This window comes from Esox lucius, chromosome 17, assembly GCF_011004845.1.
Source record: "Esox lucius isolate fEsoLuc1 chromosome 17, fEsoLuc1.pri, whole genome shotgun sequence".
Taxonomy (NCBI): domain Eukaryota; kingdom Metazoa; phylum Chordata; class Actinopteri; order Esociformes; family Esocidae; genus Esox; species Esox lucius.
This window is the reverse complement of record NC_047585.1, coordinates 29,406,411-29,657,054: the sequence shown is the minus strand read 5'-3', so window position 1 is coordinate 29,657,054 and position 250,644 is coordinate 29,406,411. Positions and strand designations below refer to the sequence as shown.

The window sequence follows — 250,644 nt, the reverse complement described above, 5'->3', positions numbered from 1 at the left end:
CGACATGCAAAGGTCTGAACATTACCTTCTACATAGTATCTCTTTCACAATTCTTACCAGAGGAGCAAATCTGATGCTGGGTGCATACAAAATGTATCAAGCCGCATGCGTTGCGTGGAAGTCTGCCTCATTTGAACCAAATTTGTCAAATGTATCGCATTACCCTGGAAGTCATTCATTATATGCTAACGGTAAACATCTCCATTGACAGAATCACAGTCTTTATAATGCGAGGTTATTTCTGTTGTGGTCCAGCAAATAGATTGTGATAATAACCCTGGGGCACTAATACCGTGTTAGGGCATAACATGACCTTGGAATAGTTAGGGTTAAATTGGGTACAGGCAGGGTGCACTGAGAGCACCTCGAGGTCACTCAAACACTACAGGGTGGCCAAGGCAGGCAACCAAGCCAGACAAAATTCTTTAGTCAACCGTCAAGTCCCTGCGGGACGCAGACAAACAACGCCTTCCATCAACAGGGGGTCAAAGGGCACTTGCCGTGGTGGAGCTTTCAGGCAACACCTTCGAATTTCTGGAGAAGCTTCACTGTTATCTGGCTTTGTCGCTCACCTTGGCTATAGCACCTATCGAAGTTTCACCAAAGCCAACATGGCAAGGTAGATTATTGAGAAGGATCTGCCCGTGTCAAGTTTCTGCGCAGCAAGGGAAGACTGAGAAGAAATGATCGTGCGCCTCTCACACCAATCCTCATATAGTCACCACTCGAGGTGGCACGGACCTTGTTTGGAACCCTCCCTGGCACTCTGGGTCATGGAAACCACTTCTGGAAGCCAGGACCAGAGGTTCATCAGGTCAGCATAAGGGTGATAGATCTGGTCGTGTGGACTGCAATCTAGCCCAAGTGTGGGGGAGGATGCCTCCTTGCTACTACGCCACCATCAGGACAGAACCACCATCAGGACAGAACCACCATCAGGACAGAACCACAGTGTGTCTAGACTGACTCGTAGTCTCAGTCCCAGTTCTTACGCTGGGAGACAATGGTCAGTCTTAATGCTATGTTAAGTTTTGATTTTTGATACAAGGACTCTTCCATCTAATTGCTCTGCTGAATTTTGATTCCTTGGACCATGCCTTAGGAATACCTTGCCTGACAACTCCTGGCTGACTCAGTCCAATGTCACTGTCACTGTCCACAGCCCACTTGGTTGTCTCTGTCCTTGCCTACATGGTTGCGCAGTTTACCTGAATTCTGCCTAAAGACTCTGGGCGCAGCCTACTTGTATTTATTCACCCACTGGTCATCTGAACATGCATGTGGTAAAAGAGGTCATGTACTTTTATAATCCCTGCGGATCCCCAAGAGGATGGGCCAACCCTCAAATTCAGGCTCCTCTCTAGGCTTTTTCCTATGTTTTGATACTTTTTGTCATGTTCTGGCACGGCGGCCTGCTGTGCCAGTGAATCCAATGTCCCTCATGTCATCATGGACCCTGTTTTCTTTGATTATTGCCCACACTTGTTTCCCTCATCACAAAGCCTATTTAAGTTCCAGCTTTCCCAATGTTCCTGATTGGTCTATGTTTTGGTTTACCCTTTTGTAACGGTGTTCCGTTTTGTCTAGTGATTTGTTTTGTTGCTGTTCATTCTAGTTCATTTATTAAATGGCCTCTGTTCTCCCAGCGAAAGTGTCCTGCCTTGATTTCAACCTTAAACTACTAGGAATTTTTCCAAGCCACTGTGCATCAACGGTTTGGGGGTTTTGGGCTGAGTATAAGCACTTTTTGATAACAGCTGATTTAAAAATGTTTTACAAAGTGTTTATAGATTCCATGAGGTCAAGAAGATGCTTGGAGCGTGTCACTCCTTGACGACTGATACACAGCACAGGGGTCACAGGTTTGGCTAGGACATGATGGTGTTTGAGGCATGGCTTTTAGATTGACTTAGAATGTTTTGACATCTCATCAGCATAAATGTAATTTCTGTTTGCTATATTTAGTTTGTAATCCAAATTAAATATGTAACCCAATTTATTAAGATATGATGGTCTGGGGGTGATTTGGTGGTGATAAATCGGGAGATTTATGCAGGGTAAAAGGGTTCTTGAAGAAGGAAGGCAATCACACCATTTTGCAACGCCATGCCCTACCCTGTGGAAGGTGCTTGATTGGAGATAATTTCTTCATACAACAGGACAATGACCCAAAGTACAGCTCCAAACTATGCAAGAACTATTTAGGTAAGAAGAAGTCAGCTGGTATTCTGTCTATAATGGAATGTCCAGCACAGTCACTAGATCTCAAGCCTATTGAGCTGTTGTGGGAGCAGCTTGACCGTATGGTATGTAAGAAGTGCCCATCAAGCCAATCCAATTTGTGGGAGGTGCTTCTGGAAGTATGTAGTGAAATCTCTTCAGATGATCTCAACAAATTGACAACTAGAATGTCTGCAAAGCTGTAATGACGATTTGTTGATGAAAGCAAAGGACACAACTAGTATTTCAATTAAAAATCATTATTTCCAACCTTGTCTGGGGCACCCTGTGTAACTGCAGTTGAGTCTGAGGTGTGGCCATTGAAGACAATATAAATATCATGGACAAAATTATTAGCAACCAAGATCTAATATTTTGTTACACATCCTTTGGCAAAGATTCCAGCAGTTAAACAGTTATTGTAACCATAAGTATGCTTCCTGAAATCTTTACTGGCCTCTTGGCCCACTCTTCAGCTGCAAACCACTCCAGTTCTGCAAATGTTTCAAAGGTGTCTTTGCTGAACTGCTAAATTCAGCTCCCTCAATATGTTTTCTATGGGATTAAGGTCTGGACTCATTACAGTATAGCGTTTTTCCTTAGCGATTCCTGAGGCCTTTCTCTAAGTGTCTTTGGCTTCATCATTGTCCTGGTGGAAGACCTATGACCTTGGACAGAGACCCAGTGTCTGGACACTTGGTTGAATGTTGTTAATCATCTTGCCTCGTTAAATAAGCGTGAAAAGAAAAGCTTAGAGATCTTTGGCTCTTGTGCATGGTGCTTATTCAATCATTCAAATGAACTTTCAGTGATTTCTGAGGTCGACCTAGGGGGTTGATTATAAGCTGCAAACTTCTTGATGATACTGAGAATTATGCCAACAGAATTCTAATGTCCCAGGAGATGGACATGTAACCTTGAGAATGTCCATGTTTGAGAACAACATTTATCTTGAAAAGATGGCTCAGCGAATTGAAAAATACACTGTATTTAGAAATAATTTATTATAATAATTTGTAATAAATTTATATTTCTCTGATATAATAATTTATTATATCTGAGAAACAAATGACTTATATTTGGAAACATGTTGCCACCTTTCCTCTGATAATTGGATACTTCGGCACCAATGTTCCCTCAAATGGTGAGAAACCCATGAGGAAATCTGGGGTTGTGAAGAACATCTGCGTGTCTTTAGAGGGAACACACCTAAACCCATACTTTCATTGGCCTTCATTCATTTCAGTTCACAGTTGTCAATGAGTGGCATGAAACTTTTAAGTTTTACAATCTTTATTCCTTACTCCAAAAAAGAATTGTCTGCTATCTGTTCAAGCACCTTATCCATCTGTATTTACAGGTGTTCACCAGTTCTTATGGTGTAATTTGTTATACATATAATTTTGATTGTATTTAATGGTATCTGAGGGTTGTTTGGCAATATTCTGCTTTGGCCAGGTCATCATTGTTTATTAAATTTTGTTTTCAATCAACTTACCTGGTCAAATATAAGGAAGGAAATATGGTTTGCCATCCCAAGGAAATATGATTCCATTTATGTTTTAACAGATATATGATTATTGTAGCAACAGTTTGTTGATCTGCTTATTGAAACTCAGTGTTTTGGTATGTTTTATAGTACAACCCCATTTCTAAAATAGCTGGGACACTGTGAAAAATTTTAATAAAAACAGAACGCAATGATGTACAAATCATTTAAACCAGGGGATGGCAAACCTTTTGGCTCCAGGATTTAGAAATTAATTGGAGGGCCACATTTGTTTTGTAATTTGTTAATCATAAATTACTTCCAGGCCAGAAAAGGGCAATAATTAAAACATTTATACAGTAGGTCCATTACAATGCCTAAATAATGTAAATTTAGATTCAGATGTATAAGAATGGGCTGGTGAGCTATGTTTTACTCCTCCTCCAAACTGTTTTATTACCTATAACTGGCCAGATGGGCCTTGGGTTTGCCCACCCCTAATTTAAATCCTATATTCAACAGAAAACTTTACAAAGAAATTGTACTGTTTCTTGAAAAATATATACCCATTTGGAATTTGATGCCAGCAACATGTTTCAAAAAAGCTGGGACAGGGGCAGCAAAAGAATAGTTGATATACAAAATGCTAAAAAACTAAACCTGGTGCAATATCAAGAGTTGTTTTAGCTGGGTTACAAGCAAATGTGTCCAGCAAATACATGGGATATATTTGTTGGCTTAAGGGGGAAGGTGTTATAGGTATTATTTGTTGTATCTACACCGAACAGAAATAGAAACATGTTGGTCCCATGCTCAAGGAGCTATAATCGAACATCAAAAAAGCATATTTATTTTAAATTATGTGAGAATGCTTTTCACATTCCTGTTAGCATTTTTCCTTTGCCAAGATAATCCATCCACCTGAAAAGGGTAGCAATATAAATAAGCTGATAAAACAGCATGATTATCACATTTCACCTTGTGGAAAGTGAAGAGCCATTTTAAAATGTGCAATTTTGTCACAATAGCCACAGATGTCTCAGGTTTGAGGGAGACTGCAATTGGCATCCTGACTGTAAGAATGTTCACCAGAGCTGTTGCCAGAGAATTTAATGTTTATTTTTCTACCATAATCCATCAACCGGCATCAATACCACAGACCAGGTGTAACTTCACCAGCTAAGGACCTCCACATAGAGATTCCAGCCTCATGTCACATCACATTTACAGCAATTCCCCAACAACCCCAAATTTAACCTGTGACATATAGAGCCAGTTTCGTAGATGTACGGATTAAGCCTAGCCTAGGACTAGAGTCAAGTTCAATAGAAAATCCCATTGAGCTTGTATTTTTAGTCCTAGACTAAGCTTAATCTGTGTCTGCAAAACCCACCCATAGTATTACTGTACTCTATTGGCATGTCAAAATATATTTTTATAGAAAATACACATTTTCTTTACAATAATTAGTATTCTTAACAAAATACAAATATATCAATTAGAATATTGTTTATTCTATAATATCGAAAATATAAGTACATGGGCAATACAATAAGAAAATACACAAAAGACAGAAAACAAATAATCAAACTATTCTATATTAAGTATTATGTCATGCAGCTCTTTTGGTAGCTTATTATTTTTGTTGTTTGATAGAGCATTAAAGCGGGTTTAAGAATAAGCTAGAATTTAGTAGTAGAATTTTGGGAGAAAAAGGCTGATTTGTTATTCTGCACCATGTTCAACCAATTGACCAATGCATGTACACAAGACTATTCTACAACCCGTTTCCAAAAAAGTTGGGTTGCTGGGTAAAGAGGGCCTAGGGTCCATGGTAAATCAAACTGAAATAAAACTGTAATATAAATAAAACGTAAAAAACTGTGATAATACATAGTTTTTATAATAACTTTTTGTCTTAAGATCTAATCATGTTACTCAAAATGTGACTGAAATGAAATCATGCCTCCCAACACATTATTTATGTTTCAGACTGAACCCCCCTATTTGACTCAAATGGTCTGTCCCATATTTTTTCTCACGGCAGCAGCCCAAAAGACATCAGGTAGCTTACTGAGCAGGGTGAATGCATGCAAGGCTGCTGGTCCTGATGGCGTCTCCAGGCGTGTGCTCAGAGCAGCTGTGCAGCTGGCAGAGTTCTTTACTGACATTTTCAACCTGTCACAGTCCCAGGCGGTTGTTCCAGCATGCTTCAAGACCGCAACCATTGTGCCAGTGCTGAAGCAACCGGCTACACCCCCCCCAGCTGGTCAACAAACTCCATGTTTGGGGATCAGCCCTTCTCTCAAATTCCTGGATGTCCACATCTCTGAGGACCTTTCCTCGACTCTCAAAACTTCATCCCTGATCAAAGGGATGACACTGACACAATTTTTATAATGTATCTCTGTGCGCCACCACAATAGATTTGAAATGAAACAAACCAAGATGCCATTGAAGTGCAGACTTTCAGGTTTAATTCAAGGGTTTGAACAATAATATATACAGTATATATTTAGGAATTGCCACCATTTTAATACACAGTCCCCTTATTTCAGGGCCTTAAATGTAATTGGACAAATTAACACAATCATAAATAAAATTTTCATTTTTGAATATTTTGTCGAGAATCCTTTGCAGGCAATAACTGCTTGAAGTCTGAAACGCATGGACATCACCAAACGCTGGGTTTCCTCCTTTGTGATGCTTTGCCAGGCCTTTACTGCAGCTGTCTTCTGTTGTTGTGAGTTCGTGGGTCTTTCTGCCTTAAGTTTTGTCTTCAGCAAGTGAAATGCATGCTTGATCAGGTTGAGAACCATTGATTGACTTGGCCATAAAAAGAGATTCTACCTATTTGCCTTAAAAACTCCTGGGTTGCTTTTGCAGTATGTTTTGGGTCATTGTCCACCTGTAAAGTGACGCAGCGTCTAATCAACTTTGCTGAATTTGGCTGAATCTGAGCAGACAATATATCCCTATACACTACAGAAGTCAACCAGCTGTTTCTGTCTTCTGTCACATCATCAATAAACACTAGTGACCCAGTGTCATTGGAAGCCATGCGTGGCCATGCCATCACACCGCCTCCACCGTGTTTTACAGATGATGTAGTATGGATCATGAGTTCTTCCAAGCCTTCTCCATACTTTTTTCTTCCCATCCTTCTTTTACAGGTTGATCTTAGTTTCATCTGTCCAAAGAATGCTGTTCCAGAACTGTAACTTTTTAGATGTTTTTTGGCAAAGTCTGGCATTTCTATTCTAGAGGCTTTTGAATGCTTTGCACTGTCAGATTTGCTTTTGTGAAGTCGCCTCTTAATGGTAGACTTGGATTATGATATGCCTACCTCCTGGAGAGTGTTCTTCACTTGGCTGGATGTTGTTAGGGTTTTTCTTTACCATGGAAAGGATCCTACGATCATCCACCACTGTTGTCTTCCGTGGACGTCCAGGCCTTTTTGTGGTGCAGAGCTCACCAGTGCATTCTTTTTTCTCAGAATGTACCAAACTGTTGATTTGACCACTCCTAGAGTTCCTGCTGTCTCTCTGATGGATTTCATTTTTTTTGCAGCCTAAGGATGGCCTGTTTCACTTGCACTGAAAGCTCTTTTGACCATATGTTGTGGGTTCACAGCAAGCTTCCAAATGTGAATGCCACACATGGAATTAACTCCTTTTACCTGCCAAATATATAAAGAAATTATGGAGGAAAATCATGAAGGAATAGCCCACAACTGTCCAATTACTTTTGGTCCCTTGAAAAAGAGGGGGCTACATATTAAAGAACTGTAATTCCTAAACCCTTCCTCCAATTTGGATGTGAATACCCTCAAATTAACGCTGAGAGACTGCACTTTAAGCCCACATTCATTATTTAACCGTCACTTGAATATATTTAGGAAAACAGCCAAAATACCAAAATATGTGTCAGCGTCCAATTATTTCCAGACCTAACTCGATTTTTATAAAAACAATAACATTTAATATGTTTTCTCAATAAAATATAGGGATAAATGATTTGCACACCATTGCATTCTGGTTCTGCATTTTATGCAGCGTCCTAACTTTTTTGAAAACAGGGTTGCATTAGAATAAGAAGTTATACTGCAATTCAGATTTAACTGTGTGGTGAATAGATGTAGACTAAACTGATTAATCAAAATTCGACATATTTCAAAAAGTAGATTTATTTATTTAGAGTACACATTTTTTTCAAACAGTTATGGGTGAGCAGTTATCAGAAATTGCTTTCTGGTTCTCAGTGGGAATCAAAGCCACAATCTGGGGGCGTTGCTAACACCATACTCTACCAAATGAACCAAACTTGTTCGGAACAGTGGATGTCCTTGGTGAGAGGGAACAGCAATAATAACCACTGGAAAAAATAATTGTGAATAGTTGGAAGTTATTTTCACAGTGAAGAAAATATTAACCGATTTCCAGATATTTACGAAATGAATTTATTTGATTCAGAGTATAAAATATGCAGATAAATTCACTTGATGGCGTATCCAAGAATGTGCGGTTTGATCATAAAAGTGACCCGTGGTGCTTCTATGTGTATGAGCTGGATCTCAGAGAACCCAGCAGCCTCCAGATCTCTCCACGTTGCATTGGTAACCATGCAGCCATCCCCGAGGTAGTACCACATTGGCTGAAGCACATGCTGGAAAAAGTATGTCCAAGACGAAGGGTCAGCCACTACATGCTCCAAGAAGTAGAAAGCACCACCCTGTTGGACAAAAAGAACGGGTTGATTCTATTCTCATTTCATACAAGTCAAATAAATCAAAAATAGGTGTCTGGTAATTAAAAATGAGAAACTTACTTAAAAACGTAATTGTCCACTTACACTTAATAACTGGTTTAGAATTGTGGCCCACTAATTCATGCAAAACTGCTTTAACAGCAACATTTGTAGGTTTTTGAGCCGGAACTGTTCATTTCAGATCCTTCCACAAATCTTAGTTAAAGGGGAACTTTATCCTCTGGGGGACCTTCAGGTGGTGTTTCTCATGTCTGGGAACTTTTGGCCAGTGAGATGTTTCACAAAAAATTGTCAGGAGAAGCAAGGTTAATTTACTGTGCTCCAAAAAGTACATATCATTATGTCACTTTGTGTATTGATCAAGCAAGATCTGAAAATGAATGTAGTTATGATTTGTTTCAATTGGTAAGACTTGCTACAGTTTTTGCGTTGGCTTATGGTTATTACTACAGTTGTTTTTACCACACTAATGTATTATTGGTAACATAAGCAATTGGTACAAGTCGTTGTGCTATAGTGAAATACCCCTTTAAGTTTAGGTATTGCTGTTGACTTGGCCATCCCAAAACTGTTTCAGCCAATCTGATGTAGACTTGTGTTTTGAATTATTGTCTTGCACATGTGACCCGAGTGTGCTTCAGATTTCTAACCTTATAACAGCAAACAAATGTTAATTAGCTTGGGCACAAACTGTGCAGGAATGCTCAATTGTTTATTCATCCAAGCTGGGCCCCTTAGAAAATGTATGTGATTATTTTAAATGTTCAAAATAAAGCCATGCAATCAATGACCACATACCACCTTGCTGGTTGATACCTCATTGAGTAATGTCCAGTTCAGATACAAACTACATAACACAGAGTCAGAGCTTTAATGGGTGCAACTGTTTTTTATTATCATATCGTTAAATAAAAATCAGAAGCAAAATTTATTATTATTTTTTCTTGTTTATTAGCTATTTACCTGTTTTAGAAAATAGGTATTTTGGCATTGATAATTGCAAAAAAATAACTGAAAGATTAGGGGGACAAATTGTTATGGCTGTATGTTGAGCTAATGTCATCCTGCATGACATTAGCCTGACTTTACCCACATATGTGCTGCCCACACTGGGATACTGTGGAAGTGCCTTGGGATCAATGTGGACACAACGAACAAATTACAAATTGGCCCAACGTAGACATCTATATTGGGCTAATATTTTCAACTTCACTACAAGCTTAACTTTTACCAAAAGGATAACATGGGATTTGGCATCACCAGCTGTAGGTGTCTAAAAATACCCAGGACTTAACTTCCAACTAAGCTTAACTTTTACCACAAGGACAACGTTGTGCTAGCTGGAGCACAGTGTCAATTCCATTACAGAGAAGAATCTTGTAATAGCAATTGTAACATTGATGGAATTTTGTTTTTTTATACAGATCAAGTAAGTAAGAATTGATCTTGAAATTATAACACATTACCTTCGGTTTCGACAGAAAAAATACTATTTACCAAATTTTGCAGCAATGTGTTTTACTGTGTTTACAGGCTACCTTTTCCTGGCCTGTGACACACAAACTAACATTGTACATGATTAACTTACTTTTTTGAGTATCCGTTGTGCCTCTTTTAGTACACGTGGCACGTTGTTGACGGAACACAGCACCAGCGTGCAGACGACAACATCCACCGACTTGTCTTCGACTACGGTCAAGTCTTCTCCTGATGCAACGACAAAGCGTTCATAGGTAAGGTGGTTGTTCGCTGACATGCTCATCTGTAAGTACTTCTCAAAGTAAGGGTTGGGGTCTGTGCAAATAACCGTGCAACCATACGGGTAGTATTTGAAGTTGGCTCCGCTACCACAGCCAATCTCCAGAAGTCGAAGGGTACTGTCCGTGCTGCAGAATTTGCACAAGTTTCGGAAAAGGTTCCTCTTGTTTTCATGCATTTTTTCATTGTATGAAAAAGTGATATTGTAAGCAAGAAGTGGAAACAAACGCTTGTACATCCTATATAAACCCAAAACCTCCATTAGTTGGAAGGGCAGAGTTATTGTCAAAATAATTAGCTTGCAGAAGTTCATCAAAATATTCATTATAAGAAGTGTCATCTTTCCAGTGAAACGTCTCGTTTGAACTGCAGGCTGCCGGCAGGCTGGGTAGGATTTATCTAGTTGCAAGGCGTAACAGAGTGCAGGGATGGTCAAATGGAAGGTGCTAATCTGGTAATTTATCATCATGCCTTTAAATAGAGCAGGTGCATCACAACTTCTCTCGGTGTGTTCTTAAGAACACCAGTGTTTTTGTAGAAGTCACTCAGGCCTTTATTCCTGCCCATTTCTCCTGCATCCAACAAGTTGAATATGAGAACTGATGGTTTGATTCCCATCTAATCACCCATATCTTGACATGTGCCCTTGTTAGGAGATGATCAGTGTTAGTCGCTTCACCTGTGAGTGGTCATAATGTTTTGGCTGATCAGTGTATATCACACACCTTCAGTCTTAAATAAAAATCTGAATTGGTTAGTTCCACAAGGCATCCCTCACCCACACCCAAGTATACTCTTGTAAAAATATGCATCCTGCGCCGTAGTCTTCAGCTTTGTCACTAAAACAGTTTTCAATAAATGTGATGCAATTTACCACACTTCAACACACATCAGTGTGACTTTTATACTCTGGTTAACTGACCCCAGACTTATTAGTCCCTATTAGATAAATGTCCCCTCTACTTTAGCTAATTTCTCACCATCTGCTAATCCAGTAGAAAGCTGCACTCTGGTTGATATCTCATATTTGTCAGTCCTAAAACCAACACTTCCTTCGGTCATCAATCTGTTCGCCAGTACTGATGACTGGAATGAATTGCAAAAGACACTTAAACTTAACACTTTTATGAAACACCATTATATAAAAAATAAACAAGTTATTTGATTATGCAATGGATACATCCCCCAAACCTATTTTTACTTGTTTCGCTGTGTTCTGTGTACATCTGTTTACAGTGCCATACAGCCCCCGAAGGCGACTTTGCCCTATGTCACTAAAGATCCTACTGATTGTAAGAGCAGGGTTGTTAACTCCTGTGTCATGGGCATTTCCAATCAGGCTCTCATATCAACATTGCTTCCTCATCATCTACAGGTTCAATCCCCTTATTCCTGTAATTATTCCCCAGGTTGTTGCTATAAATGATAATGTGTTGTCAGTCAACTTAATGGAAAGGTCTGATCAAAGCACAGGTTCCATCAATGCTGTTTTGCAAACTCCATGCTTTTACATTCATTGGATGACATGAATATACAACTCTTTGGCCATGCACACCAGGTCTTGTTCTGGTGTCAGGGTTATCCTTTTTCTGCTCATCTTTTTAAGGGTGCTAATGATTCTGGAGGTGCTTGTATATTGTCTTGTAAATGCATCCCTTGTTTTAAACATCAGCATAGGGAATAAATCAAAGGTTAGCATTTCCCCACTGAAGTCACAATACCAAAGTGCAGTCATGTCAAGACCCTGATGAGGATATCAAGCATGCAGACAAGGTTCCCTAAGACGGTTTCTGACAGTTTGTGCAGAAATTCTTCAAGGGAGACCTTCCTGCTGTAAACATGCCAATTGAATGTCCCCTAAAACTGGAGACATAATTTTTGAGTGGCCTTTTATTGTCCTTAGCACAATAAGCACATTTTTAATGATCATATTTTTTTATCAGCTTCTTGATATGCCTCACCTGTCAGTTGGATTATCTTACCGAAGGAGAAATTGTTATATCCACACATTTATAGGATATAACAAATTATTATACAAAATGAAAGAAACACTTTTTCGGCAAATGTAAAATTTCTGTAATCTTTTAATTCAAGATTATGAAACATGGGACCAACACTATACATTTTGCATTTAAATTTTTGCTCAGTGTATATGTAAAAAAAAATATCCAGCTCTTTCAAATCTACCACAAAACACCATTAATGTAATATGGTAAGTCCTTGTTTTAACTGTTCAATTTTTAGGCTCAGAATAGGTTGGAGACAGTGCGTTAGGCTAAAAATTCAAGGCAACTAAATCTGTAAGCCTTTCACTTGGCACTGTACGTGAGAGTCTGATGTCTGTGACGTTCTATAGTGAATGTTTAGTGCTGGCTGTTTCATACATAGAGCAAAGAAGAAACACAACATCTCAGAGAGTGTGCAAAGCTGTCATCAAGGCAAAGGTTGGCTATTTTGAAGAACCTAAAATATCAATATATTTTGATTTGTCTAACACTTTTGGTTACTACATGACTGCATATGTTATTTGATAGTTCTGTTGTCTTCAATATTATTCTACAGTGTGGAAAATAGGAAAAATGAAGAAACACCCCAGAATGAGAAGGTGTGTCCAAACATTTGACTGGTACTGTGATGTATGACATCCACATATTCAAATAGGTTTGATTTTCTCTGAATACTTAGGCATCAATAAACAGCTGTTGGAATAGGCCTAGACCAGGAAGGTTGTCATATATTACTTGACAGCATAGCCCATAACATGTGGTTTGACCAAGTAACTGAGCGGTGTGCTGATGTGCCTCAGTTTGAGTTCAGAGAATCCAGCAGCCTCCAGATCTTTCCATGTTGCCCTGATAAGCTCACATCCATCCCCAAAGTAGTACCACAATGGCTGAAGCACATGCTGGAAGAAGTATGTCCAGGAAGAGGGGTCAGCCACTACATGCTCCAAGAAGTAGAAAGCACCACCCTGTTGGTTATTGAAAACAATAAAAATTACCAATAGTGCATCTCTTTTCCAATCCTCCAGACCCCACTGTTTTCTAGAAAAACATCTATAACTAGCTCCTGAGAAAATAGGATGGCCAGGACAGTAGTATACTAGTTTCCCAGTATCTTGTGACGTTTTGGATAATTAAATCAGCAAATTGGCCCAATCAGATTTAAATTAGTTAGTTGAGAACTCATTTAGCAGTTTCATATGAAATGTCATGCAATTTACAGAAGAGGAAATGGCAGTTGTTAGTTAATTTACTACAATCCTACACAATTTTTGTCATGACTTATCCCATTTCCTTATGATATGAGGGAGAATGACAAACAATATTTTAAATCTAACCAACCCTGGGCACATGCCTGACTGCCTGTCCAGTATTCAGCCATGATTACTATTGTTACTACTAAGTTTAGTAGCAGAAACAAAAATGAAACTCAATCATTATGTTGCTTATGTCTGGAGATGGCCGTGAACACATCAAATGAATTGTTGTGGAAGAACAGTGAAAAGAAATGTTAGTAGAAATATTTCACATAGCAGGCCTATTGCAGCTATTATTTCCCACAAGTTTATCACCAGCTAACCGCTAGGTAAATAGAATATAAGAGAACTTTACCTGGCCAGCAGACCAATTGTAACCAATAATCCCCACTTGCTGTCTAATGCAGATGTCTGGTTTATGTTAAAGGTCACTAATGCTTTGATTTGTACATTAAATTAAATAAGAAATAAAGCAATGTAGGAAAAAAGGAAATAGAGCATACTATCAATACATGCTTTATAAGAGAGAAGGATTAAACCAAGTAGCCTGCATAAGGCCCTACCTGCTGAGTATAAAGTAATTTAAAAAAAAACATATACATACAGCAAAATAGCCAGTCAGTGAAGAAAAGTACAGTGCATTTGCTCTAAATATGGGTATACAACGACATCTAGTGATCACCTGTTTTCTCCATCCTCAGTCACCTGACGTGACTTCAGAATTGCTATGATGACACAAAGCAATATGTATGGAGTTTGGGCAATAAAATACAATGAAAAAGAGATGTGTGTTACTAATTATCATATTAGTTTGTCTGATTTTGAGGGTTGATGCATGTAAATTAAGAAATACAACAAGTAAATGTTTAAAGGGACAGTAACCCCAAATGACCAATAGTGTCCTTAATCTGTAAGTAGTCAACAGGCATGGCATGAAGTGCAAAGCTTTGGTGTTATTTCCTGGGCACAGTTACCAAAAGCTTTAATATTTGTGGCACATATCCTATTCAAAACCTGGTGTCAATATGAGTATTTTAGTAAATTTTTCATGTGAGGCTAGTAAGCAAAACCACATCAATGAAAAATGTAATGTACCTTCTACCCCTTGAAATAATACTCAACATGTTTTGTACAAAACATTGCCACCTAGAACTGTCTGCTGCATCTGAAGTTCTGTAAAATAATTTTTTTAGTGGATACATTTCTCAAGTCCCATGTTTGTTTTTGTGTAGAATCAGGTACGGGATTCATTACTGATTTTAACGGTCCATTCCTAATTACAATTTTACATTTTCACTGATGTTTAAAAAAAAATGTATTATCTGTCTATCTGACTTTTTTCAATGAAATTTAAACTAATCTAATTTATATTAGCCTCATATTGTAATACTAAACCACATTGGCTCAAAATGTTGACGTACAGGCCTTAATATGCGATGCGCCTCACGTAATGTTCGCGGTGTGTCGTCAACAGAACATAGCACCAGCGTGGAAACGATCACGTCCATTGAGTTATCTTTCATTGCCCCCATGTCCTCTGCTGCAGCTACAACAAAGCTTTCGAAAGTTATGTGATCATTGACAGACATGCTCTTTTGCAGATACTTCTTGAAGTGCGGATTAGGGTCAACACAAATCACACTGGAACCAGGTGGGAAGAACTCAAAGTTCGCCCCGGTTCCACAGCCAATCTCCAAAATGCGAAGCGGTCTGTTTCCTTTAAAATCGGAAAGATTACTGAAAAGGTCCATCTTTTTTTCTTTCATTTTGACGTTGTAAGAGGCAGATAGCTTGTAAATAACAAACGGAAAGAAACGCTTGTAGATGCCATACATGCCAACCGCTTCCATCAGTTTAAGAGGCAAGGTTAACACCTTGACAATAAGCGTGAAGAAATGCATACAAATAGTCATCGTTCTTCTGTGCAGTTGTCGACTTACAAATCTTGTATCTGCGTCTTGTGAGCAACATTAAAGAAACACTTCCGGGTCACGAAAATCTGGAATTTTTCAAAATAAAAGAGACCAACGAATTACTTAAAAACTGACAAATTGACTTTATTAATTGTTTAAGAACATGTACCTCTCAAAATGACAACAATTCAAATATGATCATAGTTAAGAGTAATTTCAATAAAAAGTGGGTATTTAAATGACTGAATATGGAATACCTATTGCTTCATAGCTCATAAACTATTGAATATTCCACAGAGAAAGCAACGTAGGGAATGTTCAGGAGAGTGTGTAGAATAACACAAACCTGTCTAATCATGGGGAATGGTGTGCAACATCTAGCAACACAATATTTCCACACCCTCTTTTTCCACATTGTAACTTAATGGATATGAAATACATATTGACTCATACAGAAAAAAACTATTTTATATGCCGCAGTGAATGTATTGTAGGAAATGTTCAGGAGACTCTATACAATGATTATATTCAAAGAAATCAAGGGGCACTGTGTATTTGCAATTGTTGCTGGTATTTTACTCCACCCACACCATTGGCCACAATGCAAATTACTGTATATGAAATATATACTGCCCTATAAAAAAATAACTATTCTATATGCCGCAGTGAATGTATTGTAGGAAATGTCAAAGACACTCTATACAGAGATTATATGCAAAGAAATCAAGGGGCACTGTGTATTTGCAATTGTTGCTGGTATTTTACTCCGCCCATCCCATTGGCCACAATGTAACTCAATGGATATTAAATACATATTGACTCATACAGAAAAATCTATTCTCCGTTGCAATGTGTATAATTCCTTATAAAGATCGTTAACGGTAAACAAAGGGACATTTTATGTTGAAAAAAAATATTAATTCATGAAAAAAAAAAAACAATACTGAAAGAACTGGTTTGTTAACTATATTGACCTATAGTTGGAAAACAAGACTATGTTAAGTGAGACATTGCATTTGAGAAGTTTTGTACAATCCGTATATAGTCTTTAAATAACTCAATTACAGTTTAACCTGCCTTCCCCAATGGCCCCAATGCAATTTTCTATATATCTAAGTGAGTTGTGCAAATTTGTATACAAAAAATAAGACTATGTGAAATAAAATCACACTATGTGAAGTGAGAAATGGCATTTGAGAAGTGAGAAATGGTATTCTACACACCCTAATGATGAGTACAGATGAAGCAGCACAATTTATTCCATTCCCAACTGAGTGCACATTGAATGTTTGAATATTGTTCTTAAAAAAAATAAATAGACTTTGGCAAAAATTTGCCATCTTTATAATGAATTATAGGCCTTTTAATTTGAAAGTAAAACTTGTATTGCTTCCAGCATAATATCCTGTCCCTAACTGAATGATTAATTGAGGGTACATAGGTACATCCACCTTGCGGGTCCAGGGGTCGGTCTTATGATTAGGAACTGTGCCCTTCCACTATCTGGAAAGAGCCCTGGTTTTCATGCAATTCTGTCATTCATTCTGTGAACATCAAACAAGCCCCCTGGGTTACTTGAATGATACAATTCATTGTCCACTTTTCATTAATAAATCCAGCAAGAAATAAATCCAGCAAGAAATTCAAACAAACTTAAAACTTGATGTCTAATGGGATTCACTATTTGTGGAGGCAGCAGATCTTAAGGAAAGTTGTATTAAGTAAAACTCAGCGGTACCTTTCTGGACCCTTTGCATTAAACCTGTTTGACCCCATCATCATGTATGTGACAATATGTATATAAACAAAACCACTAGCTTTCAAACTTTAGATTGAATGACTAACTCAGGTATTTTAGTGATTTTATTATATTATACAAATTTAAACAGCATATTTCACATCCAGCCCAAAATGTGAGTTTCAAATGTGGTTTAAAAAAAGTACATTTTTCACAAAGTTTTTAATAATTAGTCTAATTCTGTACTGGTTCTTAACAGAAAGTAATGTCAAACACTACTTTCCAAGATGTATTAGTTGATAATATTTGTCAAGTGTATGTATTCTTTTTCATCAGGGTTGGGGTCACTTCCATTTCAATTCCATGCTAAATCCCAAATGGCCTCCTTCTCCCTCCCCTCCAACACTCATTTGTGCATTTTATGCCTGTTTGCCCAAGTGTCACAAAGCAGAGGCAGAGTTATCAAGGGTGTAGGGACTAATAATAATTACAGTTCATGTCAACGCATTGCCTGAGGGTTGCATGGAGATACCTTTCCTGTTAAATTAAACATTTATAAATACCAACCTTGTCAGGAATAGTGGTGCACACTTGGTTTAGTGCCAATTCAGTATCAGAGGGAAACAGGTTGAGACAGAGGTGAAGGGAATTGAACTCATCGCTGGCAGGGAACCCCATATGTGCATGCAGCCAGGAGTGATACCACTGGTCCACAGCTCTGCATTGGAGCTTTATTCTTACTGGCTCTGTCTCCTCCTGCTGGCCAACCAACCACCTGTATACCTGCTATCAGAAGCCCTGCTGCAGCTACTCCATGACCTTCTCCTGCATGCGCTCAAACCTTGTGTTTTTCCCTTTCTCATTCTGAACTGTATCAGTGCATCCGACGACACCAAGTAGCCCCACAGACTGTCCAGGTGCTCATTGATGCCCTGATCCAGGTCTGACCATCCACCGTCTCATCAGGAGCATGCCCAGATATTGTTGGGAGTGCATACAGGCACAAGGGGGCCATACACACTACTGAATCACATTATGAGTTGCTGTAATAAAGTTGGAACAGCCTGTGGTTTTAATTGTCAGCTTTGATTTTCAGTGTGAGTTTAAAATCAGCCCTCAATCGGTTGGTAATTTTGGTTACCATTGACTGTTGTTACGTCATTTTTTCTTAACAAATGACAATGTACAGTAAATATTTTTATATTTCATATATTTCGTTCATCAAGACTCGATGTGTGATATAAGTGTTCCCTTAATTTTTTTGAACAGTGTACAAATAAATATAAAAAAACGAAATAATAATAAATTGAATAGTCTCCACCCTAGAGTTAATGCTTGGTGGAATCACCATTGTGATTAATTAAAGCTGAGGCTGATGGGATTGGTCTTTTCAAACTTTGCACACCTAGAATTCACAATATATTTTCCTTCAAAGTTTTTCAAAGTGTCTTTGGTATAATGGATAGTGGACAGTAATCTTCAAGTCATGCCACAAATAATTCAGCTTGGGGCTCTGGTTGAGCAACTCAAGCACATTCATCTTTCTTTTTCTTAGCCACTCAAATGTTGCGTTTGCTGTGTACATCAGGGTGTTGTTATGGAGAAATGTGAACTTTGATCACAGTTGTGGAACAGGAGTGGAATTGGCTTTGAGATCCAGGTTTGAATACCACTGTTTTTGGGGTTTGCATTACCAACCTAGGCCGATTTAGTTTGACTTATGTGTTGAATGAAGAGGGATGATATGCAGGAAGAGATGCTCTAGAAGAGGGATATGCAGGAAATTCAATAGGGTTCACTACATTTGTTTCACGACTGTATGTACCCAGTCAGCAGCGTAACTTGTCTTAAGAGCTCAAACATGAATGATCATTTCAATGCTACAGTTAACTCTAAAACAGTGGTTTTCAAATCCAAGCCAATTCCAAATCTTTTCATTGCAACCCTCTAATCAGGGGTTTATTTCAACCTGGGATACCAGGTGGGTGCAATAATGATGAGATAAAACAGTGTAAGCTTTGAATACTCCAAACTAACATGCTCTGGGGCAGGTTAAGTCACAGCTAACCAATTGACAAGCAAGCCAACTAGTGGACTAGCAACATCCACCCTCCTAAAATGAATGAAGTCGGAGCTGGAATGACTAGCTAACTGCAGCTAACTAACAAAGAAATAAAAATAATTGTTACGTCTAACCTTTTATGTGTTGCACCCTTTATGGAAAGGGTATAGTAAAATATCCTTTCATGCCTGGTCTTATAATAAACACTTGAACATGCCATTTAGTCCAGGACTAGGCTATGCTTTTGAAACAAGTATGATAGTGTAAAGCCCCAAAAACAATTCAGTTATGTTTTTATTAAAAATATATAACCTGAGGTCTACTGTATGCAAAGACTGAAAGAATTGAAACATTTATTTCCATTACTTATAGAATTAGTCACATTGCGTTCCCCCATTTTGTTTGCTTTGCTCATTCCCCCCCCACCCCTCCAGAAATAGAAAATAAATATTATCCTGACATGTTCTCCCTGATATAGATTGTCTTAGTAACAGCCAAGTAATCTTTACACAATGTTATCTAATAGCTCTTACATCCCTGTGGACAATGGAAGGGAATGGGACATGTAACATTTCCTCATGGGGGAAAAGGGAGAGATGGGATCTGGTTCACATAAGAAATACATGAATCATTAACGCATCATACAATCAAAATTCAGCTACAAATTTTTAGTTGTTAAAAACTGCAGATGAATCTCTCTGCTACATGATTCATAGAATTTTTTTAAAATAGGGTGCTGCTTCTGGAAAAAGGGGGACAATTGAAAATTGAATGTCAATGATAAAGCTTACAATTAACGCATCATGTGTGCTCACAAAATATACACAAATATGAAAATTTAAGCATTAGTAATTCAATTGTTAGCTCAATAAAAAACAAAAAAATCTGTTGAAAATCAGCCAACCTCTCACTCTTTCATTGTCTTTTATATGGAACCTTCCCATAGCCACTGTTTATGACACGTTTGTTAAAACAGAGAGTATAAAACAAAAACTGAGTAGTATTTCAGGACTGAAATGAAGTGTTCCCAGTTAACCCCGCATGGTCCATGTGAGAGAGCTGAGCCGTTTGCTGCTGTTAAAGTCCTGCTCATTGGCTGGCTTCTTAGTTTTCCTGGTTATCCTGTTTTGACACAGTACAGGTCTTTTAACGTCTTCAGTTCCTCAATGAGAGTCTTGTTCTGGTTCTCCAGAACGGCTACGCGGTTCTCCAAACACTTGACATATTCCTTCTTCTTTCTGCGACACTCACGGGCCGCTTCCCTGCCAGAGAGATACACAGAAACCGCTTTATGGGATTACATTTAAGGTTCCCAAACAGACCAAGGAACTGCTGGGGCATTGCCACAACATCCACAAACACAATAACACCGCAACCTTATCACCGCACACGCGCACAACCAGACACACACACAGACACACAGACACACAGACACACAGACACACACACACCTGTTCTTGGCAAGGCGGATCTCCCGCTTCATGGTAGGGTCGCCGCTCTTCTGCTCAGACATTCCAACAGGGGAAGTCATGACCACAGTCTGCTGGGCCGTGGGCGCCGTGCGGATCTGGTACGTCTGCATCTCTCCTCCTGCACCTAAGGGTGATGAGCCCAATCAAAACAGTATCCCCTTTATAATCTCAACAAAAACCAATGTGGCCCGCGAGCAGAGATCAGTGCATATTTACACACCTTCAGGGAGGCTGCACGGACAACACAAGAAAATGATAGTACATTATTCCTGTGATGTCATCTCAAAGCTTACCAAGTCATGAAGCTATACTTACCCTGTACGACCACCTGGTTGCTGGGCATGAGTATCTGCTGTCCATCGGGTGTCTGGGCATACTGTAGGATGGTGGTACCCTGCTGTTGGCCTGAGTTGGTCATGGTGAGAGTCTGTAAACCCTGGAGACCCTCTGAGCCTGAGCTGGCCAGCTGGATAGTTCCATTAGGGGCGATTGTAACTAGTACAGAAAAACAGGAACTTAGAGGAAATGCTAAATACAATCGATGTTGGTATAATGATAATCATTTTCGCTCTATAAGCACTTTGCTTTCCAGAACATAGTATTTTGATTAATGTTGGGAAATTACATAGAGTTACACATTACACATTTAACAGCCTTTTTTGTCAGTGAGATTGTAGAATTGCTTTTTTAGCAAGGTTAATTAATTTCTACATATGGTTTGTTAACTGGTTAATGAGGTTGGGTTTGATGGAAGCCAGTGACTAAAATAAACATCCCTGCTAAAAGCAGTAAACAATCATGCTTTTTTTGTGAGAAAATACTTCATGAGTATATGGAAGTTGTGATTTATTGCACACCAAAAATCTAACATTTTGTCATCTAAAATTAAAAGAATTTAGGACATAATTTCCTAGATGGATTACAAATCCCATTTTAAACACGATCAGCAGTGGCCGAAACACAACATGTGCATAACGGAGTAGAGCGTTCAAAGATTTATGAACAAAATCATGTTTGACCAGAAATCTACAACCCGTTTCCAGAAAGGCCGGGACACTGTGCTAAATGTAAAGAAACACATAATGCAAGGATGAGCAAATCATTTAAACCCTGTATTCATTAGAAAACAGTACCAAGACAACATCAATGTTGAAACTGAGAAATGTTATTGTTTCTTTGGAAAATACATGGTCACTTTGAATTTGATTCCAGCAACACATTTAAAAAAAGCTGGGACAGACTGGAAACAGTGTAATGCTAAAAAACTAAACCTGGTGGAATATCACAACTAACAGGTCGATGGTAGCGCTAGGACACTTGTGTTGTTAGGTAGCCAGGCAGCCCTTACTGTATTGGCCGCTGCTGGTCTGGTAAATGGTCTGTGTATTGGGCGTGGCCACAGTGGTCATGCCAGAGGCGGCGGGGTTGTCTTCCTCTCCCTCATGTCGTGATGCCACCTCCTCAGAAGACAGCTCATTAAGGATCTTCCTGAAGACCACCACCAACAACAGGACATTTTTACAGGGTTGTTATTCTACCAACATTGTTCATTGATAGATATATAAAACCATATTAAATAATGAGATTCAATTTCTATCAAAATTAAAAGACTAAATTAAATAACAGAATATAGTTCCTTAAATAATGAATCTGTATAGAATATCATAGGAGCAGTTTAGTCAGTGTAGATTCAACTTGGATTTTCCTTTTCATAAATCTGTCTTTTAGTCAGGTCCTTGGTCTGTTATACGCTATTGGACTGGAAAACTAAATCAATAAAAAAAACTTAAAAAGCTGAAACTGTCATTAATAGTCATCCTAGTCAATACAAACTTTGGACCTTTAGCTAAAACAAATGGCATTGCAATGTAATAGTATATAAATGTCACATTCCCCAAATCAAGTCGTTTCAGTATACCATGCAATACCACTACATCTTGTACTTAGCCCTCAATTCACCTGAATACATATTTAGAAAATATGAAGGGGTATGGAAAGACAGAATTTTCAGTAGTTACCCTTCAATTTAACCTCAACACTAAAATACTACCTGTAGGAGGGCCGTCTAGCTAGTATCTCTCTGGTTTTCTGGGCAGATACTCCACTGTCTGATGAGTCCTGGGAATCATCACTGTCGGAGCCCTGGCCCTGGGGAGGGGAGACATTGTGGGTTATTCATCCCCTGTGGTTGCGCTTATATAAGAATGTCCTAGAGTCCTAGAATGTAAATGACAGAGAAGACCTGACACCATTTAGTGGACTTATTCAAATCAGTGTCAGTGGATGTTTCCATTGCGGAGGCCTCTGGTGTGTTACAGGCAGTCTGTGGTGTGTTACAGGCAGTCTGTGGTGTGTTACAGGCAGTCTGTGGTGTGTTACAGGCACTCTGTGGTGTGTTACAGGCAGTCTGTGGTGTGTTACAGGCAGTCTGTGGTGTGTTACAGGCAGTCTGTGGTGTGTTACAGGCAGTCTGTGGTGTGTTACAGGCAGTCTGTGGTGTGTTACAGGCAGTCTGTGGTGTGTTACAGGCAGTCTGTGGTGTGCCGATAATATGGTGTCGTATTTTTTTGCCATGTCGCTAACCAACTAGCTGAAAATATTAATATTTCAATGGTACATGCTAGAACAAGGGTTCACTCTTGACCTTCATATCAAACCCCTTCAGACTAGCGCAGTGCAGACATATTTAGATTTAACAAACTGGCCGTTATCTCTTTTTCCTTAAAAAGGTGGAGTGTCATGATAAATTAAAGTATATGTAATTACACCCAATAGTTCATGTTATTGTACAAAACAGTTAGCCTATCCAGAAAGCCAACTTTTAGGAGGCCTAGACATTTAGAAATAATACCAGGAGAAGCAAAAATGTAAAGATAGTCAAAGTGTTTTTTGAGGCTTTTCTTTTTTTTATGTTCTGCAGGGAGGGTGACCATCTTCGATTAAGAAGATCTTCAATCTTGGATTGATGCTGGACAGCATTTACCATGACTTTTTCAAACCACGGTAATCAAACATGGTTTTAATGATAATTAAAATTTGCAACAGAAATACTAACTGTTGGACATTTTACTGTGGTTTATAATGAAACCGGTAACCATTTCATCCCTAGCCCACACTTTGAAATATCTTTACATTTGGAGTGTGGACAAGGATTAAAATGTTGTTGTTAAACACAATGTTGTACTGTCATTTATGGTAGCCTAATCACAGGCTACACTTTAGATAAATGGCAACTTCAGGGGATTAATGGTACAGGGATAATTTTTTTGAATACAGTTAATTGTATTAAAACATTAGGCCAGAGGCCATGTCCAAAACCTATATCACAGCACTGATATAGGATAAAGTCCCAAAATCCCATTAATCAAATTCATTATGATCTCAAAGGCCAAAGGGATTCTAGATCAGCACTGTTATTCTGATATTGATTGTGGCCTTAGGCCTAGTACATAGTCGTGGAGGAGCTCCCCTTACCTGAACAGTCTGGACCTGAGGGGACTGAATGACTGACGGAGCCGACTGGATCACCCCCTGAACCTGGTACTGACCCCCTGGGAGCTGGACCACCGTCAAAGGAGAGCCTCCCAAAGACATCTGCAAACACACAGTCCAATTAGAGGGTGATGCAGGAGTGACTATTCAACCCTGTGCTGTCCTGTTCATAGTGTATATAACAAATCAACCCGCTCTGAAACTAAAACATACAGTTCTGTGCAAATGTCTTAGGCCAGTGTTTCAATCCTGGTCCTTGGGAACTGAAAGGGGTGCACATTTTTGGTTTTTACGCCGGTTTCAAATGTTGTCCTAACACTTACACGCGTGACTGACGTAATCAACATTTCATCAAGCCTTTCATTTGAATTCCTCTAGTTTAGGTTTCTTTGTGTATACGTCAATGTTAGTGTTTAGAAGCAGAACTGGGCTCGGGGGTCTTTTTCATTACCCTTCACCGACTGAATGAAGCTGATTTATCACCCTTTGACATTCAGAAATCATAGTGTAGTCCATTGTCCATGGTATGCAATCACATTAAGTTAACCTACGATTGTTAGTATTTCTACTGCAAACAATTGGAGACAAATCATTTGAATACTGCTACCATACTGCTTAACTGCACTGTTTAGTCTAACAGCTTTTATAGCTTCCTATGTTTTTATCAACAACAAGATTCTCTGTCTTGCTGTTTAGATGTTTTCATTTGAGTATTTGTTTTTATGCTATTGTATTTTTCTATTTTTTCTTTTTCTTTGTAAAGTACATTGAATCGCTTCCATGTTTGAATTGTGCTATATAAATAAACTTGCTTGCTTGTTACCATGTCTTTCCTGTGATTATCTCTGTTTGTATTAGATGAAGGTGGATCTTCACTGATGAAAGAATGGTCGTGAGAGTTTCTTCTGGTACAAAAATGTTATTTGTGTCTGAATACCAATTTGAAGGCAGCACATGGGTAAGTGGCTGTAGCACACAGCTAGATGGCAGTAGTGTTAAACTGTCTGAAACACTGGGTTGCTCACACATCTGCATCAAATGCTTTCAAAAATGTAAATATTTAGCTTTTTTCTTTTAACATTTAATTGACCCTAAATTCTTTATAAAGAAAACAATGCCCTTGCTCTCACACATTCTTCCTGCAATCTAGTACAATACACTGTCAGCAATAAAAAAAATCTGGGTATGGGTAAGAAAAAGAAAAACTATGGGGTTAATCTAATCTCTTCGACTGGCCTACTGTGAGCCCCAATGTCTGGTGCGCTATAGCACAAATACACACCACCAGGAAGTAAAAAGAAAAGCAAGAAGTCTAACTGAGCAGAAATTCTGTCTTTGGCCATCAGGTGGCATATCAGTGAAATGTAGGTTTTGCATGAATGTCAATGGGTATGCTGAATTTGGTCAATGTAAAATCAAATGACTGAGTCATTCCATTTTAAGGAGTAACCAGCAGTCAGTTGGTTTCTCTCTGCACTGTAGAGACAACAATGGAGGGGAGTCACATTGGAAGCTTGAGGCATTTGTTATTTGGGGAAACACTGAGTGAATACAAAAGTTTAATAATAATAATAAAATGTACCCCCTAGATAATACTGATCATAAATGCCTAGGCAGGCCAATATGACATCTAGAACAACTACACAATGAATTTCCAGCATTTTAAATGGTAAATTTCATTTGTTACATAATCCTACAATGAATTTTTCTAGTTTGGGAGGTAAAATATTCAATAGTTTTGCTTTGTATTTCCAGAGGAAATCCAGGAATTAGTATGCAGAAATCTGAACCTTGGCCAGACTGTTTTTTATCTGATTGGTTAGTGTTAATGTAGTTATGTTCCGCTTCCCATTAAAGCAGAACATAAAATAATAACAATAATTTATTCTAATAGTAATATTATATCTAATATTAATATTAGATATCTAAATATCTAATATTTCAGTTATATTACTGTTTATTTATTATTTTATCATTTAATTAAATGCATCATCTCACCCCTGTTCTGTTGCATTTGTCTAGACACTGACCAAAAATTTTATATTTTTGTTTATCCTATTTATATCATTTACAATTTATTTTACATACATTTTTCCAATAACTTTACTTCAACTAAAGGTAAGATTTATATGAATATATGAAATGAAAGACCAAGAGCAAAAGAACAGCAAAGAAATGTTTTTGCATTTTTACCATTTTGCTCATATTTACCAAGGGTGCCAATATTACTGGAGGGCACAGTATATCATCTAAAGGGGCAATACCAGCTACTGAAGCTAGGTGTGTACTTACATTTTACATACTATGAAACTGCATTTCGGTGGATATTTGCTTTGTCCATTTTTGCTAAGAATTCCATTTGTTTTACTTGTTAATCACAACACAACCTTCTCCTTCAACCAACCCCTAACACACTGAGCACCTGGGAGCAATCTGGGTGAACAGTCTGGCTTCTTTCACCTGGCCTGCTCGGGATTCGATCTTGCCCAAAGAAGAACCTTTGTGATCTTTCAGTAACTGGTAAAATGCACTAACTGCTAGATTATCTGCCACTAGGTCATCATTCTTTTACTGCTCATTTGGTATGTGTGTTTGTGTGGGGTACAATGGATTATAGTAATTGTAGTTAATTACCAAACTCTACACTGGACTACTGTTGAGAAGTGGAAAGAACCAACCATCTACTACCAGGTGAGATCAGAACAGCCTGAATTCTTCAGGGCACGGATTCTACATGGTGTCGGAAACATTGAAAATACACTTTAAATTAACACTGATATGACAACATTTGCAAAGCTCTCATAGAAAGTAAATGAAACAATGAACTGGCTGCCATTCCCTTTAAATTCCAATTTAATTGTTTTGTATCAATAAAATTAGCTAGCACATAATATTCCTAAAAAAAAAATTGCTAAAATGTTTACCAGTTAAGCCAAACTACATGTAAATATGACAACTGTACGATCCACTCACCTACCAGATTTGTCTCAGGGAGCCTACAAAAGCCATCACTGATAGAATGCAAGAAGTGACTGTATATTCATTACTCTTAATAGTCTGTGACCACTCAACGATGAGGTCCATGCAATACTAAGATGAACTCTTGTAGGCCTAAAGATCTGAAACTACTTGGGGACATTTTACCTAAACAGAATAAGAGTCACATTTAAATATTTACATATACTCAGAATAGCACTTAGTTGAATACATATTTAGTCGAATACAAATATTTATTGTAAAATAAACCTGGGTCAATTTAAACCTGCCTAATTAATTATCATCAGATCACCTGTTGGGCTATCTGGGAGATCTGGGAGGCTGTGATGGTGGTGGGGATGGTGACAGTCTGTGTCTCAGTGCCATTGCTGTTCTGCACATCTTCCATGGTCACTACAGAGATACATGCACAGAGACACATTAAAGACCGCAACAATTTTAAAGAAATAGGAGTGTTACACAACATGTAAGATCTTACAGAATAACACATTGTTAATAAGAGCATAACTTTGTGTGCAGATTTGTTAGATCCTAACTAGGCTAGTCCATCACTCACACAAAGCTTGAAGAACTAGCTAACTGGTCAAATTTACATTTTCTTTTAATGATGGGACACTGATGTGTATTGGCACTAGGGAATTAATGTGTGGACACCGAAAAGACAAGCTGAGCATTTCCATGGAAATAATACCTAGTCCTCCTCCCTCATACCTAAAAATGTTTGACCATCTACATCCAACCAAGCAATTTTTTATTTCAATTAACAAAACATACAGCTCATGTCTCACCATGGATACGGTCAATATGGTCCGTCTCATTAATAAGGACTTGATTACACGTTTATATTACCAACTAATAAACATTGTAGCAGTAACGTGTGATGGATATCATGCTAGCTTTAACCTTTAGCTTGGTAACGTTACAGTAGTTGGCTACCCAAGCTAGCAAAGTGTGTATTTCTAACTTAGCTTGACTCGCTGGATAGCTACTGTAAGGCGTTTTGATCACCATTGTAAGCTAACGGTATTTATTCACTTGGTTAACAACTGTAGTCAAAAGAAGTAAGAAAGTACAGTTAAACATTTACATAACATTACAATCATTCGTGATTTAACTGGAAAGCTAGCTAACTGTGTTAGCTAGCGTAATTGGTCAAATGTGCACGCTAAAGCTAGCCAAGTATATTGCCAGCAGGTTTGCTAAATTGTCAGAGACGAACTTATCTAGCTACCGTAGCTGGCTAACTGAACATTGCTGGTCAAAACCCCAGATATTCTTAATTTTTATCCCATTGTCATCATATGCTCCCTAGCTAGAAAGCTAGCTGGTAACATAGTGTGGGCTTTTGTCTCAATGAGCGAATTTGTGTAATACCGAGTAATACACAGTCACTGGCACGCAAGTACCCGCGTCAACAGACGTCAGCGATACGGGGAGCCATTAGTACACCTTCCCCTACGACAACGACGAAGAGACAGAGAACCGGGGGTGCCGCCATTACATTACTTAGTCAGCTAGCAAGAAAACACACAACTGTGTAGTTTAGAGCGGAATATGCGATGCTAAATTACCTTTCAAATCCGTATTAAAAGATCCTATTCAGAACTTCGTTCGATTCCAATTGTGATGATTATCTTAGAAACGTGTTTAAATCACGGGAATACAAGTTCTTGCAAGCTAATTGCTAATATGGTAATTAAAAGGGCGGTGCGGAAACATAAAAAAACCCTGTATTTTGTTTAAAGGAAAGAGGCGGGACCCTGCGCCGCTCCAGGAAGGACATATGACGTAATTGTTTCCTTGATTTCCAGTGATTGGTCAAACGTTGTTCATTACATACCTATGATCATGTCTATGCCTATGATGACCTAACACAGTACATGACGTTGCCAGGACCACCTTTGCCAATAAAATCTGAGTACCAAAATGTATTACTGGGACCCAAGGTTTAATCTTTGACATACTAATTATTATTAAGCAAGCAGAGTTTGGCAAAAACAATATAAATACCATAAACACAAATGTATCAAAATAAAATACAAGGCAATTTATCAGATTGTCTTATAAAAAACACAATAGAAAATAATTTTGTTAGTCACCCTTTAACCTCAACAACATTCTCTGTAATGATAATAAAAAATATTTGCTATGAATGTGACTTGTTTTTATATACTTTTATTCTATTAAATGTTTATCAGCTAAAAATTCCATTAATTGTAAGTCATTTTGTATATGCACTTTGTGCCAACTGCTGATGTGAAGAAGCTTTATAAACACTGGAGAGCTGACAAATCGGATGCAATAGTTTCAAGGACATTTCAAAACCAAATAGAGGAAATGTCAAATTTTCAAGGTATTCCAGTACTTGATTTTCTTAGCTCCATATTCAGGAACTTCAAGGCAATTAATTCAAGTACTTAGTGGAAAAAATGCAAAAAGCATTTCAACCTGACTCAGTTTCACTGGAAAAATACAAACAAAAAATGTAACTAAGGACATTAATATGTTACTCCCTAAACAATGGAATTGTATCACCTGACATTAAAATACACTAGTGTCCTCTAACAACATTTCATAAACCTTAGGTTATGAAAAGGTTAGCGTAATACTTAGCAATTTCAGATATTTCATTATTTTTCCTTCTTTACACCTATATATTTCCTTAAATACTAACAACATCACTTGAAAATAAAGAAAATCAATTATTTGCTGCAAAATCAGTCTTTAATTCATATTTGCAATTTAAGTATAAAACAGCAATTATGACCAATTTACAAAATGAAATAAGTAAAAATAATAGGAAAAAGGGAATATAATATCATCAAGTCTTTCTTTCTAAAATATATCATATGGGCTAAATTACTGCAGACCACAGCAGAATCACAACTAGATCCCCATCATAAACCTGTTTTTAATTATTATTATTATTACTATTATCATTATCTAAATAATATACTGTATATACACAACATACCAATAGTGCATACACAAAATATTGATTGAACAACTCAAAGAGATGCGTGCAGTGCTATACTGTGGATATATCAAGTCTACACACCCCTGTTAAAACCAGGTTATTGTAAGGTTTTATTTTTCATTTTTCCACCTCAAAGATTTCAGTTTGTTTTTCAATTGAACTGTTCACATTATAGGTCGCATTAAAAGTGGAAAAAGTTCTTACATGATTTGTCTCGTTCTTTTACATCACAAAAACTTTCACAGGGGTGTGTAGACTTTTTATATCCACTGTATGTACGTTTATTATTTCTAGTCAATTTATAGTACTCTTTCTGTGTATATATTTATTACAAAATGTATGGGCAGCATGAATTTTCCCTGGCCTGTGTAAGAAGTGGAATCAACCTGCACAGCAATTGATTGCATAGTGTCAAAAATTCATTTGGAGTGTATAAACAGAGAGAAGAGGAAGCCCTTTTTAACCTCCCTGTCATAGATGGAAAGCCCTCTTTTACTCTAAATGTGTGTCATCATAGCAGTAATGACACACAAATCCTGGGACAAACACCCACAACATGGGGAATATTATTCATAGACTGCATCGTGACCCACCTTGTCCTTCCCTGTTGTCAGAGAAGCCAATGTACAGTATATATTATCTCCAGAAAAAACAAACATCTCTCCCATTGGTGCTTGGTATCTGAGTCATGCATACTCAATCCATGGTGAATTTGGAACATAAATTCTAAGGTAGGATATGACGCTATAGATTGTCACTATTTTAGTTTTTCTGAATGGATAGGTTCAAATAAAATGGCAACCATCTCATTTTTATACACATTGTAATTGAACAGCATAAGGGGGGAAATTAACTTACAAACATCTCTAGCCCAGAGTAGTGCTGCCGAAGCTTCTTACTTAGTTCAACCTTCACATATACAGTATTTGATACACTGCCGATTTTGCAGGTTTTCCTACTTACAAAGCATGTAGAGGTCTGTAATTTTTATAATTGGTACACTTCAACTGTGAGAAATGGGATCTGAAACAAAAATCCAGAAAATCACATTTAATAAAAAATTTTATAATTCATTTACATTTTATTGCATGACATAAGTATTTGATCACCTACCAACCAGTAAGAATTCCGGCTCTCACAGACCTGTTAGTTTTCTTTAAGAAGCCCTCCTGTTCTCCACTCATTACCTGAATTAACTGCACCTGTTTGAACTCGTTACCTGTATAAAAGGCTGGAATGGGCTACAGGACAATAGGCAAGCAGCTTGGTGAGAAGGCAACAACTGTTGGCGCAATTATTAGAAAATGGAAGAAGTTCAAGAATACGGTCAATCTCCTTTGGTCTGGGGCTCCATGCAAGATCTCACCTTGTGGGGCATCAATGATCATGAGGAAGGTGAGGGATCAGCCCAGAACTACACGGCAGGACCTGGTCAATGACCTGAAGAGAGCTGGGACCACAGTCTCAAAGAAAACCATTAGTAACACACTACGCCGTCATGGATTAAAATCTTGCAGCGCAGGCAAGGTCCCCTTGATCATGCCAGCGCATGTCCAGGCCCGTCTGAAGTTTGCCAATGACCATCTGGATGATCCAGAGGAGGAATGGGAGAAGGTCATGTGGTCTGATGAGACAAAAATAGAGCTTTTTGGTCTAAACTCCACTCGCCGTGTTTGGAGGAAGAAGAAGGATGAGCACAACCCCAAGAACACCATCCCAACTGTGAAGCATGGAGAAGGAAACATCATTCTTTGGGGATTCTTTTCTGCAAAGGGGACAGGACGACTGCACCGTATTGAGGGGAGGATGGATGGGGCCATGTATTGTGAGATCTTGGCCAACAACCTCCTTCCCTCAGTAAGAGCATTGAAGATGGGTCGTGGCTGGGTCTTCCAGCATGACAACGACCCGAAACACACAGCCAGGGCAACTAAGGAGTGGCTCCGTAAGAAGCATCTCAAGGTCCTGGAGTGGCCTAGCCAGTCTCCAGACCTCAACCCAATAGAAAATCTTTGGAGGGAGCTGAAAGTCTGTATTGCCCAGCGACAGCCCCGAAACCTGAAGGATCTGGAGAAGGTCTGTATGGAGGAGTGGGCCAAAATCCCTGCTGCATTGTGTGCAAACCTGGCCAAGAACTACAGGAAACGTACAATCTCTGTAATTGCAAACAAAGGTTTCTGTCCCAAATATTAAGTTCTGCTTTTCTGATGTATCAAATACTTATGTCATGCAATAAAATGCAAATTAATTACTTAAAAATCATACAATGTGATTTTCTGGATTTTTGTTTTAGATTCCGTCACTCACAGTTGAAGAGTACCTAAGATAATTTGACTCCTACATGTTTTGTAAGTGGGAAAACCTGCTGATTTTGCAAGTTATTAAATACTTGTTCTTCCCACTGTAGTTACTGTTTATATCTTATTACAAAATAAAATTCATCCTTTCAAACTTTTTATCTGTAGTGTTGAATATGACTGTTACAACATTCATACCTACTGTAAGATGGAGACCGAAAACAACAAAACCAACTATTTACATGTTCAAAAATAATAATACATACTATATCATGGACTTCCAGAGGAGTCAAAACATTTTTTTAAGTGGCAATATAATTTCACAGACAGGAAGGAGCATACAATATAGTAACAATGGGTGAAAAACATTTTCAGTGTGCTAAAACATTGTGTGGGGAGGACAGGAACACCATAACTGTAGATGTAGACATGAACTGGTGGATGTTGTCCTCCTGTTTCATCCACAGGACTGTGCCTAACTGTTCTTTTGGATAAAATACACCCCCGTTGATTGAAACAAAATGATTGGCTCAGGTGTGCAACTGAAGTTTACATGGAAAAAGCAGGTTCCAGTGATTTAAAGTAGTGTTATTCCATTTTCAAACATAACCACTTTGATAACGTGGTGAATTTTATGTTACATTAAATAGTACATATGGCTATTTTGCTTTTTGGGGCCCTGAAAGTCCTTTTTGTATGCGCAATGTTGCATTGCCCTTTTTTCTTGCTGACATCACTTAGCTTTGGAGTTAGTGAAAAGTTTCCTGCATCTAATCACATTGATCAGTGATTCATAGGAAATAAGAGCTATATATGTCATAAAACAACAGTCATAATATTGGTTTCATAATTCTCCCTAAGATCTGAGTATCAAAACTAAGAACATCCAACCAATCTCTGTTTGGGGTCAGGACTAATCCCTGACTAGGGGTTAAATCCAGTGAATTTCAGAAGTACATTTTCCTTTCAATTCCTATTCCCTTCAATGCTTTTCATTTGGGAAATTTTTTACTTGTAATTTAATGGTTTTGCTGTTTAATCAGAATTTACTGGAATTGAAATGGGATAGACCCCTACCCTTTCCCGGACTGTAAAATCCCTGACAACATTTTTTATGGTGGCATTGTTCTTCATAGTTCTTTAAGCCGGATGTGACCTGACAGAGAAAACCCCTGGTATTATTAGCTGTTTCCTTACTGTTAATCCCCAGCAAATTCTCATTAGTCAAAAATTATTCCTCGTAATTAATATGCTCCTTGAACATGAGGAATGTGCATAATTGAATTATGAAAAAAATAGATACTTTTTGGAGAAAGTGCTAGATCAAAGTCTTTCTAGTCTTTAGAAAGACTTTTCCTACAGAATCTTTAAATTCTTATATACAATATTATTTTTCAATCATCTGCTCTCTACCAGGTTAGTAATCCAGAAAACCATTAGTAGATTTTTTTTTTTTTTACATTTATACATATTATTTTAAAATAATATCTATACATTACAGTATATCTAAAATACAGATGCCTTGATACGTACTGTACAGTAGGGCCTCTAGCTTCTACACCAAACAGGATTCCCACTCTAAAAACACACTTAGAAAATGAACAAACAGTCAAGGAGAAAAACTAAATGTAGGAATATATAATGGGCAATTTGTAATAAGGCAAGAAGTAAAACTATTTCAAGAAAGATGAGAATGTGTTTCATTTCATATTTTGCCTCATACAACTTCAAGCAATAAATATGTGATGTAAGGCCAGTACATGACAACCGACTGGTGTAATGTCTTCTATGACTACTGATTGCTCTGTGATCTAACATGCTTTCCCATATCCTTAATAACCCCTTGCCTCAAAGTGCACAAATAGGATGTCGCTACAGGGCGAAGCAAGCATAGGGGGAGTTTGTGCGAATGTGTACAAGTTTTGAGTACATACAGCGAAAATGTGGCGTTTCAGAATTGGTCAAAGGAGACAAAAACAACACTGGTACTGGGTAAGACCTGGAGAGTTTTGGGAGAAAAGCCAGTAATAATGGATGTATTTTGTATATTAACCCCATGAAAAATGCCAGCAGAGAAAGGAAGTCTTGGCCCTTGACAACGTCCCCAGGTGATTGGATCCTGGAGTAGTGGGGAGAGTTAACATTGACTTCAGCACCTTAATATTCTCTGGCACTCTGTGCAAATAGAGGGCCAGTCAGGCTTTTGAGGTGTTGTGTAATTGGGCACTAGGATTGTAGGGAGTGTGATGAGAGTAGAGTTCCCTAGCTGTTCCAGTTGAAAAGCTGCGTTAGGTATGTAGACTCTGTGACTCTGTCCAGGAGATGAATACATATTTTACAACACAGTGTACGTCTCAAAACATGACAGAGCCACTCAAGTAACTGAACAGAACTGAAAAACAATAAACCTAAGATCTGAACAACACCCCACCCCCAAAATGGGCAGTGGTTGCCCCAGACGATCAGTTACATAACAGTACAGTGCAGCCAGCCAATCCTCCCCTGTTGTCCATTGTGGTACCATGCATTGTTGTTTGTGTAGATGGTTTTTCCAAACTCCAACAGCCCAAATCTCTTCCACTATAAGATGACTAGCCCATTCCACAGGAACTTTACATATTGTAGGCCACATAGATTGGGTCTAGCTGGTCAGCCAGGAAGGAGTCCCGGAGGTGCATGCGTTGTTTCTCCCCCCTAGAGTTGATGGGTATGACCCCCGGGTCAACAATGACCACCACACCCACAATGAGGTGGTGCTCCTCCAGTACCACGTTGGTCACCAGGGGCACCAGGTCCAGGGCATCCTGCTCTGAGCCACAGAGCTCAGCCACCACCACCAGTAGGTTGGTCCACGTGAACACAGCGCTGTGGGACACAGGGAGGGCTATAAGGACTTTGTGGTTTCAATCTAACGTCAACACAAATACATGCTGCGGATGTGAACGTGTGCACAAACATACCAATACTTAGAAACTCCTAACACAGACCAGATCTCCAATAGACACACAGAGTCCACAATAAAGAACACTAAGGGACTTAGCAGATTTCCCAAGACCCCAGGGCATTCTGACCTCTCTGCAATGCTGCGATGTGCCCGGGACACAGAGGTCTCGATGTCGATGGGGTGGTACCGCAGACCCCTCAGCTCCAGGGTCTCATCCAGGGAACCCACCACAAACAGGGCGTCATGACGATCTAACCCAAGAGGAGAAGAGAGTCGGACCAATGAGATGCAAATGCTGTTTACATGGATAGTCCATCTCCCATCAGATCCCTTCTTTAGCTTTCTTTTCATGTTAGCTCCTGACCAGGCCTGCCACCTCACCTCCAGCGGCATCCAATAGCTCTGTCCTCTTGACAAAGCCCAGATAGCCAGTCCTGGCCCACAGGGTGGTGGGGTCTCCGAAGCTGAGCTTGGTGTTGAAGTGGTCAGCCTGCAGGCTCTCCTCTCCATAGATGGTATAGTAGCCACTGGCACTGTGAGGGCTGTTGATCCAGATCTGGGAGACAGACAGCAGGGGCACACTTATAAGGGGCAACAAGAGTTGATCTACTCAGTCACCAAGCATTTAGCCATGTAATTACTTAATAGACTGGGACATCCAGGCCAACTGTCACAACATGTTTAAGGGAGTGTGAGTCATTGACAATGGAGGGAGAAGGAGATATGTCCATTCTGCCACTCTTTGTGACTCGTGCATCCCTTGCACCCATCATTTCTCTACGCCAGGGATTCTCAACTGGCTTGGTTTCTGGAGATGGGTTGTTTTAGTCGTAACCTGGTATTCTTAACGTGGAGGGGAAAATTCCTCTTCACTCTATTTTCAAGGCTGACAAAAATGTGGCAAACAATTATACAGGATGGGAACAAAATTCCAACATGAAGTTTAAGCTATTGATACAAACACTGTTACCTTTGGTTCTGTAAAGACCGTAAGGTTTAGCAGCCCCATATTGACCAGACACAATTTACATTGTCAATAATTCCATATAGCTTATATTCCTGATTATAAATGTTAGCCAGTTTAACAAAATCCTTTCTACATACTTTGTTTTGTTTTTGTTCAAGTTTAAACTTGTCGGTTTCATGTGAACCATGTTTGGGTTATATTCAAGCACTCTGTCCTGTCCACTCACCTCTCCTAGATGGGAATCTCCTAGAGGTCCTCTGGTCTCTGGGTTTACAATGATTACTCTGACTCCTGGTAAGATCTACACAGAACGAATAGAGAGATGTGGTAACAGCACCCCACAACAACACATCTTGTATTTGAATACAATTTAAGGTGTATGGATCCACCAGGGGAAACGTACTTTGCCAGACTCCATCAGAGGGAGGCTCTGAGGTGCTCCTCTCTCCACCAACCTCACTCTTAAAGAGAACATACAAGCACAGTGTGATGGCGAACTCAATACTGTTAAATGCATAGTTAGCATCACCTGGCACTCACAAATATTTACACAACTTAGGGATTGTTGACATTTACAGTATATTGCATCTTCAAATGTTTATTAAAAAAACGTAAATATATTTGCAAAATGAGCACTCTAAAATCCTTTTTACCGCTTATGGTCAGCTAGCAAGCAAGCGCATTCTAGCCATGTTAGTGTAAATCAAACAACGTTAAAACAAAAACCAGTATTAAAAACAAGTTGTCATGGTCCACCTCCAACTCCCCATACAGAGTTTACACTGTCACATTGGCTGTCTGACTGTTCAGAACCAAAACACCAACCGTCTAACCCATCAACTTGTGCACATCCTTCTTGCGAGGTTATCAAGCAACGCGTGTATAAAACCACACCACTGAGTTGTCACCTGTCATGGCGGAGGGACTTCATGTCCACATACACAGTGGAGGGATCTGGTCCAGTGGTTCCCTAAAAAACAAACAGATAATCCATTAGGAGACATACAGGGAGGTCCGGCTGTACTAATGGACGTGGACTAAAGGTAGACAACCCTCAAAGGCCTGGATAACACGGCGCTAAAAACCCCAGTAGGGTTCAGCCACAAATCGAAGAGACATTTGCCATGGCCATTAATACATGAATGTTTTCCTTGTTACATTTAATAACCTTCAAATCATTTGGCGGAAGCTCTTATCCAAAGCAAATTACAGTAATTAGTCCATACATTGTCACGGAATGAACATGAACATGATTCTGACTAATATTCCTACACCCTTCGATGTTAATAACAATGTCTAATGCTTCCATCGCACGAAACTCCATATTTTGCGATAACCACCTCATGGAACTGGTTGAGAACCTGCCCGGGCTTGATGAGTTCCCATTCTAACGGGTTGAATACCTGCAAGCAGATGGCCAGGTTGACCCTGGATCCGAAGGCCGTGCTGACAGCGCGGGGGGACAGACCCAGGTCCTTAAACAGCTTGGAGAAGGACATGGTGAGGGCCAGACGAGGACGCTCCTCCGCTATCACCACGCAGCTCCGCACACACGACAGGTTCAGTCCCCGTGACTGGAGGGAGACGGGAGACGGGGGGGGGGGGGGGGCTGAGGTGTTAGCGTGCGCTGGTGGGCGTGTACTGGTGCGTGAGCATGGCTTTGCGCGTTGTACTCACTTTGAGTATTTCTGTCTGCGTGCCTATTCCCTTGGTGCAGAGCTCCATGACAGAGTAGGAGCAGAAGGTGTCTCGGATGCGGTACTGGCTCAGGGTGCTCAGCCACAGAGGCAGACAGCTCTCCAGCTCCAGAGGAGGTATCAGGATGGACTGGTGGCCTGAGTACACACTACACACGCAAGGAGCACGACAACTTTAGTATGTGTGTACGTCAGAGATCGACAGATGGTGAGACACTGTGTGTGTGTGTGTCACCTTGCGAGGCACCACAGTACGAAGCCCAGGCCACAGTACGGGTCCAGGCAGATGGCGATTTGGCGTGAGGAGTAGAGCTCACACTGCAGCTTGATGGAGCGACACAGAGCACTGACCGCCGCGTGGGAGATCTGACGAACAAAGACACACAGCAGAGTCACACACACATCAAGACAGCAGCGGGATGGATGGTCGCTTTTCACTTATGTGAAGATGTACGTAAGCACATCCCTTTGTAGGATTTTACTCTTTTTTTTTTGAAACATTTCAAACAATGACATAACCAATAGAAGGTGCCGGAGGGCTCACCTTGACCCCAGTCAGCATGCCCGTCGTGGACACACTAAAGTCCAGGTAGGCGATCATCTCCGCCGTGGGGGGCTTGTAGATGGTGGGGGGCCTGCGGCGAGGGAGGTCATCTGGAGGAGGAGAACAGGCACAAACAGGGCTGAGTTTTGTCATGCGGGGAGTTCTGTTGTCGGGTAACGGCTGGGTCGGTGTGAGGGAGGACCTGTGTCTACGATTGTCGGCCATGTTTTAATGTTCACAGTGGCGGCGGCTTCTTTGGAGCGCAGGATCCTCATGAGGTTCTGGGTGGTGAGGATACACGCAGCTTTACTGACCTGGGGACACGGGCAACGCAAACAACCGGTTACATCCTAGAACCCCCACCCCCCCCCCCCCCCCCCCCCCCCCCCCCCCCCCAAAAAAAAAAAAAGAACCTGCCAGAAAACAGCATCCAACCCCACGCGCACACTCACGTCAATGATCATGCGGACAGTGGGCAGCGTGGCTGCCAGGTTCTGCGGGTGAGGAGGCCTGACAGTGACGGGAACGCAGCCAGCGTACAGACAGCCGTAGAAGGACGCTATCAGATCGATGCCTGCGGAACGGGAGACAAACACAACTCCAGGTCATCCAGGACGGTGGCGGGACCGCTCCACCTTCCACCCACAGGCAGACCGGACTCACCGGGCGGGTAGAGCAGCACCACGTTGTCTCCGGTGTTGATGCTGCCTTTCTCGGTGAGCGCCGCCGCTATCTTCTCCGCCCGCTTATGCAGCTGCACGCACGTGGCCGTGCACACGGCCACCCCCTGAATCACAGCAGAAGACCACGGCCTGGGTGAGGGCTTCACTTCTGACTGGACCCGACGCCACGTGGGTTTCTGTGTTCACCGTAGGTGTGTGAGCTAATGTAAGTGAAGTGAGCTACCTTTGCGTTAAGCAGCACATAGAGGCAGTGGTCTGGGTCCGTCTGGGCCCTCCACTGCAGAGCCTCGGACAGGAACTGGTGCTGAGGGGAGGGACAGAGGGGCAGGTGTCATTTTATAGCCATAGACATTTCTAATATCGACGTGGGTTTAAACAAAATATGTACAAGGAAATGCAATAACCACAAACACAACAACTATTTTGCTGATTGGAGGAACTTGCCAGAACCAAAGAGGTTGAATATAGTTGCGCTGCAGGAAATAACCCTGGAGCTACAATGACCTTAGTATGCAGCTCTTCTACCAGGAGGAAGGCAACTGTCACTCCAATTGGCAAATCAGCAAGCAAGTACACAATTTACACAAGGCAGCATTAACCAAACTACTCAAAATAATGAAAAACGGAATTAAGCTAACAGCAATTACGGGGAGAGATTGATTGGGAAAGGCCAGCAAAGCTCTATTAAAAGAGATGTGAATGTTTGGGATTTTGGAAAGATGAAATAGCTCGCCAGGGAGTCTACACAACGCTGAAGACCAACACGGCCTGAGACAGGTGTAGCATTTTCAACATTCCGATGGAAAGCATAGGATTAGCAGGTGTCATTATGAGACACCACTTCAGATTGTCCCCGTAAGTGTCCTGCTAAGCAGAGAACAACAACAAGCACTGAACACGATGTCACGTTTAGACTCCGAGCCTCGGCTCCGCCACCATGCATCTCACATCTCGCCACAACTTAGCAATGCAGCCATAGGATGATCTGCATGACGACTCCATTCGGTTGTACATGTGGGACTCTTACCATCATAGTGGGCCACATACAGAGCTGAGTCCATCCGGGGAGACGGGCGCATTGGGACAGAAGACAGAATCCGTCATGTTGCTAACATGGTTTACTGGCTAATTTGTCCAGCCCAGCTAGCAAACACTTCCTGGATTACAGGTGACAGAGGTATTAAGCTACTGCAGGCTAACCCATGCCAGGCAGGTGTGGTCAACCAATATTCTGGTGTGGAGACAGCAACTTAACATCCAGGGGATCACAGTCATCAGCTTTCTAGCCAGCCAATCACGGAAATGTTAATTGATGGGCCACTGTGCATGTGCTAGCTGGGTCCTTTCTATGTGGTGTGATGAGAGCAGAATCCTGGGGTAGACCTACCTTCCTGACCAGGTCCTGGTCCTCAATCATGCCTAGATCCCTGCCTGCTGCCTGGGCTATCCTCTTCCCCGCTACCAGGTTCCCCACCATGATGGAGGCCGGTCCCACGCCCACTAAAGACAAAGATGTAGATGAACAGTCTGCAGCTCATGTTGAGTCATTACGTTGCAAAGATGTGTGTAAAACGAAGTTGCAAAGACGTGTGTTAAGTCAATAAGTTGACAGCCTACGGTACCTGGCTGTTTCTGCCGTGGTTTGGGGAGGTTGGTCACACAGGTGTGGGGACACATGAGGATGTTGCAGGGATGCAGGTTGCCATCCAGGAAGTGCTGCTTGGTCTCTGAGATGTGGATGCCTCCCAGGGGGGTCTTGGGTAAGGTGTTGGCAGGCACCAGGGCCAGGCAGTACAGACCCACCTGGTGAATACTGTCAATGGCCTGGACAAAGGACACAAACATCCCCCAGTTGCACAACCTCTCTGGTCAAGTCTTTAAAGTCCAGTGAAACCCAACAGCACTGTGGATCCAAATCCCAGCCCTATCCCCTACACACCACTACGTCTTCCATGGTCACTTGGTGTGGATGAAACTCAGTGGATGACTTCTACATAGGGGCAATGGGTTTTAATAAACTTCAGGACACACTTGCGACTTGAATGATACAAAGGTCTATCTTTTATGAATAAAATGGGCACAAATTGTTTATCAATTTAAATTCATTTAGGAGCTATTTTGTTTTAATGTGTCAAGTCTTCAAATCAGACATAAACAAATCCACGGGACTTGTAATTAGACATGCATATCCATTATTTAGTGTGAAATTGCACCAGCTCAAAAATAACATTGTGCCTGATGGGATTCCACTTTGCTTGATGAGGCTGCAACACTGCACATTCACTTGAAGGGGCCACTGGCGCATCTAATTAGTCACCCTAGATCATGTTCAATCCTTCAGCTTTGGGACACTTGTGCAAATGGCAGAGACAACAGGGACAGGCAAATTGAGGGCCGAGGGTTGAGTGGAGGAAGGTGAGGTTGATTTGGGATTTAGCATATTTTTTAAAAATTGTTATTATTGTTGGTTTTGGATTGTCCCATGAAAGAAAAGGTATATGTAGCTACCTGCAATACTCTGCTCATCCACTGGAAGCTGTCCTCCTCACTGGCATCTGGCCTCTGCTCTGCCACAATCACTATCCTCTCATCATAGAACACTGTGACAGAGAACACTGTAATCCTAACACACACACACACACACAATTAGAATGTCCTCTCTGCAAGGATCATTAGTCAAACACATGCTGTAGATATGTACCTCTCTCTATGTCCCCACATACAGCAGAAAAAGCAGCAACTAATAACTATAGTCATACACAGACACACAAACACATCCTAGAGTGATTCCTCACAAGACCCCATCTGCTGTTGTCTGGGTTTCATGGGGAATTCCACTCTAAGAGTAAATATTTTACAGATTGAGAAACCAATCTTCTGATTATGAAGTAAACGTTTAGGATTTTCATTAGTTAAAAACATAGCAAGTCCTGAAAACTGCTGTCTACCCATAATCCCCAACACCTCGACAGAGCCCCCGACAGCATGGAAATAGTGTCCAGTCCATGTCCGCCAAACTTTTAGGGACTTGCCCAACTTCTTAGCAAACACCAAAGATGTTTCTCACATGAATTCATTCTTGGAAAATATACTTATCTAATCAAATAATGTGCATGTGAATTTCGTTCCTCCACCAACATTTTGTGGAGACGGTTGACAAAAATAGCAATTCAATCAATATCTGTCAGCCCGTAACGCAACACAAATGTGTGTCTCTGTGACTGCCGCCCTGACTACCGTCCCAGGTGTCACCTACAGTTGGTATGAATGCACAGACATAACCACAGTCCGTACTGACCTCCCACGGTACACAGTCTTCACAGGCTCCACGGCCAGGGCAGTGGCCACCAGGTCATCAGCATTGTGTCTCCTCCCACTCACCATCAGCAGCCCTTCATTCTTCCCCACCACAAATATCAGGCTGCCCTGGAAAGGGCACGACACAGCAGTCAGAACCCTACACCGACATGCACACACATAAAAGCACACACATGCTCACCCACGTTCACACACACACTCCCATGCACACACACACGCCCACACCCCCATGCTCGCCCACATTCACACAAACACGCCCACCCACACACACACACACCCACACCAGGCAATTGTCTACTTACGGGTCCCACAAACCCTAGGAGTCCAGATCTTACAAAGGGGATCTCTCCAATTGGCGCACCTAGAGCATTGACAGGTATCACCTATAGACAGGCAGGCAGAGAGAGAACATTTAATGTAGCTGTACTGTTTAGTGTGGAGCCACGGTTCAGTGATATCACTCCTGGCTCCATGCACCTACATGTCGGTCAGGAGTAGACCTGGTTTCTCGGTCTCTACCATTCACCACTAGTTCTCCTCCTGACTTGTCTCCCAGTTATTCCAACAGAAGGCTTTGAAAAACAATAGAAATATGTATGGCAAAATATGTAAAGGGAGCGTCCGCTCTACTTGAAAAATGCTGTACGGTTTAATAGAACACAAGTTGTAAAGCTCCAATACTGAGTGTACAATTGGGTTTGCATTGCCCAAGCTAAGGGAGGGTGGACAGGGGGAGGGATTTCCTGTGGCGGGGAGAATACATGCAAGCCGACAGAGGTGGACAGCTGATGGAGCACAGCCCTCCTGCTGAGTGACTAGTATGCGGCACGAAAGGAGCGTGATTTGAAAGGCATGTTCTGGCGGATGCATGACCCAATCTTCAGAACCACCAGGCCCATTTTAAATGGCTGTGTTAACACACTGCTGTAACTACCTATTTCATAGCACAACACTGTGATTGAAATAGGGTAATGAAGGAAAACACGCTGCGTGCTCAGAGTTTCGCGGCGTCTGACCAAATCCTGACCAGATCCTGACCAGGTCCTGACCAGGTCCCTCCCACTGTAACACATAACTGGGGTGTGGGTCAGTACCTCGAAGGTGTTCTTGGTGACTCCCGGAAGGCCGTAGTACATGTTGCCCCCAGCGCGTGAGTTCACCACAATCTCCCCAATCTCATCTGTCTTACACAACTGTGGGGGACCGTCCGGCTTCACTATACACATCAGAGCTGCAGACAGAGACACAGTCAGCTGGACACATACTGAAAATACCATTTACACACATACAAACATCAACTCTTTCCACATTTAAAAGTGGACATGCAGAGAGATTTGGAACTGGAATCCCACCCTTCTGATGAGGCTCTGTAGCCCTGACTGTAACTGGACACACATGCGCATGGTTTTCAATGCTGATCTCAATCTCAGGTGAGACCCCAAGTTCTCCGCCCAGCGCTCCTCACCTCCAGGCATAACGTGTCCCACATCCTGCACAGTGAGGGCAGAGTTCTTGTCCTCTGTGTTGACCCTGATGACCCCGTGACTCAGACCACCCATGGAGAGGATGGCCCGGGCTGGGAGAGGCGTTCCCGGCACCCCTGGCCTGTACGCGGTGAGTCATAGCACAGGACACAGATTTCTCACCAAAATATATACACACTGCCGAAAGAACATCCTTGTATTTACAGATCCTTTTAACCGCTAAAGATAAAGCACGTAACTTTCATTTGATCACATTTACACACTAGAACACATGAGTCCAAATACACAAAAAACAGACCATTTCCCACTCTGAGTAGAAACATGCAGCCCATCTTACCTGCGGATCGCCACCGTCATGGCCTCAGGGGAGGTGGCACAGGGGCAGATGGCCTCTGGCTTCAGGCCATGGCTCTGGAACATGTTGAGGAAGGCATCACAGGACGACACCGACCCTGAGGCGGGCAGACAAATCTCATAACGCCAAACGGTTTTTTGGACAGAATCCTTTCGAACCGGTCAACGCTTAATTTATCACTTTCCCTGTTGTGTGTGAAATGTTTTGCTTTCTGTCAGCCTCAAAGTAGACCAGCTGCCAGCCTGCCTGAGATGTGTCATCCACACGTAGCTATTATTCAACACCGGGACTACATTTTCCACTCACAGGGGTTGGCGCCGTCTGCTACGACGAGCATGCGCAGCGATGCCAGGCTGGTGTCTCTCTGGTCCCTGTGTGCCATCATGGCCCAATGCAGGTCACGGCACTTCACCAAAGCAACGCGCGCTGCGGGGTGACGAGGGACTGGTTAGTACATGAACATCACCGCCGTTTTGTCGTGGCGACAGGGAAAGAGGGAATAGACACGGGGGAGGTGGGTGAGGTACCTTTGTGTATGTGGACCCTCTGAACCCAGGAGAGAGGGCAGGCCTTCATCACAGCATAGGGAACACTGATGGTGTGGATCCTGTTCATCACACTCTGAAAGAACAACAAAATACAAGTCACTGACCAGAAATACATATAGTATGGAATGTGTTTTCTTTTCCTCGTTCACAGACACATACCGTGAGAACTCCATGCCACAGGCCCATGTCCTTTTTAAAGTCCAAAACGTTCACTAGTGTCTCACCTTAGAACAGAAACAAATAAGAGTGTACATCATTCGTATTGACGGTTTCCTGGTGAAAGTAAAAAACTTGAACATATGAAAAGAAAATCACAATAAAGCATTGCGTGCATACCATCACATTTGCGTAGCTGCATGGAATATAGAGAATCTTGTATAAGCTGAACAAATCGGTATTTTCCTTTTTGTCTATATGGTCTATAGGGAACATTTGAAATGACTGGCTGCTTTGACACTGAAAAACAAAGAATCTGGGACCAATAAAAAACAACTGGGTCTTGTTTTCATCAATCAACAGGCTAGGTGTAGTTGCGTAGGGATATACATGAAGGCCACAATATAAGCAGGAAAATACGGTATTATCCTTAAAAAATCTTTCCAGGTGGAATGACTCACCCAAAGATCATGATCATCAAGGCAATATAAAATGTATCCTGTAAGGCCAAATGTGAGGCCTCCTTCTGATGTGGAATTCTGAATTATGAAGTTTCTAATAAGGCAGCAGTAAGCCTACTTCTATAACTTTGGCAAATGTATTAGAATTTATCAGAAGGGTCTTCAAGCACCCTTCGCATATTTATGACTCTACAAGGAAATACATTAGGAGCAATAGAGGAAAAGGTTTAATAGAGCAAAGTCAGAAAGAGATCAAAGTCATTGTATTTCAAACAATAAGCACTGGATGGACCAACCTGAATGCTACTAACTATCCTGGCAAATAGTGGCCAAGGGCAGGATGAAACAAGATAAAGAAGTAACTCATTGTAAAACTCTATGAAAGACTGGAATGACAAATACAAAATACATTTTAAATAAAATGTTGAAACCTTCCCCCTGACAGAAATGAAAAGGTCTCCCCTATTTTTTTCAGGATACTAATTATAAACATTTCAGATCGTACCATACACCAATCAGCCATAACATTATGACCACCTGCCTAATATTGTGTAGGTCTCCCTTTTGCAGCCAAAACAGCCCTGATCTGTTGAGCCACGGACTCCACTAAACCTCTGAAGGTTTGCTGTGGTATCTGGTACGAAGACGTTAGCAGCTGATCCTTTAAGTCCTGTAAGTTGCGAAGTGGGGCCTCCATTGATCGAACCTGTTTGCCCAGCACATCCCACAGATGCTCGATTGGATTGAGATCAGGGGAATTTGGAGGCCAAGTCAACACCTTGAACTTGTTGTTATGTTCCTCAAACCATTCCTGAACCATTTTTGCTTTGCGGAAGGGCACATTATCCTGCTGAACGAGGCCACTGCCATCAGGGAATACTGTTGCCATGAAAGGGTGCACATGGTCTGCAACAATGCTCAGGTAGGTGAGACGTGTCAAAGTAACATCCACATGAATGGCAGGACCCAAGGTAAACATGTCAATGTGTGTTTGGAATAGCTCCGCCTTTCCTTCCTTAGACCACTTTTGATAGGTACTGACAAGTGCAGACTGGGAACACCCCACAAGGGTCGCAGTTCTGGAGATGCTCTGACCCAGCCGTCCAGCCATCACAATTTGACCCATGTCAAAGCACATCCCATTTTTCCTACTTTGAGGACAGAATGTTCACTTGCTGCGTAATTTATCTGACCAGTGTATCAGTGTTATTCACTTCACCTGTCAGTGGTCATAATGTAATGGCTGATCGGTGTATCAGTGTCATTCACTTCACCTGTCAGTGGTCATAATGTTATGGCTGATCGGTGTATCAGTGTCATTCACTTCACCTGTCAGTGGTCATAATGTTATGGCTGATCGGTGTATCAGTGTTATTCACTTCACCTGTCAGTGGTCATAATGTAATGGCTGATCGGTGTATCAGTGTCATTCACTTCACCTGTCAGTGGTCATAATGTTATGGCTGATCGTTGTATCAGTGTTATTCACTTCACCTGTCAGTGGTCATAATGTAATGGCTGATCGGTGTATCAGTGTCATTCACTTCACCTGTCAGTGGTCATAATGTTATGGCTGATCGGTGTATCAGTGTCATTCACTTCACCTGTCAGTGGTCATAATGTTATGGCTGATCGGTGTATCAGTGTCATTCACTTCACCTGTCAGTGGTCATAATGTAATGGCTGATCGGTGTATCAGTGTCATTCACTTCACCTGTCAGTGGTCATAATGTTATGGCTGATCGGTGTATCAGTGTTATTCACTTCACCTGTCAGTGGTCATAATGTAATGGCTGATCGGTGTATCAGTGTCATTCACTTCACCTGTCAGTGGTCATAATGTTATGGCTGATCGGTGTATCAGTGTTATTCACTTCACCTGTCAGTGGTCATAATGTAATGGCTGATCGGTGTGTCAGTGTCATTCACTTCACCTGTCAGTGGTCATAATGTAATGGCTGATCGGTGTATCAGTGTTATTCACTTCACCTGTCAGTGGTCATAATGTAATGGCTGATCGGTGTATCAGTGTCATTCACTTCACCTGTCAGTGGTCATAATGTTACGGCTGATCGGTGTATCAGTGTCATTCACTTCACCTGTCAGTGGTCATAATGTTATGGCTGATCGGTGTATCAGTGTCATTCACTTCACCTGTCAGTGGTCATAATGTAATGGCTGATCGGTGTATCAGTGTCATTCACTTCACCTGTCAGTGGTCATAATGTTATGGCTGATCGGTGTATCAGTGTCATTCACTTCACCTGTCAGTGGTCATAATGTTATGGCTGATCGGTGTATCAGTGTCATTCACTTCACCTGTCAGTGGTCATAATGTAATGGCTGATCGGTGTATCAGTGTCATTCACTTCACCTGTCAGTGGTCATAATGTTATGGCTGATCGGTGTATCAGTGTCATTCACTTCACCTGTCAGTGGTCATAATGTTATGGCTGATCGGTGTATCAGTGTCATTCACTTCACCTGTCAGTGGTCATAATGTTATGGCTGATCGGTGTATCAGTGTCATTCAGTAAACCTGTCAGTGGTCATAATGTTATGGCTGATCGTTGTATCAGTGTCATTCAGTAAACCTGTCAGTGGTCATAATGTTATGGCTGATCGGTGTATCAGTGTCATTCAGTAAACCTGTCAGTGGTCATAATGTTATGGCTGATCGGTGTATCAGTGTCATTCAGTAAACCTGTCAGTGGTCATAATGTTATGGCTGATCGTTGTATCAGTGTCATTCAGTAAACCTGTCAGTGGTCATAATGTTATGGCTGATCGGTGTATCAGTGTTATTCACTTCACCTGTCAGTGGTCATAATGTAATGGCTGATCGGTGTATCAGTGTCATTCACTTCACCTGTCAGTGGTCATAATGTTATGGCTGATCGGTGTATCAGTGTCATTCACTTCACCTGTCAGTGGTCATAATGTTATGGCTGATCGGTGTATCAGTGTCATTCACTTCACCTGTCAGTGGTCATAATGTTATGGCTGATCGGTGTATCAGTGTTATTCACTTCACCTGTCAGTGGTCATAATGTTATGGCTGATCGGTGTATATGGTCTGGTGACACGTTTGAGTGTCCGTCAAACATGTGTTACCTGTGTATCATCCTCATGATGTTGCCATAGACGTCTTATGTGGGAGTTACTCACCCTCACAGTAGTTGCAGGCCTGGGTCAGTGCTTGGCAATGGGTCAACATGGCCACCTTAGCCACAGCCACGCCCATCACTGTGCCCTCCTTACTAGCCTTGTACTAGGAGAGGAAACACAACCGCTTAGGATCGGATGAAAATCATGCACATGCCTGCACCTGCACACACACACACATCCACACACACCTCTATGTATGCCGGCTCAGTGTTTGCTGTTGGGATGTGGGGCTGCCAGTCCTTGCCAGGTTTCGTGAGGTACTTGGAGTCTGTCACTACCCACTTTAGCCGAGGCCAGCCTATAAGAGACAATCATTATTCTATATCAACCAATAGACTTCATCAAAAGTGACTCATTGCGACTATTTCTAGAGATGAGGTTGACCAGACCGCATTTGTCAACACAATAACTACAAATCAGATTGTGTTGGCTTCCTAAATAACAACTCATCATTATTTGTAGATTAGTCATTGGGTCACCAATGACACTGGGAATTATGGCCAGCAAGATCCTGACCTTTGAACTGTAGTATCTCTCCAGTTGGTGTCTTGGGCAGTCCCTTCAGACAGATCTCACTGGTCAGAGCTAGACCCACACCACAGCTGCCCAGAAGGAAGCCCACCTGACTACTGCCAGCATCCTGGAGGTGGAACAGAAACATACATGAAGTCAATCCCAACAAATATATTGTTATGCGACAGCTTTAACCGAAACATATCTGATTTAAAATTCTGAGCTGTCAAGGTGAAAAATAAATCTACCCTACCTGCTTATCAGCTGCTCTAGATACAATCATCTGCTAAATGACCCAAATGCTATGTAGATATGAAAACATGTCAATGTGTGTTTGGAATAGTTCTGCTGAAATGTTCCTTACCTTGCGTGACAGTGGTACCTCGATAGGGACAGGGATGACCTCAGCCAACAGGCAGCCATAAAAAGCCACCCAGAACATCCCAGGGTCACTGTTAGGGTACACCAAAGCCACCTACAAGGCATAAAACCAAAAAACGACATTGACGTGTGGACTGGAATGTACCATTAAGACACAGAGAGAGGTAGTATGAATCTCACCCTGTCTCCAGGCTTCAGGATCTGTTCATTCTTGGGGCCCAGTTTGTTGAGGAGGGTGTAGGCCAGCTTCACACTACGGCTCCACAGCTTCCCTGTTGGAGGGAGGGAACAGAGAGGGAGGGAAGAAGGGAAGATGGAGGGAGGAGAGCGGGCATTGTTAATAACAGTGGCATTTTCTGTTAAAGCATTGGGGGACAGGCCTGTGGGGTTAGAAATAAGTCAGACAGTGACGTACTGTAGAACAGTAGATGAGTGTGTAGAGGGGTTTGATACTGATGTACCGTGGGTTAGTGTGTAGAGGGGTTTGATACTGATGTACCGTGGGTTAGTGTGTAGAGGGGTTTGATACTGATGTACCGTGGGTTAGTGTGTAGAGGGGTTTGATACTGATGTACCGTGGGTTAGTGTGTAGAGGGTTTAATACTGATGTACCGTTGGTTAGTGTATAGAGGGGTTTGATACTGATGTACTGTTGGTTAGTGTATAAAGGGGTTTGATACTGACGTACTGTTGGTTAGTGTATAGAGGGGTTTGATACTGACGTACCGTAGGTTAGTGCGTAGAGGGGTTTGATTCCAACATACCATTGGTTAGTGTGTAGAAGGGTTTGATACTGACGTATCGTAGGTTAGTGTGTAGAGGGGTTTGATACTGACATATCGTAGGTTAGTGTGTAGAAGGGTTTGATACTGACGTATCGTAGGTTAGTGTGTAGAGGGGTTTGATACTGACATACCGTAGGTTAGTGTGTAGAGGGGTTTGCCAGTGATGTCCAGGGCTGTGAGGGCTGGGCTCTTGCCCTGTGTGGCTCCCCAGCGAGCCAGGGCAGCCTGGAGGGCCGGGGGCCAGTTGCTGACCACCCCCAGGGGCTCCCCCTTCACAGGGATTATCTGACGGCCCTCTGGCCGTGGGGTGTTTGGGTCCACCTGTGGCACTAGAAGAGGAGGGAGAATCAACCTGGTCTCAGAAGGATTGTGCAGACTATTTTACATACATTTTAGCCAGGGGATTTCGTAAGATATATTATGTTCAGTAAAATACCGTTAGAGTCGGAATTGAGAAAAAAAACAGAAAACCATGTTTCGAACAGGCAACCTTCCGCATCCCAGACAGGTGTACTACCCACTGCTCCAGTGAGGAATCTGTAACCAGTGAAGGCGAGTGGTGGTGTCACAACATAAATATGTTTGAAGTGACTTTCTTTGTAATCCTAACCCAAACCATAACCCTAACCTTAACCACAGTGCTGTGATACCTAACCCTAACCCAAACCCTAACCTGAACCCCAGAGCTGTGGAACCTAACCAAACCTTAACCTAACCTTTTTTGTTTCCTAACCGTAGCCTAAACCTTAACCCTAACTTTAACCCCAGTGCTGTGATGCCTAACGTTAACCGAACTGTAACGATAAAATGCTTTTATAACATATTCTAGCGACACTGGTGTTGCTGTTACTCATCCAAAATCTACATATCCAGTGTTGTTTAATGGGTAGGGTGACTGCCCGTTCGAAACACAGGTCAAACATTTTGTTAAAAGTTCATCATTATTTATATGTTTTCATAGCGTTCGTAAATATCATACGTTTGTCTGGCGTTCGTATGTTATTTAACGTTTTAATAGCACTCGTAACATTTGATACGTTGTAATAGCATTCGTAAGAGGTTATGTTTTAATAATTTCCTAATGTATCATACGTTTTGGTGGCGCATTGTAATGTAACCTAACGTAACATCACATATCAAACGAAATCTGGTGCCATGGATTTTCGTAAAACAGTCTACGTAGTGTCCTGAGAACACGTTGAGAGAATGGAGGGGGTTGGAACAGAACAACTACAGAGGGAAATACATGAAATGAACAAAGATATAGCCAAGATATGACGCCGTGTTATTCGAGTGCATTTGATAAATAAACGTTTAACTTTTTGAAAAATGAATGGGCTGCTCACCTTCTACAATCTCTTCCTGGTCATCCATGAAGAACTCACTGAGGGGGGGCCTCTTGGGCCTCTTCAAGGTGTTGAGCAGCTGCTGGATCTTTGTGGACACCCTGCTGTTGACCGGGACACCTGAGGGGTGGGGGGTGGTCCGACAAACACTGTCACACACATGCACACAGACTCTACCTGCCCCGATACATGAAGGAAAGTCCTGACACACTAAACTGTCTGGATTTAACTAGTCTATTTCTTGACTCACAGTCTTTACACAGCATTCACATTTATTTGTGTATTTATTTGAAGTCATTTTAGACCAGTTGAAAACAAGCAGACAGGGCTACTCTAGACCAGTTGGGACGTGGAAGGGAATAGGAATCATTGGTTTCATAATAGGAAAACACATGAGGATTCATTCCGTTTCAGAGGATGGTTCTAGTTGACAGAGATACTACACTCCCTGATCATATAGTGCAAACACAGGGAAAGAACAGGTCACAGAGGCAGACAGACACACGGTATAAAACAACTAGCTCATGTATTTCTCATAAAACAGTTTACCTCTTCTGTTACCTATAGCCAGTCAAAATAACATGTGATAGGGTGGAAAAAGACCAGAAGAAAACAAAGCAACATGATTTGATTAATGATAAGGAAAGTCCACATGGTATACAAAAATACTATTACTTTAAAATAGTTCTTTTTAATGGAGATGCAAAAGTGTGTGAGGAATAGACAAGGACGCCCCCTCAAACGGTCGTATTCTCTATTCGCACACTCACACACAGCCACAGTGACCCGTGGAAGATGCTGTTCTTACCATCGGCTGTCTCCATCATGCTGGAGCGGCTCTGTCCACGGCTCATCCCCCGGACCACGGGAGGGTTGTTGGGCCGGTCCACCTGAGTGGAGCCCCTGGCTTGGGGGGCCAATGCCGTCACATCTGGAGGGGGTCCGCTGTTCTCTGAAGGGACTGGAAACAAGACAGAGTCATGTTATTGGTCCAGTTAACCTGCCAAGTCACGGCATTGAAAAATGTCAGGTTGTGAGGACAGATCTTACCGATGCGTGCGTTAGCCAACATGTCAGCTATGACTGTCTGCTGTGACTGTAGAGGCTGATACTGGGGCTGGTACTGGGGCTGGTACTGGGGCTGGTACTGCGGCTTGTACTGGGGTTGGGCTTGGGGCTGGGGCTGCGGGGGTTGAGACTGGGCTTGGGGCTTGCCCTCCCCGTGGGACAGGGTGGAAGAGGCAGAGGACGAGGTGGAGGATCCTTGGACTGAGCGGTTTATCCAGGAGTCGGGGCTCTGCAGACTGGGGGGCTGCAGCAGAGAGGTAGGGGCTGGAGCCCCCAGATCAGCCCCCACCGATGTCTGCCTCCGCAAAGCACCTTCATCCTCTGAACCTGAAGAGGAGTCTGAGATTGGGAAGGGAAAGTTAGAGAAATGGAAGAAATTAGAAAGAGAGAGTGCGTGGCATTAGGGTTAAACTCCACCAAAATGAAAGTCATTAGGCTGTTCCTGATAAAATCAGGCTGATGTGAAGGGGCTTTAGTCAGTACCTGTGGGGTACAGTTGCTGAAGGGGTTAGTCACTACCTGGTGAGGTACAGATCTTGGAAGGGTTAGTCACTACCTGGTGGGGCACAGTTGTTGAAGGGGTCAGTCACTACCTGGTGGGGAACAGATCTTGGAGGGTTTAGTCACTACCTGGTGGGGAACAGATCTTGGAGGGTTTAGTCACTACCTGGTGGGGAACAGATCTTGGAGGGTTTAGTCACTACCTGGTGGGGAACAGATCTTGGAGGGTTTAGTCACTACCTGGTGGGGCACAATTGTTGAAGGGTTTAGTCACTACCTGGTGGGGAACAGATCTTGGAGGGTTTAGTCACTACCTGGTGGGGAACAGATCTTGGAGGGTTTAATCACTACCTGGTGGGGCACAGTTGTTGAAGGGGTCAGTTACTACCTGGTGGGGAACAGATCTTGAAAGGGTTTAGTCACTACCTGGTGGGGAACAGATCTTGGAGGGTTTAGTCACTACCTGGTGGGGAACAGATCTTGGAGGGTTTAATCACTACCTGGTGGGGCACAGTTGTTGAAGGGGTCAGTTACTACCTGGTGGGGAACAGATCTTGGAGGGTTTAGTCACTACCTGGTGGGGAACAGATCTTGGAGAGTTTAGTCACTACCTGGTGGGGCACAGTTGTTGAAGGGGTCAGTTACTACCTGGTGGGACACAGAACTTGGAGGGTTAAGTCACTACCTGGTGGGGCACAGTTGTTGAAGGGGTTAGTCACTACCTGGTGGGACACAGAACTTGGAGGGTTAAGTCACTACCTGATGGGGCACAGTTGTTGAAGGGGTTAGTCACTACCTGGAGGGGTACAGTTGTTGATGGGTGACTGGACGTAAGTGGAGCGGCGTTTGGTGGGCATGGGCAGGGCCATCTTCTCTTCCTTGTGTTTGGCCAATGCAGCCTGCACAGCCTCTGTGTGGATATCTGGAGCAACGAGAGAGAGAGAGAGAGAGAGAGAGAGAGAGAATAGGAATATAGAGTAAGATTTCTCCAGCATGACAACACAAATGACTAAAATATTTTATCATGATAAAATCATTTTTCTGTGAAATAGCATTTTCAGAAAGGTAAGATATCTTATAACAATAACAACAAAAAATCCCATAGATATTGATGCAGAAATACAAGCAGTTTCAACTCAGTAAAAGCTGAAGCAGTGTTTCAATTTCTACCATCAATACGAGATGCTGTAACAGATAAGCTAGTATCACCCTCACCCATCTCTTACACCCGTTGTTAAATATTTTATTTGAATACACAAATCAGGTAAGTTACACAAGAGATTGAAACATTTTTGGACACCTTTTAAAACAGATAGTTCGACCTTCTCCAAAAAGTGGTATTGCCCCTGAACACTGACACAGAGTGACTCACTAGCTGCTTTTCCCTGGACTTGTGTAGTCCCACAATATGCCTGTGAATGCAGACCCCTGAACATTAGTATCCCAACCTTGTATTTCTAACCAAGGCTGATATTTGACCATCTTGTCAGCGAAGGCCTGCTCAATGTAGCGGCTAAAAGAACAGCCTATTGCCTGTATAAGCACCTCCCTTTGGCCTCCCCCACTGAACAAGCACGTGAAGAATATTTGGTTAACTGAAGAACACATCAGTGACATCAAACCAACGTCCACAAGAATGTTTATAGATGTGTTTACAGGTCAGTCTTCCTGACTCACTTCACTGACAATCAGAATGACTGTTTATGAATAGGTTATTGATTGAGCACCAAGATTTCACAACTGGGGCAACTGACTCACTTACATGTAATCAATCTAGCGCATAGGTCTTCAACCGTCTCCTGGGGACCCCCCAGCCATTTCAACTATCAGATGTATCCCAGAGCTGGCATACCTGAATCAACTGATTAACCAATTAACAAGCCCTTACCTGTTGAATCAGGTGAGTTATTTCAGGGCAAAAACTAAACTGTGAGATGGCTTTGGGGTCCCAAGGAGGGTTGAAGACCTCTGATCTAGGGTATAAGATGTGTCATGGGTTTGCAGTTCACCACTGCTAAATTGTATTTAGTTGGAAGAACCTGTAGCCTCACCTTAACATTGCGCTCTGCGATTGTTGCAGCCAATAAGGGTCCTTAAAAATTTTATAATATGTATTTTCTCCTTTGTGCCCCATGTTATCAAAACCATTCTTGTAGTACTCGTAATTTCATGGCTAACTGAGGTATGGTGCTGATTCTGATAGATTATGCATAAATACATCACACATACAGCCCAAAATGGGACGTTTAAAAAAAATATGTTTTTTTGCAAATGTCCCTGACAGCATCTTCAAGAGTTAAGGTGAGCATTTCCTTGTCAGCAGCATCTGATCCATGGAGAAGGAGACGGAATGGTCAGGACAGTTCAGAGCAGCACGTTTCCACATCCAAATGCTGAGGCCAGTTCAGTGCTGCCATCTGATAACACAGAGGTTTGTCCCCAGAAGTGGATGAAGTGCTCCATCATCCACATCCTCATCACACACACACGCAACACACACCGATGTGAGAACGCAAGAAACCTATCATGTGTTGCAGAGACAGGCACTTGCTACATGCATACATAGAATTCCTATAAAACAATGACGAAATTAATCGACCTGTGAATGATAATATAGCATCGCTACAAATCAACATATACATAACCAACAAGATAAAACGTTACAAGATAATATTTCCATGAATACTTCATCGATTGTGATATTGTTCAGATCCTCCCGATATGCTGCACATGTGATTATTCATTGCCATAGAAACATGAAAGACTGACCGTCACATACGCCTGTCTAAGAGGCTGAGAGGCGTCTCCACGGCTACAGGCAAGGTAGCAGGGTGTTAGGACGCTAACGTTGTCAGGCAAATCCTCCACCCCTCCGGCCCCACACAGTAACCAACAATGAACAGCACAGACTGCCAGGCGCCATAGGAGACCACACACACTACACACCGGCAGCACCTCAGCCTAGCAACCCATAAACACCACGACTGCAACCGTACACACACCCACGGAGGCTACTGAATGCAGAGACATTCCAGCCGTTATTGATCATAACATCCTTCATATAGCAGACGGCAGATTCTCCATCTCTCCGCCTTCTTGCTCACACCCGGGGCTGTCTTCTGTTCTCTCCTCCCTCTCCAACTCTCTAAGGGGCTGAGGTGTCGGCAGGCTCTTCATAAGGAGGACCGGCGGAGCTTGACGGACCCTCACCATGCCTGCCTCAGTCCCTCCCAGTCCGGCTCTTCCTGCCTGTGATATTTCTCTAATAAATAGCGAGAGAGTTTTCTCTTGATCCTCTTCAAAGTTCTTCTCCATTCTATTTGTTGCCACCTGGCTACCACTTTCCGCTTTGTCAACCCCGCCATTAAGTCCACCCAGTCAGAGTAAGATCATCCACATGTCACATGGGCCTCAAAGAGAACAGTCTTGTGTATTCAGTCGTGGTTTAGGATCAAACCCATCCCACACAAAGACTTTCAGGTCCTTCTGACTCCAAATGTCCAGCTCCACATGAGGCCACAACGCATGCGACTAGCATGCATCAGCGTGTGTGCTTGTGAGTGCGTGTTTGTGTTGCATGTGTGTATGGACGTGTATTTGATGTGTAAGTATGGGCTGTCCACACAGGAGGGAGAGAGTAGGAAAGCAGAAAAAGAGAAACTGCAGGGCAGAGAGCTTTTCAGATGCAAGATAAATTGACTTCTAGAAACAAAGAGCGAGTGATCGAGAGAAGAAAAGGGCTATGAAAAAGACTGAATAGACTTCCCTGCCTTCGTTAGCTCTTTCATGTCTTTTCAACCATCTAAAGATTCATTTGAACCCTCTTTCCATGTGCTCTATAAAACCAACAATAGAATGATATGGTTTTGAGTTCCTCCTTCCGGTCTTGTAATCTCCCTGCTCCCAGCACATTGCCAAGCCATGACATCGCTCTACACGCAATGAGGGGGATCTGGGCTCCTGGGACCGCCTGGAAAGAGGCTGCTCCTCAAACGGGGACTGAAGGGACTTTCCTTTTTCCACCGCAGCACCCACTTCACACTCTAATACACAATAATAATAATGACTTGGATTTATATATTTTCTGTCAACTAACTGAGATACTAAAAGGGCTTTACGCTGTTAGGGGTAAAATCACCTCATCCACAAACAATATGTAACAGCCACCTGGGTAATTTACAGTGACCAAGTTGCCAGAATAATCACCATAAAGCCCTCTGGCTTCTTATTGGTCTATATAAGACCATCCCAGAATTCTGCTTTAACATAGAATGGACTATGAAATCATTATACTACAGGTTACATTGACCGAAATTATTAAGAGAGTGGACATACTTAAAGATAGACATAATATTAACATTACTGGCTATGGCTCTGGTGTTGAGATAAAACATTCGTTGAAACATTCAGGCAGTGATGAATTCCAGTCTGAATTGATGTAGGAAGAGATGCGGTTGCTCACCTGACCGGTAGCGGTCATCCCTGGTCCCTCCACTGCGATGTGGTCGTCGGGAACGGTGCTCACGGTAGCGGGAAGAGGAGCTAGGGGGAGGAGCCTGAGTTTGGGCATTGGCATGAGTGGAACCGGAGGCGTTGCTAGGACCTGGAGCCTGTGCGTCATAGGCAGGAGGCGGAGTTTCCACTGGGGAGTACAAACCAGAGTGAAAGGAGACGACCCATGACCTCCATGTGTTAATGACACATCAAATCAAACCCAAACACATATTCTTCATCATCGTTTCATTTGATAATGTCTACCAACATCAACATTAGCGGCATCTTGAATGCAAAGCCAACAAAGCTGCATGTCATTGACTGTTGTCAACTACATTTTATGGGAGATGGGAAAAATGTAATGATACAGTTACATATATGGATATTTTATTTAACAAAATATTGTAAACATTATTATTGTTATATATAATTTTTGACAACATATAGCAAAATATTTCTACCAACATCTTGCAATATTATTTTTGACAATATCTCACAATAACATTTTTTATGATATATATCTGAAAATATATATATATATTTTTTTATTTGTTGTAATTTATGGTACAGCACCACAACAAGTATTTTTCCATCATACATTTTTCTTAAATGACAAAGCCTTCAGCACTTTCATTTCCATGATGATCAATTAAAACTAATTTTCTCATGTCTCTCTCTTGTCCCAATGCAGCAGACATATGGTGAGCAATACGTTTGGATCCGCAAATCACAATAGAATCTCAGTGTAATGACTCGCAATACACACAGGATCGTGTTAACCACAACACTACTGAATTCACACGTGAGTATCATTATAAAATTGCTGCCTGGCATTTCCTAGCACTAATTTTAACTGGACAAAACGAAGGCCTACAAAATGAAATAACTGATATTTCCAGACAATCAGCCCATTATGAAAGTGGGCATTGAAAATAGGGAAATTATGCCCGGCTGTCAGGACAGGAGAAGATGGCCTTTCACTGATGTGGCCTGGAGGAGAGTAGAAGACATTGTAGTAACTACAGCTACCACTGATTGGCAGCAGTGAACACCAAACCTTGACCATGTTTTGTTTCCATGATGAAGTAGGAACAATTAACATTATTATTATTTTGTAAACAAACAAAAATCTAACAAAAAATACAGGTTGTATATAAAGGTATTTTTCCATAAGCCAGACTGTCACGGGAACTAAATTCTGTGGAGAAAGGGAAGAGAGGGGAGTAGCTGTTTCCATTACAAGAGGGGAGGTTAATTTATTACCTGGTGTTTGAACATAAAAGGGAAGCAGAAGTTTAGTCCTTTTCTTCTCATATCCCTTCTGTGTGATATCACCTGAGAAATAAAAAAAAAACACTGTTTACTGATGTGATCAAACAGACAGACAACCCACAAAATGACCTATTCAGCAGAGATAGCATACAAAGGATACAGTATGAACCAAATCTACAGTGGAAAAGAGAATCAGCTGAAAGTAAATGACAGTTTATTTGTGGTTTGTTCACATACCCACCACTTGTTACTGTACTGTACACACACACACACACACACATATACACGTAGGCAGAATCAGGCAACTGTACACACACACACACACATATACACGTAGGCAGAATCAGGCAACTGTACACACACACACACATATACACACAGACAGAATCAGGCAACTGTACACACACACACATATACACACAGACAGAATCAGGCAACTGTACACACACACACACACACATATACACACAGACAGAAAAAGGCAACAGCACACACACACACACATATACAGACAGAGAGAAACAGGCAAGTGATGTCCATCTGTTATCAAGAAATACTAAAGCCTCTGAGGATTAAAGGGCTAGTGCTTATCATGTCTTAATTGCTAATATCTCAAAATCAGTTTGGGGGAAATATGTAAATATTCATACATTGATGGCACTGGATTTCTCCTCATATCATCTGTGGAATACATAAAAGTAAAACCAGAAAGTAACACAAGGACACATTTGTCTAAAACCCGATTGAACTGTATGTAGTTGAATTCATGTTTGCCACATTATACCTTAGCAACCAGAGTGATGGCCCTTCATGTCCAACAAGTTGTGCTATATTACCCATCTGTTCAAACACAGGCCTTTCATACCTCACCTATCATTTGAGAGAGAGAGCGAGGGAGAAAAAGAGAGGTATTAAACAAATAGAATGAAAAGGGGAGAGGGAAAGACAACTAGGATGAGTAGAAAACCAGGATAGATTTAAGTAGCTATGGATAGTGGTGTAAATCAGTGGCAGTATCAGGATGATTATTGTTAAGAGAATATGAATGAAGACGATATTTATGGTTAAGAGAATGAGAATGAAGAGGACGTGGGTGTTCCGATGGTTTATAATTACGAGAATGAAGAAGTCGTGACTGTTGTGACGGTTTATGGTTAAAAGGAAGAAAAAGGGGAAAAAAAGATGGTGGTGTGACTTCAATGACAGGATGAGCAGAGAAAATGGAGGAGAGAAAGTGATGCAGAGAAGAGCACTAAATATGAAAACACATGGATTCCAGTGCACGATGGTATGAATCATAGATACACGTACAAAGAGAGTGGGAGGGCAGAGGAGATAAGGGAGCGGAAGAACACGGAGATTAAACAGAAAGGGAGGACTGAATGGGGGACACAGGGATGGGCGAGTGCAGAAGTGGATGAGTGCAGAAGTGGATGAGTGCAGAGGTGTATGAGCACAGAGGTGGGGTGATGGCTTATCACTGGGGAACATGTCTGTTGTGTCTCTCTCTCCTCTCATTTGCCTGACTATTGCTATTGCTGCCTGAGAATCTGGCCTCGAACCAGAGCAGTCTCTGCCAACAGAATTCTCAAGCACTGGTGCCACACACACACACACACACACAGACCCACCAAGCTAGTTCAGTCTATAACAGCATTACAGCTAAATAAATAGTGGTGGACAACCACACCTGTAAAACATGAGTATAAGACAATGATGAAAAATGAAATGCCAGAAAACTTCTACACCACTAGTAGTCAGTTACAAGAAAATCTGAAAAACGATTTGAAAGTGTACTGTGACTGTATTCAGTGGTTGCATAATATAACCAGTTAAGTCAGTTAAAATGTACAAATAAACAATAGATTCAAGGGGACAAAACAAATTAAATGACACTAAAAAAACTGGAAAAACATGCAGATACATTAGGTTTGAAGGCATCAGCAGGTGCATTGATCAGACAGCAGCTTAATAGGTTGGCTTTCGAAGGAGTGAGTTGGGATGAAAGTGTCAAGCTTCAAGGACTTTTTAAAGTCATTAATGGCAAACTAAAATGAATGACAACCAATGGGGGTTTATGCTTTAGGAGTGACCAGAGTGAGATACCATCATTATTTGAGTTCTGTTAGAATTAGGATCGTCAGATCTGTACGTAGGGTATCAGTCGCCACATCTCCCCACATCAACATCCAACCGCTCAAGGTGCAGCGTAGACGGCCACAGTCCAGCCTCAAACAGAAAGCCACTACTGGAGCTGGGACTAAGACAGTGGTCAGAATGAAAGGAAATACACATTAGTCCTGACAAGTAAACCAAAGCAGTAACAACCATGAGGGGCCCTCTGGCAAACACAGAGGAACACTAAAGGAACGAACAGCTGCGGAACAAACCCCTGACCTCCCTGCCTCCAAGTCACCATGGTACATCTTTCGCCCGTTATTGAAATAGCACATCGATGGAGGAGAACGGCTTTCGATGTCTGTTCATCTAATCTCAGTGATCTCTTCCTGAGGCCAGAGATGAGGTCCCTCGTGGGTCATGTCATCAAATCAACATTACAGATTAGCCTCACTGAGACACTTCCACACACAGGTAGGAAAGTCCAAGGTGAGGTTCAGATGTTCCAGGGATCCTAGTTCTCTTTTTAAAGAGGTTCTCTAGGGTTGAAGAAATGAGACTTTCCCCTGAGCAGAAACAGTAACTACACACGGTTTATAATGACAGAGATTTCATCCACCATGTTGGCTGACATATGATGTAACGGTACTTGTTTGGACTCATCCACGTGTTTGGACTCAACAGTTCTGGACACGAACCAACTCCCACTCGCATTCACACATCTACAGCAGTTTAATTCCATTAAATGAAGCGAGTCATTACGGACCCCGGGGGGAGTCACGGGGGAGGACAGTTTGATGGATATGCCCCACCCACTACTGTGTGTTACAGCATTCGCAAGATTCGCCTTGGCTGATTGTTTCCTCCGAAACAGCCCGTCCACTCAGAGCCCGCGTCAGTCTTGCATTATAAAGGGGATGGAAAAAGGCAAACACTGCCATAAGTAATGCACGATCTGTACAGTTGGCTTGACTCACTCACACAACTTATTTTTAGCTCATGTGCGCGGACCGCTCCACTGGAGGAGGGGGGAGACGTGGGCGGGGGAGGGGGGACGTGCATGGGGGAGGGGCAACTATATGGGGCATTGGTCGTACAGAGCAAACACTATTCCATCTGGGTGACTTCCACATGTATTTCTTTTTTTTTAATTATAATTTCTCGATGGCGCCATCAAAAGCAAGACCCCTGCATCATCAGCTCCAGCAAACCTCCTTCCCTGGGTATTAGTGGTTTGTCCTGCGAGGAAACGGCAGGTGGATGTGGTTGGATATGGTCTTGGATGCAGAGTAACGTGAAAACTTGGGCACACGGGACCTCACGGAGTTGCACAGAAACACTGGAACATTCATGCAGCAGTCAATAAGATATCCTGGTTATGGTTACATAAAGCTGTCTGTGAAATCTAGATATTACGAGGTGTTTTGTAGGAACTAGGGTAGCAGCCTGGGTAGCAAACTATGTACTAAAGGCGCATTCGAGGTAGGGGTACGCCTAACTCCACAGTACGGTACATATTGCGGTTTGAGGGTTACAGTTCACTACGGTTTTGGTAGAGCACAAAAATGTTACAGAAGATCCGTTTTTAGTTTATTTGTCAAAAGATGGAATACTCAGGGAAAATATGAGTCATATAATGCATGACAGCGCAATCAAGAATACCCACACCGTTTCATGATTTTCTTAAATGAAAATGATTATTACTCAGCAAAATTAAAAAAGGAAACACTGTGTGTCCAGTTCATTGTAAACAAGTGCTTCTGCATGCTCATAATATAGTGTGGGTATACCTGTTAGCTGAAATGGATACAACAGTGACATTCTATTGTGACTCAAAGGGTACCCTAGGGCTTGATTTTCCCAGTCTCCTCCCGTTTTAAACTTTAGGAGGACATGAGGTCCTGTCCACACCTGCGGAGTACCTGGTTTGGGGGGCCCGTTGCTGTCCCTGTCCAAAGTCCTCCTGGTTGTGTTGCAGATCAAGACGATACCTGACGATTTCAGCTGCCACTGTGCTGACACCTCCCTCCCTCCCCTGTGTTGTCCCTGTCCTTGTCCATCTGGTCATGCTTCTGACCAGGACTACATTTAAATCTACTCTGGATTTAGCCCACATGCATTTATTAATTATTCCTTAATATTTCACCCGGCACAGCCAGAAGAGGACTGGTAACCCCTCTGAGCCTGGGTCCTCTCTAGGTTTCTTCCTAAATTCCGGCCTTCTTAGGGAGTTTTTCCTAGCCAATGAAATTCAACACTACTGTTGTTTGCTCCTTGGGGTTTAAGGCCGACTGTTTTTGTAAAAGCACTTTGTGACAATGGCTGTTGTAAAAAGGGCTTTATAAATAAATGTGATTTATTGATTGATTCTTGGTCCTTGGTTATTCACCCAGTTAATAAATGACATTGGAGATACTGTGATACAGTGCAGTATTCCAGTATACCTACTATGTACTAAGCCTCCTGAAAGCCTGACTTCCAAGTATTAAACAAGTCTCTGTTGGATCTAAAATGAGGGCATAATGAAAGAAAATTACAATATGCAAGATATTCTCTCAGTTGCATAACTGCCTTCACTTTCCTTGACATGGGTCTTAGCTGTGGTATATTGGCAATATACCACAAACCATATTGCTATTTTGAACCGGTTACCAATGCAATTAGAACAGTAAAAAGTGATGTGATGTCATACCTGTGGTATAAAATCTCATAAACCACGGCTATTAGCCAAGCAGCATTCAGGATTCAATGGCACCCAGTTTATAATGTATTGTATAAAGGGTATTATAGTAAAATAATGTATTATGTTGCCTGTTGATGGTCATAACGTACAATAACTTATAAAACGTTTCTCTCTCATCCTGAAGAACCTCACAAACCAACGTAGATTGTATGACACCACACAGTACAGTTTTCTATATCCCTGCCCGTAGAAAAACGAATAGCTGCATATAGCTGCATATATCATCCGACAAATCACACACGGGAAGAATCCTATCAGCCGAAGCCATCTACAGCCAGTTGGTGGACTAAATCCTGGGTGATAAGCAGCCTCTATGTGATATTACACCAATACATTCTGTGGAATATGGTAGTCCAGAGGTCTAAGTCACTGCCTCCCATGCACATATACTGCTGAGGCATGAGTTATAGTTTGACCTATTTACCTATAGAAATCCTGAAAATATATAGAGATTTTAAAGTGTATTTTCATCCATAGCAGACAACATATTTAGAAACTACAGCCCGTTTTTTACACAGCCCCCACTTTTAGGGTAACAAAAGTATTTGGACAGTTGGCTGCACAGCTTATTATTACCATAGGTGCATAGGAAAGGGAGATAAAACTAGAACTTCATAGAACATACCATAAGATGCAAATCACTAGTAAGATCCAGGTACAAAACGGCCAGGTTACAGTTTACTACAAAGTACCTAACAGAGCCTGTTGAGTTTGGGTACAAAGTTTTAGACAAAGAAAAACCTGTGCCAGAGTGATGGAATGAGAAGTGAATGAGATGAAAAAAGGGAACTGCCCATGGTCCAAAGTAAACCAGCTAATCTGTGATACATGCTAGAGATATTTACGCCTTGTGCATGTTCGTATGGCTGCCAATGGATCTGGCTCACTTTATTGATGATGTGACTGATGACCACAATCACACTGTCAAAGCGACCAAAGATTTTGGCCTACAGTACAGGCACAGCATCACCAAGGAAGATACCCAGCGTCCAGTGATGTCTATCATTTACAGACTTCAGACAATCATAGTATGCAATGTTGTTCTCTTGACAACAGGTCGGTTGAAGAGTAGTTACACTGGAATTGTAACTTTTTTGTTCCTACAAAGGATATGAGAACAAGTGCTAAAGACTATTTTATTGAATATAATATTACATAATTTGTCTGAATACTTTTGGTACCCTAAAATTAGATTACATTTGTATATAATTCTAATATATGCAACTTCAATCAAGATTTTTCCCTAAGTGGTAATAATTCTCACAAATAATATATTACTATGAATCAGAACATCATGCAGCAAAATGTTTCATTACTCAAGAGAAATTGTGAATAAATTACTTAAATTAATGTATTGACTTTCCCTTGACTCAGTATATCTTTTATCAGACCTGTTTTATCTTCTCTCAGTTTAGTAACCAAAGGGTATATGCATTAAAAACAATGAAATAATTAAATCTCCAAAGAGCTGTGGGAAGCCGGGCAGAAGGCTAGGTAAGAGGTAGCCCAGGCTGATAACCCTGACCTATGCCAAAGACCTACAACCACATCGCAGCATGTAAATGTCACTCAGAGGATTGGATGGGATGACTGTGATGTTACTGGCACCAAATAGCATTTCTAAATTGTCAGAAATAGTCGAATGTTAAGCTGTGGTTCAGGATGTTTGATAATCTATTCTCTTTAGAAAAGTAAACAATGGATTTTCTTGTCTGCTTCATATAATGGAAAAGCAATACAGGCCCAAATGGCTAGTAATGAAGTGGACACTCGTAATTTGCTAAATAGTTTTCATTGCTGAAGTATTAACATTGTGTGTATTAGCTTAGGTCCATATGTAATACATTTATATATTTATTTAGTTAGGAAAATGTACAGCTCTTCCAGATACCTTTAGAGTGAATGGAAAGGTATTTTTTCAGATATCTGAGTTATGTGTCTTCTTTATAATATTGTATTGGGTTTGAATAACTAAGTCACATACATTTGAGTAATGTACAGTTTCTTGCCTCATACCCTTGTCTTTCTATAAGATGTAACAATTTGCTAAATAATGGCATGACACAGCATTGCTCAACTGTCTGCTGAGTGTGTGCATGATACAGTATCTCACAAAAGTGAGATAAAAAAAGTACACCCCTTCACATTTCTGTAAATATTTGATTATATCTTTTTATGTGACAACACTGAAGAAATGGCACTTTGCAACAATGTAAAGTAGTGAGTGTACAGCTTGTATAAAAGTGTACATTTGCTGTCCCCTCAAAATAACTCAACACACAGCCGTTTATGTCTAAACTGCTGGCAACAAAAGTCAAAATGTCCAAATTGGGCCCAAAGTGTCAATATTTTGTGTGGCCACCATTATTTTCCAACACTGCCTTAACCCTCTTGGGCATGGAGTTCACCAGAGCTTCACAGGTTGCCACTGGATTCCACTTCCCCTCCTCCATGATAACATCACAGAGCTGGTGGATGTTAGAGACCTTGCGCTCCTCCACCTTCCGTTTGAGGATGCCCCACAGATGCTCAATAGGGTTTAGGTCTGGAGACATGCTTGGCCAGTCCATCATCTTTACCCTCAGCTTCTTTAGCAAGGCAGTGGTTGTCTTGGAGGTGTGTTTGGGGTCGTTATCATGTTGGAATACTGCCCTGCAGCCCAGTCTCCGAAGGGAGAGGATCATGCTCTGGTTCAGTATGTCACAGTACATGTTGGCATTCATGGTTCCCTCAATGAACTGTAGCTCCCCAGTACTTTTGTGAGATACTGTATATAGCTCAATTAACTGACAAACAGTAGGCAGGCAAACGATTGATGCATACCCCACCCTGTCACAGTCCCATTGAACTAGCAAATAACATCAGCCAATCAACCCAGTCCATCCTAAACCCTGCGCTATGAGACAGTACCTGATTCTTTTTCTACTTGTTTCTAGTTCCTAGAACCTTTGTTGAACATTCATATTGGCTCTAGTGCATCCCAGCAGCTAATTCCATGTTGTCCTCTAGACAAAAGGACTGTTGAAGAGTAGTTACACTGGAATTTAAATTATCTTTTTCCAGGCAACCCACTACAGTTCCAACACTTAACTTACAGAGGGCTGTTACCGTAGTGGTGTTGCCAGGAAAAATACACTTCTTCCCTAACACATACATAGATTTTAAAGGAGATATGCTTAATTTGATCCCACCTTGTGTAAATTATCTTAATTACAGAAACAACAGTTTGAATTGAAAATAACTCTCCCACCACTTGCCTCAGATTTACTCTGGACGACCAGCATACAAAACGCAGGATGATTTGACTGACTAAAGCAGGAATTGTATTGCTGCAGATATTCAGAAAATACATGCTACTGTGCACCACAGACAGCACAGTATTAAAAATCCTGCAATCACATTTTGCTGCACAGATTTGTTGGTTTGTATGATAACCAGTAGCTGGTACCATTCAGATTCAGGTCTCTCGTTAGACAACATGTGGTAGATGTCGATGTATGGTTCTTCTGCCTGGAAGGGGGGATTTGATGTTTTATTCCAGGGGAGAGAGATCAAAGAATAACCCCCTCCTCACCCTCTACGCCCCCCTCTTCACGCCTCCTCCCTCCCTTCTAACAACATAGATAGAAAATGCTGTTTCACACACACACAAGCTATTTGGATTGCACGGAGGCTTCTCTTTAGCCTTGGGGCACTGTGGCTGCATAGCAATTAGCTAGCTATCTTTTCTCTCTGTCTTTTGGATTCTCTCTTCCATTATATCTCACTGTTTCTTCCCAAGGAAACAAAAAGACATATCAAAATAAATACTCAGTGATTATATACACGCATCGCAAAGTGTGCAGGCACACACCCACCCACCCACCTACCCACACACACACACACACACGGAAAGAAACACCAAGAGAAGATGAGGACAGGGAATCCCAATCGGTTTCATCCCCATACTAAACTACAGTCTTTCAGTTGAAGATACCCTTGAGGTCATGTATAGAGACTGTGGACAGCCCTCTTTCCCTGTATCGTCTATCAACACTGTGTGGTGCTTGGATGGGTCAGGTCACGCCCATGACTTCATCCACAGCTTCCATAAAAAGCCCTTTAAATCAATGAACATCAACTGTATTAAAGAATAGTGAGGGAGAACGTGTGACATAACAAGTCTCCCAGAAATCTTGTCAGAGATTTCTGATTATTGAATTCATTGAAGTGATGACAAGATGGGACCATGCAGGACAAATGCATCAGCAACTTGAATTTATCATTGTTTGCATTCTGTCTCCGAGTGTTTGCTGGTGAGTCTGGGAGAGCTACAGGAACCATCCCAAGGAACCAGCATGTTTCTAAGTAACAAACATGCTACTAAAACCTTCCCCAGGGTTTCCCCTACCAGCAGCCAACCAGCCCAGCCTGCCAAAAGATAAACCCGTTCATCACAAACACACACACGCATACACACACACACACACACACACACAGTTTCACAAACCATCTGTCACACTAACTTACAACTTCTCAGTGTCACCCTGTAGTTTGGATAAATAACACTTTCAAGTAGCCTGTTTAGCAAGCATTTACTCCACTTTTCAAACTCAAATCCCGGTTTTCAAAGAGCCAGCCAAACACATATCTGCTGCTTTACTAAGGCAAACCCCCTCACTATTAACTGCTTTCTGTAGAGATTGAATTTCAGAAATCCTCTTAAAAAAAAAAAAACTGTAATTCTCTCTGTCACACACACATAATTATAATAATGTATGTTTTCTTTCCTCGTGTCTCTCTCCACAAACACACACACAGGTTTCCTGTCTAAAGATGATGTCATGTTCTCCAGTGCTCAGTCTTCTGTCCTTTGACATTGTTTTCCTGCAGCACTGTGAGAACAGCTCTAACCCCAGAGTCTCACACGCACGGACACACACATACACATGCAATACACGCATACACAATCACAGGCAGACGTATGACAAACGATCCTCTGCAACACAAAGCACTCGTGAGTAAACACACAAAGACACACAAACAGCAACGGTTGAGTGTCCGTTTGGATGAACCGTTTCCCATAGAGCTTTCAGTCCCCAGAGGAAGTGCTTCCCTCTTAGTAACGGCTGCAGGGTGTGTCCACACAGGTACAATCAGGTGACTCATGTTACACACCGTGCTCCTAGGTGGATAAAAGCTGTTACTAACACACACACACAGAAGTTCATGAAACAAACAATATCTTGCTCTAACTGACCAAACTGACAGTTAGTACCTAATTATTCTGCGTGTGTGCGTGTGTGTGTGTGCGCGTGTGTGCGTGTGTGTCTGTGGGTGTGGAAAGAGCAGACTGATACCGTAATGAGAAAGGTGAAACCTAGACTCAGCCAGTCACCGCTATTCGCCTCCTTCCTCCCCCTTTCCCTCCCCCATTCCTCCCCCTCTTCTCTCAGGGCTAGACAGTCATTTTAGGCGAGTCCCAACTGACTCACGGCACACCTGTCCAACAACAGAGGCTCCTGGTCCGCTCCTCCTACTCCATTACCTCATTACAATGACAGCCTGACAGGCCTTCAGTTGCACCCACTCCAAGCACAGCAAATGCCTTGGCAGAGGATATGACACCCCAACCCCGCGCTCCCAGACGCCTACAAGTACAAACACATGGACGCCATACATTTTACTGTCCTTTTGCACCCCAAACATTATTACCTTTCAAAATCGTATTTTCAGTAAACTCTAAGCCTCGCTCTTATCACAAACACCTAACCCTAATCCTAAAAGTAACCAGCCCACCTATTTCTAACCTTAATTTTATGCATAATCCTTAAAGAGAAAAAAATATATCTTTAATTGTGGAAAGAATTTTTTCAGTCCAAACAAGGGTATTAAAATACACACACAAACGCACACACAAACATGCACTGTCGTAACCCACAAATGACTCGCTCTGGACAGGATAGTCTCAGTGCCAAAATATATTCCCAGTTCCCTTCTTAGGGAACCTGGGAGTGTGGCTTTTTTTTACCCCTTCCTCCCTCCCCTCGTCCACTTCCATGGCTCAAAGGAAGTGGAATGTTTTCCACTTCCTGGTGCTCCTGTGCAGCAGCGGGGACCATGGAGCAGACTAGTAATGGGGGTGTGGAGTGGACAGTGTCCTGAGTTTAGGCCTAAGTGCTGGTCCAAATGCAGTTTTAGCTCTGTGCGTCATAATAGTTTAGTTGAGTTTGAGGTGGAGCAGAGATGATTGCAGATCAGCTGTTATTAAGAAAACCCTTTCTTGCCTGCTATGATCATATGCTGCTTCCATAATAATAGCTTTAAAAGCTTAGCAGCCCATTGGATTGTGTTACTGTGTTCTTGGCTGTCAATGTGGCATATGGGCGTTGTATTATTCTTGGGGTTTACGCTTTATAATATAACATACAACCTCAAGACAGAGCGGGAATCCATTGTGTCCATGGCAACCCCACCCACGTGGTGTCGAAACCTTCAACCAATCCGGTTTCAGTCCGGGGCGTAGATGTGTGTGTGAAAGTGTGTGTGTTTGTGTGCGTACTGTACAGTTGTTTGTGTGAGGGTGATCATCATTGCACACCCCTGAGGCAAGACTATCCAATCAAATCCACCACCGTCAGAGCCAAACGTTGATCTGTCTGGGGTGGAGGACAGGGAGACAGGAGCCTTCAGCCAGATATCTATTATTTATCATATGGACCATACCTGTAGCATTCTTCATGCACTGTCTGATACTGCTAATGCTGCATCTAATGAACTGATGGCATGTTAGTCCACAATGCATCATCAAATCCTGTATACTGTAATAACTATGGCATAATGCAATACAAACCTCCACTAACGCTACCAGGCCTGTCGGCATCATTTATACGTGAGTCTAAAGCATCTGCAGACTCAGTGTACTGCAGCCGAATTCATTCAGTTCTGCTCAATAATTCAGAGAGCGCCAGTGACCAGGGCTAATGCTAATGCTAACCGCTACTACTCTGGTATCTCCCTCCCTCACAGAGATATCAGACAGCCACAAGAGGGGCATGGGACAATACATAATACATTGAAATACTGTCATAATAATTTAGTAAAAAGTTAGTGGTCAGGAAGGTAACTACATAATATTAACGTCATTTTTTTTATACCCCTGAAGTATAGACAGCAGTTTAAGGAGTAATCAGTGATTAAAGTTTACCATAAACTGTTGTGTACGTTGAGATTGAAATGTGGACTGCGAACTTGACAGTGAACCTTGTCTAGAAAATGAATTGGGTGCGAGTTTAGTGTGAAGCAGAAGCTGGAGTGGAGGAGCAAGTATGTGAGTGTGTGTGTGAGAAAGAGATAACTTCCGTGACATTTCTGCAGATGTCTCTGACAATATTAAACTGATTTTTCACAATAGGTTACACATACTGTTCTTCCTCTATTGGCTGTCACTATATGCCTTTACATATGGACGGAGATCAGAATGAGAATAATCTTTATTTGCTAAGTGCATCCACACAAGCATCTCACAGAGCTGTTTCACTAACTATTAGATTTAGCATAAATGCAGACCAACGTTATGTAAAGTTCATAATGTTATGAGTGGACATACGCATTCACAGTATCAGTATGGTGTAACATTTGCGAGTGCAGCATCGAAGATGGAGAGAATGAGCAAGACAGGAACCGAGCATAATGAGGGATGGATAGAATGAGTGAGACATGAACCGAGCGTAATGAGGGATGGATAGAATGAGTGAGACAAGAACCGAGCGTAATGAGGGATGGATAGAATGAGTGAGACAGGAACCGAGCATAATGAGGGATGGATATAATGAGCGAGACAGGAAGCGAGCGTAATGAGGGATGGATAGAATGAGCGAGACAGGAACCGAGCGTAATGAGGGATGGATAGAATGAGTGAGACAGGAACCGAGCATAATGAGGGATGGATAGAATGAGTGAGACAGGAACCGAGCGTAATGAGGGATGGATAGAATGAGCGAGACAGGAACCGAGCGTAATGAGGGATGGACAGAATGAGTGAGACAGGAACTGAGCGCAATGAGGGATGGATAGAATGAGTGAGACAGGAACCGAGCGTAATGAGGGATGGATAGAATGAGTGAGACAGGAACCGAGCGTAATGAGGGATGGATAGAATGAGCGACAGAGATCCCCAGCAGCAGTGCTGGCCCACTGTGACTCATAGGGCTAAATGAGCCAGGCGTTGCCTCCTGATGCTCTGTGACCTAGATTGGGAGACGCAGGCATGGCCGTAATCTCTCCCTCTCTACCCCACTCTCTCTCTCTAACTTGCACTCTCCGCTCGTCACGGAACAGGCTGCTGCGCTGCAAAACCTCCATATCCTCCCACAACAACACAGACCAAAAACACTCACACATGATAAGACAAACACACACACACACACACACAGGACAGATTCCACACTACGACAGGACACAGTGTCCAGAGCCTAGCCAAAGCAGAGTCACATCTCCTCAGCTATGATTCTTACATACATTTTTACCATTCCACTGTAGAGCATTAAACACCCAGCTCTTACTATCAGCATTGGAGATTTTGCATATATACTCATGTAATCAATGAATGTATCAATATGTTAATCACACTCATACAACTAATCAGTATGGTAATCTGTATAATCACCAATATACAATGTGTGTGTCCTACATTGGAAATAATCAGAGCACTGTTGGATGTATTAAACTTGAGGGCCTTCAGGCCCTGTTACTTGTTACTACAGGGTTTCCAAGGCCTGCCCCACAAATATTTAACAACAATGGTTTGTTGGGTAAATTCCAGAATTATAAGAAATAATGGTGGCTGATCAAAGAAAATCCTCCCCAAATAATTAGCATAGTGGGACGGCCAGGAGGTGCTATACAAGATGGTACCGGATAAAATTGAGTGTCCGAGGTTGGAAGGACAGTCGTTCTGCAGAACAACTCGGCTTTTTTGAATCTTCATTAGAAGTCTATTTTGGATTCACAATTCCTGAGTCTTTGCATCTTTTTGGCTGGAGATCTGAAGTGTTTTCCACGACATCAGCAGAGTAGCACACACTTTACACCACACCAGAAGAAACACTGCAAAGTCAGAGTAATTATACTACAGAGTGAATCCTAGACTTAACTACACACAGAGGATTTGGAGTTCAGACATAAGAGGCATTCTAAGGGGTGTGTGTCATTATGGAAAACAAGCAGGCTTATTAACAGTACAGTACAGCTCTCACTTTCACAGACAGACAGACAAACACAATTCATTCGAGCAGATTAAAACACACAAAAGGTTGTGGTGGAGCATTCTGAATTCCAGCCGAGCACCCAGCCACCATGGCTTTGATCCTCTCAATGGCTTCCATTGTGTCCCCACAGGCACTGGGGCCTGAGCTGGGTGGAGAGGAGACCTTAAAACACACGCCACTGCTGATGTTAATATGCTGATGGTGCATATTTCCGTCATTTGTTGTTATGGGAGTCGTGTCTTTGAGGCTGACAACAATCAGCTGATTGTGGGAAATGTAAAGGATACGCATGAGAAACTCAGAATGGACTGCTACTATTCCCTACAATGTAGTTGTACTGGCAATCCGTTAAAATGAACAATCACATGTTTTGGTGCATTAATACTGATTAAAATACATCCCAAAACCTAGATAAGAAAGAGGTCGATAAGAAAGAGGTCGCTATGTGCTTTTAATATTGCCATGAGTGGAGCAAAGTGCGCTGGATGTTCAGTACAGTGTGTTGTCTTCCCTTCATCAATGTTAGGTGAGTTATTTACGTACTGTTCAGTGACTGTGCGGCTGAAGTCTTACCTTACTTCAGTCCCAACTGAACCACTGTATCACTTCAGCTACAGGTAAATGTGGCGTAAGGTGGTAGAGCCACAGCAAACAGTACACATTCTGCATAACTCGGCAATATGGCTTCAATTCCAGCCTAAAAATCACTACTCTGCTAGGGCCATCTGGTCAGAGCTCAGTGTGGTCAGAGTAATGAGACAGCCTTTCTCTGTGGTGAATCAATCGATGGGTGTTAAGTGCTGCTGGGGCTCAAAATGGAGTCTGTTCAAGTGGACTCAATTGACTAGCTGAGAAATACAAGCTGACAAGGGTACTGGAGCCACACAACACAACAATGACTATTTCAAAACATAATTCAAAGTGCTATGTATTGTAATAAATATAACCAGGCTCCATTATAATTAATGCCATTGTAACTACGGGTTTGTGAAGGTGTAAGCCAACATCAGGTGTTGGGTTCCAAAAATGATTCCAAAAATTGGCCTATATTGTGATGTCACAGTAATAACACATCTGGGTAAGAAGGTGTGATCAGCCAATGTGGCAGTGGCAGCCCGCCCATTATGGTTTTAGGGGCGGTGCCCCACTTGACTGTATTTTAATAATAAATAAATACTGGACTGTATTCGCACCATAATCCAACGTAAAAAGCAAGCGATTCATTTTGACGGATTTTACTGCAGTTATAATGCAAGAACTGTATTCCCATGTTTCTCGTACATGTTTTGGCTAGTTTTAGATTTACCAACTGTTTTAGCAATAATATAAAGTAATGTGAAAAGTAAATAGAACACGTGAATTGATGAAAGCCAATTTAATAAACCAGCCAGTGAAATTAACTTAGAAGCATTTTTGAAATTAAACTAAACAATAACGCAGAAAAAGTGAATCTACTCTTACCTTTACCATCACATAAAATGGCTAACAATAGAATCATGTGACCTAAAACAGGTGCAACTGATTAGAACATCATTATGGCGCACTTTGGGAGGGCCCAGCTTTGAATAAGAGATTAGACACCTGGTCTGGTTTGGTCTTATCCATATGGGTCAAAGTGCCCAGGTCAGAAAGAGACTACACAAACATACATTGGTGAAAGTAAACATGGCTTACATGAGCGAAAACCAAACACTGCCTTTGAACAAAAGAACCTCATACCTACCATAAAGCATGGAGGCGGTGGCATTATTGTTTGGGGGCGCTTTGTCAACCCTGAATCCCAAACTGAATTCCATACTGGCTCCAAAAGAAAGAAATGTAGGAATATAGAATGGCCAATTCAAAGCCCAAATCTAAAAATGCTGTGGAGGGAGTTTAAGCCCTCGAAAATTTCTCTTAGTTTATGTAAGACACTGATAGACAGTTGCAAGAAGGGACAACCTTAAGTTATTTCAGCCAAAGGGGGCAACACCAGCTACTGAAGCGAGGAGGATACTTGTTTTTTCTGCATAAAATATTGCTGATTTGATTTCTGATAAATAAATGACTGCAAATCTTTCACTGTCACATGTTAACGCAGGTAGACATTATCTGTCAATAGTGTTGAAGTGAAGATTACATGTCCATGTCCAAAAATGTAAGAAAAATGACAACATTCCAGGGCGTGTACCTGCCACTAGTCAGTATATTTTATTTTTGCCCTGCATATTAACAGAGTGAAAGATAAGTACATTAATTGCATTGCTTAAAGAAACCACAGAGCATGTCTGTTTCTATAAAACCTCTGACGCCATTGGCACTGTCACTATTACACAGCCAATCAGGATCTGCCACTAAAGCAGAAGTGCAGCTGGGTCGGGCAGGAATTTAGGTAATAATCCAGAACACAACCAAGTGTAAATCACAATGTCTGAAAAAGAAATACACGTAACTTTTTCAACTGACTGGTCAATCTCCAGAAAATCTTTAGAGTAACTTGGGAGGCCTTCCATAAATATTAGACACCTGGTCTGGTTAAAACCCATTGAGATTATGTTGCAAGACCAGAACAAAAAGCATTGTGGATCAAAATCAGTTCTTCATAGCTGCTCAAGGTGTTTCTAAGATGTATTTGTTTTTAAATGTGGTGGATTGTGTATTTAACAATAATTACTGCTTCAAAGTGTCATGACTGCAATCTTTAAAGCATCCAAACCACACACCTTACATCAGATCGCCTTCGGTAGATTTCACTTGTTTTGAAAAGTTAACATTAATCTAGTTGTTATGCAGTGAATTCCAAAAGTATTTGGAGAAGGGAAAATTTCTGCACAACTTTATTCCAGCAGTTTGATCTTGAAATGATACAATGACTATGGGATTATGGCAGACCATCAGCTTTAATGTTAGGCTATCTTCAAACATATCGGATGAACCATTTAGAAATTACAGTACTTTTTGTATGTGTTTCCCCCATTTTTTCAGGGCCAAAATTATTTGACAATTGGCAGTTTCTTATTCGGCAGCTATGTTTGTTATCAGCATAATGCATACTTGAGAGTAATTGTCTAGTCTTGATTCTAGGGTTTGCATTTCGAGTCAGTTTCTGGCGTCTGTCTGCATAAAAACCAGAGAGGTCTCAATGCAAGTCAAGTTTGCTCCTTTGAGCTCGATAAATCAGAATAAATTGTTCACAGACGGAGACAAAACATCACGGGTGTCAAAATCCCCTGTCTGGTATATTAAGAAGAAGAAAGCACTGAGCTCAGAAATGGTAAACAACATGTTAGACCAAGAAAAACCTCTCATTGAACGGCCATATTGCTGACCATAAAGATGTATGAAAAAAAAAATGACAATCCTTCAGGTGGTAAGCATTAACGTGTCAAGGTGAAAACACTGCTACCTGGCTTAAAGTACCTTAGATTGATGGCAGAGTTCTGTAAAAAGGTACTCTGGGCAGTTGGGACAAACATGAACATGTAAGAGAGTAATGCCAAGAGGAAGGTGAGTCAACAACAATGGAACTGACACTCATCTTTGAAATGTGGTGAAGGTGGTGTTATGTTCAGGGCATATATGGCAGATCTGGACACTGGATCTGGCTCAGTTGCCTTCAGTGATGACGTAACTGCTGAAAGCAGCAGCAGGATGAATTCTGAACTGTCCAGCAACATCTTGTCTGCTAAAATACAACCAAATGCCTTAAAACTCAATGGATAGCTCTTCTACTAAACATGAATAATTCACTTAACATAATGTTATTTGTTTAAATACTTTTGGCACCCTAAAATATGGTTATCATCTAAAGGCGCTCTTATTTGTAAATAGTTCATCCGATCTGGATTAAAATTCACACAAATTCAAGCTAATAGACTGCACTTTCACTTGATAGTCATTGCATCAAGTGCTGGAATACACAGCCATACGGTAGTGACTGACCTTGTATAGTCTTCAGGTTACCTGTAATTATATAATCTCATTGTACTCTGCTGAACACCCCAAATTACCATATTTTTAGGTCTATTTCAGACCATAGGTCATAATAGAGGGTGTAACATTGCAATTTGTCCTCTATAAAGTAATAGCCTTGGAATACACAATATTTCCTTCAAAATAGACATACATCCTTTGAGCTAAGTTCATTCTCCCCAAAAAGCATAAAGAAAAGCTAATTTACCATCTTTCTCCAATATGCAAATAATAAGTCACCCCTCACATTTTTGTAAATATGTGATTATATCTTTTCATGTGGCAACACTGAACAAATGACTCTTTGCTACAATGTAAAGTAGTGAATGTACAGCTTGTATAAAAGTGTACATTTGCTGTCCCGTCAAAATAACACACAGCCGTTAATGTCTAAACTGCTGGCAACAAAAGTGTGTACACCCCTAAGTGAAAATGTCCAAATTGGGCACAAACTGTCAATATTTAGTGTGCCCAACCTTATTTTCCAGCACTGCCTTTACCCTCTTGGGCATGGAGTTCACCAGAGCTTCACATGTTGCCACTGGATTCCACTTCCCCTCCTCCATGATAACATCACAGAGCTGGTGGATGTAAGAGACCTTGCGCTCCTCCCGTTTGAGGATGCCCCACAGATGCTCAATAGGGTTTAGGTCTGGAGAAATGCTTGGCCAGTCCATCAACTTCACCCTCAGCTTCTTTAGCAAGGCAGTGGTCGTCTTGGAGGTGTGTTTGGGGTCGTTATCATGTTGGCCCGGTCTCCGAAGGGAAGGGATCATGCTCTGCTTCAGTATGTCACAGTACATGATGGCGTTCATGGTTCCCTCAATGAACTGTAGCTCCCCAGTGCCGGCAGCACTCATGCAGCCCCTTGACTGTAGGCAAGACACACTTGGTTGCCGCCACAGCCATGCAGACCAATTTGAGGCAGTGAGGCCTGTTCTGAGTGGAACCTGTCCTGTTAAACCGCTGTACAGTCTTGGCCACCGTGCTGCAGCTCAGTTTCAGGGTCTTTGCAATCTTCTTATAGCCTAGGCCATCTTTATGTAGAGCAATGATTCTTTTTTTCAGATCCTCAGAGAGTTCTTTGCCATGAGGTGCCATGTTGAACTTCCAGTGACCAGTATGAGGGAGTGTGAGAGCAATGAGACCAAATTTAACACACCTGCTCCCCATTCACACCTGAGACCTTGTAACACTAACGAGTCACATGGCTAATTGGAGGGAGGGAAAATGGCTAACTGGCCCCAACTTGGACATTTTCACTTAGGGGTGTACTCACTTTTGTTGCCAGCGGTTTAGAAATGAATGGCTGTGTGTTGAGTTATTTTGAGGGGACAGCAAATGTACACTGTTATACAAGCTGTACACTCACTACTTTACATTGTACCAAAGTGTCATTTCTTCAGTGTTGTCACATGAAAAGATATACTCAAATATTTACAGAAATGTGAAGGGTGTACACACTTCTGTGAGATACTGTAGGCCTACTAGTACTGCCTATCTCTACAGTCAGGAAAGCAGATGCCCCATCAATATATTGAATGGCAATCTTAATCAGAAATGTAAACCACTTGACAGACACAAACATTTCCACTTGATTGAAACACACAGCAGAAAACCTGTGAAAGTATGTTGTACATCATAAAAATGTGTTTCTCATTAGTGGCTACTCTCATAAATGTGTGTGTGTTCCTAAGCAGAGCATCACCCAATCCTCACTCTAATTTCCCAACCCATTAATTGCAATCTATTATTAACAAGGCTACACCATCATGTAGAAGTGAGGTCACCCTAATTGTGTTACAGTAAACTAGGGCTTGTACATAACTCCAGCCTTTCCAGAAGTGCCCTGTGACATTCAAATAGCCCTATCTAATTGACTTGATCAAAGTTTTAGAGTTGGGATCTTTTTGAGGAAGTTGTTTTGATTCACTTAGGGCTTGTAACCATGGAGAGGCCATCACTGCATTGTGTATATCCCAAGGGGGCTGTGTTTGATGATGTGGGTAAGCTGTTGGATGGTTTTTCAGTTAGCCTTCCTCACGTTTTCAGAAACAACTTTCGAATGATTATTATAAATGGGAAGTGAGTAAAGTAACTTTTGTTTTGCTTAGAATAAAACAAATTATTTATTGATTTGATGGCAATTTGGTAACTCTTAGGAAAGTGGTATACTAAGAAGTGCTCAGTATGAAGCTGCATTATTCAATGTTTACAGAGGAGAGAGAGGGGAGTGCAGCGAGTCAGAAATGTTGACTGTTTTCCCTATACAGGTATACCTCCTCTCCTCTTCTTTTCCTTAGCCAAAACATAACATTACTCATCCACCCCCAGGCTTGTTGGAACCACACAGCACAGATCCACCAAAACTGTGATTCACCCATGGAGGAGGAGCCTTGCATAACACTTATTATTACATTATTAATTTTTTTTTTTTTTTTTGCATTGCCATTACGAAAAGCAAGGCAAAGGCTGGATTTTCCAATTAACAAGGGAGTAATCTTGAAGGTTTATGGAAAATGCATAATAATTTCATCAGCACTATGACTTGAGAAACTGACACAAGACCATGATGAGGGAGTCTTGACCTAATTCTGAAATGAGGAAAATCTACAGTTGATATGTAGCCAGTTGATATTAAAGTCTACTAGAGACAAATGCATTGACTCTGCAAAGCAAATTGGAAGTTTATGTTAACCAAGAACTAGTGTTAGGTTTGTGTGTTACATTTTATGTAAAATATAAATAAAGAACGAAACATCACTGTACCAAAAAGAAAACATCCAGTCAGCTAAAGTTACAGTAGTTGCAGCATTTTCAGTAAACAGATGACATTTCTAAACCCTTCTATGGCATAGTTTCCCAGTCACAGATTAAGCCTAGTCCTGGACTAAAAATCAAATTCAAAGAAAAATCTCCAGGGGAATGTATTTTAGTCCTGGACTATCTGAGCCTGGGAAACCGCCTGTATGACACTGTAGGCGAATAATAAAGACATGCATGATTTTGATTACATGAACCAGCTAATCAATAGATACAAATAAGAGGTCAGTGTTTTTATCCTGATGGTCAACAGAGCAGCCCTAGCGAGTCGTGCCTGCCGGGGTAACCGTATACTGCAATTTTAACCACTGAAATGGAACTGGAGTTAGTTTTTTATGCATTTTTATTTGGTTCAGGGACACACTGGGCATTTTACGGGACACAACATCTCTTCTCCCTCTGTCTTTCTATTTCTGGGCTGAAGCGCTTACCTTCGGACAGCTCCAAATCCAACTCAGCCAATTGGTCCTTGACCTCTTTTGGTAATGCTGACATATCCACGCCTCGGTCCGCCATAGTTGCAGTAATAATGCAGATTAATATGTAAAGAAAGAAAACGTGGTGACACTTTTCTGAGTCAACGATAAAAGCAGAAATTAAAATTTGGACTGTACTCCATCCTTGCGACTCCCTGACACCGCCATAACTGTGAGCGACGAACAACACACTGAAGGAATCTATCACATGACCATGTCTGATGTTAATTGTTGTGACTGGAGCATGAGATCAGTAGGATGTCTGCTCCCCCTTGCGTTACTGTGTGGCATGAATAGCATACCTGTTCTTGGAGTACCGCAAGCATGTTGCCCTAACTGCCAAAAACAGGTTCATCCAGCATCGCTAATTTTACGAGCGCTTTAAATAAATGTTATACTTGGTTAAGACCGACAAAACACATTATTTTCAACAATTTGGTATAAACTGTCTTGCTGAGAGACAGAACAGATATGAACCATGGATGTTCGTCCTGGCTAATCTGACCGGCTTTCCAAAGTCATCGTACAAAACGCTTTGTTGGTGAACTATGAATGTCACTAACTTCGTCACTGCCTTTCTGCATTACCTCATACATAGATGAAGCGAAATATAAAATAGGTGTTTCTCGGTCTCAGTGAAGGTAATCCACATTTAATAGTAGAAAGATCTTTTTACATCAGCTGCACCTTCTGCACCAAAGGGAGATTACTCACCATGACACATTAACCAGAATTTGAAACCATCATTGACATTAACTTATTTATTTTGCCGGAGACATTTTATTAGTTGAGACTATACAGAAGTTTACATCCTCTGGCTCGAAGTGGAATTCTTGATGGAAAAATCCAACTCTTGATGCATTCCTGGAGACAATCAAATTCAGTAATTGTCGAGGTTACACTGTGGGTTCACTGTTCTAGACAGACTTCCCAATCCTCTTTACAGAAAACAAGGTGAATGGGTACATGACATGATGGAAAAGCTACACCAGGGCAGGCAACCTTCTTCCTGAAGTGCTGCAGGTACTTCATGTTTTTATTTCACCATCAATGAACTGATGGATTAACTTGGTCTGGTGCTGGGCCTAGCGGGGTCAAAATCCTGCAGTTCCTGCCGCACTCCAGGAACCTCCAAAACAACCACAAAACCACTTGAATAGAACAGTTCAAAACACTGATGTTAAAAAAAAGGACAAAATTATGAGGAAATAGACAAAATGGTACTTTTCAAAAAGCAAAACGGTGGTAAAAAATAAAATAAAGACATCACTTAATATTTCAGGACATAAATGCAGATGAAGTCTTACAAAAGTAATATACTCCAAAAGACAGTAAGTTTTTCAAATGGCAGAAAGCACCCAAGACTAGGACACTATCTATAAGTCCCATATAGATGTTTCCTATCAAGATTCGCATTTAAGAATATGAAGTTGGTGTACATTTCCTGTGATCTAGAATTTCAATAGTTTTTATTGAATTAGAACAAACCGTTCTACCACTGACATCACTACAGCTAAATCCAGGAACATTAATATTAATAATGAATATAAAAATATATTGCACTACTTTTTCAACTTACTTTAGCCTGGATAAATGATACAAATCTAATGAAGTTTGCTGATTACTACAATGCATCTTAAACCTAACCATTTCAAGTGTTACATTAGGACATTATCATTGTTTGCATCAGTCATAAGATATCACCTTAAAAAGGGAGAGAAAAGCAAAATGATAAAAACCAGCGATATTATGAGCAGACACTGACACAGACAGTGGTCTTCATCAGTGTCCTCTAATTTCCATGCAGTCAATAAGGGTTTCATACACATTATTAGAATGCACATTCAAAACAAAGTCCAGACACTGAGTGTATTCTTAGTTTGGCACACTCCATGACACAGGTAAAATAATATGTGCACGATATTTCACGCTCATTCAGTCCTAAAGATGAACAAGTCCCATGAATTAACAGCTGCATAAAGGTGGGAAATATGTAAGGAGATTTACAATGTAGACAGGAGAGTATTTGCAAATAAACCAAAAGGAATACTAAAACAGGAACACACTACATTCTGTGATCGAGTGTGTAGGTATATACATACACTTGTATACACAGTGACAGTGCTTCCAAGCAGGGGTCAAGGGTTGAGACTAGGCAGTCTGTTCAGTGATGATCATTGGCTGTGAGGGTGGGAGTGAGCGTAGGATGGAGACCGACAGGGGGAAAAAGGGTTGAGTACTATCAACAATCGGTGAGATTTCCGATTTTAAAACAGATCCCTTTCTTTCTTGCCATCTCTCACACACCATTGTACCAGTCCAGCTTCCTACAGCCCAAATGTAGAGTTCTTATTGGCTCCCTGCACATCATCTGGGGGCAGGCTGGGGCTGTGTGGCCATGAGGACCCCTCCCTGCTGGGCTGCCCCCATCCCGGCCAGGACCGACATGGCCACTGCCTCAGCCGCGCACACACTCAGCCCGTTGACGGCGGTGGCCCCAGGGCTGGGGGCAGGGGCGGGGGGCGAAGTCCCGTGCTGGATAACCGGGGCTGGGGAGCCCGTAGGCTCAGAGGCGGGGTCCCTGGAGCACTCCTCTCCTCCTGCAGCTATAGACAGAGAGAGAAACATTCACCCTTAAAGAGAGGTGAGAGGCGAGCAATAGATTAGATGGATGAGTTGGAGGTTGAGCCTGGAAATCTGGATTGCAAGCTAGGTAGATGTACAGGTTGACGAGAGGGTGATGGAAATGAAAGGCTAATGAAAAATCTGTGAGAGTTGTGATAGTTGATTCATGTGGGGTTTGTCTTTATTACCTAAGTAGGCAGCCTTCTTCTGCATGGCAGTGACAGGGCAGTCTTTGTGGGCCAGTAGCAGCTGTTTCAGTTGGGTCACCTCATTTCTTAGCAGGCCCACTTCATTCTGACGGAAACAAGGAACACGAATAGGCATGAACAAGACAACGTACACATGGTTTTAAAGTAGTCTTTGCCATCTTTACTGAATTAATTTCCAACCTGCCAGTTACTCATTATGGCTCAATACAACAGACGCTCCATGCTAGAGGAATCCATTCAAACACTAAAAAGCTACACTCCCAAACCAACTCTGTCAAATGCAGGGCGCAATAAGTGCCCAGCACCCATGGCAGCCAGTAAGAGGAGCCCCCAAGTTTGTCATATAATCCCGAACAATGTGTTGATTTGCCATACTACTCACCTTTGTAGCTTGTTTAAATAAATTCCAGTCATAACATCCCCTAAGACTCAGTCCTGGGAACACTTTTAAATCTACATGCTGACACTTCAAATAATCTTCAGGAAACATGGACTAGGCATTAGTTTTAAGCGGAAAAAAACATCTACTTTAAAACACACTAACAGCACACCACATTTACATCAGTGATGTTCTGTTGCAGTTTCTAATAACTATGAATCTGTTGATGTAAGTCCAGTCACAGCCTTTTGGTCACAAGCGGTTAGACTCACGGTCAAAGACACATTCATGGTAGCCAGGTCCTCGGCCTTCTTCTCCAGAGAGCCCACCCAAACCTTACGCTTCTGCCGGCAGCGCGACGCCGCCGCCCGGTTCCTCTCCAGGAAGCGCTGCCTCCTCTCGTCGGGGTCGACATCCGCCCCCCTCCGCCTCCTCCCCCCCGTGGGCTGGGCCGGGGACACCTGCAGAGGACGGAGAGGTATTACATACCGGACTGAGTGGGAATGAGTGTGTCTGAGAGGGGAGAGAAGGAGAGAATGCAAGGGAGAAGTGCATGTGTCCATGTACAGAATGCATTTGAATGTGTATTTCAAAGTGTCCGTGTATACGCCTCTCACCATCATGTCCTCTGAATGTAGACTATACCCAAATGGAGAAGATGAGCCACTGCTGGTTTGCTGTGTGAGTATATGTAAATCATAGACGCATGAGTGTGCCTGTGCATATCTGTAGCCACTGTTTGTGCACAAACGTAGGCAAATAAATTCCCACAGCATCATATATTCCCTCAAGTATACAGGACCAAATGCAATCTTCTCTTAACAATACTACAGGGTTGCCAGCATATTGAATCCACTAAACATGTTGAAGCAGAGGTTGTTTTGATCAGTGTTCTAAAACAGCATTATGACCATTTCTGAAGGTTTTATGGCCATTATGTGCTCCCCTTGTCCAAAGTCGGGGTTGGGCAAACGTTTTGGCTTGGGGACGACATTGTAATGTCTAAACTCAAGGGAGGGTAGCAAACATATTTAGCCCCCCTGGACTTGTTTGTCAAAACTGAGGTGTGACGAAAAAAAGGGCTGTTGTAGATATATTTTTTAGGTCCATTATTATTTCTACATACTTTGTATTTAGTTACACATTCAAATGGCCTGAATTATATTATACTCTACTAAATAAAAATATTTCTTCCCCCAACTCTACTAAATACAAATACTAAACATTTTCTCCCACACACTCAATCCTACTGTAGGCTGAATCAAGTCCATAGAGAACCATAGTTAGTCCCCTCCTGTCCTATCAACGCTGTGTCAGTATGCTGGTTTCTACCTGAGGCTGTGCAGGTGAAGGGGTGTCTGAATGTTGCGAGGGTTGATGGCTCTGTTCGTGCCTCTGGGGGACAGTGGGGCTGGACCCTGCCCCGCCTCCAGCTCCCCCTGGGCCCCCACCAGCCCCGTTCTGTGCCCCAGAGCCATGCTGCTGCTGGGTCAGTGCTGCCTTCAGCCTCTAAAAGAGAGACAGACACACAGAGGGTTTAAAACTCCAGAAAATGCACCAATTCAAACATAATTGTAATCTTTGTGTGTCCCCTTATTGTCCATTCCTTACTACTGGAAAGACCATACGGTTCAAAAGACAGACTTATTGGCATCTAATACACAATCCTACATCAGTGTGGTGAAGCACTGAAATGTCAATGAATAGGGCATTTTGTGAGAAACACATCAAACCCTTGTTCCAGTGCCTCCTTAGATTTGGCCCCAGTGTTGCCACCAGATTGTTTTAGAGAGAGTTTTTGAATCAGCCAGCCTGCAATATACTGTAGTTTGCTCCACTAACCCAACAATAGTTGGATCAAATGATACATTTGGAGGTCCATTAGTGTCTAGCAAATACATTAAATATTTACCTGATCCTGCCACAGATTCACAAGTCAGCCCCAAAGCTCCCTGGTATACTACATACTATAGAGTGAATGGACTTCAGCTTTGTGAACTACTCTACCCAAATGGCCGGGATTTGCCGACAGATACAAAGTTGGGAAATTGCAATTCGCTACCAATACAGGAATTGCAAAGCAGCCCTAAGAAACCATTTGCTTAAATGCTTAAGTAACTGGTGGGACATGAACTGCCCACTATATGGAACACAACATCGATCCAACATGATGTTCCTTCAAGAGCTGAGGGTCCCAGGTAGAACTACCTCCACAACACAGCATTCCAGCACTCCTTGTCAGGGCATGATTTGGGGGCAGGATCTGAGGTGCCCCTGCCTCCCATACAGCTTGAAGGGTTGTGATCTAGATATTGATGTGATCAAGGACCACAGTCCTGTAAGGCATGTAATGGGAGGTTAGGCTGCAACTACCTTGACTTCATTGTCAAAGGATGACTGGCATAACCACAAGAAACACACAGAAACCCACAGGGGCCCAATCTAATATTAACCCTTAACCTATGCCCTTGCACGTGTAAGCAATCTGGTAATAGCGCAACATAGCTGTATGAAACGCTAAGGGCAAGATTCACCATGTTTATAATACAAACCAAATCCTCAACACTAACATCCAAAACTAGACCGGTATCCCTCTTTAATTTCCAAAACAAAGCCCTTCCAGAAACAAAAGGCAAACCACATGCCACAAAATTCTTACCTCCAGGTTCCTGTTTCTGCCAATAAAAGCACATCTAATACTAATTTGTAGTTAAGGTCACGGTTGATCTAGAATCAGAATGAGGAATAGAACTTTCTATAATTTTAAGACTCAATGTCTCCCGTTAAGACTCAACCGCCCCCTCCCTTTATCACCACCTGGCCAAGCCTTGTTACTATGCCTTCAACTGTCACAATGACAGGGTTAGGAGAAGGATCAAGCCAGTGCCGTTTGGTCTGTCTCTCCGAGTCTCCTGTAAAGCCTGTGTCCCTCTGTGGGAGAGGGTACTCGTGTCCACTGGTGCATGCGCCTCTCACCATCTTGGCCTCTGAGTGAAGACTATACCCAGATGGGGAGGAGGAGCCACTGCTTGTCCCTCCAATGGGAGGACCAGGGATCCCAGGGATGTTGGGCACCATATTAAATGGCCTTGCCAGCTACACAGGAAGAGACAAAAAAAGAGGACAAGATGACACCTACCAGTGATCGACCACTGTTCATGCTAATCTTCCATGCTCAAAACATTATACATAAATTAGTGGCTCAGGAATCATCTTCTAAGCAGCAAAAGGTCTGAAGCTTCTGCACGTGTACGGAATTCTGTACTTCAGAATCTATAAAAAGACACTGATCTTTTTCTTAGTATTGCCGGAGACATCAATGCAACATCTGCATGCCAACCATTTGATTTAAGTCAGTTCCATGTGGATATTCATTTAGACTGTTATAGACAGTCTTGTTTCAAAGTAGTCAACAGTGATGTTGTGAATTATGTTCCATTGAGTGGATGAGAGCAGATCGTGTTATACTGTAGCTTCTTGTTTTGTTTCAGTAAAGTGAAATACTTGCCCAGTTGCACTAGCAGTTTGCACAATCATCCGAAAATCAAATGAGAAAGGATTTAGCCTTAGATTAATATCATATTCCCCAGTGTTCCAAGAATCTCTTAACGCCAAGTTGACCACCCAGAGATGTTGCCGCAATGAATCAGGGCCTTACACACAAATCTGGCACCAATATATCAGGGTAAAAATCAGGCATAATCTCATACATGTGCAGGAACTTCAGAACTGTTTCTATCAGGAAGAAAATCCACGAGAACTTGCAACCTTGGCCTACTATAGGATGGACTGACTCACAGATATGACGGAGGTCATATTTGGACTGGGGAGGAGAGGAACGGTCTGTCCATTCGGTAGGTGCATCACCAGTGGGAAAGAGCCTGTTGGAGAGCTGAAAACAGGAGCTGTGAGTACCAATCAGAGAGAGAGACAGAACAAATACACAGAGACATTAGTAGATTACTCACCCAAGTTGTCGGTTGGAGGGTGGAGCTTGTGTGATTACAGAGGTTGGCGAGGGCAGAGTCGGGTGCAGGGGGTCGTAACCAAGATGAAGAGGGAGGGACCCTGGTCGTACAATGGTTGGCGTGGGTGCGGAGCTTAAAACGGGCCGGGGAGGCGGAGGAGTCTCCTGTTAACACACGTCTCATCCAGTCAGAAATATATTTTTTGTGGACTCTCCTTGCGGTCTCTGGCCACCACTGTCCCCTTCTCTCTTTCACCGAAGCAACAACGCAACTTGACCAAAGCATAAACCTGTCTGACCCCCCCCCCCCCCACTAGGTCCCACCTTCTCACCATTGGCTCTTTGCTACTGTCCGACATGCTTGAGGTGGAGTCAGGACTGCCAGGTGGGGAGGAGTCGACCTCCAGAGGCCCTTCCTCTTCCTCCTTCACACTGGAGGGGGTCTGTAGGGGAGGGGCCGGGAGCTGAGGGGCCGGGGGCTATATGAGGACCAACAACCAAACGCACAAAAGAATCAGTCGGACAGCTGGTCAAACTACCAGTGGTTAAAAGCCGAACCCCACCTAGCCCCTCCACTGTCCTCACCCTCACTGGATTTTTGTTCCTCTGATCATCCTCATGGGCCTTTCGAAACTCCTGCTCAAAGGAGCTGGCAAGCTCGTTGAACAGACCAACTTCCTCACAGTTCTTCAGGAAGCGGGTGGGTGTGGGGGTCTGGTCTGTTGGGAGAGAAAGATAGGGGACACCAGTGGTAGAAGTAAATTCCCCTCGCCAACGACAGATTGTAAGAGATAAAATATAAAATAAAATGGAACACAAATTATTGATTAAATGTTTGCTGTAATTTAAGCCAGATCATGTCAGAAGTATTTGGATGACTTTCTCTGGGACAATCAACAATGTGTCCCAAAAGCATAGTTTGTCCAGCATGGGGAATATTCCTTTTTGTTCTACAAAAAGTGATTGCATTCATTTGGATGTACCAGCATAGTTAACCTATTACAAAATGTATTAACGGTTTGATTATTATGACCAGGCAACATCATTTTTATATTTGTAATGTTTATGCAATCTTCATCTATTGCAACTGTCTATCCCCTCCACTCTTAGAACATAAATGGAAAATATATACAATAGGCTCCTCCATTGATTTAGCATTACCCTTTGTAGACCAACTCCTGAAACACCCATCCTACAGAACCAATTAGAAGCTAAGCTAATGTGTATAACAACTTTAGGAGAGTTGTGTGCAAGCTAACAGGCCAAATGTTGATTCAAAAAGATAAAAGGGTCATTTGAAAATGACGAGAACAAAAGGAAGTTTTTTTTATCCAAAACATTTCCTGTTTGCACTTTAGCTATGCTATTTTAAAGCAAGGTAAGACAAAAAATAGGTTCCTAATATATTGAACCCTCGCACTTTAGCAATTGTTTTTACTTGATATTGTGGTTAATTTTACAATATTAATTTAAATACTAACTGACAAGTAAATGTATACAGAGACTTGGTTGTTTCTGGCCAAGGTAACTGCAGACAAGCACTTCTTGAAACCTTCAATGAACATGCTACACCTGTCTATAGGGAATTTGGCCAACCTATTAGATGCAAAGTGCTTAAATTCTTTAATGTTGTGAGGGTGGCCTCCACCAATTGAGGTTTAAGCTCCTGCCATAAGTTTTGAATGATTCAGATCATGACTCCTCACTGGCCACTCAAGAAATGACTAGAGCTTCATCATTCAAGGGTGCTTTTTGTTGAGTTGATGAATTGCTGAAAGACTGTTCAACAGAGACAGAGTTTGGAAATGGAGTTAAAGATTGCACCCCAAAACACTATTAATCTATTGAGCTCATAAAGTCTTGCAAAGCAATCGCTTAACCTCACCCATAATTGAACATAGAGTTATCTTTGACCACTAATTGGTTACTGGTAAACTAGTAAACATATAGAGTCCATTGTTGAAAGAGATAAGAAAACCTGAATAAAATTAAACATTAAATTAAAGGCCTTCATCTAAAAAAACAGCTAACCAGTCATCTGGAATCCCACAGCGCTCTCTGCAGTTCAGTCAGGCTTTAGAGCTGCTCTCCAAAGGTCCTAAACAACTATATCTGCTTTAGACAAAAAGACCCTTAAACTCGATACTTTTGACTCACGAAGAAGCCCCTAATTAGGAAGCAGTCCCCCTACTGGCACCTCTCTGAAGTCATGGAAAAGTGAAGTCTGCAGCAGCACAGTCCCTCTTGTGTCCAGCACTCACCAGCTCCATAACCACCACCTGGGTACTGGCAGCACCCCAACGCCTAACCTGCAAACTACAAAACAATAACGTGCAAAAAGCAGGGCAAAGCCATTGCACCGGCCGGCCAAGCCTGTTCGTGTACCCCACCTCAAAGCTAGCCATGGGGAGACCAAGCTGCAGCCTGACCAGCAAGCGACGGAGTTTCATCCCGATTCACTTCAACCTGCAGACTCCCATCTCTGGAACAATCAAAACCTGAGGAAACACTTCAGCTAGTGTTGCAACTGAACGAGACATTAGCTAATTCTACTTCCAAACGGACCCACACAACCGCTGTTGAACGTGCAGACTTGCTCGGCCTGACCTTGGATGCCCTAATCAAGTCCCCAGCCAAAGTACTAGTCAGCATCCCCTTCGGACACTGATGATTCCTTACTGTAAGACCCAGCACCATCCACGAGTCCGATACCCAGCAGTCCTGTCCTGCCTCCGCTCCCAGACATGGACAATAATCAATTACCTGTGAAAGGGCCTCCGCCTGACCAGAATTCTCCGCCTATTCTGGCTGAAGATCCCTGGCCCACTTCATTGGGATGGCTTCCTCACCAACCTGGACAACACTAGCACTATCAACACGTATCGGTTCCTGCTCCTGCTGGACAACACAGTTTTAGTGACATCATGAACGTCCTGTCCCTCCATCCAAAAAGGGAGAAGACAAGGGGACAAGACCCAACACCCGGTGCCCTACAACCACAGGCCTTCACAGGGCAGACAGGATTTAACTGAAGACAATGTACTACATTAAGTTTGGGGCAGCCGCAGAAAACTGTTCCCCTGAACACTTAAACACTCTGGTCCTGGGACAGAGGCACACATTTTAGAAACTCCCACGGCAGCAGATGCTACCATTCCCAGACCATAAACTGTCCCTTCACACCTGACGGATTTAGCCAGCAGTAGGAACTCACCACATGGACAATCCTGAATCCCAAACCGTATTACATAGTCCATAACTGACCAGATATGTATGGTTTCAATGTTTATAAAATTGCCTTCAAATGTGTATACTTGTTCTCTCCATTGTGGCCCACTGTGGCAGCCTTGCAACTGTAACATACTCGCCTCGCATTATTAACTCAGAATAACATCTCGCTGTGATAGCACAATGGTGAACTGTCTACTAGGCTAGCAAGCCTATAATGGTTATACGCAGGAAGCATGCTATGTTCCCGGTCACCTACATCACTACTGTATTACTCCCATTTTACCACTATAACATACCATTCAATTAGTTTATGTTCTATGTCCACCTAGTCTAGTATGCTTACCACTGTTGCCATTATGAGTTTACCATGGTTCTATTGTCTGCTGAGTTAGCCTAGCCCTATGTCCATAGAATGAATTGTCCTTAGGCCTTATTATCTGCCCAGTGCTACATGTTATTCCCCGGTCATTTCATTGAGTATATTATTGCTACTTGGCAGTGCTATTATTTCAAGCCTATGCTAGCTGTCATATTACTAACCATGAAGGCTAATGATAATATTGTGCAATACTGTTTTCCCTGTTCTTCAGATTCATTTTCCTTGTAACCCAGAGGGCCAGACCACCACAGGAGCAACCGTGATAGTTAACTTATGAGAAACATTTAAAATGAACAAAAATAAATGCAATATGCAACAATTGAAAAGATTTGTGACTGTTGTATAGTTCATAAGGAAATCAGTCAATTGAAAATAAATAACTAGAACCCACTATGAATTTCACATGAGACTAAGACCTTACATTTGGGTCTGGTTTCACAGACACAGATTAAGCCTACTCTAGGCCTAAAACAACAAGGTCAATGGGTTTTTCTATTCAACTAGATTTTTTTTTGTCCTAGACTAGGCTTAATCAATGTCAGTGAAACCAGCCCTTTGTTGATATTTTTCCTCAGTATTAATTAATAGAGTTTCCCAGGTAGCGCAGCAGTGTAATAGCTCTTTCAGGCGGCTTGGGCACTAGCAAAAGCTAACTAAGGTCATCAGGTTAGTGAGCGTGCCCTCAAATAAATGACCCACGTGACTTCCTGTTTAGACAAGCAGTGTGGATAAAAGCAGAATGGCTTAGCATTGATGCCTAGGAGAAAAGCTTTCCCAAATATGTCAGGAGTTGTTGCGATGAGACATGGTGGTGGATACAATTGGATGTGCTAGAATTTGAAGGGATCTTTATTTTTCTATATATTAATTTCCGATGTTTAGCCAACTGTAAAGGGTCTACCTACAGGTAGCTTCTAAGGAAACCTTCTAAGGAAAACTGAGCATAAGCATATCAACATTTACATTTAATTGAATCTTGTACATCTTATGGACAACAACCTATAGAAATTGATAATCGTTTGTGGTTTCAGTTCCATTCTCAAACATAGGCTCTCAGATATTCTGCAAGCACCTGCAATGATGACCGAGTCAGTTCTGGCAGGACCAAATTTCAGGGTCATCTCATGCTTGTGTTTATGGACTGATAGATGATCTTCATTGGTAAATCTCTGTGCACAAAGAACAAAAAAACAAGATGAGTCAGACATCAGATGGATCCTGAAATCCAAGCTCTGTAAAGAGGGGTAACAGAGAGCTAGAGATTAAGAGGAAAAGACCAAAAGAGAGAAAAAATACCTGGCCACAGCCTGGGGCGGTGCACACAAAAGGTCGATCGTCCCCCATCTCTCACACAGAGCCTGCAATAAACACGTATGTAGAAGAAGAGTGCTTCAATTATTATTCTTTATCTGCTTACTTACTTACTCTTAATGGCATACCAAACACCAAAAACTGTAAACAGACCATATGTGTATATACAAAGTAGGGGTTGATGCTAACATTTGCCAAAAGAAAGTAAACTGAACAGTCCGGCAAGCAGAATGTGGTGTGACTGCCCGAATAGGCAACAGAAATTTGTAGAGGTTTCTTAGACTAACAAAGTGGTCTCCTAACGTAGTTATAGAACAGTTGTGTGGATGAAGCGTCACAGTTTATAGCTTTCTTTATATAAAAATTGCTGCATGTCATCAAATTACCCTAACAGCAGTCAAATTACCAGACAAACATAAATTCAACTCAGAGGGCTAGATAATTAATTGACAAGTGAAATTAAGGGTACTTTTTGGGGGCTACAGTAAAAATGTGTAATGTTGGGGGGATTGTAGAACTGGAGTCATAAAACACTGATATGAACTAATTATCTTGGTAGGTAGTTATTGAAGTGGGACATGAAATTAATATAACCTTTTCAATAAAATGTAAAATGGCTGTATTTTTTCTATTGTATGAATCCAGAAAAATAAATGATATTGTAATATAATTTTTTTAAATTGGAAATAATACAAATATTTCCCAGTAGATAGCTACTGGGAATATCATGATCATTCTCCAGAAACTTTGACATCAACAATTCATGTCATTTGGCAAATAATTACCATGTATCACTGAGTAAGCTAAATTATGCATTTTACCACAATTAACAAACAAGCAAAAAAACGAAATGCTGCTTAATGTAAAGGCATTGGTTAAACATAGCACTGAAAACAACCATTAAAAATAAAAAAACATTCATTATCAAGGCCATGTGGGGTAACGGGTGTTTGAACAGTTTACATGGCTTCTGCCCATCTAAGGACTACTTCTTAGCTAAAGGGCCTATTTTCTCCTGTCAACAAACATTTCAACAGGCCGCTGGCAGTGGCGACTGTATCAAAAACTGTAACGTTTGCTTGATAACACTAACAGTCACGGTTAGCCACCTTGTTCTGCAATTACTAGCAAGGTTGCTATCTACCCAACCAACGTTAGCTGGCCAACTTGCCCCTTTAACTTGTTAGTTAGCCAGCTTTTCGGCCAATGATCACAACAGCACTCAAGTTAGCGTTAGCTATAGCTAGCCAGCTAGGTTGTTTAACGTTAGGTAGGTGGATTGGTAGGTACTACAGTATTGCTAGTTCAGTTGGATGTCAGACAGGACGAAGAATGTACGTCGGTATCAAGATCTGACAGGCCATTATCACCACCACAGACTGTACAGCTGATCATCCTCATCATCAAACCCAATTGGCAACCACGACCGTGTCATAAGGGCTTCTTGGCATTCATTATTACTAAGCTATTTTTTCAGGCATCGTTAAATGCTAGCTAACAGGCTAACGCCTTGTCAGAGGATGTGCACAACACAGGATAAGTTAGCAAGCTAGTTGTTAGCTGGCTAGCAGGCTAGGCTAGCACTACTAGTGCATTTTCACAATTTGAGGCGAGTCAAACAGCTATGTATTCCCAAATAAAGAAGACGAATGTAATTGTGACATGCGGCAAATACACGTGCTCCGCGACAACAGCTTTTCGGTAAAATCTTGATATGTGAATACGAGCAAGTCAAATGTTTACAAACTCACCCAACGTCCCTACCTCACCCCTTCTTCTCTACTGTTGAAATCCGACACTACGCTGCGGTAAAATAGCGCGAGAGGTGAACCTTTTTTAATTACTTACGTAACAGGATGGCTGGGAACAAAATCAGATATTAGATAAACATGAGGTTTGAATGTTTCCTTAAATTACTAGGACCTGCTATTGATAAATCTGTCTTTTTCATGACACTTCCATCATTATATCATTCTGTGTATGATTTCCATGTGAGATTACACAGCATCACATGTATAATGGCAGAATATGTCTACTTGTGGGAAATTGCAATCCTTAATATATCCAACAACAGATGGCATAAGATAAGCCACTAAATCCTCTATCTACTCAGCTTGAACAGTACACCCACACTAGACACACTAATATTTCAGATCAAAAGCAGTCACTCACTATATGAGATGTCTGTTATATGGAATTCAAGAGTCAAAGAATGACAAGAATGGAAGCCTTTGGAAGGCATTGAGGTCTAGGTCCTTACATTCTAGGGAGTCCATGAATGCATTCCTAATGACACTGTATGGAATATAGCCTAATAATTATTCTGAGACGGGATTTCAATTGTGGCAAGTCAATAAGAGATAAAGATACACTGTAATGATAAAGTAGCATCTTGATAAGCATCAACAAAAATGGCTATAAAACATGCCATTGTTTGATCTTGCACAAAATAATTTGTTGAAAGAAATTATTTGTCTTTGGAGTTAGTACTTATCCTTGACAAGCTAACAGCACTGAATCCTCTTCAATAATGTTAGATGCAATTGGATAACACATAGAAAGGAAACATAGCTTGATACTGTCCATCCTTGCTGTCTTGCCATGAGGGCTCCCATCTCCACAGGGATGCCCTCTCTCCAATGCCATTCAGGGGCGGAGTCACTGGCTTGCTGCTGTCTCTCGTTTGCGCCTCTTGAGCAATTGGAGTGAACTCTGCTGGCAATACTCGGCCCTCATTCAAAGTGGTTGGTTGGTGTCCCTTTGGTTGATGCTAAGCAAAGTGTGTGGATTAACTTCCTGTTTGGCCTACCCTAGATAGGGCCACAGTGTCACTGGATCCCCTGTCTGAGCCCCAAGGTTTTATGCTGCTATATTATTGTGCCAGGGAGGTAGGGTCAGTTCTCCTTCTCCATTGTAAATCTTTATAAATCTAAGGAATGAGCCCTCAAAATGTTCCTTTTCTCTAGCTCCGTTTAAACTGAGGAGGACAAGAGGTCTTGGCCCAGACCTCCAGAGTACCAGGCTCGAAAGACTTGTTTCTGTCCCTGGTCCTCCTGGTTGTGTTGCAGATCAAGATGATAAAAGTTCCAATGAGTCACTGATGTTTCTGTTTTCTTGAGAGTTGACGTTTTCTGGCAAGACATCCAAATACCTTGTGGTTGTTGGTGTCCAATTTGGGGGCATGGCCAGCTGATGGAAAAGGCAGTCGCATCCTAAATCCCCCTGGTTGGGAATCACTGGGATAAATTATTTGTAAAATGCAGAGACTTTCTGATTTTCCTGTGCTACGGTTTGCTAATTTAGAAACTTGTCCATGTTAAAAGTAGTATCACAACTGTATAGTAGCCACATTTAGCTGCTTTACCAACAGGATTACCTTCAGGCCAGCCACCTAGAGAGCTGATGAAACAGTGAGTTTGGTTCAGAGCTGTGGTGCAGTTGGAGCAGCTCCATGTGTATATGTGGCTTCTCGCTAGAGAAGGGTATTGGACCCAGGGTCCAATACCCTTCAAGTCTCCTCTTCATCAGTTGAATAGTGTCCATTATCTTTTTAGAAAAAAAATCTGGGTATGCACAAAGAAATACATTTCTGAACAGTCAGAAACAGCTTCAAGGGTCTGGACCTGAGTACAGTTTGGCATTGTGAAAGACTCCGGTGGGAAAATGCTCACTTCGAACATCTACCGGCATGCTGTAGAAATGTGCTCTTCACAGATGAATTGTGACACATTTGACGGAAACTGTGCTTCTTAAAATGAGGCCTCTCATTTTAAGTGTAAGATCAAGCAGATAAGTAGTTAAATTTTTTAAAGCTTTACAAAAGGAGCCGCAAACTCTAGAGGGCATTATATAAGAGCAATACATTTTTGAATGTTTTGATCTGATAACATTTGTGAAAATGTAGATATTTTGAAAAATCACCAAAGGCGCTGTAAACCTTTTCATCACTTTGATAAGGACTCATGCATTTGTCTTTCCACTAAACTAACTGATCTGCCTTCATCTGAACTAAGGGGAATGTGTGCTTTGCCTTGTTACCATTAGTCATACAAAAAATGTTGTGCAGTAAAAAAAATAAACAAAAAACACAACATACATATACAAGCACCTAGCAGGCCAACATACAAACCCATTCGCATAGAGGTTTGGAAAAAAATGATCACTGAGCAGTTCATATTTTAATTACATGGATGGCAATGGTAACACATTGAAAGCACAAGGAAAATAATCAAGGCCAAAACAAAGTTACTTTATTTTCATCAACAAACTTTGTTCAGACATCTATTAATCATTAAGTTATGGATCTCAAACCCCAATCATCCATTACCAGGTCCCACCTCTACTGCCAACAAGCATCTCCCAGTCTAGAATTAATAAAAAGAAAATTGGAGAAAAATAAACCCTTTCTACAGTGATAACAGCAAGCAGGGTCAAAATTTTTTAGAGCAATCAGATTTTGAAAACCAAAGGTTAGTGCATTTCATTCCACAACACCAGTAGCTGCTCTTAGTATAGCCATTAGATCTAAAATATAAAACAGAAAATATGCCTTGTGATGAAATATGCTATGTCAATGTACTAGCACCCAGACATTTCAATGTATTTTCACTTTAGACAAGTCTCAAATTAGTACAAAACTATTACACAATTTTGGAAAACAATTTAAACCTAACACAAAATACACATTTTATACGGTGGCATTTGGAAAGTATTCAGATTCCTTCACATAAGCCACATTCTGTTATAGACTGAATTAATAATAGTTAATGAAGTCTCTAACGCTTAGAATCCACCTTTGGTAAATTCAACTAATTGTAGATTACCAAGAACCCAATGGCCACTAACAGGGTTCCTCTGCAGAGATGTGAGAACCTGCCCGGACGTCTCTACAGTACTCCATTAAATCAGGCCTTTATGATACATTGGCAAGACAGAACTACTGGCCAGCTACTACTGACTAAAAGGTAAATGACATGCCAATTGAAGGACTCCGAGCATAACAAAATAAGATTTGGTCTGAAAAAACCATACTGAACTATTAAGCCTGAAAAACTAGGTCTGGTGAAAACAAGGTACCCCTCATCGCCTAGCTAATACCATCCCTTCACTGAAGGAAGGATTTGGGAGCATCATATAATAGAGACTAGGAAATCGGGTAAAAATAAAAAAGTTAAGGGCCTGGATATGTACCAAAACCATTGTGTATATAAAATTTTAACTGCAATACTCCTCACTAATATAGCATGAAAGAGAAAACTGCTACACATTTTCATCTTTAACACAATCCAGAACAATGATTAGCCTGACAGTCGCAAAATCTACTGTATTAGAACATTCAACGTCATCAAGCTATAACAGACCCATCAAATTAGTTTTACTCAAAATAAAGCCACCAGTCAAACTCAGTTACATAGTTATAACAATTTGGTTTTACGCTAATTATATACTTTTTAAATACTGTAATTTAAGGTATGTTACGTTAGTGCTGTGATTAAAATTACTATAGAAATGGGTTTAAAAATAACTTTGTGGCGCTGTAATATCGTGAACTAATGAAATGAGAAACAGGAAGCATTTTAAGATAACTGACAATTGTCATCTAAAACTAGGAGGGTAAGAAATACAAGACGTAGTCAAGAAACCGTACACTATAGCAAGTTTCTTAGATAGTATTTTTGGTTGCTTGTCTTTTATCAAGATGGTGTTGAATCCATTCATGTTCATAAGAGCATTGAGGAAATAGATTTACAGTTTGAGTTTCACATCAAAACCTCAATGGATGAAAATAAAAAAACATGAAAAGGGTCAGTTTAATCCTATGATTTAGCCACAGCAGAATCAAAAACATCAAATATCCCCGACACCTGAACTTCCCTCCATCTAATCTGGAAATTACCACCATCGTGTCATCATTATCATCCTTCAGAATCTCTGCTCAATGGTTCAGTGACAACACTGAAAAAAGTTCCCCAAACAACAAGCTCCTCTGTACAAGCACTAAGGCCACACCAGTCATCTCACTGGAGTACAGATGCATTACACAGCATGTTATCAACTCAAATGGCAAAAAACTGAAAAGCAGGACATTGGCAGGAAGGAAAATAAATACAAATAAATACAATTACAACTAATTAGCTCTAATTAGAGAATAAAGTCGGTTTACTGGCCTTCAGAGTTCAGATGTATTTTTAGCATAATAAATGAGCAAGCTGGAATATATGGCACCAATGGTACAGTGCCATGTATTGCTACTCTATGAATAGAGACCATCTACTGCACAATAAAATAGCATGTTAAAATGAGTAGACTTCTAGACTGGAAGGGTTTCCATTTGATCACAAAGACTGCCTATTCCAACAAGCCATAAAAAGAAAGGCTTTTTGCAGGTATGCGGCATTGGATCACAGTTTATAAAACAATTGTAAAGATTTATACAACTTCGGCATCTTTGTAAGCCAAAAAATTACAATTGCTTGTTTTTATATGGATATTGTTAGGGGTTCCCCAAACATTTTGGGCCAGTGACTGTCGTTTGAGAAAAAAAATGCTGACATCATTCAAAAAGTAATGTATTCAACAGCTCAAGTTTCCCTTCTAAATTAGTTGACAGACCTTTCTTAAACTAATGTTTACATCTAAAGTTTAAAATGCATCAGGCAAGCTTTATGTACCATCATCTCTGTGGAAATAAACATTCTTAGACTTCTCATTCACACTGGTTTAATGTCTAGTCCTTTCCATTCTGTTCTAAAGGGTTGTGAAAGAAATAAGACAGAATCAGTGTTGTTTATCAGAAATGGGGTGATTCTGTAGTTTACATTTTTTAAGGAAGTTCTAGACATATTTACAGGAAGAAAAACTGTCTCCATTCAATACAGCTGCATTTCACAGCTACCAAATGTTACAACTCATGTTCTAAGTGCTATATCTTTCCAATTTCACTACAACCCCATTTTCAAATCAGGTGACCCCTATTTTGGGATCTGCATGTATAATACTGTACAATTCCTGAAATGCCTAACATGTACACATATCTGGGTTTGGGGTACATTCTTTTAAAAGTACACTGGATTCATCACTACCTGGGCCTAATAGGCCTATAAAAATATATTTACATTTGAAAACCCCTGCTTCACAGACATTTTGAAATTCAAAACAAAAGCAAGCTGCTCTTTTTGGAAACCAAAGTCACTTAACATTTCACTTTGCTTTGTTATGCTTAGTGCCTACTGGACTTGACCATGGATTGACAGGCAGGCAGAATTAGGGCCAAAACCCATTCAAACATATGGTCAATATACACAGCCAAAGATGTAACCATTTGTATTGATATGAAAGTGGAAAATACATTTTAATCAGACAGCTCATCTACCACAAAAAAAAGCGATTCATGCAAGGCTGCATGGAAGGTAATATTCCATCTGCAATGCATTGATTCTAAGAATTTCATATTCACCAACTGATTCTGCCCACAAAATCTTTCCACATACTCATAGCGGAGACATCAAATACAGATTTTTCATCAAAATGAAAGAATAGCTTGACAGGTTTCTAAATGCCATCCAATTTTTTAGAACAGTTGAAAACATACTGATCCTTTTTCGAAGTCACGTCCCATTCATTTCTAAACATCGTAAATACCCTTCCAGACAGTTCATGAATGATACTTCGCTAACCATTCCTTGCCAACTCCTCCAACAAGAAGTCCTAAGATATATCAGCTCAGCCATGTCAGAGGTGAATACCCACCTCGCTGCTAACCAAAAGCTAATTTTTGTTTCTCTTTACATGGAACTACCAGTGTAATAGAGAACCTGTACACCATCTCCAAACCTCACTTTGACTAACAATTGTTATCAAATCCCAGTTTTAACAGCGGCTCATTCAATGTAACCGAGGAAAGGCGACATGTAATCATGTCAGCCCCCTCCACTTGTAATGATGACCACTTGCAGTTTTTCCTCAAACAAAGGGTTGATTTTCCAACTGAAACTCAGGGGAGGTCTTCTAGATTAAGAAAGCAATGGTTCTTCCATCCAACACGATATATTTTGTACATACACAAGTATATAGATATGTTGTCTTTCTGTTAGTCTGTATAAACTACTTTGGCAATTGATGGGGGGATATTCTGTTCCTTCCCACTCCATCTCACTCTGCCCTGGGGGGAAATTCGTCGGCTCACAGTGGCACCTCTCTGCTGACGCTGGGACTTCAGGCCCATCCCTCCAGGTCTGGGAGGGCCGCTGCCTCCACGAAATGAACTCCGAGGGTCACGCTGAGGCCGACCTTCACCAGACCCCTCTGGTTTCTCTGGCCCATCCATATTACGGCTGGAGGAGGCGGGCTCATCGGCTTTGTTGCCCCGCAGTTCCCGCAGCGGTTGGCTGGCCGAGGTGGGAGGGCTGGAGGGGTTACTGGGCGCTGGGAGCTGGGTGGCTGGCCGCTTGCACATCTCTGCATAGCTTAGCTTCCTTGGCTCCTGGATGGATGGTGGTGGAGACAAAGGGAACAGGGGAATACAAGAGAATTGGCGTACAGTTAAATCAGGGCATTCATATTCCTATTGACCTCTTTTCATACCAAAATGTGTTATTGGACAGCGAATATTGGAAATCAGTCAGGTGGTCAGTGAAGTCTTACTGTTGATGAGGAAGTAGTGGTGGCTAGTGTTGCCAGGCTGCTGGTGGGGGTAGGGGCAGGTTTGACAGCAGTGGGGGGCTGTATCTGGTGGGTTGGGGCAGTCTCCATTTGGACATTCAACTCCGGCTTTTCCACTTTCTTCACTGGAAGAGAAACACTGGACAGACACGAGAAGAAAATGTTACCAAATAGGTTTATCAGGCTCTCCACTCAAGCTACAAGCAGAAGCCCTAAATGTGCAGCTCTTATTTTAAGCAGCACATTTCGCTAATAACATTTGACAAAATGTTAGACAGATCATGCCTTTTCAATCATGCTTACAATTCAGTAGTTCCATACAGGAAACGAACGTTCAGGTTGAAACTATTTAGTGTGATTCGGTTTCATTAGAGCAAAAGAGCGTGGGAGAGTAGGAACCGAGCTACAGTAACTCTCTGATGGACTTTAGCTTACTGACAAGTGAAATTTAAAATGCCAGGAAGTGGGCACTCATACTGGGAGCTACTAGTATTGATGTGTGCTGAGGCACTCCTATCCATGTCCACACGGGGGAAACCACAGGGCTTGACTAATATTTGTAAGTTACAGGCTTTACCAGCAGTTAAAACACACTACCAGGATCAGCACTCACAAATAAATAGAATTACTAGTATCAAGTCCAAGAAAAAAAAAAGGAATGAAAATAAATGACTGACCCAAACAGCAGCTACATTAGAGACAAATGTGTGTGTGAAATAACAAAACATTATTAAAGAGAAGGATCTGTATAAAGAAGCTTCTGGAAGGGTAGGCAAAAACTCAATTATATCCAAAAAAGATTTTAGCAACAGTCAAAGTTATAGAGGTAGACCCTACCTTAAAACGGGGGGCTCCACCAAGACAGAGGCGACAGGACTGGGCATGCTCACTGGCTCGCCCTTGTCACTAGTAGGGTAGGTTACACACTCCTTCACCTCAGGCTGGAAATACAATATGAAAAATAAATAAATGAAAGAATGAGTGTGACAGAAAATGAATGCATATAGTTGACTTCAATTAAAAAGATCAACTACAAATAATGGTGAGGAGATATACACTTTGGGCAAACATAACCTGGTCAGGAGAAAACACTTTAAAGCATTAACAGACTCTCCTTACCTTGTCATTAGTAACCACCTTGAGGCCACGTACCACATCAGACATGCGCGTCTCCAATAAGTGCTCTCCCTGCACGCTGACCACACACCCCGGCAGTGGAGGGAAGTTGGAGGTCGCTAGATCAAACCTGGGCTGTGGAACCTTAACCTCGCTCAGCGGGATGTGCCTCTGTGGACCAACACACAGAAAACCATATCCACCTGTGCCAGTGAAGGATCATGTGTACAAAGCTAAAATGAAATAAAAGAAGGTGACAACTGACCAGGGACCGGTCGTCCTCCCTCCTCCTCTGCATGCCCCGGTGGCTGCATCTCCTAGAACAGACAGTCAAACATGTGCTATGGGAAACATGTGGCCTGGTTTCTGTCCTGGGTAGGAAATAAGGCTTAACCCTCAGATCTCATAATCTTACCGCTCATTGGTTTCAAGTGTAGAGAGTAGTGATTTTTGGGAGGGGGGGGGGGGGGGGGTAAAGAAAAGGACAAGGAGAGAGGACCCAAAAGCCTTCCTCACTGCTTGATGTACCTCTATGCGCATCAATTTGTCATCACAGGGTCAAAGGCTAACTGGTACATGATGGTGTAAAGCACGTTCTGAGGTGGGGGGGGGGGGGCTCTGTGGACACTGACCTGCCCCTGCTATTACTACCCAGGTCTCCACTGGGCTCTGAAGCCGCTGGGACAGTTTCCATGAGGCTGAGGGAGGGGGGAGCAGCGTCAGGCTCGGGGGTGCCGCCTTGGGACGGAGGGCTTGAGTGGCCAGACTGGCCGTCCACCTGCAGGCCTACAGGGGATAACGAGGGAGCCTCTTCACATGGCCGGGGGTAGCTCTTCACAGGGCTCCTAAGGCAAGAATCATCAGTCAGTTATTACATTTTACTGGTCCTCAGTCTCTCAGGTAGAAAATTGTTTGGTCCTGGATTAAAACCATCACAGCTTTTAAAGGCAATTTTGTTCATTCATCATGCAAGTTAATTTCAGCAAATCTTGCATGTAAGCCTCCAATTACTACAACCATATTCCGGATTGATTCCAAGCCCCAATCACATCAGCAGGGCTATTAAACAGGCGTGCCCTGACTGAGGCAAGTTATCAGCCCTAATGGCCTTGTGAGGCAAGTAAAATATTACCTGTACACACCTTATAGGTCATTGAAAGCTTAATATCAACCCATTTTAACATCTGCTCCATTATTTCTGCTGTTGTCTTTAAATTACTTATTTTTCATCTAGTGTCACAAGGCTGCGGCAGGATTCCCATAAAGCCTGATTGGGTTGGAGCCCTAGGAGAAAGCCTCACCGGTTTCTGTTGAAGGCCAGTCGACCAAGACCCGGGGGACCAGAGCCAGGCTTGAAGTTCCCAGGAGTCCTGAAGCCATTCACAAAACCGTTGGGGAAAGGGGCCTGACAAAACGCAGAACATCTAGATGGTCAGTCAGTCAAGACGGCCACAAAAGTGCATCTCAATGTTCTATGACACTGCTCTAAAGAACCAGCACACCCTCAGAGGTCTTTATCTCACTACTCACTGGGGTCAGCTCAGAAGACAGACCATTTTCAGGCTTGTCTCCCAGCCTGAAACACTCCTACGCAATTTAGTCATCAATGAGTCCCAGGCTTTAATTGAAAAAAGGACAATTTCCCGGAAAGCTTTTTTTGACCCCAGTTCAGAATGAGCAATGAATTGAGTAGTTATATGAACACTCAACTCTTCTGTACCCATGATACCCAACAACCTCACTCACTGGCCTGGAGGGGCAGGTCATCCCTGTACCATAACCAAATGTAGTTGCGACAAGGAACAACCACTCAGTGCTCACCAGTGGGGTTTCAAAGTAGGGAGCGGGTGACGGGCTCCAGGTGGGGGGTACCACGGGGTACAGGGGATACTGCTGCTGGGGCCGGTACACCTGCTGCATGTAGATGCCTGGGGAGGTGTACGGAGACTGGCCCGGCTGGCTGTAAACACTGGAGTTACGGTACCCATTCTTGGCAAAGAATGTGTTGACAGCCTTGATACGAGCCTGGACAGAGAGACAGGTGTGTGCAGAGGAATGGATGGGGGTTGGGAATGTAGAGAAGAGAAACAGATTCAACAGAACAAAGTAGTTCAACATACTGACGGTGTCCCCCGAACAGCCAAACACATACAAGATAATAGCCAGGATCATTGTTCCCCTCAGATCTCATAATCTCACGGTCATTAGGCCAGTCACACTGTGCTGTTGGAGGGAGGAAAGGAGAGAGAGGAGGAGGATAAAGGGACAGAAGGAAAGAGAGAGGAGGAGGTGAGGCCTCCACAGCCACAGTGCTCCTGGGTCCTTCCAAGCGCGATACTGATCATCACTGGGGGCTTTGCAACAGTCTGTGTGAAAAATGAATTCTACAGCCCTGAGTTAGATAGGTCAGACTTTACATTTACATTGTCAGATGTGTGGTGGTTTACATTTCAGACTCTCGAAAAAAGGCCCACTTTTCCTTTATTACGACATGAACTTTCACCTAGATTTTCTCTGCTGCCCTGCTCAGTCCTCAGTTGCAACCAAAGTCTGAGTTTGTGAGGGGGGGGGGGGGGGGCAGCCAGGCTGTTTCTAATCTTTGTTTAAGAATAGGATAGCACCTAAAACATGTGTAAGCATTAGCAGAAAGGCAAGTTTCATATCATAACCTATTATGTTCACTATGCTAAAATAAAGACAGGGACCAAATATGCTTAGCCTACCTATAAAACCTCCATGAAAATGTTTAATTCAGCATACAACTAAAAAGATCATATGAACTGCACCTTGATGTTGTTTATTCCAAAGCATTTGTTTGGATACAATCAGCGTTTCTACAGGGTTCCTGAGAAGTTTGCAAATTTCTACTACAGATGAGTTTATGATATCCCTCTAGAATTCGTCATTCTAGTTAAACATTAGTCCTTCCATATCAGACTGCTATTCAAGCACAACTCCAGGGTGACCTTGCTGTAATGTGTCTACAGCTTAACGGCCAGACACCGGCCAGACACCAGTCAGGATCACCCCCCCACCCCAACTGGGCGTATCTAGGGACTGTACAGTTAACTTATGCTACAGAATGCCTCATTGACCAAATTAAATCACATGAAACAACAACATTTAAAAAGTATCTTGTGAGAAGGAAGTAACATGCTCACCATGATGGGTTTTCCCTGAAAGGTTCTCACTTCTTCCCTTAGATATCTGTGGGCCTGAGGGAGGAGAACCAATAGAGTAGTGGGTGGGTGGTCCAGTATCACAAGGTTTACATAATACACTGGCCAACTGTACAAAACCAGGGGCCAGCCATGAAATTAAACAACCAATGCCACAAACACTGATGAAGGATTCTGGCTGTCTAGAATCAACCCCAAGCCAGTTCCCTTTAAAAACCTGGCAACATGCTGTAAGCAATACTGCCTATACTAAACCAGTCAGGTTAACATTGCAGTTGAAGTTAGGATTATATTTGACATGGAATTTTAGGAAGACAAAGGGAACCAATATGAAGGATCTATCAGTTTGTGGTCACCTGCTGTGCGTCAGTGTCCGAGTGGAATGTGATGTACCAGTTGTTGTTGGCCGCAAATTCAACACCAATTACTTTGGGACAGTTTTCATTCTTAAAGAGGTTCTCCACTTCCTGAGGGGAAAGGAAATCAGGAACAATGACACTCCCACACATTATACTACAACAATAAAAAAAGAAAATAAACACAATGAGCAAATGGTTACACAAAATAAACTGCTGTTTTATTTTCACAATACAAAAATGAATGGTAAATTGTTCACCTCTACAGGTGTGGTCTCGGGCACCTCCCTTAGAATGATGATGCAGCGCTTATGATTGGGCCGGACCTTCTCCCCACTCTCATCCACCTGAACCATGGATGAGGCTGAAGCCACAAAACATTCAGAAATATCAAGTGACTGCTGCATAGGTGGCACAGCAGCCTAATATGCTCTTTAGTAGTACAATGCTGCTCACCAGTCTAGATTCAAGCCTTGACTGGGCCAATCGCTGACTAGTGGCTAGGAGGTCCCATAGGCAATGCATAGTGGCCAGCATTGCCTAGGGAACACTTAATAGCAACACTTAAACCGCAGACTATCAATTAGATTTTAAAGCCACACAGCATGAGAAATACACCCCCCAAAATAATAAAATAACCCACATTCACATCTGTACCACAGAAACATTCAGCTTCTGAGTAATAGGACAATACTATTTGGTATTTCCCTTGGATGACATGTTAAATAGGCCTCATACACAATGCCACAATTCAGTGCAAAATGCCATTTACTTGTCAAATTTGTCAGGTTCTGCTAGTCATCAAGCCCCTAATTAGTGTAATTTGGTGCTTGTTCAGGGCTACAGCAAAGAAAAGATATATCTGCAGGTCCCTGAGGAGAGGGTTGAAGACATTGGCGTTAGGGAAAGAGTTTGAAAAGTTAGCCCTTGTAGCAGGATAGTTAAAAGCCTATCACAGAAGAGCATTACCACAGTTCTCAATACTCTAACAATGTCAAAGTAGAAGTGGGTTTGTGGTCATACCTCTGAGCACCTCCAGGATGAGGTCCATATCAGTGGTGAGGACCTTGATGCCTTCCATGCTGGCCACGGTCCAGATGGGGACAAACTGATCACTGTCCATCTGGGACATCAGATAAAGGTCCTTGGACAGATTCTCTCTGCAGAAAATACATTTTGAAAATCAGTTTTTCTGAACATGGCAGTTTACCTAATAAACTGGCTACTAAGTGTATATCCCCATGTTCCTTTTCCCAGTGCCCCTCAGATCTCATAATCTCATGGTCATTAGGTCAGTCACACAGCTAACAGAGGGATAGGAGCTAGAGAAGAAAAGGGTCAAATGAGGAAAACCCTCGGCGGTCACAGTGCTACTGGGTCCTTCCAAGCGCAATAATCATCACTGGGGACAAAGCTTTTGCTAAAACCCAAGGTCTGCTCGATACATAGCCACTATTCAGGTCATCTACTCACCTGGAGAAGCAGAACTCCAGCTGTTTCTTCAGAGACTCTTTCAGCCTGTCCTCAGAGAAGGGCTGCTCCACTGACACCCCCTCCACTGTATGGATGGGCACGCGCACACACACACCCCCACACGGTTAGCCATAAGCCACAGTTTTGACCTTTTGTATAACAAACATCTCTGAAAATTACTATTGGGATTACTTATGAAATTAATTCAAGCTCACTGACGATAAGGCAAACCTCCAAAATATAATGTATCCAAATCCCTTTAAATCAAGTTAAGAGCATGCCATTTCATAAGCATCTGACAAAATTGGAGTCAACTTGGGACTGTTACACACCTGATGACCCTATCACCGGATCATCAAGAGGGCATCCCAGTTGAGGGGGGCCCATTCCGTTAATGCCCACAATGGGTGCAGGGGCACTGCTGGCAAAGGACGGGTCAGTGTACTCTGTGCTGCTAACCTTAGGTGGGACCTCAGAACAACCTAGGAGGAAAAGGGAGAGAGTCATGCACTGTTGTAGCATAAGCAGCACCACCGAGGGCTTCCCCCATTAGTATGTTATCAACAGGCTGGGACATCTAACTACACTGGCTGGTCCCTATCAAAGACCCTGTTGAGACAGGACCGCCTAGTCATAAGAGATGAGCCAATTGAGAAGAAATGGAGACCAAACACACCACAATTATTGGCTTGAACTATTGTAAGCCACAACTAGGCCCACAGAGACAGACTAAAAAGAACACAAAGATTCTACTAAATGCCTACTAAAATAATAGGGATCTCAACACAGTGCCCTCTTCAATTATTAACACGCTTGGTAAAGACGAGCAATAGCACATGGAAATAATACACTGCTCAAATAATTAAGGGAGCACTCAAATCACAAATATATTAAAGATCAAAATCTTTACTGTACATTGTGTCATTCATTGTGAACAAAATGATAACGGTCAATGGAAACCAAAAGCAACCAACCGATTGAGGTCTGGTCAGGGTCATCAGTGAGCTCCTGGACAGCCTGTGCTGCATCGGATGCACCGATACATAATGTCCCAGAGGGTCTCAGTTGGATTCTGATCTGGGGAACCTGAGGGCCAGTCAATGGCATCGATGCCTTCGTCATCCAGGAACTGCCTACACACTCTGGCCACATGAGGCCTGGCATTGTTCCAGGAGGAACCAAGGGCCCATTGCACCAGTGTTATATATATATATATATATATATATTGATGGGTCTGAGGATTTCATCCCAGTACCTAACAACAGTCAGGGTACCGTTGGCTAGCACGTGGAGGTGTGTGTAACCCTCCAAGGATTATGCCTCCTCACTGACCCACCCCCAAACTGGTCATGCTGGATGATGTTGCAGGCCGCATAACATTCACCATGGAGTTTGCAGACTTTCACATCTGCTGTGTGAACTTGCTCTCATCGGGGAAGAGAACGGGGCGTCAATGGCGGACCTGCCAATTCTGGTGTTCTCTGGCAAATGCCAATTGAGCTGCACGGTGCTGGGAATTAGTCAGGAAGGATAAGGAGAGTGCAATTGTCTCTGGCCACCACCTGCAAAACCCATTCCCTTTTTGGGGGTTGTCTTGCTGTTGCCTCTCCAGTCCACCTGCTGTCATTTTCATTTGCACCTAAACAGATTACATTGATTTACAATCGCGTGTGCTTCCTAACTGGACTGATTGATATCCCTGAAGTTTAATACTATGATGATTACGTGCTCCCTTGATTTTATTGAGCTGGATCATACCCTCAAGATTAGAGAAATCATTTAATTGAAGAAAAAAAAAAAAGGTAATCAAAACGTGGTACAATTGGCCCTCCCCTTGCTAAGACAAGTCTTGTAGATGACAGCTGTTAAGGTGGGAATACACACAGCAAGGGATCTAAAACCACACATTCATTCAGAACCTATCCAGAGTCCTGTACATTGTCCTCTTGAGCTCACACCACCCATATTCAATAGGTTTAGGTCAGGGGACAGGCAGCCATTGCAATGGCTTGTTTTAGTATATTTTTCAATACACCACACCCCTGAAGTTGTCACTAATGACACTGACTGTTAATAACTAACTTAGGGACGCATCCTAGAGGTGCATTGCAATTGGCAGTCCCTCACCCTCGGTGACATCATCCGCAAGAGCAGGGATCATCTGGAGGCAGTGGTGGCTCTCTATGACCTCCTCTAGGACTTGGCTCTGTTGGGCCGGGATCTCCTGCCAGACTTTGGCGTTGGGGTTCAAGCCTGGTACCTTTGTGGTGACCTGTGTGTTGAAATTCAAAAAATACCTTTAGGCTGCTCAAGGTTTCCCTAAAAGAGAAAATTACATTCAGATTCTAATGTTGCTTAATATGCCAATTTCTTGAGCTTTAAATGACAAACTTCCCCTAGTTTGAAACACACACAATATATATATTTTGCAGGTTTTCCTACTTACAAAGCATGTAGGTCTGTAATTTTTATCAGAGGTACACTTCAAATGTGAGAGACGGAATCTAAAACAAAAATCCAGAAAATCACATTGTAGGATTTTTAAATAATTAATTTGCATTTTATTGCATGACAAGTATTTGATCACCTACCAACCAGTAAGAATTCCATCTCCCACAGACCTGTTAGTTTTCTTTTTTAAGAAGCCCTCCTGTTCTCCACTCATTACCTGTATTAACTGCACCTGTTTGAACTTGTCACCTGTATAAAAGACACCGGTCCACACACTCAATCAAACAGACTCCAACCTCTCCACAATAGCCAAGACCAGAGAGCTGTGTAAGGACATCTGGGATAAAATTGTAGACCTGCACAAGGCTGGGGTGGGCTACAGGACAATAGGGAAGCAGCTTGGTGAGAAGGCAACAACTGTTGGTACAATTATTAGAAAATGGAAGAAGTTCAAGATGACAGTCAAACTCCCTCAGTCTGGAACACCATGCAAGATCTCACCTTGTGGAGCATCAATGATCATGAGGAAGGTGTGGGATCAGCCCAAAACTACACAGCAAGACGACTGAAGAGAGCTGGGACCACAGTCTCAAAGAAAACCATTAGTAACACACTACAACGTCATGGATTAAAATCCCACAGTGCACACAAGGTCCCCCAGCTCAAGCCAGCGCATGTCCAGGCCCGTCTGAAGTTTGCCAATGACCATCTGGATGATCGAGGAGGAATGGGAGAAGGTCATGTGGTCTGATGAGACAAAAATAGAGCTTTGTGGTCTAAACTCTACTCGCCATGTTTGGAGGAAGAAGGATGAGTACAACCCCAAGAACACCATCCCAACTGTGAAGCATGGAGGTGGAAACATCATTCGTTGGGGATGCTTTTTTGCAAAGGGGACAGGATGACGGCACCGTATTGAGGGGAGGATGGATGGTGCCATGTATCACAAGATTTTGGCCAACAACCTCCTTCCCTCAGTAAGAGCATTGAAGATGGGTCATGGCTGGGTCTTCCAGCATGACAACAACCTGAAACACAGAGCCAGGGCAACTAAGGAGTGGCTCCGTAAGAAGCATCTCAAGGTCCTGGAGTGGCCTAGCCAGTCTCCAGACCTGAACCCAATAGAAAATCTTTGGCAGGAGCTGAAAGTCTGTATTGCCTAGCGACAGCCCCGAAACCTGAAGGATCTGGAGAAGGTCTGTATGGAGGAGGGGGGCCAAAAGCCCTGCTGCAGTGTGTGCAAACCTGGTCAAGAACTACAGGAAACATGATCTCTATAATTGCAAAACAAAGGTTTCTTTACCAAATACTAAGTTGTGCTTTTCTGACATATCAAATACTTATGTCATGCAATAAAATGCAAATTATTTAAAAATCATACAATGTGATTTTCTGGATTTTTGTATTCGATTCCATCTCTCACAGTTGAAGTGTAACTATGATAAAAAGTACAAATCTCTACCTGCTTTGTAAGTAGGAAAACCTGCAAAATCGGCAGTGTATCAAATACTTGTTCTCCCCACTGTGTGTGTGTGTGTGTGCATACACACACACACACACACACACACACACGAGGTTAACCGATTGTGGATTTTTAAAGGCAGATATAATAGATTGGATCAGGAAAAAGCCAATTAAGATATTTTCATCTTCTGGACAACTACACGTGATACCGGCAAAAAGCCAGCATTTTCCATTTTGCAGGATAAACCCTGTATTATACCCTGAATATATTATATCTGGCTATATTTTTGCATATATACTGTTTTTACTCTCACTACATAGTTACCGGGTGCCATGACACTGCAGAATGACACTGTTGTTCAGTGCATTTGACAAATAAACCATGAAATTGAAACTAAGATTGAACCCCATTTTTCGCTTCACCTTTTCTGAGTATTTAAATCAGTATTTCTGCTCCTGGATGCCCCACCTGCCCTGCATGTTTTAGATCTCTCCCTGCCTTAACACACCTGGTGTAGCTCATGAAAGGACTTGTTAATGAGCTGATTAATTGAATCAGGTGTGACAGAGCAGGGAGAGATTTAAAACATGTAGGGCAGGAGCAGGGTTGAGAAACACTGATTTAAATAGTAATCAGCAATGGTAAATCTATCCTGATTAAATGAACAGTGACCCGTTAGCAACCGTTTTCAAAATCATTTTAAGATATGTGTCCTATTCTCACAAAAAGCAGAATTGTGCGTTTCTGAAACTGCTTTGTTGGATATATTTGACACTCGCTAGTGACAAAGTTTAATTTCCACCCATTGAACCATAGTATCACGTTACTAGCTAGCGTTTATCGACATAAACAGTAGTTGGAAGCTGGACGCCTAATGCTACACAGCTTGCTAGTCAGCGTTGGACTTCGCGTAGTAGTTTAATGCTTTCCGAACACTACCAGCTAACATAAGCTATGTATCTAGCTTTTATTAATCTTCCACGTGATATACAAACTAGCTTTTACGCTAGTCAGCTAACGTTTGCTAGCTAAATTGTTAATCAACTTAGTACTAGCTGGGTTAAACCAAATTCCTTAAACCCTTTAGTTACGACGATACAACCACATATTGTAGTTACGTTACACCAGGGTTTTTTGATTAAAATAAATGTAGTTATTGAACGTAGCGTTAGTTAGCTAACTACATAGAACCGCATGTAGCCAAACGCTGCATAGAAAGACGATCGATGGTTGAATGTGTACAGTGCAGACTGTTCGGCAGAATTATATGTCCGTTTGCTCGATATTTGTTGAAATATATACATATACACAATTCAAGTATTTGATAATTCAAGTGTTTTTTCACTAAGTTCGCTAACTACCGCGTTAGATTGCATAACAAATATTTAGCCAATGAACGTAGCAGGCTAACGTTAGTTTGTCGACAATGCAAGACTTTCTTTGGCCAGCTAGCTAGCTTCGGTAGTTTGCTAGCTACCAATCTACCGAGGTTAAGCTGTAAACCTGTAGTTAAAAGCTGGCTAAAAAAATCACGCGGTAGAAGGTGCCTCTAAACAGCTGAACATTCGATACAAACTAGCTGGCTAACAACAGGATGATACGAGACGATTACCTAGCCAACTTCGGAGAGGACTAACAAGATTCCGTTGGGTCTTGTCGAAAATTGAACAACTCACCATGCCGTGTTGATCTTTGCGGGTTTTCGATGTTATATCCCCTTGGCCTTGTTCACCGTCGTCCGAACCCGGTTTGATCTCCCGCTTTAAGCTGCCGCCCCTAGCACTGCTCTGAACTCATCGGACGGTCCTCCCTTTCCTCCCAAGCATCGTTGCTCAACTTGTGACGGTTTGATTTATGCTAGTGCATACATCATGCAGCACGATAAAAAACGAAATAATCAGATGAATCGATTACAACAAATCGTTCACATGGCCGCAGAACGAAGAAGACATATTTCGAAGCTCCACACAGCGTGGTTGACACGGAAAGACCTGGCGCTCGGCTATAGACACTCCGGATCATAGAACTGTTTATAGGCTAGTGTCATAGAGCCCCTATAAATTGGAATGGAGCAATTTGACAGCCATCTTACATGGGGCCTGTTCTAAACAATACAAAAACTTGGTAGAAGTGGCATTTCAGTTCTTATAACAGTTACATTTCCTTAATATAATATAAATACCCACTGTCATGTATAGCATAATGCATAAAATTAACTAACTTTTCAGAATATTAACAAATTAATTTGAAATAGTTTTCAATGTACAAAATGCTATGGCCTAGTGTAGGAAGATACAATATACTTTAAATACAATTGCAAAAGTATATTTCTTTGTTTCCAAAGGTAACAATTAATATGTATGTAGAGTATATACATAAATATAATTTAATTGTAGAAATCACTATTTTAGTAACAGTACGCAAGCCAGCTATCTGAATTTTGTATGTTAACAGTAGCATAGTAATTACAATTACTCCATGGAGAACGGGCCGTATTCACAAAACTTCTTAAGGCTAAAAGTAGCCCCATAACTTGGCGTGTCAGTCCTAACTTTAGGACTCCTAAAATGTTGGCCTAAGAGTAAGAGTTTTTCACAAAGCGTTTGTAATTGCACGAATTATTGCACCACCAAAAGACTAACGTGCATTTCTTTACGAGCTGCCAGACATGGCAAGTGGCTGACAATTAGGCTAGCTAAACACATCTTGACTACTCAGTATGTCATTCTTGGTTTCATGTTCAGTGACACTTACCCTACATTTTTATTTTTAATATCTTGATTTCAATATGGCAATAGAGTATTGCTATGACGATTTCACTGACAGATCCCTATCGATGGAATCAATCAATAGCAACGGGGTCAACCCCGCCCTTTCTCTTAGCTTAAGACTTCTCCCCATTCCTCAGTAAAAGTTGGTCTTAGCAGCTTTGTGAATAGGTTTTAAGAAGAAACTCTTAGGCCGGAATTTCTAGTGCTGTTTAGGATTTTTCCTAGAGGTAAGACAAAATGTTTTGTGAATACGGCGCCAGGAGTAACAAGGCGACTTGTTGGTGGTCAAAGGCTCCCAAATGTCGCCATCTGCTGATTAAATAGAGCAATTAAGTTTTTTATTTCACATGCGTTATGTGCAACAGTGATTTCATAATTTATTGTTGCAAGCTACTTGAAACCGTAAATGGGCATTTCTCAGATTAAGGGTTGCTGCAATTTTGAAAATAAAAATTTGACTAATTGGTATACATCAAATTATCAGTTCTTTAGTCAGGAGCGACATTATGAGCTTGGTTGAAACCATAAGATAAGGGAATTTCAGTAAAAATCAACAATCCCATTAAATTCAAGATAAAATAGATTCCATGTGAAACCACAAATGTTTTAAAAGCACTGATTTACCATCACATCATCGAATGTATGTAAAAAAATAAAAAAATAAATGATAAATCAGTGCTTTTAAAACATTTGTGGTTTCACATGGAATCTATTTTATCTTGAATTTAATGGGATTGTTGATTTTTACTTGCAAGATGAATTATAGTCATTTAAGTATCTACATTTCTGATTCATCAATCTACCCTGGCTTGGAATATAAGTTTATTTTAAGTGAATGCCATATATCAAAACTTTTTAATACAGTGATCATTTAGACTGTCCAACATTGTCAGAAATATATAATTGTAGGATCCATCCATCCATCCATCTTCTCCCGCTTTATCCGGGGCCGGGTCGCGGGGGCAGCAGTCTAAGCAGGGATGCCCAGACTTCCCTCTCCCCAGACACTTCCTCTAGCTCTTCCGGGGGGACACCGAGGCGTTCCCAGGCCAGCCGGGAGACATAGTCCCTCCAGCGTGTCCTAGGTCTTCCCCATGGTCTCTTCCCGGTGGGACGGGACCGGAACACCTTCCCAGGAAGGCGTTCCGGAGGCATCCGAAAAAGATGCCCAAGCCACCTCAGCTGACCCCTCTCGATGTGGAGGAGCAGCGGCTCTACTCTGAGCTCCTCCCGGGTGACCGAGCTTCTCACCCTATCTCTAAGGGATCGCCCGGCCACCCTGCGGAGAAAGCTCATTTCGGCCGCCTGTATCCGGGATCTTGTCCTTTCGGTCATGACCCAAAGCTCATGACCATAGGTGAGAGTAGGAACGTAGATTGACTGGTAAATCGAGAGCTTCGCCTTGCGGCTCAGCTCTTTCTTCACCACGACAGACCGATACATCGACTGCATTACTGCAGAAGCTGCACCGATCCGTCTGTCAATCTCCCGTTCCATCCTTCCCTCACTCGTGAACAAGACCCCTAGATACTTAAACTCCTCCACTTGAGGCAGGCACTCTCCACCAACCTGAAGTGGGCAAGCCACCCTTTTCCGACTGAGGACCATGGCCTCAGATTTGGAGGTACTGATTTTCATCCCCACCGCTTCACACTCGGCTGCAAACCGTCCCAGTGCATGCTGAAGGTCCTGGTTAAAAGGGGCCAACACGACAACATCATCTGCAAAGAGCAGAGACGAAATTGTGTGGTCCCCAAACCTGACACCCTCCGGCCCCTGGCTGCGCCTAGAAATTCTGTCCATAAAAATTACGAACAGAACCGGTGACAAAGGGCAGCCCTGCCGGAGTCCAACATGCACTGGGAACAAGTCTGACTTACTGCCGGCAATGCGGACCAAGCTCCTGCTTCGGTTGTACAGGGACCTGACAGCCCTTAGCAAAGGACCCAGGACCCCATATTCCCCAAGCACCCTCCACAAGATGCCGCGAGGGACACAGTCGAATGCTTTCTCCAAATCCACAAAACACATGTGGATTGGTTGGGCAAACTCCCATGAACCCTCCAACACCCCGTAGAGGGTATAGAGCTGGTCCAGTGTTCCACGGCCCGGACGAAAACCACACTGTTCCTCCTGAATCCGAGGTTCTACTATCGGCCGTATTCTCCTCTCCAGAACCCTGGCATAGACTTTCCCGGGGAGGCTGAGAAGTGTGATCCCCCTATAGTTGGAACACACCCTCCGGTCCCCCTTCTTAAAAAGAGGGACCACCACCCCGGTCTGCCATCCCAGAGGCACTGTCCCCGACCGCCACGCGATGTTGCACAGGCGTGTCAACCAAGACAGCCCCACAACATCCAGAGACTTACGGTACTCAGGGCGGATCTCATCCACCCCCGGTGCCTTGCCACCGAGGAGTTTCTTGACCACCTCAGTGACTTCAGCCCGGGTGATGGACGAGTCCACCTCTGAGCCCTCATCCTCTGCTTCCTCAATGGAAGACGTGTCAGCGGGATTGAGGAGATCCTCGAAGTACTCCTTCCACCGCCCGACGACATCCTCAGTTGAGGTCAACAGCTGCCCACCTCTACTGTAAACAGCGTTGGTAGGGCACTGTTTCCCTCTCCTGAGGCGCCGGATGGTTTGCCAGAATCTCTTCGAGGCCAGCCGATAGTCCTTCTCCATGGCCTCACCGAACTCCTCCCAGGCCCGAGTTTTTGCCTCCACAACCACCCGGGCTGCAGCCCGCTTGGCCTGTCGGTACCCGTCAGCTGCCTCAGGAGTCCCACAAGCCAACCAGGCCTGATAGGACTCCTTCTTCAGCTTGACGGCATCCCTTACTTCCGGTGTCCACCACCGGGTTCGGGGATTGCCGCCTCGACAGGCACCGGAGACCTTACGGCCACAGCTCCGAGCGGCCGCTTCGACAATGGCGGTGGAGAACATGGTCCACTCGGACTCAATATCTCCAACCTCCCTCGGGATCCAGTCGAAACTCTGCCGGAGGTGGGAGTTAAAGATCTCTCTGACAGGAGACTCGGCCAGACGTTCCCAGCAGACCCTTACAGTACGCTTGGGCCTGCCGAGTCTGTCCAGCTTCCTCCCCCGCCATCGGATCCAACTCACCACCAGGTGGTGATCAGTTGACAGCTCCGCCCCTCTCTTCACCCGAGTGTCCAAGACATACGGCCGCAGGTCAGATGAGACGACAACAAAGTCGATCATCGACCTGCGGCCTAGGGTGTCCTGGTGCCACGTGCACTGATGGACACCCTTATGCTTGAACATGGTGTTCGTTATGGACAAACTGTGACTAGCACAGAAGTCCAATAATTGAACACCACTCGGGTTCAGATCCGGGGGGCCGTTCCTCCCAATCACGCCCCTCCAGGTGTCACTGTCGTTGCCCACGTGGGCGTTGAAGTCCCCCAGTAGAACAATAGAGTCCCCAGTCGGAGCACTTTCCAGCACCCCTCCCAGAGACTCCAAGAAGGTCGGGTACTCTGCACTGCCGTTCGGCCCGTAGGCACAAACAACAGTGAGAGACCTATCCCCGACCCGTAGGCGCAGGGAAACGACCCTCTCGTTCACCGGGGTAAACTCCAACACATGGCGGCAGAGCTGGGGAGCTATGAGCAAACCCACACCAGCCCGCCGCCTCTCACCATGGGCAACTCCAGAGTGGTGAAGAGTCCATCCTCTCTCAAGGAGTGTGGTTCCAGAGCCCAAGCCGTGTGTAGAGGTGATCCCGATTACCTCTAATCGGAACCTCTCAACCTCACGCACCAACTCAGGCTCCTTCCCCGCCAGCGAGGTGACATTCCACGTCCCTAGAGCCAGTTTCCGTGTCCAGAGATCGGGTTGTCTAGGCCCCTGCCTTCGACTGCCGCCCGATCCTCTTCGCACCGGCCCCTTATGGTCCCTCCTGTGGGTGGTGAGCCCACGGGAGGGCGGCCCCACGTCGCCCGTTCGGGCTGAGCCCGGCCGGGCCCCATGGGGGAAGGCCCGGCCACCAGGCGCTCGCATACGAGCCCCAACCCCGGGCCTGGCTCCAGGGTGGGGCCCCGGCTGCGCCATACCGGGCGACGTCACGGTACTCAAAATGTTTTTCTTCATTAAGGGGGTTTTGAACCGCTCTTAGTCTGACCCGTCGCCTAAGACCTGTTTGCCTTGGGAGACCCTACCAGGGGCATATAGCCCCAGACAACATAGCTCCTAGGGTCACTCGGGTACTCAAACCCCTCCACCACGTTAAGGTGGCAGTTCTTGGAGGGGTAATTGTAATTGTAGGATGTTTTTGGAATTTATACATAATTTATTGACAAAAATATGTATGGTGATGGTGATGACATTGCAGTTCTGGTAATGACAGTTTGTTGCGGTGATGACAAATCACTGATCATAACCTATTGTACTTTAAGAGCCTAAGTGACTTCAAACCAACAAAAAAAAAAACACCAGCTAGTGTGTTTAGTGTAACCAGCTAGTGTAAACATAGTTTCATCTGATTATGGAAGACCAAACATGAACTGGGTTCCTTGTGAACAGGATTGGTTCAGTATAATTATAGTCTAAACAGACTATTTAATCATTTCATAGCCATGTTGAATAAAAAAAAAACATGTAACAGGAGAGCAGTTAAGAACAGGTAAAACGCTGAAATAACCCCATCACTAATCAATTAATTTCTAGTGATGTCTCTGGTTGAAACTTTGCAGTACAAATGAAGTGCGAGCATCGGCTAAGCATTGACTGTAACTCACATTGGGTCTCATTCACCAACCGTTCTTGAAAATAAATTCCTTCTTAAAATCATCCACTTACGCAGTTTCCACAATGATTCTGACATTCACCAATGTTTTAGGTTTTAGTATTTGGAATTGGTTCTTAGGTATGAACAGAATCTGCGCACACTCAAGATCACACTTTGGCTCATTTGAGTGCTAACTTGTTTGTTATAATATATAGCAGTGTTTCTTAATCCTGGTCCTTGGGACCCAAAGTGGTGCACATTTTTGTTTTGGCCCTAGCACTCACTCACCTTGATTTCAATATGGCAATAGAGTATTGCTATGACGATTTCACTGACAGATCCCTATCAATGGAATCAATCAATAGCAACGGGGTCAACCCCGCCCTTTCTCTTAGCTTAAGACTTCTCCCCATTCCTCAGTAAAAGTTGGTCTTAGCAGCTTTGTGAATAGGTTTTAAGAAGAAACTCTTAGGACGGAATTTGTGCATGATTGCTTGGGCAAAAACAAAAACGTGCACCCCTTCGGATCCCCAGGACCATGATTAAGAAACACTTATGTAATGGATTGAAATTACAATAATATTTCATCATTTATAATATTTATTAATAATAATTAACATTACTCTTCTGTGTTTGGCAATATTTTATGGCCTCAGATTTGAAGATTTAAAACATTTTTGCCGAACCACGTAAGCGGAACCGGCCTTGAAGAGCGAATGTCTCTTACTGACTGAGTGACTGACTGACCGACTACCTGTTGTTAAATAACGTAGTGGGTGGAGACGCGGGCTCCTGAACAACAGGTCCTGTGGTTGACTCCTGTAACGGTCAAGGCGCTTTATGCCTGTGGTTCAGGACAGACAAGAACTTTGCTGGCTACAACACTATTTAGCTATGATACCATAGGAAGCCTAAAATAAAACAGTTCTGGGGGATATTAGGGTTTGTTCAGGATAGACAAACTCTTCGCTGGCTAGATGATTCTGTCGTCTTTTCACTTGACAAAAAGTCAAGTATCAATGTCATTCACAAATGGCTAATTAGTTGTTAAAACGGCCCGTGGCAAAAGAGGATTTGTTCAGGATAAACAAAAACTTCACTGGCTACAAACTTCAGTAGCTATGTTATGGGAAGCCTAAAATGAAACTATTTACTATATACAGTGGGGGGAACAAGTATTTGATACACTGCCGATTTAGCAGGTTTTCCTACTTACAAAGCATGTGGAGGTCTGTCATTTTTATCATAGGTACAAGGTGAGGGATCAGCCCAGAACTACACGGCAGGACCTGGTCAATGACCTGAAGTGAGCTGGGACCACAGTCTCAAAGAAAACCATTAGTAACACACTACGCCGTCATGGATTAAAATCCTGCTGCGCACGCAATGTCCCCCTGCTCAAGCCAGCACATGTCCAGGCCCATCTGAATTTTGCCAATGACCATCTGGATGATCCAGAAGAGGAATGGGAGAAGGTCATGTGGTCTGATGAGACAAAAATAGAGCTGTTTGGTCTATACTCCACTCGCCGTTTTTGGAGGAAGAATAAGGATGAGTACAACCCCAAGAACATTATCCCAACCATGAAGCATGGAGGTGGAAACATCATTCTTTGGGGATGCTTTTCTGCAAAGGGGACAGGATGACTGCACTGTATTGAGGGATCTTGGCCAATGACCACCTTCCCTCAGTAAGAGCATTGAAGATGGGTCGTGGCTGGATCTTCCAGCATGACAACGACCCGAAGCCAGGGCAAGTAAGGAGCCAGGGCAAGTAAGGAGTGGCGCCGTAAGAAGCATCTCAAGGTCCTGGAGTGGCCTAGCCAGTCTCCAGACCTGAACCCAATAGAAAATCTTTGGAGGGAGCTGAAAGTCCGTATTGCCCAGCGACAGCCCCAAAACCTGAAGGATCTGGAGAAGGTCTGTATGGAGGAGTGGGCCAAAATCCCTGCTGCATTGTGTGCAAACCTGGCCAAGAACTACAGGAAACATGATCTCTGTAATTGCAAACAAAGGTTTCTGTACCAAATATTTAGTTCTGCTTTTCTGATGTATCAAATACTTGTGTCATGCAATAAAATGCAAATTAATTACTTAAAAATCATACAATATGATTTTCTGGATTTTTGTTTTAGATTCCGTCACTCACAGTTGAAGAGTACCTATAATAAAAATAACAGACTTCTACATGCTTTGTAAGTAGGAAAACCTGCAAAATCGGCAGTGTATCAAATACTTGTTCTCCCCACTGTATGTGTATCAATGTCATTCACAAATAGCTAATAAGCTGTTAAAACGGCCAGTGGCAAAAGCCATACATTTCATAGATGCTATTTGTGGTAGAGGTAAACTTAATAAGAAACGTTACTCAGTTGAACACAATAGTTAATGGTGCCTAACGAAATATTCAAACTCGATGTGATGTTAATGCATGACAAAATGATATGATATCAAGGCTATACTGAGAGCCGGTAAATGTATAGCTCTATGGTGTAGTGGTTAATGATGCTGCCTTTCTCGTGGTCAACCCTAGGTTGATTCTCAAGAGGGCTGCCATGGTTTACACATTTTACAGCGGATCTTACAATAAATTAAGACAGAAATAGAAAAACTGTGAAAATCTCAGTATTATAATAGCTAATAATATGATTATAGGACAAACTATCTCTATAAATGGCCTGGGACAAAAGACACAAAGGCATATGAGATCTATGCATTGACTATTCATTCACATTCTCTAATGTTAACAGTTATATAATTTGAATACTTCAATGAAATACAAAAGTCCAAGTACAAATAAGTTCTTAATCTACCTAACACTGGTTGGGCTGCAAAACATGTTGTTCCTCTTATACACCTGGGATGTCTTGAAGGTAAACACAGATCATAAAAATGTCTTTGCATTTGATTCATTTAATCTCATTTGAAATGTCTCTTTAAGAATTCCTGAGGCAATGCCCCCTGTCTCTCTGTCTCCAATTGTGCAGCTTGTTGTCAACACAGGGTCTATAAAAGTGTTGCCTAATTTACTGCCTACGTCAACAAAACATCTGACCATCCCCACTGACCCTTGATTTATTATCACTACATGGTTAATTTGTTTTGACCGTCTTGCTCCTTTGGAAAGAATGCAATTTCCATTAACAATTGCTGTACAGTGAAATATGCTGGGTTTTTTGTAAGTAACATCTGATTGTCCAAAGAAAAAAAAAGAAAAAATTCTTGAAAGAGAGTCTTTCGGTAGACAGTAGGTACCCTGCACAAGTAGTAGCAAATGCTGTATAAAATACAGCAAATGTGGGGTAAAATACTATTGAAACAAGGGAGACTATAAAACAGCAGGGTTGGAACTCTGTGCTTGAGTGTTTGAGTAAATTAATTGAGCGTAATGGTGTTGTCAAATTTACAGGTGGTTTAATCGCAAACAATTTTCTGTTAATGCGCTCCATTTCAGTTCCATTACTATTTCAGTACCATGACTGAAGATGATATTTGGAATCAAACCACAGTGTTGTCATTTGTCGACATATGCCAAGTAAAATACACTCACCTAAAGGATTATTAGGAACACCATACTAATACTGTGTTTGACCCCCTTTCGCCTTCAGAACTGCCTTAATTCTACGTGGCATTGATTCAACAAGGTGCTGAAAGCATTCTTTAGAAATGTTGGCCCATATTGATAGGATAGTATCTTGCAGTTAATGGAGATTTGTGGGATGCACATCCAGGGCACGAAGCTCCCTTTCCACCACATCCCAAAGATGCTCTATTGGGTTGAGATCTGGTGACTGTGGGGACCATTTCAGTACAGTGAACTCATTGTCGTATTCAAGAAACCAATTTGAAATGATTCAAGCTTTGTGACATGGTGCATTATCCTGCTGGAAGTAGCCATCAGAGGATGGGTACATGGTGGTCATAAAGGGATGGACATGGTCAGAAACAATGCTTAGGTAGGCCGTGGCATTTAAACGATGCCCAATTGGCACTAAGGGGCCTAAAGTGTGCCAAGAAAACATCCACCACACCTTTACACCACCACCACCAGCCTGCACACTGGTAACAAGGCATGATGGATCCATGTTCTCATTCCGTTGACGCCAAATTCTGACTCTACCATCTGAATGTCTCAACAGAAATCGAGACTCATCAGACCAGGCAACATTCTTCCAGTCTTCAACTGTCCAATTTTGGTGAGCTCGTGCAAATTGTAGCCTCTTTTTCCTATTTGTAGTGGAGATGAGTGGTACCCGGTGGGGTCTTCTGCTGTTGTAGTCCATCCGCCTCAAGGTTGTGCGTGTTGTGGCTTCACAAATGCTTTTCTGCATACCTCGGTTGTAACGAGTGGTTATTTCAGTCAAAATTGCTCTTCTATCAGCTTGAATCAGTCGGCCCATTCTCCTCTGACCTCTAGCATCAACAAGGCATTTTCGCCCACAGGACTGCGGCATACTGGATGTTTTTCCCTTTTCACACCATTCTTTGTAAACCCTAGAAATGGTTGTGCGTGAAAATCCCAGTAACTGAGCAGATTGTGAAATACTCAGACCAGCCCGTCTGGCACCAACAACCATGCCACGCTCAAAATAGCTTAAATCACCTTTCTTTCCCATTCTGACATTCAGTTTGGAGTTCAGGAGATTGTCTTGACCAGGACCACACCCCTAAATGCATTGAAGCAACTGCCATGTGATTGGTTGATTAGATAATTGCATTAATGAGAAATTGAACAGGTGTTCCTAATAATCCTTTAGGTGAGTGTACAGTGCATGTAATCGAAAGCAAATTCTGTTATCATGTTAAAAAATTTAAGGAACATTAAAGGTGATGGGCCCTTAACACCATTTATGTTTCCCGAATCTACCACCTAAGCAACATCGCTGCTGTGTTTAGTCTCTGTGTGTTGCTCTCGCTCTCTCTCAAGAGAGTGAACCCATTACCCTTTTCTACAATTTCACCTTCAGGATAGCACCAGTTGCACCCATGTTCTCCATTAAATTGTTTCATGTTCTGTACTTTGCAACAAGCAACAAAATCACAAATACCGAGTAAATTGTATACAGGTACATTTGCGGGGGTACCTCTCAATTGGCATGTCAAGCCCTCAACCTCAAGTGAAACTAACTCATCCACAAAGGGCTGAAGGAATTTATTCATTTCTGGGCTCGTTGGCCCAATCCATTGGCGCCAAGAATTAGATTTTGCTCTTAGGTTTGGGGAAAGTTCATTAATTTTAACTTGCAGGGGTCAGATGTGAAAGGGAGATTACTTGAACATAGAAACGCCATGTTTATTGCATTACAGTGAATGGTTTGCTAGATCAGTGTCTATTGACTTGTAAAGTGCACCATCATAAAGGTTATCTACACTGTCTGGGCTGATCTTGGACCTAGAATATTTATGTTCTAATGTTTTGCAGAATTTGGGGTCTGATAAACTGTCTTGTAGTTGTTTTTTGACTGACAATTACATGAATGCTGATGCACTCTTGACAAGAGGTGGCATATCCCCAGGAATGCAATCACATGATGTGCAATGATCTGGCACTTCACTACCAAATAAATAATGCCATGTTGGACAAATAAACTGCATTTAAAATGTGTCATTGCAGTGAAATTACTGCATAAACCTGTATAGACTGTTGGGGACCCCATTTGTCCCCTCTGGACAATTAATATTTATAATATCCAATAAATCATTGATTGAACCTCCCATTGTTCATGTCCCTTCTGTAATCCATGAAGGCGCCAAAAATTGCCCAACTGTGTCATTTCCTATGTGGCTCAGTGGATTGAGGCTTGTTTGTTTAGGACCAGATGTCGGTGGTTCAAATCCTGCTGGAGCCAGTGCAAGTTTTTGTTTATTTTTGGAAAATCCCTTTCCATTTATATGTGGGCAAAGACAACTCCCTATGTTTGACAGAAATTGCATCCATTATTTTACTATTAAAATCGACCCCAAAATGATGTGATCCTGCTGAAAGTGTTGGTTAGGAAGAGACAGAACACATCACAAGACGTTTTCGGAAAAAAACAGTGTTGATTGACAGGGACATGAAATAGGGCGGGCAGCGCCTGCCATGTTTCGTGTCCCTTCTGTAAACCATAAAGGCGGCAAATTGCTTTGTGTAATTTCCTGTGCGGCTCAGTGGATTGAAAAAAAAACGCTGTTGATTGAAAGGGGACACAAAATACAACGGGCAGCATCAGCCATATTCTGTGCCCTCTATGTATTCGTTATAGTCACCATATATTACCCTGATGCTCCCCACTCCCTGGGTCGCTCAGTATGTCCTTACGTTCATTGCCTGATTTTGTTGGCTCGAATCCAACAGGAGCCAATATGTTTTTACACATTTTTGTACTAATGCTTTTGCGTAACAGGTTGGCAGAGTCATTTGTTTTGTTGGATCGAAATTATTTTTCATTTCTTCAAATATAACGTTAGCCTGAAGAATGTTTTGGTGAGGAAGAAACACAAAACAGTGTAAGTTATTTTCTGGGGAAAGAAAACCTGTTGATTGATTGATTGGGGACAAGAAATACAGCAGGCAGTGGCTGCCATTTTCCCTATGCCCTTTGTACTCCATAGAACGCTTCATATTGCCCCAATCATTTGTCCCTGTTTTTTTCTCATTCACTATTTACTCTGTAGCTCAGTTTGTAGAGCAGTGTGCTTCTACTGCCTGATGTTATTGAAGAGGGAGAGACATAAAACAGTGTAAGCAATTTCTGGTAAAATCACTATTGATTGCCAGGGCACAGATTTCACCACTCTGGAATTGTGCTTTTTTAACTATTGGGAATTTGCATTTTTCACCCAAAATGCCAGATAAATAAATTATAATATTAATGAACGGCAAGAAACACAATTGGTCTTCATTGCCTTGGTTTCCTGAAGCCTTAATTAATGCTACATGAAATATTGAACATGTTTTGGCTTTGTTTCACCAGTTTTGTGCGTAGAGAGATCCATTTGCACCATTAATTCATATATTCTCCAAATAAATCATGAATGATGTTTATTGTCTAATGGTGCCTCCTTGTTGCCAAATTGAGCCATAGTTTATATATTAGCAAGATTTATAACCCTGATTATATGTGCCAAATGTAAACCACAGATGTGATATAAATCAAGACATAACACCTTGTAACTGTTATGGTCAAACGGAATTTGCTTGCATATGGTATGCTATATTTTCATACTGTTGTGGACATTAACTAACATCAAATTATTTTATTATATGATTTATTTGCATGTATGTTTAAAACCACACCTGCTTCAATATTGAAATCGTTCAAAAGCATTCATGCTTTTATTGTTACTTTTCTGGGGTATGCATTGATATATGACCTTTGTCCATAGATAACAAGTACCATGTCACATGAAGATCAGACATTTGGTTCTACAGGAGTAGCTTTTGAAGTGTTTTTTCACATATTCAGAATGGCTGAAAATCCATCAAGGCAGAGCTGATGGCTCCCAATGGCAAACATGTTCCTTGTGAGGACATGGACTTATTGACAATTTTTTTGTCTCTATGTCAAACAGAGTGAGTGGCGTGAGCTAGCAAAGTTGTCTGGTTTAACATTCTCCCCATGTGGTCAATCTGAAAATGCTTGTACACAATTTGTCTTATCAAGTATTATAACACAATAAACAGTCTCTTATTAATATGCTTCTATGTACCATACCCCACCCAGTGAAAGATTTTTTGCTCAATTGCAGCCACAATTTTTTGACATACTGGCTCAGCTTATGCATTTTTATACAGACCTTGGTCTATAGATGCCAAATATCTATGAATGTGAAGATCAGACATTTGGTGCCATTGGAGTATCGTTTTGAGCATTATTCACGAAAATCCAATTTGGTGGACTTTGGCAAAAGTGTTCCTTGTGAGGAGATGGACATTATGAACATTAAGTTTCATGAAATTACAACAGAAGACGTGGTTGTGAGCTTGCAATCTCTGCCACTTTGGAGGCTTATTACAGCGCCACCATGAGTCCAATTTGCATGCCCTTGCACCAGATGTTGTGGCCTTTGGGCCTGGATTACAATGCAAGGATGGTCCTTTTTGGACTGAAAAATGCCGGTAGTATGATACAAAATAACTAACAGTAACAATAACAATAATGTTTCACCAGTGAGTTACAGCAATTTCGGTATATGGCCCCCTTATTAAATCATTTTCCACCCAAAAAAATATTTTGTCTCACGGAATAAATACAACACAGGGATTTCTGCTCCCTCCCTGCATAATTCTTTTATTGATGTTCGTCATATTTACTTTGCAACTGTATCATCTTACGGTCTAAAAGGATTAAAGTAATCGAAATAAAGAACAATTTAGAATCAATTAGAGCTTTTATTTTGAAGTTTACGACGGAAGTGACTGGCTGCGCTCTTACTGCTGCTGGGTTCATGTTTTTTTCCTCTCACAAAATTGTCATCTTTTTCGATTTTGCATTCTCTTCAAGCTACATATTTAAGTTAGTTAGAGACTAAAGGTAAGATCTTAATGATTTAAAACATGAGTATTCACCCAGTGCTGTGTTCAATTTGTTGTAACTTAGTCGCAGCCTTCTCTTTGTGTCTTGAGATGATGAGTAACGTTAGCGTAGTTAACGTTAGCCAACTGTTCGCTAGCTAACGTTAGCTTGCCGTAACTGGTGTTGCTTGGACCATTCAGGTAACGTTGACGTTAGCTAGATATAAAGATTTGCCATTGTTCTCGAAAGACATTGATGCCGCAACGGCTGTCATCTGGCAGCAAAATTGAAACAAGTATATTTACATCTTCCAGTAGTGTAATGTTAATGATGACAGCTAATTTGTAATACAATGCTGAGATTAGGCTACTGTTGCTTTGTCTCCCACTGACAGCTGTCAAATCAGAACCCAACTGCACTCCTCATCTCAGACAAAGCGTAATCGAGCGAAGTGCGAAGACCTCTGATCACAAAAAAAGGCCTTTATGATACTATAGGTAATTACATTGAATTATAATAAGAACCCTTTTTATGAGAATGTCAATATATTATCAGCAGAATTTGTAAATGGTAAGAGAAACAGGTGATATGCTGTTCTTATTCGTGTTGCTTAAAATTTTCCAGGTACATTGTCATGGGCTCAAAAAGGAGAAGGGCTACATCTCCATCTAGTAGTGTCAGTGGGGGGGATTTTGAGGACGGACAGCCCTCCTCCTCAACATCTTCAGTATGTCGGAAAAGAAGAAGAACTTCTAACATACCCACCGTTGATCCAGTAAGTTCAGTTCACAGCTTTGATTCAAATATATTACACAGACGTCTGTGGCATTTGCATATGGATAATGTCTTACCCCTAAAATATATGAATTTTGAGAACTTTAAATCCGCATGTACCGATCCTTAAAATCTTTGTATTTATCACGTGTTCTTAACAGGTGTAGACAATTAAACGCTTAAATACTGGACCTTTTACCAAAAATGCAGATTTAAGTAAATACAAAAATTAAATTAGAAATCCAGGAAATGTGATATGAATAAAAAAAGGAATTACATACAAATGTGTTTGTGTGCACGTGTGTGTGTTTGGCTCAAGGCACCTACATAGATAGCACAATGAAATATGCTGTTACTTATTCCTTCCCAAAGTTGTGTTCATGAAATTTGCCCAAATAGCTGCTTCCAAAATATTATTAAACATAATTTATGAAACTGAGTTTTTAAAAGTCATATATTTGTGCAGTAAGTCTTTATTTGTTGGAAAAACACTATATATAATTGCATTGTATCCATGTGTCTTTGTGTATATTTCAATGAAAAGTAGGTCTAACCAAAATGTCTTGTGTTTTTTTAAAACAAGTCAATATTTTGTGTGGCCTCCTTTAGAATGCCAAACTGAAGAAATGTCTTCTAGTAGACTATTGTGTAATTCTTTCAAGTCCTCTGGTAATTTTTTCAAAGTTCTTGCAGGATTTGCCATTACTCTTCATTAGACTTCCCCCCCATTTCCCTGTCAAAGTGACCCCCTCACAGCTTCAGTGATGTTGAGGTCAGGGCACTGGGGTGGCCGGTCTATTACTGTAAGCATTACATCTTCAGACCTCTGCTCAAAGTTGGTCTTAATTGTTCCTTCGGTCCCCTCAAGGACCTTTAAGCCCTGTCCACCAGATTCAGACAGCTTTTAGAGACTTCCACAGAGTTCTCTTTTCAGCTTGCCCTCGTTCTTCAAATGTCTTTATGACATTTCATGAAGCATTCTCACAACATATGAAATACGTTTTAGACAACACAATAAAGGATTGTTCTATTTTATTGTATTCATGTTTTTGTTTACTGATATTGCCTGTTTTTTTACAAAACAGTTAAACATATGTATTAGCTAGTGTAATGCCCTGGTGGGCATTTCTTTTAAATGAACATAGAGAAGTGCAAGGGGGAGAAGTAAGGGAGAAATAACCAACAGACAAACACACTTGATCATGGTTGTGTCTACAGAATCAATGAGTGGTGCATTCCACCTGGCCGCCACATTAAGTAGCACATTTCTTTTTTGAATGAACACATATTACATTGCAAATGAAGTGAATGGAAGGCCTTACTGTTCGCTGATTTGTTATAAACTGAGCTCAGTTTGTCAAACAAATCCTTGTATTCCATGACTTCACACTGTGTACACATGATCATGGTTGTGTGTACATTTATAAACACCCTCAAGCAAAAGTTCTTATTGATATTTCACACTTTGAGTGGAAATGATCTTTGGCACAGTTAATGTACAGATTTGTGCTTATTGGTAATTGATAAATGAGTTCTCCTGGTCTAGGGTGTGTCTGTAAAATCAGAGGGGAGACGAACAATGGGTAGCTGGATGGCCACTGTGTTATCATCTGGTCTAGGTTATCTAGCAATCTGGAGTAGTTTTGGGATGTTTTCATAAACATATGTGCCTCTGCATCTGCTATTTCTTGCCTCCAGATTGCAGTGTGCCATGAACTGTACAACACTATCAGAGATTATAAGGATGAACAGGGAAGGATGATATGTGAGCTGTTCATAAGAGCACCCAAGAGACGGTAAAGAAGATGGTTTACATAGAATGGGTAGAAAATATAGAATCCATAACTGAGAACTGTGAAAAATCTCATTCACTGTGGTGTTTTCTGTGTTGAAGAAATCAACCGGATTACTACCATGTTGTGACTCAGCCCATTGACATGATGAAGATCCAGCAGAAGCTGAAGATGGAGGAGTATGATGATGTAGAGCAGATAACGGCCGACTTTCAGCTGTTATTCAACAATGCTAAGGCATATTATAAGGTAATGCATCTTTCCCTGTAATAAAATAACAAGTGAGCTGGATCATTTGGGGAAGACAATATATATATATATATATATATATATATATATATATATAATTTTTTTGGTTCAAGGTATTTTAAATAATAAATTAAAATCCATAAATTAACCAAATACCCAATATGTTTTTTAATACTGCAGCCGGACACTCCAGAGTACAAAGCAGCCTGTAAGCTATGGGACCTCTACCTGCGCACCAAGAATGAGTTTGTGCAGCGGGGGGATTACGAGGACGATGAGGAGGAAGGGGAAGATGCACAAGACAATCCTGGGGGGTCCAATGAGGATGAGGTATCACCAGCAATTCACATGTAACAAACTTATTTTCTTAAATTAAAACATGATGTCTCCAACTCTGTTTACACACGTAGTATGTGTAAACCCTCAAAACAGCATGTAATTGCTAATAAATGGAATATGTTGGTTCGTTCTTTCTGACTGGGTTTGTCTTTGAATAACAGAATTCACCCAGTTGCCTGAAGGAGGTCCTTGAGCAACTACTTGAAGCAGTTGTAACATTCTCAGAGCCTTCCGGACGTCTTGTCAGCGATCTGTTCCAGAAATTGCCATCTAAAGTGGTATGAGAACCTTTATTTCCGATACAGTGGTCCTTTGCATGTTTTCTGGATTAACATTACACAGTTTGATTTCTTTCCCTTCAGCAATATCCAGACTATTATGCCATAATAAAGGACCCAATAGATTTGAAAATCATCGCCCAGAAGATACAGGTATGCTACCTGAACATTATACTGCATGTGCTGTAAGTGGGTTAGTATCCCTTTAATAAATCAACATTCTTCTTTTTTTGTCCTAGATGAGCCACTACAGAAGTGTCAGTGCTATGGCAAAAGACATAGATCTCCTGGCAAAGAATGCAAAAACGTACAATGAGCCTGGGTCACAGGTATTTAAGGTACGCTGTTGTAGGAGGTTGTGATTTGGTTCTGACTGCATTTAAATTGTATTTCTTATAACTATCTCTCTTGCTTGTTAATTTAAGGATGCAAACACCATAAAAAAGATTTTTGCACAAAGAAAGACAGAACTTGAGCATGCTGAGCCAATCAAATCCAGCATTCGCATCAAGTAAGCCAAACCGTTAAGATAACAGAAAGTATACCTTACAAGCAAACAACATGCAACACAGTATGTCTTTTTTTAAATTAATTAACTAGCAATGTGTGTGTATGTGTGTCAGAAACAGAAGGTCGGCCCAAGGTGACCGACTCTCAGCTATTACCATGGCTCTTCAATATGAAAGTGACGACGATGGCATTCTGGCTGGTATGTTTCTTTGAGCTTCACATTGTTTCCACCCAAGATTTTTTTTCTGCAGTGATGTCAAGGTTAGCCGCAGAGCTGAGTGAAAATTTGCAGTTTTTGTTTTAATGCAAAATTTCTTGCGGTTGTACATATTTCCATGGCTTATGACATATTCTTATTTTAGTGACTCAGGCTTTATAACAAAAACAATAGGGGCTCCATGCCCTGCCATTGTTGGAAATGTAGGTTCTATAATGTTGCTGTAGAATAGTGGTGTGGAGAATGGCTCATCCGGAGACGCATAACTCATTATGGATGGGCTATTACACCATACAACCACACCTGGTTCCTTTAGAATCGTCTAAAAACAAGAAGCAGCAGCTCCATCCGACACACGATCACTAACAATGGACAATAGAGGACTGGGAAACACTGCCAGGTCTGACCAATCACATTTCAGTTTACTTATGAGGCCAGTGCAGTACTCAGAACCTCAACCCAATAGAGCTTTTTTAGGATGAGATTGAACGGGTCTGCTGCTTGACCCTGCTAATAAATGCGGGGAAACACTGTTTCAGCTACTGTGGATATAAAAGTCTACAGACCCCTGTAAAAAATGCCAGGTTCTTGTGATGTAAAAGAATGAAACAAAGATAAATCATGTCAGAACTTTTTCCACTTTTAATGTGACCTATAACGTGAACAATTCAATTGAAAAACAAACTGAAATCTTTGAGGTGGAAAAATAAAGAAATAACAATAACCTGGTTGTATAAGTGTTCACACCCTTAAACTAATACTTTTATTGAAACACCTTTTGATTTTATTACAGCACTCAGCCTTTTTGGGTAGGAGTCTATTAGCATGGCACATCTTGATGTGGCAATATTTACACACTCTTCTTTGCAAAAGCGCTCCAAATCTGTGCTTTAGGTCGTTGTCGTGCTGAAAGGTGAACTTCCTCTCCATCTTCAGATTTCTAATGGACGCCTGAAGGTTTTGTGCCAAAATTACCTGGTATCTGTTCATAATTCCGTCCACCCTTTGCCCAGGTTCCAGCTGAAGAAAAACAGACCCAAACTATGATGCTGCCACCACCATGCTTCACTGTGGGTATGGTGTTCTTTGGGTGATGTGTAGTGATGTTTTTGTGCTAAACATACCTTTTGGAATTATGGCCAAAAAGTTCAATCAGGCCATAACACATTTTCCCACATGTTTTTGGGGGATGTGATGTTTGTTTTTGCAAACTTCAGTAGGGCTTGGATGTTTTTCTTTGTAAGAAAAGGCTTCCGTCTTGCTACCCTACCCCATCGCCCATTCATATGAAGAATACGGGAGATTGTTGTCACATGTAACACTTGGAAGCCTCCCTGACAATTTTTTTTCCTCGTCTTTTCATCAATTTTGGAGGGATGTCCAGTTCTTGGTAATGTCTCTCTTGTGCCATATTTTCTCCACTTGATGATGACTGTCTTCACTGCGTTCCATGGTTTATCTAATGCTTTGGAAATTATTTTGTACACTTCTCCTTACTGATATCTTTCAACAATGAGATCCCTCTGATGCTTTGGAAGCTCTCTACGGACCATGGCTTTTGCTCTGAGATGCAACTAAGAAAATGTCAGGAAAATCCAACTAGAACAGCTGAAATGTATTTGTGATTAATCAGAGTCACTTTAAATGATATCAGGTGTGTACTGACTTCTATTTAACATGAGTTTGAATGTGATTGGTTAATTCTGAACACAGCCACATCCACAGTTATAAGAGGGTGGGCACACTTATGCAAGCAGGTTATTGTAAGAATTTTATTTTAAATGTTTTCCCCTTGAAGATTTCAGTTTGTTTTTCAATTGAATTGTTCACATTATAGGTCACATAAAAAAGTGGAAAAAAGTTCGGACATGTTTTATCTTTGTCTCGTTCTTTTACATCACAAAACCCTGGCGTTTTAACCGGGGTGTGTAGACCTTTCATATCCACTGTGATTTAGCAATGTTGGCTCTGTGTTACCAACTATATGAGAAAGGGAAAGAACAGTGGGGCCAAGTACACGAATACATTTGGGTTTGTTAGACAACTTTAGGCTTAGCCTCTGATTCAGTTTGTGTTCTTGCCCAGGATCTGTCCACTATGATGAGGGGGAGTCTGAGGCAGAGAGCATGCACCACAGCATGGACATGAATAACCCCATCTTCCAGCTGTATGAGGCTGTGCGGGGCGGCAGGAATAGTCAAGGCCAACTCATCTCTGAGCCCTTCCTTCACCTGCCCTCCAGAAAGGACTACCCAGACTACTACCAGCAGATCAGCCAGCCAATCTGCCTCCACCAGATAAGGTAGGCCATCTAGTGGATGGACAGCACCCAGGCTTAGGAAGAGGCAGATTTGTCACTTTGTAGTCTACAGTAGTCTTAGTAATTTTACTGGACTTGTTAGTCACATTTTTGTGACATTTGATTAATGATTAAATTGTTGTCATCAAAATTACAAAAATGGTGATCCATTTTGTATTTACACTTTAGTCACGTCAAAATGTGGGTGAAGTTAGCTATTTGCAGGTAAAGTCTAACCAACCACTTTGACAGGTATGCAATAAGTGTTCAGTATGGGAACAGTTAGGCCAATAAAAGCTGATGAGCCTCCAGTTGACTTCAGGAAATTCTGACATTTTAAGATGCACCTTTATGTGCACCTGAAATCATTTCTGGTGACTAAATGTTTTTATACTGAATTACAGTATAAAAGGTTGACGTAATCTAAGGTGTTCCATTAAGTAGCCAACAATGTATGTGAAGTTAATCAGGTTTAATACTTGTGTTCAATAAGCTGCTGTGTGTTCTGTGTGACATGACATCCTATCCTAAATGTAACAGTCCTTGTTTCAACACACAGGATCAAGATGAGGAACAACGAATATGAGAGTGTTGAGCAGCTCGATGCAGATCTCTCTCTGATGTTTGAGAACACCAAGTGCTACAATGCGCCTCACTCCTCCATCTACAAGCGTGTGCTTAAACTTCAGCAAATTCAACAGGTATAATCTGCCCCTGCTGAAACCCATGTTCAGTCAGCATTCTATCAGCATCTGCATGTTTTATCAGTGCAGGAGTATTTCACTTTGGGCTGGGGAGTAAGGTCAAAATAGATTACACTATTTTCAGAATATTATATGTTCTATAGATAGTGCATGACACTTTGATTGCATGTTTATTGCATTAGTTATGTTTTTTTTTTTTTTTTTTTTCAAACTAGGACAACTTGTCAACATATCATCGGTGGGAGTGGGAATATCCAAAATAGATTTGTTTTTTATATCTACTGAAAATAGAATATTGGAGTGGGCTAAACCATCATTACTTTTTTGTTTGGGAGTTCATTACTAGCAGTCAGGTCTGGAAATTATTGGACACTGAGTTTTGTTATGTTGTCTGTTTACCAAAATATATTCAAGTTTCAGTTAAATAATGAATGTGGGCTTAAAGTGCAGTCTCTCAGCTTTAATTTGAGGGTATTCACATCCAAATTGGAGGAACGGTTTAGGAATGACAGCTCTTTTTCAAGGGACCAAAAGTAATGGACAGTTGACTCGAAAGCTGTTTCATGAACAGGTGTGGGCTATTCTTAAGTTATTTCTTCATCAATTGAGCAGGTGAAAGTTCTGGAGTTGATTCCAGGTGTGGCTGTTGCTGTGAACCCACATCATGCAGTCAAAGGAGCACTCAAAGCAAGTGAAACAGGCCATCCTTAGGCTGCAAAAAATATATATACTGAGTGATAGCAGGAACCTTAGGAGTGGCCAAATCAACAAATCAAAAGGAACGCACTGGTGAGCTCTGCAACAGAAAAAGGCCTGGACGTCCACGGAAGACAACAGTGGTGGATGATCGTAAGATCCTTTCCATGGTAAAGAAAAACCCTTTAACAACATCCAGCCAAGTGACGAGCACTCTCCAGGAGGTAGGCATATCATTACCCAAGTCTATAAAGAGAAGACTTCACCAGAGCAAATACAGAAAGTTCACCACAAGGTGCAGACTGTCCATAAGTCTCAAGAATAGAAAGGCCAGAATAGACTTTGCCAAAAAACATCTAAAAAGCCAGCCCAGCCCAGCACTCTTTGGATAGATGAAACTAAGATCATCCTGTACCAGAATGATGGGAAGAAAAACGTATGGAGAAGGCTTGGAACGGCTCATGTTCAGAAGCATACCACATCATCTGTAAAGCACAGTGAAGGCAGTGTGATGGCATGGGCATGCATGGTTTCCAATGGCAATGGGTCACTAGTGTTTAATGATGATGTGACAGAAGACAGAAGCAGACTGATGAATTCTGAAGTGTATAGGGATATATTTTCCCTATACACTTCAGACAAATTCAGCGAAGTTGATTGGACGGTGCTTAAATTTATAGATGGACAATGACCCAAAACATACTACGAAAGCAACCCATGAGTCTTTTAAGGCAAAGAAGTGGAATTTTCTACAACGGCCAAGTCAATCACCTGATCTCAATCTGATTGAGCATGCATTTCACTTGCTGAAGAAAAAACTTAAGGCAGAAAGACCCACAAACAAACAACAACTGAAGACAGCTGCAGTAAAAGCCTGACAAAGCATCACAAAGGAGGAAACCCAGTGTTTGGTGATGTCCATGTGTTCTAGGATTCTTGACAAAGAATCCTAGAACACATTTTAATGATTATGTTAACTTTTCCGATTTACATTTGAACCCCTGAAATAAGGGGTGTGTGTATGAAAACGGTTGCAATTCCTAAACGTTTTATATGATGTTTTTCTTCAACCCCTTGAATAAAAGCTGAAAGTCTACACTTCAAATGCCTCTCAGTTGTTTCATTTCAAATCCATTATGGTGGCGTACAGAGCCCAAATTATGAAAATGATGTTGGTGTCCAAATATTTATGGACCTAACTGTATGTGTAAGTGGACATTCTATATGTCCAATGGAGACATTGAAATGGATGTGTGTGCATGTGTGTTTTTGTTGCCTTTTAGCTGAAGAGAAAGGAGCTATTGAGCAGGGAGGTTGATAGCATGGATGGAGACAGCATTCTCTCTTCTACCATATCTGAAACTGGCAGCACCAAGAGAAAGAGGTACTTCTCAGTTCTCCTAATTCACACACTCTAGAACAGAGGTATTCAACTCTTCCCTTGGGGACCCCCAGCAATTCCATGTTTTAGATATGTTCCAGAGCTGGCACACCTGATTAGCCATCTCAGGTAATATTTAAACCGTTGCTTATAAGTTAGTCAGCTGTGACTGTTCAGGGCTACAACAAAATAGTGATATCTCTGGGTGTTCCTGAGGAGAGGGTTGAATACTCTGCTTAAGAAATAGTAACCACACACCAAACAGAAGGCCAAACAAATGTCAGGGTATAACTGCCAGAATTGTCCCTGTGCTGTTGATATATGACTGGATCATTACCGCTGGCCAGCATGTCATGACATTGGAAGTAATGTTTAAATTTTTTTATCTACACTCTTGTGAACTTCAGCCATAAGAAGAACACCAAGAAGAACCGAATGAAGGCCCTGTACGCCGCAGTTACAGAGGCCCGAGAGATGGGCACTGGCCGGAGACTCTGTGAGCTCTTCATGGTCAAGCCCTCCAGGAAGGAGTACCCGGACTACTACAAGATCATCTTAGAACCCATGGACCTAAGGACTATCGAACATAACATTAGATCGGAGAAGTACATGACAGAGGATGCTCTGCTGGACGACATGAAGATCATGTTCCGCAATGCACGCCACTACAACGAGGAGGGCTCACAGGTGACAAGCCAATGGGGGATCAGGGATTAGAGTGAGGGCTGCGTGACGCAATCATTTAGTCATGAATTGTGATTTATTCGTGAGTGCAATTTTGTGCTTTTTTGTGCAATTTGCCAGGTCCTCTGAGCCATTAAAGAAATTTGAGTACAGAACAAGATTTTTCAGAGATGCTCTGAAGGAAGAAATTTATGTAATAAATGATGGATATGGGATAGTGGTAGTGTTCGGTAAGGGTTAAGGTTAGGGTTTAAAGTAAGAACAAGGTCTAATATTTTTGCTAGCTTGTTCACAATGCAAGTTCCATCATCTCCCTGGTTGAAATGCAAGTTGAATCAACCAATCATGGGTTTCTTCCAATACCTAAAAAAAGTGTGCTGAAATGTATGCATAGAAGAAATACTGCTATGAGGTCAGTTGACTTGGACAGTGCTGTCTAGGCTTTGGAGGTGGGTAATCAAAAATTGTGGTCTTGCCTCGTCACGCTTTAGTGATGCCTTGTGGCGGCTGTGAGCACAGTTGAGGTAGAAGGGCTTCGAATGTACTCTCTCAGGTGCGTAAGAATACCGGTAGACTTCTGAGTGAACAGCGTATTAGTAACCAGAATGGCATTGGCTGTGCTTTGGAGGAAACATACCTCGACATCTAGGAAAAGGTGTAAAATATATAAATAAATCATATTTTTCAGTCACATTTAGAAATCTGTTTGCTTATCAGAATATGTTTCTTCCAATGCATTAACCTGCTGTTGGTGGAGTTGGTTGCGCCAGGTAATTTCTGGTTGAATAGGCTACTTGTGTGATGTCATCTAAATTTAATATGATATAGACTGAATAATTATTTGGGAACAAAAGTGCATCAATCTTTTGGGTAAGCATGGCCATTCATGTTAGAGGGAATGCCTGGCCTGGTCTGCAGAATGAAATGCAGAAACAATGTTATTGGTTCTTAATGCCCCCTCAGTTTCACCCCTGACTACTTTGTGTTGTTCCCAGGTGTATAATGATGCTAACATACTGGAGAAAATTATGAAGGACAAACAGAGGGATCTTGGCCCGATGCCTGACGATGATGACATGATGTCACCAAAGTTGAAAATAAGTATGTTACTGACCACACAATTTGTCTTAAATCAGATACAGTATGTGGATGGTAGGTTAGTCTAGTTGTTTCCCATGATCACATCATTTCCAAAATGCTAATACACTATGTAATCCAGGGAAGACTGGCCTCCCCCCTAAGAAGTCCAAGTACCTGACCCCCCTGCAGCAAAAGCTCAATGAGCTGTACGAGGCAGTGAAGAACTTCACAGACAAGCGGGGCCGACGCCTCAGCACCATCTTCCTTCGGCTGCCGTCCCGCGCCGAGCTGCCGGACTACTATAACGCAATCAAGAAGCCCGTGGACATGGAGAAGGTCAAGAGCCACATGCTGGCCAATAAGTACCAGGATCTAGATGCGCTGGTGGAAGACCTGGTTCTGATGTTCAACAACGCCTGCACCTACAATGAGCCGGAGTCTTTGATCTACCGCGACGCCCTGGTGCTGCACCGTGTGGCGCTGGAGACCCGCCGGGACCTGGAGGGGGGTGAAGATGCTCATGTGCCAGACGTTTCACGCCTCATTCAGGAGCTTATCCGTAGCCTCTTCGTCTCGGTACTGGGTCACCAGGATGACGAGGGCCGTTGCTATAGTGACTCGCTGGCAGAAATCCCCGCTATGGACCCCGGCACCCCCGACCGACTGCCGCTCAACTTTGAGATCATCAGAGCTAATGTGGACCGGGGACGTTACAGGAGGCTGGATGTGTTCCAGGATCACATGTTTGAGGTGCTAGAGAAGGCCAGGCGCATGCACAGGTGAAAAACAACTAGGAAACAGTGTTTGTCATATTCTCTCGTATTTTCTGTGACTCTGTAAATGTTGCTATTTAACGGTGACCACAGATTCATCACAGAGTTTTGCATTCAACAATCAGAATGTCCTGTCAGATTACACTGGGAGACATGTAGTCCAATATCTTTTTTAAATATATGTTTATTTCACTCAAGGACGGACTCCGAGATCTTTGAGGACGCAGTGGAACTGCAGCAGTTTTTCATCCGCATCAGAGATGAACTGTGCAAGAACGGAGAGATCCTGCTCAGCCCTGCTCTTAGCTACACCTTGAAACACCTTCACAGTGATGTGGAAAAGGAGAAGAAGGAGAAGCTGCCCAAGGAGCTAGAGGAGGACAAGCTCAAAAGGGAGGAGGAGAAAAAAGGTATGCTCACACTCCAGCACTGTCAACCTAGCAACTAGCAAAGCAGCAGTTACTCAGGGATCCTCCCAGATGGCCCAGTGGTTTGAGGAGTTCTTTCATAGTTCTGCTGTCAACCACAGTAGGGCTTCACAATTAATTAAATGTTGATCAAAATCCCAATATTGACAAATAATCCCCCTTCTTTGACACTCCGTTAATATTAACTATACTGCGGTTCTTGCATTCAGTGAAATGTGGTAGACTGTTCATTTGTTGTCCACATGCCCAGAAGGGGCAGACCAATAAAAGCAGGCTCACTCTGCATGGTATTTGCACAAGCCACAAGTGTCAAGAAAATATGTGCTGCTGAGAAGAGTGTTGATTTGGTGGCAAAAAAGGGTGCATCTTCTGTAGTATTTTAGTATTTTGGCTTTAAGCTAACTGTCGGTTAAACAAAATTATTGTACAATTAAATGCCTTTGTGTTTTTGCGACAACCAGAGGAAACACAATAATGTCTTTAATTAATAGAAAAATAACCACTTTATGATGATTTTAAGCACAAACACAACAAAAGCCCATCAGCCATAGACATTGCTAGAGAATGTGTTTTCTAGTGTAACGTTGTATGAAAGGTCATACAGAAGAAACCTAGAAATAACAGAGGCCAGAACCATAATCACACTGCAGAATACATTATACCAGTTTCCACAGTTTTAAAGGGCAGCTTCAAGAAGCTGATTTACAAACTGAAATAATAATATTCTATTGCGGACATATCTCCAAAGTCTCTATCCCCAAATTATTTTATAAAATTAAGCAACAGATTAGGCAACAAGCTCTGTCATAATTCATGGAGTCACGCAAGTTAGTTACTACATCACAAGTTAATTATAATAAAACAACAGAACTTTGGGCTAAAGCGTCTAATCGTGTATCTCCAGTATAACTGTTAAGAAATACACTGCCTGAACACTTCTGCCTTGTGAACATAGCTGTCTGGCCGCCATTCTTGTTTTAAAGTTCAACTACATTATTGTTACAAGTTATTCATTTGTTTTTCTCTTAAATATTGTTGGTTACAAGATCTTATTTATCTGTTTTGTCTTATTTTCAGCCCTTACATACAGTGAGGGGAATTTTTTTTTTTCCTGCTGATTTTGTACGTTTACCCACTGACAAAGAAATTATTATTATTGAACAGTGAGAGACAGAATAACAACAACAAAAATCCAGAAAAACGCATGTCAAAAATTTTATAAATTGATTTGCATTTTAATGAGTGAAATAAGTATCTGATCCCCTCTCAATCAGAAAGACATCTAGCTCCCAGGTGTCTTTTATAAAGGTAACTCTTAAAGGGAGTGCTCATAATCTCAGTTTGTTACCTGTATAAAATACACCTGTCCACAGAAGCAATCAATCAGATTCCAAACTCTCCACCATGGCCAAGACCAAGGAGCTGTCCAAGGATGTCAGGGACAAGATTGTAGACCTAGACAAGGCTGGAATGGGCTACAAGACCATCGCCAAGCAGCTTGGTGAGAAGGTGACAACAGTTGGTGCGATTATTTGCAAATGAAAGAAACACAAAAGAACTGTTAGTCTCCCTCGGTCTGGGGCTCCCTGTAAGATCTCACCTCATGGAGTTGCAATGATCATGAGAAAGGTGAGGAATCAGCCCATAACTACACGGGAGGATCTTGTCAATGATCTCAAGGCAGCTGGGACCATAGTCACCAAGAAAACAAACACACTATGCCTTGAAGGACTGAAATCCTGCAGTGCCCGCAAGGTCCCACTGCTCAAGAATGCACATGTACAGGCCTGTCTGAAGATTCCAGTGAACATCTGAATGATTCAGAGGAGAACTGGGTGAAAGTTTTATGGTCCGATGAGACCAAAATCGAGCTCTTTGGCATCAACTCAACTTGCCATGTTTGGAGGAGGAGGAATGCTGCTGTCAAACATGTTTTTCTGCTAAAGGGACAGGACAACTTCACCGCATCAAAGGGACGATGGACGGGGCCATGTACCGTCAAATCTTGGGTAAGAACCTCTTTCCCTCAGCCAGGGCACTGGAAATGGGTTGTGGATGGGTATTCCAGCATGAAAAGGACCCAAAACACAAGCACATTATGTTCCTGGAGTGGCCTAGCCAGTCTCCAGACCTTAATCCCATAGAAAATCTGTGGGGGGAGCTGAAGGTTCGAGTTGCCAAACGTCAGCCTCAAAACCTTAATGACTTGGAGAAGATCTGCAAAGAGGAGTGGGACAAAATCCCACCTGAGATGTGTGCAAACCTGGCCAACTACAAGAAACGTCTGACCTCTGTGATTGCCAACAAGGGTTTTGCCACCAAGTATTAAGTCATGTTTTGCAGAGGGGTTGAACACTTATTTCACTCATTAAAATGCAAATCAATTTATAACATTTTTGACATGCATTTTTCTGGATTTATTTTCTCTCACTGTTCAAATACACCTATCATTAAAATTATAGACTGATCATTTCTTTGTCAGTGGGCAAATGTACAAAATCAGCAGGGGATCAAATATAATTTTCCCTCACTGTATGCATGCTGACACTTCATTATAATTATACTTAATTAATTTAATTATAGCCAAACAAAACAATACATAAGGGCATAGCCTGATACACTATGTAAAAAACCTCTGTCTCGCAACATACGTAAAGCCAGTCTCCAGACCTTAATCCCATAGAAAATCTGTGGAGGGAGCTGAAGGTTCAAGTTGCCAAACGTCAGCCTCGAAACCTTAATGACTTGGAGAAGATCTGCAAAGAGGAGTGGGACAAAATCCCTCCTGAGATGTGTGCAAACCTCGTGGCCAACTACAAAACAAACGTCTGACCTCTGATTGCCAACAAGGGTTTTGCCACCAAGCACTAATTCATGTTACTTATTTCACTCATTAAAATGCAAATCAATTTCTAAAATTTTTGACATGTGTTTTTCTGGATTTATTTGTTCAAATGAACCTACCATTAAAATTAGTGGGCAAAATCAGCAGGGGATAACATAATTGTTTTCCCTCACTGTAAACAAACGCTGCATTTTCTAGAAGGGTGTGAACTGTGACTTTTGATATCCACTTTAAAGTGCCTTCTGTACATATTGCAACAGTAATACATTTACTACTTCTGTGAATTTGAAATCAAACAATTACTATCTCAAATTACCTGAAACGTTATTTCATTGGTCGCAGAAACAATATACTCACAGCTGTAGACACCAACTTGGCATATATAGTCGCCACAAGAACTAGCTAAATGATCTTCATTGATTAAATAGCTGCGGATAATATTTCCTATTACTTTTAGTGCCCAGAAATAAGGGGTCTATGTTTTAAGTGTTGTCATTCATCCACGGTGAAATCAATATGTACATAACTAGCATGAAGAAGCTGAGGAGACCGCTATGCCAAAAAATATCCCATTTTCAAAATGACAGAAAATCCATCATGTTAGGATGTATTCATCTGATTATATTCACTGATTAACTGAGTGAGCTGTGAACCCACAGAAGCTGAGAAGAGTGAGGACCCTGCTGGAGGGTCATGGCCCTCTGGTCTTCAGCGCACCTACAGCCAGGACTGCCGCTTTAAAGACAGCATGTACCATGTAGGAGACTATGTGTATGTGGAGCCTGCTGAGCCCAACCTGCAACCGCACATTGTCTGCATTGAGCGCCTGTGGCAGGATGATGCAGGTTAGTGACTTTGCACATCCACTACAGAAAACATTAGTAAATCTACATTATTTTAACATTTTGTTGTAGAAATGATCAAACGTCTGACATTCAATTCTTCCTTTTGTGGTATGTGTGTTCAGTTTGATTGCTTTCTATTTAAAAGCACTCACATGATGAATCAAGTGCGCAGGCCTGTTTTAGTAATACCATATCTCTGGGTTCTTCCCTTTCCATTCCAGGTGAGAAGTGGCTGTATGGATGCTGGTTCTACAGGCCAAATGAAACATTTCATCTTGCTACGCGCAAGTTCCTGGAGAAGGAGGTCTTCAAGAGCGACTACTACAATAAGATTTCTGTCAGCAAGATACTAGGCAAATGTGTAGTCATGTTTGTGAAGGTATTGAGTGCTTTTTTATTTTCATGTCTTTGTAAAAATAATATGGTAGAGGAATAACATGTCTCAAGTAAATCAACGTGTGTCGTTTTTGACTTGTTCTAGGAGTACTTTAAGCTTCACCCAGAGGGCTTTAGGGCAGATGATGTGTATGTCTGTGAGTCCCGCTACTCAGCCAAGACTAAGTCCTTCAAGAAGATCAAGATGTGGACAATGCCATTGAGCTCCGTTAGATTTGTCCCTAGGGACATACCTTTACCAGTCGTTCGTGTTGCATCAATGTTTGCCCCTAAGCAAGAAGGAGAGAAGCCGGCAGATATTACAGAAGAGGGCAAAGCTGTGGACACTACTGTGGATAAGGTAAGTAGTTGAAAATCATCACAAATATGACATGGATTCAATTAGGTCGATGCAATCCAAAATAAAGGCACCCTAAAATACTAAATAGATGAGTGCTTTGTCATGTTTCACACATGTACAAGGTATTATACACGTGTGATTTGGAAATCCCTGAGGCATCCATAGAGAGTGGGTTCACAGCGTGGGGATCAGCTGTTCACAGCGACTCTGGTGGTATTTGGGTTTACTGCCTTAATGGAAGAGCAAGAGATTTTTCACCATCTCTTAACAATTAGATCCTTACGGTTACTGGCACAACACTCCTAACAGCTAGGGTATGTGCTGCCGCCTAACTGTGTATGTGTGTGTGTATGTATGTGTAGGAGAGGGAGGACGTAACTCTGGACATGACCAGTGGGGAGCCTGGCTGCCAGTACTACGAGCAGCTCTGCTACAACAGCACCTGGCTGAAAGTGGGAGACTGTGTCTATATTCGCTCACATGGACTAGTGCGACACCGAGTGGGAAGGTAGGATAGATACAACTCTACAGAAACAGTTCCTGTAACATATATTAATATATGTATACAAGTAAAAGGGCCCCACAACATCACAGATATACCATTATACTTGACAATGGCCTTTAGGTTATTTTCTGCTTGTCCATCCACCTCTGGTGTTTTTAGCCAAAAAGCTCAGCTTTAGTTTCATGAAACCATGGAACCTGGTTCAGTCAAAGTTCCAATGACATTTAGTGAAATCCAGGTGTTTGTGGTTTGGTAACAGTAGATGCTTTCTTCTGGCAAAAGGCTTATTTAAGGATAGTGATCATATGAAGCCATTAATTATCACATAGTTGTTTGGCTCCTTTTTAAATCATTATGATAACAGAAATCACCCAAATGGCCCTGAGCCAAAGTTTACATACGCTTGAATGTTTGGTCTTGTTACAGACACACAAGGTCACACACAGGTGAAAATGGCAATTAAAGGTGAATTTCCCACACCTGTGGCTTTTTAAATTGCAATTAGTGTCTGTGTATAAATAGTCAATGTGTTTGTTAGCTCTCACTTGGATGCATTGAGCAGGCTAGATGCTGAGCTATGTGAAGCAGAAAATGACTGTCAAAAGACCTGCGTAACAAGGTAATGGAATTTTATAAAGATGGAAATGGATATGAAAAGATATCCAAAGTCTTGCAAATACCAGTCAGTACTGTTAAAGATTTCAGCCAGAACTGCAAGAAGAATTGTTGGGGATACATAGAAAAACCCACAGGTAACCTCAGGAGAAATACAGGCTGCTTTCATGAAAAAAACGGTGTGGTTGTTTCATCAAGGGGCACAATATCAAAAATGAGCTGCATGGTTGAGTTGCCAGAAAGAAGCCTTTACTGTGCCAATGCCACAAAAATGCCCGGTTACAAAATGCCCGACAACACCTTGACACGCCTCACAGCTTCTGGCACACTGTAATTTGGAGTGACGAGCCCAAAATAGAGCTTTATGGTCACAACCATAAGCGCTATGTTTGGAGAGGGATCAACAAGGCTTATAGTGAACAGAATACCATCCCCACTGTGATGCGTGGTGGTGGCTCACTGATGTTTTGGTGTGTGAGCTCTAAATTGCACAGGGAATCTTGTGAAAATGTATGGCAAGATGAATGCAGCATGTTATCAGAAAATACTGGCAGACAATTTGCATTCTTCTGCATGAAAGCTGCGCATGGGACACTCTTGGACTTTGCAGCATGACAGTGACCCTAAGCACAAGGCCAAGTTAACCCTCCAGTGGTTACAGCAGAAAAATGTATCATCATCATCAAGCCACTCTGTGGAGATCTCAAACATGCGGTTCATGCAAGACGACCAAAGACTTTGCACAAGCTAGAGGCATTTTGCCAAACTGAATGGGCAGCTATACCACCTGCAAGAATTCAGGGCCTCATTGACAACTATTACAAAAGACAGCACACTGTCATTGATGCTAAAGGGGGCATTACACAGTTTTAAGGACTAAAGGTATGCAGACTTTTGTTCATACCTTTTAGTTTATTTTTTTCATTGTTGCCATGTTTTGATTTATGATTGTGCCATTCTGTTATTACCTACAGTTGAATATGAATCCCATAAGAAATAATGTGAAGGTACAGAGAAGAAAGATTTTCTTTACAAATTGTACATATATTACAAATTCTCCAAGGGTATGCAAACTTTTGAGCACAACTGTATGTCAGTCATCTATGAGACTAGATCTATCCATTGGTGTTGGAATCATCTCGATGGCCCCACTACTACACCCATTTCCCACCTCGTCTTTTTCTAATAACAAATTTTTTTTCTAAAAACTCTATATTCTTCGATAATCTATAGATATATTTTATATGCCAGTAATCTAGGAGACTAGAGCTATGCATTTCCTTTGAATTTAACTTGAATGCCCTACAAAAACTGCCGGGAGACACCTGCAAAGACGCACCGTTCACAGCCTATTCATTTCGGACCTCGTCTTTTTCTATGTATTCTTTTTTTGTCTTTTTTATTCGTATGATGAGCCCTTCAATAGAAACACATTCTTGCAATTTTAACCATTAACCATTTAAAACAATTCATTATTTTTTAGGTTTCTATATAGTTTGATGATGAGCTAGTAGATGAACTGATGCTCTGGCTGGATGGTGATGCTGCGTAGGTGAATGTCCATGCTTATAGGGACAATTCGTATGCTAATGACGCCAAACAGCGTTTGGCGGTTCTAGTGTTAAAGGCTCAGGAGTTTGATCTAGCAACATTTTGGTTTACTGATGCTCCAACCATTAGGCTGTTTGGATTGCTACTATGCCTGCAGCTATATGCCACCCATCTGATATATTCAATCAATTTCTTAGATTCAAAAACTATTTGGCTTATTTCATTGTTTTTTATAAATTTGGAGTAGAATGTCCTATCAAAAAGTGAGGAGATCCCCAGGGTTCCTGGGGAGATCCCCGGAACCCTTAAGGAAGGGAACTGGAAAACTAGCTGTTTACTATGTGTAGAAAGGCCAAAGCTTTCCTTCAAGGCATGATCGTTCTTGGCCCTGCAGACAATAATTCTGAAATCAGCTTAAGTTTCTGTCATGGAATATCTTTTTTGCTTTAACCCCTTTTTTGTGCCAATTTATTGAGAATTTAACACTGATATCTCATCTACATACATTTTCAGACCCTTTGCATGGCACTCCAAATTAAGCTTGTAACGAACACACAAACAGGAAATGTGGTTCCAAGCGTGGAAGCACGTCTTTTAATCAGTGAACAAAAGAAACCGGCAAAAGGCAGCAACAGAAAAAACAGGCACTGGTCAGTAACAGGCAGGCAGGCAGCTCAGGTGAAGGTATAGAGAAGAAAGCATGCAGGTAATCCAAATTTCTCAGAACATGGAATAGCACTGGTCAAAGGTACCAGCAGGGAAAAGACTAGATCAGGTCTGGAGAAAGCAAACAGGAGTTCAGTACACGGTGGAAATAACAAAAAGACTCTGGAATGACAAAGGCTTAGTATGTTGTCAGACGGCAAACACCTCACAATGGCCCTCATTTATCATTCTTGCGTAGAAACGGGCGTATATGTTGGTGTAAGATTTTGCTTACACTCCTCTCATCGCCTGATTTATGAAACTGTGCGTACCTTTAAAATCCAGGTGTACGCAATACCTTCCCTTGATAAATGCCGCGGCTGAAAACGATTGTCATTAGAATAACACGCCCCTATATATTCAAGTCTCCGCTTCCCCCACGCCCTCATTTTACGCCATGGACACACGGAAGACGGCAAAAAAGAGAAACTTCTCTGACGTGGAGATTGAGACGATCACCAGGGAGGTAGAAAGAAATAAAATTGTTTCATTTGGCAGTTTAAAAAGCGGAATAAAAGATGATGTGATGTGGAGTACCATTAATTCACATTAATAACTGCATGACAATTTGTAATATTCGTCTTATTATTTCATGATATTTATCAATGTTATTTAGAAGAAGAATGTCGTTATTATTATTATTTCTATTATTGTCTAAAAGAAGAAGAATGTAATTTTTATTATTTTGTCAGTCTGAATTATATTTTGGTAATTCAAAGCCATTTATTACTGAACCCAGTCCATGCGCAACTGCCGGGCCTAACCCTGAAACGTCATGTAAAGCGCACAGGCTCGCATCTGAAGGAATACATATAAGTCAAATGCTTTGGTAAAGTCACACAAATGAAATCTTGAAGTCCATGTTGCACAAAAATAAACACTGAAGTTTGTAATTATGTTGTTGTTTTTTTTACAGTAGGTCATAATATATCACATCTTTTAGTTTGTCAGTGCGTTAGGATTTTCTTTTCTGCGCTGTTAAGGTTTCATTTCTCTTCGCCATGTCCATGTGCAATATGTTGTTGTCATCCATCCACCAAAGATCACTCCAAATATAACTATTAATACTGTTTTATTTTCAGTTTACATCTCAATGCACTTGCATAACATCTGTGCACGAGGGAACAGCAGCAGGGGCTGAGTATACGGCGACCAATTTTTTGCTTGAGACAGGTCAAAATAAAAGTCCCGTCTCTTCACACATGCGCACAATTAACTCTTGCACAATTTTGGTTATACAACAGTCAGTATCATAATTAAACAACATAATATAACATAAATGATGAGTACATATAACTCAACATGCGCATTTCCGCACTAACTCAAAACGTGCGTACACCACCTCCTGAGCTGGCGTAGGATTTGAGAGTGCCATACGCCAACGTCCATTATGATAAATCTCAAAGTCACCGTGGTTTTGGGTGTACGCCAGGTGTACGCTGGAAATTTGGTGTACGCACTTTTGATAAATGAGGGCCAATGAATGGTGAGCAGAGGGAAAACTAAATAGTGACTGAATGATAATGGGAAACAGGTGTCTAGAATTCAGATGATTGGGATCTGGGGTGTGAGTTACGTTCAGGAGCAGAGTGTTCAGTGTTCGTCAGAGGTGCCGGTAAGGGGTGTAGAAGAGCCGGTAGGGAACTGAGAGCAGGAGTGGATCTTACAAAGCTCCGATGGATCCTGTCCTTTGATCATCCTTGAGATAAGAACTTGAAGTTCAGCTAGTTCAGCTATCTCAAATTCAATTGATAGAACATGATTTATAAAGGCATGCACATTTTTAAATGATGCTCCAACTTCACAGGGCATGTAGAACTCTGATTCAGAGATACTGAAGAACTCAGAGATACATTCATTGAAACTTCCCAGGATTACAGTGGGCTCCATCAATGTGAAATGGAAGAAGTTTGGACCCACCAGGACACTTCCTAGAAGTGTCCGTCCAGCAAAACTAAATATCTGGGCAAAAGAGAGTTTGGTGACCAAGAACCCAGTGGTCACTCTAACATAGCTTTTCTTTGAGTCTCCTCAGGTATAAGTGCTTATGGGCAGTTTTTACCACTGAGTCCGCTTGCCTGGAACAGGTGACGTCATCTTTGATGAACACACGAGGAACTAGAAGTCGGAGACTTTTCACTTCAGCTCCATGGATGTGTATGGGGGCATGACCTCCCTTTCTGCCACTTCCTGAAGTCCACGATCATCTCCTTAGTCTTGTAGATGTTGAAAGAGAGGTTGTTGTCCTGGCACCATGTTGCCTGGTCACTTACCTCTTCTCTGTAAGTGATCTCATTGTTGGAGACCCAGGATGGTGGTGTCATCTGCAAACTTATATATGATGTTGGAGCTGTATATGGCCACACAGTAATGAGCGAACAGAGCGTACAAGAGGGGATTGAGTATGCAGCCATTAGGGGCTCTTATGCTCAGGGTCAGTGCAGAGGAGGTTAGGTTACCCATTCTCACCACCTGGGGGCTGCTGATCAGGAAGTCCATGAACCATTTGCAAAGGGAGGTGTTAAGACCCAGGATCCTGAGCTTGGAAACGTGTGTAGAGGGCCCAATAGTGTTGAATGCTGAGCTGTAGTCCACAAACAGCATCCTCACGTATGTGTTACACCTTTCCAGGTGGTTGTCGTCAGGACGATGGCATTGTCTGTAGATCTGTTGGGGTGGTGTGCTAATTGAAGGGGGTCCAATGTGTCAGGAAGGCTGGAGCTGGCTTTTGACCAGCCGCTTGAAGCACTTCATGATGATGGAGGTCAGTGCTACAAGGCAGTAGTTATTCAGGCAGGTGATGGAGGGTTTCTTTGGTAAGGGGACAATGGTGGTCTGGTTGAAGCAGGTGGGGACTGCAGACTGATTCAGGGAGAGTTTGAATATAGAGGGGAATACCTCCGCTAGCTGGTCGGCGCACCCCCTTAGGACATGCCAACTGACCCTGGTAACTTCCGTGTGTTTACTTTTTGAAAAGCTTTCCTCATGTCTGCCGTGGCTAGGGACAGAGTGCAGTCCTGTTCCTCGGCTAGCTTTACAGAAGGAATGGTGTTGGTCACCTCAAACCGTGCATAGAAGGTTTTGAGCTCATCAGGGAGAGAGGTGGTGGGCCGACCATCACTGCTATTTGTCCCTTTGTAGTCTGTGATGTGTTGCAGTCCAGACCCCGTGTCTGGGGTCAGAGCTGTGGTAGCTTTTGCATCTTGAATAGCCTTCCATAGGTCATATCTGGACCTCCTCAAAGTCTCCAGGTCTCCAGAGCTACAGGCAGTGGACTGTGCTCTGAGCTTAGCGCAGACATTACCAATAACCCAAGGCTTTTGGTTGGGGAAAGTCCAGACATTGACCCTTGGATGATTATCTATTAGAGAATCTACTAATGGCCGGAGCGCTTATTGCTATCTCTGGCGAAAACAAGGTATGTTGATCGCCTGGCTAAAATAGTCCCTACAGAGATGTGTGGTGGTGGGAGCATTATGCTATGGGCATGCTTCTCAGCAGCAATGGACTGGTAGGCTGGTCAGGATTGAGGAAAGCATGAGCAAAATACAGAGAGGTCCTTAAAGAAAATCTGATCCAGAGACCACAAACCTGAGCAAAGATGCATGTTTCATTATCACACATGACAGCGTTGGACTTTGTCAATAGCCTTGAGTGTCCCAGTCAAAGCCCAGACTTGAACACCATTGAACATCTTTGGGGAGACCTAAGGATCGCTGTTCAACAACGCTCCCCATCCAATCTGACAGTCCTTACAAGGAAGAATGTGAGAAACTACCCATATCCAGGCGTGCAAAGCTGGTAAAGGCATACCACCAGTGATCACTATCAAAGGAGGTTCTACAAAGTCCTGAAAATATAGGGGGATAAAACATATAACTATATACAGTGGGGAGAACAAGTATTTGATACTTATGCCATGCAATAAAATGCAAATTAATAACTTAAAAATCATACAATGTGATTTTCTGGATTTTTGTTTTAGATTCCATCACTCAAGGTTGAAGAGTACCTAAGATAAAAATTACAGACCTCTACATGCTTTGTAAGTGGGAAAACCTGCAAAATCGGCAGTGTATCAAATACTTGTTGTCCCCACTGTAACTAACTAAGTGAAGTATAAAACACAAAGTTTGGAGAAAGTGAAGTGGTCTGAATACTATCTGAAGGCACTTTATATATTTTCATGTTTATAATGTATTTATTATAGTTCAAGTAAACTCAATGGGGTTTATTTTTTGTCCGCCAGGATTGAGAAGATGTGGATGCGGGATGGAGCAGCTTACTTTTTTGGCCCCATCTTCATCCACCCAGAGGAGACTGAACATGAGCCCACAAAGATGTTCTACAAGAAGGAGGTGTTCCTTAGCAACCTGGAGGAGTCTTGCCCAATGACTTGCATCATAGGTATTTTCTCTAACTTTACATTTCCTAATTAACATACTATATACTCTATACTCTCAATGCTCCATACACATTCTCTTGAGTATGTTCTTATGAGGATGAGAGTGCAGGGATGGCATACAGTTATGTTTGAGAAGCACTTGCACTACCCCCACTATACTACCTCATGCTCCGCATTGATGCATGCTTCCAAAGGCCTATCGTACTTGGTTTTGTATACTTTGTTTGGGAATCTACTCTGACAGGTCTGAGGTCCAATTTACTAGCTCAAAGCAGGGTAGTAAGGATGACTAGAAACTCCCTCAAACACATCATTTTGAAGCATTAAGTTTAATTTTATTTATTTTTTCAATTTGTTTTACCCAGTTTTGTGATATCCAATTTATAATTATAGGCTTCCCTAATCAAATCCACAGCAGGTCGTTCTTATCACACAGCTCTCTCAACCAGGATGTGTTCACCTGCACACTCCTGAGAAGACCAAACCTGCTGTGGATTTGATGAGGCAAGCCTATAATTATAAAGCCAACAACTCATTCAGGGGGGTTGCGGTTGGTGGGTGTCCCTTTGGTTGATGCCTGGCAATGTGGTTGGATTGATTTCCTGCCTGTTGGGCCCTGTCCGGGGCCTCCCCCGGGTAGGGCCACAGTGTCACCGGACCCCCCCGTCTCAGTTCCAAGGTGTAACGCTGCTATATTATTGTGCTGGGGTACATGAGGGATGTACTACTAACTTTTCGCAGTTTCCTCCAGTTTTAAATTTTAGAAGGAGATGAGGTCCTGGTCCACACCTGCGGATTACCTGGTTTGGGGGGCCCGTTGCTGTCCCTGTCCTTGTCCACCTGGTCATACTTCTGACCTAGTCTAAAATCAAATAGACTCTGGATTTAGCCCAGAGAAATTTATTTATTATTCCAATTGGACTCTTAATATCTCACCCGGCACAGCCAGAAGAGGACTGGTCACCCCTCTGAGCCTGGGTCCTCTCTAGGTTTCTTCCTAAAATTCGACCTCAGGGAGTTTTTCCTAGCCAATGAAATTCAACACTACTGTTGTTTGCTCTTTGGGGTTTAAGGCCGGGAGTCTCTGTAAAGCACTTTGTGACAACTGTTGTTGTACAAAGGGCTTTATAAATAAATTTGATTGATTGATTGAACAACTGTGATTAAGCTTGTAGACACCCAACCTGCTACAAGGAGTTGCTAGAGTGGCATCCACTATGGCCGGTGCTGTGCCGATTTCACAGGGCTTGTGTAATACTTATATCCTTTATCTTTTTTTTCCACAGGAAAGTGTGCAGTGTCCACTTTTAAAGAGTATATTTCATGCCGGCCCACTGAAGTGCCTGAGGAGGACATTTTACTGTGTGAGAGTCGATACATCGAGAGTGAGAAACAGATGAAGAAATTCAAGGGCCTAAAGCGCTTCTCCCTGTCTGGGAAAGTGGTAGAGGATGAAATGTATTACTTCAGGTGAGTGACTGGACCTTTAAGCCAGGCATACATGACCCTGCCGCAAAATCATAGGAAATTGCTACAACACTGGAGTAAAACATAATGGCATTTGTAAGTGGGATAACTTGTGGTTGATGACTTTCAGGGTTCTTTGCGCTGTATGGGCACTCAAGACAACATGATGATTTTCAAACAAGTTCGATATTTTTAGACTCAATTGGGCCATTTTTGCCAAGTATGCCATACTTTTACCTGTAAATTCTAGACACATGATGCAGATGCCTTGCTAAATTCTCAGCTTGTGGACAACCAGGGGTACTAGGTCCCCTAGGGGTACTTGGCCTATACTCAGGGGCTACCTGAAAACACTCATGAGATTCTCTGGAACAGCTTGCCAGAAGGAATCAGGTCGGCTGAGTCTGTGATCTCTTTTAAATTACTTCCTAAACTTGTTTTTATTGGAAAGCCTTTCCTTTTTTTAACTTGAGTTCTATGTTTTTCTTGAAATGCTAATGTGTAGCACTTTGTAACTTGATTTTGAAAAGTGCTCTATACATAATTTTTGTAATTATATTATAGCGTCTTCTTATTATTATTCTTATTCTAGACTTAATGGTAAAATACACATGCAGTGGTACTTCAGGGGTAATCAGTGCAGAGCAGAATGAAATATCAGAAGTAGCTTAATGATGATTTATGGTCTAACAAATTTCTCAGAATATGATTGAATTAATTATAATCACAGAACTATGTACGCTACCTTGTATAATCCTCCCAATAATTAGACAGGGCATAGTATGTGTATCAGCATCCAGTATATTATAGGTCTTTTTGAAAGACACTTCATACAAATTTTACACTAAAGATTGCTTGCTGTTTCCGTAGACTGCCAGGCATTATGCCAGGGCTAGTTAGCAACTGCCAAAAAGCTAGTAAGCAACTTTCTTCAGAATGCACACAGATACCTGAAATATAATCCTTTCCAAAAGTTTGTCTGACCCACACCAAGAATTACAAACTATCCATTTAAAGAAACTGTATGAAAGGGATATTTGGAACTGCAACCACTCTACCAGTCTGCGATGTGTCCCTTTAAGGAAACTGATAGTGCCCCAGAAAGAGCCATCCCCTTTGCTGGACAGAAAGATTGCGGTACTGGAGGCTAAGTTTGCCGACATGACAGACGAGGAGTTGGAAGACCTGGGGGAGGATGATGGGGAGCTGGGAGACACCTCCATACCCCATCTCCAGAGCCCCAGGGCAGGCAGTGACATGGACATGCCTTACACCCCTCCACAGGTCAGAGCCGCAACATGCACTGGGCAAATATGTGGTTATGTTGGGAAGGTAAACCTCTTTTACATTTGTCTCAAAAGTTACTGGTATGATCCTTGCAACCTGATAAGACCTGTCAACTGTCTCTGCTGATTTGCATGTTCATTATTAGATTCTAGATAAAGCCTTGCAGCCTTTTAGTGTGTGTGTAGTAATGACTGTTGTATAGCGATTACATGACACTTTCTTACCCCACTACAGTCCACTCCCAAGTCCATTAAGGGAATGTCTAAGAAGGAGGGCTCCAAGAGAAAAATCAACATGAGCGGCTACATTCTGTTCAGCAGTGAAATGCGTGCAGTTATCAAGGCCCAACACCCCGATTTCTCCTTTGGGGAGCTGAGCCGTCTGGTGGGCACAGAGTGGAGGAACCTGGAGGCTCCCAAGAAAGCAGATTATGAGGGTAAGAGATCTTGCACATTTTGTTGTCCCAGGTTTTCTCCCCATTTTTGTGCAATGCGACTTGATTAAGGCCCTGCCTTATGACGTCAAAGAGTTGCTAGAGCATGACTAGGCAGGGCAGCCATATTCAGTTACTATCCCCCAACCCTGTGCGGTGCTTGCCAATTGCACCACCTTTTGTGGGACCCCTGGGCTAGTCCGCAAGCAGGATTCATCCCGTGGGACCCCTGGGCTAGTCCGCAAACAGGATTCAACCCGTGGGACCCCTGGGCTTGTCTGCAAGCAGGATTTAACCCATGGGACCGGTGGGCTTGTCTGCAAGCAGGATTGAACTCGTGGGACACCTGGGCTTGTCCGCAAGCAGGATTCAACCCGTGGGACCCCTCAAACCCAGGTTTTGCAATGACTCAGAAAACCAGGATACAGCAAAATTATGGTTGCATCGTTCAGGGATACACCAGAGCAGACTTTTTTCTGGTTTCTAAAATGTTGTAGTATGTGTTTTCTACTGTAACATCTCTGCCAATTCCACTGCAAAAAGTTGTAAAAGTATGTTTTTTGTCATATTTGTAGAGCGAGCAGCTAAAGTGGCTGAGCAGCAGGAGCGGGAGAGGGCAGCCCAGCAGCTGGCTTCTCCTAGAGCAGGTATGAGGGTTGTTCTTTCCCTGACTCCCGTGATCATACTTAATCATAGCATGATGGTCAGCGAGCCCCTAACAGTGGGGTGGACTCAGTTGAAGAAAACATGTGCTGCAATGAGAAGCTGATCTGTTAGAATGATGAGGCGACTTTGCAAAGATGGCAAAGTGTGTAGAGACTCATCCAGTTCGACACATGGCTGTAATTGCTTTCAAAGGTGCCTCTACCACATTGACTAAAAGGGGTGAACACTTATGCAATCAGTCATTTTCTGTCTTGTATTTGTAATTAATTGATACTTAGACATTAAGTGTTCTTAATCCTGCAAACTATGCCAGAGCACTATCTTCAGAAACCAAGCTAATTTAAACAAATTACTCCTTAGCAAATTGCTACTTATACAAAAGCCAATGGCATTTGTTAAAGCGTTTGTTAGAGAGTTAAATACCTTGGCTACTATAATGCACTTATATCCTGGCAGTGTATAATTACAGGAAGGTAATGTGTATTTATCAAATAAATTAACCACTTTCCATTCATTATCAGACTTATTTTGAGTCTTTTGTTATTGAGTCTTTTGTATGATTGAATTTACATTTGTTGAAATAAGAAACATTCTCAAATGTAACATTCTTATTTAATTTATACCATGCTACACGTGCAGAAATGACAAAACATCAGTATCGGCATCGGCCGATTGTGATATGAATTATCGGTGCATCCCTAATTGAAATGTCCTCCTTACAAATCATGTTAATGTAAATGGTTGTATATTTGCCTAATGAAACTATGACTCCCTAAAGCCCAGAACATCACATTCCAGTAGGCCGATCTAATAATCTAACAATAACAGGAACTTTGGGTATTTTAATTCTTGGCACTCTAATACCATCAGTATGATTCAAGTAGTGCTTGTAACTCCATGTGTACAAAGATCTGATTATGGAATCTCAAATGTCTTCATTGTAAATTGGTGTTTAGTTATTTATTCAGTGCATGACCACTTCTAGGTAATTGTAGTTGCATGCTGCACTGATGCATGTATCTGTTGTGTTGCTATGCCTTCCTCCCCCCCCAAAGGCATGAGGGGTACATTTATGCCATGCATGATGCTGCAGGGCCCAGTGGACGGCATGGTTAGTATGACTGACATGCCACCACATCACATGAGGTTGCCTGTCTTATCCCATCATCACCTGATGCTGGGTATGCCCGGGTTTCCTGGCATGCCACACCCGGGTAAGAGCACTTAAACAACCACGCCCCCTGCACGCCCCAGCTTCCTGTCTCGCACTCTAACCCACTGGAGGGGCTACCTGTAACATAGGGTGAGGTCCTGTAGTGACTAAACAGTCAACAGCCATTCACACATCTAAAACTCAGTCCCTGAGTGATTGAAAAATAGGTTTGCTAAATTATACTGTAGCTGTGGAAACAGTATGTCTGAATGTCCTCTGAAGTACCTTTACCTTCATTACAGATTGCTGCCGAGAGGCTTTAATGGCCCAAAGTCAGTAGTACACAACTGAATCCAAGATGGCCTGGAGTACTTTGTGACCGTATATATTAATGCCCTTCCCTACAGGTGTCTTCATGAGTACTGCTGGTCCCAATGGAAACCAGGTAATCTACACTTTTACACAACTTTATTCTAGAAAATCAAATACTGTGGACTCAATGCTTGCTATTTTATTACACACATCTTTATGGTTAGAGGAAATTGATGGATTTCTTTTTAGATGGCTGGTCATGGGCAGCAGGCTCCACCACCCTACCCAGGACACGGCCAGCCTGCCCTCCAACAACCATCAACACCAATATTTGTAGCCCCACCACCCAAGCCCCAGCGCCTGCTCCACTCGGACGCATACCTGAAGTACATTGAGGGACTTAATGCAGAGTCTTCCACCATCAGCAAGTGGGACCAAACTCTCTCAGGTAAGTTCTCCACACTGAAACAAAGTGATTCAAACGTCAACAAATCTACAAATCACTTAATGTATGGTATTTAATTAATTGAGTGTATTAACTTAAAGAACGGGGGTGGGGGGCATTGTCATCTGAATAGTGTTCTGTTAATGTAGTGAGTGTTAGCATGTAACGACTTTATGTATTGTGTTTGAGCAGCTCGAAAAAGAGAGATGCGGCTGACCAAAGAGCAGGAGAGTAGGTTGCCGTACCACTGGCTGAAGAGCAAGGGCGCCCATTCCACAATGGCAGACGCGCTGTGGCGTCTGCGGGACCTGATGCTGCGCGACACACTGAACATCAGTCAGACCTACAACCTTTAGAATGTCTGGGCTACTGCTCCTTACACTATCAAACAGGAAAGGCGTGTTAGGCTCATTACAAAGAAAGGTGAACATTGTTTTGTTGTTGTCATGTAAAGTTGTCATTCATTTGTGGAATGATTAAATGTTCTCGCTTACTTTGTTCAAGCTGTTTTGTATTTGCATTTTCATTGTTCTAACAAGTGCATTATTATTTAATTGAATGTTTTGGTGCTGTGATGGATAAACCTTTTTATTTAACAACAAATCTGAAAATGGACTTGTTTTTTTTCTGCTTAGTCATAGGGTTAGGATTCCCACACAGCCATATTAACACATATTAACTGTTCAAAGAAATGAATGGAACACCCTGGGTCTCGATGGTGGAAATATATTAAAGATACAATTAGTTGAGAACATAATTATGTAACAACAGTCAATGGAAACCAAAATCACCAACCGATTGACGGCTGGATTCAGACTCACACCGAAAATAAAAACTCATGATGTGACTCAGTAGTGTGTATGGCCCCCACGTGCCTTTATGCACTCCTTTTTTCCAGGATGTGTAATTACTTCCATAATCATTCCCCCCAAGGCTTCTTGTGGAGTGTTAAACTGTAACAGACCCAATTAGGTTCAGGGTTAACCCGAAGGCAAATCCAAAACCTAGAATGAATACATTGATTGCTTTCATGCCTCACTATGTGATTGGACAGACCTCACAAAACAGAAACAACCATCAATGAACTGACAAATAGCCAACTTTTTTCACAGTGTATAAAAACATTTGTCATTTCAAAATGGTGAATACAATATGTCCACAAATGTCCACAAAGGGGCACTGTGTAGAATGCTGTCTCTAAACAATAACACGACTTGTCTCATCTTCCCTTACCGAATAAGACTGGCATAGTACTAGCTAGTCCAGGGTGGTTTAGGATGAGAAGGATAGTACTGTGAGTGTCTAATGCGAGCATCAGGAGATTACAAGTCAATGCAAACTGACTTGCACTGACTTATGCAAATGACTTGTAATCTCCTGGTGAGAAAGTTTAAATGAGAAATCAGACACTGATTAATTTTGTAGAAAAATATAATTTGCAACAATTTAAAGCATTAACTGGAGATGTCCACTGGTCATTTTTGCTTGTTTTTATGATTTACAGTGAAAACATCGTATTGTCCCTTTAAAATATAATTGATAGTATATACTTAACCTTATAGTAATAGTTTGATTTAAAAAAAAGTATACATAGAGTAAATACATGGTCCCAACATTAGAGAGCTCTGTATAGTATTGCCTACATGTATTCTACACAACCCTTAAAGGGACATATCGTCGCGGGAAGTAAGGGTGCTGCAACCCCTGCTGAGGTAGCCTCAGTACACCCTGACGGGATTCCGTTAGTCTGTTTGTCGGAAGGCAACATTCGCGTTATTTCTGTCGATGGGCCACCACGCACACATCCCCTGTACAAAACAATTTCAAATATATAGGGACTTAAAGTTCAAGTTCAAAGTTCAAAATCTTTATTTTTCATTTGCAATAACAAGTTACGGCAATGAAATGCTTGGTTTTTCTACTCCAGACAGTGCAGTTAAAAGTTAAAAAGTAACAGTAATTATAATTTAAAAAATTAAGATAACACAATCAATAATAATAACTATACAATTATACAACCATAGTGCAATGTAAAAGTGACAGGTGTGTATGATATAAGTGGCAGGTGTGCATGGACTATGGAAGGAAGGGAGGAGGGGTTCCCTAGTTGAGCAGCCTTACAGCCTGTGGAAAGAAGCTGTCCCATAGCCTGTTTTGTTTTGGTAAACAGTCCGTCCGTTTGCTCCTCCTCTTACACCTCTCAGTGTAGAGATCTTGCAGGGATGGCAGGTCAGACCTTGTGATGCTCTCTGCTGTTTTACCTTCTGAAGTGCTTTGTGGTCGAGGGCAGTGCCATATACCAGGCGGTGACACAGCCGGTCAGGATACACTCATCTGTAGAAGTTGGTGAGTATCCTAGGGAGTTTTTCCTAGCCACTGAAATTCAACACTACTGTTGTTTGCTCCTTGGGGTTTAAGGTCGGGTGTCTCTGTAAAGCACTTTGTGACAACTGCTATTGTAAAAAGGGCTTTATAAATACATTTGATAGATTGATTGATCCTGGAATCCCTGCCAAATCTGTTTAATCGGCGTATGAAGAAGAGCCGTTTCCTGGCCTCCTTCACCATGACTTTAGAGTGCTTCCTGTGATCAACAATCATCTCCTACGTTTTGCTGATATTGAGCTGGAGGTTGTTATCCTGACACCACGAAGTCAGTGACCTTTCTTCGTCTCTATAGGCTGACTCATCGTTGTCAGAGATCAGGCCTATGATGGTGTGGTCAGCAAACTTAACGATGGTGTTCGAGACATGAGTTGCCAGGCAGTCGTGGGTGAAGAGAGAATACATGAGTGGGCTCAACACACAGCCCTGGGGGGAACCAGTACTGAGAGTCAGTGAGGAGGAGGTGGCGTTACCCATCCGCACCACCTGGGGACTTTTTTGTGGACTAGGCATAATTTGTGTCCTCGATATATTGACGTTTACCATATCAATAGTTTATCTAAGTTGCGTGGAGAGGAACAAATGTTAAGTGGAGTATAGTGCAGCTATTTAGTTTATAGTTCGGAGGTTGTTTGATGTGGTGACAAGTCATATATTAGTCTCTCTGGGTCAGATGGCCGGTTCGCTGTGGGCACGGAGAAACCAATTGATCTAACAGTAATATTATCGCATATTTGATGAATAACTACTGATTGGAGTCATTCCGTTTCAAGTATACATGGGCGTGTCTAACATGGTTTTCGAAACTTCTTTTGCGCAAGCTCAGTGGACAGACCGCGCAGTGGCTTGAGATTTTTGAAAGCAAGTTGTCAGGCACGAGCGAATCGTACTACAGCACACACGCCGGCTGAGACACTACTCGAAGCAGGAGCCAGGTATGAGGCGTAATTATAATTTCACCGCTATATTAGATGCTTCACCATAATGTACGTAGCTGCTATCTTGTAGAAAGTTCGTAAACGGCGTCAGCCATTTCTAATCTGCTCATCGTGTAAAATGTAGGTAGGTAGCAAGTTATTAAGTTGAGTCGCTAGCTAGCTAACATTAGCTAGCCACCTCCTACCTTTTATTCGTTAACAGAACACTGTTATTAAGATTATTAATATCTACATATGTATTTGTCCCCCAGAATAGAACGCTGTCTGACACCTTGTTGGCTGATCTGCCCAAATGTAACACGCAACGCGAGCAACAATATGACGTGCTGTCTGACTTTGCCTGCCAGACAGCCATGGCTAACATGACCCGCTAACTACCTAGCAAACTAAGTGTACTTGCTCAGTCGTTAGTTCAATCAACTTGCAAGCTTTGATTTATTGTATTTTTTTCCTACTCTATAAAGTGTTTGTCTTGGAACTCGTGTCGGCAATTTCCTCTACAATTGGCCTAAACGAACTAGCTAGGTACTGTAACTTAGCCTGCTCGCTAATGATAACAGTGAGGTAGGTACTTTGAATGAGCGTTATCATTCCAGAGTAGTAAGCTATTAGCGGTTGGCTAACTGCATCCACTAAGTCCCTCCCCAGATTTACTGTGTTTGGGCGAAGTATCTGAAAAGTAACGCATTTCATTGGCGCACAAATGTTGTCATTTAGCTACAATCAGTTCGGGGGGAAACTTGGCATGAGGTGAATTATGATGGAGCTACCAGTTGTGAGCATTAGGCCAACGTATTTTTGTAGCTGTTTCAGGAACGATGTAGCCAAGGCTAACGAGAATGACATCACTAATAAATATAGATTCGAATATAACCCCACCCTGAGGCTTTTGTTTTGAATTCATGATGTGAAGTTACGGTCCATGATTGCAAAGAGGGTTGGAAGCTAGCTAGGTAAAGGCACGGATCATCTATAATGGATGACAGTCAGCAGCTGTATCTTTTCAAACGTAGGCAAAATATACCTAATCAACTAATATGATAAGTTACTAATCCACAACTTGAGACCCTCACTGCTGTTTCTAACTTAATATCTTACTAGAGCACAATGGAGCTGAATGATGGAAACCTTCAGACCCTCACAGAATTTATGCGTAAAACTCTGGACCCAGATCCATCTGTGAGACGTCCAGGTATTGGTGCTCAGACTAATGCTTGATCAGTCACAATGCATGCTTGCATTCAGTAAGTTATCATTGTTTTTAACTGGAATGTGGAATTTCATTTCAGCTGAAAAGTTTCTTGAGTCAGTTGAAGGGAATCAGAACTACCCTATATTGCTGCTTACATTGTTGGAGAAATCCCAGGACAATGTGATTCGGGTGTGTGCAGCTGTCACCTTTAAAAACTACATCAAGAGGAACTGGCGCATAGTAAGTTATAGTTGCAATTGTGCATGTATTGTTAACCTGGTTGTTGAGATGACATGTATAACTTCATACATAATGTCTCCCCCAGATTGAAGATGAACCAAACAAGATATCGGATCCAGACAGAACCACTATCAAAGCCAACATTGTCAATTTGATGTTGAGCAGCCCTGAACAGATTCAGAAACAGGTGAGTCTACTATACATGAGTAGATGATATTACTTGACTCCTTTCCTCCCGGACTAAGTCTGATTTGAATAACTTTCCTTAATCTTTTAGGTTAATTGTTTTACAAAATCAAAAAGGGAGATTTTGTAGAAAAGGGTTTTTTACTTTATCTTCCACAGTTGAGTGATGCCATCAGCATCATTGGCAGGGAGGACTTCCCTCTTAAGTGGCCGGACCTCCTGACTGAGATGGTGACTCGCTTTCAGAGCGGAGACTTCCACATCATCAACGGAGTACTGCGTACTGCACACTCTCTTTTCAAGAGGTAAACCCCCAAGGGCATAATGAGTGGTCCTCTGAAAGGATTTCTTAATTATTTTGTTTTATTTTTTATACGTTTTTTAAAGATCCTTGCACTGATTATTTGTTTTCCCAGGTATCGACATGAGTTTAAATCAAACGAACTGTGGTTGGAGATTAAACTGGTGTTGGACACATTTGCCAATCCGCTTACTGAACTTTTCAAGGTTAGCGGTGGTTACATAGTGAATCATGTTTTAATATGCATGTATATCACATATAAACAAACTTGGTCCTTAAAATTGGTGGGACTCACCCCATGCTTTCATCTCACAGGACCTACCTTATTTATACGTTGCTCATTCATTGTCTGCTATTCTTGTCCATTGTTTCCCTCAGGCCACCATTGAGCTGTGTCAGACCCATGCGACAGATATCAATGCTTTGAAGATCCTGTTCTCGTCCCTGACGCTGATCTCAAAGCTTTTCTACAGTCTCAACTTCCAGGTGCACCCACGCTTATTACCGGCTTGGCGCCACATCGACACGTTGTGTTTGGCAGGGTTCCGTAATCACTTGTCTCTGCTCTCATAGGACCTTCCAGAGTTCTTTGAGGACAACATGGAGACCTGGATGTCTAATTTCCATAACCTGTTGACCTTGGATAACAAGCTACTACAAACTGACGTGTGTAGACATTGGCGTTAACTACACAATCACTGTGAAGTTCTCAGTTTGGTATTCATTTATCAGGGTGGATTCTATCTTTTAAAAATTCTCTTTTCCCAACAGGATGAAGAGGAGGCAGGTCTTTTGGAGCTGCTCAAGTCTCAGATCTGTGACAATGCTGCTCTGTATGCCCAGAAGTATGATGAAGAGTTCCAGCCTTACTTGCCTCGCTTTGTTACCGCCATCTGGAACCTGCTGGTCTCCACTGGCCAGGAGGTCAAGTATGACCTGGTGAGCCTTCTGTCATTACATTCATGTACCTGCAAATTGTCATGCTTTTCTAAAGATTTTAAATGCCTGGTCAATTAACAGCTAACTGGAGTCCCACCATGTTTGACTGTCAACTATTGCATCCTTATGAATGGGCTCCACCATGTAGAGTTCTGTATTGTCCAGGATTTGAATTCCTTTGGCCTGGTATTCCTTGATAGATGAGAGTTGGTTCTCAAGTCACTTACCTGATTAAATAATAATTAAATTAATAATGCTTTTACTCTTTTGTGATGTATAGCTTGTGAGCAATGCGATTCAGTTCCTGGCGTCTGTGTGTGAAAGGCCACATTACAAGCATCTGTTTGAAGACCAGAACACTCTCACCAGCATCTGTGAGAAAGTCATTGTCCCCAACATGGAGTTCAGAAGTAAGCCGAGACCTTTATACTGTCTTGGATGTTAATCTGTACACATGGTCTTGGCGGCGATCTGCGTAGTGGTCTCTGATACTGATGCGTGGTGTTCTACATCCAGGTGCTGATGAGGAGGCCTTTGAGGACAACTCCGAGGAATACATTCGACGAGACCTGGAAGGCTCCGGTAACAACCCGACCGTTTAAATGAACTTGCGTCAACAGGAAGCCTGTTGAAGGATGCTTTTGCAGGCTACACTGGTGTTGACCCTCTCCGTTCTGTTGCCTCCCTGCAGACATAGACACTCGGCGCAGGGCTGCCTGTGACTTGGTGAGAGGCCTGTGCAAGTTCTTTGAGGGCCCGGTCACAGCCATCTTCTCTGGTTATGTAAATTCCATGCTTGGGGAGTATGCCAAGAACCCAAGGATGAACTGGAAGCATAAAGACGCTGCCATATACCTGGTCACATCGCTGGCCTCTAAAGCCCAGACAGCAAAGGTATGGTCAGAATACCTATCATATTGAAATATTTATCTAACGTGATGGGTTATAAAAATGTATAGCAGTAGAGACATTAAGCAATTGATGCTGTCTTTTTCAGCATGGTATAACGCAAGCTAACGAGTTAGTGAACCTCACAGAATTCTTTGTGAACCACATTCTCACAGACCTGAAATCCCCGAACGGTAAGTTTAAAATTGAACAAAAACTACTGATTAATTAGTTTGCTATTACAGCTGTGGAGTACTGTATCTGTCCTTATACAATGTCTACTCTTTTCTATTATAGTTAATGAATTCCCGGTGTTAAAGTCCGATGCCATCAAATACGTCATGATCTTCAGGAGTCAGGTAGGATTTCTTTCATATATTTTTTTTAATGGTTGTCTGCCATTGTAAAATTAATTGTTTATCCCAGTTACTAAGTCTGTGATTAACCACTTGTTTTGTCCCCTCTTCCAGCTGCCCAAAGAGCAGCTGCTGCAGGCTGTCCCTCTTCTGGTGGCCCACCTGCAGGCAGAAAGCACAGTAGAGCACACTTATGCTGCCCATGCTCTGGAGAGGCTATTCACCATGAGGGGCCCTAACAACTCCACACTGTCAGTACGAACTAGTTGTGATGGTCTAAACATTGGAACCAAACTCTGGATAGTTGAAATACACATTGAACATTGAGAAATTCTTCTTTTGACGCATACCTGGGAGTTACCCAGCTACAGTTAAATGACTAGACATGGACTTCAGCTTACTATAAGACAATGAGCCATTCAATTTGCTGTGACCTTAGTTTGTAACTTTCCCGTCTCCTGTTAGTAATGATTAATAATATGTCACGTCTTTCAGCATCACTCCGGTGGAGATGGCCCCCTTCACAGAACAGCTGCTCAACAACCTGTTCAAGGCCCTTGCTCTGCCTGGCTCTTCAGAGAACGAATATATTATGAAAGGTAGGAGCGTGCGGTCTGGGGGGCCACAAACCTGTGCCCTGATCCTTGTCTTTTATCCTGACATCTTTCATTCTGTTCCAGCCATCATGCGCAGCTTCTCACTCCTCCAAGAGGCCATTGTTCCTTACATCCCCACTCTTATTGGCCAGCTTACTCACAAGCTGCTCTTGGTCAGCAAGGTAGGTGGCTCCCTCATTCCTTGTCTGCTGTAAATATGTTCTGTCAGTTTATTAGGTACGCCCATGTGTTTTTCCCCTCCTGTGGTGGGGAGGTTGCGAGCTGACATGCCAGCATCAATGATATAAAAAGCTTGCTGCATGAAATGCTAAAACGTCCTCACTGTACACCAAAAATACTTTTCCCTTGTCATTATTTGACAATACTGCCTTAACATCGTTACCTAATAATAACTTACTCTCCGTTATCCATTCTCTGAACTATTCATGAATCGCCTCCCAGACTCCTAATGAAAGCCACTGGCTACTAATGTGTTGCATTGGGGGTTAAAGAGGGGGTACAAAATAGTTCTGAAAATAATAATGATACTGAAACTGAAGGTCTTGTTGTTGCTGCAGAATCTGTAATGTTTTCAGCATGACGCTAATCTATTGTAGCTATCTAGTTGTGGTTAGCTAACGTCTTACCTTTGGTTGTCGCACAGACGATGACCACCTTCTTTATATCAGTGTCCTCGCCACTTACTGACAGTTCAACACAAGTGCGTGTGGACCGACACAGCCAGTTACGTTTCTCTGACATCACTTGCTAGTTGGATACTCCAAATGTCGGGCGCAGGACGTTGTTGCTCTGTAGCCAGGACAGTGACGCTCGTGTGATCGTCAACTTTGCGTTGGTAAACTGCGCTCAACTTGGAAAATCATATTTCGTTTATCAAATTTTTTTATTATCACAACAACATGCCTCCGCTGTTATTACAGTAACAGGGAAACACTGCATGTAGTACGGTGTCTGGACACGCACCCCCACCCCACACACACACACACACACACACACACAAAATATACATCTACATAGTTGCTGCGGATACTTCCCTGTGACCAAATGCCTGTCCCATCGCCCCCAAAGATACCATATTCAGTTGCAGTCTGGGGATCTGTAGTCCAAGTGAATTGAATTTGCCACTGTGTTCCTGGAACCTTTCTGATCCACTGCTTTGTCACGTGGATACTTTCAGCAGAATGTCAGTAAGCAAAAAGTATACATGAAGGGATTTGCCTGTCCAGCAATCGGATACCTTGTGGTGTTGAAAAACTCAGTATCAAGGGACCTTAGGTGTGTCATGAACACCTTCCTCACGCCACCTCCGCCATCCTCTGTGGTCTGTGGGCTCCTGCTGCTTAAGCCAAGTACAGACTTTTCCCACTCGCTTTTTGTTTTGCCTCAAGTCGCTTCTTATTCAGAAGTAGTAGTGGACTGTTGCCCTCTTGTGAACGTGACAGGGGAGGATAAGGTGTTAGAAAAATTTGCCCTGCTGCTCTTATAATGTACTTCAGTGCCAGATTGAGTGAGGTACACCTTGTTTCTTTCAGAACCCCAGCAAGCCGCACTTTAACCATTACCTGTTTGAGTCGCTGTGCCTGTCCATCCGTATCACCTGCAAAGCCAACCCTGCGACTGTGGGCAGCTTCGAGGAGGCCCTCTTCCCAGTCTTCACTGAAATCCTGCAGAATGATGTACAAGGCATGTTATGCTCTTAACCCCTGTAACCTTCGGATGGGTTGGGAGGCCATTCCCTGTAATTCCTGTATGCCAGCTTGTTAACGGGTTTTAAAGTTGCCACCTGATTCATTGCCCTTCTTACATCTCCTTTTCCTTGTTTTGCAGAGTTTGTACCATATGTTTTCCAGGTGATGTCCCTGCTACTGGAGATCCACACCAGCTCCATCCCCAACTCTTACATGGCCTTGTTCCCCCACCTGCTGCAGCCTGTGCTGTGGGAACGCACTGGCAACATCCCCCCTCTGGTGCGCCTGCTGCAGGCTTACCTGGAGAAGGGGGCCGCCACCATAGCCAGCTCTGCTGCTGACAAAATAGTGAGTATTGGCATAGTGTTAAGAGGACCTGTGCTGTATCTACTGCTATGTAAAATATCTTAATTTAACGACTGCTGTGCGCATTTTAATTTGCGATCTGTTAAACTACTCTCCCTGCAAAGCCTGGTCTGTTAGGTGTATTCCAGAAGCTCATAGCCTCCAAGGCCAACGACCACCAAGGTTTCTACCTTATGAACAGCATCATAGAGCACATGCCCACGTGAGTCAACCACCTACACTTGCTTGCTTTCTAAAACAGATTTTTGAACTTCTTGAGGACCCCCAGCTGGCCCATGCCTTTGATTGATTTTAGAGCTCGCTCAACTGGTTCAAATAGAGAACTAATTAAGACCTTGATTGATCAGTTGTGCAAGTTCAGGGCTGCAACAACATTTTCGTATGTTAGGTTTCCTCACTATTGTGAGAATGTTCTAAAAAATTCACATGGGCTATCTGTCAGGAGTTTTGTTCTTTTCTATCACTTTTGCAGGGAGTCCATTGTTCAGTACAGGAAACAGATCTTCATCCTGCTTTTCCAGAGGTTGCAGAGTTCCAAAACCACCAAATTCATCAAGAGTAAGTACAGATTGAAAATAATGACATTTTTCATTTAAGAAGGTACAATTGGACCAACACATCCCTTTGTTAGCAGATTGTTTTGTATTAGCTTTGTTTGAAAATTGTCTGGTTTGTCAATGCACTAAATACCCCCCCCCCCCCAACAGGTTTCATGGTGTTTATTAATCTGTATGGTGTCAAGTACGGGGCCATTGCTCTGCAGGAAATTTTTGACAGCATACAGCCCAAGTAAGTCTGTTGTGAGATTGTCATTAATTGTCTGTGTCCGTTAATGTATTAACGAAACTATTGCGAAACTAGACCAGAGACGGGGAGCCTAACGTCATATCACCATCAACATGGTTTTAGGGGTGCTACAATGGAAATGAGACAAACATCAGTGAAGAAATAGTTTGTCTGGTTTTACTTGTACATAAATCCCTTCTCTAGAACCACACACCCCAGCAGTAGTCGGGCTGCTCCAGTACTCTGCCCCTGTAAGTAGGTAGGGTATACAGTTTGAAACAATAGTGAACATGCTCATCATGAGGCTAATGGGTTCTGTAGCTGTTTGAAATTTTGATTATTTAGAAGCTGCACATATATAGCTATATACTCTTGTGCTGAGTGTGTATGTATCTAAACATGTGGTTATGTGGAGCCCCTCACTGAGGACCAGATTGAGAAGTTCGATGTTCCAGGTTATGATTGATCTAGTCATGTCAAGGGATTGCATACAAACATCCAGTTGTATAGAGGTGCAGTGAAACAAGTTCATTTTTACCCTTCACATTGCCTTCATTTAAATGATTGAATTGAACATGTATTTTATAGCAATTATTTATGATCTAATTTCGCGCCTGTAGTGAAATGCCGGTGCCTAAAAAATTGCCGTTCAACCAATTTGGAGAAACGGGACAAACGACATTCTGCTTGATTTAAATTCAAGGCTGTTGGTTTTTGACTGCATTTGTATTTTTGTGAGAATGACAATGGTCTTACTGTAATATATAAAGAGAGCTTTTCAATGCTGGGTCATCTCTTTCTTGTAGGATGTTTGGGATGGTGCTAGAGAAGATAGTCATTCCAGAGGTGCAGAAGGTGTCTGGCCCAGTGGAGAAGAAGATCTGTGCTGTAGGAATCACCAAGATACTCACTGAGTGCCCTGCCATGATGGACACAGAGTACACTAAACTCTGGTACGACACTGTCCGGGGGTGTTACTATAATGTTTCTGCTCAATGATTTGCTAAATTGTTTGTGCTTTTCTTTAGGACCCCGTTGCTCCAGGCCCTGATTGGTCTGTTTGAGCTACCAGAGGATGATAGTATCCCTGATGACGAGCACTTCATTGACATTGAGGACACGCCTGGTTACCAGACGGCCTTCTCCCAGTTGGCATTTGCAGGAAAGAAGGAGCACGATCCCATTGGAGAGGCAGTCAACAACCCAAAGCTCCTGTTAGCCCAGTCCCTCCACAAGCTCTCCACTGCGTGTCCTGGAAGAGTAAGTTGATAGATGAAAATGCTCTTACACTGGGCTATGTTAGTGGCAGTGGGTTGCCTGAGTGAATAACAAGAGATTGAACCTCCTTTCCACTGTTCCAATCTTGTTGTTGGCTCATGTATCAGCTGGTCGTTAAATTTTTTATTATTTATTGAATAACACACCTGTTAGGAAACTTGATAAATTCTCTTTTGGTTATTGAGCTTCAGTAGGTAAAGTGAATCCACACCCTGATTGTAACAGAAGGACATCATGGGAAATGCTATTATAATCTGCTAACACTGCTAAGCAGATTCTTAATCTCTCATGTTCTCCTGTTGACAGGTCCCGTCTATGTTGAGCACTAGCCTTAATGCTGAGGCCCTCCAGTATTTGCAGGGTTACCTCCAGGCCGCCTCTGTACAACTTGTGTGAAGACGGACAAACCTTTCGCACTGCTGCAAAATGGAGACAACGACACTGCACACTGACTGGGCACTGTCTGTCACTCATGGGCCACACTAAAACAGAGACACTCACCAGGACTGAATGGACAGAAGACTGATTACTTTGCTGATGATAGACAACGAGTTGACCTGTTTTCCTGCGAATTTGGTATTTTTAAGGGTTTTTAAATGTAGTGATAAAATAAATGACAGTGCGTTACCATAAAGAGCGCCTCAATTGTTTTTGGACAATGGAGTCTCCTGTATTGGCCTGCAGTGAGGTAATAACAAATTGAGCATGGCTGGCTTCACCAACACTCAGCTGTGTGAGCATCATGCCTCAATATGACTAATGTATCTGCTTATCTTGATTGTCATAACATTTCATTGCACATGACAGTATTCTAGGACATGCTTTGAAAACCCCAACCCAGCGACCGACATTGACAGCACTCTGGAGTTAACTGGCTGAATTGGACTTTGTGGCTGTTTGCAGAATCAAATGGGAAATGTTTATTTTTCCTTGTTTTTCAATAGATTTCCTTTGTTTTTACAGGAAGATTAGAGGTTCTGGTACCTAATCATAATGCTTCATTTTTTTCCCCTTTGCATGTAGTTACTTGTAGCATTGTATTTATGTCTGGTCTTAGTTTTCACACTGTCTGAATGTTAATAAAGAGACACTTGTATACATTCTGAGTTGTCAGTTACAGATCTTGTCAAACCAATAAATCAGCTAATTGTGCTTCATGTATAAGTGCAACATAGTGCCAACACTGTTTCATGAGTTTAAATAAAAGGGAACTGAAATGTTTCATATGCCCAGAGCTTATTTCTCGTTCTATTACATTTTTAATAAGCATTTCCTGTCTTTATCAGCTTTAACTAAGTAAACTTTTAAATAGTTTCCATTTGTATTAATATTTTTTTTTCAGTATACTTTGTTTACATAAAATATTTGATTCTTACAATTTCATGCAAATTTTAAGGAATAAACATTTTTGGTACATAATGTTTTCAAAAGGTAGGAACAGTTCAATTTAGGTTCATGTGTATTTGGTATTTGCTGACAGGGTATTGTAGTACTCCACTCCCTCCTGTAGAGGGTGCTAGATAGCAGAAAGTTACTTGCATTCGATGACAGTTTGCGTGTGTGATGATGCTGGCCGAGTAGAGCCTTTGCTAATCCTGCAGCCAGCGTGCGTTAGTGTCTAAAATATAAGGATGGGCCGGTGCATGTTTAATGCTAACCAGGCTCTCATTTGTGAACAATATATGGGTTAGTGAGACATTGAACTACACTGCTCCAAATTTGCTGTTACAGTAGTTAGTGGTGAGATAATACAAAGGCCTTTTGACAGCACAATGTTTATATGGATCCTTTTCATGCCGATTGTTTAATTGCAACCCCCAAAACAGGGACTTAGACATGGAACACCAGGTGGGTGCAATTATTGATCAGGTAGAAAGGAAGGATATGTCCCTGATTAGGGGTTTGCAATGGATACATGTAGTGGAACTGACTTTGAGGGACATATTTGTAAAGCATGATCTTATGAGGTCTGGACTAATGAAGCACCTTGTGGGGTCTTTATCAGTTCCATTTTGACTGGAACAGTAAAAACAATTGTAAAACTGGCATCAATAACCAATATGGAATTGTGTGGGGCATCTGACAGTTATTTCTGCATATTGAAATTCAGTGTACATTTTGATTAGATTAGGTAAAATGTGATAACAAAAACATTGAGGTTTCTTCAGTCATAATGTTCCAAAAAAAAATGTTGGTAATATTTTCTTTGGAAATTGTTGTGCATAGATGTGTTTTGTTGATTTAATTTAGCAATTCATGTTTTTTTGTTTGGCGTACAAGAAGCTGTTGGAAGCTGTTGTGGTGAACCCACAACATTTGGTCAAAGGAGCTCTCAATGCAAGTGAAACATGCCATCCTTAAGCTGCAAAGAAAATCCATCAGAGAGATGAGTGGCGAAATCAAGTTTGGTACATTCTCAGAAAAAAGTCAACCATAAAGTGTTAGTGTCCAAATATTTCCGGACCTAACTGTATGCTTTGTCGGTATCAATCTTTGACTAACCCTCACTCTAGCTCTCAACTTATATTATAACCCTACACCACAAGGTAAAATGTTTAAAACGTTAACATACACACTCATGAACAGAAGCTTCTATTCAATTATTTACTTTTATTTATTTTTAATTCAGTACACATTTTGTTTTTGCCATTTACCAGAAATGTTAAGGTTCTGCGTGTCACTGGTTGTTAGCGACAAAACAACAGCACACCACAGAGACAAGAGCCTAGAAAGTCAACTGTTCAGAAACTATACAAAATAAACCCCCCAAGACTCACATAGGACAGCATTGAAAGCTGTATAATGAAGTAATGGTGACAAGAATTTCCTGAAAAGTGAGGGAAATTGTTGAGCTTGGCTGCATCTGTTTGTGCGGCAGTTTGTGACGATTAAAGAAAATGATACATGACGTAAATTATAAATTGTGCTTTTTGGGACATATTTACAATACATAACAATGATGTTAATGAGTCTGGTGGAGACAATATACCTTTTGCTTTCTCCTAGAGAATGCCCAGTTTCAACAATATATGTTTCTAATATGTGCATTCATATAAGTAAAAAAAACAGGACATAAAAAAGCAGCTTTAAAATCATACAGGTACCAGTGTGGTATCATACAATACCTGTGTGATAAAGAGCTATTGGGGTCCTGCTCCCTGTTCAGTTTCATGTGTGTATGAGCTGTACTGTAGTATTTTATGTGCAAACCTGACCTTTGTACAATCCAGGCACACAACTCTCATTTCCCCATCTCCAGCTTTTGTTTCAATGTGTTAATTCCATGTTATACATGAACATCCATGCTCGACCAAGGAGACTAACGTGTGATTCTATAATGAATCAATTACAACTAAGCAACCTTTGATTTCAATTTGTTTAGGAGTATACACTTCTCATGCAGTGGGCCTGGTTCTCATGCACTTAAACAGATACTTAGTGTCCCACTTACTGCAGCAATGAAAAAGAAAATCTGAAAGTGAATTGTTGGGGCTTGAGGAACTGATTCTGACATCAAGATTAGATTCCACTGGGACATTTGAAGGCCTTCAAGTCAGTATCCTGAGACAGATGAAGCAGGCATATAATAATAGCTACTCTTTGAGCCATCATTTTGTGAGGATAATAATAATATACCTTGCAATAATAGAACAATAGAGGCCTACTCTCTTTCCACTGCCTCTTACATTTTAGTCATCTAGCAGAAGTTCTTATCCAAAGCAGTTTAGAGGAGCAATTAGAAGTAACAGTTTTGCTCATGGAATGCAATCTAGCCAACTTTCAGTGATTGTTCTCCTAACCACTAAGCTATCTGACTAAGAAATCATATTACGTTAATAGCAATATGTTTTTTTTATATAAAAGAAACGACTTCATAGATAATAAAAGTGATCTATATTTAATGAGTCGTTATGGAATTAATGATACTCTGGCCAGTGAACTAGTGGTCTCTCTACAGAGTGTAGAAGTCAAATATCATACAATGCTTTGTAACGCTTATTCAGTTCATTCCTCTTCTGACTAAACAGCCAAGTATTCAACCTTGTGAATGTAGCTACACATCAGGAGGAATAGCACAGATCTCTGGGATAGCTACATATCAGGAGGAATAGCACAGATCTCTGGGTTAGCTACATATCAGGAGGAATAGCACAGATCTCTGGGTTAGCTACATATCAGGAGGAATAGCACAGATCTCTGGGTTAGCTACATATCAGGAGGAATAGCACAGATCTCTGGGATAGCTATGCATCCGGAGGAACAGTAGACAGAGCTCTGCTCCATTGTTCTCTCATCATGTGACTGTATCTAATGTTCAATACCCATCCCACCCCAGATCCACCCCACTAACTCAGTCAAGGCAGAAATACAGACAGAAACATAACATTAGTGTGGGGGCATTGCATATGGGTGTGGCTTTATGTATGTTGCGAGACAGAGGTTTTTTACATAGTGTATCAGGCTATGCCCTTATGTATTGTTTTGTTTGGCTATAATTATGTTAATTAAGTATAATTATAATTAAGTGTCAGCATGCATACAGTGAGGGAAAATAATATTTGATCCCCTGCTGATTTTGTACATTTGCCCACTGACAAAGAAATGATCAGTCTATAATTTTAATGGTAGGTGTATTTGAACAGTGAGAGAGGAAAAATATGTCAAAAATGTTATAAATTGATTTGCATTTTAATGAGTGAAATAAGTGTTCAACCCCTCTGCAAAACATGACTTAGTACTTGGTGGCAAAACCCTTGTTGGCAATCCCCAGACTGAGGGAGATTTACATTTATTTTGTGTTTCTTCCATTTGCGAATAATGGCACCAACTGTTGTCACCTTCTCACCAAATTGCATGGTGAACGTCTTGCAGCCCATTCCAGTTGTGCGTAGGTCTACAATCTTGTCCCTGACATCCTTGGATAGCTCTTTGGTATTGGCCATGGTGGAGAGTTTGGAATATGATTGATTGCTTCTGTGGACAGGTGTCTTTTATACAGATAACAAGCTGAGATTAGGAGAACTCCCTTTAAGAGTGTGCTCCTAATCACTGCTTGTTACCTGTATAAAAGACACCTGGGAGACATAAATCTTTCTGATTGAAAGGGGATCAAATACTTATTTCACTCATTAAAATGCAAATCAATTTATAACATTTTTGACATGCGTTTTTCTGAATTTCTTTGTTGTTATTCTGTCTCTAACTGTTCAAATAAAACTACCATTAAAATTATAGACTGATCATTTCTTTGTCAGCGGGCAAACATAACAAAATCAACAGGGGATCAAATATTTTTTCCCCTCACTGTAGCTGTTACATACAGTGGGGAGGACAAGTATTTGATACACTGCCGATTTTGCAGGTTTTCCCACTTACAAAGCATGTAGAAGTCTATAATTTTTATCATAGGTCCTCTTCAACTGTGAGAGACGAAATCTAATCAGCTGTGGGAGCTGAAAGTCTGCATTGCCCAGCGACAGCCCTGAAACCTGAAGGATCTGGAGAAGGTCTGTATGGAGGAGTGGGCCAAAATCCCTGCTGCAGTGTGTGCAAACCTGGTCAAGAACTACAGGAAACGTATGATCTCTGTAATTGCAAACAAGGTTCCTGTACCAAATATTCAGTTCTGCTTTTCTGATAATACTTATGTCATGCAATAAAATGCCAATTAATTCCTTAAAAATCATACAATGTGATTTTCTGGATTTTTGTTTTAGATTCCATCACTCACATTTGAAGAGTACCTATGATAAACATGACAGACCTCTACATGCTTTGTAAGTGGGAAAACCTGCAAAATCGGCAGAGTATCAAATACTTGTTCTCCCCACTGTATTGTAAGTGTGCCTGTATGTTAGAGAAAAAACCAGAGTGTGTATTTTTTTTTGTTTAGTTGAGTGGGTTTGTTGGGGATATCTGGGCATACATGCCTCTCTGTGGCTCTTCAAGTGTTCCCCTGCTCTCATGCAGACTCATTTGATCCAACAATCTTGACTTGGACTGCTTATTACCATGGAAACCTTTTTTTAATCTCTTGATTTTGATTGCCTCTTTTAATGTAGATGGCAATGGAGAAATGGCAACGATTTCTCTTTTTTCTTTTTTTGTTCGGCGTGCCTTTTGTGTTTTGAATCAGGTGCTACCTCTTGGATGTTTTGGTACAGATTGACCATGTAGTACTGATGCCTGTGAACATGTGGTGTTGATGTGTATGAGCATGTGAGTGGCTCTGTGTTCGTCGGTGTAAGTGTATCTGACCATATGATGTGTGATGTAAATTCTAGCAGCTGATGCACTTACCATCAACAGTGTGGAATTCATCCAACAAGATCATTATCTACACAAAAACATGTAAGTGGTCTCTCTTCCTTCTCTCTCTCTTTTCTTCCTGCGGAACATCTCACCATTCCACCCCTTTGGCATTCCACTCCTCTCTCCCTTCATCTCGTCTGTGCTTGAGTTTGTCATGGTTGAAAACAAAGTAGCTCACTGAAATTATTCTGACATTCTGCTGTTTTGATACTATTGTTGTTGGAGGTTATTCCTAACAATATTGGGGCCCATGATATAATTAAAGATGCTCAGCCTTTAACACACTACAAATGGATGTTCTATTTATAGCTAAATATCTTTCTCCTGCCAACCGAGAGTAACAAAGCAGGTTAGGATAAACATTTTGACAAACTTGAAGACAGTCAATACAAATGATCATCCTATATATCTTGTCTCTGGTAAATACAACCCCTCTATAGTAAAACTACTTATTGAAATGCAGAACTATGAGATTAGCTTGATTTATTATTCTAATAATTAATTCTTTAGAAAACATCTTAAAAATATAATATATATTTATATATACACGTATTTGTTTTATTTACCTTACACAATAAGGTAGAACATGGATGTACACCTTACATCCATGTTCTAATGGATGTCCTCTTACATTAGCCCCCAGACATACTATAATTGGATATGAAGAATGTCTATGAACATAGATGAAATCCACAATAAAAACAAACAGATTAGTAAACAAATAACAAAGAATACCCTGTACAAACTGAAAATATTCATCACTCATCACAACAAACACTGGAATGGGGAAAGATGGGAATTAAAGAACTAACGGGATATCACAGGGACCTATGCAATGGCTGACCCAAACTATTTTGAAACAATGATGAAAGTTCATCTCTCAGAAAGCATCACAATATGACCGGCCAAAGAAATGACGCTATTATCTTCTCTTTTCTTGTTATGAAGGAGAGACAATATGTACATAATGTTTATCTGCCTATCGTCATGCATACTTGCAGACATACAAAACCACACAAACACATGCTACATACACAGAGTAGCATATAACTAAGGCCAGTATTGATGAAGAGAACACTGGAGGAAAAGTATGAATGTCTGAAAATAACATTGACAACAATATTGATTCAGTGTATGACTGGATTCTACAGCATCCCCCCCGGCCACATCAATGCAACCTTGTGAATTCTCTCTTCCAGTTGAAACATCCTCCAGATGGTCTCGGTACTTCTCCCCTCAAGTAGCAGGAAAAGGAATAGAAAGCTCTTTCCTTTGTTCCCAAAAATGTTTCTTATCGAGCATTTCTTACAAAACACACCGTGTTTTCAGTGCTTGCTATTGATGCAATTATGAGGGCAGTTTCTGCTATGGGTTAGAGTTCATGTGTCTCTCATTTCTGTCTGGTTTTTGCACCATGTCTTAGTGTTGGTTTTACCTGTCCCCTCGCCTGCATTATTTGCTCTTACTATGAGAGGTAGAACGACTTCTCTCTCCTCGGGAGACCACATGGTTCTCTTGTCCTCCCACAGGCCAGCCCTCCATGGGCTTTAATCTGTTACCCAGCATCCTCTGGGAGCCTTCCAGATGGTTGGCTGCACGGCGGTGGCTGCCGTGGGAGCTGATCTTTGGGCTGAATTTTCCCAGGATCCTCTGGGAGGGGTTGCTGCCTGAGCCGCCATGGTGGGGCTCCTCTTCGTCTGTGTCAGCATCAATGAACGTGCAGATGGATGCGTCGTGGAATGTGAAGACTGTGGGCATCAGGGACTCATGAGGGGGCGTCCTGTTACTGGCCGTGGTGTAGACTGACACGTCAGGACACATGAGGGAGCGATCAGAGTGGATGGAGCTCTCTGACTGGGCCCCACCTCCCGGTACCGGGGTTGAGAAGGAGGTGCTGAGGCATTCGTCCCTGCCTCTGAAGTTGACCTTGAAGGGGCGGTTCTTGAGGGGTTTGTTGAGGTGCTGGCTGGGGCTGTTAGAGTACAGGCCGGGCTTAAATCCTCGTCCTCCAAGGTGCTTGGTGGTGGTGTGGGGGCCCTTCATGGACTCATGCTCCAGAGTGGTCTCAAGCACAGGGTTGGCGCTAACTCTCCCCGGTACACAGGGGCTGGAGGAGAAACGGGTGCTTTCAGTGAAGTCAGCGGCACAGCTCATAAAGCTGTCAATGCTGGACATACTTCTCATGTATGACGTTGGGGCAGTCTCTGTAGGAATTCTTCCCATCTCTATCTCATCTCTCTTTTTGGCTGATTTAGACAAAGGCCCCTTGTCCTTGCTGTTAAGGTTAGGTTGAGACTGGGTCTTGGCCATCTTGTTGTACATCTCCTCCAGTTTCTGAGCATTGAGGCGCTGAGGGCTAGCAGCGTGGGCTTTGTCTGGTGAGTTAGGCTCCAGGCACGTGGTGTACTCCGTCTTTGCGGTGGTCCTCTTGGGACTGCCTTTCCCATGGCTGGGAGAGAAGTGATTTTCCTGCACCTTTGCTACGTTCTCTCCATTCGGTTCTACCACAACATCCATGAGCTCAACACTGCGTGCAAATGCCTCCTTCATGTTCATGGAGATGATGCTACCATTCCTCTTAGCCCTGTCCAAGGCCTCCCGCCTCTTGATGGCCTTCTCCTGCCTCTTCTGCTCCCTGTAGAACTCTGAGAAGTTGTTGACAATGATCGGGATTGGCAAGGCTATCACCAACACTCCAGCTATGCAACATAGACCCCCAATAATCTTTCCCAACAAAGTCTTTGGGTAGATGTCCCCATAACCCACTGTGGTCATAGTTATAGTGGCCCACCAGAAGGATGCTGGGATGCTTTTGAATTTGGTGTCCTCCTCGTCCTTTTCAGCAAAAAAGACAAGGCTGGAGAAGATCATGATGCCCATGGCCAGGAAGAGGATAAGCAGTCCAAGCTCATTGTAACTCCTCCTCAGCGTAAAGCCCAGCGACTGGAGCCCCGTGGAGTGACGGGCCAGCTTCAGAATACGGAGGATACGCATGATTCTGAAGATCTGGACCACTCTCCGGACGTTCTGGAACTGTAGAACACTCTTATTGGACTCAGTCAGGAAAAGGGTTACATAGTAAGGCAGGATAGCCAGAAGGTCTATGATGTTCAGGGGCCCCTTGAAGAACTTCCACTTGCTAGGCGAGGAGATGAAGCGAAGGAGGTATTCCATGGTGAACCAGGCGATGCATACTGCCTCTACGTGAGCAAGCTGAGGGTTGTCTGTCACCTGGCCAAACTCATCTATGTCCTGTAAATCCGGCAGCGTGTTCAGAGACAGGGCAATGGTTGACAGCACGATGAAGAGAATGGAGATGATGGCTAGAACCTGTTGAAACACCACCAAGACAACATGAGACAGTTAAACTTGAGTGCAGTGACATGTAGAACACTAATGACAGAGCATTACAACACCTTTTTGTCTGAATCCAGTTGTGCAATACAATTATATAAAAAAAAAGCTTTAAGTATGTCTGATGCAAGTAATAACAGTCATTTTGTGAAGCTGAAGTCTGAAAAACATCATTTATGACCAATTTTGCACTTTTTCTAATACCTGCTGAACATTATTGAAAAGTATACAGTCAGGACTAACTGTTCCTTAACATAAGTACTGTGGATGGGCTATTTGAGCATTTAGAATATCAGTGCCTTTTTACCATTTTCCCCGGTAACCCATTTTATTTGCTGCAGACACTGATGTACTCTTAATATATACAGGAGACGGGGTGTTTACTCTTTTGAGTACTTGGAAAAGTTATTTGGGTAATTTCATGTTCCCGGTCATCTTTGAACTAACTGTTCAGGTATGACCTTTCCTGTGAAGCAATTAAATGTTAATCTGACGTGGGGGACTTTCTTCGATTCATCCCTTCATACACATTTTACATTAGCACTAACATTGTAATGATTGTAACTGACAGAACACAATCCATTGGAAGCAGATGTACATTAATTCTCAGATTGTGGTCTGTGTATTGCCTGCGTTTCATTTGACAGCAGGAGGGTGTCCTGGCTGTCAGCTCGCTGTAAGCAGCTGTCTCTCTTTAGCTATGAGTTGGGGTGTGTCATATTCCAGCAAAATGTCTGCCCTCTCATCTCTGTCCCTCCTCATCTGCTTTTCACCTTCAGCCAGACTCCCTCAGACTTATTGTCCTAGTTCCTCTACAAAGAACCCTGCAAAGTGAGTGCACATCTAGCAGACTAGAGACCTAGATTCACAGCACAGTCTGCGACTCCCCTGCATGGTGAGTGTGAAGGTCACAGGATGAGGAGTACCACATGCTGAGTACATCAGGATCTGGGCGAGGTGGATTCACAGGGGGCATTCTGGGCCGTGCGTACACCGGGTGTTGCACACCTATTGTTCATCTCCCAGGCAAGGCCAGTCTGTATCAGTCCAACACAAGGTCGCAGTCGAGGCTCTCCCCCTGTCCCTGTCCCATGTCAGTGGAGTGCAGGATTACTCCCTGGCACTGCCAAGTGTTTATTAGCTTTAAGTAATCCTGGCAGGTGAGGTGACAAAGGGACGCAGAATGTTGAAGGAGGACTGGGCTATGGTATTTTAGCGTCAACTAAATGCCCCACTAGAAGTGAGTGTTTTATAAAAAAAAAAAGATAACCTTTATTGTTTTCATATTTTGTTCATGCTCACTCACTTGACAACCTCAGATAGCTTTGTGTGGTGTTTCAAACAGCTTTGGAAATCGCTAGAGTAAGATTAGACTGGGAAATCCCTATGGAGGCAATGCTGGCTAATCTGTACCACTCATGGGAGCTCCCAGCCAAAACTAGCCTGTGGTGGTCATCTTGGTGCTACAGAAGAGTGCTTATAACATTGCGCCAGCTGAGAGTCCAGACAAGAGCTCCATCTTGATCAGACCCACCCTTAACATGGCTTTTGTTTCATCAGATCCTGTGGGAGAAAGTCTATGAGAAAATAACATTAGATCTAATTCTGATCTAATATTTCTTAGTAAAGATTTACTCATCCAGCTTCTATTGAAATTTTAAGTGAACATCACTGAGTCACATTTCACTGATACTATATTTCCATTGTGTTTTTGAAGGTGAGGTGGGGAAGTTCTGAAACAAACTGACACACATTGGCTGATTTGATTCTTTTGTAAATCATACCATACCCATGACTAGGTGCACATTATGCCTGATCTAGACATAACACTGAGACTCTAGCAAGGGCCCAAGCACAAATTACTTTCCACTACTTCTACTAACTTCTACACATAACACACCGTTTCTAGTGAATATTTACATACCTTTAAAAAAAGATATCAGCTCGCCTTACTGAAAGATTTATTACCTGCTCTTTGTTTCTAGTATTCTAGATGTTTATCTCTCACACACAGTGTTGGGTTACCATGTATGGATAGAAAGAGATCAAGTATTAGTGAAAACACCATGGACCATGTAAAGCCATAGAGCCAGCTCCAGTGCTCATCAGGCCCTTAGATCCAGGCCAATTATATCACCTATAATCACAGTTGAATAGTGGTGTGTGAATGGGAACTGAATGCCCATCTCTCTAGCTAAAATGGGTATGATAGAATATTAGGGCACATTGAGCTCTTGGCTCCTGAGCCCTTGCTCTAAATCTGCCTTTGAGGGGAACTTATGCTCATTACATCCTGGCTAATGTGGCCTGATAAGCAAACAAGGCCTCGGTGTGCTTAATGAATTGAGCTAAATAGGAACAGCGTTTAAAAGTGACCCCAGGTGTTTATGTGTCTGTGTATGTCAGCTGTATGTAATTAGCTATAGAAGAGCAGCTGAAGCATGACTGCTCCCTCTTTGCATATGTCTCCCATAATACACCCTCCTACTCCACTACAGGAGCATTGCCAGGCAGTCAAGCAGAGGGGAGATAACAGGGAAGACTACCCAGGGCACTGACAGCAACGAGAACTCAAGAGAGGTTAGAATGACTGACGGAAGCAGAGAAGCAGTGAGGTAGAAATGTGTGAGTTTCCTAAAGGAAGTGTGAGGTGTGTTTGTGGAGAGATGAGCAGGGTCTCAAAGGATTGTTATTAGTGTGGGTGTGGAAGCCAGGCAAAGGCCAGAGCAGGAATGTGAGAGGGGCAGGGTAGAGTTCTGGTAAGTGGACGTGGGAGTTATTCCCGTGGTGACTGAATGAGTACAGTATGTGTGTTCGTGTGTGTGGGCAGGTCAGGCATTGGTGAAGGAAGAGCAGGGTTGGCTGTGTCTCGGACACAGTCTGGATCGGAACATCCATAAGATCTGAGGTACCGCGTGTGGTGAGGTCCATTAATATTCTGCGGTCTATTACTGCAAATCAATTCAGATATAGCCAAACTGAAGACCTTGGATGAACAGTCCTTGGATGATCCTGCTAAAAGCATATACTGTGACATCCACTGTCAGGCATACAGCCCGGGTCACTGGAACAACTCCAATTTGACCAACGCCAAAATAGATCCACAAAATATGCCATTACTATCCCTACCTTTTTGAAAAGTTGTTGTTTTCTCCAAATACGTTATCAAGCTCAGGCCCCTGAGCTTGATAACGTACCTGTCCAATGGTAATTTTTACCTGTCCAATGGTAAAACATTTTGATGAGGAGGGACAGAGATGAGAGGGCAGACATTTGTAGCTTCAGTGTATCTTACAGGGGATTGTCGCTAATGTACCTGACAAAAAATGTTGCTCAGTTTCTAGACCATGTCCTTAGTGATGCAGCTTCGACAATGGCTCTGCACCAATTCCTCATGAGATTCTCTGATGTGTCTCGACGGACGTGATGCTTTTGCTGCCCTTTTCCATATCAGTTTGTGTCATTTCCGTTGCCAACTGTAACCAGTTACACTCCAGAGAGACAAATTGTGTTCCTACAACAGTAAAAACCTGGCATTAATATCCGTCTTACAGTGACTTTACAATACCCTGACTTTACAGTGGTTACAGGTCAAACAGGAAGGAGATGCTCTAATAATAAAGAGCTCTCTTAGCAAGAAAACGACATTTCCAAATATTGGAAAGGACACCATGACGACAGCCACCAAATGTTTCTCTGATGTAGTCAGGGAATCCCCTAAGTGTCAAGGTTTACTAACTCCCACCACATGTCAACAGAGCATCTACAGTATAGTAAACTGGCATACTCCCGCCTCAGAAAGGTTGACTGGGCGCATGTAACCCCAGGTTTGAAACCAGCAGAAACACCCTCTCAAATGTAAGCCTATTTTAACTTGTACCCATAACCTAACCCCTAAGCCCTAACATAAATGTCTTTATCGCACTGTGGTGATTTTTGCCATAATGAAAACAAGGACACACACACATTCTCTGTCTTGGCGGTTTGCACCCACTAACGAGATTCCCCATGTAACAGAACCACCTCCGTCAGAGGACGCAGCCCACTGCCCGGAGCCTGTCCATCCATCTCTCTGTCTTCCCTCTCTATATGGGTCACTCCGCTGCATCGTCTTGGTCAGACCAACCCAGATGTGGACGCAGGGTGTGAGGCTGGGGGGATAGGGACGTGCCTGCCCTGCTCCACAAATGCACAGACGCACAGTCAGCACAATGTGATAAGGAAAGAGAAGGTTTCAGGAAAGTAGACTTGAGGAGAAGATGTTCAAAGAGAAGTTTTCTATTTGAAAGACGAGATTCTAGGGGATGAGTTCTGAGGAGAGGGCCAGGCCAGTTTTGGCAAGATTAAGCTTGAGGTGTCGGGCTGACATCCAAAGCAGAGATGTCAGCCAAGCACGCAAAGATGTGTGTTGTCATCTGGGTGTCAGAAGGGGGAGAGGCGAAAATACATTTGAGTGTCATCTGTACAGCAGTGATAGGAAAGACCAATTTAAGAATATGGCAGAGCCAAGGTACTTGGTGTATAGCTAAGGAGATGGCCTAGAGCCAAGCCTTGGGGAACACCAGCAGTTAGAGGCTGTGCAGCAAACACAGATCCTTTCCATACCACCTGGTAGGAGCGGCCTGCCAGATACGAAGCAATCCAAAACTATTCAGAGCCTGAGACACCCAGAATTGAGAGGGTGGAAAGTAGTATGTGATAGTTCACAGTTTCGAAGGTAGCGGGTTACTTATGCACTGTGAAGAGTATCTGTTGCATAGAGAAGAGCAGTTTCAGTTGAGTGACCCTTTTAGATGCCTTATTGGATAGGGTTGAGGAGATTCTTCTGAGAGGTGACAAGAGAGTCAGTTGGAGACAGCACGCTCAAGTGTCTCAGAAAGGAAAGAGGAAAGAGATACCAGCTTGTAGTTTTTGACATCAGAATGCTTCCTATATTTAAAGGGGAGTGACTCTGGCTAGCTAAGTCCGCTGGCTCATCAGTGATAAGGAATGATCTATAATAGAGGACAGGACTTACAGTATATCTTTGGTCTACACAGTACTGTATTTTTTCTGTCTACACTACATGTGGTATTACAAGTGGTATTCTCATGTCAGCCTGTGGAAGATTTGATGTTTGGTGACTGGTCATTCCATCCATAATATGAATCCACAGCTGCAGCTGGTAGGACCCAGTAGTGTACTAGGAGTGACAGAGGTCCAGCATACAGTACAAAAAAAGCTCACACCAGCGAATGTGTCTCATTCTGCCCAGACTGCCTGAGTGCGTTTACAGAACAAGATTCCTGTCTTGGTGGGGATAAAAAATAGAAAATAATGGTACAGAAAATAAAGGCACTCCACTTCCAAGCTCATTCTCTCCAAAGAGACAACATCCTCTCAGGGTAACTGCTACACCACAACCACCATTACCATCTCCACAACTACCACCTCCACCACAACCACTTCCAGCACCACCTCCACTTCAACCACCACCGCTACCTCCGCCACCATCACCTCCACCACCTCCACACGCACCTACACTGTCTGAGCTTGTGGGGAGTAGAGTGGTGGAGCAATGGGGAGCAATGGGGAGCTGTCTTCACAGAATTATCTCTCCCTCTTTCTTGTCATTTCCTCCCTCTGTCCTCAGTGAAGAAGGCATAACCTTGATGGAGCATGGTGAAAACTGAGCTACTTCTCCGGGCAGCCCTGAAGTCCTTCAGCTCCGAAACTAAGCACCCACTCACACACACCTTGGCTCTGCTCGCACTTCACAACATATTAAATATTCACCTTGTCTCCAAGGAGAAAGGGGAGGGGCTGCTAACGGTTTGGTCTAATTACTGACAAAGGAGTGTGTATGGACTGGCTTGGTATATATTTAGGATACGGAATTTCTAGATAGCTTGTGTGTGTGTGCGTGTGTATGCTTCCCTTTGGGTGATATTTGCTAGGGTCTTCTGTTAATTCAATCCTGGCAATGAATGAGATGGTTAGTTTGAGTGTATATCAGGGACAGGACATGATCAATTATTTGAATGACATTGACAGTATTGACAGTCAGAGTATGCTCCTATATCCGCCTCTTCCACAGCCTTTACAGTGGACCAGGTCAAGGTTGTGAAATGGGGTTGGCTTGTGAGTATGCCTGTGTACTTATCTGGGCATGGTGCCCACTTACACTGATTGTCAGGGGCCATAAATTAAACAACAGATGAGACACCTGCTCTGAGCCAAGCATCAAGACCCTGTGTGTTTTTGTTCTCGATGGTGTGGGAGAAAGATGCAACTTAATGTTAGGAATGTACAATGCATACAGGCCTTTTCACCTCTGCTTGAACTGTTTTGTCATGTTAATACCTCAGTTTCATAATTCTTCTTGGTATGTTATTTACTTTTACCTACATCCTATCTTCCACATTTAGTGGGTTTCATTATTATTGTGTAATGAAATTATATATTCAAAATACAAAACTGAAATAGCATATGTGAAGTCTCCAACACCCTTCTAACAGCAATCCTGAATGAGATCAACTAGGTAACCAACCATTAAAATCACACACCAAGTTAACTGGCCTCCACCATGTCTTAAATTGTAACAATTCATATGATTTCAGGATACATTTCTGTAGGTTTTGTCTGTCTGTCTGTGAAACGCACTACAAACACTCAAAATTGAACACCAGTAAGCTTTAAAAAATTTACAAAGTTGTAGAAAGACAGATCATGGGATGGGTATACAAATATTTCAAAAGCCTTGAATATCTCTTGGAGCACCCTAGAAATGTACAGGTGCTGGTCATAAAATTAGAATATCATCAAAAAGTTGATTCATTTCAGTAATTCCATTCAAAAAGTGAAACTTGTATATTATATTCATTCATTACATACACTGATATATTTCAAATGTTTATTTATTTTAATTGTGATGACTATAACTGACAACTAATGAAAATCCAAAATTCAGTATCTCCTAAAATTAGAATATTACTTAAGACCAAAACAAAAAAAGGATTTTTGAAATGTTGGCCAACTAAAAAGTATGAACATGAAAAGTATGAGCATGTACAGCACTGAATACTTAGTTGGGGCTCCTTTTGCCTGAATTACTGCAGCAATGCGGCATGGCATGGAGTCGATCAGTCTGTGGCACTGCTCAGGTGTTATGAGAGCCCAGGTTGCTCTGATAGTGGCCTTCAGCTCTTCTGCATTGTTGGGTCTGGCGTATCGCATCTTCCTCTTCACAATACCCCATATATTTTCTATAGGGTTAAGGTCAGGCGAGTTTGCTGGCCAACTAAGAACAGGGATACCACGGTCCTTAAACCAGATACTGGTAGCTTTGGCACTGTGTGCAGGTGCCAAGTCCTGTTGGAAAATGAAATCTGCATCTTCATAAAGTTGGTCAGCAGCAGGAAGCATGAAGTGCTCTAAAACTTCCTGGTAGTCGGCTGCGTTGACCTTGGACCTCAGAAAACACAGTGAACCAACACCAGCAGATGACATGGCAACCCAAACCATCACTGACTGTGGAAACTTTACACTGGACTTCAAGCAACGTGGATTCTGTGCCTCTCCTCTCTTCCTCCAGACTCTGGGAGCTTGATTTCCAAAGGAAATGCAAAATTTACTTTCATCAGAGAACATAACTCCACAGCAGTTCAGTCCTTTTTGTCTTTAGACGCTTCTGAAGCGAGATGCTTCTGACGCTGTGTCTTGTTCAAGAGTGGCTTGACACAAGGAATTCGACAGCTGAAACCCATGTCTTGCATACGTCTGTGCGTGGTGGTTCTTGAAGCACTGACTCCAGCTGCAGTCCACTCTATATGAATCTCCCCCACATTTTTGAATGGGTTTTGTTTCACAATCCTCTCCAGGGTGCGGTTATCCCTATTGCTTGTACACTTTTTTCTACCACATCTTTTCCTTCCCTTCGCCTCTCTATTAATGTGCTTGGACACAGAGCTCTGTGAACAGCCAGCCTCTTAACTATGACCTTTTGTGTCTTGCCCTCCTTGTGCAAGGTGCCAATGTTCATCTTTTGGACAGCTGTCAAGTCAGCAGTCTTCCCCATGATTGTGTTGCCTACAGAACTAGACTGAGAGACCATTTAAAGGCCTTTGCAGGTGTTTTGGGTTAATTAGCTGATTAGAGGTTGGCACCAGGTGTCTTCAATATTGAACCTTTGCACAATATTCTAATTTTCTGAGATACTGAATTTGGGGTTTTCATTAGTTGTCAGTTATAATCATCAAAATTAAACGAAATAAACACTTGAAATATATCAGTCTGTGTGGAATGAATGTATAAATTATACAAGTTTCACTTTTTGAATGGAATTACTGAAATAAATCAACCTTTTGATGATATTCTAATTTTATAACCAGCACCTGTATATTAGCCTTATTGGAACATGTATATCTCCATCAGGTCTAGGTCAGGCCATCTCACCAAACTGAAAGGCAGAAAGAGACAGTTCAGATAGGCTGTCAAGAAGCCAATGGAAATTTTAACAGAGCTACAGGCTTTTATTTACAAGAGTGGTTCAAACATGCATCAGAAAACAATATACCAAGTGTTTCACAAATGTGGCCTGTGTAGTGGGATATCTAGAAAGAAGCCATTATTCACTCACCTTGAACCCAGTTTGAAGTATGCAAAAAAACTGTAGATTCTGTAGACACGTGGCAAGAGGTTTTACTTTTTGGCCCATATGCAAAGCATTATATTTGACGCAATCCAAAGATGGCACATCATACAAAGACCAACATGCCTACTGTGCATGATGGAGGCAGCATCATATGGTTTTCTTTTCATTGTCAGGGACTTGGGGAAATTTTGATAAGGTAAACAAATGGAGAAATGCTCAGAAAAGTAATTGAACACCTGCTTTCCTCTGCACGATAGCTGAAACTGGGATCAAAATTCACCTTTCAGCATGACAATGACCAGGAGCACTCATCCCAAGATGCAATGAAAAGCCTAAGAAGGGGCCAAGTCTGTAGCATGACTTGAACATTGCTGTCTATCAATGCCCCCGAAGGAAACTGACACAGGTTGAATTATCATGGTATAATATCAGCCCCGTCCCGCACACCTTCCACCTATTGGGACATTGTCAGAGCAGTTATTTGAGGACTCCTAGGGAGCAACTTGGGCTGGAGGCCCGCTGCAAAGAGATGTAAAACGGACAAGAGAAGTCTACAAGGCAGAAGAGGAAGAAGATGTCCAGGAGATGGAGGGCACCCGTTCCTCCCAAACTACCACCAGGAGGCAGCCTCCATCAAATGGCGAAACGCTAAGGGGGAGTATACTTTCCAGCAGGAGAATGCTTGACACCCCAGTGCTGCTCCAGCCTCATGAATGTAGATTGTCATAACAGGAGATCTGTTCCATATGACTCATCATGTCTTATTACAAAGCTATTTTAGATATTTTAGCCCACATGTTCCATAAGCTCTAATGACGTATGACTGGTGAGTGGTTCTGATGTCGCTCTTCCTGCCTCCCTGTCTCTCCCCCCTTTCTCCTACTTCTCTTTGTGCTCTATCTGGTGTTGAGGAGGCGTCTCTTCTCAGTTACTGCCTGTTTGGTTGCAGTGGGCTCTAGGCTGTGTTTGAGGATTTTCTCTGGACATTGGGAAAACAGCGAAAGAGAGGCACCAGTCTCTCTCTGATGGAAGTAATGTGGCTCTGATCCTGTTCACTGAGTGGGCCATGAAAACACCATCGAAATGACACCCATCCCATTAATGAAGATCACTCACACTGCTGATGTGCCAAATGCTCAGACTGTTCCTTATTTCAGGCAGAAAGTACATCTGCATTGTCCAGTAATGGTACCGTATAATGGGCTGTCATTAGTGTTTATTGCCTGCGTTTGTCTAGACAACAGTAGTGGATTAAATAGGAACTACAGGCAATCCATGTTTGTATAATATAGGGAGCAGATGTTGGACAATATGAGGGGTTGATCACAAGTAGGATAACGGGACGGGACGGACTGGCTCTGCACTCGTCTGCAGTATACTACTTTTTCTTTTACTTCTGATAATCAACAGCCCTGGTGGGGGCCCATTTAGAATGGGCCCTCCAACTCTGTGGAGGGCCCATTTAGAATAAAGGCAGTTTAAAGCCTTTAGAGTTTATTTCTGTCTCACCAATTTACCAGACGTAGTATCTCCACAGTAGCCATGGGATCCCGCTGAGAGACACTCTTTTGGTAACACTGGTGTTGAGCTACCATAGTGGTCTGTAACTGTGGACACATCAACAGAACATGATCAACCTATTCTGGCAAACAGACCCGTCGCTCATCGTAGTCATGACAACCTACTCATGGCACACCAGGTGGTGATTATTGGGAGTTGCTGAACCATTATTAGTCTGACAACATAACTGGTCTCTATCTCTTGTTTCCTCACCACTTTTCTTTACTTTGTGATGACCATCTCTTCCAGTGTATCTCATGTTCCAAGTCTAATGTACTGTATAGTGGATAACAATTGACTTTAATAATAATTATAACATTACTAATTCAATACTTTTAGATTATTCTTTTTTGACAGATTGAATAATTTTCTTTGGAAATGTATAGTGTTTGGTTTAAAGAAATGGGAATTGAATTGAGGGACTGCATTGAGGACATAGGTGTCTACATGTTTGATAATGTTACAGCAGTAGGAACTCTTCTCAGGCAACTGGGGGGAAAAAACCTTTGAAAGTGACCTATTTTCACAAGAATCACAATAGAGATTTAAAAAGGAGCTTTTAACATATTTAGTGAAGCAGCAAACTGGCCCCCAACTTGACTCCAATGAACTGTGTTGCTCTTACTCATTGTATCAGGTTTTAGTACAACTATTCATATTTTGAATCAAAACATCTGTAGTCTCATGTGTTCCATCCTTCTTTTTTTCCTGGCCTACTCAGATCAGGTACCTACAGTAAGCATTGCTCCCCCCAAGAGAGTTTGATGAAAGCTTTTTTCTGTGGGTTGTCTGGAATGTGTATGGCCTAAAAAGGGCTAAAAAAGGAATGAAAGGGGGTTAGTTTGACATTTAGATTTGGTAGCAGTTCAGAAGAGTATAACCTTTCAACAGGAACAACCAATCTTGACTTACAGAGCACATACACACATGTAGACATATATCATATAGAAGACCTTTAACACACAGGCTTTGACTGTGAAGCTAGACCACACTATGTCAAAACGGCAATTCAGAGAAGTAAAAGTGACTGAAATATCATGTATAATAACCCATAAGGGACGTCATACATACACAGAGAAACATACACTTAGTTTCACAGGTTGCTTCAACATGTAAGGAGATGGATGACTGACAGGTGACTGGGTCACCAGCTGGATATGTGTTGACAGATGCTAGGCCACTCTATATGGACTTTTGGTAATAGGCATGTTTGACAGTAACCACCACACTCTTCTAGACACTACTACAGCGATCAGGAGATCTGCTGACATTTCCTGTACGTAGATCTCCATTACCAGCATTTCCCTTGATATGTGCATTGAATATCACCAAAAATCATCTAAAATGGAATAACTGTTTCTTTTTTTTTACCAGGTAGGATTGATTTAGAATTAATTCATATTTGCAGCCGTAACCTGGAACGCATGACAATGGAGTAAGAAAAAGAAAACAAAGCACATGAACACACCACATGCTCCACTGAAGTGATAGTTGCCATGGTGAGTTATTATTTTGCATAGCAAAGTTATAAACAGTGCATAAAGTAAGAGGGAAATGGAGGGATATAGAGAGTGGGGGAGAGAAGAGGAGAGAGCGAAAGGGAGAGAGAGGTAGGGAGAGCGAAAGAGAGAGAGAAAGAGAGAGAGAGGGGGAGTTTGGTGGGATGTAGTGTAGCAGGAGAAGCAAAACTCAAGATCTCTACAGAACACCAATGATTGCTAAAAGGATTAAAAAGACACTACATTTATAGTGGATGTGATTACTGTAAACACTGGCTCCAGGGAGCTAATATAGCATTGTGATGAATGGGAGTCAGTAAGTGTATCACTCTAAGTTAGATCATAGGACCTAATTGCCCCAGATCACCCTGCAGAGACTTAGGCTTGATAATGTACCCCTGCCATCTTAGCACATTCCCTCCATTATATACATTCTTGTGGGAAACATCGGTAGGGGAATTCAATTTTGAGTGAGGCAAAATGCATTTTTAGCCATCTAGTTAGCCCAAACAAAACAAATCCAGATGCTGACTTGAAAAGAGGGAGTTTCCAAATCTAGTTGGTCGAATATGAACCTTGCAACATCAAAAGATTGTGGGTTTGATTCCTAAAGAAGCATGAAAAATGTATGGGAATGCCTTCTAAATTTTGTAAATGTTTAGCTTCTTCAGTAAAGATGGCAAACAAAATCACTATGCCTGAAGAAAATAGAATAGCATAGTGATTATAACATGAAATGTTAGCAATGATACAGTTGTGTGATAAATATACAACAATTCATCAAAACAATCTAAAACCGGGCCCTAAGGTGGCAAAGAATTAAATACAGACACAATTCTATAGTGGAAACCACTGAATGAGCTCAGGAACATTTCTGAAAACCATTATCTGTGAACGCAGCATCCCAAAATGCAAGTTAAAACTCTACCATGCAACGAAGAAACCATACGTAAACAACATCCAGAAGTGGCTTCTTCTTTTAAATGGACTGAGGTGAAGTGGAAAACTGTCTGACGAATCAAAATGTGATTATTTTGGGGAATCATGTACGCCGTGTCCTCTGGGCTAAAGTGGAGAGAGAACATCCGGCTTGTTATCCTGTCCCCTGTTGAAAACACTTGGTGCATTATGAAATGACAAATACAGCAAAGGAGACCCTGAAATGTTGAGCAGCTGAAATCCTGTATCAAGCAAGAATGAGACAACATTCCACTTTCAAAACTACAGCAAAATCTCCTCAGTTCCCAAATGCTTACAGAGAATTGTTAAAAGAAGAGGTGATGCAACACAGTGGTAAAGATGCCCCTGTCCCAACTTTTTTGACATGTGTTGCTGGCATCAAATTCCAAATTGGCATTCATTTTTGCGAAAACAATAACATTTCTCAGTTTCAACATTTGATGTTGTCTTTGTACTGTTTTCAATTAAATATAGGGATAAATGGTTATGCACATTATTACATTCTGTTTTTATTTGCATTTTTCAAGGCATCCCAACTTTTTTGGAAAGGTGGTTGTAGAACAAGAAAAGTAGATTATTAACCTGTTCAGAAAATACCACAACTTGAAGCATTCATAGCAAACATATACTGTGTCCCTAACAAAATGACGATCAGAGAGTAGCCATTCTTGAAACGACAATGATCATGTCCATGTGATGTTCTGCACCTGGTTTTACCAATTACAAGCAAATGCAGAACACTGCTCTTTTGTGTTTTGTTGGCATGGTTCCAGCACCATAAGGCACCATAATAGATAACTACAACAGACCTCACAGGTAAACAACTTATTTGCATTTATCCTGTTGTACCATGCCAACAAACAATAACAACAAACATTTACCACAGTAAATAATTTTCCTATTATAATTTCCTTTTGACAAGCAAATTCATGATCTTTCACTAATTGTCTAGTGGATTACAGATGTCCATCTGTACTATACATTCTATTTGGTACATTCCATGTAGGATATACAGTAGGGAGAACAAGTATTTGATACACTGCTGATTTTGCAGGTTTTCCCACTTACAAAGCGTGTAGAAGCATGTAATTTTTATCATAGGTACTCTTCAACTGTGAGTGACGGAATCTAAAACAAAAATCCCGAAAATCACATTGTATGATTTTTAAGTAATTAATTTGCATTTTATTGCATGACATAAGTGTTTGATACATCAGAAAAGCAGAACTTAATATTTGGTACAGAAACCTTTGTTTGCAAATATAGAGTTCATACTTTTCATGAAGTTCTTGACCAGGTTTGCACACACTGCAGCAGGGATTTTGGCCCACTCCTCCATAAAGACCTTATCCAGATCCTTCAGGTTTCAGGCTGTTGCTGGGCACTATGGACTTTCAGCTCCTTCCAAAGATTTTCTATTGGGTTCAGGTCTGGAGACTGGCTAGGCCACTCCAGGACCTTGACATGCTTCTTATGGAGCCATTCCTTAGTTGCCCTGGCTGTGTGTTTCGGGTCGTTGTCATGCTGTAAGACCCAGCCACGACCCATCTTCAATGCTCTTACTGAGGGAAGGAGGTTGTTGGCCAAGATCTCGCGATACATGGCCCCATCCATCCTCCCCTCAACACGGTGTAGTCGTCCTGTCCCCTTTGCAGAAAAGCATCCCCAAAGAATGATGCTTCCACCTCCATGCTTCACGGTTGGGATGGTGTTCTTGGGGTTGTACTCATCCTTCTTCTTCCTCCAAACACGGCGAGTGGAGTTTAGACCAAACATTTCTATTTTTGTGTCATCAGACCACATGACCTTCTCCCATTCCTCCTCTGAATCATCCAGATGGTCATTGGCAAACTTCAGATGGGCCTAGACATGCGCTGGCTTGAGCAGGGGGACCTTGCGTGCGCTGCAGGATTTTAATCCATGACGGCGTAGTATGTTACTAATGGTTTTCTTTGAGACTGTGTTCCCAGCTCTCTTCAGGTCATTGACCATGTCCTGCCGTGTAGTTCTAGGCTGATCCCTCACCTTCCTCATGATCATTGATGCCCCACGAGATGAGATCTTGCATGGAGCCCCAGACAGAGCGAGATCAACCGTCATCTTGAACTTCTTCCATTTTCTAATAATTGCACCAACAGTTGTTGCCTTTTCACCAAGCTGCTTTCCTACTGTCCTGTAGCCCATCCCAGCCTTGTGCAGGTCTACAATTCTATCCCTGATGTCCTTACACAGCTCTCTGGTCTTGGCCATTGTGGAGAGGTTGGAGTCTGGCAAGACAGCAAGGGTGGACAGTATCAAGCCTTTCCGTTCAACTTCACCCTCCTAGGCCAGCCGGTTCCTAATTCATAGACCATGTTGAAGAGATGAGTCTTTAGTAGACCCTTGAAAGTTTGCCGAGTCTACATTTCTAACCTTAACTGGCAGCTCATTCCACAGTAGTGGAGCTCTATGAGAGACTTCAGTCTTGGTCCTGATTAAACTGTTGTGGTGTAATTAATAATTACATTCTTCAATCCTTATTTGAATATGTTTCACCAGGATATCATCAGGAGAAATCTCTGATTCAAACATGTATGCATCAATATCACCATGCAAGATCAAGTCCAAAAATCAAGATCAAGACTAAGGAGCTCATTATGGATTACAGGAAGTCTAAAGGCTGCAGTCATGTCCCGGTTCACATCAATGGCACTAGGGTGGAGTGTGTCCTGGGTGTCCACATCTCAGAGGAGCTCTCCTGGACCCTCAGCACCTCAACCTTGGTCAAAAGGCACAGCAGCGCCTGTACTTTTTGAAGGGGGCAGAAGAAGGCTCGTCTGTTTTCCCAGATCCTTATGAACTTCTAGCGCTGCACAATCGAGAGCATAGTGACGAATTGTGCTACAGTTTGGCAGTTTGCTCTGTGGCCAACCAGAAGGCCCTACAACGGGTGATGAAAACCGCCCAGTGCATCACGGTTCCCCAGCTCCCAGTCATCGCAGGCCTCCACCGCATACAGTGTCTGCGTAGGGCTCCCGGCATCATCAGAGACCCTTCACACCCATGACACAATCTGTTTGCCCTCCTTCCATCCTTCTACCGTAACCCTGCTGAACTCTGTGACCCATCGCTAACCATACCCACATGTCCACCACTTAGTACTGCCTCTCAGGGACCTTGTTGCACTACTGGACACTGACACAGCCATAAGTATGTTCTCAGTTGTTGGGGAACCTCATTGCTGCTGTCCCTGCATTTCAGTTGCACATTCCACCTTGCACCTCCAACTTGTTCAATTGTACAGTCAGAATTGCCATTTAAACTTGCATTTGCCTCACCACACAACTATTCTTTTCCCACTTGTACATACATGTAATTTAAACTTGTAAATTTTCTGACCTCCCCTATTTGCCTTCATTGCTCATTTAAAATTGACATTTGCACAGTATTCGCCTTCATTGCACATCTATACATTTCACTTTTATCATACACTATACTTATTATTTGTAAATATCCTGCCGTCTTCTGTTTGCACTTCTGGTTAGATGTTAACTGCATTTCGTTGTACCATACTCATGCTTTTCAATGACAATAAAACTGAATCTAATCTAATCTAAAAAAATCTAATCGTCATGATGACAAGCCATTGTGTTTAATGTAAAGTTATTTACCTAGCTAGCTAGTAGTAGCTAGTCTACTGGGATGTTTTAAAAAACCTGCAAGGGGAGGGAGATTTACTGGGCTCCCAAAGCAGGAAGCACTGCCCAAACAGAGTTATAGTCTCCATCATATCAAGGTATCTGCTAATTGGATCATTGCTGAAAGACATCCACTAACTCTATGAATCAATGTTAATGACAACTACACAAATTGACATGATCTGTATAACATGGAGGCTTTACAAAAACATGAAAAAATAAATACATAAATTCTTCATATCTTGTTAGTCCTTCAACACACTTTCTAATGCACTAGAGTGTGTCGTTTAGCACACACATGTCATACCCGTGCTCCTCCTGGACAGTTATGTTTGGAAAAAAATCTCACTGACCTAGAAATCTCAAACATTATTCAAACCATCTAAGGGTCCCCCAGGGGAAATGCCATTTTCCTGTAAAATAATAAATCATGCAACAACAACTAAAAATAGGTTTGGGGTTAAGGCAATATGTTAATAAATGTAGAGACAAACTGTATTAAAAAAAATTGCCTTAACAAACTACCTTATTGGCTAACTTGGACAGATAGTTATATATGTAACTTAATAAATGGGATATTTGTACAGGGATAACGGGATACTGAAAAAGGAAGACTATCATTCCATTATGCAACGACATACCATATCCTGTGGACGGTGCTTGAGTGGAGCCAATTTCCTCCTACAACAGGACAATGACCCAGAGCACAGCTCAAAAATATAACGCTCCAAAAAAATTTGGGAACACAAAACATGTATGTTCTGTGTAGGTAATTCATAATGTGTCCAAAGTGTCCAATTTGGCACAAAGTGGCCAATCTGTAAAGGACATTTTGGCCTTGCTTTACAAATGAGTAAGTAGATCACTGAATTGTATATCAAATGGCACTACTGGTAGCAAGGTGGTACCTGCAGCCCATTCAGGTTGCATAGGTAGTCCAGATCCTCCAGGATGACACATCCATACGTGCTGTCGCAAGAAGGTTTGCTGTGTCTCCTAGTACAGTCTCAAGAGCATGGAGGAGTTGCTAAATGCAGCTATGCTATGTTTAATTTGGATCCTGGGCTCTACTAGCTTAGATCATGGATCTAAAAGCCCTGCTCGGTTTGTAATCTTCAAACATATCAGAAATGTATTCAGGGCCTAAACCATTCAGTGATTTCTAAACTAAAAACACCACTTTAAAATCGATTCTGTAACTGACTGGAAGGTAGTGCAAAGATTTAAGAACCAGAGTGATGTGCTCTGTTCTCTTGGTCCTGGTTAACATTCTAGCAGCAGCATCCTGAATGAGCTGCAGCTGTATTACAATCTTTTTGGGGAGTCCAGTTAAGAGACCATTACAGTAGTCAACGTTACTAGAGATAAAAGCATGGAAGAGCTTCTCTTGGTCTTTTTGGGACACCAAACCCTTGATTCTGGCTATAGTTTTAAGATAATAGAATGCTGTTTTGTTGACCGCCTTGATGTGACTGTAAAACGTGAGGTGTGAGTCTATCAGAACATCAAGATATGCACTTGGTCCCTGGTTTTTAGGGCCCGAGAATCCAGCTCTTTGCTAATAGTAGTTCTCTTACCTTTGTTGCCAAACACAATAATCTGTTTTATCTTGGTTTAATTGTAGACAATTTTGGTTCATCCAGGTATTTATGTGCTCTATACAGTGAGTCTACTGAGCTGTTGTCATATGGTTCGACAGCCATGTATATTTGAACATCATCTGCATAGCTATAGTAGTTAATGTTGTTGTTTTGTAGAATTTGGCACAGAGGTAGCATATAGAGATTGAACAAAAGTGGTACGAGAACTGATCCCTGGGGAACTCCGCATGTCATAGCCACAGATTCATGATTGCCAATGGTGACAAAGTAACTCCAGCCATCTAAATAAGACCTGAACCAATTAGGGACTTTCCCAGAGAGCCCTACCAGATTTTCCAACCTGTCCAGAAAACTAACCTCCTTTAGCCTCTTCTAACCTGAATGAAGCTTAAAATTCCATAGCCAAAACAGGTATCCTCTTTTATTTTACTACTGTAACCTCATTTCACAACTAAACTGAAAAATAACAACTTGCACAGGAAGTAAACATCTGGTCCTATATGGTATTAATTGCCCTTAAACCTGCGTTAAGTACATAAAAAAAATTGCTTTTTCTTACTATTTCTAGTCTAGCGTTTGAAGTCATTGAATGGCTCAAACCATATTTTATTAAAAAGAGGACATTCTCTTGATTAAAATGATGCCCCACTTGACGAAATTGAAAAATATAGATTTTAAGATAATTGCCTATACACCAGCATTTCCTGAAGCCTAGCAAAGTGGCACACAACAGTGCTCGTTAGACCCACCCACAGTACCTGGAAACCTAAATTATATTTCTTTTTTTTCTGTACAACAGCATCACTCATCTTTTTGTGAGTTTAGGTGTTTACTAATGCAGATGGGTATTAGCAAGTAAACCGGAAACTGCAATGCCGACTTCTAGACAAAAGCGGAAGTTCGTCACTACACTGGTGCACAGAATCTATTGAATTAAATTGCAACGTAATAACTGAGTTATGTCTTAGTGTTCGTAATGATGGTACATTTGACTGAAGTCCTATTGTGGGACTTGTTCTCACAGCCCAGCACCGTGCAGCTTGATTGGCATTCGCCAGAGAACACCAGAAATGGCAGGTCTGCCATTGGTGCCCGTTCTCTTCACAGATGAGAGCAGATTCACACTGAGCACATGTGACAGATGTAAAAGAGTCTATAGACTCCATGGTGAATGTTATGCTGCCTGCAACATCATCCTGCATGACCGGTTTGGCAGTGGGTCAGTGATGGTCTGGGGAGGGATATCCTTGGAGGGTCACACAGACCTCCATGTGCTAGCCAACGGTACCCTGACAGCTGTTAGGTACCGGAATGAAATCCTCAGACCCATAGTCATACCTTGCTGGTGCAGTGGGCCCTGGGTTCCTCCTGGTGCAGGTCAATGTCCGGCCTCATGTGGCCAGAGTGTGTAGGCAGTTCCTGAATGACGAAGGTATTGTTGCCATTGACTGGCCCTCATGTTCTCCAGACTTGAATCCAATTGAGAACCTCTGGGACGTTATATATTGGTGCATCCGATGATGCCAAGTAGAGCCACAGACTGTCCAGGAGCTCACTGATGCCCTGATCCAGGTCTGGGAGGAGATCACCCAGGACGCCATCCATCGTCTCACCAGGAGCATGCCCAGCTGCCGTGATGAAATTCACAGAAGTTGGAACAGCCTGTGACTTCAATTGTTTATTTAGATTTTCGGTGTGAATTTGAATCCAGCCCTCAATCGGTTGGTGATATTGGTTTTCACTGAAAGTTATGTCATTTTGTTCTCAACGAATTACACAATGTAAAGATTTTGACCTTTAATATATTTTGTTCACCGAGAACCTATGTGTGATTTAAGTACTCCCTTAATTTTTTTGAGCAGTGTATTAAGAAATAAGTGAGCGAAGGACAGTGTTACATTTCAAACTTCTATTAAAAAATAAAAGTCTACATAAGAGTGACTTCGTCACCTCACCCAATTTTCAATCGCTCAGGCTAATGAAACAAAAAAAGAAAATGAAGAAGGGAACTGATTCCTCTACTCAAGTAGTGTCCTTGGTTGAATAATTGATAAAGAAAACTTGATGCTTCCGCTGCCTCATTGAGAGTAGGCGTGCATAGACACAAACCGCGACACACATGTAGCTATAAACTGAGTCATCTTAAGTTATACTCCTCGTCGCCAACCCCACCTGATTGGGTCACATTATTGTGAGAAGTGGAAGTAGAGGCAGCGAGGCTGGATGTGGTCCAGCAGAGGCTATGGCAAGCTGCCTGTGTCCACCCTGAGCAGCCAGGGCACACACTGCTTGTATACAGACGGCGAAGGGGAAGGTGATTTGCAAGAGAAACAGAACACTCAATTAAAACAGGATGTGTGTAATGCAGTTGTCATTGCAAGGATTCTGGAGCTGCTGTGATAAAGAGAGAAAAACAGGAAAAAGGTCTCTGTTTAAGGGAGATGCAACTATGGACACATGAAATATGGATACGAGATAAAGGGTATGGTGGCCGAGGGAGGTCCAGTGGTCTAAGCTTCTGCTTTTGGTGCGCATATACTGCTGCGGCATGAGTTTGAATCCCAACTGCTGTGCTTTCAGCACACCATCTCCTCTCTTTCCCACTGTCTCTCCTCTATCCAATAAAGCATAAGATGCCAAAAATAAACCATAAAAAAAGACAGAGGGTCTCAAATAAAGACAAGGAGAGAGAGGAAAAAACAAACATCATCCATGTTTCCTAGCCTTGGCTGTAGCTCTTCAGTTGATGGATTTGTCAGTGGGAAGGCTAAACAGACGTCAGACTCTGGGTGACATGCAGCTCATTGCCCACATCCATCCAGAGGTGAGTAAACAGCTTGTCACGTTAGCACGCTGGCCCAGACAGCCCTGACCATACATGGAACACGGCCTGCCAGCCTCCACCTCTCCCTTCCCTTGCCCCCTCCAGTCAGCAGTGCTTTGCTGTCTCACTGTAATGAGGAAGCAGTCACAGCCCCAAACAGCCGAGACTACCACACATGGGGTGTGGCTGCACCAGGGCCCACGGGGGGTGGGTGGGTGGGGGGGGGGGTGTACTGACAGCTTGCACCCCGGCCCGGCATCACCACCCTATGCCAGTGCTACCAACCACACTTAATGAAATGAATCAATCGGGGGGCTGTGCTGTCCGTCCCCCTGTCCTCCACACACTCCTTCTCATCTGCCTTCCCCCTGTTTTGGTATTAAGTCCGTCCCCCTGTCCTCCACACACTCCTTCTCATCTGCCTTCCCCCTGTTTTGGTATTAATAGGTATGCAGCTACATGTGCATCAACTTTTCCTCACAGTCTACAGCCTGGTTTCTCACTATTTACATTACTAATACCATTAAACCTCCTCCTCTAATCAACAGGGAGTTTTGTCTGCCCATTGCTATGTAGCTCCCATTAGTAATATTTATGTTTTGCAATCCATGATTTTATGTTAAGACTTTTGGCATTATATTTATTTCGAAGCAGGACAAAAATAGGAGCCATTGAAGACATTTCTCTAATCTGTTTCTGATGTTAGATTTACTGAACACTGAGATCAGACTAAGATTAGAAAGCAAATCCTGGGAGATTTTGTAACAGTGTTGCAGGCATAATCCACGCACTTAAGGTTTCCATGGAACCGACAGAGGGATTTTCCTGTTAATACTGAATGTGATCTGGACTGAGGGGTGATGAACACTATCTAATCTAATCGCCATTTCTCTAATTTCCTCAAACCCCTGTCCTGTCAAGACCACCCAGCATTACATAATAGCATCACCAAGCAAAGCTCTTAGTGAAAAGATGACTAAATTCACAGATGTTGCTCATTAAGAAACCTTCAGTTTCAGTCTTAGGGGTGTGGCAGTTACAGATGTTAACAACAAAGCTTCAAGATACTCAGGATAGTCTCCTCCTAGCGTGTCAGAGCTTTATCTCCAAAGAGCAGTAACCACAGAGACCACGGAGGTCGGGACTTCTGTAATTCTGTCCAATAATTTGTTTTGAACGGACTTGATTTGGGTGTTGGGGTTGCTTTGGGGTTTAGGTATCATCATGTGGGGTGGGGTTGTGTTTGGGGTTTAGGTATTATTATGTGGGGTTGGGTTGTGTTTGGGGTTTAGGTATTATCATGTGGGGTTGGGTTGTGTTTGGGGTTTAGGTATTATCATGTGGGGTTGGGTTGTGTTTGGGGTTTAGGTATTATCATGTGGGGTGGGGTTGTGTTTGGGGTTTAGGTATTATCATGTGGGGTTGGGTTGTGTTTGGGGTTTAGGTATTATCATGTGGGGTGGGGTTGTGTTTGGGGTTTAGGTATTATTATGTGGGGTTGGGTTGTGTTTGGGGTTTAGGTATTATTATGTGGGGTGGGGTTGTGTTTGGGGTTTAGGTATTATTATGTGGGGTTGGGTTGTGTTTGGGGTTTAGGTATTATTATGTGGGGTTGGGTTGTGTTTGGGGTTTAGGTATTATCATGTGGGGTGGGGTTGTGTTTGGGGTTTAGGTATTATCATGTGGGGTGGGGTTGTGTTTGGGCAAGAGGTTGGTCAGTTATAGGTGAGGTGTTAGTGTGGATGTGTGAGTGTGTGTGTGTGTGTGTGTGTGTTTGTGCGTGTGTGTAAACAATCTGGGTATGGGTGTATATGTACAGTATCTAAGTGTATAAGTAAAAGTTAGCTCTATATATATATATATATATATATATATATATATGGAGAAAGTGAAGGAGTCCGAATCAGTGCTGTCTATGAGTTGAGTGAGGTGTGGGATATGAGATTTGACTGTGGAGTGATATCTGAGTGGCTCAGAAAGCCATAATCACTGGAGGTAGAGGTGCTGCAGGCCCCTGGTTCCAGCCCCAGGACCCACTATCGAGATTTGGGGGATTTCTTTTTAATTTCTGTCCATCACAGATTTGTTGGACGGCAATGGACACGGCACTTTGGCTGATGAGCGCACGACATCTGTCTGTTTGATATCTGTTCAATACCACCACGACCTCAACCATTATCAGCATCCCCTGATCTAAATGCAGAAAGAATGGGTAACCCAGGCACAATTTTCCCTGCTGTATTAGAAATAAAGAACACAACAACTACCGGGTAGCTGCCATTAAGCCTAAAAGCTGCCATTAAGCCTTTATTGAAAAAGAGAACCCTGGGTGCATCTGTATTGAACAAGTATAGACCTGTATCAAAACTCCCTTTTATAGCCAAGATCATTGAAAAGGTTGTCTTCAATCAACTCAGCAATTCTGTGAACTTAACAAATTTCAAATCAGGCTTCCAACCTCACCACAGTACAGAAACGGCTCTGATAAAAGTTTTAAATGATATACGGCTGATTACTGATTTGGATAAAATAACAGTGCTGGTTCTATTAGATCTTAGTGCTTCATTTGACATTGTAAATCATAGAACACTTCTGGACAGGCTGGAAAATCTGGTAGGGCTCTCCGGGACAGTCCCTAATTGGTTCAGGTCTTATTTAGATGGCCGGAGTTACTATGCCTCATTGTATTTCAGCAAAAATGTAATGGTTGAATCCATGATCTTGAAAGGTGAAAGATATTTAGAAACCAAATGAAAGCAAAATCAGTTGTTTTGAATAAAAGATTGAATGGGTTACAAGTATGATCAGTTGTATGGAGTTTTGTACTAAAAGCTTTTAAAAATTGCACCATACTGATAAAAGTACCAAAGCAACTAATTACATTTTTCATATGTAGTTCCACAGATTGCCCAGGAAACCAGATTCCACTCAAAATAGACCACTAGACTCTAGATTCATACTAGGTCACTAGATTCATAAGAGCAAATAATAATAATATGAAATCGATATCTGTGAACACATTGAGAGAGATCTGCAGAGCAGTGATATTCAATGCAAGTTCTGAGTCACCAACATGCGTGTGTAATCTTTATTACACAACTATGGATGGGCAGGATGAGCTGGAAGATAGAAGCACAGGGATGAGGAAAGCACGGCATAGAAAGTATAAGGGAAAGCCAATGGGGAGAGAAAGATGGGGGAAAAATTATATTAGTGACAGGATAAAGGAAGCGAAAATGTGTCGGGTGTGCAGATCAATCCAGGATAGGAGAAAAGAACCCAAGCTAAGGATGGAGAGGAATAGATGAGAGAAGGAAGAAAAGAGGCAGGAAGTAGGACGGTTGGGAGCCCATTTCAGGGTCTGTCCTCAGCCCCGCAGTGGTGCATCTCATTAACCCCCATTCCTGACACCCACACTCCTTCCTTCATCTCCAACCTTGCCTTTGTCCCCTATATTCTTCCACCTACTCTTATACTATATTTTTCTGTCATACGCTCAACTTTTTCATTTCACCTACTGCACTTTGTTTTTAGTTTTTTCTCTTATCCCTTTCTCCTTGATTTTCCCTCATTTCCTCTTCCCTGTCTCTCATACATTTGTTTTTGGGTCGTATCTCAGCCCGTTCTCATATCCTCCATGGGATGTGGGCAGTAGAGCAAAGCCTAAGATGGAAGCTCCAGCTGTCTGCCTAGGGAGGAAGCAAAGTCAGGGACCACTGGGACTCCTGCATGCCTGCAGTGTAATGTGATTATGATTGAGTCTCACACAGTCAGTCCGCCCACACTATACTGTAATAGAATAACTGTTTCTAGCTGGCTCTAGTTTGTGAAAGATAATAGAATTGGACTTGTGAGAGCACATTTAACCACAAACATCCTTTGGATGTCAGTGTTTCCATTTGAAGAGTTGCCAAAGGGCTTCAAATAAAATAAAATGTTATTTTTTTCAGGCTTCGTTGGAGCAGTTGTAGACTCACATCTGACATGCCATAAGAGGTAGACAAGAAACAAAGAAATAATATTGAGCCTCACATTATGTACACAATAAAAAAGGAATAGTTTGGCTATATTTAGAGAGTACATGAACACAGTTGATGTGCAGGGATACGAAGTAGTGGAGGTTTATGTACATAATAGATGGGGGTAAAGTGACCAGGCAACTGGAGAGAGAATAAACAGTAAACAGTGTCTGTGTGTGTGTTTGTGTGACTGTGTGTGCGGAGCATCAGTATGTATGTATGTAGGCGCATGAATTCCAGACTAAAGGGACACCATGCAATTGTTTGGTGTCATATGACAGTCTTATGGTAGGGGTTAGAAGCTATACAAGGTCCTGTCAGTTCTGGTTCTGCTTGGCGAGCCTGCCACTCTCTAGTACTACGGTACAGTAGTACAGAGAACAGTCTAAGACTTGGTTTTAAATGGGTGATAGCATACTGTACTGTAACTACAGGATACTCCTCCCTGGAGATTCTTCTAGTAACATCATTAGAATGGAATAGGCTTCAGCAACTTTAAGTGAAGATGGATGAGCCCCACATAGCCCACCTACACAACAACCATGATTATTCACTACCGTCAAATATTAGCATCTGCTGTCATTTAGCCGGCACAGCAAAGGAGGCAGAGGATCCTTGTTTAATAACATGTCACTGGTGTCAGTAGCATAGAAAATAGAATAGAATGACTTCAGGGCCTTATGCTTCCCATTTTATATTCATAGATGGCCTTTTCTTTGTTAGTGTACTTCTTCATCTGCACTGAAGAATATCTAGGACGACAGTTAAAACCACAGACAGACAGACAGATAGACCACATATCTATCAAACACATGTTACAGCTATCAAATGAACACTGGTCTTTTGGAACGTCTGCTCACTGTTGGCTTAATGGCCTCTGTTCTTATTTCCTCCTTGCCTAAAATGTAACTCTGATTTACAATATATCAAAGTGTCTGACAATGTGATGGCTTTTGTATTGCAAACCAATCCTGCCACAAACCAATTTATAACCAAGTGAAATGGTGTCCTTAAACTGTATATGTTCAGTTTTAAATAGAAACAGATACAACACTTCCCTGTGCTGACCTAGAAAAGTCTCTCCCCCTCTCTCACACACATACAGTATCTGCACAAACCCACGCACACACAAACCCACACACACACACACACACACACACTTAACACACACATTTAACACACATGCATGCACACACAGGTACAGCCTCCATTCTTCATCTTGTTATCCATGTAGTGACAGGCTGTGGAGTTTCTCCCATAATTGTGAACCAAGTGTTGAATTTTGAATTCTGGGTGCCAGCCACGGCAGTGTCAGCGTTGATCATAGACAACCTCTGCTGCCTATAAACAGAGTTGATCTTCCACTGCCCAGTAAACTACCAGTCCAACATTGTTCCACAGTGTACCACGCTGCTAAAAATATGTCTTATCAAGTATATATTTTTGTTTTCAGGCTAAAAATCTAACCATCCTTAAAATAAGGTAAACTTTTCTTAACAAGCTTAAGTGCTATTAGATAATACTGTTTGGTTTTAGAAAGTATGCCTTGAAAGTAATTTGTCTTGTTCCATTGGCAGGCTATTTCACTCAATTCAAGCATATATCTACTCAAATAGAGTTACATTTTCCTTTTTTTTTTATAAATGCTTGGTCCACAGTAAGGCATAAGGAACCCAGCTCTATAATCAATAGCTGGGGAGATACAATATTAACATGACAAGCATGACTAAGCAACATGAAACCGTTGCTCCAATCAATTCTTTTAAGTCGATTTAACAAGAGTAAATTACAGTAATTAGTAATCATTCAAAAGTCATGCATAATGACTAAATCTGCATCAAGTAAAAATAAGTTTTAAAATAATGATAATAATACAGGCCAAAATAAATGACTAATTTCCGCTTAGCAAATGTCATTCTTCCTAATCATGTGACCTGACCAGGTATATCAGGATACAGCCAATAACCAGGCCAGAGTTTTTGCGTAGTTTAATAGAAAATAACTTTGAAATACTTCCTTTGGGAAATGAGATGATTGTAAAACTGTTTAATGATGCATGATTTCATACTTCAACCCCTGTCACAATGAATCATTTAGGTTATAATCTGGTTGTGTGTCTGTGGGTGTGTGAAGGGTGAAAGGCATAAGCTACATACCTCGATGTCTGTGTGCCTGCCTAACTATGTATTTCTAGCAGACCAGAGGGAGAATGAGTAGAGATATGTTGTTTCTGGAGTGCAATGGGTTGGGACCTAAACAAATTAGCGTTATATATTGGGCTGGTTTTGGTAGTCGAAAGAAAACATTTGCAGTATTAAGCCCATTCAAATGTGTTGTTTCTAGGAGTCTACACAATTAGAGAGGGGGTACATATGAACCTGATACAGTAGGCTTAAGCATGCTCGTTGCTCATCAGTTATGAACGTGATACAGTAGGCTTAAGCATGCTCGTTGCTCATCAGTTATGAACATGATACAGTAGGCTTAAGCATGCTCGTTGCTCATTAGTTATGAACCTGATACTGTAGGCTTAAGCATGCTCGTTGCTCATCAGTTATGAACGTGATACAGTAGGCTTAAGCATGCTCGTTGCTCATCAGTTATGAACCTGATACTGTAGTCTTAAGCATGCTCGTTGCTCATCAGTTATGAACCTGATACTGTAGGCTTAAGCATGCTCGTTGCTCATCAGTTATGAACGTGATACAGTAGGCTTAAGCATACTCGTTGCTCATCAGTTATGAACCTGATACAGTAGGCTTAAGCATGCTCGTTGCTCATCAGTTATGAACATGATACAGTAGGCTTAAGCATGCTCGTTGCTCATTAGTTATGAACCTGATACTGTAGGCTTAAGCATGCTCGTTGCTCATCAGTTATGAACGTGATACAGTAGGCTTAAGCATGCTCGTTGCTCATCAGTTATGAACCTGATACTGTAGTCTTAAGCATGCTCGTTGCTCATCAGTTATGAACCTGATACTGTAGGCTTAAGCATGCTCGTTGCTCATCAGTTATGAACGTGATACTGTAGGCTTAAGCATACTCGTTGCTCATCAGTTATGAACCTGATACAGTAGGCTTAAGCATACTCGTTGCTCATCAGTTATGAACCTGATACAGTAGGCTTAAGCATGCTCGTTGCTCATCAGTTATGAACATGATACAATAGGCTTAAGCATGCTCAATAGTATGCCTACTATTGAGCTATAGTACGTTGCTGGCAGCTTGGCACAACCAAGACACACACTTCTCCGGTCCTCAGCCTGATCATGCACTTGTCGCTATGAAAGTGATTGAAAAAGTGCCACATGACAACCACAGGCTACAGTGGGGAGAACAAGTATTTGATACACTGCCGATTAGGTTTTGCTACTTACAAAGCATGTAGAGGTCTGTAATTTTTATCATAGGTACACTTCAACTGTGAGAGTGCAAAAATCCAGAAAATCACGTATATTAAAATCACAGTAAGTAATAATTAATTTTATTGCATGACATAAGTATTTGATCCAGTAAGAATTCCGGCTCTCACAGACCTGTTTTTCTTTAAGAAGCCCTCCTGTTCTCCACTCATTACCTGTATTAACTGCACTTGTTTGAACTCGTTACCTGTATAAAAGACACATGTCCACACACTTTATCAAACAGACACCAACCACTGCACAATGGCCAAGACCAGAGAGCTGTGTAAGGACATCTGGGATAAAATTGTAGAACTGCACACGGCTGGGATGGGCTACAGGACAATAGGCAAGCAGCTTGGTAAAAAGGCAACAACTGTTGCCACAATTATTAGAAAATGGAAGAAGTTCAAGATGACGGTCAATCTCCCTCGGTCTGGGGCTCCATGCGAGATCTCACCTCATGGGGCATCAATGATCATTAGGAAGGTGAGGGATCATCCCAGAACTACACGGCAGGATCTGGTCAATGACCTGAAGAGAGCTGGGACCACAGGAAAACCATTAGTAACACACTACGCTGTCATGGATTAAAATCCTGCAGCGCACGCAAGGTCCCCCTTCTCAAGCCAGTGCATGTCCAGGCCTGTCTGAAGTTTGCCAATGACCATCTGGATGATCCAGAGGAGGAATGGAAGAAGGTCATGTGGTCTGATGAGACAAAAATAGAGCTTTTTGGTCTAAACTAGAAGGTCTGTATGGAGGAGTGGGCCAAAATCCCTGCTGTAGTGTGTGCAAACCTGGTCAAGAACTACAGGAAACATATAATCTCTGTAATTGAAAACAAAGTTTTCTGTACCAAATATTAAGTTCAGATTTTCTGGTGTATCAAATACTTATGTCATGCAATAAAATGCTAATTAATTACTCATACAATGTCATAGAATGTGATCATATAATGTGATTTTCTGGATTTTTGTTTTAGATTCCACCACTTACAGTTGAACAGTACCTAAGATAAAAATGACAAAAATGACTTCAACATGCTTTGTAAGTAGCAAAACCTGCAAAATCTATTTGGCCCAATTTTGGCAACATTGAAACTCATTCGTGTGCTACTTGACTGACAGCTCACATCTGATAGGTTGTTCTCAAGTGTCCAATCCCAGTGTTCCAAGCATAAAACTCTGCAGTCCAATGAGGACAGCTCTATCAAATGGGTTAGGTCTCGCCCCATTGCATTTGAACGACGCACAATTTCACACCATCCAAATGACGTCTGTTGCATTTGGACGATGCACTACTTCACATCATCCAAATTAAATATCTATTGCTTTTGGACGACACACAAGTTTTCACATCCAAATGAAATATCTATTGCCTATGTCTATTGCCTATTTTTTCTTTTGAAATTGTCTATCTATGTCTAAATTCTGTAGGACATTATTGTATTGTTGGACATTGTAGAGTTTGCAAGTATGGCAGTAACATACATAACAACGTAAACTGGCAGCAGTTTGGTATAATTATTGAATGGTATAGATACATATGTGTCACATTGAAAGATGTTGCAGGACACAGGTGCAGGGGAAAATGGAGGACATGTAATAACAACGTTACATCTGGGTAAACCAAAACAAAGGCCAACAACACAATGGGGCAGCAGGAACATAAATAGGTACCATGATCAGGGAAACAGGTGCAGGCAATAATCAACAAAACAGGTCTCTGTGATGATGTGAGGGAGAGAGGGCGTTGGATTAAACGGCAAGCCAGTCATGCCAGGACGTGGCAATATGAGAGTTATAAGCTCATGAATGGTGGCATAGCACACTAAAAGTAAATAAGATCCAGAGTGCAATCTAGCAGTAAGTGATTCCTAAACTTGGCAATCTTCCCAGGATGATAAGAGGGTTTAGAAGAAAAATGTAATTGATTGACAGATCCAGTTGAACTCCTTCTCTCTCACTAGCTGGTATCGCCTTGGAAACATTAACTGATCTCTATGGCAACCACTGTCCTCTCCCAGATAGTGTTGTTGAAAGGCATGTAGATCAGTGGAGGCCTACACACAGACACCCCCAGACACCATTATCAAACATACAGACCTCATATGGATCAGAGCTGATCTATAGTTCTGGAACTCAATGGGAGGTTCTCTGATCCCTCTACATTTCAGTTCACACAACCGACATGACAACCATTATTTCCCCAAAGAAACCGTCTGTAGGTGTGCTTGGGAACAAACCAGATTTTAGAAGAATTTGAATGCCCAAGTATCATGACATTTATTTTTAAGTATCACTGTAACAAATAAATATATTCTTATATCTACATTAATTCTGTCAAATTTGAGTATGAGAGTATGGCTGGGTATTAGCTTTTGAGTCTGAAACTGAGTAATGAATTGGTTCGGTTATGTTGATAGGACTTGCTGATTACTTTGTCTTCTTGCTTTGTCTTCTGTATAAGATCAACTGCCATTGCGAGGGTCCCATATGGATTGGAGCAGGTTTTGCGCTCATCCATCTGTCTTTACATCTGCTCTTGTTTCTCACCCAATCTGGAAATGATGTTTTTTAAGATGGTTGGCTTTCCCTCTGCACTTTACCAACACTGCTTATTGGTATTAGAAAATAAACTCAGTTTGATCGAATATAACCGAAATATAACTGCACAAATATATACAGTGGGAGGAACAACTATTTGATATTTTGCAGGTTTTCCTACTTACAAAGCATGTAGAGGTCTGTAATTTTTATCATAGGTACACTACAACTGTGATAGACGGAATCTAAAGCAATAATCCAGAAAATCACATTGTATGATTTTTAAATAATTAATTTGCATTTTATTGCATGACATAAGTATTTGATCACATAAGCTTTCACCGTATTGCCCAGCGACAGCCCCGAAACCTGAAGGATCTGGAGAAGGTCTGTATGGAGGAGTGGGCCAAAATCCCTGCTGCAGTGTGTGCAAACCTGGTCAAGAACTACAGGAAACATATGATCTTTGTAATTGCAAACAAAGGTTTCTGTACCAGACTTCTACATGCTTTGTAAGTAGGAAAACCTGCAAAATTGGCAGTGTATCAAATACTTGTTATCCCCACTGTATAGTAGCAATAAGACAGTATGAGAAATTATAATAATCTGGACACTATCTGGTTATGAAGCTGCTCGACGTCCACCTTCCACAGCTAAGTAGCATTATGTCTTCTCATTGCAGTTCCTGACATCATGATATGCAGGAGGAAATTTCGCTTTCTAGTGAAGATGGCAGTCTTCAGATGCCATTAGCCAGCAAGAGTTATCTAAATGAAGTAAAGAATGAAAGAGTATCTTCCCCACACAATCCTTTCAGCTGGATAATTTCTCATGGTTTCTGGCAATAAATGCAACTGGTTGCCCAACCAGAGTTGCTCTGATGCATGAAAACACTGGTTTTCCTTATCAAAAGATGATATAAATCAAAATCTAAGCGTTGTCACTGAGCAGCAAAAGCTTTCCACCAGCAGCCCTGACAATTTAAAAATAGTTGTAATTGGCAACTCCATTATCCACAATATTAGTTTTGGCAATAAATCTGGTTCATAAATCTCTGTAATTCATTGCTAGAAAGTCTGTCAAAATTCACAGCTCTCTAAATTAGGGCAAGGTTTATGATACATACAACTCCCACTCACTGAGGCTATAGATATACCATAACTGTGGAATAATGAAATGTCATGTTCTGTCACTCTGAAAATATAACAACAATGTAATACCCCCCCGGTCCACTCTGGAGCCTCCCCTAACCCCCCCGGTCCACTCTGGAGCCTCCTCTACCCCCCTGGTCCACTCCGGAGCCTCCCCTACTGTGAGGGATTTTTCTGTAAGTTGCTTATAATCACGTGTTATGAATATAACAATATGCATGTTTAATTAATCACTTTATGAAATATTATTAATATGAAATCCAGAGACACTGACAGCGACTTCCCGAATAATATACTCCGCCCACACACACCCCTGGACAGTGAGCTCTCATCATGATATGTACATCTTGACCCGGGGGTCATCATGAGTGGCCTCCTCAATATAGTATCATCCTGTACCTAGACAGTTATGACCCTAAAATGTATGACTGTGTTGAGTTCATTGGAAGTATGACCCAAAAATGGTCCACTCCGGAGCCTCCCCTCCCATGGGGTACTAATCGCTGTTGTGCTCACTTACTCTTGCATGTTACAAACAACAAAATGTGATTATGATACAGCATATTGCATAAACAGTATATGGCACAATCTGAAAATCCCTGTGAGAGATGCAGACTTGTTATTAATCTGAGAACTTGTCTGTGCAGTAGGTTCTACGACTGAATGTATTGTAGGTACAGGAGAGTGAAGGTGAACGGCTAGGCTCTGGATTGACAAACCACCCTTTCTGTCTCTGCCTGGCTGGGTCTCTATCAACTGGAATCTTCTGTCACTGATCATGTTATGGATGCTGAGTCACTGGCTAGCTTGTGCTCTCCCTTGTCACAGGAGGGGGTGCCTCACATCATGCCAGGCTTTTCTCGCCACACTGTGATTTGAGTCACTGATGTGATCTTCATGTCTGGTTTTGCATCCCCCTGAGAGGGAGAAATCTTTCACTTTATTTTGAGGGGTCTAATTTCCATCTGTAGATGTTCTATACCTAGTAATACTATCCACAATCATTCAACAAATTATCTGTTGATAAGCAACTTCTTGCAAAGGTTAAGCTTAGGGTTAGGTTTAGAATAAGGTTTAGGGTAAGGGTTAAGGTTAGGGTTAGGATAAAGGTTAAGGTGGTGGTAGGGGTTAGTGTTAATATTTAAAATGTTACTTTTAGTCAGTAGCATGACGCTTTGAGCATAACACAATCCGTCAGATAATCTTCACAATGGCCAGTATACTTCATCCTAAACTAGGCTCTGCTCTGGATTATTATTATATGGGTCATTCCTGGGATTCAGTAATATTTCAGTCCCCTAGATTTTTGAAAGTGGTGGTTCACCAAAATGAAATGTTAAAAGCTTTTCACAATACTTTAGTATGTCCTTTATAATGAATACAAATAATTATTACATTTAAATAATTTTTATTATAAAAAAAAATCTTATTTCTGTCTTACAGCAAGCATTTTGTCTTGTCCCAGAGGTTCTTCGCTGAATTTGTACTTGGAAAATAATTAATAAAATGTGCACAGTGTCTATAATATTTGGCCATAATGCAAGTATTTATTTGTGTTCTTTGCTTTTGAAAATTTTTTTTTTTTAAAGCAAGATATTTGATTAAAAAACTACTTATAAAGCTACGTCCCTCAGTCTGAACTCAACCCCATCATGCCAACCATTCTCCGCCCATAATAATTTAGACCCACCCATATGTGACATCATTTACAGGAAGTTGCATCATTCAGCCCTCTTCAACAGCATGGTGCAGAAGAAGGTGAGTGATATTACACTTTTTATACATTTTTTGAGGTCTATTATAGTCAGGGAGGGTACTGTCAAGCTCATCAACTCAACCCCATCACATACAATTAAGATCTAAAATATACTTATTTCATTGGCTGCCATGTGGCCTACTCTTATACACCACATTAAGAGCAGTGGCCATTTTGAGCAAAAAAAACTCAACCCCATCACACTCAAACCTGTCACATATGTCATTGTTTCGGGATTGTAAACTTTGTGACAGGGTTGAGTTATTCACTTAATTTAATCAATGATTTCAATTTAAAAATTTAATTTCAGTAAATATATTATTACAAAAATCATAACTCATATTTTTGTTATAGATAAAATATTTGATGTAATGTGTCCACTTAAACTTCAACAGGCATCCTAGTCAGAAATGGCACCCACATCAGCAGCAGGGAGGCAAAGGCAGTTTCGTGCACGCAGAGATGCTGACCCAGAAAAAAGGGCACAGTACCTTGAGAGAGAGAGGCAGAGATGGAAAGGGAATGTTGAGGCAGGAAAGAAAAAAAAAATGGTGACCTAAGTGAGAGAGCACAGCATCAGAGGCGTAAAGAGTGGAGAGCAACATACACAAGAAGCAAGGAAAGAAGAGAAACTTTACGAAACATAAGCACTCCACCACAAAGTCCTGAACATATGCCAGAGATGCCATGACAGCCACTGTCAAGGTTAAGTGCAACAGGCAGAAGAATCATAAGTTGAGAGTAGAAAATTAGTTTAGAGCATGTGTAATTGTCCCCAAACTAGGGCTTCTAAACCCATGGGGTATGTGAAGGAACTGCAGGGGGTTCTAGTTGATGAAAAGCTAATAATTTATAAAATCGTAAAATTTAAATAAATCACATTTAAATAAATAATTTGTTTATCTGTATGCCATGTGACTATTAACCAACATCAGAGAATCGGGGGGTTCTTCATATCAATATTTGAGGTCAAGGGGGTTCGGCTAACAAAAAAAGTGTTTAATGTGACATACTCAGCATTTTCATGCAATGTTGGACTGACTATAACAAGTTTTGTTTAAAATCCTGTTTAAACTAATAACATTTTGTCCGTTACGGGGTTGAGAAAAAAGGTGTACAAATCAGAATGAAAGTATTTAATGCATGAGATGGGAAAATAAGATTTTTTGATGGTTTGATATGTGCCTAATAATGTGTGGTATTTAGAAATGTAATCATATGTAGTTCAAAAAGTCCAATTTGAAATATTACTGAATCCCAGGAATGACCCATATAATAGTGGAAGTCAACCAGGTGTTGTCCATTAGTTCCACTACCACATGCTGATGACAAGTATGCAATATGACATGTAGCATTCCATTAGGAACAAAGTGAGTGCATGCAATTATAGCCATGATTCCGAATCTATTTCAAATACTTTTTAATTGACCTGCTTGGTAAGTTGAACTCAAATCAACGTAAGTGTTACAGTACATTTACATGGGACCTATTCTCCGCTTACATGGACTGCCTAGGAGGCCCTATGAGCATTCTCAGGAAACATGAGCCTATGGCTCTCACAATAAGCTGCCTAAGATCCTGAATGGGTTTATGCTGATTACAGTCATCTGCTTCAGGTTCCAACTATTTTCCTCATCTTACATCCCTTTCTTTGGTTGAGTGATGGTTGGGCCTGGTTTAAGACCATGGTGACAGAATATCTGTAAATAATGAATGAAGAGCTGCTGCAACCTAAAGTATAACATCTATTTTGACATTTCACGATTAAACCTCACCTTCTCAGTTTCACCATAGGAACTTACTTGCAGATATTTAAAATGTTTTACCCTAACAGGTGCATTTAATTTCAGAATAATAGCTTAGAACACAATATATGTTGGTTAATGTCTGGGTGGATGTTTTTGCGTGTGTGTGTGTGTGTGTGCGTGTGTGTGTGTGTGTGTTGTAGTAGTGATAATCTGGAGCATAAGGGATAGCAGCTCCCTCCATTAGGCAATATGCTTATGTAGATCACCTCTCTGGGTGGAAACTCTGCAGAGTAACATGGAAATGGCTCCATTGCCAGTTGTACAGTTTTGCCTAGTTCTGCTTCAAACCAGGTGGGAAACTGTTACAGTAAAGCACAAAAACTGCTGTCTCTGCCAGGTTAGCAAGTAAAAACGTTAAAAAAACAACAACAAAAACACAGATACAACTTTTAAATTTGGATGCCTGTAGTGAAATTCTTTAGAAGTGCAGAAATAGCTATAGAAGACACAAGGGCAGGTCAAGTTTGTTTATTGAGGATATATTTATTCATGTTGGCAGTTAGCACTCCTGGGCTAATCATGATGTACCCATTTAAAGCCCCCACCTTCCAATAGGTACAGTATTAACAGTATTAACATCATCTATGTCTACAATGTTGATTCAAGGTTTAATGGGGAGAGAAACAGGGATGGGACACAGAGTATTCAGGGCCCTAGTGCGTGTTTTTATTAACTAATAGAGAAAGGTGAGGGAAGGAGAAATCTAAATCAAAGGACATACCCCTTTTATGGTTTGGCAGTCTCTGGTGCGGCCTCCCGGTGGTGGTTTGGGAAGAATGGGTGCTGGTGATAAGAATTTTATCTATCTTCCTCCTCCATCTCCTCAGTCTAGCCATCTTCTTTTATTTCGGCCTGCTCCCTGGGTGTCCTCAAATACCTCCTCAGATGTGGACCCAAAAGGAAGCAGTAGGTGCTGGGCTGGCCCAGCGGGTAGCTTCCAAAATCTTCGGACGCTACCAGCATTTTCAGTTGGGCCGTTGGTGTGACACTGATTTGCTCCTGGTAATTGTTATTATATTTTAACTGGTGACTTTAAGAAGACGTGCACCTGACATCATGCACTTTATCTACAGGCTCAGTGTTGACTGTTGAAAAACTACCTTGGCAAAATAGTGTTTTTTTCATAATCTTGGGCAGTAGCTTCAAGCATGCTGGGTTGTCTGCCCATTAAGAGGCATATTTTCCACTCCTGTTTCCCAGGCTGACTATCAGCAGTACCCTATCCCCCTTATTTAAGTTTAACTGGTTTACATATACTTTATTCCTCTTCACTTCTTGATTTCAGTGAAATTCATAAGCAATGATATTGTTTGGATCATTATCAAAAAATTGCATCTAGACCAGAAGAATAGTAATAAACTATACATAACTAATAAAGACCGCTTACGTTATCTTTTCCATAGTAATAAGATAAGCGTCTCTCATCTTCATCCACTAAGATAAGAGTCAAATTTACATTTGTTTCTGTTCCCACCTTGAACTGCAATGTCTTCTGGGATCTTTCTTTTTAAATAACACCAATCAATCAACTAGTCATAGCAGGGAAGGACAGCAGCACAGCTGCTAATAATGTGCTGAGGGGAAAGGAAGAGAAATACTTTGTGACTTACACATGTTCATCTAGACCTATTTGGCACATCATGTGATCCTTCAACCAGAACAGAGGCCTTTTCCCTCTTTTGTGTTATTTAGATTAACAAAATGTGCACCATATTTGCGATGACGATACATTTCTTTCATAACCTGGAGAAAATCTGAGGTAAAGTGGGACACCATCACAATAGACCCCCTCCACAGATCCTCCCGATGTGCACTGCACACACTTATCCAGTGACATAGACGGTCAAATGATGCTTTGTGTTTAATGTGGTTACTGACATTTGTAACTAGCTGGCTTGTTCTCTCTGATACAAATGGCTTGCTTTATAAAGGTGTAAGGATACAGCCACAAAATGATTAAATACCAGTCTACCTGTTGGAATGTTTTCTCTGCAATAGGGTAATTTGATCAGCTGTGTACATTGCAGCAGCTAACATGAGGCAGGAGATCTTTGTGAAAACTCATTTAAGCTAGCTAGTTACCAACTCAGCAAAAGCACAAAGTTAGCTAGCTTGTGTCTGCAGCATCCCTTAACCATTGATGTTTGACTGGCTGACTCAGCTACCAAACATTGTTTACTAGCATTACTTAAACGGTGTGTCACAATTACGTCACCAAATAACACAATTTGATAATTTAAATTATAATTTCATTTGATTTGTGAAATGACAAAATAAATCATGGAATAGTGTGTGTGTTGAATTATGGATGGCTAGCGTTAGCTTTAGCTTGGTACTTGGCAGGCAAATGCAGATTTCTTGGTGTGATTTAAATTGAAATGTCCTCTCAATAACTGTTAATCTGAATAGGTCAAAGACCTGCCCTTAGAAGCATAGTGAGCCAGGCAGTAGCTTTGGTCCATATTACTAATAAAGCACCTACATCAATGTGGAAAGTAATTTATAGACCACATACACAGAATCATATCCCAGGGAACCACCTTTTTCACCCCTCATAATCTCTATGGAGAGTAAACCTTACCCCAAAGGTGTGACCTCAATTTAAACACATTAACAAAACATTTTGTCCTTGTCCAAAATCCCATTCTGCCAAGTAGCCACACATTTCTTTTCACAGACAAATTAATAAAGGAGCATCTCATATTGCAGGCATTTAAATTTCTTCTTCACAAATGATCGGCAGAATATTGCAGTCGTTTACTGAGGATACAGCTTGACAGTATTTGCCAAGGTTTTAAGAAATCAAGACAGAAAATGAGACATAGGGAACACACACTGTCAACAACACAAACAATGTAATCCCTTCTCAGCAGCTTACTGATCGAGGAGATTTTCTCCATTAATGAGAGGCTCCTCTGCTAGGGCTTTTTAATTGCTTCAGCCTATCTCCTCCATCTAAGTGCTGCAACACATTGATAAAATGCTATCAAAGACATGTCAGGAATCAATAGTGGCTGTGTTGGTTTGTCATGGTGAAGCGGAGCGCCTCTGAAGGCTGTTTCCTTGTGGTCATGAATTTCAAATGTACTAAAAATAGACATTTTCAAAGATCTCTCAGTGACAGGCAGAGCCAAAAAGTTGTCTAATTGTTTATTTCTTTGAGCTATGCTATTTTTTTCTTAAAGGTTTATCTGTGCTGTAGTTCATTTACCCAACAGGGAAAATAACATGTGAAAAAAACAAAGCATTTTCAAAAAAGCTGGCATTCCACTCCTGTAATTCATGTAATTTGCCAAAGAGACACGTACATACAAGAATTGGACTTTTAGATAAAGAGATTGGTGCTCTGGCTGGGTTTGTCTTTTATGACATATATTTTGGCATACAAAATGAATTGCCACTCTGAGAACATATTTCAGAATATAAGCCACATCAATAATCACTGAACTTACACAAGGGTTTGTATGAATGACCGTATTGTATTTCTTCTGTCCCTTCATCTTTTTGGAGCTGACATGTTGAATTATTTTTTCTAAAACTTTTGTATTTACTAAAAAGCTGATTAACTTCTTTTAATCTGAATTGCCAGAGCAAGAGAAGTCATAGGGAAGGATAAAGAGATGAAAGTGAGTAAGACGAGAATGGAGAGGAAGGAGAACAAGTACGGGAGGGGAAGCAGGACAGAGGTGATCAGGGTGTGTGTGTGTCTGTCCGTGTGACAGTGTGCCCAGCCACCCTCAATGTCAGGAGATACATGGCAGTGGAATCAGCAAGACAGCAGAGAGGCTGTGTGCCATAGATTCATGGACGTTTGGAAAGCCCCTCAGCACCATGGACAGACGCCCAGCATCAACCCCTAAAAAACATTATAGGACATAGGACTGTGACTTCACAGTACTTGACTCCACACACACACACACACACACACCCACACACATAAACACAAACCATTAATGATAAAGCATCCATGGTATAAATCACTTGCTTGTTCCCCATCATACTGGAAAATGGAAACAAATACATGGCGATAGATTGAACAACACGTTTGTACCATTCATGGTATGTCAACTGTCAACTGAATCATTAATCATTTCAAATTTCACATTTCTCTAGGAGGGCCCTATAGGTAATTACTAGCATAAATCATAAAGAAAATGTCTATGATAAGTGTCTAGTTTCATCAGTCTAGATCATTTTGGGCTAATTGTCAGAACTCTATACTCCATTCTTGTAGTGTGAACACCCACCCTCATGTCCTACTGGGCACAGTGTGAGAGAGAGAGACTGGTTGGCATGGACATTAGCGTGTGAGGCAACACTCCCTCCTGTGGAGACAAAGATCTCCCCGGCCAGCAGTCCACACACTTTACTCTGCGTTTGTCCCTCCTCTCACCAGCTCCTGTCTGTTGATCTATGGTTTGTCCTGTCCTCCCCCAACCCAACATGTCTTACATCTTAATTCAATTATCATTCATTTCGCCTGCATCTTAAAATAAGTAGCTTATCAGTATAGAATCAGGTGACTATATATGGGACCTGATAGGAGCTTTAGAAACCAATTCAGTATTACCTAGTTTAGAATATTTTATAAATTATCAGATGCTTTCATCCAGAGTGACTTGTGAATGTAAACTTTTTTGTACTAGTCCCTTGTGGGAATCAAATTGAGCATCCTGCCAAGCTCTATACTCTACCAGCTGATCCAGAATGACCTTACAAAGGACCACAGAACAACTCTTACCCTCAAAGTAAGTTTGTTGATGGTTTTAGCCTGAAAACATACTGTAGAGCTGCAGTAAAGAGAGAAGCTGATATGTAATAAATCTTGCTGAGTCAGTGCAGACTCTCATGTAATTGTTCATAAGCCAGAACTGGCTGCTATGTAATTACCCTTACTGAGTCTGGGCTGGCTGCTATGTAACTACACCTACTGAGGCTGTTATGTATTTACACCTGCTGAGTCAGGACTGGCTGCTTTTTAATTACACCAACTGAGTCAGAACTGGCTGCTTTATAATTACACCAACTGAGTCAGGACTGGCTGCTTTATAATTACACCTACTGAGACAAGGCAGGCTTTTAGGTAATTACACCTACTGAGTCAGGACTGGATGTTATGTAATTACACCTACTGAATCAGAATTGGCTGTTACGTAATTACACCTACTGAATCAGGACTGGTTGTTATGTAATTACACCTACTGAATCAGGACTGGCTGCTATGTAATTACACATACTGATTACACCCATTTTACCCCTGATGTTATACAGGTAACAAGTTCAAACAGGTGCAGGTAATACAGGTAATGAGTGGAAAACAGGAGGGCTTCTTAAAGAGAAACTAACAGGTCTGTGAGAGACGGAATTCTTACTGGATGGTAGGTGATCAAATACTTATGTCATGCAATAAAATGCAAATTAAATATTTAAAAATCATACAATGTGATTTTCTGGATTTTCCGTCTCTCACACTTGATGTGTACCTATGATAAAAATTACAGACCTCTACATGCTTAGTAAATAGGAAAACCTGCAAAATCGGCAGTGTATCAAATACTTGTTCTCCCCACTGTATGTGTATTTGAAGGTGTTTATAACTCCAAAGGTCCAGGCACAGTCAGCAAGACATCTTGAATTAAAAATACTCATATCACACTTTCCCTTGCCCAGTCACCCAGTACAAAGTCAAACATTATTAATGTGCAATTACAAAATAATTGCCACGAAGAAAATCAACGAGGTGGAATCTGTGTATGGGATCACCTTTGTCTTAGAAATGCCATCCTTCATTTACGATGGGAAAACTGCTCCAGCTGCCGCCTCCCAATAAACCTCAGCATGACACTTTTATCTTTCTCTCCAACCGTTACGCAGGAAAAACATGAGACAAGGGGCCTATTTGTCAAGTGAGTAAATGACTTGCATTGCCCCATCTCCCCATCCCATCCTTCCCCCACCCTTGCATTCAGAAGTGTTTTGAGCCGCTTAAAGATACCCATGCCCTCAGATAGCACTAATCCATCCGTGTAGTATGAGCCAAATGCTCTCCAAATGAAATGAAACTATGGGGGTGAAAGAGGAGTCATGTTGACTTGAACAGAAAAACATATGATCAACATATCAGGTACATGGCATGTATAGTTTTCAGGGAACTGTACTGAAATATATGTCCCAAAGGCAGTAATAATTAAAGTCCTTCATATGATGACAGTGGTCTCTTATCTCTAAGAACCTCCCTAGTGGAGTCAGAACCTGAGATTTATAATAAACAACAGAAGAATTGAGTTAAACTCTTCTCATTATTCCTACATATACTATGTACAGTTGCATCGTTCAGAACATGGTACTGGATTGTAATTCATCATGTGAACTGTGTATGGACATAGTAGTGGAAACAGTATTTGTGGTGGAAATTAACATGAATTAATATAACTGTGGATTAGCCCAGTGAAGTGGCCCTATGGCTGCAGTGTGAGCTGTTAACTAATAAATGAGAAGAATGATGACAGTCAGGGTTGGATATGAATGCCCTTGAAATGCTTTACTATCTTGATATGCCAATAAAAATATGAACAACTACCACAAAACAGATTGCTTTTTTCACTTGAAACTGAAAAGTCCCACTGTGTTTGAAATCTCCAACACGGAGGGGCAAGACCATTAGAAGTGAACTTCCCACATCCCAGCACTAACCACTTGCTACATTTTCCAAATACTGTCAACATTACATAATCTACAAGATCAGTCTTTGGTGATGGAGCTAATAATATCAGGTCAGTGTGTAGTGATGGAGCTAATAATATCAGGTCAGTGTTTAGTGATAGAGATTATAATATCAGATTAGTTTGTGATGATGGAGCTAAGAATATCAGGTCAGTGTGTAGTGATGGAGCTAATAATATCAGAGTAGTTTGTGGTGATGGAGCTAATCATTTCAAATTAGTCTGGGAAGTGATGTACCTCTACCTCTGTTGGCACTTGGTATTAAGTGGTGATCTCTTAGTGATGGTAAATTCATTCATTAGTACATAAGAAGTGAAGCACTGCTTTCCCAAGGGCTCTCCCAGACATTTCAACATACAGTACATGGCAGATTGAAAGCACTCTGGCTCTGTGGTGGTGGGAGCCTCCTTAGAGGTAAAATTAGGTATATGTCAACCTCTTTAGGTCAACCATTATTATTATTAAATCTTTATTTAACCAGGAGAAATCGCTTGAGTTTAAAAAACTATTTTTCGAGGGGGACCAGGCAAGGAGGTTGGCAGTAAGTAGAAATAGTCAGCATGTACATACAATACAAGACCACAATACAAAAAACACAATTAAAAACAATCATAACGGTCAACCCAGTCAGGTCAAAAACCCAGTCAACGTAATAAACACAGTCAACGTAATAAACCCAGTCAACGTCATAAACCCAGTCAACGTACTAAACCCAGTCCGGTCAAAAACCCAGTCAACGTAATAAACCCAGTCAACGTAATAAACCCAGTCAACGTAATAAACCCAGTCAACGTACTAAACCCAGTCAGGTCAAAAACCCAGTCAACGTAATAAACCCAGTCAACGTAATAAACCCAGTCAACGTAATAAACCCAGTCAACGTACTAAACCCAGTCAGGTCAAAAACCCAGTCAACGTAATAAACCCAGTCAACGTAATAAACCCAGTCAACGTAATAAACCCAGTCAACATACTAAACCCAGTCAGGTCAAAAACCCAGTCAACGTAATAAACCCAGTCAACGTAATCAACCCAGTCAACGTACTAAACCCAGTCCGGTCAAAAACCCAGTCAACGTAATAAACCCAGTCAACGTAATAAACCCAGTCAACGTAATAAACCCAGTCAACGTACTAAACCCAGTCAGGTCAAAAACCCAGTCAACGTAATAAACCCAGTCAACGTAATAAACCCAGTCAACGTAATAAACCCAGTCAACGTAATAAACCCAGTCAACGTACTAAACCCAGTCAGGTCAAAAACCCAGTCAACGTAATAAACCCAGTCAACGTAATAAACCCAGTCAACGTAATAAACCCAGTCAACGTACTAAACCCAGTCAGGTCAAAAACCCAGTCAACGTAATAAACCCAGTCAACGTAATAAACCCAGTCAACGTAATAAACCCAGTCAACGTACTAAACCCAGTCAGGTCAAAAACCCAGTCAACGTAATAAACCCAGTCAACGTAATAAACCCAGTCAACGTAATAAACCCAGTCAACGTAATAAACCCAGTCAACGTACTAAACCCAGTCCGGTCAAAAACCCAGTCAACGTAATAAGTCAACGTAATAAACCCAGTCAACGTAATAAACCCAGTCAACGTACTAAACCCAGTCAGGTCAAAAACCCAGTCAACGTAATAAACCCAGTCAACGTAATAAACCCAGTCAACGTAATAAACCCAGTCAACGTAATAAACCCAGTCAACGTACTAAACCCAGTCAGGTCAAAAACCCAGTCAACGTAATAAACCCAGTCAACGTAATAAACCCAGTCAGGTCAAAAACCCAGTCAACGTAATAAACCCAGTCAACGTAATAAACCCAGTCAACGTACTAAACCCAGTCCGGTCAAAAACCCAGTCAACGTAATAAACCCAGTCAACGTAATAAACCCAGTCAACGTAATAAACCCAGTCAACGTACTAAACCCAGTCAGGTCAAAAACCCAGTCAACGTAATAAACCCAGTCAACGTAATAAACCCAGTCAACGTACTAAACCCAGTCAGGTCAAAAACCCAGTCAACGTAATAAACCCAGTCAACGTAATAAACCCAGTCAACGTAATAAACCCAGTCCACGTAATAAACCCAACCAATGTAATAAACCCAATCAATGTAATAAACCCAGCCAGCCTCATAAATCCAGTCAGCGTCATAAATCCAGTCAGCGTCATAAATCCAGTCAGCGTCAAAAACCAAGTCAGTGTCATAAACCCAGTCAACGTAATAAACCCAGTCAGCATGCGTCATAAAATGTAAAGGTCTAGAAATACAAAGTATTAAATTGAATGATATGTCTGTTGATAAAAAATGCATATTGGTCAGTTTAGAATATTATATTTCAACAGATGATTTAAATATTTAATACTATTTCTTATTTATCCCCCATGGGAATTAAACCCACCACCCTGGCATTGCAAGCTCTTCCTCCTGAACCACAAGAACCTTTTCAGACAGGCTGTAATAGTTTCAAGGTGAACAATGTTGTAAGCAAATCCAATTGAAAATACTTTTCATGGACAAGAAAATGTGGAACCTTTTGTTAATTTTTATTGTAATACCACATCAGTTTAAAGCTAAATGATTCCCAAAGCAAGGCAGGGCGTTAAGCCCATGCAGTTCAAACTTCAGACAAAGTTGAATATGTATCCAGTCTAACATAATGCTTACCTTAGCAGCTAATGATGAACTCGGCTTCTCCAGGAGATCCCAAAGTTTCATTTGCTTCTCCGAACAACATGTGGTTTCATAATCATTGCCTTCCCTGATCCTTACAGTCTCTGCTTCTCGTCTGAGTTCCTCATTCATCTGATCCTTCTTCTGGTGGTACCTGGCCTGGCAACAAGATTCCAAGTAGATCTCATCTATACCCCAGAAGTCCAGCTCCTGACTGAAAGACAGGGCACACATCTCCTCCATCATGTGCAACTTTCCCGTGCGGTAGAAATTGAGAATGGACGTGAAAGCCCCGGGGTGCCTGTCGAAAAAGTACTCATTCTCATCTAAACTGTAGTCGTCGCATATCTCCAGGAGAGAGGAATTGGTGTTACAGTCTCGTAGTTTGCCTAGCCTTGTTCGCGGCAATCTGTCCAGTGTTCTCCATAGAACTTCATGGAGGAGACCCCCAACGTTAAGTCTCACCCGGCGGGAGTGCGACTTGCTACGGATTATTTCCACCGGCTCGGGTGCAAGCGAGGTGGTCGACCTTGAGCCCCGTTTATTCATCCTCACCCAAGACGTTCAGCCACTTAAGATTGAATTGGATCTGAAACGATATTGGTCAGATTGGTCCAGAAGGCAAGTTTCTGTTCTCCCCCATTTCTGTGGCTGCGAAAAGAGGAAGAGAGAAACATCAGGGTTCAGTACATAACATTACTACAGAACCCAATGACCGTACAGACCTGATAGAAAACACTTATCACGCAATGGCAGGTGGTTTATCCACTCATCAGAGAAAATCAAATAGATCACTTTAATCAGCTTTACGGTTCCCAGCCGCAATCTTCGCTACAATGTGAGTAGGATGGGGGAGCGCAACGATAAAGTCGACTCAGAACGAGTCGCGAACGCTGTCCAGTGCTGAAAACGCCTATCAGTCAGGGCAACGATTATTACCCCATTGTCCGCTGTCTACACTTGGGTGCTGAAATCATTAACTTGAGCGTCACTAAGAAGAACGGGGTTTCAAGCAAGCAGCTTTGACCTAACAGTTGTTCGATGACCACTCTAAATATGCATTTAACCGATTAGCAGTGGGGTCCAAATTCGGTGTTACAATGCAAATAGTTATCAAAAATGAGTGAGACTTCTTTATGTTATAATGCATAACATCAGAGCTTCATAAATCAATCTAGTACATTGAGACATTATTGTAACAAATAGTAAGTAGGCTGTTTTTTAGCGCACAACAGACTCGTGAGATAATTAAATGGTTTATGGGAAAAGTTTTAGGAACATTCATTGATATATTAAGATGTAGCTAAATAATTAGCATCGTTTAAATAGGTAACTTTTAAATAAATCATACATTGCATATTCCTCCAAATCGACGTTCTGGTTATTACCATGATACAGATCTAATACTGCATCGGATGGGACTAAAACATTTAATTTAAGTGCAGTAGAAAGTTAATGAAGAATTAAACATCCGATTTTGTAATCATAGGCTACTTACACCTTCCTTTTAACCAAAGAGTAGCAGAAACATTTCAACACGTTGAAAAGCCAAATGCGTTGGAAATGTCACTGGTGAACTGCTTCGATGTCTGCCTGTGTATTAGAGACGTTTTTTTAAGACATTAACTCCAAATCAAGCATGCTTAAAAGAGGACTAAACAAGCTGTAAAATCTTGTATCACACCCGTTTTCCCCTTTTCCACTAGTGATCAACAAGTAGGCCTATGCTGAATCTCCCCATTCCTAACTGACCGACTGTGCTGTGCGTGGCCGGCTCCGCTCCTACCCGGTTGTGCAGCTGCTGGTTTTGCAAAGGCTCTTCCAAGGGACAGTTCGAAATGCATTGGGGTGGGGGGGGGGCTGTTCCAAAATGGAAGCATGTTTGTTTTGTTTTTTCTTTCCAGGAGGGTTGTTTTTTCTGGCTACCTTGAGGTTTTTCCTCCTTTACAATTTTTGTTTTAATTAATATGTAATTTCTCCCAGGGTGTTTTCGATGTTGTTGCCCAGAGGTGTTTATAATGAAGGGCAAACCCACCAGGGGCTGGATATTCTCATTTAAAATTGAACACAATCTATGTTTTACTAAAGCATCACCCCATGATACCAAACTTTTATGTTTACTGCCAAAATCTTTGGCATACACTAAAAATGTATTTTCCATTTTAGTTACCTCCACTTCTCTTCATAAGTTCAGTTGAAAACATTGGGCCAAATTGAAATTTTCAGTTTTAACTAATCAGCCACATCCGAATTGTCCAACATAGTTTGGCAAGTTGATTCCAATTATGAAGTGCCTTTCCCCTGCAAATTTGCCTATAAGTATTGAGTATCAAAGATACATTTGGATGTAATATGCTTATGAATGGTACGTGCAAACGAATATTATAATGTCAATAAAAAATACCTGAAAGGACATCAGAGCATCTGGAATGTTCGTGGGTTATGTGTAAGATCATGGATCAGTGTTGCTGATTATGGCCTGAGGGAAAAAGCTGTTTTTGAGTCTGGAAGTGCGTGCCCCAATGCTCCGGTAGCGTCTACCAGACGGCACCAGTGTGAACAGACCATAGCCTGGGTGGCTGTGATCTTTGATGATGTTCCATGATTTCCTAAGACATCGTGTATGGTAGATGCCTTGCGTGGAGGTGAGGTGGCAGTCGATGACGCGCTCCGCAGACTTTACCACTCTCTGGAGGGACTTGTGGTCTGCAGCAGAGCAACTGCTGTACCAGGCAGTAATGCAGCCTGAGAGGATGCTTTCAATGGTGCACCTGTAGGAGTTGGTGAGAGGTTTTACAGACATGCCAAATGTCTTGAGTCTCCTCAGGAAGTATAGTCGTTTTTGGGCAGATTTCACTGCTGAGTTCGCTTGTCTGAACCAAGTGAGGTCTTCTTTGACAAACCCCTTGACTTCGGAGACTCACTCCACCTCCTCTCCATCGATGTGTATGGGGGCATGACCTCCCCTCTTTGTATGAAATCATATATATAGATATGGAAATCCTACATTTTCTTTTTTATGGGCACGCATTAAGATCTGTGGAGAAACCTTTGCCAGACTTGTTTTAAGACTTGGATTTGGAAATTCTGTAAATTTTCCACAAGTTGCCCTGAGAAATAATTCACTAAAACATGGAACATTGACACAATCTCAAACAGATGCTGCAGCTCTTAAATTTCAATTGAATGTCGTGACATACTGACTAAAGTGTGATCTGCGTGATTTTTCTATGCCTGCAGTCTTAAAGAGTACTTTGTTCATTTGGGACGTTGTTTGAAAAATAAGGAAAAGCTGAAGTGTCCTTTTCTATGTCCATTCAAGACCAGCTTATATTCCACCTTTACTGCACTAATTTCTGGTTACAGTCTCTCTAGCATCAGTGGAAAACACATAGAAGATGCTATTCCAGTAGAAGATCCGATTCCAGTAGATAATGCATTCTAATGATGAAAAAGAGAGGGTAGAGAATGGAGAGGAAGTAAAGCATAAACTTGCAGCCTCATTACGTATGCAGACAATTTTTCATGTTTCCAAGTCAGCTATACAGGAAATAATCAATTAAATTTATGAAAATTGTGATTTAGCTTGAGAGTTGACTGATGAATCAATTCAAAATGTACTAAGCCAACATAAATGTAACCCAGACAGGTCTCTTGATGCTAAGACTAAGATTGGTCCTTTTGGTACAGACCCCAAAAGATAATCTTATAGAGAGATATTCCCTGCCACTGAAGCAGTTGAATAGATTTTAACAAAACGAAAACATTTGTTTTGAGTGTTTTAAAACAGTTGCTGAATAGAAATTATATTTTTGAAAAAGTTTTAGCTGAAGAGTATAGTAATTTGCAGCCTGGTCATTTTAAGTAATTTCTAGATGGCCCATTCTTTCAAGAGAATTTACTAGACTTTTTGCATGACATTCTGGAGGGAAATGTTCCTTTGGAACAAATGGCTCCGCATTTGCTACGTAGTTTTTTGCTTTTAACTGTTCACATTATTTTAAATGTTCTTCATGCTGCACTGTCGCTCGTACATTATGATCGACTAGCACTTTTGGAAGTTTGTTCATAACTGAATACAGACTTTTTCTTTACTTAGAAAAAAAAACCTGGTTGAAAAGCATCCCTGTCTGAGAGAGACAGGTGCTTTGAATGAATGGTACTGCTGGAAGTTCAGCCTCAGTTTTAAGATGGGTAACCTAGGTCAGAATACTGCATTGCTGGGTGTCTGGAGCATGCAGTAAATCGCAGCAATCGAAGATCTGCAGACGGAGGAAATGGAGCCAGAAAGATGAAGAAAGCAAAGCGTTTTGAGATTAACTTCCTGCCAGACATTCCTGAAGGAAAGACTTCATGCAATCTTAAAAATGAGAGGATGACTGAGATGAAGAAAAAGAAGGCTGACTGGAAAATGATAGACGACCTGATGGAGAGCACCTTGGCCATGCAGAGAAAGGAGAATGTTGATGGAGAGCACCTTGGTCATGCAGAGAAAGGAGAATGTTGATGGAGAGCACCTTGGCCATGCAGAGAAACTAGAATGTTGATGGAGAGCACCTTGGTCATGCAGAGAAAAGAGAATGTTGATGGAGAGCACCTTGGTCATGCTGAGAAAGGAGAATGTTGATGGAGAGCCTCCTTTATCTGAGGTTGCAGAAACACGGCCTGCGATCCTTTCAGAAAGACAGGTAAAATACTTTAGAATAGATTTTTCGGCAGTATTTCAAAATAATTTCATGTCTTGTTCCACAATTGAAATATAAATGTCAATCGAGTACAGCAGACTATACAGACAAATTAAATCCCAGCCCATAGGCTTGATCACGGACTTAAAGGCCATATCATTTTTTGCTGAAATACTGAAATAGGGCTAGGTGATGTCCAGATCTACACATCATCAGAACAACCCATTCAAACGTTGTTGATAGAGAATGTTGTCACAATCCGAGGAGGTTTCAGGACATGGGCGCAGAGGTGGTGGAACAAACGGGTACTTATTTCCAGAAAGGCTTGACTCAACATGTCAACCGTAACATGCAACAATGACTGACAAAACATACTAGGTCAGGAGGAACTTAAATAGGACCATAACGAGGAGGCAAACAAGACCGGTGAAAGCAATAATGACAAAAGGACAGGCTACATACATGGACAAAGGAAAAAAACAAACAGAACAGGTTACATTCAAGAAGAAAAGCAAAAACAAAATAGAACAAAAAAAAGAACTTAACAGAACCTAGTCTTTTTTAATCCAAAAAGGCGTATGTGGAGGCTGTGTGCATGCAGGGGTAAACTGACAGAAATAACTATGTATTAATACCTCATAAATTAACCCTAACTTATTAAAATGCCAGGAACAGTAAAGACATATTCAAATTCAAGCTTTATAGCCTATTCTTCACAAAAAAACGATTTGAAACTGGTAAACAGGAGTAGAACCTACATTTAAAAAGTTAAGTACATTATTTAGTTAATTCTTTGTGTACAATAGCAGGAACATTCTAGTTCCACTCAGTAATCCAAACATGTTTTTAAACATTGCGAGGGGTATTACCTGCTGTTCACTGACAACCACATTGAAAAACAATAGGCTGTTTGATAATTTTACTGGTGCTGTCACTTGTGTGATTCCTGACCGACCCAACTAAATGCATGCATATGATGAAACAAAGTTTACAGCGTTATTATATAAATAAATGCGACCCCCTTTATTATATGTTGTGTATGTGTGTAGAGAGAGTGCATAAGGGGGTGTTATATGATTAAAAAAAACTAGTTAGCAGTGTTAGTTCAGAATACTAATACAAGTCATGGGCACCTGAGAAAATACACTGATCAAAAACATTAAGGGAACACAGAAATCACACATTCAGTCTCGATGCACAAAATATATAAAAAATCTAAATCTTTAATGTACATTGTGTAATTTCAGGGCCCACTGCACCAGCGTAAGGTCTGACAATGTGTCTGAGGATTTCATCCCGGTACATAACAACAGTCAGGGTGCTGTTGGCCAGCATGTGAGGTCTGTGCGACCCTCCAAGGATATGCTTCTCCAGACCATCACTGACCCCCTGCCAAACCAGTAGTGCTGGATGATGTTGCACGCTGCATAACGTTCACCACTGCCTCTCCAGACCATCACTGACCCCCTCAGTGTAAACCTGCTCTCATCTGAGAGGAGAACAGGGCGCCAATGGGGGACCTGCAAATTCTGTGGTTCTCTGGCAAATGCCAGTCTTGCTGCACGGTGCTGGGCTGTGAGCACAGGTCCCACTAGAGGACATCGGGCCCTCATGCCACCGTCATGGAGGTAATTTTGTAGGGCTCCGGCAGTGCTCCTCCTGTTCCTCCTTACACAAAGGAGCAGATACCGGTCCTGCTGCTGGGTTGATGCCCTTCTATGACCCTGTCTAGCTCTCCTCGTGTAATGGCCCGTCTCCTGGTATCTCCTCCATGCTCTTGAGACTGTACTGAGACACAGCGAACCTTCTTGCGACGACACATATGGATGTGCCATCCTGGAGGAGCTGGATTACATTACCTGTGTAACCTGAATGGGCTGCAGATACCGCCTCATGCTACCAGTAGTGACAAGGCCAAAACGCAAAACTAGAGAAGAATCAGTCAGGAGGATAAGGAGCGAGCAATTGTCTGTGGCCACTGCCTGCAAAACCATTCCCTTTTTGGGGGTTGTCTTGATGTTGTCACTTTCATTTGCACCAAAACAGGTGACATTGATTCACAATCGCTTATGTTTCCAAACTGGACAGTTTGACATCCCTGAAGTTTAATTGACTTGGTGTTATACTGTGATGATTACATGTTTCCTCAAGTTTTTTGAGCAGTTTATTTAACAAACCAAAAAATAAAAAATATATATACACTTCAAATGTAAATATATATATTATATTTAAGATAAATAACACATTACACTACACATTTGTGCTGATAGAAAAATAGATATGACACTTTATACAAACATATGGAATTAACATTTTGAAATGAGCAGAAAGTGTCTGGTTAAGGACAGTTGGCTACACCACACAGGACGTGGTATTAGAATGTGTGACAGGATGTTGAATTGATTAAATGCAATTTTATGATGAAACTGAACCTAATAGGACAAACTTCCAAAGCAAAAACTACAGCCTACCATGTTATTTTGAGGCAGGTTCCTCTGCTTAGATGCTGCTGACAACTGGCAGATGTAAAAATGCCAGGTTAGGTGTTAAGTATCGGCCTACCACATGTCTTAGCAATGGGTAAATCAAAGACTCAGTCAATAAAGTGGCACGCAACCACTGAAGCATGCAACAACTAGACAGGGGGACACAATGATACTCTTAACCTCTGTGCTTAGTAGAACAGGCAATTATATTCCAAATTCTTTCTATTACTAGCGTCTGATTTTGAAAACCTGGTTAATACATATTTTTTTTATACAAAAAAAATGGCAGTGATTCATAAAAATAATAACTTAATATTTACATACAGGTTATGTTTTCCTTGATAATTTAAGAGTACTAAAAATGAATAGTTGAAAAAAAAAGTGTATGTATGTTTACAGAGACAAGTGAGACACTTCAGTTCAGTGGCTTTTGTAGTTGATAAATTTCAAACCGTATTATTAAAAACATGTTGAGGTTCTGTTTCTTTTGCAAGAAGAAATTGAAAAAATAAAACAAAGTTTACCATAAAATGAAAGCACTGTTAATGTGACAAGAGTAACCTTAAAAGTAGGCATAATATAATGAATTTGAATGCTGAAATTATCTCTTTAATGTGAATGTCTAGGTTTATATCTGATGGTGAGGTCTCCTTCAGGTTGCAACACTCCAAACCCGTAGCGATTTGCATTCACCTTTGGCATTTGGGGGTCGGGGTCACAAAGCTCCAGCTCCAGATGGGACAGCACCAGATACACAAACCTGAACACAGAAATATGTCATTATAGACATGCCTGAACTGTAACTTGTTCCATTTGAATTCCTTATGTACCTGTTTATCTGCTGTGTGAGGACAAACACAATTTAAAAATGGTCACCCATCTGAAAGGCCTAAACAGTAATTCTGATTCTGATGGTGACAGAAAGTTGATTTGAATACACTGTTGCTGTAATTCAGCTCATTTTCACAAGGTGGGTGCAAATTAGGGAAATACCCCCTTTATCATGAAAATCCCTGATGGGTGGGCGAGGAGCTAACAGTACCTTAGCTTTCCTTGACTAACAGCTCTTTAAAATAACACAAATTGGACACAATGAGCATTGAAATCATCAAGCAAATTTGCTAACATACTTTAATATACTTGCAACAACATACAACATTAAAATGTTGCTACTAGTCGAGTATCTAGCTAGCTATTTAAAACACATCGCTAAATGTGACTTTCTTCAACATTTTATTATAGACTGTTGAAACAGACAGATCGGTGCATTCTCCTCCTCAAATGGCCAAGTGCACACCTGAACCTCTTTTTGAGTTGGGTGGGTTGATGTGTGTGTGACTGTGTTAGATCACTTTCAGAGAATTGCTATGTTTGGAGGAGCTGTTATTTTGACCACAGTGGACTTAAGCTCAAAGCCTGTTCAGATGATTGCACACATTTGTTCCAGTTGCATAGCAGTAAAAGTGTTTAAAATAGCATTTGCTTTGAGGTGAGCTAATCAATTGTCTGCGCTAGAAAGGTGGGGCCCTTGGACTTTAGACCACGGTAATTACCATACAGTACCAATTACCACAGCACTATTCATCTGGAACAGATACCAATGAAGCAATTTTACAGAAGGGGCAAGCGATGGAGTTTAACTAATGAACAGACCGAAGCTACACCGCATTTTGCGGAAGTAAAGCACTTACTGTCGAGCAAAAATTAGTAGAGTACAACAGGCATGTCAAGTGCCAGTACCGAAGACAGGCATTTAAAAAAGGTTACAGTAGCTACTTACAATTCCCTACTACTACTAACATGTACTAAAGAGATGGCAACCAAACTGAAGCCAGACAGTTCAATTGGATTTTTTAAATTGGCATCTACCAAGCCACCCTCATAGTTGATTAGTGTGACGAAAAAACAGAGCCCATCAAATCTTTGCCAGGTGAGACCGTTATAATGAAACCCAAGCTTGCAAAACTTCTGCATGTTTTCAGGGGAAGCTCAGTTGACGCTCGCAGGGGTTTTGAGAGGGCCAACCCGCTACGCTGGTTACGAGCATCCGTTAAATCTCTTCATTGTATGAGGTTACCTTTGACCCCCGACCTCTCCTGCCCACCCCTTTAAGACCCAGAAGGAACATGGAGACACTCACTGTCTGATGGAGCTGATAGCAAAATGCTTGCCCACACAGCCATTGGTGCCTGCACCCCATGGCATGGTGTAGTATTTGAGTCGTCGCCCTCGTTTAAAGAAGTCCTTCTTCACAGAGCCGTCCTGGTTGAGGAAACGGTCGTACTTGAAGTTCTATAACAAGAGACATGATGACAGAGCTGTAAGCCTAGCACATACTGACAATGACCATGACTGAAGGGCACCCTCACCACCTCCTGCTGAAGGTGACTATATACCAGGCGGAAACATGATCCCATTCCTATCCTATGATCTACTTCCATTTCCTGGTCGCAGGGATAGGGAATGGCAATATGTTTGTTTTTCCTTATTCTACAGGCTAATCCTTTAGTGGTCCAGTGTCCATTCATTAGGGAGGTATTCTTAATGTTAATGTGTGAGAGGCAGGGGAGAACCATACCTGTGGTTCCTGGTGGACCTCAGGGTCCATCTGAGGGCTGATGAAGGGAAAAAGACACAGTCTGTCCCCCCTCCTGAGCTGGTACTCTTGGCCATCTGCCATTTGAAGGGTCTTTCCCTGCACGACCTCTCTGGTGATGAAGGGGGCAGCACTGAGCCTCAGTGTTTCCTCTAAGGCACTGTCTGGGATGGGGAGGGCAAACAAGAGGATGAACACTAATGTACACAGACGCATTAGCCATATATATATACATATATACTCATTAGGGATTATATGCTTGAAATGTCACCCATTTCAGAAGTCATTTCCGAGGAGTTACACTTTAAAAAGAGTTAAAGGCCGGGTTCTATCTTCAGGTTAGTTTGCATTTACTTAAACAGTCACTGAACCTTAAAACCAATGTCTCTTTTTGAAAATGGCACCGATATGAGATGCATTTTAGTGCCAAATTGCTAACTGATTTTGTGAGGCTTGTGACATAATTTACTATGTAAGCTGCGATTTCGACAATGTCTACTCTCCTGCTGACAGGGGATGAACAGATTTGGCGATTACCATCTATCTAGCCAAAAACCAGGGACCCATCCTTATTACACATATCTTAATTACATTTTGAAATTGTGATCCTTTGGATGGCATCTCAACTAGGACAAAAATCATTAACAAACCACACTTGAGCAGGGAATCAAGTTTTTCTTTAAAGAAAAATGATTCAGTGCTCTTCAAGGGGTAATTATTTGCAATAGAGATTAGACCAGTTGTCAGTTGACGGTGAGCCTTTAGCTAATTGATAGCAACTTTCAGGGCCTGAGAGGTGGATCTGCCCAGATATTTTAGGCACTGAGGTAAAGTATTCAGGCTTCAGGTAAAGCACTATTCACTGCACGTTGAAGGAAAATGTGTCTTCGGACTCGTGTGATAATAAGATGCACACATTACATGTATGAATGATCCTAGTGAAATGAGAGTTCTTGTACACACTTTTGGGAGTGGTAACCTGTCTGGGTACAGAAACTGAGTCTGTTGGGTGTTTTTATTTTGGCCTTTCTTCCACCAATCTCTCACCACTTCTGACACCCACACATACACATACACCCACATTTTTACCAATATTTCAGTTACAGTACAACTAGAGATAGAACTATTTTGTGCAAGAAACACTCACCAAATACAGGCGTATGCTGTAGTCTGTCCAGTAGGGGGCATTGTGCCAAGCCCTGCTCTGAAATAGAGCTGAATTCCTTCCTCACTGCCCTCATGGCTTCAGGGTTTGTCAACAGGAAACCCAAGAGCCAGAATGCAGCAGGTCCAACATTGCCCTGGCAACAAAAGAAGATTAGCATGAAGCAAAAGACATTGCAAGTTCCCCTCTCTGGTTCCCAAGCTGAGTTTGTCCAGGTAATAATCCTGTAAGCTGAGATGAGAACACCATGTATCACATGCCAACTCTTATTATTTCCCTCACATTGTGTTGTAGAGTCAACCATCACTGCCTTGTACAGTTACATCCCAGGGACTAATGATTTAGTTTGGTTCTGTTCCTGTGCTTCTTTGATCGAAAACCCTGTTCTGGCTACTATCAGGGACTGAGCACTGTGATGGCTTACATCAGAAGGAAAGCCATTAGACACCAACGAGAGATTCCGTTGCCATCTGTCTTGAATGGAAAAACCACAGAATGTATATCACTTCCAGACGAAACAATGTTTGCCACGTAATAATGCACTACAGACTGTTCAGTTACATACCAAATAATGTTTAACGCAAGTTAGGCAGATATGTGTTGGCTCTTTATTTACTACACTAAAGTCTTAGGAGAAATGTAATCAGAACTGAAAGATAACAATAAAAAGCTGATTCATCGGATGGGCTGATTTTATTGTTATGTTTATAAAAATTCTAACAATTCTAAATGTTATGTACATACTGTAAATGCTGCAACATTTCACTTTGCCACAACTGCACATTGTTTTGGATGATATGTGAATATGTTTATACGACTCCATAGCGCTTTTACACAGTTAATAGAACATGCTACATGAGATTTGTCAATTAACCTGTTCTCAGCGATACTGACCATAATTTTCAATTCAAAACAAATATACAGTATATCTCCTAAACATCCATTTTCAGTTGCAGAGTTTTTCTTTGTATTAAGGAAATGCTCTGTTGTTAAAATAAACCTTTTGCTCCACGTACTAACCAGCAAGTGTAAGCTGCCATCTTTCCCCTTCCCTCAAACTGATTGGCGAGTGTCATTATGAAATGCAACACTTCAGACTGATAACCATTCATCTAATTTACATGAGCTTTCTTCCTAAGCTGCACACAGGCACCAGTGCAACAATGAAACTCATTAATGTTAGGATAGTAGATCATGTGTCTGAGGGAAATACTAAATACTATCTAATTATTCTAAACTATATCAATTATCAATGGTTGTAGTAACACATTTAACAATTCCATGAAAGTAAAACACCTATACATATTTTTTTAAGTTTTCCGAATTGAAAAAGCATTGGAGACAATTGTAATTTCTGTTTACTTTTGTGGAATGGAAGTGTCTCTGGAAATTAGAATGGAAGTGTCTCTGATCCTGCTAAGCAGGAAATGGGTACAATACATGCTCTTAGAATGTGATTACATTGAACACACCTTTACTTTTATAATTGATTTGTATGAGGCAGATACCAGTACACTCTTGAGGTAAATGAGTACTAAACTTATATCCTTTTTCATGTAGTAAATTTAGAACATGAGGAGATTGCCATGACACTATGTAAACACAAACAGATATAAGGAAGTAGTTAAGGTATAAACAAGAAATAGCTAGGAACTGTTCACCTGCTATTCCTCATCCATCGTTACATCTTTAAGCTATCAGAACTGTACTGCTTTCTTAGTTTTTTTTTGTTTGTTTGGTTGGCTAGGGCTACTCTCCAACATGAGCTATAAATATTTTGTACGAATGCTTTTATTATTTTAATCTCAATGTACTTAGATGTTTGGGACTATTATTGGGGCTGATCCTGGAAATTGACTATTCAGAGCTCTCCCCTCTGGCAGAACGTTGAGATCCATCAGGACCAAAACCTCTCGCCACAAAAACGGATTCTTTCCTACAGCAGTAGGCCACATAAACATGCCCCCAGAACCCAACTGACTATAGCCCGCTCCCCACATACACACACAACCCTCAACTGGACAAATCTATAACCCTCCCCACATATACACACACAACCCTCAACTGGACAAATCTATAACCCCTCCCCACAAACACATACAAACCTCAACCAGACAAAGCTTGCATCTTACATATTTTTTTGTAATTTATTAATGCTCAGTCCACTGTTTTGTTTTTATTTCCCTTATTTCTATTGTATAAATTATTGCACCAATGGGCCAGAACAAATGTCTTGTTTATTGTGAAACTCACTCTCTGATTCTGATGGAGAAACAAAGGTTTCTCTGAGGTATGTGTGGTCGCACCCTCAAGATCTTATACAACCCTGTTTCCCAGAAGGTTGGGACGCTGCGTAAATTGCAAATAAAAACAGAATGTAATGACGTGCAAATCATTTATACTTATATTAAATTCTAAGTAGTACAAAGACAACATATCAAATGTTAAAACTGAGACATTTTATTGTTTTTAGAACAATACATGCCCATTTTTAATTTGATGCCAGTAAAGGTAATGTTTACCATTGTGTTGCATCACCTCTTCTTTTAACAATACTCTGTATGTTATGCCATGTGTTCTGCATGCCATGCCACTCACATACCATCACAGATGCTGGCTTTTGTACTGTGCGCTGATAAGAAGCCGGATGGTCCCTCTCTTTAATCTGGAGGACACAGCGTCCATGATTCCCAAAAATAATTTCACATTTTTATTTGTCAGACCACAGGCCAGTTTTTCACCTCGCCTCAGTCCATCTTCAATGAGCTCTGGCCCAGAGAAGGTGGTGGCGTTTCTGGATCTTGTTAATACATGTTTTATTCTTTGCATGGTAGAGTTTTAACTTGCATTTGTGGATGCAGCAACAAACTGTGTTCACTGACAATGGTTTTCGGAAGTGTTCCTGAGCCCATGCAGTGATTTCCATTACAGAATAATGTATATTTTTAATGCAGTGCCGCCTGAGGGCCCGAAGTGTTAGGTCCTAGCAACGCCCCAGCACCACTGCGCCCTCACGGCGTAGTGGACCTGAACGCAGCTCCCAGTCAAGGTCGCAATCATCTGAATACTGACACCTGATTCTCAATATCTCCTCCTACATAAGCCAGTCCTCCGACAATACTCAATTGTGAGGTATTGTTTGTTGTGGACGTGCCAAGCCTTTGCATATTGACTAGCCAACTAAGTTTGTGCCTACCTGTTGTTATCCTTTCCCTGCTCCCGTCGGTTTTCCGTGTCTAGTAGCCTGCCTTCTGACCTGCCTGCCTGCCCCGTGGATTATTCTGCCAAGCCTGCCCGTACCTGTACCGTCGCCCTCTCGAATTGCCAACCTGTTACCGAACTCCTGCCCGTCCTTCTCGTTGTGATTTTTGCCTCAGCCCTTTTGTGCCGTATAAATAAACGACGGTTTCGTTCCGCGATTGGAACCTCATTCCTTGGTCCGAGTGTTCATTACACGAAGATCATGGCCATCCAATATTGGTTTTCAACCTTGTTCCTTGCATACAGAGATTTCTCCGGATTCTCTGAATCTTTTAATGATATAATGTACCGTAGATGATGACATCTCCAAACTCTGCAATTTTACATTGAGAAACGTTATTCTTACATTATTGCACTATTTGCCCACAGAATCTTTCACAAAGTGGTGAACCCGTCCTCATCCTCACTTCTGACAGACCCATCCTCTCTGGAATTATCTTATTGACCTGTTGCCAGTTGATCAAATTAGTTGGGTGATATTACACCAGGTTTAATTTTCAAGCATTCCACAACTTTTCCAGTCTTTGGTTGCCTCTGTCCCAACTTTTTTGAAACGTGCTGATGGCCTCATATTCAAAATGGTCATATTTTTCAGGAAACAATAAAATGTCTCAGTTTCAACATTTGAAATGTTGTCTTTGTACTATTTTCTATTGAATATAGGGTTTAAATGATTTCCACATCATTGCATTCTGTTTTTATTAAAATTTTAAGCAGTGTCCCAAACATTTTGGAAAAGGGGTGGTAAAACGGTTTAGAGTTTCTGGTTTTAACCATGGGAATTTCTCTACTAATTGAGTTAGGCCAATACCTGGCCAGCTGTTTAAAATGGCAGCTGAATTAGCAGGTCTCATGAGCAATTTTAAAATGTTAAGGATAATAATGACAGGCTCGTCACGGAATGTTACTCCCTCTAACAGAATATACCACCCTTGAGAAAGGAAATGCCTTACATTCTATGGTGAGTTAGAATTTTCTGATATTTACAATGATTGGGACTAAAGTCAAAATGGATGACTTGTACTCTGCCTTCTCCTGAACTATAGTCTGTCACTGCAAATGAAGTTGGTTCCTTTTCTGCTTACCTGACTATGCAAATGGATTACACCAGTCTAGTGAAAACATGCTTAACTGACACACAGAGGGTTTTAACTCCACTTTCAAATGTTATCATGAGGAACTTGCACCTGAATCTTTATTAACTTGAAAGTGTATGATATTGAACATCTCCCATTTCATGACAGAGAGTAGAGATGTTAGATTTTTTTTAATGTGTCCATTCAGTCATTAAACATTAATTGAGCAAATCATTAATGTACTGTATCGCTAATAAATCACTTCATATTTCTTTACTTTTTGTTAAAATATGATGTATTTTCATGAGCGTCCTTTGATTCTTAGTGCTAAATGTCATTATGTTTGCATATGGAAATAAATTGGAAGATATTTGACTACACAGACTAAAGACCACCCCCAAGTAAATCTGTCTAATCAGCACTGAGATATCATACAGTTGGCCTGTACCATCCCACCTCAAATTGCTTTAAATACTACTATTTCATTTACTATTTTAGTGTAATTGATTGTGGAAATATCACAAAAGATTGCCATTTTATATGAACTTGACTCGCGTCTGTCGTGGTTGATGTTTCTTTTTGTAGTGGAAAATGTCTATGTTTTTGATGGCTGCTAGCCAGGAAGGTGTGTTGCTTCATTACTGGGCGTCAATCTTGGTCCAAAAAAGCTATTGAATAAGAAGGATTTTTTCTATGGGTGCAGTGGAACAAGGATTCCACCAACCATTCACCATGAAAAAAAACCTAGCTCTGACAGGGCACCTTTCCTCTCAGTGAAGTGAGGTGGGAGAAAGACCGTGACTTTAGTCCATGATATACTTAATGCGACCAACAGCTGTGGATGAATCGTTCCTATTTATTTTCAATGATAGAAAAGTGTCAACAAGCAGTGTCTGGCAATGAGCCGCTTAGCTGTGCACACCTGGAGTGGAAAGCAATGAAATGCTTTGAAACACATCCTCGATATGCAAATCACCAGCAGTCATGGGGGATTCTGCGGTTGTTTTGCTGGGATGTCTTCCGTGTTGGGATCCCAAATCACCCTCCACCATTTCCAGTAAAACAAATGTTTCATCTCAAATCAACACCTAGCTTCCCCTTTAGTGCTTTGTTAACAACAAATTACAACAGAGGGTACTCCAATCAAGTCCTTGGGGCCTAGGGGGTGGTTTGGGATACACAGGAATACACTCATTTTATTAACGTCCTGTTCACATTGTATTTGAAATGGAGAAGATAAAAGTTGCGTTCAGAGGCTTCATCAAATTAAATGACATCATTGATCATGTGGCCTAGTGGAAACACTATGAAATAACCTTGATCTACACAGAATTCCATAGTACAGTTCCCCACCCAACTTTTCTGTTTGCCTTGTAGCGATCTTTATCCACTCTGTCATTCCATAACTGTCAAAATACGCCCCAAAAATATATAAGAGAATAATAGTATGATGTGACCCTTTTCATGTACGTGGACATTCGGTGGTGTGAAATGGTGGCAGATATTGTTGCCGATATCATGTTCGTTTAAATGAATAGTTATGCTGTTATGTTCATTTGTGATTCATGACGGCTATCAAGTTAATGTCAAATAACTCACTGTTAACAGAGAAATACTCTCTGTCCAAAAAAGCATTTGACAGTTGAAAGGCCTCAAACCCCTGACCTTCAGCTCCAAAGCTGGGTTCAGTACCCAGTAGTAGTGGTCTTGACAAGGGGAGAGATTACATTGTCAAAGTATCAAAAGTGTTTCCTTTTGGGAACTTCAGGCTGTAATAAAAAACCAACTAATTACTTGTTCTGTGGTCAAATGCAATTTGTCTTAATAATTTTACTTAAATGTTCACCATTACTTCCTTAACAGTAAATCATTATTTACTTCCTTATTCCTTATCTTTACTTATTTCCCTTCGCCTTGAACACGCTACATGGAAGACTTTAACTCCACATGCTCCTTATGAACATGGACAGTTTGGTATCAGTGTTTTGTTGTACCAGAAGAATGTAACTTAGCAAAATCACCTATTTACAAACTGGAGCTTTGTTCATATGAACATGCTAAATTTGAAACATCAAACAGAACCAAATATGCTGCCAAATGACCATGCTTCTGTATAACACTGTTCATTTGTGCCAGAAGAATGCAAAATGTCCTTTTTATGCCAACACGCCCTCAAGCGTTCCATTCAGAGCCTCTGACGTGTGGAGTGTCAGTTTACGGCCTGTAGATGTATCTTCACCCTTACCTGTGTGGCCCAGAGCTGCAGGAGAAGAGCTCTTCTCTGCGTCTCCTCGTCAACTCCCTCCTCCTGCAGGAGATGCCTGTAGCGTCTCAGCCAGGGGCTGGATCCTGAGTCCTCACCCAACCCGGCTGGGGCCAACAGCTCCCACAGACGTCTCCGCACACTCTGGGCAGTCCTCTTTTCCTCTGACACACACACACACACACAAACACACATTCACTTTTTTGAGAAAATGTATACAAATTCTTTGTTAATCTGTATCAACAGTGTACAAACATCCTCATCCCACTTGAAGCAGTCAATGAGTCATAGGTGCGTAAAACAAGACAGATCCAAGAAAGTACATGGAAAATAGTGGTAATTCTATCGGACACAGGAGATAAGTAGGGCTAAACCGGGAGATGAATCCCATGTAGTATGTACTGAATATATGGTGCAATGAGAGTAAGAGATAGGAGGTGGAAAGCACAGATGACATGAATGGCTGAGACCATATGGAGCAGTCATTGTCAAACCTCTTTAGGGGGACCCCAAGCCAGGAGACTGAATTAAGTATCCCTTTTCCAGGGCTGCCCAATCTCATTCCATGAGGGCCAAAACACTTCTGTTTTCATCCTCTCCTTTTAATCGGGGGTTAATGCAGATATGAGACACCAGGTGAATGCTATTATCTACCGAGTAGAAACAAAAAACAGAAGTGCTTCGGCCCTCCAGGAATTAAACTGGGCAGCCCTGCTCTTTTCAGTCTTTAAAATACACCCGGGTTCAAATGTCAAACAAAAATATCACATGCAACTATACCTTTGCACATATTTAAAAAGTTGTAGCTCCTAATGTTTATTTCGGAGTTCATGTGTTATGTAGTCACCTCGTTTCAGTGTGGACCTGGCCATTTTGGTCAGGAGGTTGTCAAACTTCCGGTACTCCTCATAGACATCAGTGGGATCTGTTCTGTTGTTGTTCTGCTCCCCTCCGAAAAGTGAGAGGTATCCTGCCCTGAGGAAGAAAGTCAGAAGGTGAATATGTGAGTTTAGAGTGTTACGCCAAAAGAGAGGTTGCACAGATGGATGATGCTGAATTAAGTGATGGTTTAGATCTGAGACAAATCACTGGGGGATACCCAGCTCATACTGACGTCACTGAACCGAAGGTCAACAGGTATCTCACCACCCTCATGCTTAACTGTTCAGTGGGGGGCACCAGTATTCAGTAAACTTCCTATTAGCAGTATGAATATTCCTTTCCTCTTCATCGCACAAGTGTCTACTCTGCTCTCTGACCTATTCAGGAAAAAATTACCAAACCTGTGTCTCATAAAGATGGCAAGTATTTAAATTACCTGAGCAAACATCTTTATCAACACTACAGAAAAGGTAACCCATGGTGGTTGTAGTGTGAGAAGCTCATAAGCATGTGTGGCACTGCTCTTTCCATTGGTAAGGTGCCACTAAAGGCAGAGACTGAGTTACAACGCAATTTTATTTCACCAAAGCTCATCTTCTAGAATGAAACGTTGATCAGCAAATGTTTGTTCAGCCTGAAAATCTTTTGAAATAAACATTATTGCGAAGCTGTAGGGGCATTGTTGTCACTTGGTTTCAAGCTGAAGTAGTTATATTAGTACATGCATCAACGCAGCCATCGATACCCAAATTTAAATTACACGATTCCTCCCCAAATTATATTTTGTTGAGCGGTAGGACCTAGCATATTTTTTATAATAAATGTGATTATTTAATATAGACATTTTATACATGTCAGATACAGTAGCAAGCTATTTCATGAACAAAGGATTGTTAGCTAAAGTCAAACAGTGCAAGCGAAGAGTGCCTGAGACCTCTTCTTTGGTAGGCTACTCAGGTCCTTCCAGCCCCCTAATGGATAAACTGTACAGAAGGTGTGACTGCCTGAATGGAATGCCACAATTTTCTGGCTTGCTCCAAAAAAACGGACTCCAGCCAAAAACACACACGCAGATCTATGTACATGAGATCTGTAGAGGCCTTTCAGTGCAACTCAACAACCCCTGGGAGTATTTATAAACATGTGGCTATTTGAAATGACTAGCGCATAAACTGTTTGTCCCGAATGTTTGACTTAGGTGCTGAGGACACAAACGTGAATGAGTCAAAGGAAGGCATACAGAAAGGGAGGAAGGAAGTGAGGGCAAGGAAGGAAATATAATAACCCTCCCACATGTACCTGAAGAGAAGACTGTAACAGAAGCTGAAGAGCCTGTCCGTGTTCCAGTCTGTCTGGTTGTGACATGCCCTCTGGGTCTGTTGGAACAGCAGAGACTGGAGGTGGCGGTACATGGTGTTGCTCAGAGAGGACAGGCTTTTGCCATTAAAGTGCCTGAGAACAATAAGGTTAAAGTTCAAGACATGTTCGTCATCTGTGATGTCATCAGGGCCAAACCTGCCATTAACTTCTATTTAATGGTGTCCTCTTCAATTTGTATAGCTAAAGCGTTAGAATTCCCGTCACACTGAGCTGACAAATGGCAGCGTTTAGCTTCAGTCTCTGCAAACACAGGGACATTGCCTACAAATTTTGATTTATAAATAAATATCTCGTGAAACTGACTGGTGCATAAACTGTTTATCTCAGTCATGAGACGTAGGTCACTTGTTTGTAGATTTATTTCCTGTCCAGGGGAGGTACTTTCACAAGAACAGCAAGATGCCCCATCCTACTGAACCAGGATCAGTACCCTGCCCTATGGACATTGCTGGCAGAGACAAGGGCTACGCTCAGTTTAAGTGCTACCTTTAGATATCTGCTGAACTGGACGCTACCCGTCATTAGGTTATGTCTGTTAGTATACCTGCAGCAAGGTAAACAAGTTTACATGGTCTATGTTCTATAAAGCCAGAAGAGAGGCACAGCAAAGGCTAGTCACCAGCAAAAACTCAGTGTAGGCTGGTGAAAATATCTGTTAGTTAGCAGCATACCAGCATCCCCAGCATAAATACCATACCATCCAGTCACCAGTCTCCAAACACAGTAAGGCTAGACAACAGTTAAAATAGTGAAGTGAGATGAATAAAATGTAAAGTCAAAAACACTGTGACAGCAAAAAACACATTGATATAAAACAGCGGTTCCAGTTTTTTCTAAGCATGGCACACCTTGATGGGATAACAAGACGCCAGGCAAGCCTAGTTCAGCTGGCCCGCAATAGAAAGTGATTCGAACCCGGGTCACCCACATGAAAGGCTGTGTCGTTAACCACCACACCACAGAGCTGACCATTTGCTGGGTTTCAGTATAGCCTCTTTTGCCACTGGCCGTTTTAACAGTTAATTGGCCAATTCGTGAATGACATTGATGCAGTTAAACTGACTAAAGTTTCTTACCAAGTTTACCTCCACCACAAATAGTGTCTATGTATGGCGTTTGCCACTGGCCATTTAACAGTGTATTAGCCAGTAATAAGCTTTACCAGTATTTACTAACTTACTGGAATAGTCATAAGAATTGCAATTGCTAGCGAGTCTGACAAAGCTATTTCATGTCATGGCATAAGAACATATTTTTGTCTTTCATGCCATAACAACATACTTATTTCTTTCATTCTTTAATGACATTTATACAATAACTATCAATAAAGGCAATGATAACTAACTTTTTTTTCGTTAAATGAAAAGACGAGAGAATCGTGGAATCAATCAGAAATAATAAATGTTGTTGCTCTCAATAGAATAGAACTTTGGTCTTCTACATGGATTTAACCACTACACCATGGCATTACACATTTCACACTAGACTCCACTGAGGATTGTGTTAAACTGACTAACGTTTCTTATTAAGTTTACCTCCACCACATATAGTGTCTATTAACTGTATTGCTTTTGCCATTACTTTTGCCACTGGCTGTTTTAACAGCTTATTAGCCAGTAACAGGCTTACTAGTATCTACTAACTTCCTAGGATTAATCATCAAGAATTGAATAATTGTTAGCGAGACTGAAGATGAACTTTTCCATGCCAGAAACAGTCGCAATATAACCATATACAGTTTCAGTTAAGGCTTACTATAACGTAACTACTGTATATAAAGCCATCAAATTAGTTTTCCTATCCTGACCCTAAACGCATGCACGGATGCATACTTCGAAAATCCACCAGAAAAAGTTGCAATATAACAGTAAACTGTTTTATTTCAGGCTTACTATAATGTAGATACATGCGTACTTCGCTTCGCCTGCGAGGAGATATGAATTCGGGACCTATAGTTTACAAGCCCGCTTCTCTAACCTCCACGCTATTTAACAAGGGGTAGTCAGTCAGTCAGTCAGCGACTCAGTCATGCACTCAGTAAGAGACATTTGCTCTTCAGTAAGAGACATTCACTCTTCCTGGCCGGCTCTTCCTGGCCGGTTCTTCCTAACCGGCTCCGCTTACGCGGTCCGGCAGAAAGGTATGTGGCACACTTACAATGTTCCTATTAAATTATGTAATGAATCTGACTTCCATCTCATCTGACCCATGAAGGAAATAAAAATGTTTTGACCCACTTCCTATCTAAATTATATAGGGTTTCATTCTAAATAACTTTTCTGACTCATTTGTGGGTACCCATTTTATTGCTCTACACAATCTGCACCAGAAAGAAACCAATGTTGCTCTGATTAAATAGGCCTTCAGTTTTGAACAGTCTGATCTAGAGATTATCAGATTTCCTGTATTCTAAAGTTCAACCGCAAATGCCAAGCCATACTCAGTTCGTTTCTGTGGCAGAGGATGTGGTACAATCAAGAAGACTTGCCTGCGCATATTCTCACAGGCAGTATTCTTCATCATTTAATTATTCTTGTTGGCTGGCACAACTACGTCCTTAAAATGGCCTTTTAAAGAACATGTATTTGTAATTCTCTGACAGTACCATTAGATATGAGCAGCTGCTTTTGGGCCGGCGCACAAACAATAGTATAAGACAGTGCTAAAGACAGGGACATACTGTATCATCATGGACTTCTCTGCAGCAGGGTTGGAATGGGGGAGCCGCAGGCTGAAGATCTTGTCCATGAGAATCTGTGCGTAGCGTGTGAAGTCCAGGGACAAAGGGTCCTCTATGACAGCATCATAAGAACATGGGTCCAGCAGCACGGTCACGTAGCGCCCAGCCACACGTACCTAAACACAGACACACACACACAAATACAATCAGAAAAGGTGACCCACAGCAACAATCAAACTCGTGCTAATTTTCCCTACTCTTACCGTGAAGATATCACCGTGCTTGTCTTTCATACGGGTTAAAAACCTGGCAGCATCCCTTCCAAACTCCAGAGCATGCCCTAACCAAGGAACAACGCCATTGTCTAATGGTGGCTCTTTCTCTGACCTAGATAGAAATGAAGAGCAATCATGTCATTTGGAATAGTTCATTCACACCTACATTTTCTTTTACCAAAATTCAACTTTTAGACGTTTATAAAGATCAGCAATAGCTTTTGACAGACCAGCAGCTATTTATTTCCTAATTATTTTTTAACATGCAGTCATAAGACACAGACATTTACTTCTTAAACTCAAACAACTAAATAAATATGACAATACAAATAAGAAACAATTCAACTAATTTGTGGGTGTGTTTAGATAAACGTCCTCAATGGACTCACCCTTCATGCACTTTAACTAAGGTTTAGATACTGACAACAGGTTTTATCTAGTGATGTAGTTGCTGTATCTGCTGCATTTTGTCAGCTGTATGAAAAACAGATACAACTTTACCAAGAAGTTTAAAAGCCAGAACTCTTTAGAATAACATTTAGAATAGCAACAGCTCATTAGTGTCACAAGAATAAAAATGCCTTCAAAAACACTTGACACAAGTGTTAGGATTGATTCAAACCCGCCAAAAGATGATGATATGTAATATCTTTACTTCAAGATTCATCCAATGCCCACAAACATCTAACTCCTAAATGTGAAATAATATCTGTAAGAGTGGTGCCCTGCTTTTTTGCCCACTGAAAAACAGCTACTCTCTAAATATTGTGATGCAGGCTTAATTGAAAACAAGATTTCTTAATTAGCAAGTTTATAAGACTGTTTATAAGACTGGACAGAAAAAATACCATATCTAAAGATGTTAAGGTTTTCCAGGACATTGGTCTGGCTGTTTAACTACATTCCAAAATCATTTGAATAGGAGGCATTGCTAACTGGTTATTGAATGGCACACTAAACTAACAGAGTAATGCACTCCATAGCGTTCTTTCATGTATTCAAAAAGGTTAATTGGTTTTCTAAATAATAAAGCCAAGGGAAATATTACAATATAAAAACATCTAGAATTGTGTAATTTGTTTAAGTGAAATCCCTTGGTTTTGATTAATATTAAAACTAATGCGGATTTATCCCATATACAGGTTGATAATATCAACATTAATTTGAATTGCTTGAGCGTTATATAGTAAATACAAGCTCAAGCTAGATTCGTTTACACTGGCAGGCAATACAATAATTATTTACTGTACATAGACAAATAGTTGAACAGGTGAAACAAATTTAAAAAGCACTTTGAACATGATAACGAAAGGAAACCATGCCATACAGGCGTGGAAAATGTAAAGTAGCCTGAAAAAAAACATTTAAGAAATGGGTACCAACCTTGAGCGTTTAGAAACCAGTACGAATAAGAGAAGGATCCCAGCGACAAGCAAGAGTGTTGGCCAAATCATAGCGCGGAGACTAGACAGACGTAGCTGCACGTTAGTGCGCAATGAAAACGTGTGATTAGTGACTCCACATGACATAGTGCGTTTTTATGTCATCCGATGACGAGTGTTTATTGACGTCACTCTATTGTTTATAAAGGACAGCGACAAAGTACCTTATTATCTTTTTTGCGTAAAATGTTCAAATGGTTTATATACATGGCTACTATTCAGAACCCTTAATTTTCTTGTCAATTTTTAGTGCTACATAATTAATTCATAATTGATTAAATATATTTTTGCCATCAATCTACACACAATAGCCCCTAACCACAAAACAAAAACATGTTTGTAGAAATGACTGATAACCTATTGAAAATGAAAAATCTAATATTTAATGTATGTAAGTATTCAGACCCATTGTCATAACAATTCAAATTGAGCTCAGATACACCCTGTGTCATTAGTCTGTGACTGTCCATTAGTGGCCCAGCCAAAAGCCTGGACTTGAACTACTATGAAAATGTTTAGGGAGAACTGATGGTCGCACATCACCAATGCTCCCTATCCAATCAGAGTGGGAGGAAGAATGGGAGAAACTGTTCAAATCCAGATGACTGGTAGCTATGATAATTGCAAACAGCACCTTTACAAAATACAAAATATAGGTTATGAATCCTTCATTGTTGTTTTTTTCTTCAATAAATTGGCACCAATTTCTAGTAACCTGGTTTTGCTGTCATTACAGGTTATTTTAAAGACTGCACAAAGACATCTATATACCATTTACAGTGCAGTGAAAAAGTATCTGCCTCCTTCCTGATATCCCCTATAATTAAATATTTGTGACACTGAATGGTGTCAGATCTTCATACAAAATGTAACGTAAGACAAAGAGAACCAGAGTAAACAAAATTCTGATTGCTTTACGCAAGACATAACGCAACCCTGTGTCTTCCATATAGTTTCATGACTTGTCTGTCCACAGAACATTATCCCAAACGGCTTGTGGGTCAACAATGAGATTTTTTGCAAATGTGATACAAGCACTAATGTTTCTCTTAGTAATGGTTGGCACCTTTCAAGTCTCTCATGAAACCCATTTTTGCCTAGTCTGTCTTATTATAGAGTAACTAAGAAGGCAATCACTTTTTCACATAGGGCCAGTTGGAGTGGGATCATTTTCATTTACTCTGGTTCTGTTCATCTTGTATTACATTTTGTATGAATATATGAAACCATTCAGTATGACAAATATGTAATTATAGAGGAAATCAGGAAGGGGGCAAATACTCTTATACAGCACGTATCCTTTTAGTGGGAAGTTGAGCATGCATGAATTTACTTGTTGAATGTGTCTGCCTCGTTGAAAGTTATTCTGGGGAGTTAGTGTAAACATGCAGAACATGCGAAAACTAGTGGGATAAGTACAAAGGTATAGCCTACATGGCATGTACAAATCATCCGTGGTTTTAGTAAAGTATCCTAAATGTAATGCGCTAGGCAAATGGTGAAGAAGCATGAATTTTCTTGTCAAAAGGAAATTATAATTGGAAACTGTTATTTGTACTGGTAAATGTGTCATTATTGTTTGTTGGCATGGTGTAGGATACACACAACATACTGTTTATCCATGAGATCTATTGTAGTTAATAATTATGGTACCTTGTGTGCTGAAACAGGCAAAAAATCAGGAACAAGTTACAAATCACCTGATTTACTCTGCACATGCTCAGTTTAGTGCTTATTCCACATGAACAAGTAGCACCCTGTGGGCAAACACAACCAATTTTTAAAGGAACAATCTAATTTTCAGGTAAGAAAGTATATATACATATATACACTGACCTAAAGGATTATTAGGAACACCATACTAATACTGTGTTTGACCCCCTTTCGCCTTCAGAACTGCCTTAATTCTACGTGGCATTGATTCAACAAGGTGCTGAAAGCATTCTTTAGAAATGTTGGCTCATATTGATAGTATGGCATCTTGCAGTTGATGGAGATTTGTGGGATGCACATCCAGGGCACGAAGCCGTTCCACCACATCCCAAAGATGCTCTATTGGGTTGAGATCTGGTGACTGTGGGGGCCATTTCAGTACAGTGAACTCATTGGCCCTCATTTATCAAAAGTGCGTACACCAAATTTCCAGCGTACACCTGCGTACACCCAAAACCACGGTGACTTTGAGATTTATCAATATGGACGTTGGCGTACGGCACTCTGAAATCCTACGCCAGGTCAGGAGGTGGTGTACGCACGTTTTGAGTTAGTGCGGAAATGCGCAGAAAAAAAATTCCTAAC

General features: G+C 41.6%; 10 protein-coding genes and 1 long non-coding RNA gene across 23 annotated transcripts; 3 read left to right on the top strand and 8 right to left on the bottom strand.

Moving 5' to 3' along the window:
- Positions 1 to 7,877: 7,877 nt before the first annotated feature.
- Positions 7,878 to 10,732, bottom strand: LOC105017012 (methyltransferase-like protein 7A). The gene is made up of 2 exons (XM_020055394.2): positions 10,065 to 10,732; positions 7,878 to 8,440 (listed from the first exon to the last, which is right to left on the bottom strand). Exons 1-2 carry the CDS (start codon positions 10,701 to 10,703, stop codon positions 8,204 to 8,206), a joined length of 876 nt encoding a protein of 291 aa, XP_019910953.2. The 5' UTR covers positions 10,704 to 10,732; the 3' UTR covers positions 7,878 to 8,203.
- LOC117592917 lies at positions 9,700 to 24,219 on the top strand. The gene is made up of 4 exons (XR_004574652.1): positions 9,700 to 9,905; positions 10,095 to 10,209; positions 23,599 to 23,681; positions 24,119 to 24,219. It is a non-coding gene; the product is annotated as an uncharacterized LOC117592917 (long non-coding RNA).
- LOC105017013 (methyltransferase-like protein 7A) lies at positions 12,301 to 15,469 on the bottom strand. The gene is made up of 2 exons (XM_010881289.3): positions 14,915 to 15,469; positions 12,301 to 13,205 (listed from the first exon to the last, which is right to left on the bottom strand). The coding sequence occupies exons 1-2, from the start codon at positions 15,404 to 15,406 to the stop codon at positions 12,972 to 12,974; spliced, it is 726 nt and encodes a 241-aa protein (XP_010879591.1). The 5' UTR covers positions 15,407 to 15,469; the 3' UTR covers positions 12,301 to 12,971.
- Positions 19,483 to 28,910, bottom strand: atf1 (activating transcription factor 1). Of its 3 annotated transcripts, none has more exons than XM_010881290.3 (8): positions 28,739 to 28,910; positions 27,460 to 27,560; positions 24,153 to 24,272; positions 22,729 to 22,826; positions 22,027 to 22,166; positions 20,994 to 21,173; positions 20,658 to 20,802; positions 19,483 to 20,468 (listed from the first exon to the last, which is right to left on the bottom strand). In XM_010881290.3, the coding sequence occupies exons 2-8, from the start codon at positions 27,553 to 27,555 to the stop codon at positions 20,324 to 20,326; spliced, it is 924 nt and encodes a 307-aa protein (XP_010879592.2). In that variant the 5' UTR covers positions 27,556 to 27,560; positions 28,739 to 28,910; the 3' UTR covers positions 19,483 to 20,323. The 3 variants fall into 3 exon arrangements, with proteins under 3 accessions (XP_010879592.2, XP_010879593.2, XP_010879594.2); XM_010881291.4 differs by lacking the exon at positions 28,739 to 28,910 and adding an exon at positions 27,956 to 28,217; XM_010881292.3 differs by lacking the exon at positions 28,739 to 28,910 and adding an exon at positions 26,805 to 26,900 and having other exon boundaries at positions 27,460 to 27,546.
- Positions 28,911 to 32,484: 3,574 nt separating this feature from the next.
- On the bottom strand, positions 32,485 to 80,665 carry dip2bb (disco-interacting protein 2 homolog Bb). Of its 4 annotated transcripts, XM_034287407.1 has the most exons (40): positions 80,441 to 80,665; positions 59,118 to 59,189; positions 57,823 to 58,002; positions 54,157 to 54,282; positions 52,842 to 53,198; positions 52,600 to 52,752; positions 52,341 to 52,352; positions 51,792 to 51,911; positions 50,577 to 50,774; positions 49,841 to 49,932; positions 49,644 to 49,754; positions 49,283 to 49,406; positions 48,955 to 49,064; positions 48,767 to 48,869; positions 45,141 to 45,205; positions 44,961 to 45,054; positions 44,740 to 44,859; positions 44,416 to 44,530; positions 44,060 to 44,199; positions 43,689 to 43,825; positions 42,897 to 42,977; positions 42,575 to 42,702; positions 41,785 to 41,899; positions 40,899 to 41,100; positions 40,664 to 40,776; positions 40,304 to 40,327; positions 39,500 to 39,580; positions 39,257 to 39,380; positions 39,046 to 39,167; positions 38,796 to 38,907; positions 38,594 to 38,703; positions 38,285 to 38,415; positions 38,030 to 38,198; positions 37,756 to 37,926; positions 37,261 to 37,322; positions 36,756 to 36,813; positions 36,579 to 36,653; positions 35,767 to 35,941; positions 35,513 to 35,636; positions 32,485 to 35,306 (listed from the first exon to the last, which is right to left on the bottom strand). In XM_034287407.1, exons 1-40 carry the CDS (start codon positions 80,523 to 80,525, stop codon positions 35,054 to 35,056), a joined length of 4,944 nt encoding a protein of 1,647 aa, XP_034143298.1. In that variant the 5' UTR covers positions 80,526 to 80,665; the 3' UTR covers positions 32,485 to 35,053. The 4 variants fall into 4 exon arrangements, with proteins under 4 accessions (XP_034143298.1, XP_010879595.2, XP_034143299.1 ...); XM_010881293.4 differs by lacking the exon at positions 52,341 to 52,352; XM_034287408.1 differs by lacking the exon at positions 40,304 to 40,327 and having other exon boundaries at positions 35,054 to 35,306.
- A 566-nt stretch (positions 80,666 to 81,231) lies between these two features.
- LOC105017017 (cyclic AMP-dependent transcription factor ATF-7) lies at positions 81,232 to 94,437 on the bottom strand. 2 transcript variants are annotated; one of them, XM_010881297.3, is made up of 13 exons: positions 94,338 to 94,437; positions 92,572 to 92,633; positions 92,348 to 92,444; positions 88,251 to 88,384; positions 87,998 to 88,144; positions 87,667 to 87,830; positions 87,497 to 87,590; positions 86,675 to 86,794; positions 85,031 to 85,207; positions 84,316 to 84,375; positions 83,971 to 84,159; positions 83,299 to 83,404; positions 81,232 to 83,091 (listed from the first exon to the last, which is right to left on the bottom strand). In XM_010881297.3, exons 2-13 carry the CDS (start codon positions 92,617 to 92,619, stop codon positions 82,853 to 82,855), a joined length of 1,575 nt encoding a protein of 524 aa, XP_010879599.1. In that variant the 5' UTR covers positions 92,620 to 92,633; positions 94,338 to 94,437; the 3' UTR covers positions 81,232 to 82,852. The 2 variants fall into 2 exon arrangements, with proteins under 2 accessions (XP_010879599.1, XP_010879601.1); XM_010881299.3 differs by having other exon boundaries at positions 82,999 to 83,118; positions 94,338 to 94,436.
- A 2,377-nt stretch (positions 94,438 to 96,814) lies between these two features.
- LOC105017018 (la-related protein 4) lies at positions 96,815 to 113,311 on the bottom strand. Of its 3 annotated transcripts, none has more exons than XM_010881300.4 (16): positions 112,964 to 113,311; positions 109,499 to 109,643; positions 107,704 to 107,853; positions 107,372 to 107,456; positions 106,922 to 107,058; positions 106,159 to 106,262; positions 105,899 to 106,009; positions 105,525 to 105,578; positions 104,185 to 104,388; positions 103,665 to 103,768; positions 102,996 to 103,208; positions 102,629 to 102,680; positions 102,367 to 102,534; positions 102,085 to 102,188; positions 101,230 to 101,386; positions 96,815 to 101,068 (listed from the first exon to the last, which is right to left on the bottom strand). In XM_010881300.4, the coding sequence occupies exons 1-16, from the start codon at positions 112,964 to 112,966 to the stop codon at positions 100,676 to 100,678; spliced, it is 2,184 nt and encodes a 727-aa protein (XP_010879602.2). In that variant the 5' UTR covers positions 112,967 to 113,311; the 3' UTR covers positions 96,815 to 100,675. The 3 variants fall into 3 exon arrangements, with proteins under 3 accessions (XP_010879602.2, XP_010879604.2, XP_010879603.2); XM_010881302.4 differs by lacking the exon at positions 112,964 to 113,311 and adding an exon at positions 112,900 to 112,950; XM_010881301.4 differs by lacking the exons at positions 109,499 to 109,643; positions 112,964 to 113,311 and adding an exon at positions 108,346 to 108,523.
- A 13,898-nt stretch (positions 113,312 to 127,209) lies between these two features.
- pbrm1 (polybromo 1) lies at positions 127,210 to 158,108 on the top strand. Of its 4 annotated transcripts, XM_020055857.3 has the most exons (31): positions 127,210 to 127,326; positions 127,703 to 127,805; positions 127,933 to 128,083; positions 129,781 to 129,878; positions 129,977 to 130,124; positions 130,305 to 130,454; positions 130,625 to 130,741; positions 130,826 to 130,894; positions 130,981 to 131,079; positions 131,167 to 131,252; positions 131,365 to 131,450; positions 133,554 to 133,770; positions 134,327 to 134,468; positions 136,451 to 136,551; positions 136,956 to 137,235; positions 138,228 to 138,333; positions 138,452 to 139,091; positions 139,284 to 139,495; positions 143,018 to 143,203; positions 143,425 to 143,582; positions 143,685 to 143,939; positions 144,302 to 144,447; positions 151,565 to 151,722; positions 153,007 to 153,190; positions 154,270 to 154,519; positions 154,709 to 154,910; positions 155,483 to 155,554; positions 156,629 to 156,787; positions 157,134 to 157,171; positions 157,288 to 157,486; positions 157,676 to 158,108. In XM_020055857.3, the coding sequence occupies exons 3-31, from the start codon at positions 127,943 to 127,945 to the stop codon at positions 157,837 to 157,839; spliced, it is 4,863 nt and encodes a 1,620-aa protein (XP_019911416.2). In that variant the 5' UTR covers positions 127,210 to 127,326; positions 127,703 to 127,805; positions 127,933 to 127,942; the 3' UTR covers positions 157,840 to 158,108. The 4 variants fall into 4 exon arrangements, 1 of the variants encoding a protein (XP_019911416.2); XR_004574666.1 differs by lacking the exon at positions 157,676 to 158,108 and having other exon boundaries at positions 156,629 to 156,876; positions 157,029 to 157,171; positions 157,288 to 157,365; XR_004574667.1 differs by lacking the exon at positions 157,676 to 158,108 and having other exon boundaries at positions 156,629 to 156,876; positions 157,288 to 157,337.
- Positions 158,109 to 160,709: 2,601 nt separating this feature from the next.
- cse1l (CSE1 chromosome segregation 1-like (yeast)) lies at positions 160,710 to 170,865 on the top strand. Of its 2 annotated transcripts, XM_010881307.3 has the most exons (25): positions 160,710 to 160,803; positions 161,908 to 161,998; positions 162,096 to 162,238; positions 162,324 to 162,425; positions 162,584 to 162,729; positions 162,841 to 162,931; positions 163,104 to 163,211; positions 163,299 to 163,391; positions 163,497 to 163,664; positions 163,945 to 164,074; positions 164,181 to 164,246; positions 164,356 to 164,558; positions 164,662 to 164,746; positions 164,850 to 164,911; positions 165,023 to 165,159; positions 165,404 to 165,507; positions 165,589 to 165,686; positions 167,058 to 167,208; positions 167,353 to 167,561; positions 167,684 to 167,781; positions 168,052 to 168,137; positions 168,287 to 168,368; positions 169,172 to 169,318; positions 169,394 to 169,625; positions 169,950 to 170,865. In XM_010881307.3, exons 2-25 carry the CDS (start codon positions 161,914 to 161,916, stop codon positions 170,037 to 170,039), a joined length of 2,916 nt encoding a protein of 971 aa, XP_010879609.1. In that variant the 5' UTR covers positions 160,710 to 160,803; positions 161,908 to 161,913; the 3' UTR covers positions 170,040 to 170,865. The 2 variants fall into 2 exon arrangements, with proteins under 2 accessions (XP_010879609.1, XP_010879610.1); XM_010881308.3 differs by lacking the exon at positions 161,908 to 161,998 and having other exon boundaries at positions 160,719 to 160,803.
- Positions 170,866 to 176,521: 5,656 nt separating this feature from the next.
- On the bottom strand, positions 176,522 to 225,926 carry LOC105017038 (potassium voltage-gated channel subfamily B member 1). Its single transcript, XM_010881334.3, has 3 exons — positions 225,654 to 225,926; positions 224,150 to 224,806; positions 176,522 to 179,285 (listed from the first exon to the last, which is right to left on the bottom strand). Exons 2-3 carry the CDS (start codon positions 224,702 to 224,704, stop codon positions 177,408 to 177,410), a joined length of 2,433 nt encoding a protein of 810 aa, XP_010879636.1. The 5' UTR covers positions 224,705 to 224,806; positions 225,654 to 225,926; the 3' UTR covers positions 176,522 to 177,407.
- A 4,922-nt stretch (positions 225,927 to 230,848) lies between these two features.
- On the bottom strand, positions 230,849 to 248,387 carry LOC105017022 (prostacyclin synthase). The gene is made up of 10 exons (XM_010881309.3): positions 248,288 to 248,387; positions 246,893 to 247,016; positions 246,630 to 246,805; positions 243,869 to 244,021; positions 242,535 to 242,662; positions 241,670 to 241,851; positions 235,070 to 235,223; positions 233,905 to 234,086; positions 233,467 to 233,618; positions 230,849 to 232,086 (listed from the first exon to the last, which is right to left on the bottom strand). The coding sequence occupies exons 1-10, from the start codon at positions 248,356 to 248,358 to the stop codon at positions 231,936 to 231,938; spliced, it is 1,473 nt and encodes a 490-aa protein (XP_010879611.2). The 5' UTR covers positions 248,359 to 248,387; the 3' UTR covers positions 230,849 to 231,935.
- Between the last annotated feature and the right edge of the window lie 2,257 nt (positions 248,388 to 250,644).

Excerpts from the sequence above, each read along its gene's own strand:
- LOC105017038 (XM_010881334.3), bottom strand. The coding sequence starts at position 224,704 with ATGAATAAACGGGGCTCAAGGTCGACCACCTCGCTTGCACCCGAGCCG. Across the intron at positions 179,286-224,149 it reads GTTCATCATTAGCTGCTAAG|GTTCTAGCCATCATCTCCAT; the intron begins GTAAGCATTATG and ends GTGTTTCAACAG.
- LOC105017018 (XM_010881301.4), bottom strand. The coding sequence starts at position 108,523 with ATGTGGCCAGAGTGTGTAGGCAGTTCCTGGATGACGAAGGCATCGATG. Across the intron at positions 107,059-107,371 it reads CTGGAGTTCTGCTTCTCCAG|AGAGAATCTGTCCAAGGACC; the intron begins GTGAGTAGATGA and ends TATTTTCTGCAG. Across the intron at positions 103,769-104,184 it reads CCTACTTTGAAACCCCACTG|GCCCCTTTCCCCAACGGTTT; the intron begins GTGAGCACTGAG and ends GCGTTTTGTCAG.
- atf1 (XM_010881290.3), bottom strand. The coding sequence starts at position 27,555 with ATGGAAGATGTGCAGAACAGCAATGGCACTGAGACACAGACTGTCACC. Across the intron at positions 24,273-27,459 it reads TCTCCCAGATAGCCCAACAG|ATGTCTTTGGGAGGCTCTCC; the intron begins GTGATCTGATGA and ends GTGTGTTTGCAG. Across the intron at positions 22,827-24,152 it reads CTCAGGTCCAGACTGTTCAG|GGCCAGGGCTCCGACAGTGA; the intron begins GTAAGGGGAGCT and ends TCCCCTCCCCAG.
- dip2bb (XM_034287407.1), bottom strand. The coding sequence starts at position 80,525 with ATGGCGGACCGAGGCGTGGATATGTCAGCATTACCAAAAGAGGTCAAG. Across the intron at positions 35,942-36,578 it reads GAGATTCCCATCTAGGAGAG|ATCTGGATCAACAGCCCTCA; the intron begins GTGAGTGGACAG and ends TCTGTCTCCCAG. Across the intron at positions 35,637-35,766 it reads GCTATTGGATGCCGCTGGAG|ATCGTCATGACGCCCTGTTT; the intron begins GTGAGGTGGCAG and ends CTCTTGGGTTAG.
- LOC105017012 (XM_020055394.2), bottom strand. The coding sequence starts at position 10,703 with ATGATGATAAATTACCAGATTAGCACCTTCCATTTGACCATCCCTGCA. Across the intron at positions 8,441-10,064 it reads CACAACGGATACTCAAAAAA|GGTGGTGCTTTCTACTTCTT; the intron begins GTAAGTTAATCA and ends TTTGTCCAACAG.
- LOC105017013 (XM_010881289.3), bottom strand. The coding sequence starts at position 15,406 with ATGACTATTTGTATGCATTTCTTCACGCTTATTGTCAAGGTGTTAACC. Across the intron at positions 13,206-14,914 it reads CGCATCGCATATTAAGGCCT|GGTGGTGCTTTCTACTTCTT; the intron begins GTACGTCAACAT and ends AATAACCAACAG.
- LOC105017022 (XM_010881309.3), bottom strand. The coding sequence starts at position 248,358 with ATGATTTGGCCAACACTCTTGCTTGTCGCTGGGATCCTTCTCTTATTC. Across the intron at positions 247,017-248,287 it reads CTGGTTTCTAAACGCTCAAG|GTCAGAGAAAGAGCCACCAT; the intron begins GTTGGTACCCAT and ends ATTTCTATCTAG. Across the intron at positions 235,224-241,669 it reads TGCAGCTCTGGGCCACACAG|GGCAATGTTGGACCTGCTGC; the intron begins GTAAGGGTGAAG and ends TTTTGTTGCCAG.
- LOC105017017 (XM_010881297.3), bottom strand. The coding sequence starts at position 92,619 with ATGGGGGACGATCGACCTTTTGTGTGCACCGCCCCAGGCTGTGGCCAG. Across the intron at positions 88,145-88,250 it reads GGAACAAAAATCCAGTGAGG|CCCCCGGCCCCTCAGCTCCC; the intron begins GTGAGGACAGTG and ends GTCCTCATATAG. Across the intron at positions 86,795-87,496 it reads ATATGACCTCCGTCATATCT|CTGGCAAGGCCATTTAATAT; the intron begins GTGAGTCAGTCC and ends CTTCCTGTGTAG.
- pbrm1 (XM_020055857.3), top strand. The coding sequence starts at position 127,943 with ATGGGCTCAAAAAGGAGAAGGGCTACATCTCCATCTAGTAGTGTCAGT. Across the intron at positions 134,469-136,450 it reads AACTTCAGCAAATTCAACAG|CTGAAGAGAAAGGAGCTATT; the intron begins GTATAATCTGCC and ends GTTGCCTTTTAG. Across the intron at positions 153,191-154,269 it reads GATGAAATGTATTACTTCAG|GAAACTGATAGTGCCCCAGA; the intron begins GTGAGTGACTGG and ends TGTCCCTTTAAG.
- cse1l (XM_010881307.3), top strand. The coding sequence starts at position 161,914 with ATGGAGCTGAATGATGGAAACCTTCAGACCCTCACAGAATTTATGCGT. Across the intron at positions 164,912-165,022 it reads TCATGATCTTCAGGAGTCAG|CTGCCCAAAGAGCAGCTGCT; the intron begins GTAGGATTTCTT and ends CCCCTCTTCCAG. Across the intron at positions 169,319-169,393 it reads ACAGAGTACACTAAACTCTG|GACCCCGTTGCTCCAGGCCC; the intron begins GTACGACACTGT and ends GCTTTTCTTTAG.